Below are 261893 nucleotides of genomic sequence, written 5' to 3' on the forward strand. Positions count from 1 at the left end.
TGGCTGCCCTGCCCTGTTTTTTTTGCGACAGCGCCGAAAAGAAAAGCTTTTCAAGGGGGAGGTGAGGGGCAGGAGCAGGACAGATGCCGCTGGTTGTGCTTGATTTCTTCTTGCTGCCTGACACAAAGGTTCGGGACAAACTTCCCCAGCACCTGCTGGCTGGAAGACGAGCCAAGCTCAGCAAGGGCTGCCGCAAAAGTCGCTGGCATCCGGCACCGCATTGTGGAAGGCGTTGAGTCGCTGCCAGCGAGTCGTCCCTGGATCTCGCTCTGGCTCATCTTACAACCTTGGACTAGTTAGTGAATTCAAAGTCCTCCAGCCCTTGCCTTCAAGCATCTTGAGTATGTGGCATGTGTGAGCCAGGGTCATTGCCGGCCGGGCTGGGATGCTGCTGCCCGGGCGCTGGCGATGCTCCTGGGCTGCTCCTGCTGGTCTCCTGCTGCTGCAAAGTCACCTTTTTGCCTCAGACCTGCTTCTGGCCACTGGGCTGCAGCTTTCTGGCCTTCTTTAGGGAGGGATGGGAATATTTCAGGCTGGGGTAATGACATGTTGTCTCTTAAGTAATGGTGGCTGCAGCCTTGCGGCTGCAATCTCAGGATCTCAGCTCCTGCCTTACCTGTTTGGCCGATACCTCATAAAGAAATGATCTTTCTGCGTTTGAAGTTACGCTCTTAAATGCAGCACCAAAGCTTCCCAGCTTTTGTTTCCATCGTGGACCTTATTAACGATTACGAAGGAGGTTACGTCTCCCTGTGAGGACGAGCTACAGCTTTTCGCCTTGTTTGAAGCTGCACGTGGGTTTCCTTCAACCAAGGCCTCCAGGTCACAGCCCGAAAACCCCTTGCTCCGGCTCCGTGCTTGCTTTTGCTCGTGGTTTTCACCGTGCCCATGGTCCCCCCAGCCCTGCAGTGCCGTGGGGGAGAAGGGGCTCCACAGCTTCTCCTTCCCCTCTTTCACGCTCTCCGGTGGCTCCCAGTCCTCCCGGAAACGCTCCAAGTAGCGAAACTGGTTAATCACGTCGACGCTGAAGAAGTGCTGGCATCCGAGCAGGATCTGTGGATTAACTCGTTCCGCCCGGTGTTTGCCAACCCCTCGGCAGCCTGATGCATTATTCAGCGGCCGGGCTGCTTTTGGGCCTTCGGAAAAACCAGAGCTTCCCAACGCTGGAGGGTTTTATGAATTGATATTTCTCCTCCGAAGCTTGCAGCTTCCTCCTCTCTCGGATTGCTAATGACCCCCAGGCTGCTTAAGGCCGGCACCCGGAATATTTTGCTGCCGGTTCCCATAGTCTGGAGAGGAGGCTTACGGCAAGCAGGCTTACTCCTGAGCTCTAACCCACCTCCCGGCAACCGCCTTGAAAAAAGAAGGTGCTATTTAAGGCACCGGATCTGCGGACGTGTTTAACATCTGCCAACTCCCCGGCATCCCCAGGTTGCCAAAAATGTGCGCTGCGGCACCAAGGAAGGCTCGGGGACGGCTGCGTGGGTACGAACCGGCCCCCTCACAAACCTGCAGTTCAAGCCGGGGCGCTTGCAGATGACAGATAGGGAGGGTGAGGTGACTAATGAAGACTAAATCTCCCGTTGCGCCCTCCTCGTGGGCAGAGATGTCTCAACACAGCGATGGCAGATACGGGGAGGTGGGAGGAGGGGGCACAGCCGGCTCCATCGGCCCTTTTGCCTCCAGGTGTGGGAGAAAATGGGGAAAGGCAGAAGCGAGGCGGCTGGGATGCTCCTGGGGGAGGCAGGAGGTCGGGGAGAGGATGGGAGGGTGATGGCTATGGGGCAGAGAGGCAGAGCAGTGCCTGGGGGGGGAAGCAATTTCTTCCTCAAACGCGTTTATTCCCATTGGTTTCAAGGGCAAAACCTGGCTCGCTGCATCCTTCCCCGTACCGCGACGGAACCTTTGAGTTTATGCCAGTAGAAGGCGTTTGCAGGGCCATCAGGTCCGAGATGACGGGGTTTTTTTTCCATCTTCTCTGATTTTTCAAGGTACTGCAGAGTTGTTGTTGTCAAAGCCCGTTCCCCGGTTTGGGAACATAATTGAAATCATGCAAATGCTGGTGCGGCACCGGTGAGTGACGGATGCGCTCAACGCCCCGGCGCAGCACCGCGCCGACGTGGAGCCGTTTTAGCACGAAAGCCCTGCGCCGGTGCGGGGAGGGGGGGAGGCTGGGGGCTCAGCCCCGCTCCTGCCGTGGCTCCTGGTGCCGCCGACGCCTGCGCCGAGCATCTGCTCCTGCCGCCACGCTGCTCGGAGCGAAGCGCCGCGCTCGCCGCAGCACCCAGCGCTGGTGTTCGGCCACCCTGGTGTTGCCAAAAGCCGTGGCGGTCGGGGGCCGGGGCTGTGCTGGGGGTGTGGGGTGGCCCGAGGCTGTGCAAGGCTGACTCGGGTGGCTGTTTGGTGGAAGCTGGAGCGTTAGGCTTGAGGGATCAGAGCAAAACCCTCCCCGTGAGGCTGCTCTTTGGGTTGCCACCCTGCCGCCCTCCAGAAACCCCACCCTGCCCCGCTCCGTGGCGGGGTACGAGTGCGGGGACGGTGCCTGGACCCAGTTACGGCTCAGAGCTGGGAGGTGGTTTGGGCATTGCCCGGCTGACCTGGCCCCAGGGAGGGGAGAGCGAGCCCCGGCTGGGTGAGGTGCTCTCGACCACCCTTCGGCTGGGCGGCACCGAAGCTGCGCCGGTGAAAGCCCCGTGCTGGTCAGCGGCGGGAGAGGTGACTGACGAAGTCTGGGCTCATGGGAGGAGCTGGCTCGGGGGCATCTCTTGGAGGAGGATGCTGGGAGGGGTTGCCGATGCCACGGCAGCCCTCGTGGTGCGCCAGGTCCTTCCGCAGAGCGAGATTTGTAAGAGGGAGGAGGATTTTGCCAAAACAAAAGAGCTTCCCCCACCCACCCACCCACCCACCTAGGCCTTTCCAACCCCGCGTTCCCTCAGCGGTTCCTCTTTTAGCACCACGTCTCCTAAAAAACAAGCGGAAAAAAAAAAAAAAAAAAAGGTTGACTGCAGCTTTTCTGGAGGCCTCAGCGCTCTCGTGTCGGTTAAGACGCAGTTTTTCCCCGGCCTCCTTCCCTCTGCGGTTCTGGGGCTGAACGCAATCTTTTCCGGTCTGATCGCATGGCCGAGGAATGCGTGTGCATGTACAGCGTGTGTCTGGAGTAAGTTACGTGCCAACAGCGAGGCTTTCGCGAGCAGCACGGAGGAAAAAATGATGCCCAAGTTGCTGCCGCTTCCCCAGTTCCCTTCGGGTTTGGGATGTCGATGCGGCAGGCGATGGGCTGCTCCGTCGGCGTCTCCGCCTGCGTCGTGGGTGCGCGGCGGTGATTTCGGCCTCTCCACGGTCGATAAAAGCTTTGCCAACTGGAACAGAAATATTAAATCCGGTTGGCTTGGGAGGTAATGCCAGCTAATAAATAAATGGGGTTGGGAAAAAACCCAAACCAACCCCCGGGTGATGCGGCGTCGCAAACGAGCACATCGTTCAGCGCTCCCTGCGAGACACGGCGGGAGGGTGCGCAGGGTGACGATGGTAATTAAGCAAGGAATTAATGCTGGACGTGAAGCTGCCTCCCAAGGCACAAGGAAATCCAGACGACAGCTCTGCCTGTGTTGCTTGTCCTGGCAAAGCCCCTGCCCGGGCTGGAAGGCGGCCGGGGGGGGCGTTGCACGTGGCGTGGTCGTTTGCAGGCTCCTGGTCCGTATCGCTGGAGAAGCGCCAGGTCGGGGGGGCTCAGCATCCCCCAGCACATCCAAAACCTCTCCGTCAGCCTTGGTGGGGTTTGGGCCGCTTGCTCTCTCCCACCAAAACGCAGCTGGAAAACACCACCCCAGGGAGGAGCGGGAGGTCCAGCGGCTCTTCCCTGCTGCCAGGGCCGGGTGATCCAGGGCAGCGGCGCGAGCTCCCCGAGCATCTTTCCACGCCAGCTGCTTTGTCAGCTTGGAGCTGTTGGAAAAAAAAAAAAAAAAAAGAAAAGAACGGGATGATGTTTCTGTAGCAGAGCCAACATCCAACGGCGCGCTCGCCTCGGCCGCGGTCCGCCCGTGGGGCTGTGGTCAGGCACAGGGCTGGATGCGAAATGCCTTCCAGCGTAGAGCTAAATTAGATCTAAACCCACCTCTGCGCGCTGGGGGGGGGGGAGCTCACCTGCCCCCTGCTCTGCGCTGCTGGCGGCGAAACGTCCCGCTGCTGCAGACAGCCGCTGGACCCCGGCGCAGCAGCACCAACATCGCTTCCCCCCCCCAAAAAAAGGCGTGTTGGAGGGTCTCCCTGCACCTCTGAGACTGGGTTGTCCCTGCAGCGACACATGAACCCGGGGCAGAGCGGCTGGGAAAGGGGCAGCGGCAGGGCAGCCGAGCGGGGACGTGGCAGGGGACGCCCTTTCTGCACCCGCTCCTGCCCCCGGGGTGTCCGTCTGGTTTTTCTATTCCTATCTCCCAACTTCATGTCCCGCTGGCAACATCATGGAAAGAGGAAAGCCGTCCAAATGCTGCTTTCTGCTTTCGCAGGCTGCAAGTGAAAGCAAAAAAAAAAAGCCAAAAACCACCCCAATGACTGCTGCTAGCTTAAACTGCAAAGGTATATATATAAATTGCAAAGATTTATTTATACTGGTTTTTGATGGATCCCCAGCCTAAAAGCATCCCCTTCCTGGGGTGCTTAACCACTGCCAGAGTCTGCAGGGAAGCTGGTGCTGGCTAAAACCCCGGAGGAGATGTGAACATTCGTGAGCCGGCACTGCCAAGCCCAACCTGAGGCCAGGGACACCTGTTCAGATCCGATGTTTTATTCCAGAGCAAAACCTTCGTCCTCAAGCCACAGCACCCTCTTTTTTGCTTAAGCTACAGCCCCTTTATGCTGCTTGATGGCTGCTGGGGGGGGGGGTGTCACGGCGAGGAAAAGGGGCTCTGACGTGGCCCCTGGTGCCGTCAGGTGATGTATTTTTGGAGCAGACACATCGTCCACGCTTGGTTTGTGGGAGACTCAGGGACCGGCTCTGAGCGTTTCTGCCCTTTCTTTACACGAGTGTGAAGCCTTGGGAGCAACCCCCCATTCTCAGCAGCTCTGTCTTCCTGGCACCAACCCCCATCTTCCCAAAATAGCCCCTGCACAAAGCTCTCACAGCTCAGACTGCCCCGACAGCGTTCGCAGGGCGTTGCCTGCAGGCCTTTCCACTGAATTATATATAACGCTTGGGTTTGGAGTTTGGTGGGTTTTTTTTTTTTTTTTGGGAAGGAAATCTGTTGCCAAGCAATATAGCTGCGGCCCCGCTTCCTCCTCCCAAACCAAGACATAAAAGCGTATGTACGTCTGCAAATATCTGACGCATCCGACGTGGGGTTGCAGGAGGCTGGATCACAGGTATCTGGTGGAAAAGCCGCTGGTGGGGTTGGGAGAAGGTTTCCCTTTCATTTTCCAGCGGCTGCAAAGCTGGGAAGTGGAGAGTTGTTTGATCCCAGAGGCTGCAAGAGATATGGGGGATCCTGAAAACTCTAAGGGGTCCCTCAGCGGGGGCAGCACCGAGCTCTCCCCGTGGTTTTGCACCCGGTATGAGTACAGCCTCCTGGACAGCCCATTGTGTAAAACATTGGGTTTTGACCCAAAAGAAGGGTGCTGTGATGTGTGGACCAGCCCCAGCGGGGAGCCGTTGGGGGGTGGGGGGTGTACGTCAAATCCCAGTGCCGCAAAGCCGGCGAGCCACCATCGGCGCCTTGAGCAACGGCGCCCGCACGACGCCGGCGGGTGTAGATTAACGAGAGGGTCAATATTGACCCAAGTCCCGCGTTTGGGAGGCTGACGGTGCCCGTTTGCCTCCTCGGGCAAGCTCTGGTGGGAAGGACGGCACCGACTCCGTGATTGACTTTGGCCCCGGTGACGACCAGCGTCGCCCTGGGCGGGGGTGGGGTGGGGGTGGGGGTTGGGGCATGGTTTCTCTTCGGGCACGGCCAGGCTGACACCCCAAAACACAACTGCAGGAGGCTTAACCACGAGGAGGAGGAGGAGGGATACTGCGTTTTCCTGATTTTTTCTCCAGCTGTTCAGCTTCGGCGGGAAATCACACCGGTGTGCTTTCCTCGTTAACCGCCGTCATATTTTCCAGCCAGAGCCTCGGGGTGCAGTGCTGGAAACTACAGCTGGTCTCCTTCCTCAGCTGAGGTTCCTTCAGGAGCTTTGCTTTAACAGGGCTCCCGTTTCCCACCCTGAGCCTGCAGAGGCACCGGGATGCCCCGTCCCCCGCTGCCACCCATGTCCCTCCCCACGTCTTCCGTTCTTTTCGCTCTCGAAGGCGTCGTACACAGAACGTGCAGCTAAAACGAAAGCCAGAAGGTCGGCAGTGCCGGTAGCACCTGCGGGACGCGGCTCTGCCAACTCCTCGTACCCAGGGCGGGCTGCGGTCGGGGGGGGGGGGGCAGAAAGACATTCAGCCCCGGAGCAAACCCCACTTTCGGCACAAGGATCGGTCGACGGTGCCGAGGGTTTCAGCAGCCCGGGTGTGTGCACGAAGGCAGGCTGTGATTTGCATCGCCAGATCACAAGTTGCTTTTAAAGGATGTGACCTAATTAAGTGTCAGCTCTTTTCAAGATGATTTTCATACACACACGGCTTTTTTTTGACCTGTGTAACCGGCCATCCCGGCAGGGATGTGTCACACTTGGAAGCAGAAGAGGAGAAAACATCTAAATTCCCCCTGGGAGTGGCTGCAGAGGTGAACCCTGGGGTGTCTCCAAAGCTCTGCTCCCAAATTTCACTCCCCATCGTGAAGCCAACAGGCTCACGGGGCTTTCCCCAGCCCTGTAAAACACAGAGGGGGGGCTCTGCAAAGGCTTGTCCAGAGATGGGCTCAGTGGGTGAGGGCTCCTGGGACTGGCAGCAAGCACTTTTCTTCCAAAAACCAGCTGATCTGTGCAGAAGTTTGCTTCACGATAGGGATTTTCCCTGGTTATTTCTTATTCCACTATTTTTGCTGCTCAGGGCCAAAAAAGGGGGTTTCTCGCTGCTCCCTCCCCGTCACAAATACCACCCTGACCTTCGCCGCTGGCGGAGCGATGGGCTTGAGCCAAAGCTGGTTGACCAAGGGCTGCAAGAGCTGGAAAAAATAAATCCCTTCTGTGGATGCAGCGGCTCGTGGAGCAGAGGAGGACCCAGCTCTTCCACCCCTCTTCCCTGCGTGCCCTAAATCCGGCCGGTGGCCGGATTTAGGGCACGCAGGGAAGAGGGGTGGAAGAAGCTGGGGTGAACTGTGTTCTGCCCCCTGGACCGAGCCTCCTTCCCAGAGCTCAGCGTTGGGTCTCACACGAGATGCCTCCAGCCAAGACAAGTCCCATCAGACCCCGTCACCCCATCAGGGCTCCTAAACACAAGGCAACGCCAACCGTCCCTTGCAACTGGCCCTCCCCAGGAGTCTTTTAAACCCCAGCAGATATTGCTTTTGAGTCTTGATTTTCCCCACAGGGATGTCCAGGGAGGGCCCATTCAGCGGTGAGGGTGATGCGTGCCCCCCAAGGAGAGCATCCCGGGCGGGGTTTTTTTGGGGCTGGATGAGCAGAATACCCTACATTTCCCCGTTGCTATGGCAAGGGTGAGAGCCGGGATTTTTGTGCACGGGTTGGTAAATCCAGCCCGTTCTGCACGGCTGATTTGCCCTCCAATTAAGGGCATTCTTCACTTCCCCTCGCAATTAGCATAAAGAAAACCAATTAACTCCTGCACGGTGGACGCCGAGCGCCGCTTTCTGCAGCGTAAAACCCTGCCGCTCTTCCCGCGTTTCCTTACAGTCAAAAACCTGTTGACGAAAGACGTTTGCCAGGCTGAAAGCAGACCCCACGCCGATGCCCGGTGCACGCCGGCGTGCGACACCGTGGCCACGCGTTGTAGACTGGTGGGAGCACCCGGTTTCCCCCCCCGCGAATCACCCTCTTGGCTTTGCCAAACCCTCCTGACGTTGGGGTTCCTCTGCGAACGGGGGATTTGGGTGTAAAAGCAGATTTCTTGAAGCTTCCCGGCCATCCTTGGGCATGCCGGCGCCTGCGTCTCCTCTCTGCCCACCACTCCCGGGCGGCGCTGGCCACAGGGCAACGCCGTGCCGTGGCGTTTGCTTTGCCGAGCGCCCGGAGCAAACCGGCAGCGGGTACAAAGGGGACCTCTGCTTCCCCCTGACCCCCTCTGCCACTCGTCCTCCTTTTTTTTGGTGGCTGAAGCCAACCGGGAGCGAGGCACGGGCTCGGCCGCTGGGTTTTACCCATCCCGCCCCCGCTCCCATGGTGTGCACGCCCCGGCGGCTATGCCCGTCATCCCCGCCATGAGGTGCGGCAGGAATTACCTGTTCCCAGACTGCTCGAACTTGCCCTGCACGGCTCGGGCTGTCCCAAGCAGCTCCCTGGCTCCTCCAGGCCCCCCCAGATGAATTTGGGTCTTGCCCGGCCAGCGTGGCGGCTGCTGCTTCTCCTGCCGGCAGCGGCTTTGCCACCCGGGGCAGCAGGATGGTGGCAGCAGGGATGAGCCGCGCTCTCTTTCCAGTGTCCCAGTATAAATGTGGGTGGACCTCGCTGGTGGGAGAGGACGGCGGTGCCCCGCGGAGGTAAGGGGTGACACGGTGTGACCTGGCTCCCACAGCACCCCGGGATTTGCCCCCCCGGGATTCCCCGTCACCACCACAACACGTTGACTTTGCCCGCCTGATGCTCCATGTCAGGGGACGCCCCGGGTGGCCCCGGCCAGCCTCTGAGCAGGGAGGTGACTCATTACACCTCATTACAGCCGCCACGTTACGTCGCTCTCTTGGCTCCACCGGCTTCTCCTGAATTTCAGTTTCCCAGAGGAGCGGCCGTGCTCCGGCTGGTTTATCAGCTCCCAGCTGACCCGGAGCAGAGCCAGTGTCCTCTCCAAGCCTGGCATCACCCAAAATCCCGAGTGTCGCCACTGCCGTGCTCCTGCTGAGGGATCTGCCCTAAGTGGTGGGGCAGGCGGCTGCCCCCATCGTCTTCCCCCTCCATGGCAAATCCCAAGAGGGTTCCAGGGGGTCTCAGACCCCCCCACACACCGCGGCTCAGGGCATTTGCAACCTCCTGCCTTGCTCAGGGGGAGACAAAACAGCCACCACTAAGGATGGGCGGCCACGTGCAGCCCCCTCCCTTTGGCACAGCTTTGGGGGGACTCTTATCCATGCCGTGGGTCAAAAACTGCAGCAGCCATTTGGTTTGTGGTTTGGTTTTTTGGTGCTATTTTAACACTAATTAGGTGTTGGTGTGCAGGGCATTGGGCAAACGCTGGGTCCGGGCGCCTGCATGCCCCCCCGCTGGTTTGGGTTGCCCCGATGCGTTCCCTTCAAGCTCAGCAGCAGGAGGGACAACGCCCAGAGGATCTGGGGAGCTCGTTTCCCCCTCATTTCTGTGGAAATGAGGTGTTTCAGCTGCTCTGAAAGAGCAGGAACCCTGTGGCAGGGCAGGGGTGTCGAAGGAATCCTCTGATACTTTGCCTGTCGGGGACCAGAGCCAGCGCATCCTTTCATGGGACATTTTTGGTGTTTCCCCCCTCCACACTGGGAAGCTCCGAGCTGCAAGAAATGGGAGCGAAAAGCACAGCCCCTTCCTGCGAGCTGCTCATCCCTCTGCCTTGCCTCGGGGTCCCCATTTGCTTTAGAGACCCCCTGGTCCCAGGAAGGGCAGGATCCGACCCTGCAGGTCAACCCCAGCAGCTAAACGGGCTCAAAAAGGGCTGCACGTGGGATATGTCTGGCTCCTGTTAAATCCCGCAGGACATCACCAGGAAAGGACAACTCCATCCTTCACTAGTGGCTGTCGGGTGGGTTTCGGGAGGTGCCGATCCGTTTGGGGAGTGCATGGCGGGGGACACAGCCCCTGCCCATCGCTTGGGGGCAGATGGAGCAGCCTCCTTCGTGCAAAGGTGCCCGGAGCATCCTTCATCCCCAGCACTCAGCCCAAGCAGAGCCCGGAGATTTGTCCACGGAGGGTGTGAACCCCGCAGCCCCCGGCTCCCGTCCCTGAGGGCCACCCGCGACGCTGTGACAAGTGATTACAACAATACAACATCGAACCCCATCCATCAGCCCCTGCCAATAATCCCCCAGGACAAAAGACCCCGAGGGCAGCTCCTGCCCCCACCAGTAATTCCCCCCCTGCGCCCTAATCCCCGGCCCTTCTGTCCCGGCGGCTGAATCCAATTAACCGTGCAACGATCGCGCTCCACCCTCCCTGCCCGGAGGGTGTTCAAAGAGAGCTGGCAGCCGGTGGGTGCTTGGGGACCCCCCGTAGGGTCCCTTGGGGATGGGTGCTGCGGGGTGGCACCGCCGGGGCTGGAAAGGAGCTATCCCTGCCCTTTGGTGGGGTTTATTGCCCCCAGAAAGGACCTTCTGACAGCCAGGAGGGGCGTCTGGGCAAGGCGTAGCCGCTGGTGTGAGGGAGGGGAGGTGGTCTGGGACCCAAGGCCATCGTCATCGCTCTGCTTGGGGTGACTCTTTTTCTTCCCATTTTCCCAGTTGGCTTGGCTGTGGCACCAGCTTCCAAGGCGCCCCTCCAGACAACAGCAGTGGCAGCCGTCACACCCATGCGGGTCTGACTCAGCCTTCAAGACCCGACCGCCGTCGCGCAGGGATCGCCATGAGCCTCCGAGCTCCGTTTCACGTGTCTGGTTGAAGAGGAAGATGCTCTGGTCCTCCTCCAAGCCAGCACAGGGGGTGGCTGAGGAGGGGGGAGGATGCTCTCCACCCCGGCCATGCTCCCAAAGCTGCCGATGGCTTTTCCCACAATCTGATTTGCGAGAAAAAAAAAAAGGCTCATGAAGTACCACAGCAACAGGACGGCCCCAACCAACCCCCACCAGGACCGGGGTGCAGCCCAATAAACAGCCCAAATGTTTGTATTCGCAGCCTTTGCCGGGGCAGCGACTTGGATGAGCTCAGGCTGCAAGACTGGGGCGTGAAATCAGGTTATTTTGGGGGTGGCTGAAACTGGTGGGACAGAAAGGAGGAGCGCTGGAAGGCACAAAGGCAGCGTGGCACTGGGAAGGGGGTTCGGTGGGGACCACCATGGACGTGCTGCTGGGGAGCTGCTGCCTTTTCGGGCATAGAGTGGGGGAAAAGGTGGATAAATGGTGGTTGGCCCCAGAAGTGCCGGACAGCACCTAAAATCAAGAGGAGGAATTCGTAGAGGTGGAGGCTGAGTACAAGGGGACGAGGTTTGACCGGGCCGGGGGATGGCTGAGGGCGGCATGTTGGCCATCGGCAGCCGCTCCAAGACCCGAGCTAATGTTTAGCTTTGGACTTTGCCAAGTTGTCCAAGGGGCAAAGGAGGACGAGACCCACGCGGGGCGGAGGGTGGCTGCAAGCTGGCACGGTTCCCTGGGGCCAGGGCTCCTGCATGAGCTCCGGCTCAGAGGGCTGTGATTTCTGGGTGTAATTTCTACCGGTTTGGTCCTCGTTGGCTGACAAAGCCTCGCTGAGCTCCCCCTGTTTAGCTCAGCCCTTCACCCAACGCTCAGCCCTTCCTGGTTTATTTTATTCCCTGGGCTCCAGGGGCTGGTTTGCAAAGGCCACACTAAGGCGACACCGTCATGGACAGGGCGAGGAGGCTGGTGGCGTCGCTGACAAGGCTGCAGAAGTGTCCCCAGCGCTGGCACAGGGCTGAGCACGTCCCGCTAGCCTGGATAACCCGCCCTGGGAGGCACCTCGTCTCTATTTAAAACCCCTCCTCTCCTGGGATGTTATTAAGGACGTGTCTGTTAAATTTGCTCTGTGTCACTTCGTTGTGGCTCGTCCCCGTCGCCACCCACGCTCCCTGGGCAGCTCTCGTTTGACCACGGCCGCTTGTTTCCCCTGCAGCCCCATCACCTTTACCCTGCAGCATCCCAGACCTTTACATTTGGAGTTTTGCCTTGCCGGGCAGTTTTGCACAGCAACATTTTGCAATCTCAGATTATTCTAATGACACCGCCGAAGAGCTAAAAATAGGAGAAAGGCATTTTCTGCCTCTCCCCCACCAGCCGCTGCCGGGAGCGCGGGGACGGCGCCGGCAGTGGGAGCCTCCGAGGTGTTTGCGGAGAACGTTTGGAGAGTATCACACCTCCCCTTTCCTTTCCCAGCCGTGGATCTTTAAATATCTGGCCCAAATCCACACGAGCCCGTAGCTGCTTAACTCTTTCTTTGCATTCCAAAGGAAATTGGGCACCTAAACCGGGCTGAGGAAACGGGGCGGTTGGGTGCAAAACCACCCCGGGGAGCTCCTGTGTGTGCCTGGGCGGGAAGCACTGAACATGCAGGAGTGACCCAGCCCCATGGGCAGTGGGGACCGGGGTGTCAGGGCCCTCCGAGCTCCCATGGGGCTCACGGTGCCCGCCTGCCCCATCCCACTTGGCTTCTTCTCATGCCACAGCCCTCGGAGGTCCCCAGGTCCTGGATGCGGTGGAAAAGGCTGGGAGCCAAGGTGCCCAAGCAGCCCCTGAACCCACGCTGCTCTCCCAAAAATGGTGCACTCCCCCCCCCCTCCCCCCCCAAATGATGCACATCCCCCAAAAGTGATGTACTCCCCCTCCAAAAAAAATATTGTTCTTCCCAAAGAAGTGATGCGCGGCCCAAAAACCAGCCAGGCTGGATTTAGCACCGGAATGTGCTCAGCACGGTGAAGCAGCAGCCGGGGGGCGGCTGAGCCACGCTCTCCGCCACGGGTGTCAGCACGAGGAGGGTTTCGGGAGCACAGGAAAGGGGATGGAGGTGGTGGCAGCCGCAGGGCACGGGTGTGCAGGGACACGCTGCTTCCCCAAATGTGGCTTTTCGGAGCTGCTTCCTCCCTGCTGCACACCCAGCTGCCAGATTTACCTCTGTCTCACGGTGTCTCGTACCCTGCCCCGGGCTGGGAGTGGTGGATGAGCTGGTATCAACAGGAGGCACAGCCCGATACCCCTCCAGGACACCCCACCGGCATGGCAGTGGTGATTTTCCTTTTGGGGCGATGCTGAGTGCGGCACGTGCCGGGTTATATCTCCGTTTTATTTTTATTTAAGGCATCTTACGGGATCCTGACCTCACCGAGGGTGGCTGGAGCTCAGGAATCCACGGGGATGTGCGGCCAACGTGCCTCCACACAGCCTCGCTAGCCCTCAGAGGCCACCACACAGGGGCTGGGGGCGAGCCCCCGCTGTCAGAGCGTGCGGAGGGAGCAAAACCTGCGGCTGCTGCCAAATCACGCGCAGAAAACGGTCACTAACGACCTCATCGGCAGCTTCAGCTGGGATTCCAGAGCTTGCACGGGGAATGGGTCCGTGCATCACCCTGGGCGTGAAAACTGGTCCCAGCATGGGGGGAAGGATGCATGTGGGGAGCAGCCAGCCAGCTCGGGGTCACATCTGTCCCCACCAGGGACACGACTGCACTTTGTTTCCCCTTGGGCCAGCAGGGTCCCAACCAGAGGCGAATGAATGCCCCGAACCAGTGCCCTTGGGCCAGGATTCTCCTGAAGCTGAGCCAGAGGAGGGCTGGGCTTCGGCGGACGGTCAGAGTGGGAGAAGAAGTGGCCAATGCCTGCCACCGCAGAGGGGAACAGAAACACCGGGGAGGTGGCAGCCGCCCCTGCCACACGCCAGGGATTGCACTGGAGCCGAGCAGCTCAGCCCCGGCCGCCGGCAGCGAGACGGATGAGTCAGAGGTTTCGGGCACAATGGGAAGCGCGGGCTCAGCAGGGATGGGGACATGTCGGGATGGGGACGTGCCGGGATGGGGACGTGCTGGGGTGGGCCCTCAAGGCCATCAGGAGCTGCATGGCCGGGGCAGGGTGGAGAAGCAGCGGGAAGAAACGTGGCTTTTGCCCTCCTGGTTACGGCGAGAGGAGGGAACCGGGCGAACTCCTGGCGGTGTGCGTGGAGAGGGCCATGCCACACGTCCTCCCCCTCCTGCCGGCCACCGGCGTGGGGTTGCCTGCGCTTCCCAGTCAGGCATGGCTGGGTACCAGGGATCACATCCCAGCTCGGCAAGAGCCATCTCCAGCCCGGCTGCTTCCCCAGGGCGTCCCCACCATCCTCATGAAAAAAAAAAAAAAAAAAGGCAAAGCAAAACCAGAAGTGCAAGAGGAATAAAATAAAATAACCAAGCCAAAGCAGGAGCCCGGTATCGCCACCCGCTCCGAGTCACCCCGACAAGCCCTTGGCTGCCCCCACATCCCACATGGGAGCTCGTGAGGGCAGAAATAATTGGTGCACGCTAATTACAGGCATGAAGCTGGAGGCGGTGGTTGCCGGCCACGCAGCCGCAGGCACACGGGTCTCAGCTCGCAGCGATAGGAGACGCCTCCCGCGGCAAACCTGGGGTGGACTCAGCCATCCAGCCCAAGGGGCAGCGGGAAGCATCCTCCAAAAATGTCTTCGAAGGCTGAAAAAGTGTTTGCCAGAACTGCAGCCACCGCTTTCTCTGCTCATTGGCATCTTCTCCTTCCCACGGGACGGTGACTGTGGGAGGAGAAGGAGCTCCTCAAAGGAGGCCACTGAACTTGGACACCAGCATGAACCACCTGCACCATCGCCCTGATGAGGTCCCGGGTCACTCCCCAGGGCTGGGAGCACCCAAATGCTCGTACTCATGGTGGAAAACCATGGCTGCGGTTGCCCGCCAGCGTTGGAGCGGGCACCCACTGGCCTTTTTTCTTGCAAAAAAACCTCCCCGTTTGCTCATCAGCAGAAAAGAAACTTTCTTCTTTTGTTTCAGGATGTGAAAGGAGATAACTGCTGGACCACGAGGCGGAGGTCCCACAGCTTCCTGGCCCTGGGGATGACAGGGCACGGCACCGGCAGCAAGCCCTTGGCAGGCTGAACCGACGCCGTTTCGGGGGAAGAGGCAAGGGCTGTGACCCCTCTCCCTGCATCCCACGTGCCGGCAGCCACAAAAGTGCGTGGTGCTGACAAAACCCTCCTGGTGGGACCGCGCCTGCGGCGTGCGCCGGGCAGAGGAGCCACATCGGCACTACTCGGCACCACCACCGAGGAGCATCCCTGTCCCCACGCCACCGAGCACCCCCCGGGTCAGGCTGGCAAAACGCCTGGGGTTTGACACGCCGCTGTCGAGTCCTGTCTGCATCCTCTCTGGTGCCATCACCGTCACCCACCGGTGCCACGCCTGCCCCAGTCCCCAGGGAGCCCTGCCCAGCCCTTTTGCAGAAAATAGACAAAATTGCTCCAGTTTTGGGTTGGTTTTGGTTTGGGTTTTTTTCAGGCAGGGCACGTGCAAGCTGGGATCTTGTGCGCATCATTTCTCTCCTTCAGCTGGGAACAGCCCAGAACAAGAGGTAAAGGCCTCACGTTGTGCCAGGGGAGGTTTAGATTGGACATTAGGAAAAATTCCTTCACTGAAAGAGTGGTCAGACATTGGAACAGGCTGCCCAGGGAGGTGGTGGAGTCACCATCCCTGGAGGTGTTCGAAGACGTATAGATGTGGTGCTTAGGGACATGAGTTAGTGGTGGCCTTGGTAGTGTTAGAGTAATGGTTGGACCTGGTGATCTTAAAGGTCTTTTCCAACCAAAATGATTCTCTGATTCTCTGACCTACGAGACGGAAGGCACGAGCAGCTGGGGATGGGAGCCCCGGCAGGTCACCTCCTGCTGCCGAGTTACGGCGTTGCTGTGCCGTTTGTAGCAGCTCCTCGGGTGAGGCTCGGGAAACAGCACAAGGGCAGCGATTGGCCACAGGCTTGGGGGCATCTGCTCCCTCCAAATGAACCAGAGACACCCTCCAACTGAGCCATTGGCCCGTTTACCGAGGACCCGCTGCGGTCGGTGGGAGCAGGGGCAGATCCGCCGTAATAAAAAGCCTCTTCTAACACTCTCTCTTAACGCCACAGGCAAGAAGTATCATTTTCTAAGAGGAAACCCCATCTGTCCAGGATTACATGCCACAGAAAATGCTTACACAGCTGCGGAGGAGCCTTTCCCAAGCAAAGCCACCAGCCCCACGGAACGCGTGGGTGCGGGTCCTGGCCCTACGCAGTCCCGGGAGGCTCTGCAGGAATCACTCATGGATGGCTGGATCCGGATGCCGGCGCACTCTGCGGCAGCTGCCCCGTGTCCCGTGCTCAGAAGAAATAATCAGGAAGCATCAAGGTTGAACCTCCTGAGGGCCGGCAGGTTTCTGAGCTGTGTCGTGACTAATACCGCAACAAGAAGTGAGCAATGATTTGTGTGGCTGGGGCTGAGCCTGGCAGAAAACACTGTGCTCCATCCCCGGCCGCATCCAGGCGCCCTCGCTGTCGATCTCCGTGGGGGTGAAGAGCTACACGGGCTGTCGGAGCAGAGAGGGAGCAGCCCGGCAAAGGACCGCAGGGCGGCGGCACCGCCATCGGCGTGGCTGAGACATGGGTGCCACCGGAGGGACCTGGGTGGGAACAAGGTGCCAAGGCTGCGGTCTGACCTGGGCACGAGGTGATGCCGCCCCGGCACACGGGCATCACGGCTCTCCCGTGGGAATCACCCGCAACCTCTGCACCCGCCACCCACACAGCGTGTTTCCCATCATCCAAGCTGGTGTTGAAATTATTCCAGAAAATGATCCAATATTAAAGCGTGACGTTCAGCAAACACCCCCGTCTCCCAAACATCTCCGCCTGTGACCGGCGGCACCAAACCAGCTCCCACAGCTGCGGCACCGGGAGGTTTGCTGCCCTCTCTTTGCGAGGGTGTAATCAAATTTTGGCAAGGTGAGGCAGAGGCTGCTTGGACACGGCGGCTTCGGTGCTGCCGGCTGCCGCCACAGCCAGCTCGGAGGTGGCTGTTGGAGCCGAGGGAGGGATGAGCTCTCCTGTGTGCAGAGCTGGGGCAGATTTGGGCTGAGAGGGGCAGCAGTTGTTCTCAGGAGCCCCTGCTGTGCCGTAGGGGCTGGGCAGAGCCTGACACCAGCAAAGCCACGCGCAGGCACTGCCGGGCACCCCAGCCAAACCTCGCCAAAGAGACCCCGTGTTTACGGGAGCAGTGACAACATAGAATCATGGAATGGTTTGGGTTGGAAGGGACCTTAAAGCTCATCCGGTTCCAACCCCCCTGCCCTGGGCAGGGACACCTCCCACCAGACCAGGTCGCTCCCAGCCCCATCCAGCCTGGCCTTGAGCACTGCCAGGGAGGGGGCAGCCACAGCTTCCCTGGGCAGCCTGTGCCAGGGCCTCACCGCCCTCACAGGGAAGAATTTCTTCCCAATATCTCACCTAAATCTCCCTCTTTCAGTTTGAAACCGTTACCCCTCATCCCATCACCACCCTCCCTGATCAAGAGTCCCTCCCCACCTCTCCTGCAGCCCCCTTTCAGCACTGGAAGCCACTGTAAGGTCTCCCCGGAGCCTTCTCTTCTCCAGGCTGAACGACCCCAGCTCTCTCAGCCTGTCCTCACAGGGAAGCTGCTCCAGCTCTCCCCAAGGGGACACGGCCGAGACAAAAAGCCAACGGGGACAAATGGGACAAGCAAGGGAGAGGAGAGGCCGGCAAGAAGCAGGCCCAGTCCCTCACACCCTGTTTTCCACGAGTGCCCCACGCCCACTCCACGTTAAGAGCAGTAATCCCCCGCCACGGCAGCCACCAGCCCTGCAGCCCCCGCAGGAGAACCACAACGCCCCTTTTCCAAAACCCCTTTTTCTCCCCCCAAAAAAGCCCAGCCGTTTCGTTTGGTGGCTCCAGGGCCAGCAAGGTGGCGGCAGCCGCCGCGCACGTGACCTCCCCTCTCCCCGCTGCCGGGCCCGGCGGTGGTTTCCTCTTCACAGAGACCGAGCGGCGGCAGCCGAAGCGGTTGGGTTTTACATCCCCCGCCTTGCCGCGGGTGCAGACGGGGTGATGACTTTGGGGGTGACCCAGTCCCCTCCACCCCCCTCTGCCAAGGGCCCTCTCACTCGCCGACGTTCACCACTCGAGCGTGAAGCCGAGGGCAAGGAGGAGCACCCAGCAGCTGTGAGAGGGGAAGAGCCGACCACGACTTCCCCCTTCTTTTTTTTTTCCCAAGCGAAAGCTGTGAGCCCGTACGTAAAAAAAGGTGAAGTGCCGAAATCGCACGCCCCGTAGAAAAAACACAATTATTCCATCAGTGCCAAACCCCTGGGAAACGCTGCTCCCCCCCTCCTCTCCCAGGGGTCAGCGAAGAGGCTGAGTCCGCGGGGAGATGCTACCAGAAACCTCAAAGCGCATCTTTGGGCAGCTCTTCTGGAACAACCGTTTCCACCGGGGAAGCCATACTGGTGTGAACACGCCAGTAAATACCTTCCTGCAGGCCACCAGTTAATTAAGGAGCGTTTTTCATAACGAGTTAACAAATAACGCGTGTGGTTACGACAAATTACGTTCTCGCCTTGCCGGGCGTTCACTCATCATCGCTGTTGCGCTGCACAAGCTGGGACAGCGTTTTAGGGAACGTGGAGTTCGCCAGGAATGCTCTCACTGGAGAGGCCGAGCTCAGGGCAGGTCCCAAAAACGCACAGGTGCCTGTGAACAAAGCTCCCCCCCCAGCTGACAGCCGAGGTTTTGAGAAAACCCGGCGGATTTAGCTGAAACGCTCCGGTTTCTGAAGCAGGGACCCCTCACGCCGTGGGCAGCGCGAACGTGAGGCTGTCGCCACCCAGGCGGAGCAGGACGGCTCGCTCTCTGCCCTCCGAGCGCGCAGCCGGGGCTGTGGGCTGGCACAGGCAGCCACGGCCACTCCCACGACGGAGCAGAAGCGAGATTTCCTTCGAAATTCAATGTCAAAGCCATCGCTGCGCAGCGACGAGAGGCAGCTCGGGGAGGAACACCGCCAGCAACACCAAAGCCGCTCACCAGCACGGCCTGGAGGTGCCAAACTCGAACGCTGCAGCTCCTTACACCAGAAAAACGCTGGGGAAATCAAAAAGGAAGAGCGATTTCGCACAGATGCGACACAACTGGTAGGCCCCGCGCAGTACCTGCCACCACCCCAGCCCCTGCTCCTGGAAGGAGCCTCCCAGGACCTCCCCAACGCAGGAGTGACGCAGAAACCACAGGCTGAGGAAAAAAAAAAAAAACCTCCACCATCCAAGACCCATCTTGAGGGCCAAAGTTTTATTGACTGGCCAGGCGGGGCCGCGCGACTGAGCCCGCTGGCAGGGTTTTCTCCTCGCAGAGCCTTCGGTGGGGCGTCCTTGGAGCTGCCGTGAGCCGCCCGCCGCTCGGACGCGCGGCCGCCCAGCAGAGGTAACGCCAACATGCGTCCAGCGCCGCTCTGGGCGAAGCTCTGGTTCCGTTTTCTGCCGTCGTCGGCCTGCAGACACCGACAGCTCCCATCTGTCCTCCTGGAAGGCGCCATCAGTGGATGTGGCCTAACGAGCCCACTTCTTCTGGTGCCTCCTGCCAAGTCCGCCACCACCGAGAGGCCGTTTTCTGTAGATGAGTCACAAACCACACCGGAGACAGTCCCCTTGTGGTGTTATTCTATACCCTCTCCCTCTTCTCCAGAGCTCTACTAGCTGCCAGGGGACAGATACTGTGGTCAAAGATCTCACGATGGAAAATGCTGTGGAGAGATTTAAAAAAGAAAGCCCCCAAAGTGCGGATTTTGAAGTGGCCTGGTTTCCTTTAAGCAGCGGACCCGCATGTTGTGTCAGCACAATATGCAAAATATTTTCTTCATGCGCCCCTGTCTGCTCCATCAGTTAACCAAAAACTGGCCAAACCAACAGCAGACAGGTGCTAAGTACCTCTGGAAACTGGTTTTGGGGGAGAGGGCCGTACAGCAGAGCACACAGCACTAAGAACGGCAGTGGGTGTGTTAATTTTATTACTTCGATGCCTCAAACTTCTGGTTTTGAGGTCCCGGTGCACTCCAGAGCGTGGCAGCAGGACAGCTCAGGGATGGTCCTGCCGAAGACAAAGGCTGGCAGAGCGCCGGGTTTCGGAACACAGGAGGTGGTTTTTGGGCACGGGCCGGTCTGGTCTGCAGTTGCAGGTGGTCCCTAACGGCCCTTCGCAGTCCGTTCAGCGCTTCACCCCCGGGGACGCTCGCAGGGCGCCAAGATGACAGCGGCTCTGTCGACTCCCGGCAGCGTCGGCCGCGCCAGCTGAATTAACCTACCGTCGGCTTCCTGTGGATAGTCACGATATGGATGTCCTCGCTGCGGTACTCCTCGTCGTGCTTCTCCAGGGGGATTTTTTCCAGCTCAAAGTCCACCTGAAGCAGCTGGTTATCGGAGAACACACAAAACAATTCACGTGACACCGACCGCCCTTTTGAACGAAGCGTGCTGAGGGAAAAAGGTCCCACCACGCACCGCAGGAGGGCAAGAAGGGGCTCACGCTCAGACCGTTCCTCTGAAGGCCTCTACAAATGTGCAGCCATTTTTCCCCGCCCCGTGCAGCACATTTACCCTCGTTTTAACTACCCCAGCGCCAGGTCAAAGCCACAGACACCTTGCAACGTTTTAGAAAAAATCTGAAAGCTTGTGATGAAACATTTTGCTTCCTCCAGTCTCCAAGCCAAACCACAGCACCTGCCTCTGTCTGCCAACCTTCTCGAGGGGAGAGGGAAGGCTAAAAACCACCCAGCGTCGACTCTGCAATGCGCTCATGAGATTAACTTGGCTGAACCCCGGCAAGCGAGGGAAGGAAATAAATTACAAGAAAGCAAAAATCATCCAGGAACACCTACACCTATTGTGTTTATTGTGGGAGCGGCACCTCACCAGAGCTGATCTCAGTTATAGCAACCCTCCTCGCCGTCAGGTCCCCACAAGAGCTCGAGGCACGGCTAATTATCCAAGAGGTGCTTTTATTAACACGTACAAATCACCCTGGAATTCTCGCCCTTCCCCCTTTTTGGAGCATTGTCGTTACGGATCACCCAGTACTCCTGCACAAGGGCTGCTTTTCAGCCGACTGCAGGGGTGCAGAGTTAAACCTTGCACTGACTGTCATCCCCACACCCTTGGGAGGGATTCGGCCGTTACCTCTTTCCCCATCTTCTTTACCTGCACAGCAGATACAGCTGGACTATTTAATTACATCACCTACTAATGCTCTCTCAGTAGAGGGGGGAAATGTTTGCAAAAGCAGCTGTATCGCTTAGCAGAGAGTCTTGAGTTCCTGAGCTACTCTGGAAAAACTTGCCCTGTATTTTCCCCTCTGCTTTCAGTGGAACTTGCTAAAAGAAAATAAGTTTTCACCAGACTAAGTTTTAATCCTCCCAATAACCTCTGGTACCATTGAGACAACCACTGCAGAAAGAAGGCAGCAGCCCGACCCCGCTCGTTCACTTGTTCCTACAAAAATGATGGGTTTGATTTTGACAGGTTTTGCCTCACGTATGTACGGTGGCCCTGTTGCAAATCTGGTCGGCAGCACAAGCTGGAGAGGCTTTTAAGAACCTACGCCAGTCTGGCTGCCTGGGTCAAAAGCATCAATACAGTTAAAATCAGTAAGGCAAGAAAGGTTAGCTCAACCTTCTGAGGGAAGGAAAGCCCAGTAAGTATCCAGGAAAGTCTCTACTGGTAAGTTGGACAATAACTTCAAGGGTCACCACTGAGATTTTCTGGCCAATCTAAAGACAAATGTGCTTCTCCTCCTACAAACTCTACTTTGTGCAGCCAACCTGAAATTGTACATGTAGCAACTGCCACTGACATCCAGCTGATCCAGTACAAAGACCTCCTGCATCCAAGCTGTTTTCCCAGTGTTTAAAAAGCACACGTTAAAAACACTTACCTCAAAGTATTTCCTCTCAATTTCAGGGTTCTTTCCCATAGTCCTCTGTTCGTAACAGCACAAGACGCACGTATCGGGGCCAGTAAGGTCCTTCAGTGTCTTCAGCAAGGGTTCTAACGACTGCCCAAAAGAGGTTAAGTATTTCAAGTTCATTTTACTGGTACAATACCCTCTAATAACTAGAGAAAGTCTTCACCCAAGAGAGAACTTTCCAGTTTTGCTTTTCAGGGAGCTATTTTTAGTACTTTAACTGGGACAAAAAGAACATGGGGGCAAGCTGGAAAGCAGAGGAGAAAGGGAGACTGCACAGGAGAAGAGTTTCACAGACCGACCAGGAAAACTGAACTAGCATCAAAGCCAAAACCATCCCACACTGCTGAGGAAGCATTTCCTCGAGGCTCACAACAACGACTATTTCTCAACGTGTTCGAAAAGCGAGTTTTCTCAACCATTCTTGGAACACAAGGCTCAGATCCAGACCACCACGTACGGACACAGGACCAACATGCAGGGAGCCAGTGGGAGGGGCTGGTCAGACCACTGGAAGGGCACTGGGACGTGGGGTTCCTCAGGTCATTTCCCTTTTCCTCCAACGTCTGTGAGCTCTCTGTGCACATCCTACAGAGCTCCAGCTGAGGAGGTGGGGCAGACCCGACAATCGCTTTAGCTGGCGCATGGTTTCTCCTTTTGACTTCCCAAGGGAAGTGTGAGGAGAACCCAAGCGGTGCAGATGTGGCACTATTAAACTTCATTTATCCATGCATTAAACACTTCACAACTATCAGTCACAATGTTTCGCTTCACACTTCATTCCCAATGTAAAAAAAAAAATGAATTAAAAAAAAAAAAAAAAACAACGGGGGAGAGGAAGGCACAAATATTAAGTTTGGGGGCTTTTTTAAACATAAAAAAAGTTTGAATCCCAAATGGCCCTGAATCTGTTCAGAATACCTTTTCCAGTCTTGTTCTACATATTCCTCTAAACCACGGGGACCGAGATATTTATTCGAACGCTTCTCGCGCTGAACCCACTCCCTTCCCAAGGAAGCTCTCTAGGGGTTTTGCAAGGTCCTCATTTACCTCCTCATAGTAAATGCAATCAGCCATTAGTATATAATCGGGTGGAGGCTGAAACTCTGTTACATCTTCACCCCTAAAAAGAAGCAAAGAAAGGTGAAAACAAGCTTCAGTAATAACACAACACGGATCACTAAAGGACTGAGCATTAACTACGACGCTCTTCTGTCGAGCTTCCCTTTCACGGCAGCGTTTTCAAGCGCCTTTGGCCATCTAACACAGCCCCGTGAAAGCTGAACAGAGACATTAAAGGATCATACAAACCATTTCAGTACCTTGGCTCGGACTGACCCTGTGACCAGATGTTTGTTGTTCTCTATATTGACCACCAACAGCTCCTGCAGCTCCTCCAGGTCGGTGACCGTCACGTTTGCCCTGTAACACACACGGGGTTACGGCCCGGCCCCTCGTAGGTAAGACAATAAAGCGGGGTAAGAGGTGAAGAAACCGGGAGCTGCCCCTCGCCGGCAGCCACCGCTGCCCCCTTTCGCCCTCGCCCCCGGCCGGCGCCGCTCACCCCAGAGTGGCCGCCATGATGCCGACGGCACCGGTACCGGCTCCCAGCTCCAGGACGTCGCGACGAGCGAGGGGACAAGCACCGGTTTCCAGGAATTTAGCGAGGACCAAGGCGGCGTCCCACACCACGCAGCCCACGCCGCCCGCCGCCCGCTGCTCCAGCCGCAGCGCCGGCCCGCCCCGCCGCTCCAGCTCCCTCACGAAGCCCGCCATGACCGCGGCGCTGAGGCGGGGCGGGCGCTCCCTCCCTCCCCCCTCACGGCGCCGCCCCGCGCCCGCCTCTCCCGCCGCGGCGGCGAGAGGAAATGGCGGTTGGTCCCTGCTCCCCCTCAGCTCAACGGTGCCCGCCAAGGGCTCGGGGCTGCCCGGCCGCAGCCCTGAAGTAGCACGAATCCCCCCGGAGCTGCCCCACGCCAGCCGCTCCCCGCCCAACTCCCTTGTAAGCTGGCTGTGAGATGTAGAAAGCATATTCCGGGCTGCCCTCGTTTGACAAAAAAAAACGGGCTTTTACTCGGTTTTAGTGCTTGTGGGCGGCACAGGAGGAAAAAGCGGCTGCCTTCGCTGGCCTGGTTGTTGCAGGAGGGAAGTGGGGCGGGTGTCGCTCCTCGGGGCGCTGCGGCATCACGCGTGTTTGCCACCACGTCCCCTCGGAGGTGAGAAACCTCCACGTGGAGCTCCATCAGGCCTTCCTGATTCAGCTCCTCAGACTAAAGGAGACGTTGAACACCCCCTCCGAGGAAAGACAGCCGTGAAGAACATTTTCCACATGCGAACTGGCTGAAAAAGAAGATGCCGTGATTCAAAATCTCCCTCGCGAGTTCCTCAGTGCAGCCTGTAAGCGCCCCGGGCAGGCAGGGCCGCTCAAGGCAGAGGAGCGCTCGAAATCACGGGTGTGATCCAACGTTTAAACTTACAAAAAGGTTTTAAAAAAGCAGCTGAAGACAAGGTGACTGTGCATCAGTGTTTTCAAGTGCAAAGGCTTTTGAGTTGTTCCCCGGACACGTGGAAGAAAGTTTTTATTACTTCTGTTTCTTGGCATGTCTTACCTAATGCTCACTCCCTTCCCCAGAGGGGAGTTACTGCATTTGCTAGGGATTCCAAACAGTATATTCAAACTTGTGGTGTATTTCTGAAAATTGGAGTAAATCTGGGGGAAAAAAAAGAAACAAAAGCTGGTTCCTTTTCTCCCTTCTCAGTTTTGGTCTGCTATAGCGACAGCATGGCACCCAAAGAGGTTATTCCGGCTCCAGAGCAGGGGGAAGAGCCAAAACTCAGTAACTCAAAATAGGATCACTGAAAACAACCAGAAAGATGTTTCTTTTGCTGGTAACTGCCTTCACATTCCATCTGTTTATCTGCACTTTTCTGAGGGAACTGCCTTTTCCCACACAAGCCAACTTCAAACCCAGCAATTTCATTTTTCCCCTCTAGCATTTTTTTTTCTCTTTTTATCTATCCCTCTAATTATGAAGTAACTGAAATGTTAATTTCTTGCTATCTTGGCATTCCCTCGAACCGCACTGGTGGGAATCCGACTGCCTTCAAGCGCTTCCACGGCCAGACCCTTCCTTCGGGAACACGTGCTGCCGTACCCGCCGTGCTTCGTGCCGCTGGCATCGCTGCTGCCGCCCTGCCTTGGGATGGTTCTTTGCGTTTTCCAGCTCCTGTTACGCTTGGAGGACAGTTTAATTGTGTGGTAAGTTACCCCTAAGCAAGGCCCCTTTTCTGAATCATGCTGTGATTTATGTACTTCAGGTTAACTCCAGAACTGGCCCTGTAAAGGTATGAGTCACATTTCACACCTGGGAAATGGGGCTAGGAACGTCATTTAGCTGCTGACTGACTTCTAGCACAAGCATCTCGTGTTTTCACACTGTTGCCCCCGCTGGGAGGTCTAACATCAGAGGTTCCTGCTCTCCTCTCCCCTCATCCCCCTGGAGCTTTACTGCCCCAGCACTGTTGTTGTGGGGGGGTGATGCTTTAAGCCCAGCCTGCAAAAAAACCCCATGGTCTCTTTTTCCATATCCAGTTCAGAGCACAACCATGCACAGCCAGAGGGGCACTGGGGGAGAAGCGGCGAGCGGCCCAGGAGGGTGGTGGGGTCAGGAACTGACGAAATAGCAAGGTGGACCCACAGGCTCCTGCCTATCCCACGGTCCCTGGCAGAGGACAGGTCCCAAGGGTCCACCAGGAGCCACACTCACCTTTCCTGCCCCGGCTGTCCCCAGACGGGAGTGAGAGGTGCCTGCAGGAATGCCCACCTCTGTCCACCTTCATCTAATAGAGAAGGGTGACCTCGGCTCGAGACTTTGTTCGCTGCCTCAGTTTATCCTAATCGAACCGTTCTGGTTCAGTTGTGCCTTTCTTTTTCTCTGGCTTCAACTGTGGAATTCAGAACTGCTGCCCGACCTCTTTCACAATCAGGTTTAAGAGTTGAAAGAAGGAAGTGTTTCACAGCCCTCCCAGGTATTTTTGTAGGCTGTCAACATAAAACATAAAGTTGGCACCTAAAAAGGCTGTTCTGAGAACAGCAGCCCGGCGCAGCATCGTTTCAGGGTTATCCAACGTACGCTCCTGCTTCCTAAACTCTCCTCAAAGACCAGCACAAACCAGAATCTCACAAAGCTCTTGATGGAGGGAAGTACTTTGGTACGTAGTCAAGCCGTCACTAACGAGCAGATGCTCAGCTTAAAATGATCTGATAAGGGCTTTGCTGAGTCAGGACCAACATGCAAAGCTATGATATATTTTAATATGGGATATTGAAAATGCTTCTGGTCTAAGCACTCGTGCAGGGAGGTATAAAGCTGACATCTATGTATTCTAAAATTTGGGAAAGGATTTTTTTTCTCCTTCAACAACACACATAATGTAAAAGTCTGGAAAAATATTACTCACCTTTTACCAATAGCCGCTGGTGAGGACTTCAAAAGAGTTAATACAAGGAACGAAATAAAGAATTGCACTGGTTCAGCTTATTCTGCAGATCACAGCAATGGTGAAACCTGACAGCCTGCCTTTTCTCTGCAGGGAGCACCAGGGGAGCGCTTCCCTGAGCCGAGTTTCACCACCAGATCCCAACAGAAGAGTTACTTCCAAACTTACAAGGGACGAGCTGCGTGTTTGCTGCCGAGGAAAAGCCGTAACCGAAGTGTCACCCGTTTCCTGCCTGCACTCCCACTTCATGCATCTCCAGTTTGGGACTTCTTGAACGTTATTTTTGCAAAGTGAAGCAGCTCTCCTTTATAAAGTGTGTTCTGCTCCTCGGGGTGACACCTTGGACAAGTTCTACCCCTCTTCTGCCTCAGGAAAGGAGCACAAAAGGGACAGGCAGCAGGAGACTGTCCGAGAGACAGACGGCAGGAGATATCTTCGCAGGGGAGGAAAACCAGCCCCCCTTCCCAGGCGTATCGGCTCTCCTTCTCCAGAGGGAATGCCCGAGACAGGGGGAGCAACATGGGCGGGCTGATGAAGAGCCAGAGTAGGACTTGGAAGCCTGAGCTGCTGCAAGTCCCACCGCAGTGCTCTTCCTCCAGCCAGGAGCCAGAAAAAAATGGAAACCACTTGACATCCGATGGGTTTAGGAGGTGGAGGGAAAGGTTGAACTCCCAGGGAGCTGTTGTGTGTTGGGCTCAACTTCCTTGAAGCTTTGCTTCCAGCACGGGATGGGCCCAAGTGCAGACCGAAGGATGACCCAAGCTGAGAAGAGCTGCCTGGAAAATTGGGGCGTTTTGTTTTGCCAGAGACTCACTGAATCCAATTCCCAACCTTGTCCTTACAAGGAACACGCACTGCTCAAGCTCTTAAAAATTAAGACTGGGGTGATTTATTAATCTTGTTAAGAACTCTGATACAAAGCACAGTAAAAGGCCACAGACCAGTAAATAAAATGTGGCTTCTGGCCACTTTATAAATGCTGCTACAGTACTACCAGTAAAACAGACTCACTCTCACACCAGTCCAAACAAGTAGTTCAACTGGCAAATAAAAGTTCCATTCACTTATCAGTTTAAAAAGTTTAATAAAGCTTTAAGTGTTTGCTGGTTTAAATGCTACCAATTTCCAAAATGGATTCACGATTCAGTTAAGTGAGATCTAAAGAAAGTTAATTAGGTTTGGAAGGCAAGACTGTTCCTAAGCCAGAGGAAACACTTCTCTGACCGTGTAAGATTGCAAGAGTAGCAGACTGTATTATAGGCCTCGAGTCACTTAAATTTATACAGGTTATTAGCATTATCTGTAAATATACAATATAAACAATTGTACATACACGGCGTATAGCTTTGTTCTCCAGAACAGTAGACAACTCTTTAGCTTAAGACCTCTTCGCCTACCAAAACAAAAAGGCACATCTGAACAAGATGCATGCGAAGTACTAGGGATCCTTTCCAACATCCGAGACACGCAGTCCTTCCCCAGCCTTTCTCAAAATAATCAAGACCAACGGAGTATTTTGGTATCTAGATTTCAAACTATTTTTTCTTTTTTTCTTCTGTCTTCAGCAGCAAATCAACGGCAATTAAGACACGGCATTAAAACATTTGAGAACAGTAGCTGTCACTCACGAACCTCCAAGCTTACACGAAGTTAGAAGGCAAGTGGCCAGAGGTTTAACACCGCTAACACTGTATATCCTCGTGTTGTGTAATCATCCCATGGTTCTTTTGGTGGTTTTGTTGTTTTTTTTTTTTTTTAAAACAAAAAGGCCACTAGTGCTCAAATTCGAAAAAATTCCACAGACGCACCTTTTTTGGCTCAGTGCAATTAAATGATGTCAGTTTAAATTCATTTAGTGTAGTTTTACAGTGCAAAAAAATAGGTTTTGTATACTGGCATAACTGTCGGCACTGAGGAGGTGAAACAAGGCGATGCTGCTGATCACCTGAGGGTAATGCTGTCGAACAGACGCAGGCTAGAGCGTGTGTAGTCGTGTTTTTCCAATTTAAACTTTGTTTTTTGTTTTTGATCAGCAGCACTTTAAGAGCGTAATTTGTGAAAATACTAAAATACACTGCCTTTTTTGAATAAATAAAAAAAAAAAGGAACTTTACAAATACTATTCCAGTGTCAATGACTACTATGGCTAAGGTCATTGAGGAGTTTCTGCGTTTTCTAGCAAAGACAGTCTGTGCAAAGGAGGGTGGGAGAGCTCCCTTTTGTAAGTCTTTGGTGGCAGTTTCGGTAACTGAGGGCTCGAATTGTGCCGGGGCGGGACCGGGGGCGCAGGCGGGTGGACCAGGTTGTTGTGACTGGCGCTGATCACGCAGCAGCGGCGCAGGACCCGGGGAGAGGGCGTGCTGGGAGGAGTGCCGGGAGAGCTGGGACCCGTGCTCGCCTCCCTCAACCAGTCGGGATCCCGGTGCAAGCGTCCCACCGGCGGCGGCTGGAGGTTTAGAGGGCAGTTGATAAAGTGTTCGGGCGGCCGGAGCGGTACCGGTGGTGGAGTATCAGGGAGAGGGTCCCGGGGGGGTGGAGGAGGAGGGCTGTGGAGCGGTTGGTCGAAGGGGTTCATGTAAGCAGGAGCGCGAGGCTGGATCTTTGGAGGCGGCGGCTGCCGGGGTGGAATTGCTGGAGGATCGTCATCCGACTTTGAACTTCCCTACAACGTTACAGAGAAGACGACATTGTGAGAACGTAGATATTTAGGGAACAGAGCCTATCTTCTGGCGGATGCACCATTCTCTTGACGCCTGCCACTGGTGCTGTCAGATCCCAGTATGACCACGCTGTTCCTAAGGCAGCTAGCAGAGCTTGGACACTGGGAACCTGACACTTAAAAAGGGCAACTGGAGCCCTGCATCTGAAAATTTTTTAGACTAACAAAGTCCTGCTTGGCTACGTGGTTGGGCTCGATGATCTTAAAGGTCTTTTCCAACCTAAATGATTCTATGATTCTAGATGTTCCCTGGTTTATTAGCGAAGTTATTCAATATAGGACAGAAATACCTTCGCGTTGGAAGCATCCTGATCCATCTTTTTTCGTGGAGGAAGTGGAGGAGGGTTTTGCGGCTCATCGCTTAGTTTAGGAAAGCTGCCCCAAGAGCTGAAGAAAGTCTCTGGAGAGAGAAAAGCAGGTTATTTTACTGCTTGTGCAATATCTGAGGAACACATGCTAGACTACTAAGCCAAACTAGAAGCAACTGAGAGAAGTAGATCTTTGTGCTCAGCAGCAACATGAACCATTAACTTCCAGTTGCAGGAAATTCTCACTCATTTCTTTGATCAGATGTACGCCTGACAAAGCGGTGCCCTACTTCCAGTATCGGAGAGAGGCATCAACAGTTAGCAGGCAGTGCCGAAGGACAGAAAAAGAAATAAAGTGACCCCCTAGCGAGCACTTAAATAACCTTCTCCGCAATCCTCTCTGTATTGCGGCGTTTACCCCGTTTACACAGGGCCTGCAGTTTGCCTGCACGCCCCTTACACCGCGGAGGGGAAAGTTTGTTCTCTTTGCCATATGGGTACACGTTCCAATTCGGAAATTTAAGAGGCTTTGTTATCAGGTCTGCAACACTTCACTGAACTAAACAGTGAACTAACTCTTAGGGCATTTTAGGACATTTCTAGTACTTCCTTGTTACAGAGGGGGGGAAAAATCCTCAAAGTTAAACAACAGCACACCCCCTAAGCTGCACTTCTGACTTGTCACACCTTTGCTTTTTCTCTTCGAAGTGCACAGAGCTCTGTATCATCACGTTACGAACCTGCGCTCTCCAGTTTGAGATTTTAATTGTATTACCAAAAAGCACATGTGCCTGTGTAATAAGGGAGTAAAAAGAGAAGCTGAAAAGACAGGTGAATACAGGATATCCCTCACAGCGGTGCTACGGGAAGCACCTCTTCCTTCCCAGCAGCAGAACTGCCCTTTTCACTACATGGCAATACAAAATTACCAAGTTGTTTTGTTCGTAGCATGAGTCAAACAAAATAATCATCAAGGACATTCAAAACAGAAGCAAAATCATGCTAGAGCCTGGGGAAAAAACCAACCAAAGCAGACACCTTTTAGACTTTACGTTCCTTGCTGGACATTGGACCTAACCCCTGTATGAAAGAATCCTCTTGGAGCCCTAATGAATGCAGCCCACATTTGCATCCCTGATTTCAGGTTTTAATTCCCATTCAGCTCTCTTGAATCCAGGAAAAGCAGAGTTAAATGAAACATTCCATAGAGTTACGGTACTCACTTGACTGTGGCAAACTGACCGGGGCAAAGATGCTGTTGTTACCTGTTAAACGAAAAATCGGTGAAGGACTTTCAGGCAGAACAACTGCACTACAGCACAGAACACACCCTTGTGAACGACCTCAAAGATCATCATAATCTCCAAGTTTACCTACTGCTAGCATGAATTAAACTGCGTAAAGCATTCCTGAACTAGAGACTTTAAGTTATGCTGGGAATTCAACTTCATTATTCTACTCTGCTCTGACACTACGACGTTGTGTTCACTTCCCCTGCAGCCCAAACGTCCTCAGCATTTGCCACCTAAGAATTGTCACTTTTGCCCCGCACCGGGCTCAGCCCGCCTGCCAAGCCTGCAGCCCCCTCAGAGCAGAGCCCAGACCTGTCACACGCTGCTTTCAAGACTAAGGAGCTGCTCACGGCTACGAGGAAAGCTCGGGAGCGTTACCAGCGCCATCTGAAATAGCTGTGTCAGGTTTTTTTAATCAAGACTGCACTTTGGGGCGAGTGCCCTGACCGTCCCCACTGCTGGCACCTCAGGTCACCTCCCAAACCACACAGACTGGATTCCCTTCAAAGGGAACGAAGCCAGAATCGCTCGAGTGCGTTCACTCCGCAGGAGAGCGCTCCTGAAATGCGCGCTGGCGCGGATGCCAGGGCCTCAGCACCTTTTCTCTCTACGGACGGGGATAGCCCCTGCACAGTAGTGCCTCATGGGGACCTCTCCCCTCACACACTGCCTCAGCTCTGCTGGACAAAACCACTGGAAATGTCACTTGTTACTCAACCACTCACAGCAGGGATTTCCAAGCTGCAGCACACGTAACGCCGACACAACAACTTCACAGTCCACCACTAAATTTTGCAACCTTTTTTTTTTTCCAGGCTGGCATACACACCGATACATTTCGGAAGCCCGAGGGACAGTCACAACAACTGCACACTGACCGTAAGAACTGTTGAGATCGATGTCGAGAAACACACTGAACTCTGAAGAAGCAGATACCGGCGGCGTAGACGGTGTGTTCGGAGAAGTCGGTGCCGATACTGTTGATTCATGCTCTGCCTCAGTGATTCTACTGAAACTTATCTTGCTTGGTTCCTTCTCAAGCGGCAAGGGGTGACTTCTCAAGGTGCCAGAGGTGGAGCCGTGTCTGCCGGTGTTGGGCCTTATCCCGGGAGACTTCAGGGGGTACGTTGTTTTCCTAGGCTGGAGAAAGGAAAGCTGGTTAGTACTGCTAACGCTTCAGATGGCAAAATTGCCAAGTCTCTGTGAGGTGTTTTAAAAAGTACTTATCAAATACACCTTAAAAACCTGTCCAGCCTTTCTACAGTGGACTTGAGGTACAGTCTGTTGTTATCTCTACAGCAGGAGTTTACCAAAAAGTTATGGCTGCAGCTTAATAAAGCCTTTTTTCCCAGCTTAATAACTTTTCATTATTTTTTTTTCACAGCTATGAAGAACGAAGAGTCCCGTTTCAGGTGCGTGCCCATCAGGACATAACACAGGGCAGAGCAAGTCACAACCCTGGGAGAGAGTTATCTCAAGTGCCCCCGCCGGCCCGCAGAAGAGCCTCGTAACAGCACCGTACGACAGGCGGTGTGCTCACACCACAGATGTCACCGGGCCCTGACACCCTCAGACACACGTTGTCTGCGTCCTCTGGGTCAGTCAGGACACAATTCTTACACACACGTCACTGGTGTGACTGAAACAAGCCTCGTCAGACTCAGGTGTAACACAGCACAGATCAAAGCCGATTCTTTGAAGATGAATTATGTTCCCATCTATGGTGGCACGCAGGACTCCACCACACTGCAGTGCCCAGAGCTGGACTTTCCTGAAATTCCAGTAAGAATGTCTAGTTTGGAAATCATGACCCATAAAGAGGTCATGCCCAGCTGACAGACTGGCAGCATGGACATCTATTTTCAGAAAATATTTTGGAGAAATTACTGTAAGCAGCACTTTTCAACAGTCATTTCTGTTGTTTTCTTGCCATATTTGTAGTATCATCTTACTCGTTCCTCTAACAGGAGATCGCTAAAATGACTTACAGCTCTCCCAAAAATTAGAGATGTCTCCAGCTACTCAGAGGGACAATTACAAGGTATAAACCCCAAGCGTTCTAGAGAGCCATCTTTCTGCTTAAAAAGAGAACCCTGGTCTCCAGTAGCTATTTTTTTTAAAAACCCACAATAACTACTCCTTTGAATTGAACTACGCTTTGTTTGGAGAGAAGGTTACACCTTGTCAATTCTTCAATTTTTGCAACAAGGCAAAATATTAAATAGAAATTAACTTCTACATAAAGAAAACTTAAACACATTGATTATATATATTATCCATATTTCAATTAATATTAATATTTTATAAGATTTCTTGATACTGTGAAATGAGAAGTGTTACTATGTACTCTACCAAATGACTATATGGTAAGAAACTCAAATTTAAATGGTCATATTTCAGGCTTTGGGGAAAAAACTGTTCATTCTAAAGCAAGCCAAAAGGTAGAATGTTTCAGCACTGACAAACATCTGAAATAAAAGTATTTTTAAATCAAGTTTTGCTGGAAAATCATCTCATGACACAGAATTCTGAAGGAAATAGACATGGCTTATTGAGTTAACTACATATTCTTTTTCATAGTGGCTGGTGGATTTTAGACTTACAAATCTGGGTGGTTGCTTGCAGTTCCGAGGTTCAATTTCTAATGACTTGTTGAACAGATAATCTGTGAACTCTTTTTCTGGTGTCTTCCCCATAGGATTGAGATTTTCAAAGAATTTCTAAATGAAACAAGCATCGATAACATTTAAAAAATAAGCACATACACAGAATTTTTACGAAATGCTTCTAATTCACTGAATAAAAACCTCGCTTTTCAGTACTGCGACGCTTATTTCCAGGAAAAACAGAGTAAAACGTTCCCTGAAATAAACACAAAACGATCCAATGCAAGAAACAATCAAGTTCACCCTAAGTCTTCTGACATGAAAGAATGACCTTGTGTCGAATACCCAGACACGGTAAGTTAAGGCTTCCGTAACCAGTTTGCTAATATTTCTGACTGGTGTGCAGCAACGTCCTGCACACTCGCCTCAACGTCACCCATGTGGGAAGGAGCAGAACTAGGGATGACACAGTAGTGGAAGCGAAGGTTACGCTAGTGCCGCTTCTCAGAGGTGCTCTGGACGTGATCAGTGAACGACAGAGGAAGGGACGGAGGACCAAAGCGGGAAGGTCAGAGGCAGGGACAGCCTGGCGCTACGGCACAAGGACCGGAGGGAAGGCCTGGCTAGGACAGGGCTGGCACCAAGGACACGTGACGGGACAGAGCTCCCTGGGTGCCTGAAGGTCTGGCGATAGCTGGAGTCTCTGGGTGCTGAGCTACAGCATTCTCCAGCTGTTCTTTCAGAAGCACAAACACCGCCATCCCTTGAACTCAATGTACCTCTTGGTTTAGGAATATCATAAACCTCCTAAATCCTTCCCAGGCATGTCCACAGCCACTAAACACATTAAATAACGTGGTAAACAGCAATATTGTTATTGCCCATTTAATTCTTCATGTAACCGACTTCTTTGTTGCTTCCTGCCCGCTGCTGCTCACTAGCTGAGACTGAGAGCTGGCCACACTGCTGGTTCCTGCACTTAGGAAATAGGGTGGGTACCTAAAGCTATGCTTTTCCATCATTTTTACCTCCACCTAAAAACATCTACCTACTGTAACCTGGCTCACTGTTGTTTCGACATCTTCCCTTAAATTATTATCTGGGACTCACTAGTCCCTGTCTCAGCTAAGTCACCACTCCAGCGTCCTCTCGTTTCTAAAGAGACCGCTGGCTGACACCGGCGCAGCCCCGCCGTAGCTTAGCTTCTGCCGCGCTGAACGACTGCTGGTAGCGGTGCTGGGCTAGCGGGGTCAGCAGAGCGGGTCAGAGGTGCCGTTACAGAACGTCCCAAGGACTGCACACACCAGGCAGCTACGGAGCATTTCAGGTTAAAGGCAATCGATTTTTCTCCAAAACGTTCCGTTTAGTCAGTGTGTCTTATTCGTTCTGTTTCGTCGCTCAAAACATCCCTCTGATCCCAGGCTGCAGAACAGTAGGAGGATGAGCAAGCCCCAGAAGACGGAATCCAAGCACGTAAACCCCCACTTCTGGCTAGTCCTTGGCGGTGGTACTTCGCTCTCTACCAGCCACTGTTCCCCCCTCTTCTGACTGTCACTGTTCAGGCAAGATCAGGTCTAGTAGTAGAAGATTATTTGTTTTGTTGTGTACCTTCTTTTCCCTCTCCTATCCCCAAAACAGATAATTAATGTTTGATTACCCGAATTTCTGGCTCTATCCGTAAACAGTAAGGCTGGTTTTGATACTGCTGAATTTCTCCCGTAATCTCAGCCACTTTTCTCCTCTTACTGAAGTTAATTAATTCTTTCCCTTGTCTTTTAAGGAAATCAGGGTTCCCTTCTTCCGTCTTCAAAATATTTGTTAGGTATATTCCTGATAAAGAAAGAAGTGGTTTTTTGCAAGTTCATTTTCATTCCAAGAGATAATTTCATTCTTTCTTATGAACGATAAAAAAGTCTGAGCATAGGGAGACCACTCCCTTTAATGCTCCAACAGTTTACTAGCTGGCAAAAATCAATCACGTCTGCATTTTACACAGGAATAATGTATTATTGAAAAAGATGTTTCATCTCCTTAACATGAGACCCCGAGTTTCAAAAAAAACACCTTCAGGTCATCAAAAAAACCACCTTCAGGTCATCACCATAATCAGATGACCAGCACGGAGGCACTGTTAAACGAAGTCAAGGCAACATGCCTATCCATAGAATACCAGTAATCTGTACACTAAACTAGAAAAATACTTCTATATACAAGACACTACGTCTAAAAACATTACAAAACTAGGAAGTGAGTCACACATTATATTAAAAGAAATTTAAAGCTAACCACAGCCCTGAATACACAATTATTAACACATCTGCATCAAACCCAACTCAAGACTGACACAGCATTAGCCCGCCCTGGTGTTACTTACCAAAGAAAGGCACGCAGGGGGGATTGATTGACTTCAGCTTAGCTAGGTATTTTTTAAAATGATCTTGACTTAATTCTACTGCTTCATCCAAAACTCTTTTTTTTCTTTCCTGCAGTGCCTAAGTTGTCAAAGGAAAAAAAAAACAGGGATGCAAATCTTCGCAACAGCACGGTTAGCAAAACCAAGGCCATTCCCTAGCGCGCTCAGCAGAATGGAGGAACTGAAATTCAGATTTGAAAGAACCTCTTCTGTAAATGGCTTGCTCTGGACTGCAGCATTACCAGTCCAACCATTAAAGTCACGTGAATCACGATGCTACCGCAAACAGACCATCATTTTTGCCTGTCAACTTACAAGTATAATCCTGGTCTTGAATAAAAATTAAACATTTCATTTTGCATTTAACTTAAAGGCCTTGTACTACCTTTCGAAGACATACAGAACTCAAAACATTTCGTCCATGCTTCTTTTTCTATTTCAGTCAAGGGAGGCTTTGCTTTCAAATCTGACCCATTTCTTTTCCTCGCCAAGAGAGCAGCCTCTCTTCCTACTGCCCATCTAAACCGTTTCAGCAGCCATTTGTTTCTGCCTCTGACAAGCTGAATTTTCTGAGACTCTCTCATCCAAGAGAAGTTCTTGTGATCACCTGAAATCCCAGTTTCAGCCATACCCTATCCAAGCCTTTCTACCCCCACATTTCTTGTGTAGGTCGGAAATGCTGCTGCTAAAATATTCCGGTCCAGGGTTCTCAGCCCTGGGATCCTCCTCGTTCGTACCCACAAAATGCCGGACTGAAGCAAGAGGTTCATTTCAGACAGGTTAACAAACAACAGCCGAATGGCCACGGCATTTCCCCTTTTGGGGCTGAATACACGTGAGAAAACATCTGCTGAAAAGCTCCACTTCCCATTACAAACCCTTGAGACCCAGCCCATCTCCTCTGTTTGCTCACAAATAACTTTGAACATTTCACACTTGTTTTCCTCCGTGAAAGCAAGTGTGACAGGGATACTATGAATCTCTCTTCAGAAGCGTCCACAATAACATTTCTGGATTCTGATCTTTTTTTTTTCCCCCCAAGAGCAATGCCCACAACTTACCTCAAACGTGTGATCTAGTCTGTACACCGACACGGAGTTCATTGCACTGACAATCTCCAAAACACCATTGAAATTATTCAGATCTTGAAAAACCTGCAGGATTTCTATAATCCTGCTCAGCACAGCCACTCGCTCTTCAAAGTTCTCGGTTTCCACTATGCACCTAATCAAAAGATGTAATTTGAGAAACACTGATACATAAACCCTGACATTTTGCTAGCTGTAAATCCAGATTCTCCAAGCAAAAACCGTACAGCACACCCAGCATGCACTTCTTGGCACTCTCTCAAGAATCTCAAGTACAGATTTATGTAATCACTTCTTACATATGTTCAAGCGGGAAAGCCAAGGAAGGTTTTGGCATTTCCTGTAAAATAATAAAGCAAACCCCAAGCAAGATCCAGGGTAGGGTGACTCTCATGCCACGGTATCTACAGTGGCGTTTCAGACTCGCTAGGTTAGGTACGCACACACAAGCTGCTACACCCTTCTGGCTGCAGCGCTGGCCACATCCTCCGAAGTACTTCATCACCTCACACGAGGAGGGGGACAGCAGAGGACAAGGGGACAGACACAACGGTGCTCCCACCACAGCAGTGCCAAGTCCTGCACTGCCTCCAGCGCCTCTGGACCGACTGCAGAAATGGAAGTAGGACCCGTGCTGACCGAGGGGGTGTAACTGGGAAAAAAAAATTCTTCTAGTCTCAGGAAGAGGGAGCATACGCGCTGGGCAAGGCACGCACCCTTGAACCAAAACCTGAAATCACCCTACAGTCGTCTCAAGATGCAAGGCAGCAGGAAGCAAAGAGCAGAAAAATGTTTCTCTCTGAATTTCAGGAGGAATTAAGGCCACCAGGCTATCACCACCTGTACTTACTTTTCAAACCAAAGAGTAAGATTTGTAGTATGACGAATCATTTTCAACAGATTTGGGGAGTTAATTTCCTTATCTTCTTTAGTCCACACACTACCAACGAGTTCAGAAGGCTGTACTGCCCTGACAATGACAAAGCAAGACGCAGAAGAATGCTCAGTACAAATATTAATTGTACGCTCTGTGTTTCCATTAAATGATTTCTTTCTTCCCTTAATCAGGACTTAATATTTCACAAATACAACCCAATCTAATCTACTGCAAAACAGGTACTGAAAATAACTTTTTGATGAGTATTTGACTCTAGACAGAAACACATTTTTATCTTAATTGGAAACGGCATTTTTGAATAAGTGTTTTCATACAGGAGAATTACAAAGGAGTAAGTTTAATTTCCTGAAAGCGTAAGAAAGCATCTTAAAAGACAGTTAAAATTGTTTTTTAAAGCGGAAGCTGAAGTATTTAGAGCAACCTGCTGGAAAAGGGGCCTATTTCAACAGAAAACCTGCTGTTGCTGAAGCACCAAAGGATGCTTCACCTTCAACTTTTCCAAGACCTTAAAGAATTTCTACCCAGCAAAGCGCAGCTCTCCCATCAAGGCCAGCTCTATTCACCACAGAGCCAGTAAACAGCACAATACTGATGGCACCAGACCAAAAAAACCCACAACCTCCTCAGAATTAGATTAGAGGACCTTGACATACCAGTGCTACGGTTATACGTACGTAAAACCTGGGCTTTTGCTCTGCAGCTATAAAGGCAAGGAGCAGAGGCAGTTGTGTTCTCTTTTTGTGAGGCAACAAGCCTTTCCCATTAACGTAACACTGTTTGCTTTTAACAAGGAGACAATACAAGTTAGTATTATCCACTCCTAATATTGTAGTGTCCTTCCTGTACTTACTTATGTTGTCAGAAGCTTGATATGGAAATAAAACCCAACTTTTAACCTCTTTCCATAAACTCTGAAAGTCAGGGGGACGTACCTTGGACTGCTTCTACAAACTGGAACTCTTTCTTGCTCAAATAATCCAAAAGAGACCCGTGTTAGTTCAATCCCTACCTATAAAGGTCTGACTCGAGAAGCGTCAGCTGTCGAGCGATTTCTATCGGGTGCAGAGTCATGAGGTCCAGCGTCTCGCTGTGCCCCACGCGCCAAATGTGCCACTCGATGGGGGGGGGCGGGCTCTCAAAGGTGATGTTGTGACTAATTCCATTCGCTTGGGCTTTCTTTCTCTTGATGATTTTAGCAATTGATTCCACCCACTTCTTCATGGATTTTCCTGCAAAACAGAAACCATAAAAAAAACAACCACCCTTTTTTAATACCATCTTAAATGAATGTCGATAATTTAATAAAGCAAATCCCCCCCCAATTGTAAACGCACTCAAAATTCTGCTTTTCTGCATGCAAATTAATTAGGTTTGTAGTTCCCTATTTTTTTTTTCTTAGGGGTTCTTGCACCTGTATCAGTTGGCAAATACAGACACATACAAACAAATTTTTGGGTGCCCCGTTGCGTCTAACCACGTCTTCTGACGGTTTTTCAGAGGAAAAAAATGTGACCCTGTATACCCTGCAGTTTACTTCTTCCCCTCAGCTGCAACCAGCTCCACTCTGACTGCGACCTTCATCTACTCAGAGAAGAGCTCAAAAGGCAAACAACAAGCTTCAAGCCAGATCCTTGCAACACGCTGTACTGGTGCGCTGCAGAACAGAAAGATTAGAGAAATACCCGCTTACAACATCAGTCCAACATTTGCAGCGCACAAAGTAGTGGACGAAGCGGGAAGTACCTTCAGCAGCTCAAGAGAAATAGCTTTTAAGGGTCTAACTAAAATGGCTTTATTCCTCTGTGGGCAGCAACAGTCAGCACGGAGACCTCTGCAAAAGATCAACTACCGTTCTCAGAACTGCATTGCCCAACGTAGGGTCTGGCAATCTGAACAGTAAAGCCTAGAACCGCCAGGGGAACGATCACAACTGACAGGCCAACACTGTTGCCCTCCCCACAGGCTGCCAAAAAAAAAAAAAAATCTGCTAGTTTGTAAGGGATTGCTCCAGAGGAAGCGATACCCACTGGGTCAAGTGCCCTCTCCTAAAAGGATAATGATTTTTCAGCTGGAACTTTCGATTATTGGGGAAAGTACAAGAGGGAAAAAACTAGTCTCAGGAACCAACAGGGAAGGAATTCTCTGTGAGTACAACACAGGGAGGAGGAAGGCGACAGTCTGAATTACAGAGTCAGGCAAGGAGGCACGTTACTGTCCAGAAGTAAATACACTTAAGGTAAACATCACAATGCTTCAAGTAATTTCTGGTAGCTGTTCAGGCTCCAGGCCAAAGCTTGCTCATGTAAAGGAGAGTCTCATAAACAGCTCAATTAAAAGCATTAAAATTACTCATTACAAATTACAAAATTACGCAAAGATATTCTCACGCCTAAACCCCGCCAGGATTAGACCAGCAGGTTGTACCAAAATGGGGAAGAACAACAGGACCACCATTACCGTACCTCTTACACTGGAAATAAACGTCTCCAATCTCTCTAGTAACTCCAGATCTCTTTCAAAATCGTAAAAATGGTGCTCTACCCAGTGACGAAAAACATTTAATATTCTGAGGAAGGAGAGAAAAAAATGAAATATTATGTTTTGGCGTTAAGGACTTCCAAGGCTCATCCCACGTAAACACTAAATGAAACACAATTCTACAAACACCGAGGTACAGAGTCACGTAGCAGACGACTACCGAAACACACACGGACAGAGGGGCAGAAGAAAGATTAAGCACGGCACCAATGACCACAGAAGTCCCCAGGTATTGAAAACCTAACTTTCCAGTCTCAGCATATATGTAGTTTGGTGGTTTTTTAAAATCTTATGTAAGTGTTGGGGCGATTTCAGGAAAAGAACTGACCAAATCAAATAAAACCGGTATTTCTAACGCAATTTTTTTTTTTAAACTGAAAAAGCTAATGATGATCTCCCATTTGGTAAGAAACAAATTTGTAATTGTTTCCTTCCTATACAGAAATTTCAGCTTCGAAGCTGCGGCGAGCGTACTGCCCTACGTATACAACTCCTCAACTACACAAACGGCCGCACTAAATCCAGCACTTCCTTTAAGGATAACACCAAACTTCCTCTTGATTCTTCTCTATGCTTTCTTAAACAGACCACTAATAAACAAGCGTCTAAAAGTGAACTACAGCTGCTCCTCTGCCTTCTACTCTCAGGGTGTGTCAGAGTAAAACTGTTTTGCCTCTTCTTCAGGTAAACAAGTTGAGCTCGTACCTCAAAACTGCGATTTATCGGGGTGCACCACGTCACCTTACCTGAAGGGTGAGCAAAAAAGTCTCCTACGTCAACTAGCACAACCGATTTTTCCTGTGCCAATGCATCAGGCGGGACAGGGTGACGGGGTTAATGGAGAGCCCACGGTCTCAGGCTCAGAGGAGGAGAGTTACAGTGAGGTGGGGTTACTCCTGCCCCATCTGCAGAAGCGGCTCAGCTGTACGCAGGGTGCTGCTGAACGCCCCCACTCCTCACAGCTCAGGAGATTAAGGTAAACCAGTACTAACTGTGTATCAGGCTACTGTTTGCAGCACCTCAACCCTGTAGGGCAGGGGCGAGAACATCCGAGAGGGACAGGGCAGGCGACTGATTGTAACCTGCCAGCCTGTCGTCAGCCGGAGCACCGTGGAAGTTGGCTGGTTTAGCTCAGTCAAACGAAGGGTGTTCTACGTGAATACATGGAGAATTAAATGGTTCTCTTCTCAGTGCCTAAGAATAAGGTTTCTCACATGAAAGAACAGTGACCCAAACCGATCATTTAGGCTGGAAATTAATGACAGCTTCTAACTGTCAAAAGGAGCGATGCTTTGAAACAAGTTCCCAGTAACAGTACTACAGGCTCTTATCTAAACAGTCTTTGCCTTTAGAGATATCACGGTAATAATACTGAAAAAGCAAGAAAGATTGGCTGGTTCTGCTGACCGCACTTCCAGCTTAGCACCTCCTCTTTCTCATGACCTCACATGCATTTAAGATGAAATGTCAAAGACAGTACAAAGACACGCACTGCACAGCATGCCTACAGCATTTTCTATGAGATGGGGAGCGAGTGCTTGGGAGGGAAGGGAGGGACGAGCATCTTCACATTCTCCCCCTTCTTCCCAAATCTCAGATCTCTCTGAAGTACCGATCAATGCAATTAACAGTATCAGAATTTACAAAGTGCTGGGCATATCAATCTAACAGCTCAAATTCAGGCACTTAGTTTCAACTGTAAGAAAGTTAAGAGTTTCAAGCTACTGGAAACAGGTAGTATCTCCTAAATTCAAAGATTAACTACAAGCCACAGAAGGGTGTGTGTTAAATAGCAGCTTTAAACCGTGTCTCATCAAGCAGGCACCACTAAAGGGACTCAGCTCACCAACCATAGCACTAGAGAGCAAAGAGTAGCTGTCACATTAGGAGGTGTCCTAATCTCTCAAACAAGGAAAGAAACCAGAAACCAAAACCAAAAGACCCTGGAAACTTTGGAACGGGGTACAGGTTTCAAACAGCTCAAAGGTAACATATGAAGGCAAAAGTGCTAAAACAACTTAGTTTTTGTAAATTAACAGCAAGAAACATGGCTAATTGCTGCCTCAAGCTTTTCTACAGGTTCCAGTTCACTTGTCCTGCTCAGCTATGGCAGTCAGCAGTGCTGCAAGATGCATTTGTACCACGCAAAGGGGCACTGTGAGGAGGTCCTCAAGCAACATCAAGCCTAGTTAGAGGAGGGTATAAAAAACAGCAACAAAAGCAATACAACAACATTGCAACTCTCAAGCCAGTTATGCCAGAAAAGCCTGTTCTGTGTGAATTTCTGTGAAGGGGCTCTGTAGGCACCTCTGTGGATGGATGCAGAAACAGCTACCGGAGAACAAGCTGAAATCAGGAAAAGGATGTGCTGAGAGGCAGCGTGCAAAGCTCTCCCAAGAACTGCCAACTCTGGGGACTAGTGGTCCTGCTGAACCCACAGAGGCTGATCAACTGAGAACCCCAAGGGCCTCATAAATCTGTACAAGGCCATGAGCACCCACAAGTATCAAGGTTACATGGAGGCTGTACAACTTGGACCACATCCAAGAAGGTGGTGGTTGATGAAAACTACAGTATTATGTACACACATACTTACTATTTTGTTGGTTTTTTTTTTTTTTTTTAATATATATATATATATGCACACAGGTATCTGATGAAAATGGGACCCTCAAGTGCCTTTCTGAACACCTACCTCGAGGGTACTGACATGTCACTATGACCCTTCACTTCGAGGAACCTGCTGTTGCTCCAAACAGGTGACTACGAATGACTGCGTGTGGTAACGGAATAACTGAGGGGGCTGTACGAATGGTTACCTGTCATTAATAGTAACATCTTGATGCTACTAATAAAAACAGTTTCATGAATAAAAGATGTTCTAGCAAACAGTGGTTGTGATCTGTCTCCTCCTGACTTGATCTCCTATCAGGGAAACAATCAGCCTCATTCACGCTAAAAACAGTTAATTGTTCCCCACGTTAGCTTGGTCAGCGAGACCTTGAAGATCCACGGCAGCCTGCTGCCATGTGCAGTACAGACAAGAGTCTCCCTGTCTGTGTGCAAATACACCAACGGGGCTGGGAAAAGGAGTAAAATATCAGCAGGACTGAAAAAAAGGGAAACAGAGGAACTATCTTCCTAGGGCCTGCTAACAAGGAATCCATTCACAACGCAGGCAGAACCACTCGCAGTTGTACATCTCTCACCCACACCCGCTTTACACAGCAGCCATACAGCGTTCCTGTGGGTGGTGATGGCAGCTGTGAGCGGCAGAGAACCAAAGGACAGTTGCAACAACAACAGCAGCCAGTATGACTAATCAGAACATGGTTTGGGATATTAGTCTGGCTGCAGACAGTGATAAGTCCCTACTTGACAGCACAGCAGTCTCCAAAAGAGATTACTGCCTCCAGGATCACCATATAATCAGTGGACTAAAATCTGGCTTTAACAGAACAAATTTAAAAGCAAATAAACCTGAGTTGTACTGGCTGGACGTATTCCTTGCGAAATCGCTTAAGGTCCGCGCTGATGGGCTGCTCTCCCTTCTCGATGGCCAGCCTGTCTGCTTCTGTAGGCTCAGGCTCTGGGATTTCAAACCTAGGAATAAAAGTACCCAAAAAAACGATGGCAATTAAGGTAAATCACAAACCCTTTATGTAGGACATGAAGACCAATTGCATTTTGCAAAAAATTTCACTGTGGTGAAACTCAAGCACTCATCTAATATCCAGTTTGCCTGGAATTCCCTCCTCCCCTGGCTGTGCACGGCTAACACACCCAGCCCTCGCCCTGGTAATTCGCTAGTTCTGTGGTCATCACAAGATGTCTAGACTAGGATATGAGGTTTTTAATGACCTGCTAGCTTGATTAAGTGAAGATTAGAAGAAAGCTTAAGAGCAGCTTTATCGCCCTGTATTAAAATGCTGTTTACGTTCAGAGTTTGCGCCTTTCAAACAAACTGCTTCAAACATTTCTGTTCTTATTCGCATTGAAGGCTTAGATATACCCAAACACACCCCCATGACCAAGTTAAGCAGTTCAAACCATTACCACCCCACAGGTGAGGCACACCAAGTGCTCTCACTAATACTTCATCCAGGGAACTACCTTAACAAACCACAAAAAGGAAGCTTGCCTTATAAACTTGCATCGCTGTACCCCGTTTTAAAAGCTACTGTTCTATGAACTTCACCAAAACCCGTACCACGTGGCGCTGAGAACCTGAGCAGAAAAGGAGGGGGTGAACACACAAACCCTTTCAATGTCTTCAGAAAGGATGACGACTGCTTACCTTTCAATCAGCAAACTCAGCAGTTCCTGGGGCTTGCAAAAGGAGCGGTACGTGGTGAGGAAAGTACGTACAAAATTAGGATCTGCAAAGACAGGATAAAAAAAAAAAACGGAGTGTTTCTTTATCCAACTGCAAAATGCCAGAAAGCAAATACACATATCTGTACAGAAACAGCCTAAAGTGCAGGAAATACACTAAGGTTATAAGTGAAGCACTGTAATTTGAAAAATACCACAAATCATACTGCTTGTGAAAATTTTCACTTAGTTCTTTGATGCATTTCCCCTGCAAAAGTATTAAACTACTCAAGCTCCGTTCTCTCAAAAACTGTGTCTCACTCTTGGCGTGCGGAACGCCTTACGCTCCCTGAACATGCAGCTATTTCGTAAAGACAAAGAAAACACGGCAGAACTAGGCTGTCTACTCTCCTGACATCAAAACCACCTGTACCACCCCGAAAAAACCTTTGTCTTACCTCTTCTTAAAAACTCTCCAGCAGTGGGGACTGCACGCCTGCCCCAGCCACACCACTGCAGCACACCGCTACCCTCTGCGGAGCAGCCAGCCGGGGGAACACGACAAGCAGCAGGGGCCTTACAAAGCAAATACCCGCAGCAGTTCGAGACATTGCATCTCCACAAGCCACCACACCTCCCCTCCTGCCGCCTCTCACCGCTGCGGTAGGGGTGTTCCCGTGAGACGTGCCCATCTGCAAGCTACCACGCGTTTTATTGGGCCCACTCCGCTAGATGAGAAGTAGTAAAGGAAAAATATTGTTCCCTTAATCCCTTTTCATTCCAGTCTCTTGTATAGTTTTAGATGGAGAAGAAGCAAGCTGATAAACAAACCACTTTAGTGTGAGCCGCCAAGGGTCATCATCTGGGCCTAACCCTGACGTCCCAGCAGCACGCTCCCTCACACGGGTAATGGGGGCAAGACACTGCTGCTGGGCGGTATGCGGCCGCTTCCAGAGCTGCCTGGGAGCAAATGAATGCTGAAATACAGGAAAACCAGGCCGAGAGAATGCATGTGCCTATGCTCGCTCAGATGTGTGGATTTTGGGTCGTGGGGAGTTTCTTTTTTCTTGCTGTTCTGTAAACAGTCTTGAGTCTGTCAGCAGGAGGTGCAGGTAGCTTACAGCAGCAGTCTTCAACGTGTCGGCAGTGAATTTCTTCCAATAAGCCCACCAAAGATTAAGACAAACACTGCTTTTCAGAAGGCTTAAATTCCATGCAGAGCACTACTCAACATTTTTAAGGGATTCATATACAGGAACGTGCTTGCAAGCCAGAAGTAACAGCGCTCTCATTCTGTGATAAGGCTGCTGAGTTCACACCCCAGTCCTGCGCTGGCCTGTTCTGCTTCCACATCCCATCTACATTCACTCCTCAGTACTATTTATGACATTTTAAAAGTAAATCTTCCTCTTACTGCTGAACAGGCCGGCAGAGCTCTGCTCTGCAGACCAGGATCAGCAATTCTCTTAAAATGGGGGCTGCTACTCTGTTCTCTAACCTGAGTAGGTTCCTTTTTATTAATTTTGACATCTTTGTAAATGACATCCTCTATAAAATAGAAAACACAAGCAATGGGCTACTAATAATGGCTCGCAATTTAAATTCCAGAGTTTATTAACTCTGCATCTGCTACCTCCCACGGTATCTGGTATCAACTGGGGACTTCGACGTGACAGAGGTCATTCTGTGAACGCAGAGCCCGTGTGCTGGAGCAAAGCCTGCTTCCAACAAATCTGAAACTAACACAAACCTACAATAAATGGACAGGTTTTTTTTTTTTAAAAAAAAAGCTTATCTTGACCTAAATAAAAACAAAAAGCACCACCAAGATCTGCCGAGAGTCCCTCCACATGCTGTTAAGTCATCGAGATGCCCTCGTGGAGGCTGAGGGATTTTGTTAGTCTTGGCTCCAAACACTGTTTGGAAAGAGCACAGAGAAGCCCAAGAGGCAACGCTTTCACCGAGGATTCCCGAGGCAAGTACTTGTGCTGTAAGAATGGAAGTTACGTCACCAAACCAACACTCAAATACAGCCGTTCATCCAGGAAAAGAGGTAAAAATCACAAGCCACTGAAACCCGTCACATTTTAGAAACGGGTGACTTGGGACTCACAGGCAACACAGCTACACTTGCAAACCAACCAGCTGCACCAGTACTGAGCTTCAACGTGGGAAGTGCTTCTTCTTAAATTTATTTTTTTTAATACACAGCTCCACACTCCCTAGCCTTAGTTGTACAGAAAGGTCCCACTTAAATACCAGCCACTTTTGTAAAAAGCACGAAGGGCACTGTTACTATTGGAGAAGTTCTTTACAAAAATCCCATACCACTTCCACCGGCAGCCGTCTGTCAGCTTCGCTGTGTCCCCTTTCAGTGCGTGCTTTCCACCCCAAACCAAAGGCCTAACATTTTCATCAACATTAGCACTTCACGTAACTACTTCAAGGTTTCATTTCTGCAGCTTTAAGGTGGCATTTCACAGTCTGAAGAATGCTGGTCGTGATTCGCATCCTTGTCTACTGAGGGACTCCACAAAGCAGCAGGTTGAAGTATAATAAATACAACCTCCAACCTTTTTCTGCCTCCGCAGTCACGCTGCCTCTAACAGCCATGACAGCCTCAGGACGCACGTTAGTGGCTCCTATTAGACCACTGACACTTTTTGAGGGAGTGGGGAGAGGGGGAGGTGAAAGGCTTGCATACCCAAAATTTTCTTACAGCTTTTCCAGAAAAGCCAATTGATTTAATAACAGATACTGGGTTGTTTGTTGTTTGTTTTTTTTTTTTTTCCCTGCAAATCTTGCTTTCATTTAACTATACACAGAAAAAAAAAAAAAAAATCAGTCAACTAACAGATAAAAGGATTAATTTCACCACCCATACAGGCTGATCTTAAAAACCATATATACAAGGAATGTACAGGATACCTGCATACATATGGTACGTTAACCTTTCGATTAATTTCACAACCGTTCCTCCTTTGATGATAGGGATGCCATTCCTGCTTTGCAAGTTGTCCTCAAAAACAATGTTATCTTCAGAGTCTTCCACCACAAAACGATACACGTTTGGGCTGGGCAACCTCAGTGGTTGCTCGTTTTCTTCTTGCAGTAACACCGAATCGAGCATCCTATCCAGAGTACTGCGATACTGGAGGGAAATCAGAGCGGCCATCCAATTACTCTTCTCTTCAGCCGACTTGGCAGCAAAGAGCATACTGTTCTCATCTTTAGACACCAGCTCAAAAGCATGTTTATATTCAGATGTGTCATCTCTATCAATAATCTGTATTTTCCTCATGATAATTTTTTCCTTCAGTCTATACTCCGCATTGCTGTAACCGGGAAGCCGTGACTGACCGTGATTGGTTTTACAGCTGATCATCAAACCATCAAAGAGAAAGATGTGGCGTTCGTGTTTGGCTCCGATTTTCGTCAAGCCACCTTCCATGATGAATTCATTACAGCACTGCCCAATGTCTTTGCCTTCCCAGCCATCAATATTTTTCTGGATTTCATTCATCTTCTTGATGGCCAAGTGCTTGCTTCTTATTTGTCGGTTATAGAAGCGACAGACCGGCTCCCTTGAATGAATAAAAGAAAAAAAATCACGATGGGCACACTCCACATCTGCCATCCCAAGAGACCAAAACACTCAACTAAATTAATTGTTTATATCGTTATTTCTTTGCCCTAAATACTCCCTAACCTAGCTTTCTGTTCCAAATAAGCCACACGCCCTGCTTTGGCTAGGGAAGGAGTAAGATACTGACACTATTCATAGAAGGGGACTGTGCAGGTTTTGGGCTGCTGCTCCGTTTACAATGAAAACTGATGTAAAAACATGCCTTGAGAAGGAAATACACAGATTATCTAACAAGAAAAAAAAATTACAATTCCTTCCACAGAATTTATCTCCTCCTCTGCCAGCTTTGGGAAAGCAGAGTCGTTTTGTGGATTATTACCCAGGCCGACGTCTCGGGGAGTGCTTGCTGTAAATGCGCTCCATGCTGCACTGCAGATTCAGAAGGGCAGTAATGGCTTGTTTCAAGCACTCCCGATCCTCTTCATCTTCACTGCATTCCTGCAATTGCTGTGACAAAATAAACATTTTCCTTTCAGATTTGTCGAACTTATAGAAGGGTGGGAAGACGGAGAAACATTCCTACACCGCGTTATCTACCGCACGCAGTGAAGTCAGTGACTTCAAGGCAACGAGAGAGTTATTACTAGAAGCACACTCAAAACTAGCTATGCATGTAGCTAAAAAGCATCTGTCAGATATTGAGGAAAAGTCAGTAAAAACTCAACAGGCGAGAGCAGGAGGGAGTTTAGAAAGGGAACCCTTTACCCTTTTGCCGAGAGCCAACGCTAATTGTCAGATACTGGTTTTCCTGTCATCTTCTCAACAACATCCTGTTTCACAACTGATTTTATTAAATAGTTTGGAGGTTTGAAATAGCTGAGAATTACTTACTGTTTTATGCAACTATGTGTACAACTCCTTCAACGAGTCAATTAATCTCAACATTTCAGAGCAAATTTAAAAGTCAGAATGACCAAGACACTCTCTTTGCTTCTCACCGTTCTAACTTCTGCCATCTTCAGCAAACTCATCTATTTCGAGACAAAACGTCAATTTTGCACGGTGCAAACTTAACATAGTAAAACAAAAAGTCTGAAATTCAAGATTTGCTACTAATAGCAAAATGTAAAGACAGTGAGAATCAGTGTACTTCCTTTTTATAAAGACTAGATCCGCCTCCACCACTAGGCAGAAACTTCTTGCATTGGGAGTATCTGTTGAATTGCCTATCACCTCCATACACCTGGCAGCAGTATGCTTTGGGCAAAGGCTGTTCACAATGACTTCTTTTTGGTTCTTTAAGGTGATCACTCCTAAAATACTACTGATAGAAAGAAAAGAGATTTTTCTTTTCAACTCCTTTCATGTTCAAAATCGTATGAATTTTTTTAAAAGAAAATTCAAGCAAACGGATTGCTGGGCAAAATTAAGACAATATGCCACGCAGTTTTGGATAAGCTCTTGTTTTACCTACATACTTTAAGAGAAATCTTACTTACAATCACTCAGCATGGCAGAAGCCTTCTTTTCCTTTCCCCATTATGTTCCCTCAGCAAGGATATGTAGCTTCCTCTAAAAGTAATTGAGAGAACAGGATTTGACCAGATGGGTCCACTCTCTTCAGGTAATTGAAATTACTAAAATTTTTATTTTTCACATGCCCAAACAACCTCCATCTTGCATATTAGAGAAATGAAAGTTTCACGGCCAAAAATTTCTGGGAAGTTGATGGAGCTGAGGAACAGTACAGGGAAGGGAAAAACAAGATGTCTCCATCTGTGGAAACCCTTCTTTTCCTTCCTGTCAGCCACAGAAATGCAAAGAACATAAACAGGGTGTGAACAGCTGACAAGTGCAAAATTCTAAAGGTGGGAAAAGCTACCGGCTCTAAAATAATCTTTCTCCTCACATGTCCTGACCAGAATTTCTTGCATCTCCTCCTTTCCAGAGGGAGCTGTTTTGGCAGTTAACTGACATCGAATGGCATGGTTTGTTTTTTTTTTTTTTCTTTAATTATAAAAGAAAAAAAACAAACACACGCATTTGGAAGTAATCTAATCCATTTCTACATCTTAATGCATGGATCCCTGAAGATCAGCAGATCACCTGAAGCGTATCTCTTCTCCGTATCACCGGACTAACATCTTGCTTTCCCAAATGCCAGTTCTTAACAACCATCTTTCTGATTAAACAGCAGATGCAAAAGCCTAACATGCTTGTTAGAGAAACAATCTAAATATTTAGAAAAGGTGGTCCTGGTTTATGCCAGATATATTTAAAATACCAGATAAACTGAGATAATTAACTATTCAATTTATTGTACAGAAAATTGTCAGAAAATAGCAATGAAGAACACCGTTCACTTCAATTACACCATGGTGATCCTGTAGAATACCGACCAGGGTTTCTCCATCAGTCAGTGATTAGGTAACAGCAGAAAAGACCAAAAGCAGAATTTCATCTGTTTTGGGTTGATAACAACACAGCGAGTCACATGCAAGCATTAGGGCTAATCTGGTGCCTGCAAGTCACATGAGAAGGAAGGATATACTCTCCATTCAATATAGGAAAGCCTTCTTGGACTTGAACAGACCTCTGCTTACCTTCAGGGTTTTAATGACACATCTAACTGGCATCTTGCTCAGGATTTGGATGGATTATATGACCCCTTAGAGTTCTTTGCACTGCATGCAACGAATACTGTTTGCTGGAACTCTGGTCTCAACAGACACGTTTACCTGGAGCTTGAAAGTCTGATGAAACATTAAGCTCTCCTCTACTCTGCCAGCATTAAGGCATTCACGCTTGGAAATGTCAAGCATCATGTTTTAAACCCAAATACCCTGATAATCAACTAAAAATATCACCTTTGGAATATATTTGGGTTACCTGTTTGCAATATCTTTTGATCATTACTTCCATTTTTTCCTTCGAGATAGTTTTATTTCGTTACTGTGACTTCCTTCAACCTTTGCTATCATCGTTCATCCCAAAACAACCTGCAGCAGATTCATTTTCTGCCAGTACTTGAACAAGCAGTGACATTAAAGTGACATCAGGGCCTGCCCTCCGACTACAGGGGTCCAAAGGCTATTTCCCGGTGACCTCTATACGGCTGCTAACAAAAAGCTGCCAAACCAACCACATCCAACACGGGGGTCTCCAAAAGACGGCCAACCCTTATGCCTCTTGCTTGGGCAAAGAGGAGTCTCTAATGCAGCTCAGAGGCCGCACAAACAGGTTTTTGCATGAAGGAGGAAAGTTCTACAGCCTGAAAGGATTTTCAAGCTTTTCACCCTTGAATTTCACTCACTTTAGTTCTGCTGTTTTGCAAAAGAGCAAACATTGAGGCTTGCTCTTCTGTAATCATTCATTATTTTAGTTATCTCCCAATTCAGTAGGGGTTTTTTGGTATCAGTAGGGGTTTTTCGGTAACTTTCTTCAGGAGTAACAGTCTCAATCTTAGCTTATCTCCCTACTGAAGCTATGAAAATATGAGCATTCTGTTGCTTTCCTGCTTCCATTTTTGATAGGTCTCTCTCCACCACACTCCCTAAAGACAAATACAATGGTAACAGAGAAGCAGTACCCACAGTTTATAATATATTAATATTGTTGAATAAATACTTTCTCTAACCTTAAAACCACTCCGCTTTTTAGAAACCACCGCTGTAAATTTAGGATGTTTCCAAAGTACAACATAAAATTCAAATTTTAAACCTGCAGCTGAAGTGATCACAACAGACTCTACCATGATTCACTACAGAGCGGTATTTTAAGATTTCTGCTCTGCTCCGTGCTCACAAGGTTAGAAAGATTCCAGACAGGCAAGTGTCAGCCTCTGCAGCTGAATTCCAATTCTATTCAGAAATCTTGTACACTGTGGATAAAGGCAAAAAGTAATCATCTTCCCTGCTAAAATTCCCAGGTTAAAAAAGGCATCGCCTAATATTATCTTTCATGAAGCATCCTGCTGTATTATCCAAATTAAAAACAAAGAAAAGAAACAATGCACTATCTGCCACACGTTATTCTTCAAGGACATGAGGAAATTTAAGAATGTGGCTGTATAACCTGATCCTATCAATATTAATGGGAGTTACGAGCAGACTCAGAGCCCCCAGGAGACAGAAAGCTCTTGCAGCATTACAGATTTAAGACAGGCTATCAAAACCAAATTGTCTTCTCTGTGCCATGCTTTAACACAGAAGTAGCCACCACCCTTTCCTGCCACTGAAAAAAACCCCTATGAAGCTTGCAAAGCATTTAATCTTAAGTTTTATGTGCTCAATAGGGCATAAACATTAACATTTCCCTAGAAAGCAGACAAACACTACGCAGCTTGTAAAGTCAATTAAATGTTTAGATTCTCCCAAAACTGCAGCGTACGGCTCCATTCTTTAATTTCAGACCGATGCACTCCACTTCCCAGCTTCAAGACACAACAGGTCATTAATTAGCCTGACCTTCAGCATAACATAGGTCACGAATCCAATTATGTCTTTTAAAGGTGAACAAAGATTTGAAGAATTATCATTATGACCTTTATGGAAAGGGAAGTTACACTATTTTGAAAGGGAGACGTATCTACGAAGCTCCCTTCACAGCGAGGCTGGCAGACCCACGCCGTGCTTCTGCTGTCATCTTTTAGTTCTTTGACCAGTTTGTTATCTTTTGGAAGATCTCCTTATAGAAACATAAGCCTGATGAAGGCAAATGTTAAAACTATGGCAATGTAAAGTTTCTGTTCTCCCTAGAGACAGTGCAGTAATCTAGAGAAAAGTTCACTGACCATTAGGGTTGGTTGAGGTTTTGTTCACTGTTTTCTAAACTGACTATCAATCGAAATGCTTCAAGATTTAAACCTTCCATTTAAACCTTTCTACAAAATACTAGTAAATCCATACACTGGAGATGCGTGGTACGTGGGTCAAAACAAAGCCTCCTTATTTTTACTTATCTAAATCAGGATATGCAAAAAATCACGGCAGACACAATGAAAACAAGACTGAACTTAAAAAAAAAAAAAGAAAGGAAAAAAAGGAACATGTGCCAGATATTAACTACAGACCTGGTCTTAAAATAACTGCTATTTTTCTGGCTTGAGATTCTTTTGAGAAAATTTTATATTGTATTACACCTAAGTTCCATGTTGCAAAGCTTCCTTTCCTTCCTTCGTACAAGTAAATTCGTTGAAACACAAAGGAAGACCAAATACCCCACCTGTACAACACTGCTAGTATCGCTTGTTACACTGAGACTCAAAAGTGTAGTTTCTGTTGCTATTTCAACATGTCAGCTATAGCCACAGGATATTTTACCTGTATAATTTAAGCATATCACAGCGAGTTAATAATCCACTTACCCTTCTAAGCATTCCAAGCTTTCCCCACACAATGGGGCAAATGGAAACTTTTTTTACATCACAGAATCACGTTATCCTCAGCTGCTTTTAAAAAACGCCGATCTAAATATTTTTCAAGATCCTGCATTTTCTACAGCAAGGTTATTCTTTCTGATTCCAGAATGATTATTATAGATCTCAGATGTTCAATTTCTGCTGACTGCTGGCCTCTCTTCTCATAACTCACAGCAAAAACATTTGCTTGTAAGCAAAAAGAGACACGCTTAGTTACTTTTTGGCTTTTAGCTGTGGCACTCAAGGGAAATATCTCCTGATGTGAACCACCTTGCTAGTACACATCAGAATAAAGTATGTGCAAGTGATCTGTGGTCAAACCAATAGAGGCTGTTCTAAAATAAGCAATGCCTCAACAGGCAGAATTGCTCGTAACTATGGACTGGATGCCAACCTAAACAACTTGAATGGGAAGACTCCTGACATATGTCCTACAGGAATAACGTTTTATCACCTGAATCAGAACTCTGTAAAGCCCGACATTTCATCAACGTCATTTCTTAGAAGACAGAAAATAAGAAAATAAGTGTTATTTTCATTCCTCTTCAATACGGAGAAAGTGTGGTAAGCTATGAAAAATGATATTTTTTGCTGCATTTCTTCCATTTAGGACCCAGGACAAATGGCTGGACATTAAGAACAGATTATTCTGACTCTGCTGAAAGGAAGTGCCTCCCCAACCCCCAAAGTAAGATCAGCTGAGCTGCAACTGGAGTGTGACTTAAGACTGAGAGTACTGATCTGAATTATGCTTAGCTTTTTCTGAATAGACAAAAAATTCAGAACTCAAGCAAAGAAGAAGTTAGACTTGCATATTGCATTTTTAACTGTATTAGAACTCAAGTTTAAGAAAGGTTTGTTTAACAAAGTACAGTTACTTCAAATGTTCATATCAGAGTAACAGATGCTTTTGAAGACTTTTTTTTTTTACATGATTTTACTTTTCAGACATATACTAACTGGTGTCAAATTAATGGTTTCATATCTTTCCATTTTCAGAAGCAGTAAGTAAAACCTAATGGCCTATTTAAAAGCTCAGATCCTCCACATTAAGAAGGATTTTCAGCAGGAAACAAGAGTGCGGCTTCATTTACCTGTAGTAACTCAAAGTAGTGCAAGCAGTGATAGACCGGGATAAGCATGAGTCGTGGGAGGACGTATCGTACAGCTTCTTTAAACCCCTCAGCAGTAGACTGAAAAGGAAAACCAAACAGGATTACTTACACTGAAATACCCAAAACAGGACTGGACCAGGCCCTGAAATCAGCACGGCTTAGTTCTAGCATTAGTTCAAAGTGACGGCAGCCCAAAATAACGCACTGTCTATGGCTAAGCTGCGTGCCTTATTCCCCAGTCAACAGCCACATCCCACAAGGCAGAAAATGCCTGAATACATTTTGAAAAAAAAAAAAAAGCTCATACCCATTTCCAAAATAACATGTTTTACCCTGGGCCACAGTTTGCTGCAGAATTTGAAGAAAACACTGGAATGTTAAAAAGACCAGCCAGGACTCCCATACAATCTAACGAACTTGTCACCAACTTCCCTCTAATGTCCTCTCCTCCCAGTGACGTATGCTGTGCCCCAATTTACATCCAATATACCACAGAGACATGGAGGTCTCATCGAGTACTGAAGAAATTAATATTAGTATCTCCTCTCCCTCAGGAACTGAGAATCACAAGTTTACGACTTCGAAAATGAGTCAGAAGTCTTTTCCCATTCCCAGCAGTTAACTAACACAATAATTCAGGTTGCAAGATGAGGAGAGGTTTTCCAAAGGATGGTGAAATCCCTGGCATCTTCCCTATCAAGGTAACTATCGAACAGAAACTGAATTACCTGATCTCCTTTCTGAAAACCACCTCTCCTCCCATTTAAGACTTCTGGCTGCATCTCTCTACAATTGCCAGAGACAGCTCATATACATCCATGGCCCAGAGCTTGGACCTCCACCTTCACTCCACAGCTTGGAGAAGCAGCGTGAAGGAACATCCCTAGGAAATCCCAAACCTTTCTGCTGTGGTGAGGAGAGTCAGAAAGGAGGCCAGACCCACCGTCAAATGACTCTGTTACCAGTTTAATCTGGGACAGAGCTCTGGGCTTTAGATTTTCTAGGGAGGCAGATAAAGGGCCCTACTTCATTCACCAAGTAGTTTTTGGGAGTGAAACGTTCCAGCTTACCAAGCGCTCAGAGCTGAAGAGGAAACACTCACCCTGAAGGAAGGGCTCAGAGGAATCTCAGCGCGCAGAGACGCGGGCCCCAGCGAACCAGAGAAACTAAGTGCTACTGTAATGGGTTTATCTGGGAGCACCACCGACCGGACACTCGCTCGGCAGCTTCGCCAAGTGCATTTCTGAACCCAAGCTCAGACTGCTGAACAGCAGGCCTTAATAGATCTGCCACATTGGCAGAAGGAAGTAATTTAAAAAAAAAAATAATTAAAAATCACGGATGATCTTGATGGATAGTCCTATTAAAGAAATGATTCAAGAAAAACTGCCAGTCCCAGCCCCGATGCCAAACGAGAGGACCTGGGATGCGTATGGAAGAAAATGAAAATATTGTGCCTGGGTGCCTGCGTTTGGCATTAAAAGGCAGAACAGGAAGAGAAGTAGCAGGTATGAGAAGTCACCCTCAATTTTCAAGCAAGAGAGTCTGATGTGAGGACATAAAAACCTGCAAAAGACTCATGGATGGTCAGAGCTATGCCCAGTTTTTACAGGAAGAGTCCAAGTATCTTACACTGAAGAAAGGTCACAATCTAGAGGATTTCTTCCTCAGTAGGAAGTACAGAATTACTGACAAAATTTAAACCTCTGAAAAGTGAGAACTAAAGCAGTTCAGTACTTCTCATTTGTACTCACCTGAAAGTGGAGAGCCACAGCAGGTTTTGCCATTAAGTTATTAAAATGCTCATGAAATTGTGGAGAGAGAATATCCTGGGACAAGGTTTCATATGGATCAAAGGCTTGCTCCTAAATAAAACCAGAGAATTATATACATACATGAAGGATGCAAGATACCTCTGTCCCAGCTGGCACAGTTAATTCCTTTAATAAACTGATACACACGTGGCACTTTTCAAGAAAAGATCGAGTTTGCAAAACAAATATTCACTAAACCACAACGCTTTTTCACTTCCAAATTTTAAATGCACACAACATTTTCTCAGCATTCCTCAATCTCACCATCCTTAACACTAACACGGACCTTGTTCTACTGAAGCAGTGGGAACCAAGAGAAGTTCTTGCTTTCAGCCCACCCACATTTCACACAGAAGGGGGATTTACCTCCTCTCTGTCAATAAAGAATGACACCTGGGAAAGAAGTGCAGGTAAAGACGAACTTTGGAGGCTGTCACAAGGAGGCATCGTTGTACCACCACCACTGCAGGGTACACCACGTAAGGATGGTCAGTCATAAGCACTGGACTTCTGCACACTCTTCTGGCCATGTCGGAAGGCGGGGAAATATCTCACTGGGACAAAGCAGCTGGTCTGAAAGAGCCTCAGAGGAAAGTCCTCTAGTGACACCAAGGGTTTCAGGCGCAAAAATTACGACTCTGGACAGAGTATCTGGCCTCAATTCTGTAATATCAACTGCAGCAGGATGGGATGCAAACCTGACTGTACATGAATCTCTGCAGGACTAATTTCTGACGGCTCATAGATCACCTGCTCCCAAGCCTGTCAGGCTGTTCCCCAGTCTCTGCAGATTCACTGGGCTGAATCACTCATGAATCACTGGGTTATCCGGTGCTGATGGCACCATGCCCAGAATAAGCACATACCTCTTTTCACCTTAACGCAGAAAAGCTCGTCAGAGTAGAGGCTGCAGGATTTGGAAGTACTAAACACCACAAAGGCTCACTGGAACATTCAGGTAAAGTCTCAAGTCTTTCATTTGCAGAGGGTCCAGGGGATTTCCCACCTTACTCACGGGGCAGCTGCAATTAAACTCTTTGTGGGAAGGAGAGGCACAGAATGCCCTCTCTTTTCACATGCAAATTATAATCATCACTCTCAGCTCTCCTCATCAAGTTCTAATCATCGCTGTCCATTCGCATTAGATTGCATCTGGGAGGAGGGGATGAAGGGGGGGAAGTTTGGCACTCAGCAGCTGAAGAGAAATGATTAGACACTAACTGAACAGGCTGGTTTTCTTCAGCAGAATCTGAATCCAGTTTACAGCTTGGCTTTGTTCTTTTTTGTTTACCCCACACCTGCCCTCTACCCGCAAGCAACAACAGGGGGGGGTCTTGGTTTACAACATCCACCGCATGTACAGCTTTTCTCTGCCATACTAGCCAAGAAAAAATGAACGTAAACCCCTGCAGAAGGAGCAAGTCAGCCACGGGTGTGGGTGCAGCTGCACCCAAAGGTAGTGAGCACGAATGGGCAGACGCTGCTCCACCAGCTCCTGCTCAAAACGGCATCCTGCAGATGTACTGGGGGTGCCAGACCGACACATATTTGTTCTGTGCCGTCTTTTAAAACTTTTTACTGCATTTTAGAAGTGTTTTCCATTTCTTCCACTCAGGCTCCAATTAGTATTTCGAGGTTTTGTGTTTGCTTTTTTTGAGCACCAGATTGAAACAAACTGCACTGGATACCTTCCCCAAGAGCCTAACAAAAAGATGACTGAATATGGAGACGTTAACTTGACACTCACCTAAGTTATCTAAACGCAGCATATAGTTCTGGGCTGGTGTTTCAGCCCCTTTTGCTGTAGTGCACTGGTTTCCACCTCTTCTGCTTTGTGGGTTCCTAAAACTTCTCCTATGGAACCACAACTACCAGCGTAACAAATTGACAATCTGCTGATAATAACCCTGCCTGATTAGCTGCCTTCTGGAGACCACCTCAAAGCGGGCACAGAGACCCCTGCCCTGGGTTCTGAGGCTCTCCCGCCACCAGCTGAACATCACTGAAGAGATTCTCTCAGGTAATCATTAAAACACATCGTAGTAGTCAGAAGTGTCCAAGTTACCACCAAGTAAGTATTTTTTACCAGCATATTAACAAATATCCATCTCCCACTCCTACGTGTCAGGCATCAAGTTTTCAAATTTCCTCCAGACCAGGAAAAAAATGTTTGATTTTTCCCATACTTCCTTATCTCAAAACCACGACAATATTTATGCTTAAACCTTCCAGAGAACTGCTGTAGAAAACCAGACAAAGCAGGAAGATCCCAGCTCGAAAGGCTGTTTGTTTTTAATTATCCTTCCAAATAAGTTGAAGGACCTTTATAACGGAAACACTAAGTGGACAAGCCTGGCAGTGAGATAGGCAGAGCAAATAAACACTTTGGTATCTCTCTTCAACGATCCCTTTCGCAAATACTCACAGAAAGATGTTGTCAACACGTGAGATGATCAAATGAACAGCCTAGTTACGAAGCAGGTCTTGCTCCGTATTAACTGAATTATTAAATCCAAACTTACCTACCGCACAAAAAGGTTTGAAGAATAATCTGTTCCTCATTTCCTATTTTAAGTTTTTCAGTTAATGAAAATCAGGTGAGATTTTTACTCACTGAAAGGGATTTGTCTCCCTTAAAGCACAGGATGCCTAAGAGTAGCTTTTGCAATCCACTGAGACAGGCGTGTTTTCCAGGACAGCGCTGTATTATGTCAAATTTTAGGTCTTTTTTCAATTGTAATGTCATAGCTACTTATTTTATTGTTCAAATGCTTCCCCTTATCATTATATAAGCAATTACGCTTTAACAACTTCAGAGCGAAGACTCGGTCAAATGGACTTTCCTACGGATAATGTCACATGAGTGGTTTATTGAAGTAATGCTGGGAAAACTTTATCTTTATGGCGTATTTTGTGAGCGAGTGGCACACGGGCTGAAGGACCCACATTCTTCACACCCACAAAAATGTGATCATTTTCCAAATGGTACTGGTGTGTTCATGCAGTCCTCAGATTTTAAAAACTGAACACTGTAAAAGTGAAATGGAAGTTTTATTCGTTCTCATTTTCTTTATAAATATCATAATTTCAGGATAAAACCCATGATCTTCACATTCACCATGTGGTTCAACCCAGATATTCTCTCTCTCTCAGGCCAGAACATCTCATTCGACTTCCCTTGTAATACAGTCAGTGTGGTTTAAATGATTACCCTTACGTTTTGGTTCAAAAAACCGGGCTCAATGCACCTCTCAAGAAAAAGGAGCCTCCATTTAAACATGTCCAAAGACAACGAAACCTCCACACCTACCTTGGCAATCTGTTCCAAGAGTTCGCTCCCCTGGCAGTTAAAAGGGTGTGGTGTATTTCTACGCCGAACTGCCCTCTTGCCTTTCAGGCGCTGCTTTTTTGCTGTGTACCTCTCTGTTGAATTCCAGAGTCATTTTATACTCTATTTTCAGGTCACGAAGGTACCTATATACCTACCCTATTTTGACTAAACCGAGCTCTATCTCACCGTAAAGCACTTTCTCAAAAACCTTAGTTTTGTGATGCTCTTCTGTCGTCCTTCTAGTATTTCAAGGCCCACAAAACCAAAAACCTGACAAAATAACCGTTAATAATGTTCCAGTACGAGCCACACCAGATCCATGTGCAGCGCCTTTCCTCATCCCTACTCTTTGATACCTATTTTATAGGTCAGTGGGTATCTGAGCACATTGGCTACAACCCTGAACGAGTAAGCTTCTGTTCAGCTGCGTGTCTGTTTTGATACTTCATTCCTTCCCAGAGTGATTGCTTTGCAGAGACATTTCCCATTCCAGATGTGTCACAGTGCATTTGCCTGAATTAAGGACACAGTTAGCTCCCTGTCCAGAGTTACGGGAGTCACTCATCTCGCAGATCTACGTCCCACTGCTACGAGTTTTGGATAGCCCCGGGCCTGACACCAATGCCTACAAAAACAGAAGCACCACTTCCTTTTAGTAAGCAATCCCAGGTAGACACTTTTCAAATCCACATCCCTACAGAGCTGTAGCAATTAATTCCCACTCCAAAATAAGATTTTAGTTTTGTGCTTACCCGCTTGGTATCGTTTCTGCAATGGGTAGAAAACACACTTTAGCTACTAAATAATGGGGAGGGGAGATCTCTGTTCAGAGCTTATTGAAAGGACATTTTACAACTGCAAATTTATCAGAGGTATCAAGAGTCATGACCAAAAGTTTACTAAGAAAATAAAACAAGCAGTGATTTTAAACAAAGCAAAACAAAACACCATACCTCTGCGAGATCCTCAAAGCAGCTGCCAGCCAGAGGATGAGGACTACTTTCGTCAGTCATTTCAACGGTGTCCTCAATCAATCCCAAAAGCTTCACTGTCAACTCATGAATATCTGAAATGTTGCTAAATATCACGTCGATATCCTGCAAATATAAAACGTATCTTAGCAGCGTTTAGAATAATTTATTTTGGTTACGTAACTACCGGAGCAGTTTTCATGAAGTCTGAACCAAGAGGTAAATGGAGTGGAGCCAGCAAAAAGCTGGGAAGAAAGTTAAATGACATGGTCTCCCCAGCCCTGCAGGCTTGCCTGGGCACAGCCAGCCTTGCACAATCCTCACCGCAGCGAAAGCAAGCACACCATCCTTCCCAGGCCCGGGACAGGCTGTTCAGTGCTTTGGACAGAACCCCTTGGCCTCTTCAGCCACAATCCATAGCTGTTCTTTTCCCCTCTGCTGATGGTTGTCTCTCAGAACACAACAAGGAAGAGACAATTTAAAGCAGCCCCAAGGTCAGATCCTCTAAACCACAGGTAAAACTAAAGTGGCTACTTGGCTGCTGGAGCAGAAAACTACCTGGGTACAGAGAAGGAAGCAGCAGCTTCCTTTTCCAAATGCTACTTCTAGATTTTTCAAACCCACACACGGCAAACACACCCAACTGGGCAGCAGCCCCTTCCAATGACCTGCACTTCTTCTTCTGACCCCTCCGAAACACACTCCTCGGAAGCCTCCTCTGCCCCAACCTAACACCACAGAGCTTGCCTGACCTCCTGCCAGCGCCAAGACCATGGCAATCTCTTCGTGGGAACAAGCGACCTCGAAATTTCTCATACCTGTTCCCATATAACAAAAGAATATTCCTCAGCTCCAAAATATCGCTCCCTTCTCCTCCCATCATCTTTGTTTGAATTCTGTCCCCACATTTAACAATTCTCTGATATCCTATCAGCTACTGAGGAACCTCCGCACCCAGCTGTAATGCGAACGTCTCCTCCTGCCTCTCTTTTTAACTTGCTGGTATCACCTAAAAATCCCAGCTCAGGTTCTGCTGGCCTGGTCCCCTTCTCCTTCCTCCCCCCAGGAAGGATTCACTAACCCCTCATTATTACTTCTTCTCTTACAAGATCTGTGCTTCCTTTTTAGACTCCAGCAGCCTCAAAACGGAATTTGCCACACACAGAATTTCAATCAAATGTGTCAATCATTTATCAAATAGCGATTCTCTTCACAAGTCAGTCACACACTGGAGAAACCAGAGCCAAGGGCTGTTTTACTTGTAGTTTCTGCCGATAGGGGTGCCCTGGGGTAGGCTTCAAATGTCAATTTGAGCATTCATCTGCATTCACTGTATATGTAGGTAGAGAACCGTTAATTTTTGTGTTAAGCAAAAGTGTAACTATCACCTACGTGACCAAAGGACCCCAGCTATCGCTGGCATCTGACGGGGAACTACGTCTATTAAGCTTCACTCAGAGAGCAGCACTCTTCATACTGTTAATGGCAATTCCTCCATTTTATTTCACATACAGTCAACGCTCATTATGCACTGACAGACAATAAATCAAATTTAATTTGACCTCCACCACAGTTAATGTAAAATTGATATGTTGTGGCTGCTAATGGAGCAACTAGCATTACACATCAATAACCTATTAAAGGACTTACATTAGGTGTGAACAATTTTCTGTTTGATAGGAAAGCTTCCCGAAATACTTTTATTATCAGATTCAACTCCCGCAGATATTGCCTTTCTTCTGCAATTTCGTTTCTCACTAGGTCATAGTAGTTGAGTTCCCCAGAAGAAGAGGGCTCGTCTTCGCAGAGAGAAACCAAACCAATGTCATCCTGATCAAACATATCCATCAAAACCTAGCAAAGAAATTTTAAAAATTACATGCGAGCCTGATTTTTTACACTTGGCTCAAGCTTGGCTATTTCAACGTGTTCAGAGAAATCCTTTGAGTTTTTAATACAATACTTTCTGTGATCACTTTCACAAGGGAGTAATATTTAAACTTTGGCAGCAGAAGGCTGGATCAGTTGCCAAAGCCATTTTCCCCTTTCTAAGTTAGTACGACCCAGAAAACAAGTTACAATTCATGCAGAACCAACTTTGAAAACAAGGCATCTTGCATAAGCCTTTGACAAAACCCTCCTGATAAAGATAAATTTAAACAAAAATGTTTCTCATTTTTATGAGGATGAAAACTAAATGTCTTTTCTGTATTATAAAGAAGGAAAGAGCTGGCAGGACAAAGCGACATCAGGAGGACAGTAACACAGCTGAGAAATAAAGGCAACATCATTTTCTGTCCTTACATTGTTTTGTAAGCACTACTACTGTTCCAAAACTTAACAGGCTTAACTTAAACTTAAGTCTTTACTGTGACAGTTCTGGCATGAATAAGGAGAGAAGCTTCTGTATCCAGTCTCTCCTCCTATCCCACCTCGAATATATCTTCTAAAAAAAAAAAAAAAGAAAAATGGTCTCTACCTTTGTACCTGCCCAAAAGACTATTTTAATCCCAACTCCTTACCTTATCAGCACACATCGATACTTTAATGTCCTGCTGGGAGATCTCAAAGTGCCGTATATTGAAAACGTAGTTTCCAGCCAGCTTTAAAATGTCAGCTGAGATGTATTCTAAGACAGCCACAATATACAGGGAGACATGGTAATCTACCTTATAACCTAGGACCTCCTGCAGATTGAAACCAAGAGGGGGGGAAAAAAAAAAAAAAAAGCTATTTATTACAGAAATTCACTCGGAATGACAATTAACACACTGAGTTTTCTATTGAAATGGAACTTGTCTGTGTTGACAATCTACAGGAATGCAATAGCCAGGGCAAAGGACATGAAATGGAGATTTGAGCAGCCGCCTCAACGGAAATGCTTGCAAATACTTCCTTGTGCTATTTTGCCGTATACTGACAGACGAAAAGCTACAGAACTTCCAATAACCCTTCCTCTGAAAATGAGAGTCACAAAAATAGGGTTCCTTCAAGGAAGGGACTTCACTTCTGTACTTAAAATTTTAGTCTACATCTGTGCTTAGTGCAGGACTCTGGCCCTAATCTGGACTCTCCAGCATGCTTCATTTCTAATTGTTCTTGATGGAAAAAGTTGTCTTTCATGAAACTACAGACTGTACGTTCAACCTGTTACCTACTGCAATCCATTTGAGTCCACCCTTTACATTTGGCTGAACAACTAAGCTACATGCATCCCTGCATTACCTAAAATAATTAAACTTTAATTATTAAGTCTGAACAGAAAAAAACATGATCAACGTTGCGCGTTCTTGTGGAAACTCCATGTTCTGCAGAGCACACACCGTATGGCCTCTTACCTGTGACAGGACTCTCGGGAGTAAGTACAGGTAAGTTCATGCATTTGAATAAGGTAGTCTTGTTCTTACCATATTTTGATGCATCTTCTGAAAATCTGATGCTGTGCCTACGTCCACACACTTCTAAACCAGACTTCACAAAAGAAAGCCAGTGTTGTCCAGAAATTTAACGCTGTTTTCTTTCCTAACATCTCTTCCCCTCTCATTAACCATCACAAACAGAGTCACTGTATATAACACAGTGAATATAACACAGTGACTACACCTGAAAAAGTGGTTTCATTTCTGCTTATGCTTGAATAATGTTTTCTCAATGCAGCTGGAAACTGTGCTGCAACAATGCCACCCCTGGAGAAAAGCGTTTAAGCTACAAACAAAAAGCAGAATCAATAGTAAAAAAGAAATACCAGGAAAAGAGCAGTGGTCGAATCAGCCTGAATCTATTGATTCGGCACCGATCTAAAAGTGATTAAACACAGATTTAAAAATCCCCTGTTCTGTCATTAGAAAACCCCAGCTCTACAGGGGCGCAGTATGAACACAGGCTGACTGCGGGACACTAAATCCAGACTGTAAGCAAGGAGATCTGTCCCCGTTAGAAGTAACACGACATGCCAGAACCGAGGTGGCCACCCTCCTCTTCAAAACCCAGCAACAATAAACTCTGTATCTGGCCTTTTGTTACAGACCTATCCATTTTAAAACCAAGGCATCAGTGACATTCAACAGTAACTGAAAGGACATCGCTGCACGTCTTAGTTGACAGTACACAAGGAACAGGATCTACTTGTTCTCTCTCCTTCTGGTTGGCTTCTGCAGCATTTTGAAACAAATAAAGGTGTCAAAACAGTGCTACTGAAGCAGGTAAGGGATTTCAGTTTGTTTGGGGTTCACTGATGCTAAAAACAAACTAGTCATATTTCAAAGCAGAGTCATACATGAACACACCAATGTCTAGAACACAACGAATTTAGGGATCTGCTATTATCACACGCTACAATACAGTCATCCTGTTCTGTGGTGACTCTTTACTCTTTCAGCCAATATGAGAAAGCTCCCCGATTTCACACAAATTAAAGGAATACTTTAAAGGTTATGCTGGAGGGCAGTAACACAGCTGGGGGTGTGTGGCGGGCAGAAGCAGCAGCCATCAGGTTGGCCGTTTAAGTACCTTTAATAAAGGATGTATTTTGTCCACAGGCAGCAGCAGAGGGTTTCTTCTTTTTCGTTTCTCTATAGCAGACTGCGCATCAGCAATCGCCCACTTGTCTATTGGATGAGGAAATGTCTTTTGAACACGCTCCTGTCCAAACATAAAGAGTGCACTTAGATTAACCACAGTAATCAAAAAGTAGTTTAAAAAAAACAAAACAGCAAATTACTTCCCCTGTAGTATAGACAATTATCCTCCTCCTCAGTGTTTGCAACACATTTTCCTAACTGTTCTCTCCTTCTTACCCAATTCAGCTTCACTCTTTTCCATAATCCCAAACAATCTCCCTTCCCTAAGCACGAAGAACTCCTTTCAAAACTAAAACAGCTCCTGCTCTAGGATCTTTACATCACCAGCGCAGCAAGAAACTTCAGCTGAGACCAGGAGCGCAAAATATAAACCACATCAGGAAGTACTAAACAGTTTACAGTCTGAATGAAAAAAACAAGTTGGGATTGTTCCTGTTTCATAAAAAGAGTGTAACTCGCCCTACGTCAGATCAAGTTTATGGCAGAAATGAAAAAAAAGTGCAGGATCTTCTAACTAGAAGGGCTGTGATTCATGAAAAAGGCTGGCTCTAACACTCTGGACTCCTCAAGCCCACACAGGAGCATCTTCCCCGCTGCACAGCCAGGCACAGAGGCTGCAGTTTACAGCCCCCACTACCATGGTGTCCAACCGTATGCAATTTCAGGTGACTTTTATATAAATTCACGTTTCAACAGGTGCTATAGGAACGGGCGAGATGACCCCCACAACAGAACAAACTGCTTTGGGCAGCGGTCCCACACTTCAGCAGCCCCCAGCAACCTGTGCAAGACCTCAGTCCTCCTTCCCATGAAGCTCTCCCGGTTTCCCGCTGCAGCACCTGTGAGCTGGGGGACGAATCGCTGGAAGAACGAGTCTGAACTGAACCCTGAGGATTGCTTCAGTGACTTTGGAAAAATAGGGTTTTTTAAGGTAGACAGCTCAGGGGGGAGCAGCGATCAGCTCCTGCCGCACCACGGCCCACTGCGGTGCCCTCGCTCCCCCTGGCACAGCCGGGCAGGCACAGTACGCGGCGCGGTGCCGTGTCCAACCTCTGCTTTGGACCTGAGCCCTCGGCCACACTGAGGCCTGGACGGGTGGCAAACTCTCAGAGGAGAGATTTTATAGATGAGGTGAGAAAAATGGTGAAATCTGTGTCCCTTCAATAAAGGGATTTTTGCACAGATTCTGAAATTTTAAAAGGAGGCCGCAGGCCTTCTGAGAGGCAGCTTTTAGATATCTGCACGTGGCCATTTAACGCTGAACTTTCTGCCTCAGCTGTCGGTGCCAGGTAAACACACGGTGACCTTTCCTCTTGGACAGCAGCCGACAGCTCCGGGGTGGTTAACTGAAGGGAACTTTCCTTGAGATCCTACCAGGAGATCGCCCACAAAATGGACGCAACGTGGCACTCGGCTGTCCTTCAACTTAGTGCGATTCACAAGTCACACACGCCTTTTGTGCTCCGACTTTACTGGCTCCCACTGTTTTCTTGGGAACAATTGGAAGGGCTTTTTCTATTTATAAAACCTTTCTAACTTGAGATTTTAGACCTTGATCCTGCAAATACTTAAGTGTAATATTATGCACAAATAGCTCCATTAACTCCAGGCTGTTTTGTAAATATCTGCATGATAAACTTTAAGAGATCACAGCTCTCATGTTTTCTCCTAACAGCTAAAAACAGCTGAGGAGCAGAGCCAAAAGCCTTCGTTTGTGGATCTCAGATGCCTGCTGGCAGTGCAATCTCACCACCAACTCGTAACACAGAACTGAATTCTATTTTCTCAGCTCTGGAAGAGCCTGGATTTATTGACTTACAGAACAATAACATTTTGGGGAACTCATTACCACTACGCAGACCTAGCTTGCTCGCTCTTTTTAAGTTAAATCCCTGTTATATTGCCAAGCACAACAATGTTTTATTATTCACAACTTTAAAATGCCAGGTATATTTAAAATGCAATACACAGGATTTAGTGCCTGCCATGATATTCCTAGCCACAATTCAAAGAGCTGCCACTTACTTCAAAAGGCTGTCTGTATTGCGTGCAGCTTTGCACACAGTAATTTGCAGAGTATACACATACCCAAGGAAAATTATTAATTCATATGTACACAGGGTAATTTTATCATCTTGTGACTCAGAAGCAGAAAACTATGGAGATGGTGTGTAGAACACTCAGTGCTATCTCAAACTGTCCTGTGTGCTGAAGGGTTTTGATCAGCTGGGAACTGGAGAAAGAACGTGGAATTTCTCAGCTCCACACCTAAAGTTAAAATCCAGACTCAAGGTAGGAACAATCCTGAGAGCTATTACGGGACTATTCAGTTTCACTTTTATTTAGTCATACTATATGCATCAATATTAAAAAATACATTAATCATAAACCAAAATTAATAACTAATGAATTAACTCAATGTTGAATAAAGGGCAACTGCTGCATTTAATAAGAACCTAAAACTCCTCAGGCGATTATTTTGTAAATATAGATATATTTTTTAATTTCCATGAGACACATAGACTATTAGATGAGAACTTAATTTTGGTTTAGGCTGAAAATCCTAGACATACAGATTGATGTAAAATTAATACTCTAGAAAGCTATAATGGGTCACAGCTACATGAAAGCACTTTCTCCCTCTAGACTGTATACTGAAGCGCACTCCATTAAAGCCCTCATTTTGTAACCGATGACACAAAAGCAGACAGCTGCAATAATACAAGAGCCTCAGTGAGTTCAATAAAGTTCCAGGAATATACAACTCTATTCCCTCAGCTGCACAATCCAGGCCTAAACAACAGCAACCTTTCATTCCAACATTTACATTTTTTCCCTGCACGTTTATGTCAAAGAGTAGGAAAACTTGCAGCATCCTTACGTTCTTAAGTCCAAGGTGTATCTGAGCAGCAGAAAACCCTTCGAAGTATTCTGCATTTATAAAAATAATGGTGAAAGAAAAAATTCCCACCGTTTCTACTCTGAAGCCCTGTATAGGAAAAGGAGTTTCCAATTAAGCTTGCTTTGTGAAATCTGAACCCTATACAATCTTTTAGCATTCACAGGCTCTGCTCTTCAGATTCACCTTGCTTTAACTTCAACCTGCACTGCTCAAAATACTTTAGTTCTGCAAGCAAGCGCTTGGTTCTGTTAGCCACTCAGCAAGCAAGCACTGGGTTTTCCAGTATCTAGTGTTACCTCTACATCTTGAACAGTCCGTGGCTGAGCAATGCATAGTTTGTTTAGCAGCTGAAGTATCAACTCTTCAATGTAATAGAGGGAATCTTCTTTTGCTGAAAGGTTTGGGTGAACTTGTTGCTGAACCTGTCCAAAGGAATTACAAGAATTAGTATTTTTTTTAATTCAAAGCTGTACAGAAGGGCGAACCATAGCAAAAGCAGAGAACCCCTGTACTACCGCAGCGCTGCAAATTCACACACTTCCAGTAATTCCCCCCAAGTTTTCCTCTGTAGTTAAGATGGCAATTCCTATTCCTGCAAAGTTGGTGTCTCTATTCAATTAAAAACTACGTGTTCAGCCTTTATGGTGGGGAAGAAATTTCAAGCCAAGGCAGATTTCTGCCAATGACGCATTGAAAACAGTCACTGTGGGTAATTCTGCAGTTATTCATCCCAAGAATGAGTAACCTACAGCTATGTTACTAACCCTACTAAAGAGCACTGGGCTACTGTGAACAGCCAAGGAGCACGGACCCACCAGAGCAAGACACTGAATAAGCAAGGACACCAGGATAAGAGAACTAACCGGCCTGGCAGGGAACTGACTTAATGCACTGTCAAAACCTGTGGCAATAAAAACCCACGGCCATCACAGGGCAGAAGGTTCTGCCTCAGAACCAGAAAATTAACTATAAAATGAAACACCGTCTGGGGCACGAGAAAGAGAGATGAGAAATACTTACAATGGAAAAGGAGACCTAAGGAAAAGCACGAGGCAAAATTCAGCACTGTCAAGACGAGGAAACGTGCCGTGAGAAAAGCTGACTTGCACCTCCTCTAACACAAGGCAGGATAATGCCTTTTATCTCACTTCACAGAGATTAATCACAGCTTTTGTTTCCAAGGCTAAGCTAGACCAGACAACCTGAAACAGGCAACCTCAGCATGCGCTCGCACAAGCTAAAGGGCCACAACTAACTCGCCCTAGTCCAACATGGCTGTTCTCCTACTAAAAATCCCCCAAAACCTAACAACCACCCCACCTTAAAAAAACAACAAAAACAAACCAGGCACTCAAGAGTTAGTCTAGATACTCAGTTTTCCCTGGCAGCCTCTCAATCAGGAAAGCGCTAAGCAGATCTTAAACTATAGCCAAAAGATTCATAAGTAATACAATCCAGGGAAATTCCCTACTCTCCCCATACAAATTATATGTTAATCACCTCAAAAAAAGTAATCTTACGCACTTACAGTGGCGTTCTGTACGTGGCATTCAAACACCAGACAAACGGGTCGGTAGTTTCTCGGGAGAAGACAAGATCTCTGGATCAATTCTGATCCTCTGATCATGTACTCCTCCCTCCAAAGACAACAGCTGAGTCCACAAACACCGGGGGGCTCTGAGGGCTTCCTCCAAATTAAGGAACTAATAATTTCATAGCAATACCTTGGGGGCACTCAATTTGCAGCCCTGAAGATTCTTCTAAGTCATGCAAAACCAAAACCAACAAGAAGTAAGGTGTCTGGCTGGCTTCCTTCCCTGCCACCCGCAGAGGAGGGTGGGCAGAGCTGCCCGGGAACCAGAGCCACTGCAAGGAAGCTCTGCTCCACCTCCTGCTGTGCCCTGGCCTGAAAGAACTGGGGGAACAGGACTGTGCTTTGCCCCAACACCTCCACATGAGACGAGAGGAAGAACCAGGATGACCAACAGGTAGGAAGAAAAAAGTGAAGATCCACGGAGGGGACGGCTAGAAGCGGCTGCTGCCGTACATCTTCAGCATCTTAGAAGAGAGATGATGACTTGGATGGAGATGTCTCCCAACGCACTGCTCAAAGACAGGGAACACACGTACCAACGGCAGGAATCCAAATGTCTCAGGCGAGTAGGAAGGGGGACACGCACTGAAAAATGGGAAAACATACACTGGTGCTGATTGTATTGGAGCTGATCATTAAGGTATTACACAGTGGTGGTGAAGAGAGGCTCCCAATCACGGCTCCCATGCAATACCCAGGGAAAGATGCCCTCCGAGGCAATAATGCACATTTCTAGCGCTCAGTTCTGCACCGGCATCCTTCCTTGGAAAGCACAGGTGAAGAAACACGTTAATAAACTGTTTTGTTATAGAGTTTTTGCAGAGCCCTTTAAGTATAATTTAGTTTTCTGCACGTCCAATGTGAGTATCTCTCTGCTTCATAAAACTGTTGCTCAGCTGAGGTGTATACAAGACCGTGTACTATTGAAAGAAACAAAAAAAAAAACCCAAAGCGTCAAGAAAATCAAAATGATCCCTTGAAAACACATACTTAAGACTGTAGGTTTTCAACAATAGTCCGTACATTCCATGTTCTTCCTGAACATGAGAGTTTAACTCACAAAACAATGGAAAACCAGGAAGTGTCGAGTTAAGGTCCCACCACGTATCTGTTACACGAGCACCACTACAGCAAAAGCATTAGCTAGCTAACTAGGAAATCAGATGAAATTGTCTTTCCCTCACAACGAACCCTTAACGATGCTCCGCAGCAATCAGACCAACAGGAGCTGTATGGAGACGAGGAAGGGAAGCTGTGCTCCCCTTACGACAACATGGGGAACTCACATTGACGGTATCGATCGCAGCCGTTCTCCTCCTCTCCTGAGGGTTGCTCCTTTTAGAAACGGACATCACCACACAGAGAAAATGACTTCACTCGTGTCTCACTTCAGTTCACAGGTCTAAGCAGCTCATGCCATACCTCCCTCAGCTTTCTCAAGAGCACGTGGACATCTAACAAGGTTGAGGACAAGCAGAGGAGCACGCAGCCCTCTTCAACCACTGGCAGAGAATCTCAGCTTCACACAGTGAACACAAACGTAAGTACTGGAGTCAATTTTGCTTCGAAAGGAGCAAAACCGACACAAACCCCAACAGTTCTTGGTCGAAGCAACTCTTCCCAGAGGATTTAGAAATCAGCTTCCATTTGAAACAATTCTGCCTGCAGCATCGCAGAAAAGTCCCAGAGGTCCTCATGCACTCCCTGGCTTTAAGAGAAGTTATTTTGATGTAAGTGCCATTACTGAGAAAGAACAGTTTCATAGCAAGACGCTGTTTTTCATAGCAAACCAAAAAGGCAGTTCTAAAGGCTGTGCACGGGCTGATCAAATCAGATGCTGCTGTATCAAGGAGAGAACACTTACTCTTTACAGTATCCACCTAAACCCTGACTGAAAGGACTGGAAAAGCAAGGACACACTCATAAAACACTGAATGTATAGGAAAAAAGCAGGAGGAATTACTAAGGACATGCTTCTTACAGAAGGGACATTCACTGATTTCAGGTTCAGACTTTTGAGCACGATTGTATTAGCTGGCATGGAGTAATACACCAGAGCTAACACAGGGCTAAATTCTGATTTGACTCCTAACTGCTTCCTCTAAGGGTCAAAATCCTTAAACCCACAACATGTTGCACTAACCAGCAAGAGCTCTGCTGCAAGGACTCTGAGCAGAAGGAATCACCAGGGTTTTTTTTTTTACCTATTTTATCTCTGAAACAACCCAAGCGAAATGCTTGAAGTCAATCAAGAGGGAGATGAAGATCAGCAGGACTAACTATTTTTTACTATATCATTCACACAGGATTATTCCTTCACAAGCTGTTCCAAGGAACAGAAATGAAGTAACAGGTATGATCGCATAAGCGTGGCATTTAAACATGGCCTTAAGGCCTTTCTGGGGGCCATGATCTGATTTTAGGCAGGAGTTCCTAAACTGCTCCTTCCCTTGCTTCCCGTCTCTACTTCTCCCTACTCTTCTACCCCTCCAACACGTGCGCCTTTGATGAAAATCCAGCCGTGGCTTCACAAGAGCCTCTCCTTCCTACGGCTATACCCTTCAGCAGATTTGTCAGGGCTCTCCGAGCTCAACTGCACCTGTACAAGCAGTGGCTCAAGGAAACTGAAACGCCCCTTAAAGGTAAACTGAGATCTTCCCCTTGGTTTCTTCCGAGAGGCAGATCCTGCACCATGCCACAAAAGCTTCTGGAGAAAACAGGCAGCTGCAGAGATGAAGTCAAGCCCAAAATTCCTTCTCAGTGAGATGTTAATAGTCCTCACAGGCCCCTGGGAAGAAGTCTGTTAAGAAAAGATGAGGATGAATCTTTCCAAGGAGATAAAGAGTATTAGGACAAACTAATTAGAACTAATAAAAGGGCAAGCTTAATTTTGAACTGCAGGAGATCTGGCGTGACATCTGAATATCAGTAGTATCTGGACTTGGGGAAATTCAGAAGTCCTGAGTATAAAAGCAACGGTCAAAGGGTTGTATCTGAAACAACAGAAAGATAAGGAAAAAAAATACCAGAGTCAAAACTGCAAGTAACTTCTTAGCCTGAACTAATGAGACAAACCAGCAGCTGGGCTATACTGCCTAAACATATTTTTACCTAATACACTTATTTTGGTAGTAAAAACACATTCAGCAATTGTTCCAGAGCAAGCACATGTGCAAAACAAGAGACTGTTCATTAAAAAACCCACCAAAACCAGAAAAACTCCAAACTCACGACATGCACATCGATCCTTTAGGCACCATATACCGTCACAAACATACAAATTCACATTCCTGAAAGACAATATCCCACTTCTCTACCTATATTCAAAACAATTACATTTTCAGAAAACAGAAGTCCAATACTGAGATTTCAGAACGAGAAGTTTCTAGTTTAAAAACGCCACCACAAAATCTGTTAGCATGATAATGTAACATTTCTAAGCTTACTAGGCCAACAGGAAAACTTAATAAATTGCATGTTAAAGTCGTAAACTGTTTGTAACAGAAACTACTCATTCCCCTTTTCCCACAGAGACTGATTTCACCTTACAAATGATTTATGTTTTACTTGCCTCCTAAAAACACAGTTATACTAGACCAGTGGACAAGTAAAACTTTGCAAGGCTGTTTGTTTACTTGAGGAACAAAGCATATAAATTTGGGAACAAGAAAAATAATTAGAACATAAAAGTTAAATATTTACTATCACGGGCTGGTTACGGTCTTGTCACCACTTGTCAGTATTTCCATACACTGTGTTCCAGGGGATTAAAACACATCACTGACAAAGAAAGCAGCACTAGGCTTGCCCTGTACTAAGATGCTGAAAGCCGGGAAGAAGTAAAAAAATAATCTGACAAATGTCTGGGGTTAGGTTGCATTTTTATTCCTTCTTATCTTTTCCCTTCTAAAGATAACACTGCCCATTAGAAACAGAAAATATCTGCTCCAAAGGCATTTTAATCCCTCAGCTGGATGATGCTCCAGAGCAAGAGGGGAAGAACCAGATGTAGTAACTTAAAGGCCTGCGATGCTCTTACTCCATGAAAGATGACAGCACTGACGCTCCCAATTTTCAAGCATAATTCTTTAGCAAAAAAACCCACAAAGATTTAAATACTTGAAGAGATATCCCAAATAAAAATGAGCTGTCAACTTTTTAAAAATAACGGCACTAATTTCCAACTTTACTTCCAGTACAGCAGCTTCTCGATGGCTCGTCTTTCTAGAATCAAACTAATAAATGCTGAGAGAGGAACGGCATGAAGGGGGCTCTTAAGCAAAACAGAACTTAATCATTTAGCTACATAGAGCATTTTAGCTTTCTCACTGCAATTCTGAACATCTGACGCATGGTGAGCAAAACATTTTTGTAACACAGGAACCGAGCTACGAAAAGCATCCCGGGTGCAGCCCATCCGTCAGCTGCTGGACTCACAAACACCAAGTGCTGTTCAGGGACTGCGCACAGGAGTGACCGAACGCTCACCTTACACCACCACTTCAGTGTAAATATATTTTTTTTTCCCATCTTCAGCTGTTTAACCACTATTCTCCTCTCGTATATTCTAGTTGAGGGGAGGGGGAATTAAAGGAGATCTGTGATGGGGATGCAGAGAGGGACCTGCATGCCGAAATAGCCCCAAAGTTGGTCCTAAGACCTCCTGGGCAGCCTGCTTGGTGCAGGCAGAACAAACACACCGATAACAGCACAAACATACTAAGCTGATGCACGGCTGACTGCTAAACTGCAAATCCAACCCAGATCGCCCTCCCTCCCCCCTTTTTCTGCAGTAAGCTGTTGCACGTCATACACCTCGATGGCACGGGGTGGAAGGAACCGGTGGATCGCGGCAGCACCGACTTCAGGCTTCTGCTAATTACCCCCCAGATGGGTTTCCTCCAAGAGCCGCCCGCTGGTAGTTTCTCCTGCTGGCACTTCCCTACCGTGCCGCACTTCTGCTGTACCTGCTCTCACCTGCATTTCGTGTTTTGTTTCTCACATCATCTTCACAGCTTCTGCTTTCCTACCCAAACACACAAAATCTCCTTTCTCCTTCCTTTTATACAAGGAGAAACTAAAATGTGTGTCTACATGTACACAAACACATATATATTAATCTTTAAAAAATGTATGGAAAATTAAGTATTTGTATTTTATCCGTCCATATAAAATGCCTTGTTTAAATTGAGATAAGCCCCGAATGAGCTAGGCACAGCCTCTGCCCTGCGATACGGAAGGGAAACGCCACGGCTGGTGTGCAGATCGCTGTGCACACGTCTGTCCAACACCAACAGCTTCTAAATCTCCCCCAACTCTTCAACACATCACTTCCCAGCGCCGAGAGCTGCTCCAGGCTCTGAACCCAGCACCCACAGGCTCCTTCTGTGCACGTTTTAAACCACGCCCTTCCCAAGAAGAACTGCTCACTCAGGTAGAATTATTCAAACAGGCCAGGAACCTTTCCATTAGGTCTTTAGAAGTTTTAAAATAAAAATTAATCCATGAGCAACACAGGCCAGCAGAATGAGTTTCAAGACTACATTTTAAGCGAACAGATGCGGAGATGCAATAAGAATAAATGGCAAAAAGCAAAGATACGTATTACTTAGAAGAAAAGAAAAAAGGTCAAACATTAGATTTGGATGCAGTGAAGATTGTCAGAGTAATTTCTTTGTGAGCCAGATGGTCTTTGAAATGACATTTAAAAACGAGGGAGAATAAAGAGGCCATAAATATGGGAAAGAAAGATGTCCTCTGCACATTTTTTACATGACTAACCCACTGAACTCACGGAACGGTAGCGCACCGCTCATTTGAAAAGCCTGGCAGAAAGGGAATTAGTGAGGTAATTATAAAAGCAAATAACAGACTCAACAGCTTCTCCGGAGGAGATCACATAATGCAGAGGAAGAGAGAGGTGAAAGACTAGGGAGAGCAGGAGAGGTGGTGGAGAGGAGACCAAGAAACGCTGCAAGAGGTGAGGCGGTCCAAGTGGAAGAGCGCCTGTGAAACGGGATGAGGCAACGCGAGCAGCACGCGCTGCCCGGCTCTCCCGGCACACCAGAGGGGCAAGGTGCCCACCGGCGAGGGGGATGAAGGCGCAGGAGCCAGGGGAATCACGGCAGCCAACGGCGCAGGTTGGTTTTTCTTCCTGAGACTAGTCAGCCTGGCGAGTCTTCAAGCCGACCCAAAGGCTCGTGTCCATGTTCCATTTTAACAGCGCAGGTAGGGAGCGTTCCTTCTGCCGCTGCTGCCAAGGAAATGACACCGGTCCCACTACTTTTGAAAACCTCAGATCTAAAAACTACCTCCAATTCATGCCAGTGGCTGAGAAAACTCTATTACCATTTGCCAACTGCAGATGCCAGTGACAGCATCTCAGCTAAAGAGTCGGGGGAAAAAAAAAGAAAAAAAAAAAAAGGGCATTAAAAAAAGGATTTAAGCAAAAGGACCTGTCCCCTTCGGTCCCAAATTTTACTTATGATAGCGAATATTTATGCAAGAACGAAAAAAGCCAGTCTACTTACTTGTAAGGGACTAAACCCAGCCCATAACAATACCCAGCCACGACTGGGAATAAAAAAAGGTCTGGAGGGATTAGCCTGTTGTGTACAGAAGGCTCGGTAGCGTCCACTTCCCAGGGACTTGCTGTTTCTTTCCACACCTCCAGCCACCTCTCGATTGCGAGCTTGGTGCTGTGAGGCAACAACCGGATCTGTGCTTCCAACTCGTACGGGTCTAGCTATTTCACAGGTAGTTCAGCATCACCGGCACTGCCCTCACTTGCCATTCTCCCAGGCTGAGCCATTCGTGTTTGTGGCAACTGCAAATCTGCAGAGGTCCAGGCTTCAGAGATCAAGTGAGCGTATTTATTAGAAGCTAAATGACCCAAAAGATTTCAAAACGAAATATAACTATTCTTTTAAAACACCGTAACAAGCAGCTTCGCAGTTCAAATTATGATGCATTAAATAATCATGCATGCTAATAAAATTAGCATGCATTAAAAGACTAATCCATTATAATGACACTATAATGCATTAAATAATTCTAACCCAAGGGGGCCTGATCCTGCAATGGCAAACGTGCAGGCGAGCTGCCCTGACAGAGCAGTGAAGAAAATGGGGCAGCCCCTGCACTCACCCCAGCCCTGCGACCTCACACGTCGCTATACATTAACTCCCATACGTTTTAAAATACTGAGAAGCACTGAATTAACGTAAACTTCAAGCATGTCCTCAAAATGGTCTTTTATATTTCTGTATGCAACATTTGCTAAGAATAAACCCTTTAGTCATGCTCTAGAAATCTGATGAGTAGTCCAGAGCAATAGTGGAATTGTTTTAGAAAATGCAAATGGGGTACAGTGCCATGATTACGCCGCCATGCAGCGCCTGCAGAAATGCGAGTATTAACTGTTTGACCATCTCTGTGTGTAGATAATGAAGAAAAATCTAAACAGGAATACCAACAAGATGCCTGTGAATTTAATTTAGAAAAATCAAACAACAAAGCAACTGAATACACAGCTCTTGTTTACAGAAATGTATTTTTAATTTGCCAGTGGATTTGTAAGAGCACACGCAAATGATAATGCACGCTAAGAACACACAAAGATATTTTAGGGATATTTCAGGGCAAATAAATGCATGTATGTATGTCCATATGTGCGTGTATTATTTTCAAAAAGCCACACTCGTTCTATGGAGCCACCCATCTCATTTTGAAAACCTGTTCCAAATAATTGGGATAGAGGTTCATTCCAGGTAGCAATGGAAGATGTTTGGCATTAACAATGTTTTCAATTGCAATTCTGAAAGAGCTTTTATACAGCGCACATCCAGCACGTGAAAAGTGGGACCTTCAGTGGGTTGGTGGGAGTTAACACACTCGGCTGCTACCACCCAGATTCACGCATGATTTTCTTAGGCTCTCCTCTAATCCCAGTCTAAGATTAATAGATATGGCATCAAAGCATCGATATCAACCTGCAGAATTAATTCAGTTCTGGCAATTTTCATCTGGAAGAAAGCGGACAGTCAGCAGGAACACACTTTGGCACGGGATCTGTGCTAGGAAACCCGGCTACAAAATTCAAATGCCAGCTCTGGAAACGGGTCTCATAATTTGACATCCTTCCCCACAAAGACCGTCGGGCCAGGAACAGCAAAACCACAAACCAACCAAACCCAAACAACAAACACCTGGAGAAGCGGAAAAGGGGGGGAGAGAGCAAACCCTCCAACACCACCCTCCCTTCCAGCACCCACCCACCCCAGGAGAAAATCCCCCTCCACAGAGGGTCCCGGTTTCGTCGGAGCAGGCTCTGGCCGGCCGGGGAGGGGGGGACCAGGAAAGCCCCTCGCTCGCAGCCCTCCAGAGCGGCGCTGCCCCGTCCAGCACCGATGCTGCCAGTATCAACATCCCGGGGATTCGAACCCAACCCACCCCGCCAGCGGGGCGTTCGAAACGCATGTGATTTCTGCTGGAACAGCTGCCTGCATGCTTCGAGAATTATTCAAAGAGACATTGTGATCCTTTAATAACTAAAGTCAGCTCCCAGATTAAAAGCCTTTATAAAGCTTAGACCGTAGAGCTGTTTGAAGGGATTTACTCGCTGCAAACAGCAGTTCAAGCAACTATAACTGAAGCGACCAGATAAAAATACTGTTTTCTTCCAATTCACTTACTTTGACAGGACTTTTATAACGAGTTTCGTTATACTCGCTTCCTACTTCAGTTTCCAGCACAGCAACAGAAGGTAAAATGTTTTAGAGTAAGGACAAGCTTGTTAATCTACCAGCTGGAAGAGAGGCAATACATGAAACCGCTCTAAAATTTTTAACTTACTAGATTCCCAGGCGACAGTGCTAAGGATATGGTGATATAAATATATTAAAAAACTATTTCAAAAATCTGGTTTAAAGACGTCTTGCTATTTAACTTTGGTTTTTTCCTAAAAAGACTCACACTGGTGGGTACAATTTAGCACTCTACTAATCTTACAGGCATACAACTGCTTAAATGCATAAAGAACACTGTTTAAAAGACAAATTCTCTTTTTTTTTTTTCACATATTAAAGTACCAACTGATGTATTTTACCATTTTTTCCCCACTCGTGGTTTGTTAAGTGTCAGCTGCATAGAATTAAAGTAAATGTAAAGGTTTAAAAGCACTTGGATAAAAAGAAGTGACCTTAAACTTGCTGAATGTGTAATGAAAGACACAGGAGCTCTTCAAAGCATGTTACAGACTTAAAATTCAAGCAGCAAGGAAAGACTACCTGTCGTTAGTGAACTGAACTGTACTTGTTACCCAGCACCACATCTTTCTGTATTTTAGAATTAAGACTTCTCATGCTTTAACACACACACACACAAACCCAAAAACTTTTCTCTTTTTCTACTACCCGTTTCTTTTCTTCGAGAAGCGTTCATTAAAAGGAAAAGCTTTCAAGAACAGGCATTAGAATACTACCCCTGCACTTCAGCACAGGCTACTGTGATGAAAATCCAGCTAATAGTTCAAAAAACTCTATTCCAGGTGTTGAACTAAAACATTTCTGAAGCTCAGACTTTCTTTTTCATCGCAAAAGCAACCTGCTTGAAAAGAAGGTATCTAAACTGCCTGACAAGCGGACTTTTAAACCTGTTCAGAACAAAACTGCCAACTATTTGAAAACATTTTGTGCATTCCGAGACTAACGCAGAACCTGATGTTTCGGTGCACACTTTGGATTCAGCGCCACACTTTTCAGCTCTCCTATAAATTATAGAAATGCTCCCATCTCATTATCGAAGTGAAAATGCAAGATGTAAACAAAACAACCTGTAAATCTTCTAAAATGTTCTGCTTTAAAAATCTCCAGCATTCATATTAGGGCATTTGATCTTTTAAAGGATATATTAAAACTGACAGTGTCTCCCTAATAGCTTGACTGCAGTAACTGGAACAATGATACAATTTCGTTTTGACTCACTAATACTGCATGTTCATAAAAGAAATGCACGTTACAGTAGGATTGCTTCATGCTAAAGGGTGGGTACTGCAGACAAGGAACTTTCCCAGGAAGAAAAAAACCTGTCTATAAGCAACTACAATTTTTTACAAGCAGTTACTGGTATCAACACCTTATTTCCTCTGGTTTAGAAAGTCCAAGTTCCTGCTCCGTTTCTTTTCACCAAAGCCAAATGTACAGAGACAGTAAGAATCGGTAAGAGCGGCATTAAACCACCAACTTTTACGCTATTTGTATTTTAGAATGATGAACAACACCTTTAAAAGTTTTAAGGAAACCCCTCTGGTCAAAGGGACAGAGCTATACCTCACATTCGGGTGGATGCTGGTTGGTGTCAAGGTGCTGTTTTATGTCAACCTCCAGTGATAGGGAAATGAGCAGCATGGCATTCTCCAAGCTTCCCCAGACACACTGGAAAGCAACTACTATGAGGAGGAAGAGATTCAGGAGTAAAGAGTAGAAAACCCAGGGTTCTTCAGCCAGGCGATTAGTGGTTTTTATGCCAGCCACAAGACTACTTAGCTGCCTTCAGCAGCTTTTAGTACAAATGACACAGGGACCCAAACCAAATGCAAATCTGTGATTCTCTTTTTAATTAAAAAAAAAACAAAAACAAAAACAAAAATAAGAGAGAATCATTACCCCACATCATCACTAGATCTATTCTTGGAGAAAACAAAGACAAAACACCACTCACATGAGTGCCTGCATTACTTGTCTGACAGTCCTGCCCAGCACCAGAGATCCAGATCAGCAGGCCATTACGGTAAGAACTCAACCCTTGCAATGGTTAACAAGCAAATGACAGGCAGCAGAACAACATCACTCCCTCCAGTGCCCCACCAGCTCCAAATTAACCCACTCCCTGTGCTACTGGGGGTGTCCTCCCTAAAGGTGATGGGCTGCGGACTACCCTGCTATGCAAACCACATCGTACACAGATAAATTCCTCTCCCATGACAGGCTAAGCTGTTCCCCCCTCCAGTTTATCGCATTTATGCAGTGGCCAGTTGTTTCTTAAGAAAAAACAGGCTGACTTCACCCTGCGCAGAAGCTCCTTACTCTCTCACAGAAATCGAATCGACAGCCTGGTGTTAGAACCTCCAGCGCGTCAGAAGCACCTCGGTGGGGTGGTCAGCAAGGGAGTCTGGTTCGGGAAAGGGGCCTGGAGGAGCTGTCTGGATAAATGCCGCGGGGAAGGGATGGAAGGCTGCCCTTCCACAGTACACCTCAGGAAAAAAAAATCAGTAATACCATCAGCGGCCTCCAACCGAGCGGCCCAATTAAGGTGGCAGGGACGGGACCTTTGGCAAGTGCTGGTGAAGGGGCGAAGGAGGAGAAGGAGCCTCTGACAGGAGCAGGAGGGGCTGCCAGGCACAGCATCTCCACACAAAGAAGCACCGAAGGCAAGGCAGGAGCACGGGCACCGGCCCCGGGCAGCCTGCGGTGGGTGACCCTGGGGGTCGGCAAGAGGACCTCCGGCGGGTCCTTCCATCCTCTGCCCCGCCGCCACCAGGAGAGCACAGGGGGTGAAGGGACAGGACAGAGGGCCCGCAGGAGCCGGGCAGGGGCACTGCGCAAACAAGCGGCCGGACACCCCTGCCCTGCCCGAGGCGGCTATGGGGGCTACGGGCATCTGCACTAGGGCTGCGAGCCGGCCCCAGGCGGAGCCCGGGCGGTGGGACGGGCACCTGCCCCGGCCCCGGGGCGGGGAAGGGGCGCTCCCGGGGGCCGCAGAGCGGCGGGAGGCGCAGGTGCCACCCGCTCCCCCCCCCCTCCGCACACACACCCCGCCGCCGCCGCCGCCGCCGCCGCCACCGCCGGACTGACCTTGCGCAGGGCGGGCACGAAGAGCCCCCGCCATTTCGGGCCGTTCTCCTCGCCGAAGAACTCGTACGGTTGCGGCGGCGGCTGCATGGCGCCCGCCGGCGGCTCCTCCGCATCGGGGCCGCCCGCCTCGCCGCTCCCCGTCCGCTACGGCGCCCGGGGCATGGGGGGGGGGGGGGGGGGGGGGGGAGGTGGTCAGGGAGGAGGAGGAGGGCGCTGAAGGGAAGAAGAAGCCGCCGCTCGTCAGGGCCGGGCCGCGCTGGGGCTGTCGGCCGCCGCTGTCTCGCTGCTCACCCCCCCGCCCGGGCGGCCATCACATCCGGCGCGGGAGGGGCCGGGCCGCGGGGCCGCTCGCCGTGCGCTGACGGGGCGGCGGGTGAGGCGCCCTGGGCCCCCGCTCGCCGCTGCGGCCCGCTACCCTCCGCGCGCATGCGCGGCCGCCCCTCGGCTGCCCTCCGCGCCCGCCCACTAGCAGGGCGCCCCCTGCCGGCCCGCGCGCCGCCGGGCCCTGAGGGGAGAGCCGTCTCCCCGCGCCGCCATGGCGGGGCGGGGGGGAGGTATGAGGCACCGCGCAGCTCGGAGGTGGCCCCGTTCCTCCCTGCGGCGGCGAACGCTGGCTGTCACCGTTCCCTCCACCCCCTGAACAACCGCTCCAGCCAGACTTTCCCTCATTTCCCTTCCGATGGCATTGTATTCAAATGTCACGCCTTATATAAACCACCCCCCCCCCGCCCTTTTAAGACTTGTCTACCAAGGGAGTGGATAAATTAAATCAGGGAAAAAAAAGTGCCTTTCTGCCAGCAAGAGTGTGATCCCTTGTTACGACAGATTTCCCGGAGGAGACAGGCGCTTTGCAGAGGCAGCGACGGCTCCTTTTGCCCCGTGGTCTCCACCATGAGAGCAACCTGGGAGGTTTCCAACAAAACGTTTATTCCTGTGGGAAGATGCTTGGTTCCGTCAGCAAAAAGAAAAAAAGGTAATCCCTGAGTGCAGCTTTGGGGTAACAGTGGTGAGATCCATGAACCCACAGCTCGGACAACCGGGGTGTCCTGGCTGGAAGCCGAGGTTCCAGGTTGGGTTAAGGCCCTCACCCCGTGCTTTGTCCCCACCTCTGCAGTCCCAAAACACCCGTGTTCTTCTCCAGGATTGACATTCCCCTGTTCTCCAGACAGCCTGAACTGCTCCGAGGTGTGGCGGTGGTGATGGGACACAAGGAAGTGCCCTAAAGGAGCTCGTTTTCCCAAAAGCAGCCATCCTGTAAGTCATGACGTGGGGCACGACATCCTTTCTTTGCAACATTAAAAAATAAATATATATATATAATATGCCATACTCTTCCCAGAGTTCAGGGCTGACCTTACAGGGGACTTTTGGGGAATAAACTGTATTTGTCCAAAGCTGTCCTAATGCATTTATTCAGAATTTCAAGAATTACCAATCCCACATGTCACTACAGGTCCCCATCAGGTTTAAGACTAGTTCTGTCCACTGCATACATACCGGTGTGAGAAAAAGCTGTGAAGTGTGATAAACATAGATAAGACACTTTAGGAAGACAGATAAGGTGCTTTAGGAAGACAAGTTTGGTCACACGTTGTGTGTGTCCTGTCCCGTCCCCCACCTAAATAAAGTAATGCCTATTATATACAGCTATATCCTGCCTAATTCAGCTAAGAATTAGTAAATGCCAGTGAAACTTTTCTGTAAGTCAGGAGAAATACGCAGACCTTACAGCAATTAAAAACCCACCACGCTACTTTAATCATAATAGAGCAAGGCACAGTTATTAAGCCCTCCAAGTGAATTAGACCCTTTTGGAAAATATATTCGTACATTTTCACAGTTTGTGGGCAACAAGATTTATATTTGAAACCCCTTTATCATAATTCTCTGAAGTTATTCCTTTAAAAAAGGTTTATAACCATCTCTAAAAATACAAATATTTCACAGAATGCTACATAAAGGTTCATAATTTAAAAGCTTCAGTTAAACTCCACCCCAAAATAATCATCTCCTGAGAGTAAAAAGCACAGCAGGCTGCACAGCTAAATGTGCTGACTTTAAGATTCACCGTGGTATATGACTGCTTTACATTTTAATGTTCTTTATGCTGTTAATACATGTTAGGGCCACACCTCGTGTGGGAGGAAGTTGCTTTTGCAATCCTTTTGTAGTATTTACTGTTGATAGGCAACCCTTCTGGCAGGGAGTGAAGATATGATTGTTCCATTGTAAAGGCAGAACTTTCAGACGGCCGTACAGCCTTTCAGCATTTGGAGTATCTGAATCTCTGTCTCGTGTTATTGTGGCTAAGAATAACGACCAAAGCTTTTCTCCAAAGGGCTTATGATTTGAATTGTCCTTCTACAGGAGTCACTTTTCTAAAGCAGATGTCACCAGGGAAAAAACAAAAGAAAAAGACAGGTTAAGCCCTTTCTCTCTCAAAAGCAGCTCAGCTATGTACAGTGAAAACATCAGCGAGCACACCTGACCTCCTGTGCTAATGCACTCCCTCCTGCATGTCAGAGGAATACAGAAAGTAACTTAAAAAAAAAGTATGGCAAATTGCCTGGTAGCAAACTACCCACAATTATCTGTGTTACCCAACATCCTGTGAACATCTGCTTTAAAAGTATTCTCAAGTACTTTGTCCCTGGGGCCACATAATTCTTTTTTGTAGCAATTATGCAGAACACACCGAGATACTCAGTACCAAACTTGTTTAGCATCTCTCTAGTTCAAAGCACGTTCTCCACACAGACTCTCTCCCAGGCGTACCTTGGATAAAACTTCAAGTATCTGGAAGAGTTCAGAAGAGTAACCAGGACTTTCTAAGCTCTCCTCTTGCCAGCCATGTGGGAAATGGGAAGCCTTCCTGACTCATTGCTGTTTGGGCTCCAAGGGAAGCAGTATGCAACATGACTCAATTAAGACAGGTTTCTGTAGCTTCCCTCCCTTCACATTTGCTTTTACAAAGCCCATTTCCACTGGATTGCTCAACATGCTGTACAAAGATAAGCTCCTTTTGCATTGCCAGTATTCAAAGGGAAAAAAAAACAACAAACAAACCAAACCCAGAGCCACTGAAGTAGTTTCTGATCAGTGCTGACTTCCCAGATTTAAGTTCAATGAAAAATGACTGTTTATGTATACATTTTAACTTCAGCGCTATAAAAAAAACACAGACAGTGATCAGAGAGTATCAGAATTGCACATCTAAATTGGCTTGGATTCGGTAATCCCTTGTTAGGCTTATTTTTCTCTGAAATACCCTACATTCATGTAGAAGGCTCTGAATATGGTTTTCAGTCTCTGATAAAACCCTTAATTCCGCATCAGCAGAACCCTTAAGCAGGGCTTATCCTTCGATCTCCGCTACTTTAATGGAAGCTAGGGGACTGCAGACTCCAGAGAGAAAGCACGCACAGAACCACCCCACGCTCGTGGCTTTTCCGAGGACCGACCACCTCTCCAGAGCGCGAGGCGGAGACAACATCTAGAGCAGAGCCATGGGAAGTCCGTGTGGGCAACGCCACCACAGGGCTCTTCCTGCTCCACCTAAAGGCCCACTGCGGTCCTAGGAGACCCTCACGGCACCAGCCCCTCCACAGGCCGTTCCTGCTCAGCTGGACAAACCTTTACCACCAAGGGGGCTACTTGCTTCTCTCTTGCAGGCGGCTGTACCGCACCGGGTCTTACCAGGCACCGTAACCCCTTTATTTGTGAAGCTGAGAAGTTGTGGGCTGGCAAAGGCAAACATTTCCAATGCTGGCTTTGCCAAGCACAGCCCTACCAGTGCTGATCTTGCAAGCACCACGTTGCCTGGTGTATCTTTGTCATTAAAGGCTGCAGAGTTCATTCAGTGCAGACAAGCTGCCACACATACAAGAGGGGTAAAACCGAGCTACGCCTGTCAATCATTCACAGTTCGAATCTTTGCTTCACTTCATCTGCAATCATCTTTGCGATGGCAAGGGAGGAGGTAGCAGCAGGAGAAGGGGCATTTCTGACATGAAGAATTCTGCTTCCAATCTCTCCGCTGCCTCCATCAAATACAAAGTCATCTACCAAATTTCCATCGCTGTCCAACGCTTGAGCTCTCACTCCGGAGGGACCCCTGCAAAATAAAGGAGGAGCTCACCATTAGAAAGAAAACGTTTCCTGAAATCAGAAAATCAACTCCGTTCTGACCTTGTGAAGGTGCCCAGGGAAACGGTAAGGAAGGCAGACTGCGGAGCCAAAGCCCAGCCAGGCTTTTGGGGGAGCACAGGGAAGTTTAACACTTGTGAGTCAGAGCGGGAGATGTCTTGCGGTCGTTACGGTAAAACAAGGGCAGGTAGCCAAGCAAATCTTCCGTATCTTTCCTGGTTGTGAAGTTACTCTCCTCCCCAGACACACAACCATGCCTTCTCTTCTCAAAAAGGAAACCCTTTGTTCCGAAATAGCAAGCTTTGTCATACATGAACTTCACGCCAACGGTATACTGCCTCAGCTGGGTAACTCCCTCGTACCATGCTCCAGCTTATCGAATTCTGGATTTTCTCCCTCCAAATGTTTGGAGAGTTAAACCCACCTCCCTGTACCTAAATGCCTCATCTTGCCTCACAAGTCTCTTCAGTTCCTCAGCATTTCTAAACTCCTTTGAATCAGTTTCTCTCTCCACACAGTAAGAAGCTGAACACAATTTCATCGAGGTGATTAAGTCAATACACACTCAGCAGCAACTCACAGTCTGGCTTCCCCTCTGAATGTCATTAGTTTTGTGAACACAAATTACGTTCAGGTTACCGAATGTGTCACTAGGATAAAGGGACGACTTCTTTTTTGTGAATGTGTCGCAACTGTGAACCGCAGCCCATGGGGAGTGTAGAAAGCCACACAAATATTCACCAAACTTGCCTCTACACAAGGAGAAAGTACCTAAATGCTTCTGTGCTTCGGTGAAGGGAGAAACCTAATGCTCCACTTGCTGCTGTTAAGAGATTTAACAAGCCACTGGGTGTTACTAACAAAAGCTTTCTTTACCTGAGCACATCGTTGATGGTGACCTCGGGGATGAACTTCTGAAGTTGCTTCACTTGCGCGCTAAGGAAACACGCCCGGTACATTTCACTCAGTCCGTAAGACAAGTTTCTCAGCACAAGTTTCCACAACCCACTGTGGAGAGGAAAAATAACTGCAGTAAGAACAAGTCCTGCACGATCAATGCGGCCACGTCAAACTGTCTAAGGCAGCAGCAAAAGCAACTGCGTGGCAAAAGCCCCCATTCCCAACATCAGTAATCCAAGCAGGCTTTCTGCTTGAGAAACAGATGTTTGACCTTCCCTGCTTCAACAAAACGTGTTTACAGAGCTGTAGCGTTGCATTTACATCCTTTCTTTGAGAATTAACTGAGCTCCAGTCCTCCCTATGTCCAGGATTTTCCTCTGGTCCAGTCAAACGGCGAGAGAAACCCACGTGCACGAGGGAAGACAGACAGGCCGCTTGAGACTTTTTTCCACAATTGTTTAGAAAAGATCGTCACGCTCCTAAAACTCTCAGCTCTCAGTGAATCTTGCTATGTCTTTACAAGTCTTCTTGGCTCGCTTGGCTTTTCTCAAGTGTTCCAGTCTAAAGATCTATGGACAATGATCACCGTGCTTCCAACTCTTTAAGAACCTGCATGAAGTTGACGTGTTTGCCAGAAAGCTCTTTTTTCCAGTTCCCTGACCTGTTTTTCAGCCTCTCCTGGGATCCTCCTCAATATTTTCACATTCTTTTTCAAGTCTAATTTCTAAAATTAAGCAGTTGTTAATAGTCTGTCCAGCTCCTCATAGAGAAGCAAGATTTCTCTCGACTGCTACAGATACTCTGTTCATTTACATTTGCACTTCCAGCAATGATTCCTAACTCCTCTGACATGCCTTCAAAGACAGCTTCCCACCCTGCATTTGTGGCCCTTAACCTACTTCCCTGCACTTGGACATTCTTTAAATGCATATTGATGGTCTGACAAAGTTTAACACAGCAATTCAGACCGCTCTGTGTTCTCTCTCCCAAGCATCCTCTGCAGGTCTTTTAACCACACCGTCCAGGTTGATTAGGACATTGCACTGCACGGGAGCAAAACCAATCCTGGAAGAGCTCTGCTAGTAGCAAGATGGCTCACCAGTACGTTCCAGTCAGCAGCCACATGTCTTGGGAGTTTATGAGAAATGAAATCTTGGATCACATGATGTTAAACGTCTTGGGAGAAGTCCACCCTTATCAGCTCAACTGTCTTTAAACACACCAAAACCTTGGCAAAAGCAGGCTTTTTGACAAGAACTAGCTTCCGCGGATTCACCAGCTGACATTTAAGTCCCTGCCTTCGGCAGACAAACGGACATTACCTGTACGTCACAGCATCTAAAAAGTCTCCAGTGCTGAAGTCAAACAATTTGTAGCCCTCTCGCTTAAAGGCCAGGACTGCATTGGGACCAAGCCAAACGCTGCCATCCATTCTTGGTGTGAAATGAAATCCCAGAAAAGGGAATCGAGGATTGGGAACCTAAAGTGGGATAGAACAGTTACTACAGCTGTTACAGACCAGCTCAAAGAAACAGCCACGCAACCACTCCAGTCCACAAACTCATCCAGGAAACACGGAAAACCTTTGTGAGGAGGAAAGTACAGACATTTACAGTCTATTGTGCAAGACAGCGAATAAAACAACCCAAAACACAGCAAAGGAGTTGTTCTCCCAACAAATGGAAATAACTATTTTTAAATGAACAAGTGAAAATGTAAGTGAATTCGCCATTTTATTTCCAATCCCTACAACAAAATTAAGAGTCATACAACCATACAGCTGGCTCCTGCACTGGTTCTTCTGCTGGTTAATTGGGCAGTTACAGCACGTAACTCATGTAAAACACTTAAGAACAGAGCAGGGCCAAGTAAGACTGCATCTTAGGTAAAAGCAAAACAAACAACAGGGGAAACAAAAAAAAAAAGTACGCATGATTTCTCAGGATATAAATCAACCCACAACAAAACCAACGACACACCAGTGCTATTCACCAGTAGTAATTATACTGCAATAAAACCTTCTAGAAAACACTAGGAAAACCTCACCACTCCTGTACTGCTCCCAACAAGGCGCAGCCAGCAAGCCTGCTTAACCCTAGCGAGAAGTATCTGCAGCTTCTCGTTTGCCTGCGAATGGAGCGGTGAGCTGGGGTGTGAAGGCTGAAACAGAACCGAGCTGCCGATAGGCAGAGACACGTATTTATTAAGCACAACTCGTTACGTGCTGGCACGTCAAGATCTTTGGCTATTTCGAAAAGGGGACTGTATAGTCTGAAAATAAGCAAGTATTGGGTAGTTCTCAAAACCCAGTATTGTTGTGACTAAAAGTTGCTTCAAGACCTGCTCCTTTTCTGTATTTGGGGCGTTTTTCCTGTCAAAAACATGCTTTTGATACTTTCAAAGCTTAATGCAACCACTCCCCAAGCTACAATGCATTTCTGGTAACACGTCACTAAGAGTCATGCAATTTTCTAACCTTATAACCATATTTGGCCATAACGAAAAACTGCAAAGGGTACGAGCTCTCCTCACACAGCCATGAACCAAGGCTGGAAGGTGCTCTCCCATCCCAGGCAGCTCCTCCCTCCCACCCCAAGCCAGGATCCTGAATCATTCCCAGGTGAGAAGAGGACAGACAAACACCCAGTGCTCAGGGTTCCACATCTTCCCTAGGGCGACCTGCTCCAGTGTTCGGCAGGCAAGTCTGAGTCCACATTCCGAAAGGCGGTATTTCAACGTGCCACCCGGATGAACTAAAATGCTGCCCCCTGAACTCTCTCTTCTTGCTCGCTCTCTTCACTTTCTGTCCGGAATTGCTCCTCCTCATCACACTGTTTGTCTATATGAGATGGTAGAAAGCTCGTCCTTTTCCTCCCATGTCTCTTTTTTTGTCGGACAAAGTGAAGCTAATTCAAAGACGAGGTTGAGAGGGAAATATCTAAATCCGAGCTTTGGGTATTAGCACGCAAGATTAAACCCTGTGTCTAAGTAATTAATTATTTACTCTTGTCCCTCACTGACTTCTCAATCCTGCCTACAGGTTTATTTTATAACCCAAAGAAAGAAGCCAGGCTTTGTGGGCATGTGGCTGTCATGCTAAATGTTTCATTCTTCCTCTATTAAAAGAGCAAAAACACAAACAAAAACCCCAACTAGCAATAATTTCCCATGTGGTATTTCGACCTGTTCCTCAAGAATTAACAAAACCAAGCTGTCCTGTCAGAAAGAACTGAATCTACGTCCACATGTTGCATATCTGCAGTGTAGCACAACCAACCAGGTAATAACGCCCTTATTTCTGTAATTTTAGCCGTTCTCAGAGTACGCTGTGAAAGACAAACGAGAGGGCACGTACCGGATAAATATTTCCTTTAACCATATAGCACTTTTCCGGTTTTAGCACCAAATAATCTCCTCGGAAAGGTACAATACGAGGTTCAGGGCTGCAGCCACTGATCTCAGACAGGCGGTCTGAGTAAAGGCCTGCGCAGGTCACAATGTGCCGACAGTAGATTTCCTCACCCTGTGGGGAAAAAAAACCACCAAAACACCAAATGCACAAACATTCAACCTATCTACTAAGAAACCACGCATCACCTGCAAGCTTTGGAAAATAAATGAGTCAAGACCAAAAAGCAAACCAACTGTATCTTCAAAAGGAGGCAGAAACATCTAATTGTTTCATTTAATCCTTTATAATATTCTCCTCTATTCCCTGGAGGAGATGGCAATTCATTGGGCAGGTAGGACTGGAAGAACCTTTATAGAAAAGGTGTGGGGAAGGAAAAAAAACGGATAAAAAAAAGGCAAGCTGTCATCGATTCTCAGACTGCCTCGGGATCAGCTCCCAGAACACAGAGCCCGGCGCGCTGCACCAGCACGCTCACCATACAGGGCAGGGGCCCAAGGCACCAGTGCCAAAGACTGGGCTCCTCCAGCAAACCAGGCGTCTCCCTCTGGCCCTCCCTCACCCCCGCGCCCCACCGAGCCCTGCCGCCAGGCCAGCCCGCAGCTCCCCGGCCAGGTCTGCGCTGCCAGAGGGTGCCCGATGGGCGCGGTAGCTTCGCAACGGCAATAAATTTGGTTAAATAAGGCTGTTAAAAGAGATTTTACCCCACAGAGCGGGAGGGGCCATGCTACTGAACGGCTGGTTCCCCAGAAAGCTGCGCAAGTTCCTAGCACACAGTTATGGAGAGCTGTTAAGTATCTAAACTTCTTACCATCTAAATAAATCAATAAAATCACAAACTATTATCTGCCTAGCTATATAGCTCACTGTCTTTGTTTTCAAATACTATGGGGTTTTATCTTCAACCAAAACTGTTTCCATTTAAAAGAATACCAGTATTTGGTGAGGGAATCTGACCGACTTTGGAAGATACTTTTTAATGAAAGAGCAGAAAAAGAACAAGAAAGCAGCAGCTCTAACATTAAAAACTATTGGAGGGGCAGTGAGGTTGGTTTTATTTGTCTCCCCCCTCCAAAAGAAGAGTCCAGACATTCCCTCCTGGAGGTGAAAAGGTTACAACTACGTTCCCAGTCCAGCATTAAGTGACTGTAGGAATGCCACCAGCAGATGCACCTGCTTCACTACATTAACTTGTGGCTTCCTGATGATAAAATGATTCTAAATGCCTCCTTATTTTTATAGGTGCCAAAGACCAAAAGCAAACATGAAAATTAGGGTTTCTCACCAAATGAATAAGCCATAAAAAGTTCTTGGAAACAACAAGCATAAGAATGTGCAAATAAAGAAGAAAAGGGACCTACACAGTTAGACCTAAGTTAGGCAGCAGAAAGTTACACTTTCGTTAATATTCCAAGTACACAGTAAAATCTGAACACACTCATTGTTAAGGATCGATGGCAGCTGCTGTATAGAAGCAGCGCTGGATGACAGTCACCACGTTACTGAACAGCAGCTTTTTAACTTTTTCTAGAGAACTGATTAATCCACCAAGACTCAACAAAAGTTCTCAAGAAAAGGAGAAACGGCTTCCTGATAAGCAATGAAGTCTTCAGCTTAGATCTTACCTTTGAGTTCCTAACAACGACTGGGTATTTTAGTCCTGTAATAGGATTAGACAAGAGAAGGAATTAATAGACATGTAACAGAAAACTGACAGCACAAGCAGCTTGTCACAACGAAGGATTCTTCCACTGGAACATTGTCAAGCCACAGAGCAACGACTGTTGGACCTCAATGGCGCTGTTGGACATAACTGCATTTAAGATTTATTCTTCCATAGTCCACCAGCACAGATTGGACCTGCCCCCCAGGATACAGAAAAAGCACTACCACAAGAATACACACGCAATATTCAGCTAAGTGTGATTTTAATAGGAGAGAACAAGCTTCTTCCTCCATTTTACTATCATTTCCTTCCATCGGCTTTAAATGTTTCAGCTGCAGGATGACCTGCCTGCGAAAAACAAAAAAGCGAGCTTGCTCTAACATCATTTTGTCTTTTGCCCCATCCCTGCGAGACACAAAGGTTCAGAAATGTCATTTCAGTGAAAGCAAACGTGTTTTGAACAAAACCTTTGGCGGGACTGTAGTAAATGGAGGGGGAGGGAAACCCTGCCTTACCGCCTTCACTTTCTGAAGAACTTTCCTTCGCCATCTCCATGTTTGTAACTTCGAAATCCGTCAAGATCGTCCCACCTGCCTCCTGGAAGTCTTCAGCATAGGACTGGGCCACTCGTTTGTAATTCACGATGCCGGTATACGGAGAATCAAGGGCCATCAGACCCTGAAACGGCATTAAGAGGCAGAAGAACAGTGAAGGCTGTATCTGGACTTTGGTCTTCAACACGGAGAATATTTCACCTGGAATTAGGTGCGTTGCCACTGAGAAGGGAGGACTGCTGTCTCCCCACCCCTGGCTGCTTGTTCCCCGTCTTGCCGTGGGCCAGCTGCAGCGTTCGTGTTTGCTGACAATTAATATGGCAAAAAACTACTTACGGTGGATTAAGTGATCGTGTAACTACAGCACAAACAAGTCTTCACAGAGCTTAACGATCAAACAGGTTACCTAACCTTGGCTTCAGCTAGCATGTCCTTATCTTTCACCACGCACTACGCAATTCCGTCTTGGAATGGTCACTTGGGAGTTCCACCTGACGCACGGCTGCTGCCAAGGCCTCCCGCGAGGCTAAAAGAAATCATCTCAACACCTACTGCACGGCACATCAGAGAGAAAAGTCTCTTCCGAGTCAGACAACAGCCTGTGCTTGTCCTAGCAGAAAGCAAGGCTCAAGTCCAGTGCGTAGCTAGACTTTCCGATGTTCCTCAGAGGCATTTTACTACCTTTATACCAAAAAGGCTCAGCTTCTCACATAATTTTTATCCTGCTAGATGGCACCACAATATTTTCCTAGTTCTGGCTATAAAATAAGGCCAGTAGGACTGCTTTACCTCAGAGAGACTGCAAGCGTAGCTACACTAGAAGACGGTCAGCCACTCGGATACTACAACAGCAAGGGCCATTGACATGCCCAGGGCAACCAGAATGGCCGGTAAAACTGTATCTTACACAAAACCTTTCTCTCCACTTGATACACGCTGCAGTGGTTTACAGCACCATTCAGGTTCCCTTTGCTTACGAGGAAAGGCCTCAGCTCAGGAACCCGAAGCACATGAAGTAAGACCCATCTGAATCTGCTCATTTGCAGAAGTAAATGCTCAGCTGGATCTCGAACATGCAAAGAATGTTTTAAGGAGTGGATACAAAATGTTTATGGGAAAAAAAAAGATGCCTCTCCAGAAAATTTTTGTCTGTACCTACAACCACTCATAAGCGACGAATCATGCAGCTACAGCAACAGCAACAGTTGGGGGATTTATATCCAGGTTTTCCTTTCAATCAAAGATACACTAAACAACAACAACTCTGTATTCCATAAACCACTCACATTTCTCCTGCTGTGAAAATAAACAAGCTGGGAAGTGCTACATAACAGTCACATGTGTAGGAAGCGACTGGATTGAAATTAGCTTGATCCAAAGCCGCATTTGCAGATAGGAAGGCATTTCCATCGCTGCACTGTTGAGCTTTACTGCAAGTTAAATCATTTTAGTGGGAAGGAGCAGAATCCTCTCAGCATAAACCCAGATACAGCAGCTCTAACCTGAGCAAAGGAAAATCTGCCTACCAACCGCAAAACCACACAAGCAAGCACCTGCAAGGAGAAGGGGAAAAAATAAAGATTTAAAAATTAATAATAACAATTAAAAAAAAAAAATCACTCTGTCATTGGTGGGAGAACTGTTCTTTTTTTTGTTTCTGAGCATATACATCTGCGTAAAGCTGGGAAAAGGCTGAAGTTTGAACAACTCATAGGCTCTGTCCATTTGCCTGTAAGTCCAGTCCTGCACAGGGACTAAGGGACTAGAATTTCCTACTTTGACTCACATCATTCTCATTCCTTTTGTAAGCTGCGAGTGAAGCGGATCACCTGCTCTCTCGCTGGTGAATGCTGGCCCTTCCAAACAGCCAGCGGGTCATTTGCAGTGAGTGCAGCAGCAGCAGCAGCTCTTTATGACTTCAGCACAGGAGAACTGATGAGCTGTGAACTGACACGACAAGTGAGCAGGAGAAACCCGAGGTGAAAGTGAGCGTCACCAAGAAAGGTTCTGCAGGACCCTGTGCTGTGCTAGGCCTGGTCTCCTGCGTACGTAATGGCAGAGGCATGCGAAGGATTGGGTTGAGCTAAAAAGTTCCAGCAGTAAACAGATACATTTATTTTTGTTGACAATTACATTTTTTACGGGTTTTCAGGCTCTTTTGAACTTGTCACCCATGCAAATTACCTCAAGGCCAGAAACAGATTTCTGTTAAACTAAACAATAACGTCACCTGAGAAACTGAGATCTTATATGCTAAAAGTTATGAAAATCCCTTACCCTGCAGAAGGGTTCTTTGGCCTTTATTTCTTTTGCTCCAATCAGTTTCAGACCTCGGACGTTGTTCTGCAGCCCTCTTTCATACAGAGCTTTGAGTCTTGGAATTTCATCTTGTTCAACAGCTACAATTAGCTTCAGAAAAGATAACAAGGCACACCAGTGAGAAAAACATACAAAGCCAGTTCAGGTTTGGCCTCAAGCCCAAGATAACAAGCAACAGGGAATGAGTGAACGGTGAATTATAATTCAAGGGGGGGGGGGGGGGGGGGGGGGGAAGTGGTTTATGCCATTAGTTGCACAAGAGTCTATAAATACCTATTATTACTGTGAAAGCACTAATATATTAAGGAGAGTGAAAAACAAACATTAAACTGTAGTTTAAGCTACTATCAATGGATAATATTTGCTAAAAGTACCATGAGACTACAAATCTGAAGGTGAAAGAAGAGAATACGACTTTCAAGAGCCCCTGGGATGCTTCTAAAAATAAAACTGAACTTAACCCAAGATGTACAAACCTCAAACAGTCTCAATACGAGAGTAAGGACATGTTCTGACTCAACAGGTGTCTAAACTGAACTGTACCCGCTTGGCTTCCTTTAACCATGTAGTTAACTCACAGGATACTTATCCAGACTGCGAATTACCAGGGCCGGGTTTACACAGACCACACCACCCGCAGGTCTAGCTCCGGTCTGGCAACACGGGCGGCTTTGCCTTGAGAAGGGACCAAGTTCCCCAGGCCTGGAGCTGCTTTATGTAAAACAAGCCGTAAAAACTCAACATCTTTCCTGCCACAGACACCGCTGGGGAGGGCGATGTGGAAGGACCCAAATCGAGTGTCAGCGCAGGCCCAGCAATGCTGCTGGGTCAGTCCTAGCCCTGCCCAAGCTCCAGTTGGCTCCTACAGAGCAAGCCTGCTGTCCTGGCGCTTGGAGAGCAGGTTGGGCACTTGAGGAGTACTGCACAAATCCACAGTGCCATCTTGTGACCAGCGCTGCAGCGGAGGGAGCACAGCAGTGAGCGCAGCCAGGCCAGGACAAACACCCCCCGGCCCTGCTGCAGGGCCACCAACACCACCGGGGATCTCCGCTCCGCACCCCAGAGCTGGCAGAGATCCACTCCCAGCGGGTGCTGAACTAGAGGGCCTTGGAGCGGCACTTGTCACATCACACAGGGTCTGCATTGCTTGTGCTGGCTCCCGCTGGCCAAGATGTTTATGAGCAACCTGGAAAGGGGCAGCCAGGGTGGTGAGAAAGTTGGGTGACGGTTTGAAGTGACTCAAGGTGACTCAGACAAGAGCTTGACTGTGAAGAACTGCAGGAGGACCTTCCGAGAGGAATGAGTGACTACCGAATGTCAGACATAATTCAACGCAGAGAAACGTGAAATGATGACGACAGAAAAAGCACTCTTAGCCTCACGTGTAAAATGGTGGCGTCCAAGCTCAAAGTTACCACTCAGGACCAAGATCTTGGGGTTAGGACAGACAAGCCTATAGCAACATCAGCTGAATGGCTAGTGACAGCTGAAAAGCCCTAAACTGAAGGTTAGGAACAACAGGAAAAGGATACAGGATGATACAGAGAACACCAATACTTCACTGCAAAAACCAGTCGGACCACAGCTCGAACGCTGTGCACAGTTGTGGTCCTCATCTTGGATCAAAGATGCATTAAGCTAAAAACAGGTCAGGGAATGGGTGGAGAAGTCATGAAAAAGCTTCTGTATGAGGAACGACTGAGCAGATCAAGACTCAGCAGCTGGAAGGGACGACTTTGGGGAAGAAGGGGATAGAAAGTTACGGGCACAGATCAACGGTTCACCACCTCTTCCAGCACAAGGGCTAGGGACCATCAGATGAAGCTTGTAGGAGCCAGCTTCAAAATGATGTAACTTCATGCAGCAGGTTGCTGATCTCTGGAACTGCTCATCAAAGTATGCTCTGACGCAAAAGCTTTTGACGGAGAAACACTTGGAAGAGAAATCCACTGAGAGTCACCGCAGACAAAGCAGATCAGGCTGAGAAAACAACCTGAGCTGAAAACAGTTGGAAGCAGGGAGAATTAATAATTTGTTTGTCCTGTTCTCACTCCTTTCTGCGTCTCTGTTTACAGACACTTCTAGAAACAGGACACAGGGTTGGACAGACCCCAAGCTGAATCAGTGCAGCCACTATTCTGCCCCCAGCATTTCAGGGTGCATTAGGTGGATGTAACGTGGCATAAATACATGTAGCTGGGTCACTGTTTGCAAGTCACCCTGTCTTTTCAGAGCCTGACATGCCAAGAAGTATGGCACGCACGTACCAAGAGCCTTTGTGATCCTTGGAGCTAGACAGGTGCCCCTGCGTGGGGCTTGGCTTCCACCATTACCTGGGACATCTCAGCTCAGCCCACGGATAAAGAGAATTGTTATTTAGGCCCAGAAAAGAAACTGCTTTGTGTTGCTAGAAAGAAGAAAACAAAAAGGCACACCCATCCTGAAGGCAGTAAGTGTTGCAGAAACTCATCTCGTGGGAGAAAGACCAGAACCAGGCCTACACTACACCCTGCAACATCCATCACACAGTCTCAGTTCCCAACACACAGCAGTTCCCGTACCTTCCCGCACTGTTTATACGGTATCCCCTTCTGGTCACAGTACTCGTAGCAGAGGGCTGCACCCTGCACACACAGCTTAGCTTTCAGAGAGCCAGGTGTGTAGTAAATGCCACTGTGAATCACACCACTGTTATGTCCACTCTGGTGATGAGCTAAATAGAAAGAAAAACATGGTATTAAAACACATATTCCCATGATTGGTTCATACCTTAATTACTTCAGCTGTCAGAACAGCAAGCAATGTGATGTCTTGCCCTAAATCAGCATTAGAAGAGATGCTCAAATAACTGCACAGCAAACACAATCCTTCCCTCGGTCGCAAAAGGCTAGAAAAATACTGACACAGCAAGACCTAGTTAATACTAAACAGCTTGCAAATTGTTGAATCAACCGGGGGGGGTGGAATAAAAATCACAAGTTTTTCCTCCGAGGGCAACAACTGCAGGCCAATCAATTCAAATTTTCTACATCGTTCAAATTAATTTTAAGAAATTCAGTTTTTAAAATGAAAGACATCCTTGGTGGCCTCATCTAACATAATGTCTGTTCAATCCTCCATTTCTTTGGACGTGCTGGCAGGCCTAGGCTTCTCAAGTATTTGTGAACTGGGTTACGTTGCTATTCCTCTTTGTAACTAAGTAAAACAGAGGTGAAAAATATCACAAACATTTTTATTGAAGTAATTTGGGCAGGTTCTCCCTCTTAAAAACTTGACTCCCAAAGGTCATTCCTGCATCACACTCACACAACTGTTAAGGTCTTCACGGATGTCCTGTCCTGGGGATAAAAAGCCACTTCATATCATACCTGTAGCATCCCAGAAGCAACGTACAGCCTGGCTGATGGAGCTGTTTAAAGCAGAGCTTGGGCTCACTGGTCTTATTTTGAGTTAGCCACTGCTGAGATCCCTTGGGGTCGCTCCTACCTGCCCTGCATGACTGTGCACCTGCAGAAGCACTTGGTGTGAAGAGGCTGCTCAGGATGAACCTGTGCTTGTACTTGAGCAAGCCAGAAAAGCTTTCAGTGAAGCCACAGGGCTCAATCTTGCTCATTCCAAAGCCAGGACCCATGCCCCGGTGCAGAATGCCTCAAGATTTCCTGCATAAGCAGGCAATGCTGGGAGCTGTGCCATTTCGCTCTGCCTAATGCCGGGTCAGTAACTAGCGTTATCTTCCCAGTTATCCCTGTTTGTTCTTTACCTTCAACCTCCCACGCAAATAACAGCACCTTGCACAGCATATACAGGGATATCCAGAAACACTGGGCAAACAACGGTGGTTTACAGTTCTGGCAATTAATTGCCAGGTGTAGACTTTGCCCAGAGGAGCAGCTCAGACATTTTTAAGCAGTTCTACTTCCCAACTCCCCATCTCTACCCACCAACTATCACTGTCTGCTGTTCACTCTTCTCCTCATGCCTCACCAAACAGCCATCCTGGCACCATTTCTCAGCTCATCCTCCCGCTCTGTGCAGCACTAAACCAGACCTGCCCTTGCCCCTCTGCAAGTCGTTCACCCTCCTTGGCCTTTCCCCTGAAATCCCTGCTGCTGCTGGAGCCCCAGGCCAGCAAGACCAACCGCTTTCAAGCAATGAAGTGGCAATGTTCTGCCTTTCCTAACTTCAAAGTCCTAACTTGAAGTGCCAGCAGCAAAGCACAGGCTGAGGCCAACGCTGCTTCTACACTGAAGGATGCATCCTTGGGCAAAGGGAGGAAGAAATCCCCCGTAAGGGCAAAGCCAGCGGTGCCTGGGAACGAAGATGCTCTTCCTGGGGTGGAATCCATCACCCACCTCAGCGACGAGGGCAGGTGCTCTTCCACTGCTGCTCACCCACCCACAAACTGTGCTTCCCTTTACATATACGTTCATGAAATACCGAGATGTTGCTGAGCGTGTGCTCCGGTAAAGATCTCTGACAGACCGACACCAGGTAACCCCGAACACACGGGTGAGGAAGCCACGCCGGCACCATACCTAGCTCCTTCTCCTTCTCCAGCACGGCGAAGGCGAGCGAGGGGTGCCGCCGGACGAGCTCCCGGGCGGAGGCCAGCCCCACGATTCCCGCGCCCACCACCGCCACGTCGAAAGTGCTGCACAGAGACGGACACGAGCCGTAAGCTCACCCGGGAGGTACGCGTTCCGTCTGCCCGGAGGACAGCCCGCCGCCCACTCCCAACCCCAAGGGGAAGGCGACCCGGCCCCGGCCCCCCCATAGCCGCCCTGCCGCCGTGAGGGAAGCGCTGAGGGGGCGCGGGCAGGGCCCTACGCGGACGGGCCGGGGGGGGGCGGCGGGGCTCGGGCAGGGCAGGGCCGCCCCCCGCTACCGCCGGACGGCCTCACCTGCGCTGCCGGCACTGGGCCCGCCACAGCGCCGCGGCCCCGCCGCCTCCTCCTCCTCCTCCTCCTCCCGCCCGCTGCCGCAGCAGCGCCGCCGCCGCCATTTTGGGGGCGGTGATACACACCGCGCCGGGCTCCACCTCCGCTCCCGCTCCGGTGAGGGCTGGGCCGGGTCGGCCTCCGCGCACGGTTCGCCTGCCCCAGGGCAGCCCGGCGGGAGGGGATCCCGGGAGGGCGGCAGCGCGGCGAGGCGAGACCCCTGGGCGGGGAAAGCGCCGAGGCGGCGGTGGGGCCTCCCCTCAGGGCGCTGATCCCCCGCGGCCATCGCGGTTAGGCCTTGAGGGAAGGCTGGCTACGGGCCGCCCGTCCTGCTGCTTCGGGAGCTGGGGCCGACGCTCCAGATAACGTCTCCGTGTCCCCTCTCTCCTTGTCTTCAAGAACATGCTGCTCTTGGGGAAAGCCGCGCAGCCGGTGTGCAGCCTGAGCAAGCTGCCGCCGGGCGCCTGCAGACACTTCTGGGGATGGCTGAATGCCGTGTTCAACAAGTAAGAGTGATTCGGCGTGCGCAAGGCAAGCGACGGGGCCGCGTATCCACCGCGCAGTGCGTGAGGCAGAGAGAACGAAGGCCCAGGAGCAGAGAGAACATTCTTTATTATTACGAGTGCTCTCCTTTTCCCCCGATCGCATGTCCATGCTTGGCAGGGTCGTTCCTTTCCTTCCCCGTTTCCAGTTACAAAGCTGTGGCCTCGCAGGGGAAGGCGTGTGCTTTGCTCCCCTCCCCGGGGTGGCGGAGGCAAGCTGGCGATGCGGAGTCTCTCCCTAAATGACGCCCAGATGCATTTAAACCAGTAGCACAACTGCGTCCCCTTTGCTTGTTCAGAAAAGCATCCAAGCAACCCATCGGTTAGAATGCGATTCAGCCACGCAAAGGTTCCACATTAGCTTTTAGAAAGATAGAGCCTTTCTCTGTGGAACTCTTTCTCTGCCCATAGCTTATGCCAGTAGCTAATGGTTTTGCCTTACGTCTTTCTAGCTCTGTGGAAAGGGTTGCTTGGTGTAGCTGGTTGCTGTAATGGGGCGGGGAGCTCAGCCAGGCAGGAGTCTCTCCAGCATCCCTCACTAGACTAAGAAAGAGATCCCTGTCCTGAACGGACCCAAGGATTTTAACTAATTGCCGAAGCGTGTCCTAGTGAAAAATTGTAATTGTTGAGGAAAAAAGGCTTCAGGAATGATGTACACGTGTCAGGCGACGACAGGTTTTTATGTAAGCAAAATATGTTTGGGAGACACATTTGCAATTGTTGTAAAGCCGCCTGGGTAGAGAAAGGCCTTTTTTTATCCCTCCTTACAGACATGGAAGGGAACAATCAGCTCGAAGGGTTAAGTCAAGTTGCATTTGTATTCTTTCCCTTTTTACCAAAAGCATCTGCCATTTAAAACAAGTTAAAAACCCCTCGTGCCAGACTGATTAAAAACCAGCACCATCCAAATAATTATATATAAACCACTTCTCCAACGTCTTATCGTGCAAGTTACCAAATAGTTGTTGTGCAGCAGTATTGTTGTCAAGACAATAAATCTGCCACATTATAAAGGGTTTTCCTGTCTTGGCAGGGTGGACTACGAACGTATACAAGCCGTCGGCCCGGACAGGGCAGCTTCCGAGTGGCTGTTGCGATGCGGTGCCCTGGTGCGCTATCAAGGCTATCAGAAGTGGCAGCAGGACTACAACGGCCTCCCAACGGGTCCCTTGGGGAAATACAAGATCGAGGCAATTAACGCCACTGACTCTTGCATCATGTACAGAGGATTTGACTATTTGGGTAACGTAGACAGAGCTGTGCAAAGATGGTACTGACCGTAGTTCTTTCAGTTGCAGCAAAATATGAATAACGGGGTCATTTTCTCGTTCCTTAGTAAGATACAAAGAAATCTTTTGAGGTTTTTTTCCCCCTTAAAATGGCTCTACAAATATCCAGATTTTGCTGGAGGTGTGGTGTGAAGCAGAAGGAGATTGGGAACTTCATCAGCCCTTACCTGTTTCCTTGAGTTCATAGTTAAGTAGTTGGTAGCAAAAAGCGCTATTTAAATGTGCTTTTTCTTCTAAACCAAGTGGGTTTTGGTGTCTGAAGTCCTACTACTACTTGTTCTCCAGGCATTTGTGATGTCTTCAAAGAGAAAAAAAAAAGCAACAAGCTCTCAGTTTCTTACAAAACAAGAGATTTAAAAAGTGTTTCAGGTCTCCTTTAAATAAGAAAAACCAAAATGGGGAACAGACCATTTTATTTTTGGCAGAGGACCTTGAATTTCCTGCATCAGTATGTTCCTAAGTCAGAGTCGTTGTTTGTCACCCAAACTTGTGGAGTTCTTTTGTTACTTGCCCATGTCAAAGCTCTCAGCACCGCACCGAAAGGATACGAACCCTGGGGTTTTCGTGTATCCGAAGCACCGCAAAGGGACTTTGGGGAGTCAGTGTGTGTCACAGCGCCCCGCTGTACAAAGGAGCGTGTTGCTGTGTGGCTTTGGAGGCCGTGAGTTGAGGACTTCACCACCAGCACAGGCCGCTCCCGGTGTTCTGAAGCAAATATTCATTTTTGTCGTTCCAGACGGTCTTGAACACGTTACAGAAATCAAGCTGCAGAAGTGTATTTACATACAGGACGAGTGTCTGCAGCGGCTCAGCGAGACGAAGAACTTACAGAAGAGCCTCCTCCAGCTGCAGATCATTTCCTGCGGGAACGTCACCGATAAAGGCATCCTTGCGCTTCACAAGCTGGCGTACGTGAGCTGCCGAGCCTCGGTGGTTACCACCCCGCAGCGCGGGGATTGTGCTGACTGGAGGGGCCGAGGTCTGAATGCTCCTGGGCTGTTCCAGGCCTGGGGGGTGGCTGGGTCGGGAGTGACCTGCGTGACAGCTGGGGAGGGGTGGCACTGCCACCGCAGGAAAGGTCCCTTCAGGCGTGGGTGAAGGGCAGCTCCGATCAACCAGCCTTTCGTGGCGGGTGTTGGGGAGCTGCGCGGCGCTGAGGCCTGCAGCTGAGGATGCCGGAACCGTCCGCTGCAGTAGGGGAGTCCGTAGCTGCGCTTCTGCCTTCAGAGCCGAGCGCAGCATCTCCCACCTACACCTGGAGTAACTTCCACGGTGTTGATCGCCGCACAGATGCGCAGGACACGCGCGCTCTGCCGACACGCAGCCTTGGCAAGAGCAGGGACCGTGTGCCGCTTCCTTCCCCGCTGGCACACGAGGTGGGTCATCCTTGAGCAGAAGTGATAACTGACCTCCTCGGTTTCTACTCCTGCCCCCCGCCGCAGTCCCTTTCCGGGGAGGCCGTGCCGGCGTCCTGTCACTTTTATTGTTGACACCGCCCGCTGCTTCCGATCGCTCGGTTACCTCCTGCTCACGGGAGCTCTCAGGGCAGAGCTGTTTTCCGGCGTGTGGGAAGCAGCGGGCGTTGGATGCTGTGCCCCTCCATAGCCTCATGATGGGGGGGGGTGTCCAGGATCTCTGCCTTTAAGCTGTGCAGAAGGGCTGAACTTAGGGTGAGCTAAAAACTATAGAGCACCCACTTCAGAAAAAACCTGCCATTAGAACCAGTAACCTTTTAAAATACTTGGGACAACTACGGTAGATTAATCCTTTGTCTAATTTCTGTGTCAACAGTTAAATAGTAGTTGCTGACTTTTCTTTTTAAATATTTATAGGAACCTTGAATATTTGTATCTGAGTGACCTTCCTGGAATAAGAGAGAAAGACACCACTGCTCACATCCTGCGGCAGGCGCTGCCAAACCTCGAGCTGGAGCTGGATTTAGAATAAACGCAATCGCACGTCATCGAGGTGTATTTGATTTCATAGTCTGTATCCTATGTTGCATAAATGAAGCTGTAGACACTACGGTATTTCCAGGTATGGAAATAAGCCCGGATCTCCCAATCCAGCCTTAAAAGCTCCGTGCAATCCTTCACGCAGTGAAGTTTTATTAAGCTTAAACTATGTGGTGAGCCAACAACAGAGAAGGTGGGCTTCTGTGCAGAGCCCTTTTTCCCCTGGTTTCCTGGGAAGCTGTTGATACAAGAGAAGTTCTCCAATATTTTATTGCATGGAAATCCTTGTGCGAAATGACAGTGGGAAGAACTTTCTGGGAAAAGAAAACCGTTTTGCTGTAGGTTTCAAGTCAAAAGAGAATGTTCCTTGCCCAGCAGTAAAACTTTGCACAGTAAAACACATCCAGTACGTTGGAAAAACAAGCTGCGTTTCTTTTATTCAAGCTCAATACACCAGCACATCCAGAGATTACACAAAACCCAAGGATCAGTCTAACACACGTGCTTAGGTAGGATCCCTGCCTGCGTCCGGCCAACCTTATATGAGTGAATTACTTTTGATAAAAAACTATTTTGGTAACACTACGGGCAGGTGACTTCACTAGTGACAGAAACAGCAAATAAAACCAAGGAATGCAAGGAAGAAACAGGCAGGAGAAACTCTGAAAAGACGACAGAAACAGCAGGTTTTGCTGTTTGGATGTTCTCCTCCTGGTAGCAGTGCCTTCCTTGAGTCTAGGTCGTCACCGGCCCCTCTAACGCTCTGTGACCGCTCGGTGCGGTACGTGAGTCTCTACAGCAGTGCTGTCCCAGCAGGTCCCAGCTAACTGGTGCAATCAGGCGGCCTCTCCCCAGGCTTGGCTCCGCCAACGCACACGTCTGCCTCCAGCAGCACGTTCGTGGCTCCCGGCGGGGCTGGGACTTGGCCCCACCAGAGCGGTGCTGCTGCTTGGGCACAGCGGGGCTCCGACTGATCTGGCAAGGGTGCAGCTCTTCTGCCGGGTCTGAGCCGCAGGTGGTGGGTAGGCAAGGGTGTTGCAATTCAGGCTGTGAACACTGGGTTGCAGTCATCCTGGACCAGTATACAACCCTGGACCAGATCCCAACCCTGAACCAGTATACAACCCTGAACCAGTACACAATCACAAATTAAAGCAAAACAAATGCATTTCCCTTTGTACACAGACCAGTGACTCACGTGAGCTCGGAGTTCTCCCTGTGCATCACTTTCTTTCCATTCCTGACCCGGCGTACAGCACCTCACAGACCATTTTGTGCATGTCATGACAGGTACTAATTTAGTTTTCCACCACGTATCCTCCTTTTGTAAATTCGGAATGACTTGAACTTTGAACAATAAATAGTTTTCAATCTGCCATCGGTTAGATGTTGGGGAAATGGTAGTTTGATTTCCTTGTTTTGCAGCAGCACTTCTTGCTGTCCAAAGCCGGCAGAAGGTTACTGCTGGTTAACTGCGGCAGGTGCTGCAACTGAAGGAGACATCACACAGTGGGGATTTGTTGGAAATGAGATCAAAGCATGCACTTCATTTGTCAAAAGGGAATATAAGCCATAAACTACTCATACTGGAACCCTGTGCTAAGATAAGAGTCATGGATCTGGTGTTCTGCAACGGGACTGCAACCCCAACAGCTCAGGAAAGGCATTCCTGCCAGTCACCCCGGGCAGGAAAAATATCACTGTCACATCCTATGTCATCGGAATGGAAGAGGCGAGTCTGTTCGATCCAGGAACTTAACATGCTGTAGCAGTTCTCTGTCCAACCCCTCCAACTTCCCTGCACGATACCAGTTCAGTGTGGGAGCCGTCATGGGGCTCACAGGAAGGACAAACTGCTGAATGACCCTCACCGAGGCTGGATTTGGAGACTTGGGCTGGAGGCTGGAAAGGCTGACATAGCAGGGAGACACCTGCCCGGCAGCTCCGGTTGCAGAAACCCCCAGTGCATCGTGTAACGTCTGGAACCGAGTAAGGGATCGCATCCCATCAGCAGTTACAAACAGAACTGGGCATTTTTGCTGTCTCCATAATTTGGGATTCAAAAGCATCAAAAAGATCTCAGGGAACTCCAAATCAAACCAGCCATGCAAGCCAGTCCAGTTTGTCCGGATATCCCGCTGCTCTTTGTCAGGAATGCACATTCCTGGATAAAGCCCATCTGTCACATCGCTGTGCTGCCTATCCCCCGGGGCTCTGTGGGGCTGCAATGCAGAACTCAGCACCGAGTTACTCGTTAGCCAGGAGGCTCATGTTCTCCTCGCGCCAACGTTAAGATCGGTCCGATGCAGGAGCTCTCTCACCCGCACAAGCCCACCTCCCGGGAGCCAAAGAGAACCAGTCCCCTCCTCAGGCACAGAGCATTAAGTACTACTGTGAAACGTTACCCCTGGCGCCTGCTTCCGAGTCAGCCTGGCTGCTTTCCGAGCCGTTTTTTCATGTTCTTTCCCCAGATCCGCTGCCTCCCTAACGCTGTCAAAATAGGGATGCTGCAGCAGCTGCTCGCATGTCTGCCTCTCTGCAGGGTCCATCCGAAGGCAGCCCTTAAAGATGAAGGATCACACCACACGCTCGTTAAACAGGCCTGCACAGCTCCAGCTACTCACGAGTCTTCGCACAGATACACGTGTTGGGTTTGTTCACGGATTCCAAGAGCCTGGCTTTGCGGAGTCAGCACGGAGCTCGCGAAGCAGCTGTGCTGAACCACCGCCGCAGGGCAGGAACACCCATCGCAGCTAGAGGGACAGTCATAGTGTACTGTCAGCAAACCCCAAAGCCTCAAAACCCTGCTAAGCCCGTAACTTTCATTCGAACTACAACAACTTTCCTAAGCAGGAGAATCCACGAGGGCGCTAGCCCTGTTGTTCCAGCATAGCCAGTACTACCCACAGCTGCACCTTCTTAATGGCTCCATCCTCATCGTTTCCACTCGCTGCATCTTAGTGAGGGAATAATGTTTTCCACCTCCATGGTAAAGATGAGTGGATTAGAGAGGAGTGCATTAGAAGTCCTCTCCAAATCCTCCCCCAGCTCTGTTTGTTGATGAATCTCTGAGAATTCAGTAGCCAACTCTCAAAGCATTTACCAGCTGATGAGCAAAACAGACTGCGCTTGCCAAGTCCCACTACAGAGCTCCTCCACCGGCTGTAATTTTCTTACCTTCATGAGAGCCAACGCAGAGTATGAAATACTTGGGAATTTCATTTCTAATGGCTCCTGGGGGGAAAAAAAAAACAGTGAGTGCGCTCATATTAGCAAGCTTTTTATTCATCAGAGACCAGCTTTCCATAGCAACACGACCTGTACCGCACCAAATGCATCTGTCACCTCACAGTGACATGGAGGGGAGCTGCCTGGCATGACCAAGGACGGGCAGGTTGGCCGCTGTGCCACCAGAAGCGGGGAGAAGGAGACTAAGCATTTTTTTGACTGCTTTCACACAGGGTATCGGTTAAAACGGCACGAGAGGGGTTCGGCCACCTCCAAATAATGTTCTAGCGTACACTGGCAAAGTGGAGGGCAAAGCTTTTGGGGAGGGAAAAAATGCCACGCAGCAAAGGACTGGTCAAGCTGAGCAAGCGAGGCTTTTCCAGCTGTGCTGCCGAAGCAGGCGGCAAGGGTACTCTGGGTGAAAAGAAGCAGGAACATTTCTCTGTCTGGGTCTCCTAAGCACTGCAGAGGTTGCTGGTTAGTGCTAGGCTCAAGGGAGATGCGTCTGGAGGGAGCTCTTACCATGCTCTCTGGGTCTGGAATTCTTACCCCGCTGAAGAACTGGTTGGTGCTGAACACTTGCTGGTGCCTGGGAATAAGATCCCCTTTGACCAAGAATAAAAAAAAAAAAAAACAAAGTTGGATTAATTTGCTGTTTTTACAGTGCCTGCACTGAGCAACCTTACACCCTCTAACAAGGCTGACACCATCCCAGAGAACATCAAAAGTGATGGAGAACCACCAAGCGAGCCGACAAAAGGTTCCTTTGTGAAAACAAACGTCCATCTAGGACACCAGTGACCGCACAGCTGTGGGCCTGCTGAGGGAAAGGCAGGGCCACAGCTCCGCAGCAGCCCAGGGCCTCCTGCTGGAAGTAGCTCAAAGGAATTCAGCTGGCGGGGGCAGTTGTTGGAGCAGGAGGCCCCGGCTATTGTGCATCCTCCAGGCTCTGCGTTTCTGCGCGGGGCAGCAGAGTGGCTCTTACAAATGGGGCCTTGGAAAAAAACTGTATTTATCTCGCCACGCTGAACGCCCAGATCATATCACCGCTTTATCTGGGTAACTGCAGATTTGGATTTGCACTGGCCAAAAGACCCCCGGGTAGAACACCAGGGAATGAGGTGGGCAAGGCACCGAGTTGCACAAACACGTCTTGCGCTGCACCAGCACCTGTATCTCCGCTGTGCGCCGGCCAAACTTGCATGTCGGCGAGCAGGGGAACGTCTCTCAGCATCATAGCTAGAGGGTGCTGTGCAAACACCTTCCAGGATCCACCGCTTCAGCCAGAGATCCTTCCCAAAGCCTTCAGCCGGACCAGACCAGCAGCTAACTCCCCTGCTCGCATCAGACGTCACGGACCAGCCCTGGGCTCTGAGAGCAACTGGCAGGAGCCACCGTTGGTTTTGGCGGCGGCCGCACGGCAGCGTGGGCACGCTTGGTTGGTGTGCTCTGTTGGAGGGAGGGTGAGCAGGGCGCTGCTGGCCGGTGTTAATGTCGTATTTCGGCATTTTCAAAGGAAAAGGCCTCCCCAGAGGCAGCCTGTCTGCATAAACAGTCCTGTCCTCTCTGACTGCTGGAAGGAGACAGGCTAACCACAAGCATCATTAAAATTTAACTCATACTGGGTGAAATTCTTTTCATAAACTCCTGAGGATGTTGTACAGAAAAGAGCTGAAGTGCAGCACCAACAGGAACATGCGGTAGCTTTTCCCCAGCGCAGCTTCATGGCCCTTTTTTGAAGCTTAGAGCAGCTCAGAGCCAGTCAAATGTTAAAACGAAGTCCGTAACAAAAGAGCCAGTACAACAGCCAAAGCACCACAACTACACAGCTCTGACCCAGGGGCCTTTCTCTGCAAACACTGCCTCAGCCCATCACCTGGATCAAACCAGAACTTCTTCTGTCGTTAAAAACAAATTATAACCAACCTAACACTGGTGTAAATGTATTGTGGAGGGTGAAGCAATTGATGTTTAACTATTTTTCTAGCTAAGGAGCTTATCTGTTTAAAGCTGTTTAGTTGCCTTTATAGTTTTATAAACTGCTCAGTAAAAATTACAATTTTCAGTTCATTCCAACAAATTCCAGTTAAAAGCGGGCGTTGTTCCTTTCCGCTTAAGAAAACACGTTACACACCAACATCAAATAGAATCACTGAGACTGGATTAATTGAAATGCTACACGGATAATGGCTCCCAAAATTCCTCAGTGAATACAGACGAAGAGGTGGAACAAACTTGAGCGTTCACACTCTCTTTCCCAAGCACGCAGCCATAGACAGGCACCGGCGACGTTTAGGAGCCCCCCGAAGCTGCGATGAACTAAATCCCAACTATTCGTCATCTAGAGGCCGGGACCACTTTGCTCGGTACCAAACCTTGAAAACCACCTGGATCTTCCAGACCTTTATGCAAAACATTCCTGGTCCTTTCTGATCCAGGCACCTCATTTTTCTGTCTGCGTGGAGCCAGCTGAAGATTTGGGAAGGACAGCAGCAGGGGCAGGTGTTTCTGTGCCTCCTGCGGGGCTGGTCCTGTGCTCCCCACACCCCGGTAGTCACCGAGCCACCCCAAAGATGCCAGGAGGGGCATCCAGTGGTCACCTAACACATCCCACATCTTTCTTAAACTGCCCAGCACCAGCCTCAGCTTCCCAGAGGCCGCCACTGCTAAAGAGAGCGGAAGGATGGGTTCGGGGAGTTTGCAGGCGATGATCCTGCTCACGCAGCCCTGTTCGTTGTGAGCCTTTTAGCCGCAGCCTGGCACGGCTGGCTCATACAAGCTGAAACCAATTCTGCCCCACGGATCTTTTTCGGAAGAACAGTCACCACCCACATGGATGTCAACTTCATCTCCCCAAATCCTGCCAGGACTTGCAGCAGCATCTGTTACTCCAACTACACAATCTCCTGACAAGATGTGAGTGCCTAAGTCCTGCCAGGAAAACCCAGCTCCCTTTTATGGACAGTAACACCTCAGACGAGCCAGCACCTCCTAAAGGGAGAGATCCGCTGGGTAAATTCACCTCCTGGATAATCCCGAGTCCCACCACAAAGTCCTCCTGGGCAAGCTCTAGCCTGGCCCGGCAGAGCGGGGCTGCGAGCGGTGCGGAGGCAGCACTTACCCAGGGTTCTCCGGATGAGGTACAGCTGGTCGACATCAGACTTGCCAGGCCACAGGGGCACCCCGGACAGCAGCTCGGCAAAGACACAGCCTATCGCCCACACGTCCACGGGAGGGCCGTACTGGGTGTCTCCCACAAGTAACTCCGGAGAGCGGTACCACCTGGTAGCCACATAGTCTGTGTAATAATCACTCGGACCAGCTAGGTTGGGGTCAGGAAAGGAGAGAAACAAACAGGAGCGTGGGATCAGAACGCTGCAGAGGAGCCACTAGCGGTTGTTATACGTGTTGGGGCACCTCCTGGGCAGGCAATAGCTACAGGCAGAGGCTGAGTCACTGGCCACTAGCAGAACCCAGCTTTGGGAACACTTAAGATTTGGCAAAAATCAAGATGGTACTTTTCTCCAAATGAAAATAGGCAGAGCTCCACAGCAGGGTCCTGCACCAGCCAGCAGTCAGTTCTCAAAGCCCACGTGATTTGTCTGAACAAGAGCTAAAAGAACCCAAAACAGATTAGGGGCTTTATTTACAACGGAAAATGCGAAGCTATTGTTTGCAGAGACAGTGCCTTCTGCCAGAGGGGCTCCTCCTGCCAGGGAGCTCCAGCTGTGTCTCCAGCATTGTGCAAAGCCACGGCTGGGCAGGTCCGAGATGCCCAAGGCCGATTTCCATCCCCCAGCACCAGCACCAGCCGCAGTTCAGCTGCACCAGCAGGGAGCTCAGACGGAGCCTGTTTACAGAGGCACTTGGCATCTCCGTGTCTGGGCTAGCTGCCTTTAAGCTGGTTTGGGGACCTCTACCCAGCCTTTAGCAGAGCTCCTCTGTGAAAACACACCGGCCTTTACATAGGGTGACTCACATGTGCATCAGGCAAAGCCAAGTGAGTCTTTACTGGTGTTTGAAAGCCTGAGCCTACACTTCATTTGAGCTTTCGCCTGTTAACAATCCATGTTAAGTCGGCACTCACTCAGTATGCGAGCAAATCCAAAGTCACAAAGTTTGATGACTGAGTGCTTTGTTATCAGGATGTTTTCTGGCTTTACGTCTCGGTGGATGCACTGGAAACAGAAAAAAAAACAAACCAAGGTTACAAGCAATTATTTGACCTGTCTCTCAGATAAAGAACCTCTTAACTCAGCCACATACCCCTTGCACAAGGTGCCAGGCAATCATTCCCGCTGAAAGACAAGATGAAAGGATTTCTTAACAGCGGCTAACGCCACCTCCTGCTGGGCAGGACAACTACCCTGCCTAGACCCCACCTTTGGGATGAGACGCTGCGCAGGCTCCCCGCTCCAGCTGCATCGCTCTGGATCACTCGGCCAACACCGAGGCAGCTCCCTAGAACCAGCTGGGAAGCTGCCAGCAGGAGGAGCGAGGTTTGCACAGCAAAGCTTGTGGTTATACCTGGGTCTCTGCAAATGCAACTCCCTTGATACAGCTCCTAGTAAGGGACTGGGTTTTACAAATATGTGGGAAGATCCTAATGAGAAGTGCTTTTGTGCGTGGGGCCGCCTGGGATCAGTTCTTGGACCAAGTCCATGAACTGTATTTACTGATAATCCAGTAAACAAGCCAAGGGTTTTGCTGGCGAAGCTCCCAGGTGAGATTGGAGGCAATGGTTCAGATGTGGGACTTCATCTGTCCTTGTAGATGCCAGAGCAGACCTGGTGTTCCCTTTACTCAGCACGGGTGAGACACATCGAGAGTTCCGAGTCCAGCTTCGAGATCCTCTGTAGAAGGAAGACACGGGCGCACCAGAGTGACTGCAGCGAAGGGCTGCTAAAATTTAAGGGGTTGGGGCATCTGACACCCAAGGAGAGGATGCGGGAGCTGGAAAAGAGAAGGCTCAGGGGGCATCTTATCAATGTGTAAAAATACCTGATGGGAAGAAGTAAAGAAGACCAAGCCCGGCTCTCCTCAGCGGGGTCCAGTGAAAGGACGAGAAGCAACGGGCACAAATTGAACACACACGAAATGCCATTTAAACGTAAGCAGGGTTTTTTTGACTGTGAGGGTGGCCAAACACCCAAATGGGTTTCCTAAAGAGTCTGTGGAACCTCTGACCTTCATTGGGATATTCAAACCCTGCCTGGAGAAGTTTCTGAGCAGCCTGCTCTCGCTGACCCAGCTTGAGTGAGAGGGCTGGACTAGATGATCTCCAGAGGTGCCTTCCAACGTCAGCAATTCTGTGATTCTTGGGAAGCGATCTTCCTTGCTGAAGGTTCACCGCAATCGAATTTGGGCTTGGCAAAAAGTTGCTGCTGATCAAACGGGCAGAGACATTAATTTCTTCTGCCTGAGTACGAAAGGTGTGCTCTACTGAAAGCACCAGGGTCTAGTCACGTTGTCCCTCCCCTACCATCACCTCAGCGCAGACACCTCGGACTCTTCCTAGCTAAGCTGGTGGTAAATTATCGTGTCTCCTCCTGAGGACTGAAATGCTGCTTGTTAAACGAGTGTCATGGAGTTCCAAAAAGGGCAGCTGCAAAAAACCTCATTACCTATGATCTACAGCAGGTCAGACTGAAGCGTCTCATTGTTCCCTTGGCTTTAAAATCCCATTAAATCTTTCAGACTGAGTGGGGGAACAGAAAAAAAAAGAAGAAAAACAACAAATCCTGGAAGCAGGACAGACCGATGGCCAAGTTCCTGTGGCTCAACTGGACATAATTCTCCCAGCAGAGACAAAACACCCATTCCAGAGCCATCTCCTGCCCGCCTCTTAAATCTCAAATATTGGCAGATAAACAAAACAAAGACAAATACAGCTAAGTTTGCCTAAAGAACTTATCCAAAAGGCTCCTCTCCTTCCCTGCTTCTTAAAGCATCCCCACTGATTTCTACAAAATATTTGCCAGGCACGTTTCCCTCCAGAAAGCTGAGGAGGGGTTTTAAGACTGGTTTAGTGTATTTAATTTTTGAAACCTTTTAACCGATGTCTCGATGACTAGCAACAGAAGGACTTTCTGGGAAATCAGGAGCAGTTTGCTCAGCTCTCAGCTGATTAGATGTTAAGCCGTTTTTTTAAACCTCGCTTGTAACACATGCCACAGGGAACACCCAAGGATATATTCCTGTTCAGCCTGGAAGCTCGTCTAAGGTCATTAGTGCAAATCATTCCTTGACAGCAAACCCAGGGGACCTGTGTGACAGTAAATGCAGCAGTTGTGGGCACACACTAATATTTCAGATACACTTTTCCCACTGAAAACAGGAAATTTCATCTGACTTTGTCCCAGGAAAGCTCCGTAATCAGGAAAATGGCAACGGAATCTCCTTCTCCTCCAAAGCCACGTTACAGCAATCGTTAGTGCTGTTTAGGGGACTTACATTGTGTTTATGGCAGAAGTTCACAGCTTGGAGGGTCTGCCAGGTTATGCTCTTCACGAGATGCTCCGGCACCCTGTTTTAAAAAAGCACATTTTTATTTTGGCCATTAAAAATAACTTCACTATTACAGGAAAAAGGAACAGGAAGCCTTTGAGTGCTAACATTGTACAGGGATCTCTGAGCAAAACTTAGTCAGGCAGCACGGCAGAAAACTCAGAAAAAAAACCACTAGCTGCATTTTCTTGCTAGAAATAAGTTAGAAGAAACACATAATAACCATCAGTTCGTTGCTCTTCCACTGCAGGAAAGCAGTGACTCTGGGCTGCTGATGGTGGAGGCTGTTTCTACCTCTTCCCAAGTTTCAGAGCGGAGGCTGAGCTCTGCCTGCACCTCCCTTCCCTATGGAAAGCAACGCTCTCCTGTGAGGTTACCCTCCAAGCAACGCAGGAGCGTCAAAGGGAACACCAACACCACTTCCAAATCCAGTCAATGCCACAAGACGCAAGGATTTACGGCAGCTCAGAGCACGCCAGAGCGGCCGGTACCGCTCCGTCACAGCCAGCAGGAGGCTGCCAACTGGTGACCACACCTCAGTGCGTACAAGTCCGTGTCAAATCCTGGCTTGTGGCTGCGCTTAGCACCCACACCTCCTGGCAATCCTCCCGCCACGCCAGCAGGCGTTTCTGCCTCTGCAACTGCTCAGAGAGCTGGAGCGGGTGGATATCCGCGGTGTAGATGAATGCTCTGACATCGACGGTGCGGAATAGAGCGGTGACCAAATTGGGACAGGGAGGGATGTTCCTACAAGAGTGTTAAGCTCTACTTTGGTTTGCACGTCCTCTCCTTCCCCCTCAACGGCTGGCAAATGCTTCAGAGAAAGAAAACCCCTGTTAAAAGATCCAGCCTGCTCTCCTCTCTGTCAGCTCCATGTACAACAGTTCTTAAAAGTCCTTGGCCATCTGTAATGGGCTTCAACGACCCCAGGAAAGGCAGAGGTGACCGTCTTGGCACTTTCAAGTTCAAATCCAATTTTATTTCATGTGTTTAATGCCGAAAAGCTTCTGATTCATCATAAAGAAAAAAAAAACCCCACCAAACCTAAACCAAAACAATATGCAGGAAGCCTGGCTTTTTCTTTAAGGCACCTTCTGCTGTCAGCGCTGAAGGTCTTGTGCTGACACTGCTGTTGCAACGCTAGAGTTCCCTTCCAGAAACATCCTAGCACGATGAGAGTGCTGCACTGACGGCCTGACAAGGGGATGAAGCTGGTCAAATGACCTGGAAACACGGTGCAAGGAGACGTGTGCCCACCCGTGTTAATCCTGACCACAAAAGACTTGACATCTGCCGTAGCAAAGATCAAAAGCGAAGCATGCAACCAAGCGTTACTCGTTTGTTCACATTGGTGCTGTTCTGATGAACAGAAAGCAAACGTGAAGCGTTTGCTTCAAAGAGGGTTATCCATCAGCCCTTCAGATTCCAGGTGAACAGGTTCAAACTGGGGTGAAAGCTGCTCACCAGCTCACAGAGCGACCTGCTATCAGCATGCTCCGATCTCCTTCTCGAGCTCCACATCGGGAAGAAAGAGAGTAACAGGCTCTTGTTTACTCAACCCCCAATTAGCCTCCTGCAGCAATTCATTTAGCTCCAGGCCTGCAAAATGATTTATGAACCTCAGCTTAGCATTTCCACAGCACCAAGTCACTGTGAATAACTAGGGACAAAGTGTTTAGTGGGAGTGCCGCTTATAACGTGTCAGAAGAACAAACCCCGTCCCGGAGAATGTTCCTTCCACCCCTGTAGCTCACACTTTGTGCAAGTGCCTCGTTAAAGAAGAGGGTATCTGACCCGAGGCTGTGCAGAGAGGCGCAGGCATAGCTCCTGGTAACTCCTGCCAGCCAACCCACACTCCTTAGCACAGCAGCGTGCCAGAGGGCTGCAAGTCACTGGTCTGTCATACGGGTCATCAGTGACATCACGACAGACTGTATATTTGGGTGCTCAATGGCATTGCTCCAGTGCCCACAGCCCGGCTCTGCGCAGCCTCCCCCAGGGATGTGCGACACCCGTGGGGAGCAGCAGGACGGAGCGCTGCGTGCCCCCAGCCCGCCTGCCCGCCTCCCCCAGCAGCCCTAACCCCCCCCTTGCAGCCAGACACGAGCTGCTCCCAAGCCCCTCGGGTTTGCTGCCGCTGAGCCAGCCAAAGATCACCCGAAGGCTCAGTGCTCCAGTCTCCTTGGTGAGCAGCCCTGCGCCGGAGCACACGCGGGCCCATAAGCAATTCTTTTGGATGACATTGCTAAACCACAGCAACAGAACAAGTCCTGGGCACTGGGCTGAGAAACCTCTCCTGTAATTAATGAAATTCCTCCTAAAACTCTGCAGAGCAACAACACAGACACCCCCTGACTCCTTTGCTCAAAGCCCCCAGGGAGAGACAGGCCACTCACCCCCGAGGGTGCTTGTCCAGCTCATGGAGAACCGTGTGGTCACAGTATTCGAAGACCAGATGCAGCCTCCGCTTCCTCCTGAACACTTCCAGCAGGTTCACCAGGTTGGGGTGTTTCAGTTGCTGTAACACACAACGGACGGACTGGTTAGTTACTGCAGGGGGGAGCAGGGTAAAGGTTTTGGGGAACAGGGCTTTTACCCACAAGGGTCTCTACTCCTTGAGCTGAAACCTTTTATACGGGCACAGCACGGCGTGAAGAAGCAGCTCAGCTACCGCTCAGCCTGCGGTGTAGTTATTTTAGGAACTGACCGTGGGCAACAAGTCAGCTTGGCTTCAGCGAGCGCCTCTTAGAAAAGATGCTCATAGATAAAGAATCCATCACGGTGCCCACAGCTCTTCCGGCAGCGCCTTTCAATGTACGTCCCCAGCCTTTGACTGCACCTCAATGAAAAGCAGCTCTCCCTGGAGAACAGCTTGGGAAATCGCACACGGTAAGAGCCCGTCGCAGGCAAACACACCATTAGGAGAACCCGAGAGCTCCTCTGACAAGCTAAGTGAAGCACGTGGTCTCAGCCTCACTAGCTTATGGTCAGAATCTGGACGGGTTAATTAGGAGAATTTTTATTGCCGCATTTTCCTCTTCCTCTCGGTCCACTTCATGGGCTCATACCACGGCTTCCTCTCCTGGGGAGCTCAGACAGCTTCTTACCACAAAGCCTGAGCACAGCAGGGTTATTCAAATCACCTTGCAAGAGGTGAGGGGGGGACGTTACCGGAGCTTCTCATTTCCTATTCTTTGGCCCAAATTTTAGGGGAGGGCTGGGAGAGGGCTTGAACCAAGGGGCACAACACAGTGTTCAGAAAAGGAAACAGAAAAGCCTGACCCAACTCAGGGATGTTATTTCTTTTCAGATGACTCATGGCACCATCCCCTCCACTTGCAGGGACCAATATCCACAAGGGCTTTGCCTGACCCAGGCTTTAGAACAAACACATTTCTGAGGAAGGAGGCTGGAAAGGGCATTGCCTAGGAGTTAACGTTAATGCCTTCTTCTAATGTGCCTCTGAGCCATCTGGAAAAGCCTGCAAAGGAGAAGGAAGCGAAGAGTCAATTCCTCCCCTGAGGAATGCAGCCGTTTGGGGAAGCACCCAGTTAACCCCAAGGTGAAGGATCACTGAAATCCACGACTCTAATCCTGGGGTTAACCAGTAAGCTTGAGTAAAAGAGCAGGTCAGTAGAAGACCTCATACCTCATTGCCAGCCTGAGGTCAGTAGACGACCTCATACCTCATTGCCAGCCTGTCACGAGTAGGAGGGACATGGCAGGGGCCGTTTCAGTGCTCCGATGGGCACTGTGGGACCCTTTGCAAAACGTAATTTTATTCAAGCATGTCACTGTAAAAGCTCCTTGTAAAGAGAGACCTTCCAGGGAGCTCACTGCCTTATACTGAACCCAAACTGAGCCCATACGCCACCACACAGGGTCCCTGTCAGCGTGCAGAACGTGGCTATTGCCGTCCTGAAAACCAGCAGCAAGGAGCTGATCTTTCTAGACAGCGTCTCTTACCACATGCAAGTCTTGGTCCTTCAATCCTGCCCGCACCATGTCAACCGCCTGGCAGCATTGAAGACCTTCGCACCCCTCTGGATCAAACCTAAGTTACAACCAAGGTCTTCTGACCACTTCCTTGGCCCTCCGTGGTATTTGTACACCAAGTGCCTTCCCTGCCTAGCACGAGGTACCCGACAGTGTCAGCAGGGGCTGGCTGTCAGCGCAACCTTCTCTGCCCCGGCCGTGTCTCCTGACCTCGCATAACGGCCGGACTTTCTGTGCACACCCCCAGTTCCCACGGCAGGGCTGCTAGGGAAGGCACTGAACCTCAAGGGAGGAGGCTTGTAACACCTCTGAGGTTTGATATTTATCTAGTAGCGTCTCCGTTCTCCTCATTTCCTTACCCACTTTGCAAAAGATGATCAGATACAGAGGACGTCCCTCAAGATGGCTGAAAAGCCCAGCAACGACAGCAATTCTCCCAGGAACGGTGTGCACACCATGCCACCCATCCTGTTGAGCACACCCCCATCGAGCACGGTACCTACTTGCCACACGCACATTCGGCAAAGCCCCATCTACCAGTTCAGACTCCACCACGAAAATCAGACGGCTGCCGTGGCTCTGGCTCGGCCCCTTCCCTCACCAGCCGAGCAGCTCCTGGTGGACTGTGCCCAGTGGATCCTTCCCTTCCCAGGCACTCGCTGTGTTGGTGTATTAAATTCTCAGAGAACAGATACCTGAGAGCCAGCTGGGCCTCCAGCAACTCTACTGGGCAGCAGGTGCCCGATTCCTCTGTTGCTCTCAGCAGATCTGCCTGCCAGCATGGACAAACTGCCGGGCACGGCCAAGCCTGCCAGCGGGAAGGAGGCAGATGAGACAATCTTTGCAGTGCTTAGATTCCACTTTCAGGTGAGGACGAAATAATTGCCAGCTGATTGTAAAGCAAGAAGAAAGTTAAATGGACAACAACGGATCGAGATCTTCGGAAAACCTCTGGCAGTTAGAGGTTGGGTGTACGAGTCAGCCCTCAGGAGCAACCTTCACAGAGCAGGCCGTGCCCAGGGACAGTCTGTCCTGGCCGTCCTCCCGTGCGCGTGGAGCTGGGGGTTCGGCAGAGAGCGAGCTTGGGCTTGGAAGCACGAGGACTGGCTGAGCTGGGGACACCGCGAGGGGACACACAAGAGCGGGTTAACCTGCCTCTACGAGGCCTGGAGAGGGTCCCCCGGGAGCAGTCTGGCCATGGCATCTCCCCCCGCCTCGCTCACAGCCCAGCCTCTGTGGTTGGGGCTCGCCAGGCAGTCGGGTTCACTGGGCCGCTGTCTCTTGTGCAGGCAGACGTGCACACAAAGCCACGGTAAATCTGCCAGTGACCTGAACAACGTCCCCGCTGGGCAGCGCAGCGTTTCAGAGAGCAGTTCCCAAGGCTATCAGTGCTGCCAGTGGCCGGTTGCTGGCAGCACTGGGATGGGCTTTCCCTCCCTGCCCTCTGCTTGGGTGACAAGGCCGTGTGTCACCTTCTGCATGCGGGCCAGATGCCCTGCAGGGGCTTTTCCCCAAAGTTATAAATGCTCTCATGATGATAGGGATTGTTTTCTGTTTCGTATATGAACACAGCTTTGCGTCACATTTCTCCCTCATCTTCTTGGCAATATTGGAGGTAAAAACTGTGTCAGCCTCCCTGCGAAGGTGGGGGAGACAGCTCCCTCCTGGAAACAGCAGGCACTGATGGGTTTAGACACAGACTCGCTCTCTTTTCACATCTTTCCAGCCTTCCCTACGGAATCAGGACCACGCAGCGTGTTTCAAGACTCCGCATACCATACTCTGCTCTCCCACCCCACCTCCCATGGCTCCTGGCCATAAAAAGCCCTTTGTCTACAAGGTATTTGCCGGGCAGAATAACAATTTATCAGGCCCTACATTTTCTACTGATGAAACAACCTTACAAACACTTAGTTGTTGCCTAAGCCAGGAAATACCTCAACAAACAAACAAACAAGCTGTTACTATTTACAGAGAAAAAGCTGAAAAGATAGTCAAGCAGGTCTGCACTTGTTAAAATCAACAGCGGCCGGACACAGATCCTGCCGCAGCTAGCTGCAGCGGTGTCGGCTTTGGACCCTTAAGGATGATGCATTTACCATCTGCATTACAAGTGACTTCTGCACTGATTATTTTCCTTTTCAGATCTTTAATCTTAATGTAGCTCTAGTATTGTTTACTACAACGATACAGCTATCTGTTTGCTTCAGACAGGAGAAAAAATTAGGCTGTTCCTCCCCAAAATCTAACTGAAAAATAAATACGCTTTTTTCCTAAATGATGGCTCTTCTAGGATGCCAACCAGGCTTATTTTGCCTCTTTTTTGCAGAGAATATTCCTTTGACAATTACATTTACACCACTTATTTATATCTAAACGCTCAATAAAAGACAAGCCAACAGCACAAAGAGATTTTGGGAAAAGAAATATCAGAAATACTGTAACCTGCTGAAATTTTGCCCTCAATTGCAAATCTGAAAGCTACGTGGTTCCCAGCAAGCAAATTAAGCTAACGAGACGGAAGGGAACATTGAGTGCAATGAGTATCAGGTGCTGCTACGCAAATACCACCAGGCAGTGAAGTCTGGGAACATCATGCAGAAACCAGAGACCAAGAGACCAGGAATTTTGGGAAAGAAGTTTTAAATAAAATGGAACATGTTTCTCTGCGGATTTCTGTAGGGTTTTGTTAACTCCAAAATCCTAAATCATTGGCTGTCCAGAAGAATGCATTGTGTCTAATCTGAACGGCGTGGTTCTTGTAAAAAGGAGTCCTATTCGAAGTAATTCTTTTAAAATTTATAACACACACCCCCCCCCCCATGCTGTTAACATGGTTCTTTAATCAGTTCTGAAGCTACGGCTCTTCTGCACGGAAAAGAGAAAGCTGAGGATGGGAAGATGATGGAGGTGTATAAAATCATGAGTAACCTGGAGGAAGCAAAAAGGGAACAACTCTCTCCACTGCTCGGAACACAAAGCCGAGGGTACTGGATGCCATCACCCAGCAACAAGTTTATAACAAATAAAAAGAAATATTTTTTCACTCAACACATTCCCAAAGTCGTGGCACTCACTGCCTCAGGAAACTATGGAGACCAAATGAATACACCAGTTCAAAAAGAGATGGGACAAACTCCCAACGGTCTATGAACGCCTGCTAAGCATGAAGCAATGGGTACAACCTCTGGCTCTAGAAACTTTGCCCAGAAGCTGGGGGTGTGAAAGGAAATCTTACTCCATCCTCTCCCTCTTTCTCCCGGGTTTCTCCTCATTTCTGCATGCTTGATGGACCTGGGGTGTGACTCACTGCAAATGTTCCCATGCTTTTATTTCATTGGGAAAATAAACACAGAGGCTGGAGGAGTGACCCATTTCTATGTGAGGATGAGCTCTCACACAGAAGTCAAGAAACAATCAGCAAAGACAAGGTGCTGCCATGGTTCAGGTGCCAGTTCTACAGTCACTGCCACACGTGAATACCCCTGAGCCTACACAGCCCCCAGCATTCAATACATGGCTGGATCCCACCTGCACGTCAGGCCCCGACACTGCGGATCCCCAGCAACCAGGGGCTCAGAAAGGGCATTTTAAGGAGGAGCTGGGGCAGATTAACAAAGCTCGGAGCTAGGAGAGCTGCACCCCACGGCTGTCCCCCACCTTGTGCTATCTAGGATCACTTTTTGCTCATGAGCTTTACACCAGCTCCAACAGTCCTTGTATCTGAGGGGAATCTCCTGGATGCAGAGGAGGATGCTGCTGGCTGACCTGTTACAGGCGGTGCTGCCTGTGCACTAAGGGCAGAGCTGTGCCTGTACCAGCCAGACCATCGCTGACTCCATGGGGGACACAGTCTGGGTCAATCCCTCGCTAAAGGGCACAGTGATGACTTTGTCGATGCTCCTCCACTACCCAGGCAGAAGTCTAAGGGCACGCAGCAGCTTGCTCTTTGCAGGGTCTCAGCTCCCACCTGTAGCAGCCCTCTTGGATGTGTAACAGCCTGGGCCATGGAGGATCCCCTCCACCCCAAGGCACGTCAGTCCCTGGCCAAACGGGTCAGATTTTCACTGGCACCAGCTTTCTCCCAGAGAAACTGCCTGACTCGGGCCCTTTATGAACCGCTCTCTCACACCCCTTCTCTTCGCTGTTCCCTCACGCCCCATCTCTTCACAATGCCCTGTCTCCTCCTGGCTGCCCTCATGCCCCATCCCCTCATGATGCCTCGTCTCCTCGCAATACCCCGTCTCCTCACGACGCCCCATCTCCTCATGGCTGCCCTCGTGCCCCATCCCCTCATGATTCCTCGTCTCCTCGCAATACCCCGTCTCCTCACGACGCCCCATCTCCTCATGGCTGCCTTCATGCCCCATCTCTTCACAATGCCCCATCCCTTCATGATGTCCCATCTCCTCATGGCTGCCCTCATGCCCCGTCTCCTCACAACGCCCTGTCTCCTCATGGCTGCCCTCATGCCCCGTCTCCTCACAGCGCCCTGTCTCCTCATGGCTGCCCTCATTCCCCGTCTCCTCACGACGCCCCATCTCCTCATGGCTGCCTTCATGCCCCATCTCTTCACAATGCCCCATCCCTTCATGATGTCCCATCTCCTCATGGCTGCCCTCATGCCCCGTCTCCTCACAGTGCCCTGTCTCCTCATGGCTGCCCTCATTCCCCGTCCCCTCATGATGTCCCATCTCCTCATGGCTGCCCTCATGCCCCGTCTCCTCACAACGCCCTGTCTCCTCATGGCTGCCCTCATTCCCCGTCTCCTCACGATGTCCCATCTCCTCATGGCTGCCTTCATGCCCCGTCTCTTCACAATGCCCCATCCCTTCATGATGCCCCGTCCCCTCATGATGTCCCATCTCCTCACGGCTGCCCCCATGCCCCGTCTCCTCACGACGCCCCATCGCCCTCCTCCTCCTTCCCTCCCGCCCCCTCTCCCGGCAGCTCCCTCCGGGCTCCCCAGGCCGCCCCCGCCCGCCGCGCCGGGCTCGCAATGGCGGGTCGCAGCCCGCCGGCGCCACAGCCCGCCGCGCCGGAGCGGTGCCCTTCGCGGCCAGAGCCCACCGGCCCCACCGGGCAGCCCCGAGGCGGCGGATGAAGGAGAAAGGGGCGCGGAGAGCCAGCGGGGCCGGGCGCCCGCCCGCCTCCCACCTTCAGCATGCGGATCTCCCGCAGGGCGATCTTCCTGATCACCGGGTCCTCCTCGGACTCCAGGAACTTCTTAATGGCCACGATCTGGCCGGTGTCCTTGTTGCGGCACTTAAAGACGACGCCGTAGGAGCCCTCCCCAACCTTGCCCAGCTTCTCGTACCGCTCCATGGCGCGGGGCCGGCCGGCGGCGGCCCCCTCGCCTCAGAGCGCCGCAGCACCGGCCCCGGGTCCCCGCTACCCCCGCGGCGCGGGCAGCGACCGAGCCCGCCCGCCCTCCGCCGCCTCGCCGCACCTCCGGCGGGGCCGGGGCGGGCCCTCGAGGGAGGACGGGGGAGGGTTTCTCCGCGGCGGGGGACGGCCTTTGCCAGGCGTCTGTGGCCGGGACGCGGAGGGGAGCGCCCTGCCCGGAGAGGAGGAACAACCGCCGCGGGGAACCCCAAAACCAGCCGGGCCGGTCCCCAGGGAGGGTGCCCACGGCGTCTCACGGGGCCACCGGCACGCTTCGGGGCGCTGAGCCCCCCCCCCCCCCCCCCTTCCTCAAGGCTTCGTGTCCCACGGCACCATTTTGCCTTCACCCCGCTCCAGCGCCCTGCTTTTCCACGGGTTTCGACTCTTATTTCCCTGCAGGGGTGGGAGGGAGAGGGAATGCCACCCCCAAAGCCAGCAGGCTCCAGCCAGCACCCACAGACCTTTCCTCCAGCAGCCCAGGCACCATCTCCTACCAGCAGCAGCGGAAAGGAGGGGATGTCTTGGCCCTGGGCAGGGCGAGGGGTGGCGTTATCTGGGAAGCCCAGGCACGGGCAGCGATCGATTCAAGTGCTGGCACACAGACATTCCCACTCTGGCATTGGTGTGGGGCCTGGAAGACCTTATTTTCCTTGGAATGATGTCTGCCCCCCGCAGAAGCTCAAGCACCTCTGCTGTCTGCCACCTGCTGAGCTTCCACCCGGAGCTAGACACTTTCAGCGAGCATTTCCATCTCTTACCTTTATATTATCTTTCCTCGTGCACTCGTTTAGGTCCTTGGCTCCGTAGCCATTTCCTCACACCCTGATGAAGGCTTTTACGGTGGCAATTGCTTCCAGCAGTAGATTTGGAGATCGATGTAGATGCCCTACTCCAGCTTATGCCTCCTCCCTCCCCCCTCCTGTCCTGAGGTGCTTCCTGAATTCTACTTGGAACAAAAGATCCACTATTTATTTTTCTTCCTAAGCCACGTCCATGGGGGATGAGCAGTCCCATGTTCAAGCTGCCACACATGCTGTCTCTTCTTGGTTCTTTCTCTGCCCACTTTAAAAATGAGAGGGTGAAGAGTATTCTGCTCTGGCAGGGGCGTTGGACTAGATGATCTTTCGAGGTCCCTCCCAACCCTCACATTCTGTAATTCTGTGATTCTTACGACAAGTGTGTCCTTTGGTTGAAGTATCCTGCCCTTGAGACGTTTCCAGCTCTATCAAGACTTGCAATGAAAGTACCTGTGAGCCAACTCAACTCTCAACGACGTTTCTGAGGAAAGCTTCCAACACGGCCGTCCCCAAGACCTGCAGGGCTGCCTCAGAGAGGTCTGAGGGCTACGCCACGGAGGAAGCTCCTCAAATGAGAAGTCAAACGGCAGGTCAGTCCACAACCCAAATTGCTTTCCCAGGTAACACATACAGGCTGATGCAGAGATTCACCCACAGTGGGAACAATCTTCTGCAGAGGAGGAATATTTACCTGTATTTATTTATTTACCAGAAGTGGGGGTTCTTTGTGTTGTCCAAAGGCACATCCACAAACCTGTTCTCTCGTACCTCAGCACATCCCTGGACATCTGGGCTACAGGTGGACTGAGGGTTGAACCACTTGCAGAACGCAGGTGGCCAACGTGCGAGGGCGAGGCTGGTATAAACTGCTCTAGACCCTGCTGAGACTCAGCTGCGTCCAGGGTGGAGCGTCAAATGCTCTTGTTCACGTTTTCTTATTCTAACCCTCCCCTAGAGCCCACCAGCCACCCTCCCACCTGCCCGATGAACTGGGTGCCAGACACCCTCTAGTTTTCAAGCCAGACACCTCACGAGTGGTTCCGTGGTGACTCCAGGCGACTGGCAGCAGGGCTGTGCTGGAGCAGAGTGCTGGGTAGCACGGAGCTGCAAAGAGTTTGCCACTGCTATTCCGGTATCTCCTTTCCACGCTGTCCCCAGCCCTCCCTTTCCTCCAGCCCATCTGCTGTACGTGGGAGACGTCGTGTGGCCTCCAGGCAGCCTGTAGGGTTGAGAAGAGCCGCCAGCCCTGGGTCAGGCCCTTCCCCCTGACTGCCCTAAAACCTGGAGACCAGCTTACTTCCTTCGAGCTCTGTCCGACACGGTATTGTTCCCAGCAGGGCTACCACACCACACGCAGGTATCAAATAAAGCATGGTTTATTTGGCGTAGACTGAAATGAACTGCAACAGAATTTTAGGCAGAACAAAGCCTAGTTACACAAACCCGAACGAGTGCAGTTAGAGTCTCAGTTACAATCTAACGACTAAACAAGGTAACAAGTACATTTCAGAGAGTCTCCCAGCCTTGTCCTTTTCATTCAGAGACACGTGGCTCACTGATGCGTTGTACCTTTCACCTTCTGAAGGGACGTCATCGCAATTACAGCCGCATTTTTCAGTTTTGTCGTGGATTTGGTTTGGAAATCGAAAGGGACAGATCTACAGGCTGCTCTTCAAACGCTGTTTGTACTTCAAAGAGCACCGGGAGCCCGTTTTAAGGCTTTCAGGTCGAATACATGAACCTTGTGCATCAAAGAACTTACACTTTGATCGATGTCAAAAGAGTAATGAGGGGGTGAGCAAGCTTTTTCCTTTACCAACTCCAAACCCACACACTAGGCTTTCTCAACCCTGGCTGAAATGTCACAAAGCCGTACAAAGATGCAGACAACACCAGCCCAGCTGAAGCAGCCTAACAAACACAAACTACACTAGTCAGAGTCACCCAGGCTGGCCGGCTCAGCTACGAAACATGCAAACCCGTTGTGCTGTACTCCGCTAAGAGCAAGGAGCGAGGTTTTACACTAGGGAACAGTATCTCACAGATCATGCCAAAAACGCCACTGTCTATAAAACCAGACCAGACGAAGCATTTCAGAATGTGACATCGGAAACGCTTTAACAGCTAAAAAAAGGTTTGATTAAATGAGGACTTTCCTAGATTCGTTTTTTATGACTCAGCAAACCACCAGTCATTCATGTCACTCAAAGAAAAATACTTTCAGTTCATTACTTTTGCATGACAGTGTCATGACCGAATAGTTATTTACTCCAGTTACTCCCAATAAATATTCATCTTTTATTTACAGATTTCTCTAGTCTTTTAGAGGTCTTCTTTAAGTGTTTCCAGCCAAGATTACGTTTGCAGTGAATGAGGCAAGTTAAGTGAAAGCGTTTGCTCTGTAACATCTACACCTGGTGCTTCACTTTGTCTTCATTTCTGTTTCAAAGTCTTTGTAGACCAGAAGTTACACCATTTGAGGGTTAATCACCCATCGCTGTTACCCACGGAGAAGTAATTTCAGTACTAGAGAACTCCATTTCTTTAAAACACAAAAGTTACACGTCCCGCTTTTAGTACCGCTGACCCAACTGCAGCTGACCCCTGAAAACCTTTCCAACGCATTGCTTGTGGATTGATTTTTAAGTTTTATCTGTACGCTTCCTATTTATTAAACTCTGACACCGTTTCAGAACTGAAAAGCTTGGCTTGGCTGAAATACCAAGTCAGTAACAAGAATTAGCCCTGAATGACAACGCTAAGCGGATCAAATGCTAAATTCCGGGCAGGTCTGGTTTTCCTCCCAGACCTTCGGAACGACACAAGCCTCCAGCTGTACCCAGTGACGGAGAGATGTTACCGAGTCGCCGTGCGTGCCGAGTCGAGCCCGCCGATGTCAAATTACGAATCGCGCCGCCCGATGCCGCCGCAGCCAACCCCGCGCCCCGTTCCTCAGGTTGCCAGTTCAGGATCAAACCGCTGCGGCGGCGGCAGAGCCGACGGACAGGCCGAGCCGCGGTAACACACACTTACCTTCGCCGCTGCGTTGAACCCCGAGCTCCTAACCTGCCTTCCCTCGGGCGGCAGATCACCGCGTGCGGTGGGATTTCACCTAAAAACCCCTCAGTTCAAACGTTGATGAACCGCGGCTGCATCTGCCAAGGGACTGCGTTTGCTTACACCGAAGCGAGCAGGTTCATGTGAGGTAGTAAAACCAGACGCTATCCTGTAGTCAGGCTACGTTTATATTTAATGGTACCTGAAGAATTGTAATTAATGAGGAAGACAAAAGGAACCGATGTGACTCTTTAATGGAGAAATAAAAAGAGAAAGAGAAAAGCAGGTGACAAAATAGGGAAAGGGCAAAAGTGACCGAAAGCTTGAGTATCGAATACTGGTTCTTATCATATTTATTTACACTACACAGCTGGGGAAATAACCATTTCCAAACGACCGTCTGACTGACAGCAGGTGGATGGCTGCACAAACGAAACAGCTCCTGAGCTCGGTTACCGCTATAGGCTCCCCTCTGGAGTAGTATAAATAAACTATACGTCACGGGCAGTCTGATACATGATACTTTCATTCATTAAGGATGATGACCGGGTACAATTTCCATTTCACGTCACAAGGCTTATCCCTAATTTATGAAAATAAAGCATATATATTTTGTACGTTTTTTTATATATATAAATATATATATATATAAAAAAATACACACTGCCGGTCAACTTAACGCACACGCACACACACGTATATTGTACACACCCACCCAGTAGCAACATGTCTGATATCAATATCGTATTTTGTGTACACGCACCCTACATCTAGTAAATAAGAAAATCCCTTTTATGGCAATTCTGCAGGCAGAAAATCAATACAAAATACTTTGTTGTACAAAACCGCATTTTTTTTTTTTTTTACAAGATCAATCAACATGGTAACATACCCCTCAATAATGCACTACATCCCTACAAGAAAAAAAGAATAATCAAATCTTTATACAATTGTAGAAAAAAAAAAAATTGTAAGCTGCTCTGCAACCTTCCTTTGCTAAAAGTTAGACACATTACACCATTCTAGCAGCAGATTAATAAATAAGGATTAAATAGTCTATTATACAAAGCCATACCGAATGGCGGATTTAAAACCAAAAAGCTTTGCAGATACTCCCACTTCCTACACAAATCTTTTTCCGTAAGAACAACTCGGTATAAAACAGGGAAACAGCCAGCACTCCGTCGATATCTACAGAATACAAGGAAAATCCAGGGGAAGTAAAATATTTAACAGTTTATGGCACCTTTACTGCACGACGGTTTTTTAAAGGCTCTGTTTCCCTACGACTAACGAGTAAAGGGCTCTTTATCTCATAGCTTTTATTAAGCAAACTCGATATAACCAACCACACAGTGGCAAGAGACAGAACCAGCTGTTCCCAGCTGCAAAAATGTACTGATTTCCACCCTAAAACAGCATCATTTAGGTGTCAAGAAAAGAACCAGTAAGTCACAGTCCCGCTTGCACTGAGTTTCCTAATGCTTCTTTATTCCTCGTGTGGCAAATCCACTCTGTGACTGGCGTTAGGTTACTGTTGCTTAGTAACTATTTTCATGTCCGGCCAAGATGTAGAGATTGCTGTGGGCAGTCGGATTTTCGGTCGGCCTGCTTTCTAACACTACCACTCTGCAATCAAACACACAACAGAATCCAAAATGGTTAGTGGCAAAACCACGAGGCACACGGTGTTAACTACAGGGGAGGAACAAACTCGTTGCTCGCAGGTTTCTACACCCTGGAGGGATACAGGTTCTCCTACGAATCCTGGGTATTTCCTTCCTTAAATCAGTGACCTCATTTCCCAGCACCACGGCTGATAAAACCAGTAAAGCGGAACGTACATGGAACAGAGGACTAGGAGCAGTTCCCTGAAGGAGAATCTGTCCCCCTCAACCACAGGGACATACAGTGTGTTATAAGCCCCTTCCGAACCGACATCCTCCACCTTGAAATAAGCCACGTCCTCTGCTTCCACTGGGAAGTTCTCGCAGAGCCGGAGCGCTGTGAGGAGACGCCGCCCCCCCACCGTCCGCAGCCCGAGCGTGTTTGCACCTCCTACACCTCCCCAGAAGCATCAGCCACTGACCTCAACAGTTCGCTCACGCCCACGGCGGGGGGGTTGGAGCTAGGGGGTCTTTAAGGTCTCTCCCAACCCAACCCAGTCCACAATTCTACGATTCCTCCCTTCTAAGTGTTTATCAGCCGATGGGTTCAGAGGCAGCACCCATCCCAGACGCTGTCCTGCTGGAGGAGGTGCCTGTAGGCTCCTCTGGAAAACCCGTCTCCCTGTCCTGGCACGCTGACCGCTGTCTTCTACACATCGGTCCCACGGTGAACCTTGACAATCATCTCAGCAGCTGATACGGTGGGGCCTCCAACCTCCCTTCTCCCAACTGCTTAGCTCCTGCCTTTCTCTGCAGCAGCTTCTAGGACAACATCCTGTCATTTTTTAGATTAAACTTCTTTCTGCTTTTTGTTTTCTACCTGTGTACATCAACAAAACCAAATGCGCCACTTGAACTCAGGGCTGGGTTTCTAAAGGGAGCCCGTCTCAGGGTTAGCATGGCACACACTCCCCTCCCATTTCACATTCCTCAAAGAGTTTTCAAGTGAAGTCTCACTCTCAACAGCCTCTGGCCCCGATCTTCACTTCTGCAACTCAGCAGTTCTACAGCGATCCGAGCCAGAAAGGTGTTGCCACGTCCCGCTCACCTGAATGGCAGCAAAGTCTCCTGCTCCGTTTGTGCAGAGGTGGAAAAACACCAAACAAAAAGTTTGGCAGTTCAGCGAGATCAGATGGAATGGAGGCAAACAGCTTCTCTGCAAAACCACATGCAGCAGCTGGGCTTCAACCCCCAAAAAGTGCTTTGTACCAAGGGGTTATTCAGCTGTGCATGTCTTCCACAAAAGCGCAAGCTGAACCAGATGAGACACTCCTTCCCGTTCCTCCGTGTGTTTAGGATGTGCCCGCGCCCCAACACGGAGCTATTTTAAAATCGGGCCATTTAAAGGCACCAATTCCAGCACGCAGGAAAGATTCACTGGCGGTGGCACAGCGCATACCTGGGCTAACACACGCGACATCTGTACGGCACTGGACCTTCGGAAAAGCTCATTCCTGCAAGAAAACGCCCCCTGCTCTGCTGGGAGTAACGGGGAAGGAAGTTACCACTGCCTGTCTGCACAAGGGGGATAACAGACAGACAAGGCAGAGTATGAACTGTCAGATCATTTTTGAGATCTCCGAGCCAGCAGTGCCGAGGATCCTCAATTCCCAGGGCAGTGGCCAAGCACCGCGGGTCCTTGGGGACCCAGGTGCAAAGCAAAGGCTTCAGCTGTCTCTTGTTTAGGCTGCCCCTCCTCTGGAAAAGAGCTAGCGAGCGCTCTCGCTCCCTTTCTGGACTGGGGATCCCAGAATGTAAGAACACAAAATCACGGATTACTTCTGGAGAGCCGGTCAGAGCCAGGCTTCGGCTTCCCAAAGGCCAAATGAGGGAGCAGCAGATCAGGGATTAGAACCGATTTCTTGACTTGCTACTATCTACCTCTTCCCTTCGCGCTCTGGCTGGCTGAGAAACCTCAAGCACACATGTCCCAACCCGGAGGCTGAGGCAGCTTCTGCCAAAATTTCAAACCTGGAGGCAGCTGCACCTCTGCAGCCAGAAGGAATCACCCGGACGTTAGGGGTAACGGGTGAATTCAGAGCGCTGGGCGTTCAAACCCGGATGCGATCTGGTTTGCGCCGCTATTTCCAGACCTCAAGGTCCAGAGCAGCAAAGGTTATTTTTAAGTAACTACCCGCCAAGATAATTCAGCAGGAAAATCCAAGCCAGAAGCAGGCTTTGCCAGGAGCGCCCAGGGTGCCCAAAGGCGGCGCTCACCTCTCCCCGTCGCTCAGCTCCTCGCAGTGTCTCTGTACGCGTGGGTTTGTGTTCACCACGTTTATCTCCGCAGTGGAAAGCTGGGGAGGTCACGGGGGCTCTTAGTAATAATTTTGGATGCAATCACTAATTAAATTTCTGGCTGTTGTGGGCAGAACCGGTGTAACTGCCTCCCCCAGGAGTGCCTACAGATAAACCTGCGGTGGGCTGGAAGCCACTTCCAGCTGGAAGCGAGAAAGCGGGTTCAAATAAAATAACAGCTTTATGTTTCTTCAAGGTGATTACCTGTCTGAGCCCAGTAAGCGGAAAACTCGGGTTTCATCTGATATTTCTTGGGTAACCTGCAGAAAAATGGAGACATTTGGGTCCGTTTCAGTGGCACAATGAAATTTATTGGTCTGAGTTGGAAGGGGATGAAAAAAAAAAAGCTCCGTCTCTTCAAAACTTTAAATACAATTTAGTGCAAATTGCTGGACTGAATCAGATAAATTGATGCTAAGCAAAAAAAAAAGAGTTTTAAAATTCATTTAATACAACTTATTTTCAATAGTTGTTGTACTGCAGACTGGGTGGCCCAGATGGAGTGTGTTCATCAAACCTTTGTCGGCGGAGACTGCCTGGCTTTCCCTGCATTTTCACAGAGAATGCCGTCAAAAAGGAGTTTTCTTTTTGAAAAAAAAAAGGACACTTTTTTAAAGGAATATTTAAAGACAAAAAAAAAAGTAGAGAAGTAGAGCGTGGGTTTTTTTTTAAGGGATGCTGCCCACTTGAGCTTTTAACCCAAGAAACCCAATGCTGCTTACACCAGATCTGTACTGGCTCTGTCCACAACCAGTTCAGGAGCCTCTGACTGACCCTCTCTGAGACAGAGCTGGCTGAGGCACGTGTGGGAGCTTTACCAAAAGCAATATATGAGGCAAGTCCGAGAAAGCAACCAGCGAGCTGAAGCAATGACAACACGGAGCGCGAGCGTTATCGCTAGGGAAGCACTTAGAGGGGCCAAAGGATCAAGTGGTAAATAAGGAACAGGAAGAAATTAAACCTGGAGAGACTGGGAGATTACGTACTTCATCTGACTTGAAGCTTTTGCCCTGCATGCCATGCTTCCAGAAGGCCAGCACACTGTCTTGAAGGCACACTGCAAAGGAGAAACACAAAATCAGACCCCAGCACGGCTTATCTGAGCCAGAGAAACCCGGGGTTCTCACCAGCAGTGAGAATGGGAAGCGTGTGGAGAAAGTACGTGGTGAGTCCTGGACTCCTGGTGGAAGAACCAAACTCCAAAATCACTGCAGAAAAGCTGAAATGACTACTTGGACCTGAGACGTACATTACTTCTTAAATTGCAACTCAGACCACTCAGACATCCCCTGTTTGCCAGGACAAGACAGGCATCTCTGGTTTTCCCTTTTCTCCCTTTCACTTCTATTCTCTGGATCTTTGTTTTCTTAAATGATTCTGGAGAAAACACCAGGAAGTGTATAAACATGCTGCCAAGCACAACACTGTGGGTTGCTGGAAATTACAGATCATTTGAGTTATTATATTTACTTCAAAACAGACGTGAGTATGAAAATGGGAGGAGTCTTCCATCCAGGGCCCAAGACAGAACACAGAAGGCTACCAGCTCCGAGTGATTTAATTACCAGGCTGCTGAAAATAACGGGTGAAGAGCCTGGTGTTCTTTAAGCAGTGTTCCAGAAACATATTTTACGCTGTGTTTTATTTTCCCCAAATCCCACTTGTTTTCCTTCACTACTCCTTTGAGTCACATCTTGTATCTGCTCAGCGTTAGCCATGTCCTAAACACACAGAATGAAGGCAGAATCCTAAGGGCAGCGTCTGTCACCACAGCCTTAGGCTAATCTTCACCTGCTGCTCCCCGCTCCACCCTGCAATCGGAGAATGGAGCTGTTTAGTACCCTGAATTCCCAAGAGACCACACGGAGGGTCAAGAACTGCTCACATTATTCCCTGTTAGCTGGTGAGTGCAAGACTCTGGGATAAATGCTTCTGCCTATGAACTCCTTCAGAGTTGAAGGAAAAGGTTAAGTCAGGTTATGCCTGCGTCAGCAGGAGATACTGTATGATACAGGTACAGCAGTTAATCAGAAATGCCAGAATTTAGGGAAGAACCACAGGCTTGATTAAAAATACCTTCCTTCAGGAGGGGTCTGACATACCTAAATAGAGCTGCTGCATAGAAGAACGTGCGTTGCTTTACCAACGGCTGTTAAAATACAAAACACCTATGCCAAGGATCTTCTTCTAAAGGGAAGACGCCTGAAGAACCCAGAAATGCAAGTTGTACAGAACCGCTAACAGAAGCGGGTTGTGCTTTTACTGATTTTGATTCCAGAAAGAAGTTCGGTTTCTAAGACGCAGAATTATTCAACTTATGTTAATTAGAGACTTCTGAGAGCTTATTACAGCAGAAATACTTGCTTGGCAATCACCCTTCAAGTTTTAGGAGCAAGGCTGCTGTCCTCTAGGAGTCTAAAGGCACCAGCCTGTCCTCTAAGAATTAGATTCAATTACTGTTTCCCTGACTGTTAAAAAACGGATGTGCTACCGCTTTAAATAAAATCTCAGCTTTCGGAAGACTAACACAAATTTATGTATTACCAAACCATTTTTTCCTCCCCAAAGGTTTTTCTCAGTGCTATGGAAAGGACCACAATCTCCTCAGCCTTTTTTCCAACCAAATCACGGCGCATCTCGTAAACCAGAACTGACACCAGATGGAAACACGCGCGCCGGCCGGACACGCCGTCTGGCAGCGGCCTCGCTTTCTTCAGCGTGTCAGTGGAGACAAAGAGACAGCTCACAACATCCTGACGCACGCAATTGTCAGTGTCAGGCCCCACTGGGTGCTCTAGACCAGTCTAGATTACTAAAAACCCTTCAACACTCATCCCTCTGACTTCTGAAGTCCTTGAGAAACAATAGGGCAACAAATCACTTACCCACTGACTCAATGCAGAAATCAAAGCTCAGCTCGGAGGCCAATTTCTTGCTTGACTTCAGTTTCCCTTGTAAATTCACAATTTTCACAAATTCTCAAGAAGAACAGAAAAACAAGTATTAAAACCCACTGCTGAAAAGGATTAGTATGAAATACTAATTTCATCTTTCAGGCACAAAGAAATGCCCAAACCTAACCTCTACGGTATTTGCCCAAAATGAATCCAGGAGCATCTTTCTCTCAAAATAAATATAGAAAACCTTCCTGGACACTTTGTATGGGTTTAGACTCTCCTGACAAGTCTTCCTGCAAATGTGCAGAAACGTGAATTCAACATAAAGGCTGGAAATTTAGACATAAAGGTTAGGAGATTAGGGAATTTAGGGAAGTTATTGCAAAGTTGCCACTGAAGTAGTAACCTCTGACGCGTGAGAGTTACGGTGACACTGACTACGTGTGACGGGGCGTTAGCTCTTTGTTCTGCTAGCATGTGCGACAGGCAAACGTCACTTTTTTCCAAGTAAATGGTGAAAATTTCTGCTGGGCATACATTTGAGGGCTGACCTGTAACGCTGCGTTACATTTCGTTTTGAAAAGAAACAGGAAAGACACAGACGTGAAGAGGGAAAGTGGAATCACGAGAGTCGAAACGAAAAAACCCACGTAGCTGAACCGTGCCCTTCTGGAACTGTTACAACACAAATTCGTAACGAAGGGAGAAAATTTAACTCGGGGCAGAGTTAAAAAATCAACAACTGGGACAAAGGGAGTTTTGCACAAGGTGTAGTAAGGTCCCAACGGGGACGTGCTACTTACTGTCCAGGCAGACGAGGACAGTGTCTCTTTCCAGCTGTGTTACATGAATGGCGTCTAACTGCTGATTGCCTTGTCGAAAAGAAAACCGATTATTCTATATCCCATCATAAGACTGATCCCAGCCTCCCCTCCCCGCAACCTCTCGCCCGTTCCTACAGCCTTTTCAGTACGCTACGAGTCTTTTGCTATCTACGGTTTTGGTTACTCTTACAATTTTTTTAAGGTTTGATGATCCCAGAATGTTCTGGGAGGAGCCCAGGCCCTAAGGACAAACCCATCAGCTCAAAGCAGGTATTTAATAGGAAAGCACTACCGTTTATTGGCATAAAGTACATTTCATGGTACGGTTCAGCACAGCAAGTCAGCTTCCTTCCAGAAGAGGCACGATAATGAATAAAAGGAATCATCAAGGGAACCTTGGCTTCTAAAAAAACGCTCTTTTCCCGTAAATCCACATCTGGAAAGATTATTGTGCTGATAATAAACTAGATTTAATAGTTTTTCTAGTTTTTATTAATGAAGTTCTTGGTACAGCTGCTAAAAAGCAGTATTTAAATGTAAAAAATAAAGATACCCAACAAAGTCAGCAGAGAAAAGTATCTGCAAGATATCGGCTAGCTTTTGAAGATAAACCAAAATCTTCTACTTATTAATAGCCAGCTGAAGATGACAAGGGCTGGAGGACAGACAAGAATGCGTTTATGTGAGTCTTTGCACAGGAAAGAAAGGGAAAGAGGAGTAAGACTGATCCCAGGAAAAAAGTATGTAACCACAAACGAGAACCCAACCAGCAGGGTCTGCATTACTACTTAAGGGAATTTAGCAAATAAAAGATGCGTCCAAAACCAAAGCCTTTTAAGAAAGGTAGTTGATGCTGAAGTTGGCAGGTCACCACAAGGAGAACCTGGGATCAGCTTCGATACGCTTCAGGCAGAGAAGCTGCAGCGTTTTGCCTGGCCTAAAGGGATCTCCAACAGCCACCAGACAACGCAACAGCTGCGAGACGGACCAACAGTCTTACCTGCACCAATTTCTGTAAACCACGAAGAAGCAGAGTTCAAGTTGATTGTCTCAAACTGAACTACCTGATTTGGTTCGGTACCCTTACTGATCGCCACGCAGACCATCGGGTACTCCTGCTCTGGTATCACTAGCATTTCAAACACATTCAGAGGGCTTGGCAAAGGAAAATCAAAGTGCTGGGAAAAAAAAAAAAACATAATAAGGCATTTGTAAAGTTTCCTCTTACCTCGGAAATCAGAAGCCTAAAAGAACACGCACAAAGCACAACAGATATGGAAGGATTTTTCACTCAGAGGCCTTTCTTAAGACAGCACGAGCTGCGAGCAGCGTTACGTCGCGCAGAGGTACACGCTAGCCTGTAATTGCTAGCGCTGGGCTTGATCCAACTCCTGACTGACTTCAGCCACAAGGTTTTTCTTAGTCAAAATGTGTCAAGCCAGACCTTCCAGTGCTCAGAACCCACAAAGGGGACCAGACTGGGACGTACTTTCCATTACAAAGTCTGGAAAGGTTATTTCAACAAGCGTATAACGATTAAGGTTGAATGTTCTGAACGACAACGAAACGCTTACCTTTATTAACATGAATTTCTGCATTGGCTCATACCACTGTAGCAGAACAATTCCAGACTGCAATGCACCACACAGGTACTTATGTCCCGTGTATGGATTTCGTACTATATAAAATAAACAAAAAAAAACCCAGAAAATAACCCTTTTAAAGTCTTGGAAGTGAAACACATACCCGAGAAAACCCCTACAGCTATCTTTGCAAATAATTTAAGAAACAGCACCAGTTTCAGACTAATTGCCTTCTGGCTTGCCATTCAAATATCCACAGTGATTAATATTGTGCTACATTCCAGAAAAATTCAATTATACTTATAATTAATAACCACTAGCATTCTTTGAGTCCCTGTAAAGAGGCCACATGCTGAGCGGCCAGAAAAGCTGTTAACACCTTCTTCGTGGGGCTGTGTGAGCCGGGGGAGGGAAAGGCCCAGATCAAGTTGTGATTTAAATAAAGAAATTCCCAAGCAGTGAAGATGGCCCGTAACTTCTCGTGGGCTGTGACAGCTAATGCAATAGTATGATAAAGGGGTTGGTTTTATTCGGTTGGAGACGAGACCGGCCTCACTTCAGGAATCATTTGTAAACGCGCCTTCTGCAGACGTTTTACACGAGTGAAGCAGCACATCCACGTTCGCAGCTGGGTACTTTATACTCTGCTGAAACACTCTGGAGAGCACAAAGGTACACTTTCACGCGGCACTAGGGCCGGCTTTCGAAAGGACACGCATTCTGCAGAAAGGCCAAGCCTCTCTGGAAGTCAGCGAAGGCAAAGACAAATCTGTAACTTCACCAGCTTTAAGGCTTTTGTGTGAGCTTCGAACTTGAGCAACGGCTCCGCTCCTCCCCAGGCTGACATCATTTTTATTCACGTCCAGCCATTTCTTTGTGGGAAATATTCAAGTTAGCCTTGCTAGAAGTTGGATCCAGGTCACCCCTCGAGCCGAGCTGACAAAGCAGGAGGGGTATTTGTGCATGTGCAACGAGTCTGGGGTTCCGTGACCAGCAGGGAGGCTGTATGTCACTGACCAGCTGGCTCTGGTGGCAGCCTGAAGCCAGTGACCCCAAACATCGACTCGGTCACCGACAGCTTCAGCAGCTGTCCCAGAGCGTGTGACACCCGTCAGCTGCACGCTGCTGCCGCTCGCCAGGGCGCCCCTTTGGACCTTGCTCAGCCACATCTCTAGGTCAAGAGCTGACAGGAAAATGCTTCTCCACCGAGCAGCGTAAAGACCCCACGTTAACCACAAGGAAAGCCATGCACCAGCTAGGCACAGCACTAAGAAATAACGCAGTCATCCTGATTGCTGAACAATGAACTAACGAGAAGTTTATTAAAAAGAAAGGAGTCTAAGACACGCCTTGCCCAACGACAAAGGCCAGGGCAAAACCAAAATAAATAAATCACAAACCCGACGGCCTGCTCACCTATGCAGCATTTGTGGCATCCTTTTGTATCAGGGATCTTTGTCGTTAAGGCAAACTTCCTGGAATAGCAATCATGAAAAAAATTGCATCAACCAGAGATGTCGAAGGCCCCTCGTGCCACAAACAGTATTTATGGGAATTCTCACTTGTTAATAACGGTCTCTAAGTGAAAGATTTGTACCTCGGTAATATTTTGTCAGGAAAGCGATGGGTTTGAATATGAGCAGCTAATCCTGTTTTTTTGGCTTGTTCAAACAAAGCTATTAAATTATGGGAGTAGAGCTGGAACGTTTTCCCTGTAAGAGAGAAAAGCACAATTGACATCGCAGCCACACCTCCAGCAGAGCCCTGCACATTTCAGAAAATTGCATGTCCAGAAAATTACCTTCTAGAAAAAGGGGCCACGTGCGTCAGGGATTTCCAGTCCAGATACGAAGAAAAATAAAACAAGACAACAATAAGAATGGAATTTAGAGAAGACATGGCATTCAACTCAAAAGTTCATTTCAGTAACAGCTCTGAAAGTTAGTGATGTAAACATTCTCAGAAGGCTCTAATTATACAACAATTAATTACACCAGGACATTTTCTTATCTGTAAGCCAACAGAAGTGGGGTTACACAAACCCTGCCTGTTTAAAGGCACAGTCCTACGATCAGTCTGCGTGCCACAGTGCCCCCGTTTCCCATCCAGAGTGTCCGACTCAGCACAACTGAAATAGGACTCTCTGATTTTAGTTTTTCTCAAGAATCAAGCAAATAGGACACTGATTTTATTTTCCACTCCCCCCCAAGAACCAATCTGCTGGACTAGCAGTATTTCACCGCCGTGTTTCAGGGTGGATTGATTTTCTGAACCTGGTTCATACCGAGGACGCTGCCCGGCTACAACACACTGAGAGGGACCAAACCCTGCAGCTACTTTTTGATAACGCACCTACATCAATCCTCTCCTGATTTTGCTCTGGCACATAAAAGCCATCCTTACTCCGACCCTCCTAGCTCAGAGGAGAGGACGCTCTTTAGCTTCTCCAGGCACTTTCAGTCCAACTGCAGCCTTGGCAGAGGCAACTCCTGCTTGACAAACACCAAGCGCCCAGCTTTGCCAAACTGACTGAAAATAAATAAATTTCAAAAAAATACGGCGGGACACTGCAGCCAACTGGCTCTACTCCTTGTGAACGTCCAGTTTTACCTCTGAAAGCCTTTCACGTTACCACACCCTTGAAGCAAAGCTTCCGACACAAACACAAGAAAGGATGCGCAGTTTTCTACTTTAGCACAACCAAAACACATCGTACTGAATTACGCCTTTAAATGTTTCTCTTTATTTATCATTTTATTCATTTTCCCTCTGTTTATACATACCTGACAAGGACATTAAGGTGTTATTGATAACATACAACCAGGTGCACTTTCGGGGAAATAACTGAAGAAAGAAAATATTTCCATTAATAGCAACATCCAGGAATTTCCAGCTGTGGTTTTCTCTGCCTGCTCCACCTCCACCACCATCCCTGCAGAGTCCCAGCTGCAACTACAGCTTCCCCTTTAACTCACTCTTTTGGATCCTTGCTTAGCTCCTCTCTCTTTGAAATAGTTTCCTTCCCTTCCCTCTTCTACCCCTGAAACTTCCAAAATTCAATTTTGCTTTATTTTTTAATCAGCAGCACGGAGCCAAAGTGGGACATCTGGCAAGACTGGGATACCATATATAGAAAGATACAGCTTGCTCAGGAACGACAGCCAGAGGAAGAAAGATAACATTATTAACAGAAACCTACTAAACCCCACAGAAGTCAGAAGAGAGGGAAAAAAGGCATTAGTATTTTCTGAGCAACTTGAATTACCACAAAATCCCGTATTTTGTGGGACTCACCTGCCTGGCTATTTGTGTTAGCGTGCTGCTTTGTAAACGGACAGCTCACGGAAGGCATTGGGACTAATTTTTGTTTCAGAGGGAAGAAGTTACTCACGAGGCAGCTAGTCTAAATTTGAGAGGATTTTAAAGTTAAAAAGAAGCTCCTGACAACTTGAAGGGAATTTTGAGAAAAGTGATGGCAGATGGCAGCATTCAGGGGTCTCAACAACGGAAGGGGTAAGGACAAGGATTTCTGTTAAAACCAAACCACAACAAGACGACTAAATTTATTGAACAGTATTCATAGGTACAGCCCTTCATCAAGGAAAAGTTCCCAATAAGATAAAAAAAAGGAGATCAAAGGATTAAGCGGTTTCTAAAGGAGACTATTAACAAAAGACAACAGCAGCCTGGTTCACTGAGGGAAGCTGTTGCAAACCACAGCAGAAGCTGCTTGTATCAAGGCTCAGCAAAAGAATGATTGTAGTGGTTCGTCCAATTGTCCATCTAACCTACTATCTGTTTCCAACAGTCGCCATAAAGCGATGTAATTGCTTCTAAAAACGGTGAGAACGCGGCAAAAAAACGTACATAACACTGCACCTAATACTCTGCCAGGCACCAAGTTCTTCGTCTCAGAAACCTGCTGAACCGGACACAGGTTTTATGCATTTAGTGAGCTGCAATGGGTTTGTCCTCTATGAACTTGCCCAGTCTCCCCTCTGAACTCAGACAACTCCTAGCATTGGCAGCTCTCCGTAGCAAAAAGTCCCAAGCCAGTTACCCACTGTTTAGTTTTAATTTGGCTCCCACTAGCTTCATTTAAAGGCTCCACCAAAGGAGAAGGGGAATAGTTGTTCCCTATGAACTATCCCCGAGCCGCCCCAAGATGGGTAAAAATTTCTGATTTCCCCCTCGTGCCTTAAGTCTCACAAATCCGTAATACAGCTAATGGAAACAAGGACGCAATGCTAAGAACAAGATAAGCCTGAAGGAAGAAACATAAGAAAGGTTAAGATGCAAATCAAATTAGCAACGTAAGAGAAGCTGGTAAGTGTAGTAACTGGGAAGGCAAAAGGCTGGGCCCGCTGCTTGACAGGAAAGAAAGGCTACACGATCAGCAGAGTTAAGAGCACTGCGGTACAAACTTGTGCTAGGAGCAGAAGAGGAACCCACTACACGCTATTTCCACTAGACAGACTCATGTCCGCAGGTCCCAATAAAGTTTACTTTACAGTACTTAAGACCTGGCTCAAGCCCCAAGGTCTCAGCAACGATTATCTTCAAGAACTGATGGAGGATGAACAAGGACCTCAAGAAGGACAAACACAGTACTTATGCCAAAGGAAAAGGGCGGTGGGAATTGCAAAACAGTCTGACTGACTGGATATCCAGAGCAGCACAGGAACAAGGCACATACTTTTTAATTACCAAGGGATCACAAGAGCAGCTAGTGCAGACTTGTGCAGAACAGGCTGAATCTGAATTTCCTTCTTTAACAGAGTAACTGCCCTGCTGGGGGCAGGGAAACGGCAAGACGTGAAACGTACGTGAAGGACCTTGTCCTGCGTGCCATTTCCACGTGCAAAATGAGAAAATACGGGGTAAAAGAAATTGCAGAAAGAAAACATACAACTGGTTGGACATAAAAACAGAGTCTCTTCAGCAATTTGCTATTTAATAGAAGGAAAAAAGCAGCCTGGAGCTATATCCTGCTTTCTCTGGCTCTGGTTGTACTGAGTACTTCCACTGAAAAACTACCAATGGAATAAAAGCACACTGCTGAACTTGGGAGATACCGACCTTTGAGAGACAGCAAGCGCTTTGGAAGGTGAGATCAGAATTAGAAGTGGGAGAAACAGTTAAAAACGTGCATGTAGTGGGGCGAAATCATGACATGAATAAAAGCGAATCAGGGAAAAAGCGGCACTGCAGAAGCATGGCGGGAAAGCCTCTGGGGTTTGAAGCGGATCACACAGCTGACCTCTGCCAACTGAGGGTGCTCTCACAGGAAAGGAAACTTTCATTTTGGGGTGCACTGAATGTTCTCTCTACCTACCTCTGGCAGACCCAACCTTTCAACAGGACACAAAAAAGCACGTGGAAGAGTCCAGAGAAGAAAGTTGCAATAATTTAGGAAAACGTACAAGGAAAGAGATTGCTCTGACGAACGGAGTAAAGAGAAAACAGAGGTAAAAAGGCCAAGGGGTGTCCAACAGTTGCCACCGCAATTTTTAGCCATTTATCACAAAAGTAAGTGGCTGTTCCCCATGTCTACTGAGGCTACAAAAAGATTAACAGCTTCATAGCCAACGCTATCCTACTGCATTCAGTGCACCCTTCAGCACCTCTCTCAACTTGAAAGGATCTTCTAATTGCATCGAATGCAAATTCCCAATTCTCACCCTCAAGCCCTTCACCATCTCCTCCCACCTCTGTCTGTGCCAAACCGCCCCCCTCCACGACCCTGCTGAGCCGCTTCTCCTTTTCCTTTTGCCTCTCTCGAGCCCTGCCCTCCAGCACGATGCTCCCAGGAACAGAGATCTCCGTGCCGTGCCCTTGCTGCGAAATCACCTCGCGCTCGCTGTCCCTCGCAGATACGCCCACGCCGCCACCCCTGCTTTCCAACCTGCGCCGTGTCGCGACCGAATTTAACGCTCTCGAGAGGCCTGAAGTGCCTCTGTGAACCACTTCAGGAACCTACAGGTATGAATCCCAGCAGCAGCATCTGCCAACGCTTCCCTTCCAAGAATACTCTGCTACTTCTGACTCTAAAAAAGCCAATGTAACAACACCACGATTGCCTGAAGCGGCTTTGGAAAGGGTTAGGGAGCCCAAGACAACCGAAACAACCGCGTATTTATTGGTGGTAACAACGCCAGCTCAACTAAACGGCTGAGGGCTTTGGTAGCACCCAGCGGAGAAGCAACGTGCCATCTAGTGGAGATAAAATAGAGAGAGAAAGGGCCGGTAAGGGCTTGTCTCCAAGGAGAAGGAAGACGTTTTAGCAGAGGACTCCTTTGGAAGCGCTACCTAAACAGCAACAAAAACCTCAGGTAGGCAGAGGAACTGTTAATTTTCAGGCGTCCATTGCTGGCTTTGTTGCAAATCAGTTTATGCCACAAAGCCCGGTACTCCCTCTGTCCCCTCTGATATCAAACTTTCTTGCTTCATAATACCCCCAAATCTGTTCTGTGTGTTCAGGACACCACAATCACCTGTTCCATTGTCGCTTCGTGAAGTTCATTCAAATTCAAAGTATAGATACCTTCTTCCGTGCCAAAGATAATGTACTGATCTAAAAGTTGAAGAGAGAGTGATTATTTCACGGGCTCATCACCACTTTGGCAACAGGCAGGTTTAAAATACAAACCTCAAATAACTTTACCTTTAGTATCTGGATGTATCCATGATGTTGCACAATTAATCTTCAAAGGACAACCATCAAAGACTTTGGAAAAACACGCTCCCATCTGAAAAACACCAAAACCAAAACCTGAAACGAAGTTTACGGCAAAAAGTGTTTATCTTCTGGCACTCGGCCACTCAGTACACAGCGCTGCTCTCTTTGTTCACACACAAACCTGCTCTAATATGCCTTGATGCAAAACATTTTTATCTTCCCCAAAAGCTCCACTGCAGCCTTCCAAACCCTTGTGTACTTCGTACACAAAGAGGGATCAGAAAGTTGTGAACAATTTGAGCTACCTACTGGGTGAGAACAGTATCGAGTGCTTAGATAAATGGCATACAAAGGGAAAACAAGCAGAAATGTTTTAGTACTAACACCCTCTCGCATCACTACCACCTCTCCCCCTTTTATTCACTAAGCAGGAACTGCCCCTGGAGATGATGACTTGGAGCTACTGAAGTCTCCAACCCTTCCCATCCAGACTGAAGGGTGAAAGGAAGGGTTTTTTTTAAGAAAAGCAAACACATATTGTGGATTCAGTACACAAAAGTAAACTGGCCATGAGATGCAGAAAATCACCCCAGACAAGCCGGTGGGGTGCCTAGCATAAACCTTCCGACACTGGAGAGATGCCATGACAACGGGCTTCCAACAACTCCTCCTGCAAACGAGACTGCTTACCAGCACCTTCGGTGTTGGTGGTAAACCGTTGATTGCTGGCTTCTGTGGGGAAAAAAGAAAGATCATAAATTACCTCCCACACACTGATATAAAACCAGCTAGCTAACACGACGGTGAAATCAGACTGAGAGGCACAACACTTACGGGAAAATCTCTTTTCTCTTTTTTACGTGGCAGTTGAGGGATTTGTCCTGACCCTTCTGCATTTTCCTCAATGAGTTTCAGCATGCCATCCCCATTTCCTGCAAAGAAGCCCATTTTGTGACTCACTTGAGGCAGTGAAACACAAAATGTTTTGCTGCCCTCTTCTCTCTTCTCCCCTGCACCTAGCAGGGGTTGGAGAAGCGAGCTCTGAAACTTCCACGTACACATTTCAGGTAGCTGAAGCCTTCCAAGGACGGCTGACCCCTTCGTAACAAAGGCTCTCCATCACCCAAACAGTCCCTGGGCCAAACACAACTGAGGATAAAAGCTGCGGCAAGGTGCCGGCAGATGATCCTCCCTGCACGCTCGTTGGTTTTAGGCCATTCCTGCAGGCAGCACAGCCGCGGTACGGACTGGCTGAGCGTCCTCGTTTGGGGAAGAGCATTTCCCACCACGGGTCACGGCTCCAACAAGAACCGGCACACGGGCAAAAAGGAAAGCTGCACCTTGTACTAAAAACTTCTCTACTGAAAACAGCTGCCTCTGGAACTGATTTCCTTTTCACGGGACTCAAGTCATCTTTAGGAAACGTAAGGCGTTTACCCAAGTCGCTGTATCGAGCCGTCAGCAATCCCGGGCTGCTGATGCTGCTGGTCATCCCAACGGGGGACGAATCGGCCTGTGGCCCGCAAACAGGGATACTCTGTCTCCTGTGAGCTGGTGGGGCTCTGTTCTGCGAGTCTGGGAAATGTTTTATTGTCTGACATTTCTCATCATCTGGGAGGTTCTCCTCAGGGTAACTGTTGATTCTCGGCTGCAACAAAACCAAAGAGGCGAAGATGACCTGGGAAATGGCACCCGGGAGAACAAACTTCAGACAAGTTTAATTCAAGCCAGACTGCTTATACATTAAAAAAAAAAGTAATCAGCCTTTGAAAAATGACATTTGACAGCAGAATAATTTAAGAGGTATTTCTCTGATGGAAAAATCCCAGCAGCAGGCAGAATGCTGAACAAGAGGGCATCCCACGCACTCTTTAGAGGGAAAATACCTACAAGTTACTTTGGCAGCAGACAAGGCCAGGAGTTCCCAGAGGTCAAGACTGTACAGACTGCAAGTCAGCACAAACCTTGAAGCTGCACGAAGTCTGCTGGCAACTGGTATTTAACAGACTTTATAACCTACCGAGAGGCTCGGATGGAAGCGCTGCAGAGGCTGCACAAGTCGGGTTTAGCACCCAGAACTCTTAAGCCCCCACCATCTCTTACCTTAGGAGGTAGCGGAGGTGGCCCTGCTCGCTTCAGTGTTGATCTACAACGAAAAGGAGCAGTAGTCATCTTAGTTAAACCAACAACGGGAAGAGAACAATACTCGAGGACACAGACTGTAAGGAAGACGAGCTAGATGCACAGAAAAGACGGATCGCAGCTTTGCACAAACAGGGTTAAACTAAAAGTCCAAGAGTGGGGAAAAAAGCACATTAATTTTGTTAGAAGTGTTGTTTTTTCGATCGACTCGCATTCTTTCCTAAATGCCAATATTAGAGAGCGTTCTGTGGTGAAGGGTATTGGAAATGAGCAAACAAATGTACTTTCAGGGACTAGTTCGGGGCTGTTTGCAGCTTTCGCTCTGGGTCAGACAAACGTCTGGGCACCAGGGGAGCTGCACATACCCCACCAGAGCCCTGCAGGGGTATCTGCACGTCCTGTCACTGCCGGGCCTGGCTCCTGATTGACGGATTAATCAACACTAAATCTGCTTTAGTGTATTAGGCACTAACATATGCACTCTAGATAACCTCAGGAAGGAGAGCAGGGGGAGAAAGCATTGCTTTGCGGGCATTCTCCTGACGATCAGGTAACAGTCAAGCGGGTGTTAGACCTCCGAGTGCAACCAGCCCTCGCCTCTTTACGAGTGGCAAAGCTGCCGGCAGCACTTTAAGGAAAGCGGTTTGGCCCGAACGCTGCCTGCTTGAGCGGGAGCCGCACAGAGCGAACGCGACTGCACGCGAAGGAGGTCCACTCACTCTTCCACATCTTCACTCCCATCGCCAAATTTTGTGAGCAGTCCCCTAGGTAAAACGTTTATAACAATTAAGAGCGCGGCTCTAAGGTCGACATGGGCGACTAAACCGATCGGTGACGTCATTTAGTTTCATACCAAGCATCTCCCAGCCCTTTTCAAACCGAAGCATTTCTCTTATTCACTGCATCAGGCCCTTTTTCCTCCAGTACGGTCCTTTCCTTCCCCTCACCCCCCAACAATCATCAGGGCTCTCTTCTACACCAGATACCATCAGCTCATCTTTCATTTCCCTTCCTGGTGTTTCAAATATTGTTGAAATGCCTGACAACAGTACAATAAAAAAGAAGGGGGGGAAAAAAAAGGAAAAGATGAAAACAGAGGAAGCTACGGGGAGACAAATGGAGCAAAGCCTTTACAAAGGGAAGTTTCCTCCTTCAGTGTTATACGCTAATGACACGGTTTCCCACTACAGCACAAATTTTTGTTTCAAAGCTACCCCAGGGTCAAAAAAGAAACTGTCACTAGAGGATCAAGCCAGCACTGAAAATACAATTCTGAACCAAACAAAAACTGATAAAACTTTGCAAAATGGCAATTTTCAAGCTGTGTTGAAAATCAAACTGCATTAAACTACAACCTGTGTTGAAAATCAAACTGCATTAAATCTACAAAAATCTAAACCATAAATCTAAACCAAATAAAAAGCGTTCCTTAGTGTGCTGTTGCGGAGCCCAGGCTTCTGCATTGAGGAATTGTGAGGTGGAAGAGGCGGCTCCGATGTGGCTGACGCAGTGCTCAACCAGGGACAGGCTTCTTCAGGCTCCGCCGGCAGAGGCAGACACCCCCGTACCCCACCGTCTCACCCATCCTTGCCCGTTCCACAGCACACCGCATCACCCGCTGAGGAATGACCACAGGGGAAGCGAACAGGGAAACAAAAGCCTATTACACAAAAACTAACCCAGCCAAATTTGGATGAATGTAACATTTCCCCGCAAGGTGCTTCTGAAAGGAAAGCAGCCGTTACCAAACTATTAAAAAACAAACAGAGAAAAAGTCCAACCATCAATAAAAACCACCTCCATAATACAGAACGATGACAAAACCCAAGAAATAAGCTCAATCATCAGGTACACATTCTGTTATTCCCCTTTCCAGACAAGTAATGCCCGAGGCGAAGACCTCCATCACCGTTCACTCTGACAAAAGCCAAGGGGCACGCCAAGCCAGGACCCCCCAGCACACCCCCTCCCTGGGCTTCACTGGTACGGCTCAGAATTGCTGGGACAGAGGAGCTATGTGTTTCCTGTTTATCTTTTCAAACTAGAAGTGGTTTCCAAGTAAGCAGCATGGATTCACCACCCAGAAACTCTATGCCTGTCCTCCTTTTCATACTAAATCTCTATCTATTTACCAATTTACAGCCCTAGCAACGTTTGCTACAGCCACATTCACTCCGCTTTTAATGCGGCCTGGTGTAGACAACCTTAGGAATGCTACAGAAACGGAGTCAAATCAGTAAGTCACTTTGCCAGGAGGAGCTTCCCTCCCTCCCTGCTCCTCGACCCCGCAGATTCCAGCTGCCTGCAGAAAAGCCAGCACTCACGAGAAAGGCTTTCAATCTGTAGCGCATCAGGGTCACACAAACAAATCGAGAGAGGAAGGAAAGCAGTCGCTGTCATCACTGGACAGGGAGAGGCAGGGCCTCGAAAGCCACCCCAAAGTTTTACTACAATGAGAGTGAGAACAGAAAACCAGGTTGAACTTAAAAAGACCCGAACACTGGCAATCTCCGTGACACGGCCAGCTTTCCAGGGGGCTGTCATGTCAGCTGACAGCTTATGCAAGACTTTATCTGCAAAAAAGCCAAACAAATTCACTGTCTGCTACTCAGTTCCAAATCAAGATGGGAAACAGGCTCTTTTAGCTGAGCAATTATTCCAACTGCAATCATAGAATCATCAGGTTGGAAGAGACCTCTAAGACCATCAAGTCCAACCGTCAACCCAACACCACCAGGCCCGCTAAACCGTGTCCCTGAGCACCACAGCTACATGTCCTTTACACCCCTCCAGGGACAGTGACTCCACCACCTCCCTGGGCAGCCTGTTCCAATGCCTGACCACTCTTTCAGTGAAGGAATTTTTCCTGATGCCCAATCTAAACCTTCCCCGGTGCAACTTGAGGCCGTTTCCTCTTGTCCTATCGCTTGTTACTTGGGAGAAGAGACCGACCCCACCTCACTACACCACCATCTTTCCCTACACATGTGCATCAGTCCGTACTACCGGACCTCCACACCCTTCTTTAGGCCAGCCCAGCCTCAACTGGTGACAACCGCAAATTCAGATTACCTTTAAACGCAGAATCCAGGATTTTGCAGCAAAAGGAAGTCACGTACTTAATAAATTCAGTCCTAACTCGGACAGAGTTGTGCTCCTTTACCTCAAACCGGCTTTATCCCAGGGGAAACCAGTTACAGCATATCTTTACCTAAACCATTTCACCCCAGAACCCTACAGGACTGCGTTACAGATTACACGGATCAGACCCTCACTGAAGTAGCAGCCGTGCCATCGTACGGAACTCGGTAAAACGAAATCTTCAGAACCGGCTTCTGGTTCCCTTTCTTGCAAGGGCCCGACTTCAGGGCTGCAAACATGCTTTACCACAGGATGTCACAACCACAGCCGCGGCTCGGGAGAGACGTGCAAGGCTGGTGCAGGATCCTGAACTCAGCCCTTGCAAGGTTACGAGCTTTGCTTCAGAAAACTGACTGTGGCTGTGTTATTTCGGCGTGCTGGCCACACATTGTGCTGGCCACACATTGACACTTCGCTTTCCACCTACAACTGGGGAGTTACAACAGCTTGAAAACAGACTACTGTTTGTGGTTAAAAGAGATTAAAACCCATTCCCCAAGAAAATGACCAACCAACTGCAGGAGGAGGACTGCATACTGGGTAAAATCTCCTCTAACTTTATGAATAATGAAGTGGAATTAGGGCTTATGGTTTGATTTCCCACCAATTTTTCTTTCAGAGTGTATTTTTATATTACACCACAGAAATAAAAGGTATTTTTAAACTCTGTACTTACTTGCTGCTTCCACCATCAACAAAAGGATTCCAATGCGAAGCGAAGTCAGTGCCAGCTGCCACAACCTGAAGATGCAGAAATTTTCATTTTTTTCCCCCCCGTCACACTGAAGTACCTCACCCACAGCACATGAAGAGGCCTGGGAGATGCCCAAGCCCTGCAGAACGACCCATAAGCAGTAAAATAACATTCCAAAGTGAAATAATGTTTTACAATCTAATTATAAAGCAACTATTTGAAAAGCTATCTTCTTCTTGGACTCAGACTTGAAAGCAGCACCTGGCAACGGTATAACGCCAGTATCAAGTGGCAATAAGTAACATGAAAGCAAATATTTATGGCTAAAACTCAATAAGGATTTTCCAATCAGGGCACTTCCAAGACACTCTTCCAGCACGGGAATGTACTACAGCCACCTCCAAACTCCCACGAGATGCCACCAGCGCAGGCTGGGAGTGTTCCCATCACTAGCCATGGCACTGGGGGGATCCTGCTGGTGACAACACGTGCAGATCGGATCAGTCACAGAACTCGTGCACCCACCTGGTGAACTGCCATAACAGCTGTAAAAAACCCGAAGGGGATTTTTCGGGGGTGCTGAGCACCAACGTCTCCAAATACCAATGATCAGCAAATTATGCTGCTATTTACAACACTTAGTAAAAAAAACGGAGCCCTTGTGTACAGAGGCCCACACCGAGCCCGGAGAACGTTAATTAGCTGATGGGCAGCAAACTGCTGAGGGCTGGAACAAACAGCCGCAGCTCACAGGGGGCAAAACCGGCTGCGGGCGAGCGGGCGGCTTTCCACGGAACCAGGGGCAAACAAACCCTGATGGCGGGAAGATCAGGGACCCGAGTGCAGACCGGCCTCTTCACATCAGCAAATCCATCCGCGCACGCCGGTTCTTTCACCCCAGCACGACTCCCCGCACAGAGCACGGCGGGCGATTCGTTTTCTTAAAAACGAGGCGACTGTCTGGGGACCCAGAGCAGTCTCCTCATCACCTTATACTTCTGAGACATATTACTTAAGACTTGAACCGCTGAACAATGAAGACGCTGTGATTTTAACAAATTAAGGAAAACCAAACTTGTCCTTACCATTTCATCCCGAGCTTCTGTTTCTTTCCGTAGCGGGGGCTCAAACTGCAGCTTATCAACTACAAAACACCACATTTTCAAATTTAATACACACGACATTATCCTAGCGCCCTTTCAGTGCTTGCTACGGTGAAATGCATGTTGTGACACATCTAAATATTATGTACGCCACACTTATAAAACACGACCATCACTTAAATATCAATGTTTTTGTCTAAATGCCCAAGTGTGCAAATACGAAACCCACAAGAAAGGAACAGATCAAAAGTAAACACCAAATCGTTACATGAAAGGACACTAAAACATAACTACGCAACCATGTGTTACTTTTAACGCACGTGAAAGAGGAGAAAGAGGTTTTTTTTAACAGCAAGCCTCCTACAAGTGTGATGTACGTGATGCAGAGGAGTGGATAGCATTTACAGCACAAGGGCATTTGTCCAAACCTGGAGAAAGATCATTTCTACCCTCAAAATTTCAACTTAGATCCAACTGAGTAGCGTATTCATATCGTTATGAAAAGGTTATATCAAAAGAAAACGCATGGTGTTAACGTGCACCCTGGTCAGGACAGCTACTGCAACCACAAGCGCTCCTGCAGGGTCAAGGTTTCACTCACAAACTTGAGACAACGGGCAGACAAACATAAATGCTGCCTTTTTTCTGTGTTTTCTCACCACATCGTGATACCCAACGTACTCGTGTGGCAAGATGCCCTCCTGATTATCAACTCACTCTCACTTTTTGATGTTTGCGTGTTATTAGTGGTTTTGCTGCTTTAAGGAGGGCCACATGGTCTGACAGAGATCACAGAGCTGAAAGGCTATGCTGGCCATGCAAGGTTTCCACCTAAACATTCCGGTGCAGCAACGAGATGGAACGAAACAGCAGAAAATTACGGAACTTTTAGTTTCAGGTTTGGAAAAATATTATTGAAAATTCACGTGTACGTGCCATTTCTTCTGGTTTTGTTTCTCAAACGAGCCAAGAGTGGAAGAGGCTTCCCAGAGCGCACAGCGAAAGAACACCACCGACATCCTCCACCAGCAGAAGCAAACCGACCCCACGAAAGGGGCAAAGCCCACCAGGAACTTACAGTTTATCTCCGATGCTGTTCTTTCTGCCCTGATGTTCCTGTTTGTAGAACGAATCGTATGGCGGATAACGGAGTGAGGCTGCAAGGGTTATAAATGGAAAAGCTGAGAAGAGCGGTGTGGCTTTCTCTTGGATCTCAATCAACAATCAAACCACGAAGAGGAAAGAACAGCTGTTGCAGTCCCACGCGGTAACACGCACCGCCTTTGCCCTAGCCTTGCACAGCATCCTTCTACACACCCACAGCGTCAGTGTGACCAGCGCTGTGGCAGTTATCTCCTGGCTTCTCCTGCGCGGTAGCTCTAAAAAAATGGAGCTCTCAAAATGTCAGGGCAGTGCTCCTGCAAGCTGCAATCTCACATTCCCACACCAAAGCAGGGTATTGAAACCATAGTTTTACCTAAAGACAGAAAATAAGAGAAGTTCTCACCTCAAAATCATCATCGTCGACTTCGCTGTAGTGTGTGTGGTTGTCAGGATTATTGACTTTGTCCAACAGCTCAACCGCTAAAGACCTTGAAAGACCAGGCTGCCCTACAAAGCTATGCTAGAACCACAGGAAAGAACAAGTTATAATCCACAACCGATACGTAACTCTCATTAATAAACATCCAACATAGAACGTGACTCGATTTTGCCAGCTTTCTGGGGGGTGGAGTATTTCTCTAATGACTCCTTAACGGCGAGGCTTTCTAGCCCCTCCACAACCATGGAAACTCCACACCTTTGGCCACTTGTAAACTGGAAATGAAACTCTTGAGTCGAACAAACCACCACACCTTGACTTTTTACATAACTAGTTCAGTCAAGTGCAGGACGGCAGAAACAGATACATGAACAACTGCTAAATACACCTGTTTTCTATCTGGGTGACAGGAAGGGTCAACATCTCCACAGCTGTATTATCTAAGAGGCTGAGGCACCCACTTGCAGAGCATGAAGCAAATTTCTGTAAATGTTCCTCCCAAAAATTGTATCAAAATCTTGATACTGAACAAAAGCTTGCTCTTCCTACCGCTGAGCAACGGCTCTTTCCTTCAGATTTCACCACCCGTGTTGTGAGATCAGAGAAAGAAAATTGTTCCAGTTTGGTTTCCTATTGATCTGTTGCTCACTTTGAAGCAGGACTTCTCTTATTGTTGTCACTACACGTTCCAAGTCACTTACAGAAAGGAGTCGGTCTGCTGTTGGCCTCTTCTTTGGGTTTTTTGTAAGCGCTATTTTGACAAAATTATGGAACGTTGATGACCTTAAAGAAAAACGAGGTTTTCTGTTTAATTTTTCAAGAAGGTATTTTTGATTTTAACACTCACTAAACAGATTACAAAAGGGTGTGCTACATTAGAGTGTTGTCCAGGTACCTCATCTCAGGTTTGAATAACTACATTTCCAAGTTAACAAAATCAGAAAGACCCCCAGAAGATTCATGGAACTTGCATGGAAAACATTTTGGTACAGAAAATAAACCAAACGTGTATGGTGCTATTTCAACTTTTTCCAGTTTCAACTGTTATGGAATTAGGTATCAGAAATAAAAATCGTGTTTTTACATACCCAGCAAACCCTCAAAATCTAGGCAAACCTACCAATTTCACTGCTCTAGGCTACAGGTAGGAAAATAAAACATAAAGTTCTAGACAGACTCACACTCTAAAATGCTTTGTTGCTATTTTCAGAACAATTTAGGTGACTGTGACATATCACCTTTTTTTAGATTCGAATTTTGACATTATGACTGGACCTACAACCTTCCCAAGCATTTTTCTCGCAATTGCCCTTGTGTTACTATGCCCCTCTGGGGACAACATCGGCCCAAGTCTGCTTCCTTTCACATCATGTCACAAACCACAACTCCTCTTCTAGCCTTAGCATCTGAGAAGACGGCACTGGAGAACTAAAGTGCGTTGGCTGGGGTTACACCGAGCAGTTTCAATAGAGGAAACATGCACTTAAGAGTGTTTTCTCCCTTCCTCTAGCACGCATCTGCCCACCCCACCACCTCAAGGTAAAAGCACTGCACAGCAGCATCATTAGCAAAAAACCCCTGCATACCACAACGGTTTTGAGTCTCACAAATAAAGTGTTAGTAAGTGTGGTACAAAATCCTGCAGGCACTAGGAAGGTATCGCAGGTTAAAGAAATCACGAAAGGATTAAATGATTACCTGTCCCACTGACAGTGGCAAATGCCCTGAAATTGGAATTAAGGGGAAAGGATAAAAATAGTTTTTCTTCCTCGAACAAACAAAGAGGACCGAAGAAGGGAGATTTCATTTCCCTCTGGATCACTGGCAGGGATCAATTTACATCGGTAGGGCTGTCCTGTCCCACACCGCTGGTTTTCTGTCATGTCAGAAAACATCTGCTGCTGGACCTTAACCCCCTCATTCGCTTTCAGACACCTATAAAAAACGACTAGTTGTTTCTCAGCTAAACTTCCCCTAAGTGAAATCACCTCTCAGGTTCCCGAGTTCAAAACTAGCACACGCTATTTTTCACTGCCTCCCTTCTTCAATAATGGCAAATAGTTTTTTCAACATTACCTACAAAATACAGAACAAAGGAAGGAGTTTAACCTACCATTTTGCTTTTTCCTTTAGCTTTGGCGGTTGAAAATTACTTTTTGACATTAAAAACAAAGCCCTAAAGGTAAAGGAAGATTAATGTTATTATATGGTAAAAAAAAATAATGAATTTCATCCCAATATCTAAACACTTCAACCCTTTATGGTAAGAATCATACTGGTGAGACTGGATTATAGTCTGCACTGTGTCAGAGGACAGGCACAGTAAAGCTGTTCATTTTCTTATCTTCAAATAAAATCTTTTTATTGCCATGTGTAATCCTGTTAAACGTAAGGCTCCAGCTTCTCTAGTGATTTACTACACCTCTTCTTAATCCCATTGCTGTGACACTACAAAGTGGTTTTTTAAAAAAAAAATTAAAAATTTCAATGACAATTTCCATTCTGCACTGAAGTCTGTAGCTTCAGACTGGTGTCTTAAAGACAGCCACAGCTCACACAGAAAGACACTTGATGAAGGAATCCCAGGGGGAGTTTCTAGATGTGAGCCATGGAGAAGGTTAAACTGCATCTACTGGGCCTGCAGGGGATCCTGGAGAGGCACAAGCTCCCCAGGCAGCGGACCTCATGGGGTGAAGATCAAACATGGGCGGCTGAAGCTCTGCCAGTTCGATCGCCGTAATGCCGACCGCCCAGATATCGCAGAGCTGGTTGTAGCCGCCGTTCTTTTCCACCGCCGCCACTTCGGGGGCCATCCTGTAAAAGCAAAGGCATCGTTCAACGAGAGCGCCGGCCGCTGCCGAACCAGGCACAAAGCACATCACGTCACCCCCAGGGCAGAACCACCCCCCCAGAGCACAAGTCAGGGAAAAGCCCGACGCCTCCCTCCCCTCGCCCGGCATTCGGGGAGCGGAGAAGCACCCAGCGGTGACTGTTTTGCCCGAGACCACGGGCTGCAGGGCAGCGCTAGGAATAGAACCAGTCTCATGATGCCTGGTGAAATGCTTGAACGACCAGATTATCTTCCTGCCCTCAGTCCTCCTTCTCCAACAGGATAAAGAGGGCAGCTAACAATTAAAAGCCATTGTCTGGATTAAGCTGTACCTACGCATTCAGCCGATACCAAGAATACCGCCCGAGGCGTCTCAACTGCATCACAGTAATGCCAGAAAACCAACAGCAGTTAAATTTGCATATATAATCCAGCTCAAGATTTACAACGATATATTTGCATATTCAGTGTTGTCTGGTGCAGACGCTAATCAGTAGAGATGATCAAAAGATAGTTTTAAATGTTTTTCCTCACAATTTTATGTACGGAAATTGAAAACACATGGTTTAGTTTATTCACTGAAAGAGTAAGAAATTACTGAGAAATCAACTGACCATTAGAAAAAGGGGAGAACTAATGCATTAATAAACCTGTGAGAAACAGCAGTCACGCCTCAAATACCAGGTAGCCTGTGTTACAGCAACAGATCAGCTGCAATCAGTGCTTCCCGGGCTTTTACTTGGAAGAAAGGGAGTTTATGCAATTGCTATGTATATTTAAAAATATGTGTGTATACTTCAGTGTGTGTATTTTAGAATTCTCGGCACAAACGTAGCTCTGCACACAATCATAGCAATCAAAGCAGTGTATTACCAGTAAGGGGTACCAATAAACGATTTCCTCTTTGCAATGGTGGCCGTTATTTTTGCTGCTACACCGAAGTCAGCTGGAAAATAAAACGATCATAGACTTAGAAATCCCATTTTAAGACCCCAATTCTACTCTGGAAAATACCATATTACAAAAGAACAATCACGTTTCTCATCCAAATGAAAAATTCCGTAAGGTTCAACAGTTGAAGATTAACAACGACATCAGCTAATGTCTTCACCGACACGACTTCAAATTCAAAAGTTTAGTTTCTACATACAGCTCACTCAGGATCCTGTGCCTCTCCAAGCTATTTTTCCATCTCACAATACAGCAACCAAGCAACCTCACAGAATTTAGTGGATATTCAATTTAATATTCAAGGGGAAAAACAGCATCATGCTTTGGAAATGGTGCTAGTTCTGCGTTACTTACGGCGGAGCTGCGGGGGGCCATCTGTTCTCATTTCTGGAGACTGTCTAGGGGACAATAATCCCTTGCTCTCAGAGCTGCAGATAATCAGGTGGTCTTGCAGAGCCAAAAATCATTTAAGTCCTTTTTATTTTTATTGCATTTGCAATACGATAGCTGGAGGATAACTGTGGGCAAATCTAACTAGCTTAGCAGGCAAAAGGAAAAGCATCAGTGCGTGACCCAAGGATAAGGCAGTTAATGGAATCTCCTACCAGTTTCAAGGTTTTTCTCTTGGGTTTTTTTGCTTGTTTGTTGGCTTTCTTTTCCTTCTTTAAAAAGCTGTACTTGCCTAGCACAGCACTCCTGGTTCACCACAGCGGGGTAAACCTGTCGAACCACCAGCTTTTCTGAAGAGCAGCGACGCAGCCCATGCACAACCGCCCCGATTCCACCGGGCACAGTAAGATGATGAGATCCCATTCCCTCTCCCAGGATGTCTGCTCCCTTGCTTCCTGCAGAGCCCTAACGACACGCAGGCTACTGGGAAGGGAGGCGCCAGACAAGCAGATAGGGGGGGTTGAAGGCCGCGCACTCAGATAACAAAAGATTCAGCTTGTTTGGGCTGGGCTAAACGCAAAGCATCACTGGAGGAGGCCACTCGCACAGTCCTCTCCTGAGTTTTCATCTTTAGGCCTCACAGCGCTTGCAAAGGAGGAGAGTTTCCTCTTCTCCACCTGCGTGGAGGTGCTCAACGTCATACACTGGGCTAGAGGCACGGCCAGGATCAGGCCCCACTTTTCCACAGCCTGCCCGGCTCAGGAGACACTGTCTCACACAGAGGATCCTTGGAGGCCCTGAGGGAGAACCGCCATTCTGGCTAGGAATAAACATTGATATCCAGGTAGCCCCAACCTGGCAAATAGCAAGGAAACCTGGGAGGCTTCAAGGCTTGGAGGCTGAAAAAAGAAATGACCCGTCACTTCTCAAAACTTCTCATCTCATACGTACACAAGCCCGCGGGACACACTTTCCATCGTCAACTGTGGCCTCAAATAAGAACATCCTACAGTGCAACACCGAAAGGTTCCTGCCACAGAACAGGATCTAATCAAATCGACTGCAACGATACAGGAGATCTGCTGTATTATACTTTATCATTTGCAGCAAGCTGAAGCTGCCGCGCATGCGCTGTTCGAGACAAAACAAAGCCTTACAAAAGCTCAATATTCACCTTGGAGGGCATGGTCTCTACATTCCGGTTATTTTTTTTGTCTTAATGGAACAATGAAAGTGAAAAGCAACTTGCTAGATCAAGGTATCCCACCTGGCACTGTAGCTTCTGATTGATCAAATTACAACGTTCCCATTTGCTTTCTGTCCTACTATTAAATGCAAGCAACCTACCTAATTTGACATCTCCATGGTCTGTTAGTAGGATGTTTGCACCCTAAAACATAATAAACAGAAAGTTAAAAATCTTAAGTGGGAATGGTTTTTTCTGCACTAGGAAGTTTAAGGTAAGTTTCTGAAAGTTCCAAGTTACCTTTATATCTCTATGCATTTTGCCCTTCATATGCAAATAAGCAAGACCCTGGAAATGGAAGAGACACAACGTGTCATTTCGCCATTTGTTCACATATTACACGGCCAGCGCCACTGAATAAATTCAAATTACTCAACGTATTTTATTTAAAAGTGGAGAAATTTGAGATGTGCAGATAAGAGGTACACTGGATTCTGTTCCTCATCTCTCCCAGCTCCAGCCAATACATGTGAAGACGCGTTTAAACCAGTCATGGTGTAGCACTTTACATAGGCAGACATGTACTTTCAAAACAAACCTTTTCCCTTTACTAAAATTAACTATATTTTTGAAGTCCTGAAGGCTTCAACGAGCAGATGTTTAGCCTTCAAGCTGCCCTTCCAGTTCCTGCAGTAAGAAGAGATCAGGAACAGAACTGCCAAGCAGATTAGTTCATGGGTCTACACCCCTGCCTCTGGCAGTGACCAGTTCAGCCACTGCTCCAGGGAAAGGTGTGCATCCCCCTGATTCTCTCACGTAATTATTCATGGGTACAAAGAGTGGTGAAAGAAAAGTTACTTAAAAAAACACGCTGCCTGCATCATCTTATCTTGCATTTCTATGGTTATTAACAATCACAAAATGAAACAGGATTTGAATAATCTGGTTGTAGTATTTTGTCTCTACAAATTATTAGAATTTATGGTCACAGATCAAGCAGGCGGTTGAAAATGTGCCTTTTTGGTTTTCTCCCTTACTTACCCTTGCTTATCGGCTGTTTTCTGCAACGAGATTCAAAAATCTGTCCTAAACAAGCGCTGCACTGAATCACTGCGTTGGAACAACGGGTGAAAACAGCCCAGACACCACCGCGGTCACAGCCTGCGCAGACCTGTCTTCCACAGTCTCCCAGAAACCAAGAGGCTCGCTGAATTCACGAGAGCAGGACTGAGGTTCAGCGTTTTGGTCCTGCAGTGGGATCCACTGAGCCATCTACCCTTGGGTGAACTCCTTTGCCAGTGACAGCACAGAAGCAGCACTGCTCCGACAGTGATTTTAAGCAAATATTTACACTGCATTACTGGAGTTCCTTGCTGATTTTTTATTTACAGCATGGAAACTAACAGATTGACCCTGGTTAATCGGTTTCAGCCCGATTCCCAGTGCTGACACGTACAAGTGATGGTACTGCAGTGCTTTCTGAAATCATCTGCTGTATCTACTTGCTATACATGGAGCAAACACCTCATCGTGTACCCGCAGAAGTACAGTACCTGTAAAGTTTCTCTGCACACATATGCGATTTGTAACTCTGACAGAGGTCCTGTTACTGAAAACAAAGATTAAAAGGTGTGTAAGTCTACAATGCACAACACAAGTAACACTGTGAAGCAGCCAAAAAGTGGTGTCTCCTTGCAAAAGTTAAAACACATGAACTGTATTTTACACTGAGCTGAAAAGAGGGGTTTGTTTGCTGCTTTTACAGAAAGGCTTTCTGTAAAAAAAACAACCAAACAAAAAAGGCAGCACAACAACAGAACACAATACCCACAGTGAAACAAAAACCTGTTTTGACAGAAGTCTAATTATCATTTTACAAGTGACTTCGTAGTAATGTAATACCCTGTATTCTGAGGAAGGTAAGCAACAATAAAAGCAGCTTCTGCTCGTTTTTTTAATATTAGAAATGGTAATGTTCTATACTAGGGGCCTATGGGACTTAGGGTTGTTTCAAAGCTGTTTGTACTAACTGGCTGAAAAATGAAGCAGAAAGAGCTCTGGTATTCAAAAACTCCACGTTATCATTTAAAGGCAGACCAAGTCCCCAGACTGCTTTTCCAGCAACTCCAATAAATTCTTCCACAGAATCAACAACACTAGATGAAACCACAGAGGGGAAAATAATAATCAAAGGGTGGCACGGTATTGCACAGGAGTGGGTAATTTTTACCCTTTAAAGATCAAATTTTGAGATTTTTCCAGTGAAAACTGCTTCCTCACACCACAACCAGGCTCCATATCCCATTAGAGGTCTTTTTCCCCACTCCTTCAGACAGCAGATAACCTGCTTCTGCGTGTGGCTTGCAGAGACACAGGCTGAGAGAAGCCAAGCTGCAGGCGAGCTCCCAGTGCGCAGCGACTGCAGCTACTGAAGAGCTCTCACTGGAAGAACTCAAGCTCTTTGGGTCAGTCCCCTAAGCATCGTGGAGAAAAATAAGACAGTGTGAGGATTAAAAAATAAAGCATGATCCGCCCTAGAATGGCAGCATATGAGCCCCAAATGATGGTCACCCTATCCGAAAAGTGCTCTCCACAAAAATCTGTTGACTGTAGCTAAAAATCACTGTTCATGCCCTAAAAAACACGCATGCAGTGCCTGGCCAGTATCAACTATTCCCCATTAGGTTGTCGCTTATTTATTTTTCTTCCTTGCAGAAAAGGTACAAATGGTAAAATAAGTCTCAAAGTACCATGGTAAATATCTTGGAGGGAGCCCCCGCCGCAGTATTCCATGCATATCCACAGCTTCTCACGGCTATCAAAAGAAAGTTAAAACACAGGCATCAGAAGCTGACTGATCTGTACACAGAACTGAGTTCATAACGATTGTTTACAGTATTTTCCATTGAACTTGAGCACTCTTCTGTTAAAAATACACATTCTGACATATGACTAGCAATTACACGTTTTACAACATGTTATTAATAATCTCAATGTAAATTCTCACCTATCAAAAATGAAAATTTTATGCCAAAGTCATCGACAGGTCTTTAAACGTTAGCAGACCTAAAAGGTGTGGCTTTAACTCTGCCCTCCTAACTGCAATAAAGAACACGCAGAAGAAACACCTGAGGTTTACCTGCTATCAGCAAGATTATATTAGGGAAGATTGAAACCATGAGTTTAGTGTGTTAAACTGAAATTACCTCATTTATAGCTAAACAACTCTTCATGGCCTCTAAAAAGGGTACTGGGGATTTAGAAATTTAGCCATTTCGTCCCAGTTGAAGGTCCATTTGGGCTGTAGAGATTACGGAAAAAATACAGCCCTCCAAGAAATGTAAAGATGAAGCCTCGTAGAAAAAGACCAAACAGACAAAGTGGTGATATATATTCTCACAGAGACAATTGATAAATGGCAGAGTTCCACAGAAATGGAAAATATTCCCCAGCTTTCTGTATAACATTTAACGTGTGCACTTGAAGATGCAGCCAGCTGGCACCACCTTCTTTCTGCCTCTCGGTACGTCGCATCTGTTACACCAGAATTATGAAAAATATTATTACCAGCAGCTCAGGTTTAGTGTTTTGCTCTTACAACTCACTGGCTGTACTTCCACAGCGCACCAGACTACCATTAAATAAAGTATCTAAAAGCAATTCTAAATAATAATAAATAATGAGCTTCTTTTATATTAGAAGTGATAAACGTTTAAAATCCGCCCCACGAGTGAGCAGGGTTGGATATGTTGCAAGAGCCTGTAGGGGAAAAGTTTCTTTCTGTTTCTAGTGACAAAAATATTCCAGCCTTTTGGCCAGCAGAGAAAACAAAGTATTAGTCACTTTTTTTTTTTTTTTCTTTTTTTAAAGCCAAGTGGGAACCAACGGGAATTCAGCCTAGAGAAGAACACTGAGAGAGGATATGAGTACTAAACCAGACTGAGCATTGCCTCAGGAAAGAACCAGCAGAAGTGCAGGTATAAAAAGTGGGGTTTACCTGAGATAGCTCCCAAAATAGGCGACTATGTTGCAGTGTTTGCATTCTTTAACCATATATATTTCTTGCTGTATCAATGAAAAGTCGTCTCCTGAAAAACAGGAAGCAGCCACCGTTACATCACACCGAAGTGAACATTAAAGAGATCTGAAAGCATGCACATAACTCATTAGAACAAGCCATGGGCCGGGATAATTGCTAAGCCCTTCACGAGGGTGTTCTAGCACGCCAGCCTGTTCAGCCACGGTTATCTACGTACCCCATCCTTTCCGTCTGCATTCTTTAGTACATCCCTTGCACGAGGCACAAATATTTCTGGAAGATCACCCCTGAAGGGCCGGCCTGGTGGCCTGAACATGATCCGTCAGTTAAGACAGCTCGGCACGCACCGAGACTGCGCTGAGAAAGCAGCGAAGGGACCGCACGGAGGGACGGGAGCACACGAGGAAACTCTGGAGCAGTCCCAGTATAGCCATCGGACAGCCCCAGCTTTACTGGGACACCGTGCTCACAGCACCAGGGTCCCAGCAACAGGAAGGAAAGATTGCTGCGAGCGAATTCCAGAGTCCCCTGCCTGAAAGCCGAGGAGATCACATACTGCAGGCTCTTTCTTGAAAGTACTTAATTTCAAAACGGCTCTGATGGAGCATATGGCCTGCACGCCCACTCAGCCACCGCTGACTCAGAAGAGAAGCGGAGAGGCCGCAACACGGACTGCCTTGTCATGAGCGCATTTTTGGATGAGGACAGCTACACGAGCACATTTGCACATCCTAAATATCCTCTGCAAAAAAAAATAAATAAATAAATTCGACTGAAAAATATATTATGACCAGAGCAATAGCCTGGCATGTTGCTGCCACTTTGGTCACCAATGAAAATAAATAAATAAAAAAAAATTATGGATGCAATGAAGCAAACTAAAATATCTGAGCGCTAGGAAAACCCCTGGTATACTTGTATTAAATCCCCTTGACAGAATTTCCAAAGAGAGTATGTTCTCCCCAGAATCCAGAGCTCAAACACGGCAGCTCTGCCTCCCCTAAGCTCAGGGCAGGCTCACAGTGCTGGGGCTCCTACGGAGGTGCAGACCAGCCCGAACGGCAGTGATATGTCAAACAGCAGCAGCACAGCCTGACTGCCTCCCTCTGCCTATTAGGCCACCCTAGGTGCTTTCTGATCATGCATGTGTCTGTAATCCACTACCTTTATTCTTCCTGCCACATGAACAAAACTCCTGTAACAGCTCGCAGGACATGAAAGACTAGAATTTAGATTAAGGTTTTAGTTTTTAGATAAAATGCTGCTCCAGACAACGTGGTAGCTACCATGCTCTCGCAAGGAAAAGAATTGCTTTGGATGTTTATTTTTGTTTAACATTGCAGCAGTTATCAGAACGCAGAAGTCACCAGTATACAGAAGTTATCTCCTACTAGCACCGTCAGGGATGGGCAACACAGAAAACACATACTGAATTTATGTGATTTTGACAAGTCCAAGAGGTCTCAAGTACTGCTGTAAATTCTCTTTGGATTCTTCACGTGTTTATTTAACGAGAAACGGCACAGCTTATACTTTTAATAACCTCTTTAAAACCAGATGGGTTTATTTGCGATGCTTTGAAGTAACTTCCCTGAGCAGCGGTGCCACAGGCACCCGCAGGACCCTCAGCAGCCAGTGCTGCTGTACGGCCCCCCGGCTTTCCCAATCCCTTCGGAAGCCCCGGCTCTCCCTACTCACACCGGGACGCAGCAGATGTTCACAGACAGAGCAAAAGAAGTGACAATTTGGGGTAACGATTTCCAAATGATCACAACCTTTATGCTTCAACCAGACTTAAGAAAACAACTACGAAATACAAAGGTAGAAGGGAACGCATCTGCATGAATACACCCCTGACCGAGCTCAGTAAATCCTCAAGGGCTCCTTGAAGTTGAATTGTATGGAGGAACACTTCACCGGGGCAGGAAAACATTAGCAGAAGAGTTTCAAATGTCAAGAGTCTTTTTTTAAACACAAGTGGTATTTTTTTAATAACGAAAAAAAGAAAAGGCAACACAATTTCCACACATTTAGCACAGATCTCACACTGTGCTTGCTTTATGGGTTACCTTTCAGCTACAACTTTGCTTGAATTCACGCACCCTGCCCATAAACGATTACTATGAACAAAGGATTTTTTGAGTTGGATTCATTCCTCCCAATTCTCTGACCTACCTCCTAAGGGAAACTGTCGAATGCTCACAGACAACTAACTGGAGCATTTTAAAAATACAGAAGTTTTTCAAGAAAGTCAAATCTAAGCAAGTTGGGAGGCAAGAGCCTCTCACACCAAAGAAGGTACTGTCTGTCTCTAGCCCTACTAGCTGTCCGTGAGTTCAGAGTATCGAACGCCAAACAGCCATGCCCTCTTCTTAAACTGCCATCTTCAAATCAAAGCACCTTTGATATGCCAGAGGTAGCATTTCAGAACAGCTAGATACGGTCACATGTGAAAATCACGACCAAGAAGCATCCCCATAGCAGCAAAAACTTGCAGGCAGCAGCTGGAATTGCCCATCGATAGCAGATCCCAGCGTGGAGCAACAGCAACGGCAGTTCTAGGAACCGTGACTAATGGGGGAAAATTGAAGGAAACATGGTGATTTGGGCTAGAAAAAGACTGACAGTAGAAGAGATAAGAACCTTCAGGCACATAAAAGATACCAGGAAAGGGGGGAGAAGGGATAATCTGTTCTCCAGCTTTATGACAGGACAATCAGCAATGGGCTTAAATTGCCTTAACCTACATTCCCTTTCCTGATGAAAAGCTTCTCCTATCAGGGTAACATGGTAGCACGGAACTCGAAGGGATGGGAAGCTGTGAAAATTCCCAAGTGGAAAAAAAAAAAAAAATTGAGAAAACACTGAACAAGTACCCATCAGGAATGGCTTAGGCTGATGACTTCTTGATTTGCAATTAATAAATGAGGAATCTACGCAAGAAATGGGGTTATGTACAGAAAAAGGAAAAAACAAAAGAGGATTTGGAAGAGGAAAGGGGGTGCAGGATGAATACAGACAGGGAGCTGATCGAGAAGTAGAAAACAGATGGTAAGAAAAGGGTAAGTATCCATGAGAAAAGTTTGGCTAAAATACATAGAAAATTACTCTGAAAGATCAGACACAGAGATAGGAGAGAAGACGTATAGCCGTTCAAAGACGTCAAGAATGAATTCAAAACAAAGGAATTCAGAGTTTCCAGGCAGCTGGAGTATTAATCTTGGCAAGAGACACTGGAATAGGGCAAAAATTAAATATCCTTGGATAGCATGAAAAAAAAAGACAACAGTAAGACAAAGAATTTGTAGCAAATACTTCATTGAGAGGGAGACAGCGAGATAAAAAGAATTAGATCAAAGGTGACAACAGACCCATACAAAGAGGTTTTCATCTGTTTTAGTCATCAGAGATTGCTTGATGCTAAACAACACGGAATTGGAAAAATGTACTTTTTGTCTACTCACATGTTTGCAATTATGGGCTATGTGGCATGCTGAGCAAAAACACGGTTCAGGGAGCCGCTGTAAATCACACGAGCAGCGTGGTGAGTCACTGCAGCCTGCTACTATTATGTAATTTTACCTCTGCAGCGAGACACACAGGACACAACAGAGCGTTACAATGGAATATTCTCCTCCGAATACAGCCCGCAGCCGAGGCCGCTCTGCTTGGCACCGCCAGCTGCTTGTTCTCCAGCACAGCTGGCCGGGAGGAGACTGCCGCAGCTCGCAGCCGCATCGTCGTGGGATGCGATCGGCTCCGGTTTCGGAAGCTGAGCAAAAGAAGGCCTGGTAAACTCAAAATAAATCTGTATTTAAGCAGGAGATCATTGAGAAACCTGGCGGCTCATTAACACTAGTGAACTATTCGACTTGTGGACTCTGCTTCTCACCTACGTGGAACGGGCATGTACGGATGTCCTGCCAAGTTGTCCTAGACGGGGAGCATGTGTGTGCTGGATCCACATACCCCACTCTGCAGCACGGGAAGGATCTGATGGCTCTAGTGCCTATCACACAGCGCTATGAGGTCTGACCTTGACGGTTTTTAGGCAAGTTTACTCCTGGTCATATTTTCACGCGCTTCGCTGGCTGCTTTGAGTGGTCCCATCCTGCAAAAAGATGCAGCGTCACTTCTCACAACTCCTCCTGGGTCAGCTGTGAAGGCCTTTACTCTCCAGAAGGCTCCTCAGGGAAGAAATTCGTAGTTACTGGTTTAAATTGGTCTATTCTGCGTTGCTTCAGTGCTGCATCACAGGGCTGACGCTGTGCAGGAACAGAGGGAGGGAAGGACAGGCAGCGCCCAGGGCTCGCACGCAACTGGGAGGAGGGAACTGACGGCACTGGGAGACACGCACGGTGTCACCAAAGGGTGGGACAGAAGCACTTTCTTAAGAGGCCAGATCTTCAAGGTGCCAGCCAGCCTGCCAGCGCTCCTGCCCTGAGCTAGTGCCCTCAACGCGCAGTCCTCGCAGGCCCCAGCACGCTGGAGGGACACGTCAGGCTGCCTGCAGGGGGTGTGACGTTACTCCAAAGCTTCCCTGTCAAGCCTCACTTGGGAGCTTGATGCAGATACTTTGCAGACCTGGGTTTTTAACACTACAATTAACATTTGTTATTTAGAAATGGGATGCTGTTTAGCCACAGGATGGGGTGGGCGCTGCTGTACGGGACACTGAAGGATGAAGAGCCGGGTCGCGCCATCGCCGCCGAGCACGAACGCTCTCACTGTGTTCGCGCAGCCGGGAGCAGCCCACCTCCCGCGTTAGCGGAAGGAACCATCGCCTCTGCTGGGACCATTCCTAACGTTTTTCCTTTCAACAACCCGAGTACCCAAACAAGGAGAGAAAGCCCCAGGGGAGTGACAGCTTTGCAGAAACCATTTGCCCCAGTTTACAAACTCCACAGCCAAGCCATATCCACAAGTCACCAGCTGCTCTGCGTTGACTTCCAGACAGCCCCATGCTCCCCAGTTCTCAATCACTCACTCCAAACCCCTTTCCTGAACCCGGGGAGGGTTCAGTCTCTGCTGATGAAAGGGATGCCTTTCCTCATATACAGGCTTTTGCTTAGGTCAAGAGTTTGCTGCCAGTCTTTCCCCTCTACCCTTGTTAAGCTTAACTCCTGAGATATTTCCCAATCTCTGTTCAGATAGCTTGACACACATGACTGGCAACAGCCTCAAAATATTTTTGAGGAGGTGGAGAGAGTGCAAGGCATTACTGTGGCACCCCATGCTGTAGCTCTGACAAACACAAAACTCCTGCTTTCTTCACCGCCCTGCAGACCCGCATTGCTCTTCATCAACCGTTTTTAAAAGGATTGCACTCAGTTTTAAAAAGTTTCACATCTTTAAGGAGAATAATTTAAACCACACTCAAGCATCTGAGCTGTTTTACCCATACCTCTTTTCTTGGGATTCAAGGAAACCTGCAGTCTGACAGAAAGAATTTAAATTCCCCAAACATGAAGCTCAGAAACTTGATTCCAAGTAGGAAACAGTTATTTGGAAACAATGATGTTTCCACCAGCAAATTTTACTGCCAGGCATCTAGCTGCCAACTGCTAACCACTGATGGTATTGATTATCTCTCCACTGATGTAAAATATTACTGATGGCGATGTGCTGCCACTGCAGAGTAAGTAGCAGACAAGTGTTTGGAGTGACTGGTCTAACACCAGAAGCAGTTTCCCCTCGTACATTCTCTTCTGCCCTGCTTGGATCCTATTTGTGAGCAGCCACGCCAATGTATAATCTATATTCCTATCCCTGAACGCTTTCATCTCCTTTCCTCTCTCATCTTACCTACTTACTGTTGTACATCTCGGCCTTTCCTGATCCCATTTTGACTCTCCCTTCTCACCACGGCCATCTCACTACGGCTGCTTTTCTTCATCTGTTTTGTCAAATAACGCGGCCTCCTAATTCAGCCCTTCGCAATCTGCCTTCACCCCAAATCTGACACTCTCTACTGCTTTCCACCTAAAAATGTGTGATCTTCCAGCTTCTTTGCTACTCGTAATACCTCCTTCCCCAATCGCAACCCCTTCTGCTGGCCTTCTTCATCGAAGAAACTCTGTGTTGCAAGTGAAAGCTTACACTACATGGAAACACGAGCTCACCCGCTCTGGATATATATATTTCTGAAAGAAGAATAGCAGATTATAAATGAACGGCAGATTATAAATACATTATAAGTACGCAAAGTAAAATTAGATTGGATTTCAAGAAGTTAAATAGCATTAAGATGCTGGGCACTCTACATTAGAAGACCACACCGTCTCTGTTCCGCTGAGCCGCTGTGCCAGCCTGCGGCCGTGCCACTCGGGACACGGCCCGGCCCAAGGCGACGTCCAGCCTTCAACGGCCCCAGCGTGCTCGGAAACTCAGGCGTTCAGCCCTGGGTAACTCCCCGGCAGCTGCGGCAGCGCTGTCACGAGCAGCACACCCACCTCTCCCAGCGAAACGATGCTGGTGTCCCCCAGGCTGTGGTGATGCCAGCCTGATGCCACAGGGGCACGGGAATCAGAAGTGAAGGCTTTTGGTAGTGCCTGGCCAGCTGCTGCACAAAGCCACATCCATCTGAACCGCCATGCACAAGGGACACGATCTCAAGCCCGACAGGGAAGGTGTAAGGGGTACGGAGAAGTTATTTTCATATTTCGCCCACCCCAGGCGCTGCCAACAACCGTTCAACCCCTGCAGGCTTAGTTTAATTAAGCCTCAGGCTTGTTCTTCTCCATAGCTCACAGCATCCCTAGGGAATTTATTACACAGGGAATAAGGCTGCGTTGCCAAAACACTCTTCTTCAGTCCCCAAAGCGCCCTGGACTCTGCTGTGTTGCAGTCGTGGTCCAGAGGGGACAAATCTCCATCACAGCCCAACTCAGTCCCACAGCTGTGTTCCTACGTGGAATATCAATCTCTACAACTGAACCACGAGATATAAAGCAAACATAACGCACCAGGCCTGGCTTTGAACATACTGAGCACTGTACTACACCCCTTTGGGTGACTATTTTCCCTTCTACAAAATCCCTGGGACAGTTTCAACCCCCGTTTAAGATCCAACCTAAAATAGGTAACTGGCTACTTCTGACTTTTACAGGTACCCCAGATGGAAAACGCAAACACTGGACCAAATGAAAACCACCAATGAGATTCTTCTGTAACCTCCCAGAAGGTACAGAGCATGACAGATTACCACCAGCCCTCTGAGCATCAAAGGGCTCCGAGGGCACTATTTATCATCACAGCAGTCCTTACAATGGACATTAGTGTATTTTTAAATATTTTATTACACTTCCCCAGGGAGAAAGTTCTATGGCAGAAAACTACACTGGCAAATAGTTACCTCTTTGTATTGACTCCCCTCTCGATTCATCTGCTAAACCCATAGAAGGAAGTGGCTTTAGTGTTTTGGATGGTTTTGGCTTCTACGCTGCTGAGTACAGTTGGATTAGTTTCTGAAATAGAACTGGCTCCCAAATTATTTGAAGCATTTGTACTCAGTGAATGCTGGGAAATGTCATTAGCGTGCCATAATACTTTTGCCTAATGCTCTCCAAAGTCTATGCCAAAAAAAGTGAAAAACACTGTCTATTTTGATTCTAGCAGCACAGCTTAAGTAACTGTGGTAGCAGCTCTAGCGTACTGCCCAAAAATTCAAACAGATTAATGACAGCAACCTTCTAAGCAGAGAGTTTATTTCCTTTGTCTGGAGAAGAGACAGAGGAAGGTAATAGCAGATGAAATAAAATATGTGTTCGTGCTGGGGTCTCAGCTGTAAGTTGGAGTCTCTTTGCCTACCAACTCACTCGCTACCTGTGGTAGATGAGGGAGTAACACGAACAAACCACAGTTCCTCCCCGCCCGCCATGTCAGCAGTTTTGCTAGGTCTCCCAAAACACTGCCATCTTATTGTGTGTAGCTTCTTGCAGCTTTAATTCAACGCATTCCTCACCTCCTCTGGGGCACTCGCTGCTTCAGAGCCTTTTGTCTTCTGCTCCCAATTCCCCCAACTATGTATTAATCGAGTGTTGAGTTTGGAGCTCTTATTTTTCCATCTGCTAATTAACTCCCATGCATGAACCACCTCCTCCTCCTCTCCACAAGATGCTGTATATAACTCAGAAGGCTATTTCTCTGGTGACTAACTTTATGACCAACCTTTTCCTAGCTGTCTGACAGGAGCTCGTGCTGTTGCTCGGAGGGGCTGCCCTCCCCAGGGGACCACCACAGCTAGCTTCTGACACTGACCTCGTCCAGGAGTCGATGGTGCTCTGCAAGCACAGTCCTACAAAGCTATTCAAAACCCCTTAAAATTAGTTAGAAGATTGAAGTGGGGAGCAGCTGATTTTTTTTTTTTTTTTTTTTTAATCTGGAAGATTTGGAACAGCCATGTCTTCCTGCAAAGACAGTAAGCTGCTGCAGGGTCCAGCCACCCTGCAGAGACAGTAGACATCCCAGAGAACTAAATAATTAAGTAAGCAAATACTGTGAGTCTTCCCTGAAAAACAAAACAAAGCCCCAACAAGATCTCTGCCAAGAGGCTGTGGGTGTACATGCCATGGATGGAGATCAGGTTGGCAACGTTTAAAAGAAGATGTATTAAAAAAAAAAAAAAAAAAAAAAAGATAAATAAAACAAACTAGAAGAAATTGCTTCCCTGTAGCAAGCGAGACCATCAACATAATGAAACATGTAAGACATGCTCATCAGTGCTAATTAAAATGAGGTTCTCACTAGTGGTGACTTTGGGCCAGAAGTCTTGCACTTTTCACTTAAGCAGCACCAAGCAAAGGCACGGGCTGCTCGGCCTCCAATGGTTCCTGCTCTTCCCTCAGCTCTAACGGCACAGGATTCGGCCCCTGCTTCAGTTCAATTTTCAGCTCTTCAAATTCACCACAAAACCAGACCTACTTCATCAAGATCAGGGGCAACGACATGAACACCTGAGGAAGCCTCCCATTACATTAGCAAGAGGTTAATACCATCCTTTTCCTGTCATTAAAGGATTGCTCTGCCCCATCGCAGACCTGCTGGGAGATAAACCCAGCAGTGGTTCACTCTCCCTGGCACCACTGCCCCAAACACCAGCCACAGTGTTCCACATGCTGCCGAGCAGCGGCTGAGGGATCCCGGCTGTGGTTTCCACCGCATTTAAAACATTACCTAATTAGTCTTATCGCTGCAATCCACGTACATAAAACCAGCCCGGGTTTGCTAAGGAAAGGTTAGCACTCGCTGTCACCCAAAGGCAGTGGGTTTAACTTCCCCCCTGCGCCTCCCCACACTTCTTCTACCTTCAGCCTTCAACAACATCACTGTGGCTGCACAGTGAAGTGGATTGCAGAACTAACCAGAAGTAAAAATTAACCCTGCACTGAGTCAGGTACGGGGCCCTCCAGCCCTGCGTCCCGTCTCCAACCGAGGATGCCAAGGAAGTATTTAAAAACAGACCACACAGGGATGCTTCCCCCAAACACCCTCCCCACCTCCCGAGATTTATGTCTCGGAAAAAAAAACCCTCAGTCATGGGATCTTTGTACGTAACAGTCTTTCATGGATTCTTCTCTCACATAAATCTGTCCAGTTGCTTTTTGCACCTATGCAAACGCAAATTAACACAATGAGAAGTTTCACAGATCTTGCAGAGAAAAACCACATTTCCTTGTTGCTCGGAGCCTGCTATGCGCTCGCTGCACCCACCGCCTCCAAACCCGCTGCCAGCTCAGCCTCCTCATCTGCTTCCACCTAAATATACACCCTGGTGCAAGGGACACAGCAGCAGGGGGTCGGGATGAAGCAAGCAGGGCCAAGAGGAGTCTCCTACTCCATCGCCATGCGCTGCCTTTCCGTTCATGACAGCAACCCCCAAACAAGAGGAAAACCCACGCTGTGCACCACGTTCAATAACCACAGGGCAAGAGGCAGTTCTGCTCCAAAGAGGTTATCACCTAACGGCATCAAACAGCTGAGGATTGAAAGGACCACCGAAGGAGTCAAAATGGCTTGTAGAGGTCACGGTGGTGGGAGTGAAGGCGATGCCCCAGGTTTTGCCCACTGACCACCACTCTCTAGGTCATACGACCGTTAGTTCTGGTGTCAGTAGGCAGGTTCAGAAATTCAAGGTGTTTATGTAACAGGGACTGAACCACAGCCGCTGCTGACATCTGCACTGTGTTGTGTGCACGGAGCTGGATTTGCAGAAGACCTTGCTGACGCTAGAAGATGAGGGCTGCCACAGAAGCACCGGTACCACCAGCACAGCCTGGCTGCTCTTTGCTTGTTTACCTGCACCGGCACAGTTCAGCGGAAACCTCAAGAAAGGAGGAAAAGAAAAGCTAAGGAATCAAGCTGAGACTTTCTTTTCATCTATTCACTGGAATTTTTCAAATTTTTCCCCAACTGAAAAAACCACGTTCATATTTCAGGAACTTTGAACTGTTACAAATAATTTTTAAAAAATCCCTTGGAAACGAACAGCTAGGCTCATGGGAAACCTTACATCAAGCGGTCCAGAGGATAACCTACTTTTCTTGGATGTGGGAAACCCATAATTAATTTTTCTGTGATCACTTTACAAAAGAAACTAGTCACCCCCCTGAAGACCAGGTGACAGAGTCACTCTCGCATGCTGCCTAAATCAATTCACATTTAATTTATCCAAAAAGCAAGAAGTATATGAAAAGTTTCAGCAGAAATCCTTAAAACCACCTTGGAATGTCTTACAGGTCAGTAGGGAAACCAACATCCCATGAGAAGGGAGACTCAACTGCTGGTCTTCACTGTAAATAAGACAAAGATGGGCCTGAACTCCTCTTCCCCTAGATTCTCTAACCACGTGACAGATGGGGACCCCCGCTGCCTTCCTTTCCACTTTATAACCGGCACTTCAGTCTCCCTGATAATCCAGCTCAAGAGGGAGAAAATAAGGGGTGGGGTGAAGCCACCAAAGCACTCCATTTTAGATATGTTCCCATTCTTTTTCCCCCGCACCCCATTTTTATTTTGGTAAAAACTACTCTGGTGACTTAATCCAAATTCATGCATAGTCGCTCGACTACATCAAAATGACTGAAATAGCAAAAAAAAAAAAAGAAATATTGAGAGATTCCATGCAAGATTGCTATCTTAACAAACTTTAAAGATTTTTTGGATGACAAAAAAAAAACACCCAACTGTAAAGACATTATCACTCTTCCCTCAAAGTTTTTTATCTGGGATTTCACAACCAAGAAATACGGGGTGAGGTACATGGCATTAAGCACTGGTCCTCCTGTCAAAGGTTTGAAAATTATTATTCAAGGGTAACAGACATGCCAGAAAAATTTAGCTGGCCTAGAAGTCAGCTGGACAATACTAAACTTTCATGAAAAATGAACATACTGACTGCTACTTAAAAACTGTTCTCCAAATCTTTATTCATACGGCTAAAATAAAAATCTTAAAATATTTGGTTTCTAAAACTGACTCTCCAATACCACTGGTCATAGAGTCCTCAATGGGAGAGGAGCTGGTCAGATGTCTTTGGTAAGCACCACAGAATTTGAAAGGTTCTTCCAGCCCAGATTTAACAGAAAGCTGGAGGAACTACAAAATACAACAGCAGGATGGGCAGAGATGTCTCTCAGGGCTCAGCGCCTCAGGGATGCACATTCGGAGAGACGAGGAGGAGATAAGGAGCCTTTCTGCTTAGCAAGGACCTGCACACATTAGCAGAGCCTTTGGGTTTAAGAACCCACGATGCCTCTCGACCCAAGTGACTGAACAGAACCAAGCGATGACAAGCAAATGAGACGCCTTTTTCTAGGCAAGAAAGAGGAAGATAGCACACCAACCTCAACTGCTAGCAACATACTGACACTGTGGGCTCCCCATCACAACTACAGTCTTTTAACACGTCCAGTCTCGAAGAGATGCTGGTGTTCAGGGACTGGAGACATTTCAGTGCTGGTCATCAAAACCTCGAATCGCAGAAGACTGTTGGCAGGGACCTCCAGAGGCCGCTGGTCCAACCTTCTGCTCCAAGCAGGGCTAACCACAGAGTCAGGTCACATTGCTCAAGGCCTTGCCCAGTCAACTTCAGAAAAATCTTCAAGGATGAAGATCTCACCACCTCCCTGGGCCCTGCCCCAGAACACAAACACTCTCCTTGTGAAGAACTTTCCCCACATCCAGCCGGACTCTCCCCTGGTGTGGACTGGGCCTGCTGGCTTTCACCCCTTCGCTGGGCACTCGCGATGACAGTGTGGCTCCAGCTCCTCTGCCAGTCCGCTGTGGAGGATGCTGGCTAGATCCCTCTTCAGCCTTCTTGTCCCCAGACTAAAAAATACTCACTTCTGTCAGCCTCTCCTACGTCACGTGTCTTTCCAGATTTTCCTCCATTTTTCCTGCCTACAGAGTCAGTGCTTATTCCCCGCCGCACTCCAGCCATGGAAGCTATCTCACTGCATCTCCATAAATCCTACTGCTTTCCTAATTGTCCCTTAATTGCTTCATCACAGGCTACACGTGTCAGTCCAGGCAAGCACACACCACAGGAGGAGTCTCCCTCAGCCCGTGTCCCAGAGAGCCAGGACCCTGAACAGACACAGCACAGCAGTTCAGGCAAACCACAACATGGCAAAGAGACACAGGACTATGCTAAGGAGAGGTCTGAAAGCTATGCCAGTGAGCAAGCAGTGGGAGATGACTTCTTCTAACAAACACAAGATCCTCAGGTGGGACTGAGTTATGACTGAGCAGATAAAAAGCTCCCCTCCTCATTTCCACTCAGGATACAATTTCTGATTTCAGCTCTCGATGCAGGCCTCAGATTAGGCTTCAGCTCAGCAAATCTCTTGGGCAGCAAGTGAGCTTCTGCTTTTAGGAGGAGTGGCAGAAAATGCATGGGGAAATGACAGTATGAGCCATCCTCGTCCCTCACCACAGGTTAGAAAAAAGATGACACGTTAAAAAGCACAAGGCTCTGTTTTTCCCAGGGCCCCTTTGGTGGGCATTAGCATTGTTGCCTGGTCCCTTCCCCCTTTCAACTCACACATCCTACCAGCTCCCTACTGTCTCAGACCTCACAATTTAGCACCTGTCCTTAATCTTCTCTTTATACTAACAACACACTGTAACTGCAACATCTTTTTATGCAAAAATTGATAGGAGAGATAAGAACAAACAAGGAAACAGTGAGCAGTACATAGCCAAAAGTAATGGCGCATCCTGCAGTGCTTCCTGTCAGCTAACCACTGAAACTACAAAAAACAAACCCAAACACTTCTTTTGTCTGGAGCTTCAGAGCCGTGTGAAAATAAACATATGGAAGAAATGAAAATGCAGTTCAAAAGCACAGAAAAGAATGTAAAACTTACCAGGCTCTAACTTGATTATTTTTACAGCAGCCAGTTCTCCCGTATGAAGATTTCTAGCCTGAAATAAGAGAGTTAGGACATATTTAATTATACTGCAAAGGCATCTCATGCAGTCTTATAAACCGTGAAAAGATACGCTGTGATGTCATAGGTTACAGATATGGCACAACGCAATTAGCTGAGAGCAACCTGGGTGAGGACTATCCGGTCTTGACGTTAGCACAGCACCAACCTCATTGGAGTTGTGAAGCACTACTGGCAGTTCCTTTCGGGACTTTACAAAAACCCAGCTATTTGCCAGCAAACGAGAGCTCATGCCTCTCAAACACCATTTCTAAGGGTTGTTGAAACTGAGAAGTTTCTGCCGTCCGTGCCGGCTGGGCTGCTACAAAAGCACCGTGCTGCACCACGGACTGCCAGAGCACAGAGCACACGGTGCTCAACCACCCATCTCACGGTGCTAAACCTCAGGGCGCTCTGAAAGTGGAACTGACGGGCGGAGGGGCAGGGAGAAGCACTGCAGATGCAGCACGGAGGAGACCCAGCTCCCTGTGAACAACTTAACTCTGAAAAGAAACTCCTTCCAACAGACCCTGACAGAGGCGAAGGCTCCCCATGACCCTCGAGAAGAAGAAGGGGTAGGGAGCTCCAATTAAGTCTTTACAGAACTGTCCTCCTCGGGTACGCTGTAAACTTCACACAGAGTTCGGGGCTGGAGGAAATGCTACAGGAATCTCAGACATAGAAAGTTTTAAGCCAGGATTTCACTGACACTTTTAACTCTAGTCAAACGAGCAATAAATTGCTCGGGCACCATCACCAGAGCTAAACTACGGTATTTTTGACACACAACCTGATCCCATTAGGCCCTGTGGCATTCCCCTTTTGCTGATCATCCAAAAGCTAACGGAGTCTAAACCCAAGTGTTTCATTCTTGCCCTAACAAAGACGCAGAGTCTTCTGAACATGTGAAATTGGTTAAGAGGTGTATTACAGAAAATTGAAGGAAAACTGAGTGAGGTGAAATCGATGTGGGCAGCTACTTAAGATGAGCATGCAAAGAAAATTTGCCCCTGTGGACTGAACTGAAGGAAGCCACTACTGAACAAAACACTCATCTCTTGCATATGGACAAAAAGATGTCTTGATTTAACAACAGGTAAAGCAAAAATTTGAACAATGAACCTGTCAGTTTTGTCAACACTTAGTCAAGCTTCCAAATAGGCAAAGGCTTTCCAGACAGGGGGAAAAAAAAAAAAAAAAACCAAACAAAAAAAACCACACACCAAAAAAACCACACACTACTGACAATAATCGGCCTTTCAAAGCCCTGTAGTGCTCAGCCAAGAGATCAGTGTCAAAATGCACGCCAGGGACACAGATATGACTCAACTGAAGTCAAAGAGAGCCTCAACAACTGCACAACAGAATCAAACATCTCAAGCCAACAGACCAAATCACTGAACACAGAAGCAGATAGTTGTCTGCTAACCACAAAGGAAACCTTTACCGCTTCTTAAAGTACCTTCCTACCAGAGGTGTTTTTAGAACACAGCAAAATCACTGGCATCCTTCAACATCCAGAAGGAGCGTGCATCCAAGCGTGGACAAAGGATTAGGACCTCTCTGGTACTGTTACACCTACAATGCCGTTACGAAACCCGTAAGAGACCAAGCACACACTCTGTCTTGGTGAAGCCAGGGAACCTCTGCTATCCACGCTTCTATCCACAAGCAGCTAAGCTATTAGATAAAGGAGGCTGCATGGTTTCCAGAGCAGCTTCATTTCTGAAGTACAAAAAAAGAGATCACTTTCCTTACAGATATTCCTTTTCCATATAGCACTCGCTGCCACTGCTACTGTTATGCTGAAGCCTGAAGGAATGGATGTGGTCTGCCAAAGGTCTCTCGTACGCAGACTGCTTGGCAGGGACTCGGAGGTACAGGCCAGAGGAGATCACTGCAATTACTGGCTCCCAGCTCTCACACACAATAGGCCATAGAGCTTCACCAAATTGTGTCCTGCTGCTATCCAATATTACCATTAAGTTTTTGCATATAATCTATAGCCTGGACATGGACAATTTTGGGTTTCAACCACCAGACTTTGTCTGCTGGAATGGAAAGCTCTGCACTGGGTTGGTATTTATGAATTAAACACATCAAGTTATCCGAGCCACCCGTCCTAAGACCAGTTTTCTGGTCCTAGAGTTCAATCTTCCAACCGAACACATGCTCCAGTTGATGACACCAGGACCACACACGCTACTTAACTCCTATCGTGCCAGCACCAAAGGCAAAAATGCTGAGTATTCCCTGATGCTCAGTATCCTTGTTTGGATGCTCAAAGCGACAGGAACTTCAGTCTAGACGGTCATATTGCAAGCACGCAGCAATTTACCCAAACTGCTTCCCAAGAGATGTCACCTGCCCACAAATGTGGCTGATGGCTTTTGTTCCTTCACCTCTCATTGCACCAGCTTCACAGGGGTACACATGTCTCTCTCTGCGGCCACTCTGGTTTTTAAACTTTTCTCTTCCACACCTTTCTGTCAGCTGAAAACTTGATCACAGAATCACAGCATGGTAGGGGTTGGAAGGGACCTTGAAAGAGAATCCAGTCCAACCCCCCAGCCAGAGCAGGACTACCTAGAGTAGGTCACACAGGAACGCGTCCAGGCGGGTTTTGAATGTCTCCAGAGAAGGAGACCCCACCACCTCTCTGGGCAGCCTGTTCCAGGGCTCTGTCACCCTCACAGGGAAAAAGTTTTTCCTTAGGTTCATGTGGAACCTCCTGTGCTCCAGCTTGCACCCGTTGTCCCTTGTCCTGTCATTGGCCATCACCAAGAAGAGCCCGGCTCCATCCTCCTGACACTCGCCCTTTACATATTCATAAACATTAATGAGGTCACCCCTCAGTCTCCTCCAAGCTCAAGAGACTCAGCTCCCTCAGCCTTTCATCAGAAGGGAGATGCTCCACCCTCTTCACCATCTTTGTGGCTCTGTGCTGGACTCTTTCATCAAGCAGTTCCCCGTCCTTCTGGAACTGAGGGGCCCAGAATTACTGTTATCTTGCACGTCATTAAATATGTAAGAAGGCGAGGGCTAAAAACTGTTTCTCCATGGTACACACCTAGATATGAAAACTATCACATAAGGATTCCTCAAATCATTTTGAGACATGTTAGTTAAAGAAATTCTCAACTTGTTTCCTATGGGTGACTACAGTTTGCATCATTCTACTTCCTTAAAAAAAAAAAAGGATTGTGTAGTACCAAGGAAGTCACAGACAGGAATGCATTACATCAACACTGCTGTCTCTGTGAATCAAACCTGAAATTTTACTATAAATTGTATTTGACAAAAATACAAGTTCTCAATAATTTCCCTGAAGAATCAGTTAATGATTCATCAATTCATCTTACTGATATATTTCTTCGCTAGAGGGGAGAAAATTGAAGTAAAGCTAAGAAATTACTGTTCTCCTAGTCATCTTACTTATATTTTTAAAGCCCAATAGCAAAATATCTGCCTCTTTCTCATCCCCTGAAATCTTCCCAGTATTTCAAGTCTTAATTCAACATTAGCTGAAACCAACCAGAGGTCAGGGGAGCTGCTCTCCCCTGCAAGCCAAGTAATCCAGACCTGTCAATTAACAACTATAGCCGCTGTCCTGTATCTCATAAGCTGTTATTGACATGGCAGTTTATCATTTACATGATTTATCACATAAAGATGACATATATATGAGCATTTACACAGCTCCCTCCTGTGCTGCAGCCCCATCAGTAATGCAGTCGGTTCAGTTCCCACACGACAGAAGCGGAACTCGACTTCCCTGAAAGATCAGGGGACTTGCTGTAAGACTTTCCCCCAGAGGAAGACAGAGCTTTTGCTATCTGTTAGTATTGATCTTCATTTTATTTAACGACATTCAGACCTGAAAACTACGTTCCACGTTACTCAGAATGAAAATTAAAACTATCAGATTTTGGCAGAAGGATTGCAAAGCTCCAACAGAAAACGTGACCCACACAAGAATGCGACCAGACCAAGGGTATATTTGAATGGGGCAAGCCACACACTCAGATTTATTTTGCTCAATGTCATATACAGAGTGTATTTACTGAGAAAGAAGAGCTAAGTAGTGGTCTTTTGGTCACCTCTTCTTCAGCTGTCCTGCAGCCTGCTATAGGATGAGTGCCAGCATCCCACTGAGCACTCTTCCAGAATGTTTTAGCAGCTAAATATTAATACTACAGAACATCACACAGAGTCTATGTCCAAAATAAACCAAAACACAACCAGTCCTCTTTTTCTGAATATCCTATTGCATAGTTGTAGCTACCTAAGAGATTACATGCCACCAGTTTAATGTGACAGCACAATAATCACTGCACGTTTTTCCCCAGTATATGTCAGCACCAGCCAACGCAACCCAGATTCCCTCAAACATACACACAGTTGTACCAGAGCAGATTAAAGGTTTCTTCACACCCATGGTCCTCTGACAAATGATGGAGCTGGGAGGAATTTAATGAACTACAACAAGGGCAAGTGTAGAGTCTTGCACCTGGGAAAGTACAACCCCATGTACCAGTCTAGGCTGGGGACTGAGCCGTTGGAGAGTAGCGTAGGGGAAAGGGACCTGGGGGTCCTGGTGGGCAGCAGGATGACCACGAGCCAGCAATGTGCCCTCGTGGCCAAGAAGGCCAATGGCATCCTGGAGTGTGTGAGAAGGGGGTGGTCAGTAGGTCGAGAGAGGTTCTCCTCCCCCTCTGCTCTGCCCTGGTGAGACCCCATCTGGAATAGTGTGTCCAGTTCTGGGCCCCTCCGTTCCAGAAGGACAGGGAACTGCTGGAAAGAGTCCAGCACAGAGCCACAAAGATGGTGAAGGGGGTGGAACATCTCCCTTCTGATGAAAGGCTGAGGGAGCTGGGGCTCTTGAGCTTGGAGGAGACTGAGGGGTGACCTCATCAATGGTTATAAACAGGTAAAGGGCGAGTGTCAGGAGGATGGAGTCGGGCTCTTCTCGGTGATGGCCAGTGACAGGACAAGGGGCAACAGGTGCAAGCTGGAGCACAGGAGGTTCCACATGAACATAAGGAAAAACTTTTTCCTTGTGAGGGTGGCAGAGCCCTGGAACAGGCTGCCCAGAGAGGTGGTGGAGTCTCCTTCTCTGGAGACATTCAAAACCCGCCTGGACACGTTCCTGTGTGACCTACTCTAGGTAGTCCTGCTCTGGCAGGGGGGTTGGACTGGATGGTCTTTCAAGGTCCCTTCCAACCCCTGTGATTCTGTGAAGAGCTGAGCAAGCACTGATGCACTCTCCCAGCAACCGAACTGGGATCTGCATGGTGCTTGCTGGAACACGGACTAGCTGCATGCAGACAGAGCCCGTGTTAGGCCGTCAGTTCAGGGGCAACACACATTCTTCCGAGCCAGGAACAACGTCAGTGGTGTGTCCCCATGCCACGCTCAAAAATGAGAGATGCGCTATCAGTAGGACTGGGGTTTCAGGGAGTTGGGAGAGTCTTATGATATTAGACACAAAAAATCATCAAGTTTTCCCACCAAGACTTAACTTTCTTCTCAGAACTGCACCAAAAAGCTGTTGTGGGACAGCGGAACCCAACATGACGCCCATGGCAATCCCAGTGTACAACGCTTCCCACCTCACACCCAAACAATGCACACGAGAAAACACATTTTGGGTAGGGCACATTTTGTAGCTAATGACCAGAAATAACACAGAAAACTGGTTTCAGAACCAGTTACACATTCTGCAGTTCTGTTTTACTTATTTTTAAGAGTGCAAGCCAAACAATTCCACCCTAAGGGTTCCCAGCACTAAACCGTGTGGGACGGTAAAAAATTGGAGAATCATTTCACTTGGACAACTGAATGCAAGTTTATGTGCTCAGTCTCCTTGTCCAGCCACTTTCTACTTCAACATAGGAAAAGAAGGGGAAGATTCAGACAGCAATTCCCACCCTCACAGCCTCCAAATTAGTATTTTCAATTTCCATGGTGAAATCCCCTCCTCGCCCCAACGTCCTTGTCTGATCTCCAGCCTTGGATCAACAGCCCAAATCACCAAAAGGGCCGTTTGTTCGACTCTGTCTTCATTTAATCTAATCATAATTGCAGCTCCTGTGGCAACCCTCCCATGCATCCCCGTCTTATTCATTCTTTGCCAAGCTTCACTCATCAGTGACCATGACGTTTTGCTGTCTCAAGTGCTGCCTGCTTCTCCTCAGTCACTGTATATACCTTCAAAAGGTACCCTGACCTCCTGCCCAGTGACTGAAACAGAAGCTTCTCATCTGCTTTCTAGTTTCTGATCTCTTGCACTTTATAACTCTTAACCTTCTCTACGCAGTCTTGAAATTCCTGTTATGCTGTTCTTTCCCCATCTCACAGTATCATCAAACAGACCCTTGAATTCACCTACCTATGTCTCTGAATTCACATCTATCACTGCCTAGAGCTCCCAGCCAACTAAAGTAACCCAAAGAAACGTCTCTCACCTGGGCTGCTCTAAATCCATGAAAACAGATGCCTTCTTACACACAGTAGGTATTTCAGGTGTGATTGAAAAAGAGAACACAAAAAATTATGTGCGTTAGGGGAATAAAGAAGGTACCTGATACAGGACACCTGACCAAACCAAGACTACTGCATATATGTCGTACCAGAAGGCAGGGGCACAGAGGCCTTGAAACAGCGGATGGGATCCTGAAGATGCCACCACAACCAGCCCACCTGTGGAGTAAAACTTCACTGAGCAACTGCCACAGCTTGGCACACCCACCAGACCCTTCAGCAGCACTTCAGCTGTGAGCCTTTCTACGTGAGGATTTGGGTTTCACTTTGTGGTATAGTATCCCTCTCCCATACGATACAAACGCTTCCACGAACATGCCGCATTCTTGTACGTAACCCCACTTCAATTTTTCATCCTATGCTCAAAGTGGTCACATGCAGAGATGAGACATTTCTGGAAGGAAGGACTTATTTCACAAGAGGAGGCCCCTGATTCCTCACTGCTCCTTCCAGCACACACGGAGAAACCCTCAAGAACAAACTCTGAGGTCTACAGGCCTCCTGCTATACTGCAGCCTCGAAAGAGACCTGCATGAAGGACACCAAGTCCTCAGGGGGCTTTGGTAACTCTTAACACAACAGTAAGTTCGGGGGGTTTCATCATTTGGGGTTTTTTTTTGTGAACACCCATAAAAATCAGTACCCAAGAGGCAATATTAAGAAATCTGACAGGAACTGCCAGACTGGATTAGGCTTCTGATCTGACCAGTTTACCATTTATCCCTCAAGTAAGCGGCAAGTGATGTGTTAGAGAAGAAGTCGATCTCACCAGATGGTGACCTGTTGGTCCGTAACAGAATTTGTATTACACCCTAATGCAGGAGTTCAAGGAAGTGTTTCTAGTGTTTATCATCATTAACTACACAATTGTGCTTACTCTTATGATTTACGCAGATCAGTCTGTTAGTTTTAAAAAATGCTTTGTAAACAGAGATGGAAAATTATCAGGCAGCTACAGCAAAGAACAGCAACACTGGACATAATCTTAATGAATGGAAAGGAGAGGTGTGTACTCCTGAAACACCATCTCTTTACCAGCTGCAGTAGAGCTGGGGATTCCCAAAACACCAATATGTAGCCAGAAAGCTTCTCAGAAAACCCAGCTTAAAAGCAACAAGAGTGAATCCCTACTGTGGGAGCCCAGAATTGCTATCCTTCACAAGAGAAAGATACCGCAACCTTTGGCAGCCCTGTACATTAGGAAAGCACTTTTGTAAAACAAACCAAACTCCTAAAGCTTCAAGGAAAAAAATCCTTGAAAATTTGCAGGTAAAGGATAACCCAAGTAGAGAGGCCAGGTCTGATGGCTCCCATGATCTCCTGAAATGCTCACCTGCTCGGCACCCTGTTTGGAGTGAGAGAGTGAAGGGCTGACCTTTGCTCAGAGCAGATCCAGACCTTGGTGTCAGGAGGGTGCACAAGCAGAGAATCGCCCATATAGGCCACCAAGCAGCTGCAGAGCTCCTCTGCCTGGGCTCCAGCCAAAAATAGTAGCTCCCACTGTTGCTCTTCAGTTTTAGACTGAGTAGAGCACGTGCTGGTCCTGTCCCAGTACCCGGCAGCACACTCCACAAGCATCCCCAGGAGACTCACGGAAGGGGTATACGACCATGTATTTTTTTCCTGCATTCCCCTGTATCTTACCTCCTAGACAGGTGCATGCACCAAACCCATACAGGTGCAATTACTGCAGTTCTGTGGGGTTTTTTTTTCCCCTCCTCTCTTCTTTCATATAAACAAAATAAGCAAACCAAGCCAGTTCCCCACAGCCCCATCCTAAGGAAACCTAAACAGAGCACTGGACTTAAAGGCCCTCCTGCTCGGTGCCGAGAGCATCTCTGTAACAGATGCTGACCATATTTTTCTCCTTCGTGTGGGAAGGTCTATGGATGGAAGGCTTAAAAATTTAGAAGGAGGAACAAAAGAGCATAGCTTAAAAAAAAAAAAAATAAAAAAAGGCGGGATAACTGTCAAATATTAATGCAAACCTTACTGAATGGGCTGAAATTTGTGCCAGATGGAAACAACTGTCCCTCCCACTCTGCGTCCCTCGCAACGCTTCGCTCATCACCCGAGGTGTGCCAGGGCAGCTCGCATGTGAAGCAGATGTCTAGCTAGTCTTTGCTGCTGGAAAAAGATACCTAACGACAATTTCTAAGGTTCAGGGCTGTTTCTCTTTTAGGAGGCAGAAAGCCCCAGAGGCAATTGTTTGCCCCGCGATTTTCCAGCTGGATTTCTAAGATGGAGAGCAGTACCAGGCTCCTTTATAGCAAAAGGCACAGAGGCTTTCAGAAACCACTGCCCTAACAGAGACTTTATAGACTCAATACACTAAAAGAGAACTGCCTCCTACAACCTTCTCCGTTACTACTTTTTGGGATAAATCAAAACCAAAGATCCACATTCTAACTTTACTTTTTATATGTATTTCTGAATTTCTTCTGTCAGCTACTTTATACTGCAGCAGCACTACCACAAGAGCCACCACTTTGGATATCAGAGCTGAATATCGTACAAACACAAATACTGATATTGTGGGTGCTCTCCAGATGGACACTGCCACTCCTTGTCCTTCAGATGAGGAACACGCATCAGTACAAAGCAGGAGGCAAACCTCACAACCGTCGCTCCCTATTTCCACATTTACAGCACTTGCAGTTTCCCTTCTTGAAGGAGCAGAAGCCAGAATATGCAAAAGTACCAAGGTTTCAATAAATTCCACGTTAAAACCTGAAACCCAAAGCAGTAAGATCTGCAACTGGCACTCCTAAGCACAGCTATAATGCAAATAAGGCTTAAATGTATTTACTTTCACTGGCAGTTAGTGAAATTTAGATAGTGTATCTTTTGCAGAGAAAATTGGAAGGAGGGGAACCTACCTTTCACTCACAGACTTCAGACACTTTCCTACTCAAGGCCAATTAACTCAAGCAATAAGGGATTAAAAGCTCATTAATGATGTTAGGCCAACTCCTTTCATTCCAGCACAGAAACCCAGACTAAGGATTTGTATAAGCAAAGTGGCTTTACAGATCTCAGCAGCCGCTAAAACATTTAATTCTCACTCCTAGCAATAACTACTGAAGGACAAAGACCTATGGCACTGAGGATAACAATAACAACAGAGCAAAGATCAGTGCACATCTTAACGACATTTATTTAGGGAAAAAAATAACAAAAGAAGTCAGCTATATGCTTTCAAGTGGAGGCTGGTTATTCTCCTATGAAATTTTCTTGGCAGATCATCCTTCACAAAATATTTGGCATGATCCTTCCAAAAATCGAAAGCTAAAGCTAGAAACAGATCCTGACCACAAAAGTACTATTTAGCAACTAATGCAGCACAAAGGATACGAACAAATACCACATGAGGAAAAAAAGAAGAAAAGGGAACAATTTTGACTCCGTTGGAGCAAAAACCAAACCAGAAAAGAACCTTTTCAAGTTATAACTATGTGCACTAGATTGTTTTGAAAAGCTACTAGAAATAGCTCAATTTCCTGAGGAATAATATACATTTTTGAACATAACAGAAGATCATACAAATCAAAGAAGGCCTATGAAGCTGCTAATATACTTAAAATGGAGCAGATGCCCAACAGCTTTACTGCCCAGGGTATAAAATAAGGGGGGGAAGGGAAAAAGGAGGAAAAAAAAAAAAGATACCTTCAAACATATTACTAAACTACACACCAAGATGGATTTTAAAAGGGTTTATTTGCCAGAAGATAGGAAGAATAAATGTGAAACCATTTTATTTTGTTCCTATGTTGAATGCACGACACAGGAGAAAACCCCACAGTATTATGGAGTACAAATTCAAGTAACATTAAAAGATTACATATTTTACCAGCTGCAGGGGAATTTATTTATTCCTTAGAGATGAAAGAACCAAGAGATGTGTCAAACAAAGTATTTGAAGAAAAGTATCTACGTCTCTTCTTTTCACTGAAAAACCCCCCTCAGTGAGTGGATCAGATATACCGTTCTCCAAACACCCTTACCGAGTCAAGACAGCACTATCAACCCCGCTTCACGCAAAGGGAAGACACCAACTTCTTTTATTTCAGGGAAGCTATGAAGAACTTATGATTACTTGCACATAACAAGGACAGAATCACCAAGCAACATGTCACAGTCATGCAGGAAACCCATGGCTGAGGTCCAAAGCACTGGACTGTGCTTTCCCATCACAAGAAGGAATCTGGCTTTCTAGGCAGGGAAAAAAACCAAGTTTCTGAAGAAAAAGGCAATGGATTGCCTTTTTTTTTTTCTTTTAATTGGGCCACTTGCATTGCATTAAAGAATTTACAACCATCACTTTACTTTTTTGTTACCAAAGAACAATAGTTTTCTTGCTGCTTTACTTTGGAACCGTGAGCTAACACGCAGTACGATGCGTCTCTTCAGAAAAGGCGGAACTGAGGAACCACTGCTGGCATTTTAAAGATCAGAAGAAACTGCAGTTCCGAGATTGCAACTCTTATACCATCACTATCTGCAGGCAACTTCCTAAAACACCAGAAATACTTTTGGACATACTTTCAGATTAGTCAGAACAAACTATCCAAGAGCACGCATTTTGCTGGGATTTTTGTTTGCTTTATTGAAGCTATTTTGCCTAGTGAAGTGCAGTGCTCCATACTGGAACCTCACGAGCCGTGTGTGCAAGCTCATTTTGAACCACAGAGTATTGGGGCCAACCCCTCTAGCTTTTCATGCCACACAGAGGCTCTGCTGTGCTACCAAGCCTTCCAAACCCTGGGTACAAATCTGTATCGACTCCTTCTCATTATCTGATAGAATCTAGAGAGGCACAGGTGAAAAATGTAGAAGTAGAAAAATCTAACTCCAACAAAGCTGTTCAGTAATTGCCTCCTTCCTCAGAGACGAGCTCCCAGTTACAAAACTAAAAGGAACAAGCCATAAAGTTGTCTTCATGAAGAAAACAGGTCTGGGTGGTTTTTTCTTTGTTGTCATTCTGGTTAAATAAAACAGCGACCAGTACAGGAAGAATGAATAAAAAAAAGCAGCTGTGTAAATCAAAGAAGTTAAAAGAAAATTAGTTAAAAATAGGAGCAGGGAGACTCTTTCTCTGTCCTAAGATTAAGCTTCGGTTTGCATCTGTACTGTATCAGTTGTCACCTTCTTGGGGTGGAAGATGGGTAAGACATAACGATTTCCTCTCAATTTCATACGTGTACTTGCGACTACAGTGGGCCTGCTTCTTTCTGACCACAGGGCCGTACCACTCTTCAGTTGTTTCTACGAGAATAAAACCCAACATTTATTTATCATCTTCATTTTAGATCTTACAATGATGAAATAGTGATCAGTAATATTTCTATTTCGGTAGGCAATTCAAAAATCACAGCCTGGAATTCTGTTGAAATCAACAGAAATGACATTTTAGTAAGTATTTTAATGAGGAAAATTAGGACTTTGGAATGTGCTAGATACATGAGAAAAGTTAAGTATAAAGTCTGTTTTGCACTTATGCTGGTTAAGTAAAGAGAGGAAATATGCTGCCATTTCATTACAGATGCTATCTTTCAGGAATTCACAGATATCTTATCTTCTCACACCTTATCTTTAGCCAGAATGGAGGAGAGAAAATAAATCAATTGATTAATTTTATTTTTTTTTAATTGTTTTCTCAATTTTGATTGGTCCAGTCATTTAAATGACGTAACTCGAAAACAAGACATTTTTTCTACAGCTTAAACTACAGTTGTCAAACACCAGTTTCACTTCAGTATCCTGGATTCAAGCCCTTGGCCAGTGACTTCCTCACTTTACTGGTTCAACTTTCTGCAAAACATGGACAAAACCATGCTGCTCAAACAACATGCATGCTACAGAAATGATAATGTTACAGTAAATTAGGCCTGATGATCTAACTGGAATTTTAGAGAAATATTTTTAAATTTTAATATACTTGAGAACACTTTCCATCTTGCCTTATTCCTCTTTGTTTCTAAATGGGTTTTTCGCTTGATCCCCAGTGGACCCCCAAGGCAGTTTGGGCAATGCCCCTCCATCCCAGGAAGCTGCTCAGCCTGACAATCCGCTCTCCAACTCTGCAAAAGCCTACAGTTCCCACCCCCAATAACTGCAATCCTCTCGCTTCAGCAGCTGTGTGGATTTTCCACGGACCAGCCTTCCTGAGCCAGACACCACTAAGGAATGTGTTGGAGAGAGACGGAGGAAACCACGACAGTGAGTCCAAGGAACTCTGTGCAGCCTGGCTGCTTCCCCGTTCCCAAAACTACCCCTCAGCTCACACACCCCCTCTACTCTAGAAAGCACAACAGGGCACGGGGAAAGTTAAGTCTTTACACGTACAAGATTTCCCCTCAGCATGGAATTATAATACCGAAGGGCTAATTCAGCTGCCCCGTGCGGTCAGTCCTCAGCATCCTCGTCGCCCTAAGAAGGAGGTTTGATGATCTGCACACCCGCTTAGCGGAAAGGAGCGAGCCAAAGGACCTTCAAGAAGTAAAACACTGACCTGTGGGGTTTTTTTTTCCTCATGTAAGGCAGCAGCCAAAATGCAGAGAAGGAATGAAAAAGCTGTCCTGTGAGTCAAAATCGATTATAGCCACATCCTTAAGTAGAAACCCTAAGCTGCCATGTGTAATATTATATGTACTATAAAGTCTCTGCAAGACATGATATATCCTGCAAGTATATTCCACCTGCAAAGAAGCTCCAGACATCGTCATTGCCCTTCTCTGCACACAAACACCAGAGACTGAACTGGTGTAATCAAAGGGCAACCACACAGGGATCACATGCAAATTCCACTTCAAGCTTCGGAAAGCTTCCCGTAGCTAAATAAAACGACCCGCGGAGATGAAGTAATGAAAGCAGAAACCATGAGAGAGTAGGAGGGCCAAAGTCATAATGTCAAGATGAACTCAACGTCCAGCGAGACTGCATCCCGGGGAAAGATAAAGCTGATAAGTAAACAGCCTGGCCCCACACCTCTCTCCGGGCAAACCAAGCGCAGCTAGCTTGGTTGGTAGGGCAGTATCTCACACACACACTTTCCACACGCTGCCAGAAGCGCCAAGGCTCCGAGAAACAGAGGCAACAACTGCTTCACCTCTTTCAGAATCTCATCATGTCGTACTTTCATGGAGAAAAGCCACAGCCTGCCTTTCCTCCTCCACCCCTCCAGGAGCTAACTTTGCTGCTCAAGCCAGCACAGTCAGTCCGTACTCAAAACATCCCACTGCAGGATTTAGACAAACCTCAACACCCACAGAATGAGCAAAAGGAAAAATTTTTGTTCGTGTACCCTGAACAGGCAATCGGTTGTGACTGCTGAAGCAATGGCAGATCATCAAACATTCTCAAGATCTCCCTACTCATCCTCTCAAGTCCCTTTGTCCCCAGTTTGATATTGTGAGCCAAATATAAAACCGGACTCTGCCGACAGGAACCATTTGGCAAAGCTTTAAGGGCACTAGGTTCATCAAAAAGTTAATCATGCCTCTTCACAATTAACCAAGAAGCAGAGGATCAGAACTCAAGTAGTGCTTCAAATTTAAACGCAGACATGCCTGACAAAACGAAACAGCACTATCAGAAACTGCTTATCCTGCCCAATTACTAACCCAGGCTCCTCCTAAACATCATGCTGGTGAAGGTATTTTATCTATGCAGACACACTCCATCCAGCCTCCGAAACCCTCACCCCTCACGAGCTACTAACGCTACAAAGGCGATGCCCACGCATCCGAGCTACCTCGGTTCCCTCCCTCCGCGTATCGCATCATTATCCTCCCCAGCCACAGAAATTGTCCTCTTAAGGCAGGGGGCATCTCAAATGGCAACGCTTCTTTCCCCAAAACAGTTTTAAATGAAAAGAGATGTCAGCTGTTTAAGAGAACCCATAAATATATTTAAATTAAGACGCCCCCCTCGACAGACAATACAACTGTGAATACCTGCAAGAGGGACATCAAGAGAGAGAGACTCTCCCTTACCCCACTGTCGGCCAAGAGCCTCAAAAGAAAACCTTCAGCTGCTGCTGTTTTCACACCTCTCGTAAATACAACACAAATACCTGAAACTGTTAATCACTGGGGAGCAACGAACAACGCTCATTAGGTATTGCTTCCCTTCACATTTCAATTCTTTAAGTTTTATCAGCACAAAGTACATCTATAAAAGATGGTACGGCCCCACCTCTACTCTTGCTACCTACCACGTTTACATTTCCGTGCCTGCACAAGAGACTTTACCGCTTATCTTCCCTTAAGATTCATGACTAAATCTCCCAAACATCTCTGGGAGTGTAATGACTCTAATTCAACTACTACCTTGCATGTCTGTACATTAAACAAATTAAGGCACATGTAACACAATTCTATAGGGCTTCAACAGCAATGATCAGCAAACAGCCACACGCACAGCCGAAAACTGAACAGAGCTACCGTTTCTTGGGGTGGATCATCACATTAAATGTAAGAAGAAATGCTGCCTTTAATGCTGCACAGGAAAGAGCTGCACCAAGCAAGCTCGAGAATGATTTCTGACCAATAAGCCAACAGCGTCCCCCTACAATGAGCCCTTCACTCTGTGAAGAGAAACAGCACCTGCCTTTCTGGAATGTCTCAAAACGCACATTTCAACAGGCTACAAATCCAGCTGTTCACACTAACCTGAAAATAAGTTGCATTCAGCTTCCTGGAAACATCCAGCCAAATCTTCCTCATGTCTATGAAAACGTGAACCTTCCATACACCCTACTCATATGGAAGACGCAAAAATAGACTTGGGAGAAGAGTAATTTCGACATGCCAAAATATCAAATATGGCATTAAAGGTGTCATTTTGACGGATCAGTTCAGTAAACGCAACAGTTCTGGCCACCAGGACCGCAGGTCAGCTCAGAGCTCTGAGGGGTAACCCTGACTGCATCTTGCATCATCTTTTTACTACTTTCAGGAGCAAAGAAGTCAGTAGAAACACATATAGCAATACGAAGGGTGACAGACTAGGGAAAAGCACTGGAAGAGGCTAAGGCTTTGGAACAAAAGCCTTGGCACTTCTTATTCTCCCTCTGTAGCAACAAATTTCAGATTTTTTTACTGCCTGCTCATGATGTACTGACAGGCATCTGCTCAAACCGTATCTTAGCGTCCCACAGTCTCAAAAGCGAGCAACTTTGAGAGATCTGTGATGCTAAACGCACTAGTCCCATAACTTGACTACCTCTTGACAGATGAGAGGAACATGCTGCCCTATGTCCGACGGCTCATTGACTGGGAGATGTCAGCCCTTTCCCTAATGCCGCCCCGCTTTCCATGTAAGTGAGTCCCCTCCTGAATCCCTTTCCTTGGGATCTGACAGGGGCGGGATGGAAACAGCACCCACAAAACAGATTTGCCCCTGACCTCCCGTCCTGACTGAAGGAGAAGCCAGGAAGCAATTCCTGTGCTCACCTGCCCGTGTGCTCTTTTCACCGAAAGAGCGCGAGTGCTCCAGAGACACAATCAAGGGGCAGCTTCTCGGCAAGGCGTTTTCCATCCACCACGGAGGAAGGTAAGCTTGGCTCTTAGAGCAGCTGAGAAGGTCCTTACAGACATTACCCACTGTGCTGGATAAAACAAATTACTATAATGCTTGGGTGAAGGAATTTGGAAAGCTGAAGAACAAAACAGGTCTCTGTACCAAACGCTGACATTTTCCCCCAAGCAATCTAGGAAGGAAGAGCAGTTTATCCAGCCTCCGTACACGAGGAGGTCCCGACAGCTCAGACCTTCACGTGATGGGAGACATTTCCTGTGGGCCAGCTGCAGGGGAACACATGAGCAGGCAGATCTGGGTCTCAAAACGATGCCAACAGGCTAAATATTATCCAACAGATGAAGATACTGATTTCACAGAGCTGGTTAGGTGGGAACAGAGTTAAAAGTTGTTTCACTCAGTGGAGCTGCTCTGCTATTTTGATAAACAGAAGGGACTCCAACTTTCCAGACAAGCCACTCGTGAACAGATCCCCTAAATGAGAAAAGGGGTGGGAGAGGCACAACAAATAACACTGCATGGTGTAAACTTGCTCTCCAGTCTAGCAAACCACAGCTCGGAGAAAAACGGGTACATAACACAGAGACCCCTTCATTATAATTAGACAGATCGAGTTAACCTGTCAGATAGATTGCTCTACTTGGTGAGGCCACAGGTAAATGGTCTCTGCAATGCCTCTTCCATCAGGATGCTCTGCAAGGAGATTTGTGGAAGGCCCGGTGGAACAAATTGTCTTTTGCTATTTTTCCAACTACTGCAGCAGCAGGTCGGCCTTATGTACGTACGCCCATTAAAAGCAAGGTAGCATCTACTCTTGCAGATCACAAATGAAAAATCTTGAATAAAATACCCTGCCCTTCTCATTGACTTTTTATTGGAATCCCCGAATGCACATAAACCACAAATCAAAGGCTTCTGCGCTCGCCAAACCCTGCTGAGTGTTCTTATTGCTAGGAATCCTTCAGAAACTGGGAAAGAACTAGTCTTCTATTTCTTGAAGAAATAGAAAATCTGAAACCCTAACAAAACGGCAAAGCGTGAGAAAGTCTTGGCAATCTAAAATGCAAGACACCGAGGCTGCGCTGAGCTGATGAACAACCTTCATGAATATGGAGATGGACCTGTTTTGCATTGTTCTCACAGGGCATCACCTTGGGTTGATGCTGCCTCTTCTTCTCATTCACAGCCATAACCAAGGGGCCAGGTGCCAAACATGAATAAAGGTAGCAAGCATATTTGTTTTCCCAGCTGCTGAGAGGACGGACAGTTGCCGGTGTCAGCAAAATACGCTGGCAAACTCCATTACGGCCTTGCTAACAGGAAGACCTATTCTCTCTGGCATGGATGATCCGCATACTTCTACCACACACCTCTGCTGATGGAGCTGGGAATCACTCGGACATGTCAGGCTATAAATCTTGGGACGCATTCAAAGTTATCCAAACACATTGGCAACGAAAGTGACCATTGCATCTTCTGGAGACAAAGATGAAGCAGATCCTGGTGTGCAAATGTTCTGATCTTTGATCTGTTCCTCCTTCTCAGAGATTTCCTCTGCTGTTGGGGGGGGTCAGTAGTGTGTGTGTTTCAAAGGGGATGCATGAAGTGCACTATTCACTTCCTCTGATCGGACGCCTCGCGTTGAAGCGGAGCTCTGGGGTGGAAGGCAGAAAAGACACAGCTCATATAAAGCACCTCTCGTGTTTGAGACCGGTCTCCAAAAACGTGTGCAACATGTAGGGAATAAAAGAACATGCTCTGGTTAACTCCTTCCTGTGCAAGTCCGCAGGACGCCTCAGCCTCCGTCACCGACTGTACCACGAATAAACGAGGAATAACAAAATCATCTACCCAGCAGAATGTGACCTGAAGGATGAGCACTAGGCAGTAACACCGCAACTGAAGACTCCGTCGGAGACAAGGCTGGTACCAACAGGACATTAAACTCAACAGAACAGACTCTCAGTTCCTCCTTGTCTTAAGAGATGCTGGGCACAGCCTTGGTACTAGCTGATGGAAGCACACTGAAAGGTTGCTATTGCTCTTTGGCTCCTTTGAGGACCTAACCCGGGAGGACAACTTCAAAAGAGCTGGAAAAGGAATCAGACCTTATTTTTAAGATTCCAGAGACAACCTGCTTTTGAAAGCAAGAGACGGGGAGAAACAGACATAGGGAGAAACGCTCTATGCCCACCACATAACCTACCATTAACAGAAAACATTAGCAACAGGAGGCAACATTTAAAGCCAAACAGCTTTGAACGCTCAAAGACCAAAGGCTTAATAAGAAAAAAATCTTACGAAGATTACAAACGGGAAAGCAAGGGCTTCCCCACAACTCCCGAAGATCCTAACAGAGGGTGTCAATAAGCCACTGAGCATCTTAGTTCTCAGCAATACAAATACCCTACTGACAGCATCCTAAAAGAAAAGCGAGCAATCTCCCAGAAGGGAAACTCCACAGCAACAAGAAGAAACTCAACAGCGCTGGGTCGCTGCCGTTCTAAACACCCCTCGTGTGGAAAACTGTGAGTACGCAGAGTTCAGGCATGGCCACAGCAGACACTGCTAACCTTTGTGAGCTTTGATCTGGGGAGAAGCAGTGGAATCCCTGATGTGACAGATGTTTTATGGTAATGGATATGCATAAGCAATGTATATTCCCCAGGGACAGAAGTGCTGAATCAGGGACGGCAAATCCAATTGGCCTGCAGCTGCCAGAAGGTATTTGTATAAAGTTGGGAGTGTGTGATTAAAAACTGTCATAGCCATAATTGTACTCTGGTATTAAAACAAAGCCTTAATACTCCGTTCTTAATCTGCTGACTTCACGTAGTACAACGCTTTAACCGGTAAGTTCTCATGTTTTGTGGAATTAGGCTGACATCAAGAATTGGTTTCAAAATATCAAATGCAGATTCTCCACTGCCTTTGACTTCACCAGGAATTATACTCCAGAGCTCTCAGAATAAGGCATTGACCACACAAGCAGGGCTGAAACCTGACTCAAACTGGACACAGTTCCACTTCTATAGCAACACTTTAATTTTTTTTTTTTTTTTTAATTTTAAAAATTTTTAAACCGGATTTGAGCAAAAATGAGTCTCTGTCTGCCACGATCCAATTTCATGGCTCATTATTCTCCCGCAATCAGCAGCAAACCAGTACAGGTTTCTCCTAAGTGAATGCCTTTACCTGGTGCAGATTAAAACACAAAACAAAACCAAACCAAATAACCCAAGAGAAAGAGAGAGACTGAGCCAGTGACGCAAGAAGGAATGAAATTTCCAGAATATTTAATAAAAATCCATCTCCTGTTTACAGATAGTTTCTGCTACTGATTTGGTACATTTCTCATCCCTTGCGCTTACTTTTAAAGAAAGCTACTGTAGCACTGTTCACAATCCTGCTTGGAAAAACCAAAACAAGACAGCTTTAGAATTGCTGCACAAGATCATATTGGATCATCGCCTCTCGGGGAGGACAGACACTCGGCCATTCATCCCGCAAAAGCAGCCTGCAGAGGGTGCTGGGCTGAGCAAAGACATGATCTTTCATCTCAGCTGCCAAACAAGAGCATTCAAAAAGACAGTCTACATAAACCATCCTTTTGTTCCCCTTCTCCAAAACCAAAGATTAGTTAAAACTCTTGTTTGGGGCAGAAGGAAACAGAGGAGCCAGGAGTGAGTGGAAGTTGTCTTTTGTTCCCCAGCAGAGTCAACAGCCTGATGGTAAAGGCACCCACGTCTGTAGCAGAAGGCTTTATGTGCAAGGGGTGGTGACCCCGCATCTCTCGCCATGACACAAGGTATTCTTTCCCCTAAATCTCCCCATCAAACCTATTCCAAGTCATTAATAAATACTCAAATGGAAAGTCCCTGCAGGAAATCCCAGTAAGATACAGCTGAATTAAATTACTGCCCTAATACAGCGCTTGTTTTCCAAGTCCCTTCAGGACACCAACATCTACAAATTCATCTAACCTAACGACTTGGTGTTCTGACGCAACCGAATCCCACAAGCTAACCAAAACAGTCCTACACTATTCCAAATACTTCCAGGAAACATCAAGGAGTGCAGAAACACGCGCTTACAGAGCTGGTGATGTGAACTTCTTATCAAAGCTGACCTTACACAAATTAGACTACAAGGCCCCACTGAAAAGCTGGAGGTTCACTGACAGGTCATGCTGGCATGAAAACCCATCCTGGGAAACATCTCCCCACACTGTGGGAGTTTACCCGGGATGGGATCCGACGGGCTACTTCCTAGTGCTGGAAATTAAATTCCATGTACAGCTTCTAGCAGCTTTTTTATCCTTCTGCTCTAAGACACTGGTCAGCTGGATGTTTCTGCACTAAGCACACGCACACCATGTCCAGATGCGTGAACAAACTTACATCATTTTTAAATACCGCTTTGATACTTTCACACATATGACTAAGGAGGGCAAACAGAAGTCTTGCCAGGAAAGCCAAATTAAAACCTCACTCTTGTAGACCTCGCCTTTGCAGCGCTAAGGGATACAATGCTGATGATGCTAACCATCTGACAGAGAATGGGGACCAAAAAAATACTGTCAGCGTGTTATTAAGTTCTAGTGAGTACCCAGTCTTCGTTATTACAGCCTCCTTCAGAAGTCAGCAATTTCAGATAGCTCGATACAATGCTTTGAGACATAAATTACTCCAATGGATTAGAATTGGCTTAACAGTAATATCCTCTATTCAAAAGAAAAAAAAAGCTTTCCCAACACAGATGAGACAACTAACGCGTTAGGATTGGAATGGAAATTGTACTTCCAAGACTGGTAGATGTAAACTTGGATCTACTTACACTGCTGCGAACAGATAAGGAAATAGTTTATTTATGGATGGTTTCTCCCCCAGTCTGAAATGTATTTTGGAGAAAAAAAAAAAAAACGAACCAACATCAACAACCCAGTACTTAGGAGCATCCCTACAATCAACTATTATGTGTCATGTGACAGACAAAAGGAAAAAAAACCCACAAACACACTAAGAAAACACATTTCAGTTTTAAGCTTCCACAGCAGTAATGAAAAGCAAAGTGGTAGGAGATTTTTAGAAAGGCCTTAAATATTCTTCTGTAACCTAATAGTAAACACAAATATTTGCTTAACCTCTGCCTTCAATGCCCAAAAAAGAACTAATTACTCTAAAAGCTACCAAATGCCTCAAGAAGAATCTGAGGCATGAACCACCACCACCAAAAAGCATCTGAGGAAGAAGCAGATCTCCCACAATCAGCACGGCCGTCTCATTTAGACATCCTAAAAACAACTCTGCTGGAGACGCTGGTGACTCACTAGTAGTGATGGAGCAGAGAAACCACTTGAAGAGGTGAGGGGAAAATTCCATTTTCATTTAAGAGCTCTCTCTAGCAAACCTTGCCCGAGCTCTGCAACCCAACAACAATTGGACATTCACTAAGAAACGCATTTTATAAATGCTGCTGACAACCCTCAGCGAGCACAAGATGTGCCATCTGTGCTAAGAGACTTACTTACCACGGACTATGAAAAATAAAAGTACAATGTTTGTACATTAAGTCCTTTCAAGAAGAAAGGTTTAGTTACTTTTAAAATTAACACCAATGACTTCAAAAAATAAGTTTGCTTTGCTTATTTGTCGTAACACCCAGTGCCATTCGATTCAGTATTCCCTTGATACAGCCCTGTTGCAGGGCTTTATAAAAACAAAAGAGCAAACCAGTGACCTAGAAACAAATGTAGGCTCTCAAACTATTTTAAACTCATTAACTTTATACTTGTTTCAGACCCAAAACAATGTCTAAAAAGGCTGCCACAGACTTCGATTTAAATCTGCAAGGTTGCACTAGGAGAAGGTTTGGGTTTATTCCTGTCTGAAACGATTTCAGGAATACAAGGCACATTTTTCATAACCCAAAGAATGGAGGTGGGGGAGGGTTGGGGATTATTTTTTTAAAGGGGATATGTTTACATGGCACAGAGCAGAGCCATGCATTCAAACCAGCTCCGGAACCGGAAGCTGTATGACATGTCAGCACAGCTCTCCACTAATTACCAGGATAACGAGAAGCAGAATATTTCTTTTTCCACAAAGAGATGACATAAAAATACTTCTCTGCAACAGAACTAGTTATTTCTTGTGGTGCTGCCCTGTACTAGGCAGACATACTCAAACAAACTAGCTCAAGGTATGGTGAGTTTTGGATTTACGAAACCTGAAATGTCCTTTTAAAGGATTTAGTGCCAGATTCCCTAGCAAAGAAGTTGACCGATCTGTGCACAGCACTCCAGGAGAAAAAAAAAAAAAAAGAAAAAGAAAAAAAAGGTAAATATGCACCATGAAAACTTTTAAAAATAACTTCCTGAGGCCATAAGTAACCATTTCAAAGGGGTGGTGGGAACAAGATCCATCTATAAAACTTCAATTTGAACATTAGTGAAGAGCCCTCCCCCAGCATGAGTAATTACCGCTGCCTTTCATGTGGCACGGTAACACACCTTTTCTTGTACGGTTGGTTGTGTCAGGTCTATTCTGAACACACTCAACAGCATTACAAAGTAAAACATCACAGCCACTCTTCCCGTGCAGCTGAAAATGCAGATTGCCAAACGCAGGTCGAAAACTCGAAGGCTTTCTTTGTAAGCAACCTGAGCCTTAACGCCGCTGAGAATCCCCGACGTTTGGGGAAGGGGCTCGTATCTCCCAGAGAAGCGCAAGGAGAGGAACACGCCGTGCCTAGTCCTTCTGTTTCCCGTGGCCGTGGTTCTGGCGACGTGAGCGCCAGTCCGCACCGTTTCAAGAGCATCTACTGGATTTGCAGCGGTAACTCTACCGCCAGCCCTAACTCCGTTCCAGCTTCTGAAGAGCTTTAATCTGCTTCTGCCTTTCACGGGCTATTATTAACCTCAGGGATAAAGCACCTGATTAAAAGGGTGCAAGTTTAACTGATGCGTTCTGGAAACAGGTACAGCAAATAGATATCCTCTGCTTTCCTTAGGAGGAACATGGAAAGTATCACCCACAGTATTCACCAATTCAAACCTCTAAGAAACCAGTGAAGGGACTGGTGAGACAGACCCCATTCCAACGCTGCAAGCAGGAGTCAAGCCTTCTAACCAAAAGCGTGAGATGGGGAGGGGAAACCTTTGTCAGGGATGCCCCGAGTCCACAGGTTTCCCAGGAGCCGGCCCCTTGAACGCCCCGAGCCCGAGCCCGACCCCGCCGTGAGGGAACCCCCCCGGAGCAGAGCCCGGCGGGGCCTCTCCGCGCCGCTCACCTTGTAGACATCGCCGTAGGTGCCGCTCCCCACCCGCTGGATCAGCTCGTAGTCCTGCTGCGGGTTCCGCCTCAGGATATCCCCGCTCGGCCGCGCCGCCGGCTCCATCTCCGGCCCCGCGCAGCCCCCGCCGGGGGAAGGGGAGCAGCGGCCGCTTTCCTCCTCGCCCCTCCGGCCGGGGATGCTCCTAGCGCGGCAGCCGGCCCATGGCTCCTGCGGCGGAAAGCGCTTGCTGAGGGGGGGGGACTCCAGGGGCGGGCTCTGGGCCGCGGCTGCCGAGACAAAGGCAGGCAGCCGGCGGTTGCCACGGCCGTTCGCGGCCCGGCGGTGGGGGCAGCGCCCTCCGCAACCCGCGGCGGTTCCCGGGGCTACCCCGGGGCAACGGGGAAGCGTTGAACGCGGCGGGGAACAACCGCCCCGGCCGCTGTAAGGAGGGAGATCCCGTCCCGCCGGCGCTGAGGAGGCGCCGCGGCCCGCCCGCCGCCGGCCGGGGCAGCCGCCAGCTCTCCCGCAGCCAGGCCCGCAGCAAGGCCGGGCCGGCTCCTACCTGCGCGCCCACAGCCCTTTGTCCCGCCGGAGAGGAAGCGCCGCCGCCGCCTCCTCCTCCTCCTCCTCCTCCTTCTCCTCCCCCTCCTGCCGCGGCCCCGGCCCCCACGCACGCAGCGCCCGGCCAAGCCGAGCCGAGCCGGGACGGGTCGGGTCGGGACGGGACGGCAGCGGGCCTCCACGACGCCGCAGCGCCACGGCGCGGCCGACGGTACCGCCGCGGCCTTTCCCTTCCCTTCCCTTCCCTTCCCTCCCTCCCTCCCGCCCGGCTTCCTTCCCCCGCCCCGCGTCGGCCGCGGGCCTGGGCCGCCCCTGGGCGTTAGTGAAACGTGTGTCATGATGGCCGCTACCGGGTGCGCCGCCCGCCGCCCTCCCGGCGGCACTCAGCCGGCGGCGGCCCGAAGCGGGCCCGCAGGCCGCTCTGCCGCGGCGCCGGTGGCCGCGGGGCTCTGTCGACCGGTCGGCGCTGACCGGGGATGTGGCGCGGGGGGGGGGAAAGGGCGGAGGGGGGGGGGGGGGGAGGGTGTCCCTATGGCCGGTGGAGGCAGAACCGGGGGTGCAGGTGGGCCCCGGCGGGGCTGAGGGCCCCGAGTGCCCGCCCTGGAGGTGGGAACCGGGGTGAGCCTGGGGCTGCCACGTCGCGGAGGTCGTGGGATCACAGGATGGTTTGTGCTGGAAGGGACCTTCACAGGCCATCTAGTCTAACCCCCTGCGGCGAGCAGGGACATCTTCAGCTGGATCAGGTTGCTCAGAGCCCCATCCAACCTGACCTGGAGTGTTTCCAGGGATGGGGCTTCTACCACCTCTCTGGGCAACCTCTGCCACCAAATCGTAAAAAATTTCTTCCTTATATCTAGTTCTACCCTCTTCTAGTTTAAAACCATTACCCCTCGTCCTATCACAACAGGCCCTGCTGAAAAGTCTGTCCCCATCTTTCTTATAAACCCCCTTTCAGCACTGCAAGCTGCTATAAGGTCTCCCCAGAGCCTTCTCTTCTCCAGGCTGAACACCCCCAACTCTCTCAGCCTGTCCTCACAGGGGAGCTGCTCCAGCCCCCTGAGCATCTTCGTGTCCCTCCTCTGGTCCATGTCTTGGCTGTGGAGAGACAAGTGTGGAGGCAGACATGGCTTCTGGCCTGCACTCCTTGGTTTGAGGCAGGAGGAACGCCCCCAGCTTGCTACACCACCTATGTCTATTTATATTCATATGTATGCTTCTGCCAAACACCAGGTTTCCATCTTTGACCCCAGAGCTGTTCCTTCACGTACATCCTGGTGGGGGTTATCAGAGCCGCCACGGCAAAACCCCTCTCCGAGCTGAGTGCTGGAGGCCAACCTGCTCCCAGAGAGGTTCTGAGGCACGAGACAAGGCGGAGGAGGATGTAGCAGCTGAGGAGAACGGGGACACGGACTGGGTAGGGACTCCCTAGGTCTGTAAGTCTCATCCTTTGTGATCTGGATTGCAACCTTGCAGCTGCATCACGTAATCCTTTTCATGGGCTAATCAAGCACCACAGTGTGTAGCTTTGTGGGCAGCCAGTGCAATGATAGTCACACGAGAATTAACTCGGACTTGTTGGGACTTGTCTCCCTGGGCTCCTGAAGTCAAAAAAAGCTTCTGTGAAACTGCAGGATGGAAAGTGTTCTGTATCTGCCTTTCCCTCTTTGAAGGGCAATTGTTTTCAGCAAGGCAGCTGAAATTCTGAGCAGAACTCACCTATGGTCTCTCAAATGAGTGCTAAGCAATGCAAGAAACCCGAAGGTGGGAAGACGGAGCAGAGGAATGCTGGAATTAGCAGTAGTATTCGCTGCACGTTAAATCATTAAAGCCTAAAAGGAGGTGCGATATTCTAGGCGCAAAATATACCACATAATCAGCGCAGGAAATCAGTTTGCAAAAGCTAGGTGGAAAAAAATTCAATGGATGCCAGATGTACAAGTCTCTTTGGTGTTCAGGACTCTGGATTGGTTATTGAAGAACAGTTTCTGCCTCTTTGGCAGTCAGACAGCCCATGCTGGTCCAATATAGCCTATCAACAAAGTATTTGGGTACTGATTCTCAGTTTAAAATGGAGGCTGGGTTTTAAGCTTACTCCAGCACATTTAGAAATCCCACATGCAAGTACCTGAAACAGCAGTGCTGATTGCATAAGGTTTTCCTTCAAAACGCAGGCTCTGTAGCACAACTCATTAGGATCGGCGCGTTGCTCGAGGGTAAAGCCAACGGCTGCAGACTCTCGGGAATTGCATATTGGCATTTGATTCCATGGGCTCTTTGTTTATGGGCTCATTCGAAATGGTGTTTGTCAGAAGCAAGCTCCAAAATGCAATCTGTCCTGCTTCCAGAGAGACAGGGAGCACGGGACTGCTAACTTAAAGAGGTTCGCATCTAATTTCCCCTTGTGCTCTGAAAGCCTTCTACATCCTGTATGTTCTCTCCAACATAAATATGTACGTTTTCCTGAACACCCAGCAAATAAAGAAGAAACTATTTACCCTTTAGGGAGCTGTGTTTCCTCAAGCGATTTTTAACAAAACAGTTACCTCTGCCCCCATAAATTAGCTTCCTGCACTCCTGATAGGGAGCTGTTTGCGTCCTTTTTCTTTTCTCTTCCTCAGCAGAGGGTTCGAACGCAACTTTTCACTCTACCGATGCGCTGCTCTTGACGAGCCATCAGGTGACAGCACAGGAAAGAGGCCATTTCATTTTCCAGTAGCAGATGGTGCATTAAGACTTGGCCTCCTGGAACGTCCTACAGATCCAAGGGCCGTCCGACGACCGCAATTTAACGCAAAGGCTCCTGCATTGACCGCAGCTTTCGCCTTGCTGGGTTAAGTTCCACTTCCCCCCCCCAAAGGTGTAGTTTCCTGTTCCGCATCACCAGACTGAGCTCTCCGAGCCCGCCTCATGATCTGAGCTTTAGTCCACCTTCCCCAGCTGGCTCTAGATCCCTGCTGGAAGCACTACTGGAAAGGGTACATAAATAACAGCAGCACCAGGACTGTGTTCCTAACGCCGTTTCACGATCCAAAAAACGGAGGTAAATGAGTTGTGCGAAGCGTACGGTGCACGACAAGGCTGGACACTGCGCACTGCCAGGCGTGTACTCTTGAACACGCATCGATTCCCACTCTGTATTTTCCAGCCTAGACCACGTTGCTTTTCTAGTCAAGCGTGTTAAGGAATGTGCTTTTATGCAGCATCTTTCTCGACTGGATGGGTCCCAGCCTTAAAAGGAATGTTAAGTGGTTTTACATAAGGCATTACGTAGGACTGGAGGATGTGATCCGTTTGCATTGTAGTCTTAAGGGGAAGAAGAGCCAAAGCTATTTTAATGAGACATCAAGATTCATCTGGTAACGGTAGATGCAAAACTGTAGAAATTTCTACCTGAACAATGTAATAAAGGTGGTTTTAAACGCAGCGGAATGTGCCGTGCGTGTGAATGCACATTCATGGTCAAAAGAGAAACTCTGAGCTATGAAACGGCAGCATGAAGGAAAAAAATACTTCAGCCCTAGTTTTTATCAGACTGCTAAAATGTCTTTAATTTCACATAGTCTAACAATCTCACGTGGAAGGTATTCAAAACCATTCCGTGGGATTGCTTCACGTGTTTGGATAATAAAATAGATCAGCTATACGGCAATGCCAAGGCTGAAGACTCATGAATCCACTCGAGGGCCTGCAGCTTTTCCCACTCATTGATTCCTGCAATACACTGTATTTTACATCAAACTTCGTTGTTGCAGAGACCAAGTAGGCTCTCAAGGAATGCTGCAGCATCTCCCCTATGATTCGAGATGTAGCTTCTTTTTCCTAAGTTTGCGATTTGGGTTTTTCAGGCTGGGTTTCCTCCCTGATGAAACACACGCTGTTACTACACCCTTGTCTCTCCGCGGCCACGAGCGAGGAGCCTGCAGAGCAGCTATTTCCAGGCTCTCTGCGGCAGCTTCCCGCCACTGAGTCCAATTCTGCCTGCGACAGGCAGGATGCTGAACCTACTAAAGCTTCTCGGTGTCACCTCGGCAGCTCTCGGTGCTGCGAATTCTGGGCTCTGCTAGTGGGACCCAGAATAAGAGGGACAGGGCAGGTTTCGCAGGGTCCCTAGCGGTCTCTGGCTGCTGGACTGGCCCTTTGGGGCAGTTGCTGATGGCACGTGATGACAAGTATAAAGGATGCCTGGAAAAAACTAAAGAGCTTGGGTAAAGGGGCTCTGAAAGAAACATGCTATTTCTGTCACAAGCGCAGAAAGAGGGAGGGGTCTTGGCAAGATGGATACAAGGCAGACGGCCGAGGGACCAGCTTTGGGCAAGACAAGAAGGAGGAGATGGCATCCGGGCCTGTTAGATGCCTCCAGTGTGGGAACTGCCTCGCTCAAGAAAGTGTCCGTCTGCCATAGACTGAGGATCTCTCCAGGGGCTGTTGCTGAGATGGTCTGGGAAGAGAGAAAAGACACTAAGGGAGAGCAAAGCCCTTCCAGGCTGTCGGAAGGCTTGTACCCCGAGCAGGAGGATGAAATAAGACGCAGCTCAGACCCTCACGCCACCTTTAACTGAGGCCCTTGTGCCAGGATTTGTTTTTCACGGAAGGAACAGGAGCGCTAGCGGCTATACATTATTTTTGTGTCACCCTGTTTACGTGGATGTATCTCAGGGGACTTTGCAGCTGATTGTGCTGTTTGCATTCAAAGGAAGGAAACCAGCTGGATGCCCTTCCCTCCCACGTGCACGCGCGGGAGGGCAGAGGTGAAGCAGGCTGGAACGGCTCAGCACCAGGATGCAGGAAAATGCGACCGTTCGCTTAAAAGCAGCATTAACAAGGGGACTTCAGAGCACTGCCCGGAAACCTGGCTGCTCCCCCTGTTTCCAGGTGCACGAACCTGGCCAGAACATATGGCGAGTTATCTTGCTGACTCATGCAGGCAGGTGGATTCGGTTGTTTCTGCCAAGATGCAAGAGGAGCTGGAACCCTGTCGCTGGACGAGGTGTATCTTCAGGGGGAAATCCTAGAAACCAACTTGGCACGCGCAGATTTTGGCTTGGACTTACTGAAGCCACGTTGCAACAACAACAAAAAAAAAGAGATTGGTGAGGATGTTTTGAACACAGCGTCCATCTGCCTGTCAGTGCAGGAGAGAAAGAACAAATTAAAACCAATATTGGAAATAGGTGGGAAGTTGGGCTCTGATGGCTCAAGAGAAGTAAGAGGAAGGAAGAGAAATCTTGGAAGGCTGTAGTTAGTCCTGCAGTGCTGATGTGTCTCGGTGTCTGTGAGAGAAAGGAATAACCCGGGGCTGCGAGGCAGTCAGGCTCCAGAGACAGCACGTGCACGCAGGTCTGCAATATTATCTGAACCCACAGCTGAGAGTGGGACATTTTATTCAAATCCAGCAAAGCCTTGCCAGAGTCCTGAGGATGCTGTTTGGGGTAAGGAACCTCCTGGAAACCAGCCTGATAGTCAAACTCAGATGAGAAAAGTTGCATTTGTTTACTGCTGGACTTCTGCAATATCTCATTGTTTTGGTGCTCAGCGCTGACCAGACCCGGGCGGTGCAAAGGCAGCCCCTGAGGTAAAAACCAGGCCTGTCTCTGAGCGCATGCTGGGGTTGGTTTGGCTGAAGTTTTGGGTTGATGGCTCTTTATCTACATGGCTTTTAGGATTCTTAAGTACTTCCTTCAGTTTACAGAGCATCTTCCAGAAGGAAGGACCTTTGCACAGACTGATTGAACAAATCACTTAATTAACTGCTGAAATTCTGTCTCCTCTACGAGTGAAATACCACGGCTCTGTTACTGCCATAGCATGCGATCATGTTTACAGAAGGAGCAAAGATAATTCCTTTGGCTGCAAACCCCATGGAAATGTAGGTGGTCATAACACTATTCAGAGTGAGAAATAGGAACAGCAGGAACCGAAGGATTTCCTAAGCAACAAAGATCTGCTTCACTTAAAAATATTTCAGTAAGAAAAAAGCAGAAAGATGTTAGGAAGGCTTCAGCTTTCAAGAGAGCGGGGAAAAAGCTGGTTCTGTTTTATCACTTTTTGGTATTTGCGAGGAATTGTGGCCTCTTAACCTAAGAATAAGGGTACAGAAATTAAAACAGCGATGACAAATCACCGCCACAGAGTGTAACTGCTTGGGAGAAGTCCCCTTGCAATGCTCTTCAAACGCAGTCGAGATCTATATTCCTTTCACTTTCCCATGCAATTAAGCAGAAGCAGGGAAAGAGTGAAGACTGAGAAGGCAGAAGTGATAATAATAACTGTGGGGAAGAAGCGAACATATTCAAGAACCTTGTATAACCACTGTAAGAACAGATCTGTCACTCGGGGTTAAGACAGCGCCTGCTCTGTGTCACGGCAAAGGAAACTCGTGCGGGTGGCACGCTTTCTGTCAGCAGCAAGCCCTGGCGAGTGCTTGGTGGCACCTGAGAAAGAGCAGAGATTTTGTGGCGTCCCTTTCCCACCTCTTACATAAGTCTTGCACAACGCCGCTGGTTTCTGTTTGCAAAGGGCTGGGGATATGAAAAGCAACTGTGAATGCAGCCTGGGTAAGTGGGCCAGTCGAATCAAGGTGAATTACGAAACGGCCCCTGCAAGCTGCGTGAGCGGATTTAAATGCAGGTTCTCTCCTAATTCTGGGGCCTTTTCAGCACCGTGTCTCCTGGCACACCGGCTTGGGGACCCCCGGCTGCAGTCTCTCTCTGCAGGGTATTTTCTCTTTTTGCCTTTCCCCCATTTAGTATCGGTTTTTCCTTCCATTGCGTGCCTGTTGTGAAATTAGCTCTTTGTGATCTGGCAACTTAGGCAGCAAGAACGTGAAGGTATTTCCTAGGAAAGGCTGTTTGCGACTGGAAAAATAAAGGAAGGATGAATCGGTGGAGCGAAGGGATGGACAGTGGGTGAAAATGAACAAATGATGAGTCACCCCCTGGAAACGAAATAATCTGCAAAACTCTCTGACTTGGGATCGTAGGAAATAATGCAGGAAAAGGCCTTGGGAGTTCACATGGACGATCCCCCCCGGCACAGCACACGATCAAACCTCTCCTTTCCTCTTTCATTTTGATACCACATGCCATAGTGGGAAAAGAAAGGGGAAAAATGCCAGTAAATGGGGCACTACAAGCTTGACCTAAGCAGCAATTCTCAAAGGGAACGAGGAAAACAGGACCTGAGCCCATCTCAGTTTAATTAGACTTTCAAATTAACAGATCTCCTTTTCCATCCTCCTTTCTTTTTTTCCTCTCTCCGTTTCCCAGCTGCTTTTCTTTTAATCTCCTCTTTCAACCTATTCGAACGCCTCTGACAGTCTCCGGTGTAAGAAATTCCCCCTCACAACGCTGGTCGCTTCTCTGCCGCTTCAAAGAAGCAACAGGCACATGCGACTTCGGGAATTATTTCTAAAAATCGTAAGGGAGCTTCTGCCAAGGCCATGAGCGGCTGAGCTCCTCGTGCTCGGGGTGCCCGGCGGCCACGGGCAGGAGGATTCAGCTGCCTGCCACGTGAGCCGGCACTTCAGCGAGCTGAAATTATATGTTTCGCTCTGATGCTGTAAACACAGGGAGGAAGCCAACGGGAGGCAGTCACCGAGTATTGGAGAAGGCACTTACAAATTAAGTATCAGCGTATCAATGGGAGCGCAACAACACATGGCTTTGGCACGGATGAGCCGCCTGGAACAGAGAATCGTTTTATTTTTGAATGTTTTTCCCGCTTATCAAAAATGAAGAGCGAATCCTTTGCATCCAACAAAGCTGGATGGCCATCGGCTTTCCCTGAACACCGCAGGCCAGTGTGCAGAAATGAGCAGCACTCTCCCAAAATCTCCTCTTGCCAATACAGTCCAGGGCTCGGTTCCCTTCTCATCCTTCCAGATTTCAGCCCGTACAAGCCTCTGGTGACTGCCACATTCCCAGTTTAGAGGTGATGCCTCGAGTGCTGTGCCGTGCTTCTTCCAAAGAGCAGCACAGGGCTGCGGCTTCAGAGACACGTCAACTCCAGCAGCTTGGCATCAAAAGTGTGGGCAAGCATTAGCTGGGGACGAGCGTGTTCACCCTACGTGCTGGTCCTCACGGTGCAGGTGGGAGCGGGCGAGCTCTCTGTGGCCGGCCTTGCAAAGGGTTTCAATGCTTCTCCCGGGTTTACACAACACACAGGCCTGGGAGGCTGCAGCTGGCAAGAGAGCGTGGGAAGGCGAAGAAATCTGAAATCAGAACGTACTCCCTGGATCCCTCCAGGTGGGATGTTTTGGCTGAGGGCACCTCAGGGATGGCTGGGGCATGGGGCCACTGCCGCTGGTCCCCTGCCGAAGTTTTGTGCCTGGGTGTTCCCGTACACTTGGGCTGAGTCACGGCCTCGTGTGGCAGAGCGCTGAATCCATCTCAAATAGGAGGGGGCAAGTGCTTGCTGTTGGAGGGAAAGCTGGAGGGAAGGTGGATGTTATCAATCGCGCTGCAGCTAAACCTTCCCCAAGGGTGCCCCAGCCCGGGTTCTCGAGCTGCATCTTTCGTGCTGCATCTGCACATGTACCGCCTGTATCTCCTGCTGCCTGCACAGGCAGAATTCGGGGAGCAGGAGCTGGCTGACTCCCACCCCAGGGCAGGATCCCTCCGGCGATTTCTCAGCCCACGTGTGCCTGTGCGCTCGCCGCGTGCTCTGGGAAGGGCACGTAGCGTGTTGGAGCTCTGTGTGTGCACGAGCCACGGTGTGTGGCTCTGCTTTGGGGGGTGTGTGTGTGTGTGTCCCACCTGGGTGCTCTGTGCATGTGGGTGATCCCAGCCAGGTGGGTATTTGTGCGTGTGCCCACCTGGGAAGGGGTGTGTGTGTCTGAGCCCCGAGCCCGTCCCTTGCTGGGCAGGCTGAGAGGGGACCTGTGTGCCCAGCACCTCCTCGTGGGTGGGTGCCCAGTGCCCCAGCTGAGCCTGGTGCCCTAAGCGGGAATGCCTCCAGGCTGTGGGTGCCCACGAGTGTGGACTTAGTGCTCCCCAGGCGTGGATGCCCCCCATGTAGGTGCCCACCCAGTGCACCCTGGTAGGGGTGACTTGGGTACGGGCACACTCTGGCTGTGCCGGGTCCCCCAGCATCCCCCTCACCATTGCCGTGGGTGGGTGCCCACGGGGGTGCCGGATGCCCCGGGGGGGGAGGCACGGACCCTCGAGTGTGTCCACCCAGGGAAGTGAATGCCCCTTGGGGGTACCCTGACCCACGGGTGTCCACGCCCGGTACCCCAAGCGTGGGTGCCCCCCGGATGTGAAGGCCCGTGGGCGGGTGCGGCGTGGGCGGGTGCCCCTTGGGGGCGGCGGGCCGCCGTGCCGTGCCGTGCCACGCCGTAGCGGCGGGCGGGGATGCTGCCGCCGGCTCCCCCGCCCGCCCCGCGCCACCGCGGCAGCCGCGCCAGACGCAGCGCGGCTCGGAGCGCGAACAGAACCTCCCGCAGCTGACGCGGCCCGGGCAGCCCCGCCATGGCCCGGAACCGCCGGGAGAGGAGCAGCTGGGGTAGGCGGCGGGAAGGGGGGGGGGAGTAGGGTGGGCGGCGGGGGCTCCCGCGGAAGGAGAGCGATCCCGGGCGGGGCGGGCGCGCCCCGCGGCCGCGAACAATGCCGGGCCTGCGGCCGCCCGCGGCCCGTTCCCCGCTCCACGCTGGGGCGGGGGGCGCGCCCGGCCCCGCCTGGGCCTGGGCCGCCGGGGCGGGGCGGGGCGGCGGCGCTGCCCGGCGGGCGCGGGGCCTGCGGGGAGGGGGGGAGGCGGCGGGGTGAGCTCGGCCGGCCCGGGAGGGGACCATGGGGCCTGTGGGGGCGGAGGGCCGCCCTCTCCCCACTCCTTCCGTGGGGCCACACGGGCATCTTTTACCTCCCCCGCCGCCCTTTTTGGGGTCTGGAGACGGTGGCGGGGGTGTCCGGCGGCCCCTCCGTGGTCGGGGAGGGGGGGTTTGGGCGGGGGGGTGCCCTTTTTTTCCGGGAGCCTCGCTGGGGTGTGGGGCGGGCGAGGCGCCCCTGGTTTGCCGCCGCCCGCGGCCTGGCGTGGGCAGGGCCCGGCGCCCCACACGGGGCTGGCCAGGCCAGCCCCGGCAGCCGCCTCCGTGGGGAGCCCTCCGGCCGCCCCGGCTCTCCTCCGGCCTGCCTTGAAGTCCCTCGCCCCATCGCTGCTGTCCCCGCAGCACTTAACCCTCAGTGCCAGTGCGGACGGGGGATGTCACCTCAGCCACCACCCCGCCTCAGCCAGGGAGCGGGAGTCCCGCTCACCCCACCTTCTTCGGACGGAGCCGCTGGCCTTCCCCGGCAGGTCGCTCCTCCGGAGGGTTTTTGACATTTCTGGAGGCTGTAGGGCTTTGTTGGTGTGTCACACCCTCCAGAGAGGGGCCATTTTAAAGCCATCCCTTTACAAACCCCGCCTGAGCCCGCGGGGGAGCGGGTAGCAGCATTGCTGGGGAGCAGAGCGGGATTTTGGGGAGGGGGAAGTTCGGCAGCGCCTTCCTGCAAGGCTTCCCTTCTCCTCCGGAGCTGCAGGCCTGGAGCCGCCGGTAGCTGCTGCGGCGGCTTCCCCACGGGGGGCCGAAGCTGGTCCCACAGGTGGGCTGCACCGAGCAAGCAAAGGGGCTCCTGGTGCCTTTTACCCTATGTACAGGCGGGGCTGCGGCCGAGCCTTCTGCATCCAGCAACATATCACTGTACCGGCTTCCATGAACGCACTACCTCTTCTGTAGAAAACCAGGTTTTCTACAGCCATTTGCCGTTATTTGAGGCTGCTGAGGAGCGTAATTTGTCGTTTTCCCTGAGTTGTATTCCACGTCAGCTCACTCATCAGTGCTCGCGGTATCTTGTCTCATCAGGCAGAGCAGGTGAGCTGAGCTGTGATGTTTAGATACACAAATTACATTCTAATTTGTGTAGATGAGTGTAGGGCTTCCCATGATAATGATTAACAGTTCAGGGACATGTTTGCAGAAGCATTCCGATAACAGAGTGTGTGATTTGAGCAAACGGAGCAGGTTTGCCAGAGAGCGAGGGGAAAATGAGCAGCGCTCATTTGATCAGTGCCATTTTTAACTGTGGCTCTTGACGAAGGTCGTTAGACCCTTGGGTAAACTGGAGGGAAAACTTCCCAGTGAATATGCTGACATTCTCAGCTTTGTCTCACAGAGCTGTCAGTCCTGGCTGTGTGTGTGCTGAGTATTGCACACACGTACACACGCTGGTGCTTTCCTGTCAGATCTTGATGGCATGAGAAGAAAATGCAAATGGTACCGAAACGGATATAAATGGAGAAAACATCGTCTCGGAAAGCATAGCCTTGGTCCAGCAGGACAATTAGGCACATCCCGCAGTCTAAACATGCTGCTAAGCTGTCCTTGAGCGAAATGTGATGTGTCACTGATTTGCTGAGCTCTTCCTTAGTTTCTCTGTAAGTTTTGCAAGAATCTGGAACCATCCATGGATCCAAGTGGATCTCTGTGGGATCAGCCGCCATCTGCTGCGACCCATCCACAGGTCAAAATCACACCCTGTCTTCCAGAGAGGTTTACCTATTCCTAGAACGATTTCCCGGCACTTTGCCAGGCCGGGTGACCTTGCAGGTAATAAATCAGAGTGCAAAATGGCTGTATTTTTTGCTAGGAGAGAAAAAAAATAAATAACCCTTCAATAAATGTGTGCATTTATACAGCAGAACCTCATTGCTCTGAAAGATGTGTTTACATCCAGTGACTGCAGCATTGTCTGGTGACATCAGTCCGTGGGGTGATTCTTCCACTGCTACGTTTTCCAGCCTAGCTGGCAAAGGAGGAGTCTCAGGCTTTTCCTCAAACGAAGGCAGAAAGTCCTCGTGGCATTCTAAAAATGGGCTTATGGGTCATTCAAAGTATTACGCTGTTTTGAAACGGCTCTAACTTTGTCCTAGTTACTCTCTGGTTAGTCAGGCCTGAAAACAGGCAACAGCTTAGTGCAACCCTTCTCCTTTGTTTCACAAAAATAATTTGCTTCTTTAAAGATCACAGAGCAAACCGGGGCGAGCGAGTGCATGGCACCCAGAAGAAGTTGCCTCCGGTCAGCTCTCAAAGTGGGGTTACTGTTGCATATATACAGCCCCGGGAGCTCGTGTAGGGGCGTGTAATGCATCCAGCGTAGGATTTAGCCCTGGGCAGAAGGTCAGGATAAGGCTATGCCTCATTTAAGGCTCTCTTACCGAACGTGCTAAGCGGTGTGTAGACCTCACAAGGGGTGAGCAACTGAGGGAGCTGCAGATGTTTAATTCTTTGGTAAGAGTCAGGGACCCTGCTTTTCCCAAAGTAAGGATTGTTAGTCTAAATCCTGATTGGCACGGTGAAGTCCAGCCAGCTGGTAGCACGTGACACCGATGTTTTCCTGACATTCTTTGGGCTTGGCAGTTGGAGGTGCTCAGCAGCCCGCTCCCCTGTTGCAGTGAAGCCGTTGGAGTTCTCTGCTCCCAGTTGGTCATTTGAACAGCACAGACTGGAACAAATAGTGTGAAATCTCTTGTGTTTCCCATCATGGCCCATGTTGTAATAGGGATGACCCACTCGTCAAGAATTCCGTTTCAGAACCCTAAAAGGGGTTACAGAGGTTATATGTACTTCTTGCTCAGGATTTTCAAACTGGGTGGGAGATTGATGAGAGGTCTTAAAGGGACCTGGTTGCCAGGAAGGGCCGAGCAACTGTTTTGGGGAGAATGGACTCCTCTCTAGCACAGGCCAGGCTGAGATCATCGGTGCCACACTTCCAGGCTGCATAGCAGTGGGTTAAACTGGAAAGAAAAGGATTTTTTGGTAGTCCTTTTTTTTTTTTTTTTTTTTTTTTTTTTTTTAACTAATAGTGCTAACATCCTTTCTGCTTGTTACTTGGTTTCTGACCTTTTATGGTGGATTTTCAGATTCCACTTACTGGCATTTCTTTGTGACTCTGAATGCTGGGAACTTCCTGAAAAGTGAAAACTGAGATGTTTCAGACAGGCGGGCCTTTACACAAAAAGCCACTAGATATGAGAAGATTCACAACCAAATTACCAGCTTGTAAACGAGAAAAGAAAATGAAGGGTTGGGACTCGAAAGAAGAGACAAGACAACATTGCAAGCCAGAGACCAAATTGCTGAACATCGTGCTTGATCTTATCACAGAATGGTCTGGGTTGGAAGGGACCTTAAAGCTCATCTAGTTCCATCCCCCTGCAGTGAGCAGGGACATCTTTAGCTGGATCAGGTTGCTCCCAGCCCCATCCAGCCTGGCCTTGAGCACTGCCAGGGAGGGGGCAGCCACAGCTTCCCTGGGCAGCCTGTGCCAGGGCCTCACCACCCTCACAGGGAAGAATTTCTTCCCAATATCTCACCTAAATCTCCCTCTTTCAGTTTAAAGCTGTTACCCCTCGTCCTATCACGGCACCCCCTGATCACAAGTCCCTCCCCACCTTTCCTGCAGCCCCTTTCAGCACTGGAAGCCGCTGTAAGGTCTCCCCGGAGCCTTCTCTTCTCCAGGCTGAACACCCCCAACTCTCTCAGCCTGTCCTCACAGGGGAGCTGCTCCAGCCCCCTGAGCATCTTCGTGACCCTCCTCTGCACCCGCTCGAGCAGGTCCGTGTCTTTGCTGTGCTGGTGCCCCCAGAGCTGGAGGCAGCCCTGCAGGGGGGGTCTCACCAGAGCGGAGCAGAGGGGCAGAACCCCCTCCCTCGCCCTGCTGGCCACGCTACTCCTGATGCAGCCCAGGATTTGGTTTTGAAGCAGCAGCATCGTACAAAGAATTTGAATAGCATGGGCTGATCCCTTGCAAGGAGCAAGATCCGCCTGCCTTTCCCCCTTTGGAGGAAGAACCGAGATGTCCTGAGCTTGCCTCACAGTGGTGACATGGTGGCCTCTTCATGCTTCATGTTGTGTCCATGCCACAAGAGGCTTCCATGTTGGCTGCGTGCCTGATGGATGGGAGGGGGAAGCAGCAGTTGGTTGTATCTTGCTGCATTTTCTCTGGGTGAGATGCAGCGTACATAGTTTAGGCCCTAGGTGATGTTCCTAGGCAGCAGGCCTTATATTAACTCCTCTGCACCATCAACTGGAACCTTCTTCAGCAGGGGAGTGAGTCTGGTGCAGGTATCATCATGCTCTGGGAGGCACAAGATGTCCCATGGATCACCTCCAAAAGGCATTTCGGTCTAGAGAGACCCCAGGTCCTTTGTTCCTGCCAGAAACGCTCACATTTGCTGTCAGTTGAAGGAGGGCTAAGTGTTACGGCAATGAAGTAACGGAACACAGATTTCCCAAATGGGGTAGAGGCTCCAGAGAAGGCGCTGAACTCTGCCAGGCCAGTAAAATATATTTAAAGTGCTCCATATACATAAACGTTTTCTCCAGAGTGTAAATGCCTTTCATGCTATATCCTCGGATTTCGTGGCGCATTTACCGAACTTTATTGTCAGGCAATGGCAACAACAAAAAGATAAAAATAATTTAATGTCAGGAATTACTAAATCAAACACTGGTGGTGGAGGGGGAGCTGGTTGCTGACGAACAGAGCGGATGAAGGACCGTGCAGCAAATGCCTGCTGGGGGTGAAGGGAGAGTTTTGGAGACGTATTCGTGTGAGATGCGTTTCAGTCATCACGTCACACCCGAGTCTGGCTAGGCTTAAATGTGGGTGAGGGAGCAGGCCCAGGATTTGTACCTGATAAATAGATGATGGCCTTTTCGTAGCACTCTTTTTACGACGTCTTTTGACAAACGCAGGTTGGGAATAAGGTTCCCTCTGAGAGTTGCCCACCTTGCCTTTGAGTCACCCAGTCCTGGCACATGAACTGGCACGGACATAGCCACGTAACCGGCTAACGTGACCTCAATCTTCCTGAAAAACTTCCAGACAAACCTTTGTCTGATCTGCTTTCTTCCCAAGGTAGTCGTGTGCCCGTGTGTCTGAAGCATGCCAGCGATGAGCTCAGCCTGGGAATGTCACAGCGGTAGGCCTTGCTGCTATTTCAGAGCCAGCTGAGGCACTGTGGCTTCATGTAAGTGGTAGTAGGTGGCGGTGTTAAAACGTTTCACGTTGGACTTTGGCATTTGAGGTGTTGACTGTTGTAACAGACGGGTTTGGTGGCCACTAATCATCCGAGCTCTTGTTTCTGTCAGCAGTCTTTTGTGCAGGAAGGTCCCAAACCACTCGTGTTATCAGCTTAATCATTCATCTCCTTGTTTCGACTGCCAAAGCGAAAAGGGGCTGAGTTGGCCACGCTGTAGCTGAAGCGGCTCTCCTGCCAGCTGAGTGACTCAGGGCTGGCGGGAGGAAGGTGCTCTCTACATCTTACCACTGCTCCAAAAAAAGCAAAGGATGAGTAACAAGCCTGGCAGCGGTCGCCACCCTACTTGGCTCCCTGCTGCGAGCATCCTGGGGGGCAGAGAAGTGGGGTGCAGATTGCATTGGGCAGAGGTGTTAATGCTGCTGTGCAGCTGGGGTAGAAGAGTTCACCCCAACTTCAGAGAGGGTAGCTTGGGATCCCAAACAAGACCTCAAATGACTACCAAGCGTGGCCCTTTACCTGCCATACTTGCTTGCCAAAGGACAGGGCTAGTTTTTTTTGCGTGATAGTTTTCTAAGCAATGCCCTGCAGCTCCCTGGGTGGAGATGTTCATCGCAGGCTCTGTCATTTACCCATCATCTCCACAGAAATCAAGACCCTGCTTTGCACCTTGGTTTGTGACAGAGCTGTGATTGCATCTGTGCATCCAGTTCGGGGAGGTGTAAGCGATTTCCCACTCTGGCATGAGAAGGTCTGGCTGGGCTTCCCAGTCACTGCTGCATTTCCCAGACCGCCAGCCCCAGGCGTAAGGAAGCAGCGGGCAAGGCTGGGGTCTGAGGGAGGGACACGTGGACGTGTGCCGCTTCAGGGGGGCTGGGTGGCTCTGGTCAGTGGGTGCTGCTGATGGCCAGCGCCTGGCGTTGCCCCTCCTTGGCTCCTGGAATCCTCTGACTCCGTGAGGGTGCTACATATCCCAGCAGAGGCGTGAGCATGGTGGAGGAGGGCTCCTTGGCCATGTGGCCAGCCGTGCCCTGGAGGTACAGGTAGGACGTAGAAGGGGGAGGTGGGTGCGTGGGTGTTGTTAAACCCATCTCAGGAGGCTTTCTGACCTGCTGGCTCGGAACCCTCTGAGAGCGCGGCACAGGACAGGTTGCAGAGCAGCGATGGGTGTAAGAGAGGGCTTTACCCAGCCAGGCTTCCCTGCTTTGTCTTCTCGAAGACGCTGTCTCCCAGGAGCACCTCAGTCTAGACGCCTTACGGCAGCCTCGCGCTGAGGGAATTTGCTAACTCATAGCTGGCCAGGCCAGGCTCCCCTGGCCGTGTCAGCGCTTCGGGGTGCGGCTGTGCTCTCCCGTGTGTCCTTCGTGCAGGATTGATACAGGTTATTGCTCACACCATCCCCTCCGCCCCAGCTGTCCAGGATCTACGCGTTGCTTCGATGCTTTTTTTCTCATTTTCCCCTCGTTAGCCGGATGAGATGCAGTGCTTTGCGCAAGCCCGCCTCGGAGAGAAGGAGAGGGTGGCTGGTGCATGCTCAAAGCGATGCTGCCTCTCCCGGCCTCCTCCGAGCCTTGCTGATGATCGTTGGCAGAGGTAGTTCGGCATGAATAGAGTGAGCAGAGCTCGTGTCACAGCAGCAGCTGCGCTGAATGTGATAAGTGCAAGGGACACTGCAGCTTGCGGAGAGATGTCTTTCTTTGCCAGGGCTGTTTGCGGCGGGCAGATAAGCTTCCTGGAAGCTGAAGCTCTCTGGAGAACGTGCAGAGGGCTCAAGCCTGAGTGTAAGGTCTGTTCAGCGCTTGGCCCGTGGTGTCGTTGGTGGCACTGTGCTATGTTTGTAATGTAAACAGCTGGGGTGGACACAGCTTCAGAAAGGATCCGCACAGCTATCGCTGCTGATCAAATTAATCCCTAGAGGGCCGCTGGTAAGCAACCCAGCCCCTTCAACACAGGGATGCTCCATTCCAGGGAAAGAACAAAAAGTTAAAGCTTCCCATCAAACCTTTATTTTGTCTCCTTGGTAGTTGCTGGTTTTCCACGCGGTAAAGTTAACTTGATTCAAATACCTTCAAAATAGCAGCACCGCACGTCATCTGTGTATTTTAGAGGGGGGGAGGATCGAGGCTCAGGCTGCAGCCTCTGTTTTTCGTGGGCAGCGCTTGGATAGGTAAGGCTCCCGGGATGTAAGAGCAGGGCTGGCAGATTGGCTTTCTCAGGGTCTGGTTAGGCAGCCTGTGTTTGTACAGACGATGGGTCACGGCTGCGTTTCATTCTCAGGAATGAAATGTATGTAATTGCGCAAACTCATTTAAGGAAAAAGCTGACATGGTTAGCTGGGCTCTGGAAAGCAGTCAGCATTTCCCTGACCTGTTCTTCCATAGCTAAAGAAGAACAGGCTTAAGCAAGCACTCACCAAAGGTGTGTTGCATAATTAGTGAGATGTAATTTATCTAATTTATTCTTCTGTAAGAGCTGAAATACATCAGACATCGGCTGTCCGTCTGTACACAGGCACAATGTGAAATGTGCTGGTTTGACTGACTTAATTTTAACCAAAAATAAGTCCTAGAGCAGTTGAAGAATGCTTTATTTTTTTCCTTAGACTCTAACAAAGTGAATTATGGGGCTGTCTGCATGAGTGGGGCTCTTGCCTTGCTGCTGTCTGACAGCCCAGTAGGTATGAATGCAAATTCAGATCTCCTTCACCGTCCCGCTTTGAATCGCCATATGGAAAAAGAGACGTTGGTTCCACCCCGCTTCAGAGTCATGGAAATGAGCTGTTATGAAATGGGGAAAAGGAACTGTATCCTGGCAATTTCTGAATGAGCAGCTTGAGAATTGACGTAATTGCAAGGCGCCGGAGAAAGCCGACAGAAAGGAGGAGTCAAGTTAGAAAATGAGTGAAAACAAGAATGTGTTTAGGAAAGCTCCTTCCTTTCCCTTTTGGCCAGATGATGTTTTGCCATTGCCAGGTGCAACTTCCTTCAAAGAAGATAACTAATTTATGGCGGAAAGACCCAGTAAAATAATTGATTTCCAGTAATGCGCAGTCATCTTATAAAATAATCTCTGGCTCTCCAGTGTGGCAGATAATCTAATAAACAGAACGTGGAAGTTTCATCACGTGGAAGTAAATATGAAAGATAGCTTTGTCTGCACATGGCATACATGAAAGAAGCAGAGATAACAGGGCTGAAACTAGTTCAGAGACCAGCTTAATATCATGCCTTTTCTCTTGATATCTCCCCTGAACTGGGAAATCAACATATCCTGCTCGTGATAGTTTGTATTTTGCCCCTGTGGTGCAAACAGCCTGGCTTTCCTGTGTTCAGGTGATGGAAGCAAGGACATCCCTGAGGACACCGTGGCTGCTTTGGACTGTTACCTGTGTCTGGAGACATTCTCCCCAAATCTGTCAGTATCTGCTAAAAAAAGATCTTCTCCTTAGAGGTTCTGATGTTTTGAAGGGACAACGCCATCTCTTCTCCTCTGCACTGGTTGCTGCTTTTCCCAGCAGCTGAACCGGAGGCGGGGGAAAACCTGGGAGATCTCATCCAGCCACCAGCAGCAGCAGGAGGAGGAATCTGGGACCAGCTGGTAGCAGGATGGGAGGGACTCTCCTCAGTCCCATCAATGTGCTCGGATCCTCGGCCAGGACTGGCAGTCCATTCAGCTGTCTGAGCTGGGGGCATCCGTGCTGCCTTTCCCTGGCCTTGAAGCCCGCAGACAGCAGGGATTGTGCCCATCCCGGTACCCAGCTGGGCGCTGGGGCTGCAGCTCCCATCACTGCTGGTGTGGGACCACTAAAATGCTGGTTCCCCTCACCCTCTGTCTGCCTGCCTGGTGGTGGGACTCGTCTGGTCCGGGGAGGTGGCACAGGTACTTCACCAGCACCCCTCATGGCTTGGCTGGAGTCAGAAATGTTTAGATTTAATTCGATTTACAGACTTTTTCTTGCCTCTGCCATGAGTCACATCCTATACAGGGACCTCTCGCTGTCCTTTCTATGTAAAAGGCAAAAAAAATTGGAATTAGCTGAGCAGGGCGTTGGGGAACACCACGGGAGAGGAGGTATTTCCTATTGTAGACTTTTATGTGGCACTTGCAGCATGGCAGTGCTTAAAAAGAGCACACGAGCCTGTGCCCTTTGGCACCCATCCATACCTACTTGTTGGGAAGATCTTAATGCTGGAAGCGGTGCTTGGTGTGTGCAGCCAGAGGACTGACTGCTCGCAGGGGCCTTCATTTTTCAAGTCATTTGGCGATGTGTGCCTGGATCCTGGGTCCGTGTATTTGAAATGGGAAGGTTTTGGGTTTTTTTTTTTTTTTCCTGGAGGCCCCTAGGCAGTGTTTGAAGGGAGTTTGGTGCTGCTGGTCCCTCGCTGCTGCAGTCTGCGGGAGAATCTAGCTTTTCAGAGCATTTGGGACTTTTGTTTTGCTAAAAAAAAAACAACCCTCCAAGCATCGGGAAGAAAAGATCTTTGTCTTTCAACTGTGAGCAAAGAAAGCTCGTAGTATATGTCCGAGAGCCACCAGAAATCCCCTAGCAACCAGGCTTAATGATCCTGATATTTCGTTGCAGGATCATAGGAAATCAGAAACTCGTACAAAAGCGCTGCTGTTATTTAAAGTACGAAGTTGCTGCTGGAGGCTTCTTTATAAAGAGGCCAGAATGGGCAAACTCCATTCCTCTTGGTATTTATAGCTTGCCTTTTAGCATGTGCACGCATAGTCCTTGTGCTTTGAAACAGCTGAGACTGACTGAAAACTGGGTCCCCGAGGTCAGGGTCTGAAACAGAGACTGAGGAGATTTAACTTGAGGCTACCACGTTTGGAAAGCTGCAGCCTGAGCCAACAAACGGGGAAGTTTTTGTAGAAATGCGGAGGAACTTTCCACCCCGTGCTCCCTTCCCTGCTGGCAAGGAGATTTCACATGGCTGTAGGTGAGCTGACTGGCGTGATTAATTACTTTCAGCATCTCTTTCCTGTGCTGGGAAGTTTGGAGATAACGAAAGGAAAATTACTGGAGCTGGCCTGCTCTTTGCCAACCCCGGGGCTGCAGTGTCTGTGGATGGCAGGTCTGAAAAGGCCTCTGTCTCCCGTGTTGTGGCAGGTCCACCGAGCAGCCCAAACGGACCACGAGGCCAGTAAAAGCTGTGGTCACCTCAGCTGCGTCGGCCTGGAGGGTCACGCCGGTGGTACGTATCTGCCTGCTGTCCTGCCATTGCCGAGCAGATGCAGCCACCCAACGATGGGTCCCTGCCCGGCCCCTCCAAAGGCTCCTCTGCAGCATCATCCTTGTCACCTCTGCCCGGTCCTGGCGGGGAGGTGGGACCCTCATGTAAGGCCGTACGAACGCCACACAGCCTGGGCAGCGCTCGCCTCTGTGCCGGGGAGCGGCTCCGCGGGGAACCTTGCCATTTCGAAGCGGGAAAGTGAGCAGTGCGTGTGCTTTGCATATGCTTTCCACTTGGGAGTGAAGAAGTGTCTTTTGTCAGGCTAGGCATGTGTCTTGGTGGCCTGGTTCCTGCTGGGGCTGTCTCGGGGGAGGCTGTCGACGAGGTCGGTGGCAGAAGCAGCAGATGACGCTTTGAGCAGACTGCAGATGGAGCGGGGCTCTGCAGTTGCTACAGAAACAGCAGTCGCACAGGATGCACAAAGGCAGTGTCCTCTGGTAGAGACACGAGGTACAGACATCTCAGCTTGAATGCTGCATCCATTTTGGAGACACCCTTCAGGAAAGACCTGGTGGGGAGCGTCCGGAGGAGAGCGGTCAGATGCCTGGACGATGTGGTAGCAAGGGGTGATTGGGGGGCTTGGACTTCTCTTTTCTAACAGAGAAAAAGCTAAGGGAGGTGTTATGGCAGTCTTTGTGTATGTAAGAAGTTGTCACAGGCAAGAAGAGAGTGATCTGTTCTCCACGTCAGCTCTTGTAGGACAAAAAGAAATGGGTGTGTTTTGTCAAGGGAGATTCCAGCAGGGAATCTTACCACAGTCAGACAGGCCTTCCACCCTTATAACAACCTCTTCCACAAGGATATAAATATGTAAAGGGCAAGGAGGATGGAGCCGGGCTCTTCTCAGTGATGGCCAATGACAGGACAAGGGGCAACGGGTGCAAGCTGGAGCACAGGAGGTTCCACATGAACATAAGGAAAAACTTTTTCCCTGTGAGGGTGACAGAGCCCTGGAACAGGCTGCCCAGAGAGGTGGTGGAGTCTTCTCTGGAGACATTCAAAACCCGCCTGGACGCGTTCCTGTGTGACCTACTCTAGGGGGTCCTGCCCTGGCAGGGAGGTTGGACTGGATGGTCTTTCAGGGTCCCTTCCAACCCCTGACATGCTGTGATTCTGTGACAGGTGGCCCCAAAGTGGCATGGAGTCTCCATCGAGATGTCTGAGGACAGTTTCAACAGGCATCTGCTGGGAACGATGCTGTTTTGGGATGGATCTTTGGGCTGTTACCACCCTGTCCAGCCCTGCTGCCTGTGATTCTGCACTTTGCAGAAGAAGGAACCTAACAGCTCTTGTTTTACTTGTTTATGCAGGTAGCTTTGCAGAGAAGACTTACGAGTGGAGCTCAGAGGAGGAGGAGTCCGTGAGGAAGGCAGGGCCAGTGCAAGTCCTCATTGTCAAAGATGACCATTCCTTTGAACTGGATGAAGCTGCGCTGAACCGCATCCTCCTCTCAGAGGCTGTCAGAGATAAAGAGGTCGTGGCTGTGTCCGTTGCTGGAGCTTTTAGAAAAGGAAAATCTTTCCTGATGGATTTCATGCTGCGGTACATGTACAATAAGGTACGGCTCCAGCTCAGCTGGCTCTTCCCAGGGTTATGGTGCTGCTGTCCATGTCTCCCATGTTCTACCCAGGGATGAGCTGGACAGGACACCGGCTTGGGGGTCTAGGAATGCCCAAGCTTCTCATTAGCATGGGCTTCACAAAATGAAATAGAGCAGATCCTTTCCCAGCCCTGTGCGCCATGTGAGTGTCTAGTGGACTCTTGACTTTGGAGCAGAGATGTTCCCATTTGCTGCCCTGTAGGAAACCTCTCTGATAGGGGCTACCCCCTGCCAGCACTGGGGTGGAGGCAGCGCAGAGGAAAAACGTAAAACCAAAGTTGAGATGCGAGAACTCCAGCAACTTCTTCTGTTCCTGCCTGCAGGAAGCAGTGGACTGGGTTGGAGATTACAACGAGCCTCTGACTGGCTTCTCCTGGAGGGGAGGGTCTGAACGGGAGACAACCGGCATCCAGATATGGAGCGAGGTTTTCCTGGTGGACAAGCCTGATGGTAAAAAGGTGTGTGCTTCTCTGTTGCACAGCTGTCTGTTGCTGGTCAGCTCACTTTTCTCTTCCAGCTTTTGTAAGACTCTCCTGCCTTGTCGTAGGTGGCTCAAGAAGAGCCTTAGAGAAGGTCTTCAGTTCCATATCCCTAAATTAGCATGAATGGGTTTAATGCAATGAGTTGATATGATATCTAGGTATCCCTAATGTGCTCTCTAGGTGTCCCTCTAACTCTGGGCAGCCCAGAATTTATTTATCTGCTGCTCTCAGGGATCCTGAGTCTGAGGTCCTTGCAAACTACTCCCCTTTCCTAGGGCAGTAGCTGTAAAACGGAGTGTCTTCACGCAGGGTAGTCAAATACAACTCAAACTGGATTTTGGGGCAAATTCAGCTTACAGGCAGGAATATTTGTATTCATCTACTCTTTGTTAAAGAGCCCAATGCCAAAGTGACGCTGAACTATTCACGGTGTGATTCCTAATACTGCCTGAGTGTGTTTTGCGTTAAGGAGGTGCAATATGCTGCCGTGTTTGGCTTCTGTGACGTGAAGCCAATGCAGACTCAGGAAAAGACCCATCTGCACTGACAGCAAGTATCTGAGGAGCAAAGCACTTCCCTCCTCTGCCTTGCATAGCATCCCTTTCGCTGCCTGCTGGAGTCATCAAGCTGTCAAGAGTGACTGGGGCTGCTCTTTTCCTTTGTCCTCCACCAGTGCTAGGTCTGAGGCAGGAGCAGTGAGATTCCCAGCACAACTGCAGCTGACATTCACCCCCCCACACACACCCCCTTTGGCATTTGGGAGTGATTTTGCTTGGATGCAGATGCTGAACGGGTGCATCCAAGCTGACGTGGAGCCTTCTGCCTCTCAGGTCGCAGTGTTGCTGATGGACACGCAGGGGACCTTTGACAGCCAGTCCACCCTGCGGGATTCAGCCACCGTGTTTGCCCTTAGCACAATGATCAGCTCGATACAGGTAAGAAGGGGGATGTCTCCAGGAATCGCTTCCTAAAAGGCAGTGCCAAAAAAATAGTAGCTTGGCACCAGGCTAACACGGCAGCTTCGCCAGAGCCTTTGGTGGGAGAGACACTGAGTGCAGGATTCACCCAAGGTCACTCCATCATCCCAGGGTGCAGGCTCCTCTCCTCATCTCACCCCAAGAGCAGGGGCAGCAGCAGATACACCCCTTTGCTTCCAGCTACCAGAGAAGAAAGGACCTTGATCTGGGGAACCGGGTGTGCTTTTGTCTCGCTGCTGCTGGAGAAACCTCTGGGCTGGAGGTGTTTGCACACCAACCACCACGTAGCCTGTTAGGGCTTCCCTTCCCACCATCCAGCCTTTGCTCATGGGGGACGGTTTGAAGGGGATGGAAGCTGTGTCTCGGTGCAGAGCTCAGCGCCTCATCAAAATGGGGAAGGAGGAACATTATTTGGACCTGACAGGCTTCAGGGCCAGGGCATGACAGCCCCTGGGGCTCCCATGCACAGGGAGCAGCAGTGCCTGTCTGTCCGACAGTGTGAGTCTGTCCAGCAGTACAGCTGCGCTTGGGGCCTGTCTTGTGCTGGCACCACGGGCCAGCTGGGACTTTGGCTGTGTCCCCATGGCAATGTCGTAGGCTTTAACCACACAGACCCACACGTTGTCCGAAGGACAGGCCATTCTGAGTGCTCTGAAGTTCTTGTTTTTAAATGCAGGTTTACAACTTGTCCCAGAACGTGCAGGAGGATGATCTGCAGCACTTGCAGGTAAGACCCTTGGCCCCAATGCTCTGCATCACTGGGGTGCCTGGACTGCTCCACACTTGCAAGCTGCGTTGCTCTGGAAAAGTGCTTTTGCATTCGTAGCCACAAAGTGTTTTTCATTTTCCCAGCTTTCATTTTGAATCTTGGGCAGGGAGGAACTGTCGCTTGGGTTGAAACCTGTCTTCCCTGCGCTCTCATAGTGTGGCTCCTGGGGGCTGGGTCCTTTGGCAGAGCAGTCAGCGGGACACTTGCCAGGGGGGACTGTTCCTGTCTCTGGAGCACGTGTCTTCCTCGAGGCTGGTTGCCTGTGGAGCTGGAAAGGGCCCACGGCTGTGCTTTGTGCTGCGGCGGGTGGCTGGAGGGCACAGAGAGGCTGAAAGGTTGAGCCAGGAGACAGAAGTGACTGAGAGGGGAGGTAGTGACGGTCTTCAGCGGTGTACAAGGCTGCTGCAGAGTGGGGAGCGTTATCTTTTCGTGTGCCCGCAGTGCACGGGACCAGTGGTCGTGGCTGGTGCTGCAGGCAGAGAGGGTTGAGTTGACTTTCTAAGGGTGAGGTTCGAGGAGCATCCAACAGACTGTGTAGTTGTCCCATTACGGACCGTGTTGGTGTGAGGCACCCATCCCAGGTCTGCCCAACAGTCTGGATACAGCTCACGCTGGCCTGTATGTCCTTCCATGGGGTTATACTGGGGTTCCTTGAGGGGCAGAGACCCATCAGAGGCCAGGACTGACCCATGGGGCTGGAAACACGCAGTGGCTTGCAGCAAGGGGCTAAAGAGGTGGCAGTACAGAGGGACCCAGGGCAGTTAACCAGGTATTGGCTGTACTCCTGCTGCTGGGAGCGTCTGTCCGCTGCTCCAGGAGTAGGGGCAGTAGAAGTGCTTGTTTGACTGCAGTGATGGGGAAGCTGAAGGCAGAAGTTTTACTGTTCACACGGTAGGACAGGATCTCTGCATTGTTAGGAGAAGCCTAAAGAAATTGGGAACTGGTTTCTAAGCCTGGATAGTGACATCTGGTACTGGTTCAACCCAGATGACCCCTAAGGGTAATTACTGTTGGGAGACAAGCAGCTAATGGGATTTTTGTGGCACAGGTGTCCTGCCCATTTCCTGGTGTTACCTCTAGCTTTCTCTTCTGTTTAGGTGATGGATTGATTGATTGATTGGTTAGGTAGGTTTCTCCAGGAGCTTGAGAAAAAGGAAAGAAAAGCAGAAGTCCAGCTGGAAATCCCAGCGTTCAAAGACTTCCGTATCATTTCAGTCAGTAAAAAATTATAACAATGATGCCTTTTTGACATTGAACTTACCCAGTGCAACTCTGATCTTTCACTTTGGATTTTAAGCTGTTATTGTTTAACATGTTGACCCATTTCTAGGCATCTGTGAAATACATTATTGTGCCTTCAGTTAGAAATTACAGTCCAGAGAGACTGGAGAGCCTTCAAATGTTGCCGTTAGGCTGATCTTACAGCCTTTGCACAGTGGGGGTTTGCAGGGAAAGTACTTATTTCTGAATTCATTTCCGCTTCTTTCTGGAGTGTTTAGAGAGAGCGGGGCTCCAGCAGTCCCCTGTAGCACATGAAGTTTCTAGTTGATATGAAAGCAACAGCAAGCAGCTGATTTGAGCCATTTTTCACAGCTTTAGCAGCCAAAAATTCTAGGCTGCGATCTTTCACGTGAGGGCTCAGGGTGGCGATTGTCCACAACAGCTCCCTGTGCCCCTCAGATGTGAACCAACACCACACAGCCAGCCAGTTTGTATTCCAGCTCTGCAAATGGTGCTGTCAGCCCCGAGTCAACAACCCTCCCTTGCTGCCTGTGTGGCCCACAGCCCTCTGCCTGGCCGTGCGGACTGATGAGCTGACAGTCCTCTTGTTCTCTGCTTCCCTTTCCAGCTTTTCACCGAGTACGGCCGGCTGGCCATGGAGGAGACATTCCTGAAACCTTTCCAGGTGAGTCCGAGGGTCCTGGCCAGCACATGTCCCTTGGCCCCGAGCCGGTTGCCTTCACCACGAGGTGTCACTGCAGTTTGCAGGACGGGAGGCGATGGCGATGCCTGGGGACAGGCTCAGCTGCATGAAGGAAAGGCTTTGTGCTTCCTTACCCCTCCCCAAGAGGCTTCCAGATACAACTAACATCTCTCTTTCTTTTCTCTCTGAACCTCTGCCATCCTGAGAGCTCTGCCCTGCCCTGCCAGATGTCCTGCTGGGCTTGGAAAGCAGTCAGGTTTGGCAGCAGGTTTGTCACCCTGGCTGCCCAGGGACTCTGCCCAGCCTTTGCTCTGAGAGGTTTGAACCCGCCTGCCCTGGGAATCCCTGCTCCTGGCGAAATGAAAGGACAGGGATTAGCTCAGAGCTCTTGCGAGTGACAACAGAGCTGGGGGAAGGCTCGGTTTAAGTGGGATTTTAACTTCAAATAGGTGACATCTGTTCACCCTGCTGCTTCCCAACCTGTGAAAAGCTGGCGTGCAAAAAAAAAGGGAGAGTGTCGAGCAGATGCCGGCTTGCTCTGGACACCAGAGGGTAGGAGGATAGTTGGCCGTGACAGCCCCTTCCAGGAGGAGAGGGAATATGAGTGAAAAGAGAGAAAGCAGAAGATAGGAGGGCAGAAGGTACCCATGGCACGGCTGTGGCAGCTCACCAAAGCTCCAGTGACTCCAGATCGAGTCGTGATTTTGTATGGCTTTGATTACAGCTTCACCATATCCTCTGCACCCGGGAGGCTGGGAAGGGGGTTGAACAGGGTTTGGAAGCTTTCGGGGGTCTGTGAGACCCTGTGAGCCAGGGAGTGGGGCCTGAGGGGATGGAGGCAGCGATGCTGTGTGGTCCCCACACGTCCTCACGCCGCAGTGGAGCTGCAGGGCTCGTTGCGTGATCGGGGTGGTGAAGAGAAGGCAAAAACACCTTCTGTGGGGCTCTGGCCTTATCCTGCACAAGTCATTCCTTTAACCAGACGCTCACTGGCCATCCCAATGGCTTGGTCCAGCTTCCAGCTGGCGTCCACAGTAGGTTAGGTGGTAGCTGGATAGGGGTTTGAGAGCTTCCCAAAGTGGAAAAAGGCAGAGAGCAAAACAGGCTGTAAAAATGCAGTTGGGAGCAGCTTACAGCTCTTTTACTTTTGCCTTCCAACATAGAAAGAGAATTGCTGTCCTCACCACCATCCTGGAAGGCCGAAGGGGAGGTGTCTGCGGTCAGGAAGTGGAAATAAAATTAAAAGGTTAAAAATACAACAAATGGGCGAATCGAGATTTTGGGGAGCTTTGAGGGTATATTGGATGCTGGCATGGGCAGATGACTGATAAGTGATGTGAAAGGCACCAGTACGAATCTGTGGCTTGTAGCAGCAAGAGCTAGGAGAAGACCATAACATGGTACAGAAAAAAGCCAGACATTAAATAAATATTCCTGTTCCTTATTTAAAAACTCTCAGGATAACACAGCCAAATATTTCAGTGAGGGCGAAATACTTCCTACTCCTTCGGTAAAAAGGAGGCTGTGAGGGGAAACTTTTAAATATGCTTAAGTCATTAGGGCTGGGTAATAGGCTCTGATTTTACCAAAGGCTGTAAGTGCTGTCAAGTCGCACGGTTTTGTGGACAGCAAGTCTTGTCAAACAATCCCATTATCCTTTTTTAAAAGACACAAGTTTGGTTGATAGAGGGAACTATCGCCGTGATATATTGCCTTCTGCAGGCCTTATCTCCCTGTGATGCTGATTAAAAGCCAGTGAACAACACAGCAAGTCAGCATTGTCTGTTTTCATCCATTGTAAATGGATTAAAAACTCATTAACTGATAGACGACGGAGCACGCTGAACTAATTTTAATAGGGAATCGTCATCCTTCAGAAGTGTTTCCTTGGGGCTTTCCCCCCAGGGTCGCTCTGATTCTCTGTCATCTTCATTAATGATCTGGGGAAAAATATCCAACGACCGGTGGTAACCTTTGTGGGCGTGATCAGATTTGGTAGAAGGATCGATGGTGATTCTGTGGTGCGGCCTGGTGAGCCACGGGGATGTCCCGTCCGCGTGGCGAAGCGGCCTTGTTCCTGCAAAGCCCCCTTTTAAAGGCAGCCGAGCGTTTTGGTTAGGGAGCAGAAGGATGATGGTAAATAAACCGCTTTTCCAGCAGGGGAGGACGAGGCAGCGTGCCTCTCCGTGTCTGCAGCTGAGGCTGGACAAAGTCAGACTAGCAACGAGGAGCACACTGTTAATGAGGGGGCAATTGAATGCTCAGGGCGGCCTAACGAGAGACGCAGGGGCTTCTCTGGTAGCTGCAGGCTTTAAACCGAGACAGCTCTCTTTGCAGCTTGAGTTTTTTGGGTGAGGTTCCAGGGTAAGTCAAACAAGCTGAACCTCTTTTGTCCTTAAAATACACAAATCCGTAAAGGAGGCTTTGGAAACCAGCTCCTATAGGAAAATGCTGCCAAGCCGGGAGTGCAGAGAAAGTGTCGATAGCCAGGCAGTTGCCTTGATCCTGCTGGAAGGGAGATCATGCTTGGCAGTGGAAAACGAACATTTGCCTTCTGCTCCTTCCTCTCCACGGTGCGTCCTAACGCTTGCGCCCTCGCCAGGCGCCGGCCCTGGTCGTGAGGCCTTCTGAAAGGCTGTGCCTAGGGGTTTGCTGGGCCGGAGGGGCTGAGGGTGACTCGGAGGCGTGGTAAAGGCAGCACGTCTGGAACAATTTTGCTGAAGGGAAAAAAAGAAAATAATTCCGGAGTCAAACAGTGCAAGGCATGCCTAATGTGTTTGTGGAAAAGTCTTGAACGTGGACATGTCTCCTGAGCATCTCATGGTCTTCGAAAGAACAGCGTGTCCTGAAACAGCTAACTGGGTGCAGTTGCTGTGGCTTGTCGTGCGGTTAGGAATGGCCAGCTCGCTGTTCTCTCTCTTTTTTTAACCTTTCCTGATGTTTTATGGAAAAGAAAGAAGGAGGGGAAATATTTTCCCTCCCTCCACTAAATCTTTGTTCTAAACATAGCCGATTTTTAGGGAAATTCCAATGAAATGGATTCCACTTGCTGACCTGCTTATTCGTGTGCGTGAGAGGAAACCTGCCACCCCTGCCAGGCCCTCCTGGGCTTCGGTGTTCAGGGCTTCCCCCTCCAAACGGTGTATTCCTTACACAAGACATAGGCCCCTTGCACAGAGGAGACACTGGAGATAGGATTTCTTCTGAAAACATTTTTTTTTTTAAAGATTAAAAGTTGACTGTACTGGTATTTATTTATTTATTGCGTAGGAACTTTGAATGCCTCAATAAAGATTACAAAAGCCAGTGATTTCTTATTCACCCTCGTTATCCTGCATCTGCTTCTCATTAGAAGTCTGTCTGGAAGGCTGCCCGGTGAAAAAGGCTGAAAAAATGAGCCTGTAAAATTCCCATAGGGCAGAACGAAATGTGGCTGGAATTAGGGAGCTTGTTGCCTTTTGTCCCGGTTAGCAAAAAAGCTCTTTCTTGTTTTGCAGTTTGATGGATGCTACCATTGAAGCTAGGGAACCAAACTGCTGCCCAGTAAACCCGTACGGCAGTCTGGGGTTTGCTTTCCCCCCCCTGCCTCCCCCTTGTAGGACACGGCCACACGTGCAGCGAGTCTGTGCGGTCTCAGCGCCACGCTGGGGTGGCCCTGCACGAAGAGGGGGATTTCTACCAGCAAAGGCGTGAGATGCTGCTGGAGCCGGGCAGAGCCTCGGGGCCAGGTCGTGTTGTGGCCCGAGGGTGCTGGGGGGAGGTTCTGCCACCGCTGTGGGACCCGACGCCTGCCGCGAGTGGTGGCGGCGGGGAGGCAGGCCCCGAAATCCCTCGTGAACCCCCTTTTGACAGCGTTCAGCAGCGTTAGGCGGCTCCTGTAGCCAGCCCTGGTCCGAGGATGAGCAGAAAACAACAGAGCAACACCCTTGGAAGATGGGTTTTTCCGAGCTGACTCTGGAGCAGCTGGTAACGTTGACTCAGTGGGTGCTGTACGGCGCTGACCTCCTTGTGTTTCTGTCTCTCTTCTAGTCCCTTATATTCCTTGTTCGGGACTGGAGCTTCCCGTACGAATTTTCCTACGGATCCGATGGTGGTGCAAGGTTTTTGGAGAAGCGGCTGAAGGTGCGTTGTGTCCGATCTGGGTTCCTTCGGCCAGCAGCGCTGGGGGTGCGCCTGCGGGCGGTGGGGGGCGAAGGGGCACATCTGGCTTGTGACCCGGGGCGTGGGTGGAGGGTGCACGGGGCACGAGGGTGAGACCTCGGTGTGGGGGACAGTCGGCACTGGAGAGTGTAATCCTGGGCAGGGAGCAGGGAATGGGGTGCTGGGCACCGGCACCAGTGAGGGGTCAGCTGGGTGGCCGCAGCGCTGGCTGTCAGGTGTGAACTGCAGCGTAGATGCTGGTTATGGTCGCACTTACCCAGTGCCTTAAAACCAGAGAAGAGGCATTTTAGGAGGCTGACTTCCCTTGCCACGTACAGCAGAGGTGTACCAAGCCCAGTCTCCCTGGGGCTCTCTTGCTGGGAGCAGCTGGGAGAGGCGCTAGAGATGGGACTCAGCAGATTTCCCTCGAGATCAGGAGCGATGCTTTGGTAAAAGGTCGTGGCACAGTGAAACCGATGGGTGAGGGCTCCGCTGGGGTTAATCAGGAAATGCGTGGGTGATTTGGTAATAGAGAGACCTAATTAAATGCGAGACAAGAAGGGCCCTAGTGGGAAATCCCAAATGTTTTTGTATTCCAGTCATACACGGACATGCACATTTTCCAAACAATAATAACATGCCCCAGGGCATGTGGTCAGAGCTCCACGAGTTCCCTTGGTCGCTGGAAGAGCCTTGTCTTTGTCCTCACGCAGCATATCCCTACGGGATGTCCTTCTGCGTTGCCTTTTCCCGCTGTCAGCAGCCACAGCGCGGGGTACCCCATGCTTCTGCCAGCACCGCTGGCCCAGTGTTACCAGTGTCCCCATCAGAAGGAAATCCCCTGACCCCCAAACTGGTCTCTCGCAGGTCTCGGGAAATCAGCACGAAGAGCTGCAGAACGTCAGAAAGCACATCCATTCCTGCTTCACCAAAATCTCCTGCTTCCTCTTACCTCACCCAGGCCTGAAAGTCGCCACCAACCCTAATTTCGATGGAAAACTGAAAGGTATGAAGGCAAAGGTCTGGTTTTGAAGCGGATACCGTAGATGCCCTGGCAGGCTGTCCCGCTGGTTCCTGAAACCCCTATTTTCCATGAAAAATTTGCGAGAGGAGCTGGATCCTCCTCCCAACAACGTACACACGCTCTGCTCGTTCTTCCGAGTCCTGCAGCTGCCTGTTCATTGCCAGATGCTTTCCCGTAGGACAGAGGTGTCCCCTCTGAGGCCAAAAAAGCCTCAGAGCCGCTGGCAATAAGCAGTGTCAGGCCAGATGGCTGATAGGCAGCCGGGGAAGGGCAGGGCTGAGGTAGGAAGTTTATGGACACGGTGTCAAGGCTGCAGTGAAGTCCTGTGCCTCAGTGCAGTTCAGCCCCGAGCGGGGCAGACTGGTCGCTGCAAGGCAGGCTGGTGCTTGTGGAGGGTGGAAGGCCGGTTGTACGTGCACTCAAGGGAAACTTATTTCACTTTGAAAAGCTTTCCAAGGAATATTTAATCTTCCTGGCTTATCAGATCAGTGGTTTCCCTACAGGGCAGGCTTAGTTCATCAGGTAAAAAAAAAAAAAAGAGGAAGGAAAAAAAACCCTCGTGGTAAGATTCTCCACCCTGAAAAGAGCCACGTGCTGTGGATTTTTTTAGTTGTGTGTTGTGAACCCACTGCTTACCAGCGTGGCTGATTACAGGCTGCTTGCAATCGTAGCAATAGAGAAAGTGGCTCATTAGTCACTTTTAAAATAAATTAGCAGACAGGAAGATGTTAACTTTTTCTCTGGTTTTTGTCTGGCCAGTGGTCAGACTTGTTCTCCTGGCAAACTCCGGGCTACCCAGCCAGCAGGGCAGCGAGGGGCAGGCGTGCTGGTGGCCACTGAGCTGACCTCCCTTAGTTCCCCCCTTAATTGCAGATGCTGAGCAGTACTGAACAAGTGGTGTGCGCAGAACTCGCATAGGAGTTGTCCGCGGCTTCTTGACGCCGTTTTGCTTGCTCCCTCAGAGCTGTACGCAGCTTTTTGTGCTCTGATGGAAGAAATGTGGGGAAACTTCCAAATGCCTGGGTGTTGCATTGGTTTTGCTGCCTCCAGCCTTGTACAGATTAATGTAAATGGCAATAAAGGGATGTGAGACACTGTGAAGCCGTAAGAATGACTGTTAGGAGACGAGTCTGCCTCTGTTGAAGTGACACAAGCAGCCCACGGACCCCTCAAACCCCGTGCCAGCTCTGTGCTTTGGCAAAGGGGGACAGGCCGGTGGGGGAGCAGAGATTGTGCCCGTTCCTGGTACCAGCACCGAGGAGGGTCTGATGGTGCAGCGTAAAGCCACGGTCACTCACAGGAGCCCTCTGAGTACCTGTACCGAGCGCCTGATGGTTTGCAAAAGCTTTAAAATGCACAGCTGGGCTCAGAGAGGACCAAGAAAATCTTACCTGCTGGCACAGGAGATGGCAGGGATGAGAGCCAGAGAGCCGAAGCCCTACCAGAAGATTTCCACCGTGGGTGCCGCGGAGCAGAGCGAAGGGAAGGCACAGCACGTGCCCGTGCCCTGTACACTCAGGGCTGTGATTTGCAAAGCGTGTGTGTGTGTCTAGGCAAGAAGGTGCTGCTCTCTGGCCAGCAGCGTTGCTTGCAGGTACCAGAGCCAGCAGCAAAAGCAGGTTTTTTTCCCCTCCATGCCGTCACATTTGTGTTTGTGCAAGTGTTTTTGAGACCACGGGGGTGGTTGGTGGATATATGCACAGCTGTATGTTCTGTCCATGGGTTAAGCGGCAGCTTAGCTGAGGCCACGGTCATTTCTGAGTGCTCGCATCACTAAATTATAGGGTGCCTGAGAGTGTATCCTGGCTCGAGTCTGCGGCTCTTGTTTCACGTGAGTGCACGCTGAAGCCGAAGTTTGGTGTTGGGCTGATACTGATGACGTGGGGTTTTCTTTCCAGAAATAGACGATGAGTTCATCAAGAACTTGAAGGTTTTGATTCCTTGGCTTCTTAGTCCCGAGAGCCTGGACGTTAAGGAGATCAATGGGAACCATATCACCTGTCGAGGCCTTGTCGAGTATTTTAAGGTACTGGCTTATGGAAGAGGAAATTTGGCTCGTTAATCTGTGGCACACTTGCACTTTTGCTGGAATTAAAGGGGAAGGCCAGCTGGAGGAGGTGTTCTTGGTCGAGCTACTAGTCCTGGCTCCCATTGCTGCCGACAGCAACCGCCTCACAGTCACGTATTTGACCATAAGAAGTGGGCAGGGCTGTTTCCCGCCGCCCCCCGGAGAGCTGAGGACCAGGGGGAGGTAGGCTGAGGGCCGTATTCCCATTGCCTTTGGCAAAAGCGTAATTTTCGTTGTCATGGCTACTGGGACATTTTAATGCAAGGCATCAGTGAGTAAGTCTCACCACCTGCTCTCCAGGGCTGCCTGACTCTGTGGCTCCTTCGCTGAAGGACGGAGGTAAGTGCAAATGCGATGGTAGAGATACTTGGCGTAAGTGGTGGAGCGAGAGCCTTGAGCGACCGACCCAGGCCACCCAAGGAGTCGACCTTCAGCCACCTGACGTAGCAATTTCTGACAGAGCATCCCCTCCCCAAGCCATCTCGTGCCGGGAGCGTCCTCCTCTTCTGTGCTTTTAACACCCTGCGGGAGCTGTGTCTGGGTACTGGGCGGGGGGGTGTTTGTGTGCGGCTCGTGTGTGCCGCACTCAGTGAGATTTCGTTTTCTGCGCGCTGCTTTGCAGGCCTACATCAAGATCTACCAAGGGGAAGAATTACCGCACCCAAAGTCGATGCTGCAGGTACGTGAGCGTGAGCTGGTGAGCGTTCGCCAGCCGTTGATGTCCAGTTCATTGTCAGGGGTGTCCAGATAGTGCAGCAGGGTGGTTTTATTTCAAATACCTTAGTGTGACAACCCAAGAAACAGCCCTTTTTGGGAAGTGTTTGGCAGTCACCAGCCTGGTGCGGCTTAGCAATTGGCTGGACTGCGGTGACTCGCTGTCCTTGCACAGAACACCAGCCAGCTTAGCTGAAATTCCTCCCCTGCAGGTAAAGAGCCTCCCCTTCGGCTGCGGTGGGGCGCAGGGGGAGGTGACGTGGCCCCGCACGCCGGCAGCGGCTGCTGGGCTGCAGCTCCGCTCTCGGAGCCAGCCTTTGCGGGAGGTTGCAGCTGTAGCTGTTTACACAGGGCTGAGCCTTTTATCTCTTTTTCTTGCTGTTTCCCACAGCCAAAGCCAAAGTTTTTTGTTGCTCTGGCTTAGAGGGGAGGAATCCTCTCTTCATGCCGGCTTTTGCCTGGGGGGACTGAGGAGGCTGGACGTGTAAATATGGGATGATCTTATTTGGAGTTGGTGAGAGGCTGGGGAGAGCGCGCTTGGCTAAGACGAGGGAGCTGTTTCATGCTGTAGGTCTGCCCCAGGGTCCTGTGCGCATGTCCTGGCTGCGTCCACGTGTGGACCGCGGGTACCCAGGCAGCCAGTGGCTGCTGCTCTCTGCAATTGCCCTCCCCACCCTGTCTTTCTGCAGCTAAACTTGGTACCCCTTTTGCCCTTCTTGCAGGCCACGGCAGAAGCCAACAATTTAGCAGCAGTTGCCACTGCCAAAGACACCTACAGCAGGAGAATGGAAGAGGTAGGTGGTGCTGAGCGGCTCTCCTGTCCTCGGGATGGGGGGAAACCTCCCTGCCTGGGTTCCTGGTCCTGCACGGACTTGGCCAGGACTGGTCACAAAGAGGGTCTCTCCTATGTTCGTGGTGGAAAAGGGGCTTTCTTGGAGGCTGGAGGAGAGCAGTGCCTGGTCAGGTGTCGTGGCAGGGTGACGGACAAACGGCCGCTGTTTCATCCGATGGCAGCGTTTTGCCAACCGTGTGGCCTCTGCTGACTTTGCCTCCTCTTCCCAGCGTTCCCCAGCCAGGGGTAGACGCAACCCAAAAATGTGAGGGGGTGGCCTGGCGGTGCTGCGTGACCGTGCAACCCCTGCTAGGGCTGGTGCTAATTAGGGGCTGAAGTCATTAAAACCGGCTTTTCGCCTAGGCCCTGCCCTGTCAGCCCATCTCTCGGCTCTGGTGAGGGGCTGGTGGTGATGTTTTATGATGAAGCTCAGACCCCAGCCTGTCTCCAGCGCTTCCAGGCTCCCATTCCCTTCATCAATACGGGAGATTGCAGCCTCTTGGCACGAAAGGGGTGCAGAGCTCCTTGGCCAAACCCCCCATGGGCTGCTCTGGGCCTTAAAACTAGTGTGTCCGTGCTTTGAAGCAGAAGGAAAGTGCTGTGGAGTTTCCAGCACTGGAAAATGCTGGGGCTGGGGGTCCTGCCCTTCACTGGAAAATGCTGGGGTTGGGGGTCCTGCCCTTCACTGGAAGATGCTGGGGTTGGGGGTCCTGCCCTTCACTGGAAAATGCTGGGGCTGGGGGTCCTGCCCTTCACTGGAAAATGCTGGGGTTGGGGGTCGCGCCCTTCACTGGAAAATGCTGGGGCTGGGGGTCCTGCCCTTCACTCGAAAATGCTGGGGTTGGGGGTCCTGCCCTTCACTGGAAAATGCTGGGGCTGGGGATCCTGCCCTTCACTGGAAAATGCTGGGGCTGGGGGTCCTGCCCTTCACTGGAAAATGCTGGGGCTGGGGATCCTGCCCTTCACTGGAAAATGCTGGGGCTGGGGGTCCTGCCCTTCACTGGAAAATGCTGGGGCTGGGGGTCCTGCCCTTCACTCGAAAATGCTGGGGTTGGGGGTCCTGCCCTTCACTGGAAAATGCTGGGGCTGGGGGTCCTGCCCTTCACTGGAAAATGCTGGGGCTGGGGGTCCTGCCCTTCACTCGAAAATGCTGGGGTTGGGGGTCCTGCCCTTCACTGGAAAATGCTGGGGCTGGGGGTCCTGCCCTTCACTGGAAAATGCTGGGGCTGGGGGTCCTGCCCTTCACTGGAAAATGCTGGGGCTGGGGGTCCTGCCCTTCACTGGAAAATGCTGGGGCTGGGGGTCCTGCCTTTCAGTGTAGCTCAGCCCAAGGTCCTGGCTTAGGCTGTGAGTGACCTGAGCGAGGGGGCTGTGGGACACAGATTCCCAGCGCAGACCCCCACTGCCCTGTTTTATCCTGCACCTGGCAGAGCTGTCCCGGATGGGCAGCGCAGTCGTGGAGGTCTTCCTGCAGGGTCTAGTGGTCCGTGCCAAACCGGAGCCTGTAGAGCCCTGATTCCAGTGGTTTGCGTGGACAGAGGACAGGATCTGTGGGTACTGAGGTTTCTGGAGTGATCGGACTGTGTTTTCCATGCAGGTCTGTGGTGGGGACAAGCCCTTCCTCGCCCCTAGTGACCTCCAGACCAAGCACATGGAGCTGAAGGAGGAAGCCGTGAAGCTGTTCCGTGGGGTGAAGAAGATGGGTGGGGAAGAGTTCAGCCGCCGCTACCTCCAGCAGCTGGAGAACGAGATCGACGAGCTCTACATCCAGTACATCAAGCACAACGACAGCAAGAACATCTTCCACGCTGCCCGCACCCCCGCCACGCTCTTCGTGGTCATCTTCATCACTTACGTGATAGCTGGAGTCACCGGCTTCGTTGGCTTGGACATCATAGCCAGTCTGTGCAACATGATCATGGGCTTGACACTTATCACACTGTGTACCTGGGCATATATCAGATACTCTGGGGAGTACAGAGAACTGGGCGCAGTAATAGACCAAGTGGCCGCAGCGTTATGGGACCAGGTAGGATAAAGAGCTTTTGATTTACAAACCACGACAAAAAAAAAAAAACCCACCAAGTTGAGTTTTCCTGGGGCTTTTCCTCCCGTTTGAAATGGCTTTTTCATGGTTAGATGCTCCAGCCGGGCCTGCTTGGGCAGATCCAGCTGCTGGAAGGGGGTTGTGCTGGGATCAGGGAGGGCAGACCTGTGCCCTGCCTTCTTCAGGACAGCAGGACGACGAGTTTTAAGCCGTTCCTTAGGTGGGGAAAGCAGGGACAGAAGAAATTCAGGTTGTGGGGTTGATTGTAAAGGGGAGAAGATGTCTTAGGGACCGGAGGTGGGACTGCCCTGTGGCGGTAGCACAGGTAGGCAGCACAAGGTGGGTCGGAGAGCGGGAGTGAACCGGAGGGAGCTGCGTACCGACCCCCCCGCTCCCCTGCTCGAGCCTGAGCCTCTGAATCCTGCCCAGTGTGAAAGACAAGCTGTGTAGATCCGGGCTGGGGATGAGAAAACTTGCAGCAAGCTGGTTTGTTCTGCCTTTTTGTTGGTTTTTTCCCTTTCTTACCCATCCCCAAATGCTACTTTGTGGAGCCTCAGACCTTGCGGGAATGGGGCAGCTTTGCCTGGGGTCCCCCTGGGGCGGCGTTCTCGGTGTGTGTCCTTTTTGTCTATGTCCAAAAGAAAGACCCGTGTCTCTCCCCTGGTTCAGGGCAGGGATTTTGGCTCTCCCTGGCTCTGCCAGAGACCGAGGCCAGGTCTCGGCTCTGCCTCTTTTGGCCCTGGGTCCCGCTTTCCCCGGTACAGCCGCAGCTGTGCTGGGTCAGTTGGTCTCACCCGCTCTTCTCTGATGTCTTTTTTGTTTCCCAAACGACGTGAGAAAGTCTTGGTTGGGCCCCAATGTCAAACAGAAACACCTCAAAAATCTTAATAATGGTCATAGTGAGTAATCACCCACCCCGTGCCCTCCTGCGGGGCTCTGCCCGCCTTGCAGCGCCCGGTCCCGACAGGGTCACCTCACCACAGTTTCGTGCTTCCCCTCCTGCAGCAGCCCTTTCCTCTCCCCATTGCAGAGCTGCTGGGCAAAGCCCGGACCCTGCAGGCTCCTGCCGACCCCCTTCACCCCAGCCAGGGGAGCAGCCCGTGGGCCGAAATAACATTTAAAGGGCTGTGACCGCCTCCTGCCCTTCCCGTGGCAGAGCTCGTGGGTGGCTCGGCCCTCAGAAGCCACCGGCTGCAGTTGTGGGTTTTATTTCTGTAGAGCTCCGAGGCAGAAAGGGCCGTTCTCGAGAGCTTGACCTGCTCTTTCCCCACCAGCGAGGTTTTGGTTGAGCGTGAGCACGCCTGCCCGCTTCCCACTGCTGCGCAGGGAGCTGCTAAACGCGCAGCTTTGGGAGGAAACCTGGAAGCATTTATTCTTCAGGTCCTTCGTTGCAGAGCTGGGTAGTGGTGTGGCTCAGCTGAAACAAGGGTGGTCACCCTCAGCAGCCTGAGCAGCCACAGCGACCCCCCCCCCATGGCACCATCAGTGCCCGTGCGGTGGCTCTTTGCTCGGGGACACTTCCTGGGTGCCTTGGGGATACACTGGTGTGTTTTAAGCCCAATATCCCTGCGCAGGAACCAGTTGCAGGGCGGTGGCGGGGGGGGGGGGGTTAAGCAAGAACAGGACAGAGCCAGCGGGAAGCCACAGACGCTGCCCCACTTGCAACTTGCCCAGCTGGGGAAAACTATAAAGAGGTGAAAGAGCAGCTGGTGCCTGGCAGCCGGCTCTGCGGCACGGCTTTCCAACCGGAGGGAAGGTTCTCCCGAGAAGGAGCCGTGCGGACGGGTGGCACTGGCCCAGCGTGGCTGGCTCTGCCCCAGCAGCCCTGCTGCGGGCACCGGGGCTCGGGCAGCGTCCCTCTGCCCGCCGCGACGCGCCGGGCTGGTGCCCGAGTGCCCCGGGTGGGTGCGAAACCCTCGTGACTCTGTCCCAGGCGAGCGCTTCGGTGTGCCGTGGCTGCAGGAGGGGTGGATGGAGCCGTGAGGGGTCCTGCAAGAGGGGCAGCCTGTGCGGGGCGAGCCCCTCTCTGGGAATCCACGGCCACGGCGGCACCAGCGAGGGGCTGTGGGCCAGCGGCGTGAGCCCCGTGCGCTCCCGTGGACCTGTGTGATACACAGAGATGCTTTTTTCTCTTTTCTTTCTCCCCCTTTTTCTTCCCAATGCCTCACCCCAGGGGAGCACGAACGAGGTAAGTGGCTCTTGTTCTCCGCATGCGACACCGCTCGGCTCCCGTGGGCTCCCGGGGACCGCGCCCAGATGCACGTTTCAGCCACGTCGCTGCCTTCGGGCTTGCGGAGGACGGGGCGGGGGCCACGAGGGCTCCGGGCCGCGGTGGCATCCTGGCCCTGCACCAGGACCCTCGCTGCCTGCTGGGCTCCGCTTGTTCCCCATCATCCAGATGCCCAGGAAAGGGGGTTAAACGTGCTGGAAGCCAAGTCGGGGAGAGATTTAGGTGGGGAGCGCGTTCGTTAGGACGAGGCTTTTCATCTTGCTCCCATCGGTTCTGTTCGGGGATTTTTGGGCCGAGAGCTCAGAGCAAAACACCAGTTTGTTTCGTAGCACCAACCCTCGCGCAGGCAGGGCGGCCGCCGAGGAGCCCCCCACGCTCGGCGAGGCCTCTCCGCTGCTGGAAGTGCCACGTGCCGCGTTTTGAGCAAAAAAACCCCCCACCTTATGCTGGATTAAGTGAAGGCAGCGCCTGGGAGACATCGTTTATCTCCCCAGCCTGTCGCTGGGGCAGCACGGCGAGTCCAGCCCCGCTCAGCCCGCTCGGCAGGGGAACTGCTCCAAGGGGAGCCGGTCCCTGCCCGGCGCTCGCTGCGGGGAACCCTGCGCCGACAGCCGTCAGCAGCCCTCACCAGCATCCAAGGGAAGCAAAATAAGGCGTCTTTACTGGGCTGTGTTACTGGGCAGCCTTACAGCCGAGGGCCACCCCAGTCTGGCCAAGACAGCGGCGTCTTTTATCGTGTCACCAAAGCCCGACGGCTCCAGCTGCGTCAACACATTTCAGCCACCGAGTTATGGGGTGGGTTCCTCTGAAAAGAAAGTTGGAGCAGCTCTCACAAGGCCATTTAAATTAAAAAAAAAGCCGTTAAAAAGGAAGCCATCCTTCCCCAGCAGCCAGCCCAAGAGGGCTCTTTCGGTACCAACCGCTGAGCAGCGAAAAGCTTGCCGGCCTCTGGGTCTGTGGGCTTCGCTCCGGCTTGTGCCGCAGCAAGAGGCAGCGCAGGGGCTTGAACAGCTCTTGTAAAAGTCAGCTCTGGGAAACTGGTTTGGCATGGGAAAAATGGCACAACATGCTGCACGGTTGCTCACGTAGGGTTTGAAGGCGTATTTTGAAGAGCCCCGGAGGTGCTGCATGAGGGCTCCTCCACCAATCCACTACATTCCCAAGCAAAGCCCCCACCACTTGCTCGCAAAGCCCCACCCTTGGTTCCTACGGCCCGGCGGGGATGCGGCCAGCAGCGCCTTAAGCACCCCCGGAGCCTTCACACCACTCTCCCCGCTGCAGCCTCGCCGGCTCCGTTCCACACTGGGGGGCCAGAACCTCACCGCGGCCCCGTGGCTGTGCTGTACGGGACACGCAGCCCACGGCCACGCTGACCACGCGCCGGTACAGGTACCGCAGCTGCTCCTGCTTGGGCTGACCTTGGGGCTGAGCTTTCGCCCTCTGAACCCCGTGAAGACCCGTCCGAGGGCGGCTCACAGGGCTGCTCTGCGGGGCCAGGGGTAGGCACAGGCAGGAGGCTGCGGTGCTGCTGTTTGGGAGGGACAGGCTTGTCTGCCGGACAGGAAAATGCACTTGGATACAAATGGAAAATGGTAAAAATTAAAGGGAAAAAAACCCCACCTGCATTTATCTGCAGAAGAAGGATCTAGACAACCCAGGTACCCATGACATAGCAAACCCTCTGTGTGATGAGTTATGTATGTGCCTGGTGGTGTAAAAATGCTGAAGATGCAGAGATTTATACTGTATGTGTGATAGAGCAGCCCTGGGGAGAAGGACTTGGGGTGCTGGTGGGTGAAAGGCTGAACGTGACCCAGCGACGTGCGCTCGCAGCCCAGAAAGCCAATGGCCTCCTGGGCTGCATCAGGAGCAGCGTGGCCAGCAGGGCGAGGGAGGGGGTTCTGCCCCTCTGCTCCGCTCTGGTGAGACCCCCCCTGCAGGGCTGCCTCCAGCTCTGGGGGCACCAGCACAGCAAAGACACGGACCTGCTCGAGCGGGTGCAGAGGAGGGTCACGAAGATGCTCAGGGGCTGGAGCAGCTCCCTGTGAGGACAGGCTGAGAGAGTTGGGGGTGTTCAGCCTGGAGAAGAGAAGGCTCCGGGGAGACCTTAGAACGGCTTCCAGTGCTGAAAGGGGCTGCAGGAAAGGTGGGGAGGGACTCTTGATCAGGGAGGGTGGTGATGGGATGAGGGGTAACGGTTTCAAACTGAAAGAGGGAGATTTAGGTGAGATATTGGGAAGAAATTCTTCCCTGTGAGGGTGGTGAGGCCCTGGCACAGGCTGCCCAGGGAAGCTGTGGCTGCCCCCTCCCTGGCAGTGCTCAAGGCCAGGCTGGATGGGGCTGGGAGCGACCTGGTCTGGTGGGAGGTGTCCCTGCCCAGGGCAGGGGGTTGGAACTGGGTGATCTCTAAGGTCCCTTCCATCCCAGACCATGCTGTGATTCTACAAAACCCACAGGAAAACCCAGCCCCGTACGTCCCTCGCTCGCACTCCAGGCAGCCTCGCCTCGATGCGGCTCAGGGGGGCTCCTCCCGTAGCTGAGACATTTGAAAAACCCGTGAACCTGCTGATCTTTATTCTCCTCCCTGCCGGACTCCCGACGCAGTCACGAGTGGGTGCACAAACCAACCGCCACCGGCTCGAACCCGCCGCTGCAGCACGAGCAGCCCAGTCCGTACGCGTCGCCCGCAGCGGGGCTGGGGCCGTAACCATCTCCTCTCCCCTCTCTTCCAGGCCTTGTACAAGCTGTACAGCGCAGCAGCGACCCACAGACACTTGTACCACCACGCCTTCCCCGCACAGAAAGCGGAGCCCGCCGAGGGCTCGGAGAGGAAGAAGCTGTAAGCCAGGCGCGTCCCCGTCGGTGCCCGGACGAGGCGCGGCCGCCTCCTCCTCGGCCCAACACCCCCATCCTCGTACCCCATCGCCCGCTCCTGCCGGGGAGCGGGGAGAGCGGAGAACAAGTCCCCTGCCGGGTGGTTCGGTGTGTTTGTTCAACGACACGGTGTGTGATGGGCAGGTGTCAGCATGTTTTTTCGTTTCGTTGATCTGTACATATTGGCACCGCCGCAACGACAAAGTGCTTTTCGTTTGGCATAGCCAGCCTGCTTCCCAGCTAATTTATGAAGCCTTATTTTCCCCCTTCTTAATTAGTTATGAAGTCACCGAAGAAATCGCAACGTACACGATACTGTAACGAAAAATCTTCCAGACCTTCGCTCAAAAGCCAACTTACCTTTCAGAGACTCGAACAAGCTGTAACACGTAACCAAGGTTTTTCTTCAATTAACTATTCAATGACGTAAACACAATTAGAAATGTATTAACTCGCTTCATCAGCAACTGTAAGGGCACTGCTGCGATGGCACGTGAGCGACCCTGTACGGGAAGCATAACCGCTGCACGAAGTGTCACCTTGTACCCGTGGCGGGGAAAGTGTCGCTGTGTTCCTGTGTCTGTATTCACGGTAGCGCGTAGAGCGTGTGTCCAGCGGTTCTGTTCTTTCCTCGTCAGAGCCATTAAAGTTTGCTTTTGGTTCCTAAGCGGCTGGGGACGCAGGAAGCCCTTATTGACCAACGAGGCCAGAGCTTCTCCTCTTGGGGTTTCTACACCCCGGTTCCCTTTGGGCCCTCGGAATCGGTGTTTTAAGGGGAAGTCGGTGTTTTGAAGCGGCCCCCCCCCTGTGGGAACGGGCCCCCCGGCAGCAGCAGGGCGCCGCTCCGCTCGCTCTCTGAGCTCGGCCTCTTCTCTCAGGGAGCCCGAGCGCCTGCTTCTCGCCACCCCCCGTCAGAGCCCTGTGAGCACATTTTATTTGACCTTCTAAAAGGCAAAAAGATCACCTGGACGGCCCTTCATTCATTAAACAAAATGATTTTTATTGAATTAACAGGATTTACAAGAAATGTTTTTTTTTTTTTTTTTTTTTGTCTGCAACCGTGTTTATTGCACTAAAAAGAATCCATAAATAACATTTCAGGACAATCAATGAACCAAGTGGAAATACTGGAGAGGGTAACTACAGTTAAAAAAAATTTCCCCCAAGTCAGGAAGCTTTAATACAAGACAAAAAGCTCGTTTATAAAAAAAAAAAAAAAAAAATTGTTGTTACATCCCTGCTTTTTCCCACGGTGTGGTACAGCTGGTTGGACAACGCTACCACCTTCCCACGTGACGGGTCACGTCTTACGACGTGCCGTTTACCCAGGATTTAAAACCCTGTGACAAGTCTGCTTAGAGATCTTGGTCTTTACGAAGGTACAAGTATTCCCCCCTCTAATTTCGGTGAAAACTAGTAGTAAATCTAAAGTAGAAACGCGCTGCAGTAAAAAATAAGGCAACTCGGACTTCGCCACCGTGAAGCACTTGGCGCAATTCGCCGCTGTCCGGCTGTAGCAGTGGGTGTCACTGATGGGGACCGGTGTCGGGATCCCGCCCGCTAAAGCCGGGAACAAAGCAGACCCCTCTCAAGAGAGGGACACGAGGTCCCGAGGGAAACGGGTGGAAACGCTCGCTTGGGTTTTAACACCATGTTTGGAACCCAGGACATTTGGTACAGTTGTATCTATTGCCCTTGAAAAATCGGTGGTCAGTTTCTTAACGCTACGGCTGACCGCCGGGAGAAGGTACCAGAATCCAGTCTCTGATGAAGCTCCGCGCTGGTTTTCAGAATAACAAACTAATTCTTGTATGGAAAAAGATTAACAAAGGGTTTTCGTTTTTATAAACAACACGTAACATGTAGAAAAATATTCAAGAGGGTAATAACAAAGGTGCAACGTCAACAAAAATAAGCTGCCTTCTCGACAAAAGCACTTTTTCATAGTTTTAAGTGTGGAAAAAAAAACCTTTTAAAGCTCTGAAGTGTCCTCACAGAAGTCTATTAAAAAAAAAAAGAGTTATTTAGCTTAAAAATTCTTGCTGTGCTGCTGGGCATACCACTGCTGCCGCTGCTTGCGGTGCTCCAGCTCGGTGAGCAGGGCCTGCCTGTACGCTTCGTACAGCTTCACGATCCGTTCCAGTTCCTTCATGAAGAGCAGCTTCAGCATCCCCTGGTAGGTGTCCAGGTCCGCCAGCTGGAAGAGCTCCCACTTCAGGATGTGATCGTACCTGTCGCCCCAGGAAAGACCGTGTTATCTCCGGGCCGCGGCCGGCCAACGCGCGGCGTTTGGCTCCCGGCCGCGCGGCACCGACCGGCGCCCTCGCGACCGACGTTTTGGGTGAAGAAATAAGGTAAGTGGCACCAAAAGACACGGCGCCGCGTCCCGAAGCGAGTGGAGAAACGTCGCTCGCAGCTCAACTGCAGGGTCACTTGAGAGAAACTCCAGAAACACTAAAGATCCCGTTAACTGGTTCTAACAATCCCGTGCAGAAATACATAACCCAGCAATTCCATTTGCCCAGCCTTGAAGATTTAGTAGTAAAATTAAAGTCAGAGTAACCCAGAAACCACCTGAATTATTTCAGCAGCCACCCCTGCCGCTCCCCAGCAGGCAGGGGGCTGCACCTCTGCCCCCACACCACGCTTTTGTTTCCAAGGTGTTCTCATCCCGGCCGCAACAAGCGCCCTCAGACACTGTCCCCCTTTTGGTTAATTAGCAGTAATTATCTAAGGCAGCGTGGCTCAAACTGCGGGTCGGGAACCCCACGGGACCAGGGAAGGGGGTGTCAGCATCGGTGAGGACTGAGGGAGGGGGGAAATGCAATCAGGCCGTAATTAATGGCTGCAAGCGCTCGCAGCAGCGCGGGGCGGCCCAACGCCGCCGCGATCCACCTGCCCCGGGGGAGCTGGGGGGGGCCTCAGGGGAGCGACGCCAGCACCGGCCGCTAAAAATCCCACGCGCTTTTCCTCCCCGCAGCGGGAAAAGTGAGTGGCTGCGGGCCTGGAGATGCCCCCTGGAGACCCGTGCCCGGCACACACCGGAGCCACCCTGAACTCCTTTAGGAATCCCTGAGCAGGCCGAGAGGGAAACAAGCTCAGCCATCAAGTCAACCCATTGCTGCTCCAGTTCTTCCCACTTCCACCAGCTACGAGGAGGTGTCGGTTGAGCAAGGCACCACAGAGCAGCCTGGGGCATCCAGGCGCCACCGGCGCCGTCGATGCTCTTCCCTCGGCGAGGAGAACGGGACACCAGCGGCGCCGAAACGGGGAAGCTCACCAAGGGAACGCGCGCAGGCACGCGGCGGCGGCTGCTGTCAGAAGCCACGCCGGCCGAGAGCGGAGCACGTTAAAACCACACGGCAGCGAGAAGGGGGAGCCCCACGTCAGCCCACGCGGCGGGAGAACCTGCCCCACCCCTCCCGTGACTAACCAAGGCCGCGCCGTCGCTCCTGCAAGGAGTTTTCCACGCTCAAACCCGGCACGCCGAGGTCTGCCGGGGAACCAGAGCGCTGGTCACGCCACGTCCCGTTTCGTGACGTCGGTCTGTCCGATGGGAACGGCGGTGACTCGCCTTCACACCACCAATTCTTCCAAGAAAGAGCTGACGATATTTTACGCCAAACACCCGGTTCAACATTCCCCAAACATCACGTCTCTAACAGTTACCTGTGTATAAGCTACCGACACTATTCAAACTAGCATTTTTTCTTCGTTACTTTTTTTTTTTTAATGGACCTTTTTTTGTGCCAGGAGGAGGGGAAGGTTTCCAAGATCCTGGTAGAAAAAAGCCCAGTATTTCTAACGAAGTTTTTCAACAAAATCACGGTAACTCTACAGAGATAGGATTAAAGGTCCCTGGCTCACAGCCAGCTGCCCAGCACGACCACGTGGGGGAACAGCCGCAGGATGATATTAAGCAGGAGACGCCGCCATTCAGGACGTGCCTCAAGGAGTCGGTAACTGAAGTAACTCAGGAAACCCCCAAGACACGGGGCCAACAGCAACAACTGCCTTGGTGAGCAGAAGTTCAGGCTCCAAAGCCCACGCGGCCAAACGATCACTGACCGGGATGTGGCTTGTGTCAGTCGAGCGCGAGCAGCCCGCGGTGCAGACCGGCCCGCGCTCGCGTCGATCGAGCAGCGCCGCCACTTCAGAGCGCCAGAGAGACACCAAGGCTTAAAACAACCCGGCGGTTCTCTGCGGTGGTCTCCTTCCACCTCAGCGTGACGACTGGAGGAGCCCGGCAGGGTGACAGGAGCCAGCAGAGCTGCCTGCTGAGGAACAGACCTGCTGCCCATGGGTGGGAGGGAACAAGGGACAAGGACGCACCATGCGGCACGGCCGTGGGCACAGCTCTCCTTACTGGGGGTATCTGGGCTCCCCTAGACTGGGAGAGGCTTGGGTGAGAGAACGTCAGGAGTGTCCTCACCCCCAACGAGCAGGGGAGCTGGTGCTGCCCCTGGCAGGGGGCCACGGGGTGCCCTGGCACGGGCCCGGCCAGCGCCGGGAGCAGAACAAGCCGCAGAGCTGCCTAAGCGAGGAGAGGAAACAGCAATCCCCCAACCCGGTTTTCATCTTGATTTTGTTTGATCCGAGTCTTGCTTTACCACAGGCGTTTTAATGCTGCTTTATGTTGATAAAAGAAAGCCTTGAGGTCGTTACATCATCACGGCCATACCCCTCACGTCCTGCTTCTCCCCAGTGCTTCTGACCACCCACGAGGCATCTGCAATCTCATTTTCCCAACCTGGAAACAGGCAGCTGACTCCTAGAGTTAGGAAGAAACTCATGGAATAAACAGAGTGGATTTGATCCAGCCGAATCTTCACTTGAGCCAAAATATCAGTAAATTTTTGGAAAGCGACTTTATCGCATATTGAAAGGAAATAGTCAGGAGGCCATATGCATCCGAGAAGCACCAAGACACGCAGATGACTACCAAAGCCGCTCTGGAGGAATCTGAAGAACTTAATAACCACAGCTGCTATAAACTTCCTAAGTATCTTGAAGTTATCCCAAGTCTTGACGGGGCTGCACGGCCAAAATCCCTTCTCCCCCGAAGCAAAAACCGACCCGATGGCAGCTGCTGGTACAACGGTCTCTGCAAGCGCTCGATCACAGAGCTGATCCTTTCCCACTCGTCACGAGCCGGACTCGGCTGCAGCAGGGGTTTCCCCCCCCCCTCCGGCTTGCCCTGTGCCGCTGCCTCCTTCCAAACGTTCCGGGCCCACGGCGTTTATGCCAGCACACTCCGCAGCAAGGCCGATTCCCAACGGAAGGGCTGTTTCTCCCTCAAGTGACAACACAAGCAGGAAAGAAAACCAAGCTCCAGCAATCCACAGGTTTTCTGGGGCCTGCGGCTTTTTTTCTTCGTTAAAGCATCGTCACAGAGTGCTGAAACGTTGGTGGTTCTTCAGCTCTTCGAAGCCGCCATCGCTGAGAGCTTCTCAAGACAAGCAGCACAGCGGGATGACTTTGCAGAGGGAGTTTCATTTCCCCTGCCCAGAGCAGCGCTGAGCGGGGGGAGAAGTCTTAAGTAAAGCCCAAGCCATCAGCAGCGCCTCAATGGGAACGGGCTCGTTCAAATCCAAGAGATCAGGGGTCTCGGGGCGCTCAGAGGCGCCCAGAGGAACGGGCACAGCACACCAGTACCTGACTGAGGCTCCCCAGGCATTTTTTAGAAGTCACAAGAGCCAGACACCGAGGGGAGGAACCACGTTAGCACAAAATTGTGCACAACTGGGTGAGAAAGCAGGAGCTTGCTAGGCACAACGCGCAGCCAGGGTCTCCAGTGCTCTTCCCAGCAGGCAGCGAGGATTCCCTCGAAAAAGGGACGCTTTCACCACAAGACACTGGCCCACCCCCAATATTTACAGCCTATTATTGGTTGGGGCTGGAAGGAGAAAGTGCTGGGTTCAGGTCCTTGCTCCCGAAGAGGTGGGGGAAGGATCTGAACCACGATCTCTCAGAGAAGGAAGGGGTTTTCAGTCCCCTCGCCGCACTGCGGGAACGCCGATGGCACGGGTCCGCCTCACTCGGGAGGCGGAGAAACATTCCGGTTCGGAGCCCAGCAAAGGGTTACTGCAAGCCAGGAGTCTCGATGCCACGGTGCGAAGGTTCCGAGAGCTGCACTTATGCTCTCGAAACAAACCCTGACCGGTGCCAGGAGAGAGGGGAAAAGGGCGCTTCAAGGTATCAAAAATACCCAGAAATTGCCTCAAGTTATAACTAGACAGCAGAGCCTCTGCACTGTGAGTGAGCCAAAGGTCTTCTGTATCTTAACAGTTTGACCATTTTCCCCTAAAATAGGGAAGCATTACGGCTAACACCTACTAAACTCTCCATTACGCTTTCCCAGCGCCCAGAATTCTTATCCTTTAGAGAAACTTGTTGAAACAAAGGCTAACATGACCTGGGTTTGCTATCACTGCCTGCTTTCCTCAACAAAAACGACTGGCCTTTAGTCAGCTTGATTTAGCTGCAGTGCCAGATGTAAGCAGCAAACCGTAACAAAACACACCACAGTGATTTCGGTGCAAAACTGTACTGATAATCAACAGATTTTCACAGTAAATTTCAAATAGCAGATCACAAACGGTTATTCCTCTACTACTATGAAAGCGTTTTGCCCGCTTACTTTCATTTTCGCACCGAAACACTGGAGGATATTTGCACAGTTTCCTACTCAGCTTCTGGGCAACAGGACTGAAGAACTTACAAGCGTTACTGGATGTTCTTCTCAAGCTTGAAGCCAGTTGCTTTGGCAATGAAGAAGAGGTTCATTATTAAAATTGCACTGAGAATGTGTAAGTGTTCTTGATTTTAAGAACTGTGACAGTTATTTGTCAATCGTTCCTTAAGGAGTCCTCAAGACAAGGTGCCACTAAGCCCCTGGCTACCACTCTTCCTCACTTCTCTCACATCATGTCAGCATAAACCAGCATTTACTTCTTCACAGAAGAGTTTGAGAATTACGACAATATTCCTATTACCACCAGCACCACTGTAACAGAAGGCTAAAGGATACTGGAAAAGACAGGTTTTTATTCCTCTGAACAATGTAAATTCTGTTCAGTCTGAATCAATTAAATGGTTTGGGGTTTGTTTATTCATTAGTTTCGCGTTTTGTTTTTCACTTCTCTCAGCCTACTAGGTATAAAGAAATTCCTGATAAACTTAATTGTTTAAATTCTCTTCAGTTTGTTTCTCAAGTCTCCAGAGAAGTGCCAACAAGAGCCTGCAAAACAGAGGCTGAACTATCTGAAACTACATTGTCTGGATGTGTCCAAGACCTAAATAAAGAAACGCAGCTGCAGCCACAACCGAGCAGTATTTCTAGGAAACAAGCCCTCCCACAGGTTACAGGAACTCAGTGTGTTGCCGGTGAGTAAGTGTAGCGGTGGATTTTAGGCCAATTTAAACCTTTACGGGCTGCTGGCAAGCCCAGCAGCCCCAGGAAGGAATAAAACCCATTCAAATTCTAGTTACTAGAAGCAGCTAAAAAAAAAATGAGAGGATTTTTTAACGTAAGTCACTGAACTTCATACCCAGTCTGAATTTGCAACCACAGACTGACCTGCTCATTGCTGTAAAACTCAGTTTCCCCCCTATTCTCCTTATGAAAAAGTACATGATTCATAATTATTGAAACATACCTGGATTTTTTTAATTGCTTTTCTATTTAATGTTACTCTTCTGCAGAGCTGTACCCACTAGGAAATGTAAGTTGTTTCATTATGCTGATGCAAACCTTTTCTTGGAGGAGACTCCCTGTTCCTATAGCACCGTTTCTTTGAAAAAAAAAGACTTTTGACTACCACTTAATTTTTAATTCAATTTCTTAAATAGAAATATAGATTTCAGCCCGTATTCAAAATTCTTAATTGTGGAGGAAAATGCGTGTGTCTTTTAAAAGGGAGTAAGACAGACATTACGAAGTTATCACCCTAAAAATATCACATCTCTTATGAGCACGTGGTACCGTTCTCACCAGCGCCCTGAAGTAAATCACACCCTGCACTCGCCGATGGCCCATTCTGCAGGTCACGTGACCTGCAAGAAGCACGGGATGACTTTAAGGAACACCTAACGCAACGCAAACGGATGCAACAACCGGCTGGTACAACCCCCCTGCCGCGCGCTGTCAGCAACAGTTCTTCCCCAACTCCCAAACAGCTGCCAGCTACAGCTCTACCTTCAGCCGCCACAACCCGGCTGGGCTCCTTCCCGGCTGCGGTGTGAAACGCAGAGGGACAACAAACCCAAACTCACTTCACGGGAGCCCGGGCGTAGACCTGCAGCCAGTCCGGAATCTCCGCCGTGTGGTAGGGGTTCGCGGGGACGAGGAGAGGCTGGCTTCTCTCGGCTTGCTGCGGCTGGTAAGTCACCGGGGGAGGCTGGTCGTAACGGGGAACGCTGCACCAAGGGAGACACAGAGCCCGTAACCTCCAAGCAGTAACTCATAGACGTAGTGACATCATCAAACTGTTAATGTTAATACACAGATGAATACGTGCAAAGGAGGATGATGCAACCGCACACGGAGCGTTGCCTCAGCAGGCCTCCGCTGGGAGCAGCTTTCTGTCGCTGGTTTTGTGCTCACTCCCAGCCCGGCTGCACGTGTGGCAGCTCTCCCTTAGCACCCTGTCAAACCCCCCGCAGGCCCAGCCACCTACTGCCTGCTTCTCGGACACTAGAGCAGAACAAAAACTGGCATCTGTTTTAAAAACATTCCAAAGGCAAGTACTGGTTCAGCCAAATAATCCACCATTTAACACACTAGAGCGAATGTATCCGGCAGCAGCTGGTAAGAGTCACGCCATTTATAACACAGGGCACCCACGTGTGTTTATCTTTTGTGCCACACGTTAAAGATTTCTCTTCCTGGGTAACACCTGAGCAGCAGAAATTAACTGTTAGACTTGGTGTGTACTAACATTATTTTACCTTTAGGTGACAAGTGGCTAAAAATACCAATTTTCACTCTGGACGAGACTTAACTCATCCTTCAGACGGTAAGGGCTCTTTGCTCTCCTGGAGCATCAGATCAAGTCTCTTTCCAGTCTACAATTCAATTCTGTTCTGTTCTCAGCAACTTTGTTGGTTTACTGACAGTTGAAGAGAACAGCTGCTTTGTTTTAGTGAGTTAGGAATAATATCCTGTTTCTAAACTTAAGGCAGTGAGAGATGAGACAAAAAAAAACACTAACAATTACAACTGCTTCGAAAAATCTTAGTCAAGAACCAGTAAAGCTTACTTCTAAAAATAAGACATTTTTGGCATGTTGTATATAAGACAAAACCAGTTCCACTTTCTTAACTGGATCAAGCAAAAAAAAAAAAACCAATCACAGAAGAGAAGGCGGATGCCTTACCTGGGAGCACAAGGATGTTTGTACTGAGCTCTTTTGTTGATGTGATCTACATAATACACTCCGAATTCTGCCGACTCGACTCTCTCCCATCCCGGAGGCAGTCCCTCGCGCTCGAGCGGGTGGCTCCAGTGAGTAGTGTTAGTGTTATGATCTATATAGTATTTCCTTCCTCTGATAGTCCAGTCCACTGACCAGCCAGGAGGAAGAGGTAAATCTTCAGAACTATGATTTGTTAAGTTTCCTAGAGATGTAGCAGCAACTCTACCGATGCCTAAAAAAAAGGGAAAGCAAGGTTTAGCTAAACTGGCAAGACCCAAACCCAACGTTATGTACTCAGGCAACCTCCCCCCCACCACACGAGGCACTCCATGAAATCTGAACGATACCACGGCATTTATGGCTTCTGTGTTAGTAAAAAGGTGCGACCAAGCCAAAACAGCGACTGCCTGTGAAGGCACAGTCGGTTTGCTCTCCTCCAACTCCACGTTCCCAAGACAGCCTCACTCAGAGGCCGTTGCAGCACCCCTGCTCTTTCAGTCAGACACATTTCAGCGTACCTAGCAGGGAGGAAGCTGCTCTTACTGCCTCACTTTGCGGAGCCGAGCGAGCTGACCTAAGACTGCAAACATCACAAGTTTCACATAAATGAGTTTCCGTTAATATGCCACTACAGCTGCATCAAAACTCTTTACCCCACAGCTACTTCCTTCTCTAGTTACAGTCAGAAAATTACAACTGCCTAGAAAACTCACTGAATACCACATAGATTTTCAGATTAACCAGTCAAGAACAGCGACAGGACCAGGCAAAGCAAGAGGAGGGACAGGTAAGGTCAGCCCTATCCTGCACCGCCCGTTGTAACCCACGTGCGCGTGGTCACGGCCAAAAAGCGGCACCAGAAACACGAGAAAACAGCAAAGCTGGATCCACACGGGATCCTGCACAAGCCCATGTCCTGCACACAGGGAAGCTGCTGTTGCCCTGTCTTTCCTAGAGCTACCCACACTGGTCAGACTGGCTGGTTTATGGGTGCTGCTGGCGGGGCCAGCCAGGCGTTCTGAAGGCAACCCGGACAAGATTGAGAGACCTTTTGTTCAGAGCGAGTCACAAAATCTCCTCATCTCTTCTCTGCATCCCGCTCCTCCCTCCCACAGATCTTGGAAGGAAGCTCCGGTGTCCGGTAGGCTGCCCATCTGCTTCTCTGTCTCTTGCTCTTCTCCGAAACCAAGCACCTACGCTTCCCAATGCTGAAGAGGCACGTGAAAAAAAATAATTTCCAGCTGTTCTTGGCGATGTGGGCTGCCCTGGGAGGGCTTCTAGAGAACTAAAGCCTACGTGAGTACATATTGGCAGTAGCTGACAGGAATCAGTTGCTGATTAAGCTCCCACCTCTGCCCTAGGAACACGGCACATTTGGGATTTATCACTAAACAGCTGATTTAAGAGACTGTTCACAGCACATTAAAGTATGTGGTTTGGTGTGACAGGCACACAGGTATTAATTAGCGCGCTGGATGCTGAGTGATGTAGTGAAGAAACATAATTCCAATTCAGTCTTTTCCTTCCCTCTATATACTATGGACACATAGGAAGGTAGTGGAAATAAAAGCCATAATAATAATAAAATAACCCCAAACCCAAAATCCAACCCAAAACCCCAACCACAAAAAAACAAGCGCCCTGACCAAGAGTTCTGCAGGTCTCTTCCCACTCCTTGGAAGCCCACCACGTGCTGGCCCGAATTCCACTCTCTTTAAAATCCTTTTAAGCAGTTACCTTCAGTTACTCACAGTTCTACAGGCAAACAGTGTCTGGCTTTAAAGAAACACCAGTTATCTTTTCACCCCACAGTCAAATGCATCTGTTCCAGCACAGCCTCCATCCGTGTTACACCTTCCAGCAGCCAGAAGAAGGGGCACAGGAGCCACTTTTTCCATTTTTTTAGAAGTCGGGAAGTGACTCCATCAGGCACCACACTGAGGGAGCCACCCCTGCCCTCCTGTTTTTCAGAAGTAGCTTTTTTTTGTGATTATTTTCTGGGACAGTGGTAGGGAAAGCAGAGCCTCCCTCATCTAAAGCACACTATTCAGAAGAGGTTTCAGGTGAGGTCACTGTCTCAAAAAGACAACAAAAGCAATAGTGAAGTGGCAGCAATTGTACACTTCTTGGGCCATTTCACACTCATTTGCTGACAAAGGCAGCTCTCCTTTTCAGCAGTACACACACAACACAGCACGCTAGCCGAGGGACCTCATCTATTTTAAGCATTATTTTACACACAAAATGACATCGACTGAAAACAGGAAGGGCTGTCATTCTAATACCAGACAGCAGTCATCAGTAACTGAGTACAGGGAAGGCTCCAAAGCAACTGAATAAATAATAAATAAGTAAAAACCTCACAAACTTCCTCCCAAGCGCTGCTCTTTAAAGCATCTGCGCTCACCCACAAATCTTTTTCTAGCCTTGGCCTTCAAGTGTTTCCCCCTGCTCAAGCGCTTACCTACGTGCTCGCTCTACAAAGAGGAGCTGATGGCTGCGCTCTCGTGGCAGCTCCCCTCGCTCCCCAGGATTAAGCAACCCAGACCTTTACTTCCAGTGAGATGGAAGAAACATCCTGAAGGCCTCCTGACCTTTAGCTGCACTGGGGCAGGGAAGCTATTTCAGACCCTAGCGACAGTTATGTCACTGGTTCTGTTTTCATTCCGATGACAAAATACAAACATTTAAGCTTCTTGAAAATCCTGTGTTTTGGATAAACAAGTTCGGTATTTTCTCCAGTTCACTGGACCGCTGTGTTGTCATGTCACGCACGTATCATCAGCAACTATGAATCACCACGACCAGGAGATCTGAACACACAGGCTTGACTGGGGGAAAGAACTTCCACAAAGGCATAAACATATTTTTCTGTTTACTGTTCAAACCAGCACGTGTCTGTATTTTTGTTACTGTTCCTCCTACCTAAGTTCTAGCATGATTCCAGCAGCAAACACATCTATATTCCTTCCTTGGGGTAAATGTTAATGCTTTCTAACACTTGCAAGTCGGTATTAAAAGCTGCACAAGACATCTTCTGCACACAAAGGTCTCTTGACACAAGGTGCCTGTATCTCTTCATACAGAAGCCCGAGAAGGCTGGGAGGTGGACTCGGGGAGCGAGGAAAACCACAAGCTCCATGACACAGGGCAATCGCCTAGGAAGTGGGCTAAACCGCAGTGCTGCACCCAATGGAAAGGCAATGCTGGAAGTTCTGTCTTTGCACAACCATTTAATTCCAGCTTTGGCTTCTCCCAGTGCCAGCTTGTTTTGTTTTGTTTTTTTTTTTTAATTTCCAAGATGCAAAGAACAGAAGTAACAGCAGCCCACAAACACATTACACATTCCTCTTGCCATTTTGACTTCATATACGTAGAAGCAGAGCCGTACCGTTAAGATAACCTTACACAGCCGTATCAGTTACCAGTTTGGAACAGTGTCCGAAGCCTCTACAATTAGCAAGCTCTAATTAGGAAATCAAAGGCCATATTTATAAATGGTTGTAGACTATCATGTACAGTCTTAATGTGCATTTGTCCTCTTAAAAATCACAGATGCCATTGCAATATTCCATGTGCTGGAAGTTTTAAGTCGCTGGGTAATACTCCTGGTGTCTTACAGACGGTGTTCAAGCTGGCAATAAGGACAACACAGGCATTTGTTTATACAGCTGGAGTTACTGGAGATTAAAAAACCCTGCATATCGGTTTTCCTCCTAAAACTCAGCAGATGCTTCCTTCAAGGGAGAGTGGATACACAGGTAAGAGATATAGCTGCTGCTCTGGTTTCAAACAAGAAGAGAAGAGGAAAATTGACTTTCACATATATACACCTCTGAGTATCAGTAAGACTGAGCAAAGCTTGGAAGAGTAAATTTGTACGTAATCTTTTCTCCAGGATAAACAAAAGAAGAGAGTTACAAGATGGCCTAAAACTGCCTACTGTGACCACTGCCTTCTCTGTGACATACTGCCAAAGCGTGACACCCTGCTGGGTTTACACTTCAGGTGAGGTCTGAGCCCTAAGGCATTGTCACAGCAGCCCAAAGCTTCACACAGGACCATACTGCACCCACCAAGGACATGCCCTGAACCGTGGGCTGGTACCAGATTTACACAGCACAATGCTAATTATCTACACAAAAATAACCCCAAACTTACAACTCCAACAATTTTAATCAGAACATCCAGTGTAAAACCTGTGGGTTTCCAACTGACAGAGGATGTGATCTCTACCAGCGGATAAGCAAAACCAGAACCAGTTCACTGTAACTACTCAGGGGCTTCTTCTTCCTCACGTACTGTTTTATCTATGACTAGTCAGAAATTCTCCTTTTTCCTGCTTTCCCAAGGAACGGAGTTGTTTAAATGATCTGCTTTTTCCAAATGTTAAAAGTCTCCTTTCCTCTGCTTAGGGACGAGGGCTGTTCTCTACAAACTCCCCCGAGCAGCACTATCAAATGTCAAGAACGGTCAACAACCAATTTAAATTTATGCAACTGTAAATCCTTTTCAGGTTGCTCTTTACAACTTGTCTAGCCTCATTTGTTAGTTCTGTCTCATAATGTTATATGCTTGGGGTATTTTTTTGGTTCAGCTGCTGCTTAAGGCACGTTGATACTGAACATTATTTGTGGCTTTGCTCTTTCCTTCTCTTGTGAGATACAGTATCTTCAGTTTAAGGTCTTGAAATTGTGAACCAGGCCAAGAGCCATTACATGCTGCTCCAAAGCAAAAGAAAATCCTGTTCGGTGCAGTGTGCTTGGAGTATTACCCTGTATGTTCTCAATACTTTGAAGAGGAAAGTGCAAAGGAACAGCAACTATTTATTACTAGTATTAACAAGTTTTAAAATACTCAGTTTGAAGTAAGGCCAGGCCCTATATCCTGTCTTATTCTCAACATCTTCAACAACAGGGTGTCCTAATACCAGAATCCAGACTTGAACTTTGAGCACCACATCCCAGTGCATCACATCAGTGCCCAGAGTTCATTCATTTAATATTCTTAAAACATCAGTGAAGCTAACAGCATCACAGATGTGAAAAATAGGAAGTTCTGTTCAGTCTGTTCCACTGGTACTGCACAAAGAAACCGGTAAGTGATGGGTGTTAATGCTTTCACAGCCCAGTGAAGGGGTTTGATGGTAAAGGCCCTCTGCCTAGAAAGAAGCCCGGGTTCTCAGGAGGGAAGGTTTCCGGGTCAGCAAAGGGCAGTTCTTCGGCCTGCCTGGCAGAAAAGCACAGGACATAAATCGTTATCGCCAGAGCAGCCCAGCGTCAGGGGAAAAGTGCAAAAACACCGCAGAGAAAGTCTCACTTTGTTTATTAAACGCCGTGCTGATGTAGGCAGAGAAGGTTCAGAGCCTACTAACTCCCCACGACTAGCTTCAACCAAATTTCAAAGTGCTGAAGAACAAATCTAGCCAAACAAATGGCCTTCATATTTGTATTTCGTGAGGTCAATTGTCTTGAGAGCCTTTTTTCAGGATGCCAAAATCCTCCCCCTTCCCCTCATCAAACCAGGATGAAGAACAGGAAGAGAAGATGGAACTGTTTAAGGAAGTAAGTAATAACAAAATCACAAAAAGAAGTTCCAACAACGACCCTGCTTAGATAGGAGTGCAGGTTCTAGGCCTTCCTGACCCATTCCAAAGCACCTGAAGGTACTTCCTGAGCACAAGTACCTCCTTTGTCAGCGGGAACAGGGCATTCCAAGCATAAATTCACAAACAGGAATGACAGGAAGTATTCTGAAAGCTTCCAAAAGCATGCCACAAAGAAACTGCTGCAAAATCAGCACAAAAGGGCAGGAATTCCCATTTGTTTAAAAACCAGTGAAGTGTACACACCTACTACTTTAGCTCTAAATACGTTTCATTTAATAATCTGTATTTCTTTATTTTGCTCTCACATTAGACACAAACACCAGTTTGCAATTTTTAAGGGGTACAATTCAACACGAGGTGAACCTAAAGTGCACTGGATTCAACGTTCACAGGATTCATAATTTTTCTCCTCTGACATCTCAGTCACCTGCGTACAATCCACCGTCAGAAAGCCCCTTTACACTGTGATTTTAATCTCAGCAAATTTCAAATACACGTAAGAATTTTTTAGCTTACCGCTCAAAGAGGTACAAATAACTCTGAGGTCTTGGTTACAAGTTAGTTCCAATCTATACTGTAGATATAACTTCAACCACAGACCTCCCCAAACCTTTAACCTAGAAGAGAGGAAAGAGACGTCGAGGAAAGACAGGTAAAGTCTCTTAGATATAAGTTTGAAATGGACACTAAAAAAAATAGTTCAAGAAACACCACAGAGGTAGCTAAACATACAGAACTAGGAAATATCTAAACTGAAGACATTTTTCAGGAAAACCAGCAGCACTAGATTGCTAACTAAAAACAAACCTAAAGAAAATAAGAAAATGAGGACGTGGTAGAACAGAATCACAGGGAGAGAGAAAACATGACTTCAAGGAGAAATGCCTATGAAAGAACATATCAGTGCTGTCAACACCAACTGTTGAAAAATCGTGGGACTTTAACTACTTTGCTGAACACTTTGCGTATGAAGATCTCAGCAAGAACATGTTTTCAACTTATCTCCAAATTATAAAGAGGAGAATTTCAGCCTCCACTCAAAATAAAGATTCACATGCACCTCTTCCCTTCCAGGCCACTCTTCTCAAAAGCCACCTCGACTGTAAGTGATGCTGAATGATGTAGCACTCACCAACGGCAAGGATACCTGGTGTCACCAGGCAAGGGTTCTGCAGCAAGCAGCCCAAACCACCACAGAACGGGCCAAGGGGAGGAAAAGGGCAGAAGGCAGCATTGCCAGATTCCAGCTAAGACACAGACTTCTACGTTGGAGCTGTGGGTATTGGGCAATTTGTCCTCGATTATCTTGATGAAGAATTTTGATTAAGTGAAACATTCAGAAACAACAATGGAGATGCGCAAGGAAAAAATAATTTAGACAAAGACAATGAAAGTAAAAGGCCTGCCTCAGCATTCTGGAAATGCAGGGAAAAAAAAGGACTGGAAATTACAGAAAGATTAGTGTAGCTCAAGGAAAACACTGAAGGTTTGAAGACAACAGATGGTACAAATAAAAAGAAGCTTAAGGATGAGATGAAAGAAGCTAAGAAAATTTACGGTTCTCTTATTTTTGGCCACTTCATTCTTTTACTGAGAAAAAGCAACAGCAATTCTTGAAAAGATGTACAAAGGTTAAGGACACGGGTCAATATTCTTACTGCAGTTGAACTGAAAGAGGAATTTAAGAGTCCATACTCCATGCTGAGATGAAAGAGAAAAAAAAAATAGAGGGAAAGGGAAACACTTTGGCAGACAAAAGGCTCACCTTTTCTTGTCTCTCCCTACAAATGCATGAGATTGAATACTTACCCGTCACAAAATATGTGTTGAATTTGTTCAAACTATTAAATGCAAAAACATGAAAGCAAATGAGAGACCAAACACACACAAGCAGCTCCTTTATGATTTCCAGTAGCTAAGGGGCCGTGTAGACAAACAGGGGAAAAAAAAGACTTTTTAGAAAGACAATAATGTTGCTACAACTGAGAAAAATATGGCTGTAAAGCCCTACTTTTAGCTTGTTTTAAAAATCTGCCAGATTAAACTAGACTGTCCAACCAACGGAGCTGGAGCTCCATTTCCACTGCACATTGTTTCAGTTCTACACAGCAGCAGCACCGGTTTTCGAGGCCTTCCTCAGCACACACACTCACTGCAGTAATTCTGAACATTAAATTGAGGGATTGGTGTGTGAAATCCTCCCCTCCTGCCTCTCCTCCCTGCAACACCCCAGCACACGCTAACAGTGCTCCTTATCTGGACCTGGCAAATATTTGAGGACTGCAGGCTGAACAGCAGCTGGCAGAGCTGGAGGGCTTTCAGGGAAAATCCAGGTAGATCTGGTCTATCAGCATTCAGCAAAATAAATGAGGATAAATGAGGAAGCCTTAAACCTTGGTGTTTCAGAATTTACTGGCTGACAGCAGTCACTCTTCTGTCACTTCTCATTGAAATGTTTCTGTAGTGAGAAAACCCCACAAAGCCTTGTCAGGCTGTAATTTCACACACAAGGTCAGCAGCCTCAAACACTGATCTTCTTCCAAGCAGGTTTATTTTTCCAGACAGAAGATTTATTTTACTAGAGACTATTTACAACTTTGTTTACAAATAATGACAAACTAACAAGGTATTTCATATTGAAGGTACGTTCTACAGGTTTGAGATGTTTGTTTCAAAATTCTCCTTGAACACAGGTTTTATAGCATACAGAGTGCTCAAACACAGCCAAATTTACTACTTTTAAGGTCACCGTTCTATGGCCAGTATTGTAATCTCAGACTTTTTATTCCACCACCAGATTCACAACAGCACACCACACCAAAGAATAATTCTTCAGTGTCATCACAGACAGAATCAAATATTCCAAAAAAGTAGTAGTTAATGGATTCTTCTTTCTTATGCTGTTCTTCCTTTAGAAAACAAAGCTCCAGTGAAATCCAGGGGGAAAACAGGAATATTTACAACCATATTACAGGCTAAAAGAAAAAAAGAGTCAAGGACTGGGAAGTCAATTTCAGCACTAACTGTAAGCCAATTTGCTAATTACATAAAGCAGCCATTCCTCCCTTTGACTATTTATAATAAATTATTTTAATTATTGAGGTCAAATTAACACAATAAAATTAAATAATAACATGATGACAGTTAAAATACAACAACAACAATAATAAAATAAAATGGCAATGTTATAATTTAGAGCTGTTGGTTATTCTCTGCATCATGAAAATAGTAGATGTCCCCTAATGAAGAAAACGCCTTGCTAGTTAGCAACTGAGTCAACTTGGTGTAGAGGAGTCGCCTATGTGCTTGGCATGACAAAAATCTTGCTTGACCTTACCCCATTTACTTAATAAATAAGTCCTAGTTTAAGTATGTTCTTCCTTTCTGGATATATGCAATCAAATTCTTGATTCTAAGAAACGTGAACACACAGTGTACTTGGATCACAGAAACGTCATTAAAAAGCCCTGTCCCACACAACATAACTCCTTGAAACATGACCCCAACCATCCAGCTACACCTCTGCACCTATCAAAACCATATTTTTAAAAAAAATCAACAATTACTACTTGCCTGAAGTGTGCCTCCCGTGATTCTGTGACATCCTCTGGAAAAGATCGCTGTTGTGCTCGTAATACCTGTAGTCCTCGTGTACGCGATCATTTAGCTGGCGTCTCCTCTGGGCATCATAAAAGTGATCGTAGTAGTAACAACGGGCACCAGCATCCCCATTTTCCAAAACAGAATTGGCTTCTGTTAAAAAGGACTGGGAGGAAGAGCCATATTCTCTAGGGACATCAGCTAAACTTCTTGCAAGGTAGGAAGGTGCAGACAGTCTGTTGCTTTCACGTCTCATTACTTCATGAGGCGGCCTCTGCACCGGAGTTCGAAGGAAACTCTGGTTTCTGGAAACAATTCCATCTCCACCAGAAGCATATGCAGAAGAGGTCGAGTCAGGAGGACAGATATCAGTTCGTCTTGGAATGGTTGGACCGTGACGGATAAATGAAGGCATCAGATCTGATACACAGCATGAAAGACAAGTAAGAACTCTGGCTGTACTTGCACATAGAGTATTTGGCTAGCCATGATGCTGACTCACACCACGGATCTGAGGAAATTCAAATGTAGAACCCCCTTAAGGCACCTCTAATCCATATGCAAGTGTAATGCTCATGCTGCAGTTTGTACCGGTGCAACAGAAACCATCACACCCTCCCCCAGCAACAAACTATGGCCAGAAGAGAGCAGTTTTACCACTGTAACTGCACCTACAATAAACAAACAAGCAAAAAACCAAACCCAAAACCCATCAAAAAACCCCCAAACCACCCACACTGTACTGTGGCTATGTCAGCCGGGCTTCATACCTCTCTACTAGAAGGGTCAAGAAAATCCAAGTATCCTGGCTACCACTTCATCGGGATCGCTGTCCTTATGAATTCTACCTGAAGACAGTTAACTCCTGCACGCTCACAGGAAACCCCAACAGAGTCAGAAACAGAATTCACACTTTCTCCGCTGATCACAAAGTTCAGCCAGCAAAACGCTGTCATTCTGCACATGTTAAGTTCTCAAATTATCATGAAGATATTTTTTCACTTGCTCCTTTCTAAAGGGGTTTTGCACCCCAACAGTGACACCCATCCATACAACTTCACCGCCTCCCTCCAGGCAGCAATACATTACTCCTCTCCTTCCTATTACTTTCAACATGATATAACTAAGTAGTTTCCCTCCAGGTGAGCGGTCAGAAACTATGACCTTCATTTAGGAGCAGGTTATGCCTATTATCAATAAACACTTACAATTCAGTGTTTATTAATATAAAAATTCAGTGCATCCCAGAAGGTGTCATCAGTAAATTTATAACCATTACAAAGCAGCCATGTAACAGCCAGGCATTACATCCTGGCAAACAGCACGTGTAAAAGGCATTAACCCCTTCGACATGCCTACACCTTAATATGAAAAGAACTTTGTGGGTTTTGGGGTGGTGGTTTGTTTTGGGTTTTTTTTGGTTTTTTTTTTTTTTTTTAAAGACTAAGTCAAGTTAATCAGACTACTAAATGATTTTGCCTGTTGACTGGGGAACCAGCTGCTCGTGCAGCACAGACTTCCAGAAAAGCTGAGTGGCAGCTCCTGCCAGCAAATCAGTTGTTGCTAGTTGTGATCTCCAAGCTAATCCTGGAATGATAGCACAATGCCTTTCAGACTCAGGTGGTCTGTAAAGATTAAGAAAAAGAAACCTTAAGTGCACTTTAGTGGGTATTTACTAGTGTTTTGTACGGTCCCGGCAAAGCCAGGGCTGGGGCGTTAGCGCCAGGTTAACCACCCAAAGATCTCTGCATCCCAGGTACGCAGCGGTGACCCCATCCAGTTGATTCCCGGGTTTAGAACGGGAGCCCTCGCTTCCGCGGGGATTTTATGCAACCGCCCCGTACAGTTATCTCATTTTCAAAGCACACACCTTTTGGCAGTGCACGCAGCCTAGATCGGGAAAGCAACCACTGACCGCTGGAAAGAGAGAGACGATCTGGTCCGCTCATCCGAACGACAGTTTGGGGAAGCAAACCCCCCCGCCTGTTGAAAACCGAACAACAGCGGCCCAGGAAATAAAAACCGACGAAGTTTGCTTTCCGTGACCACCTGGTGGTACGCTGTGCGTAGGGCTCCCTTTGAAACTCGGCCTCCCTTTCAGGTTTAACCTCCCTCCGTCAGCTCCCAGCTCTCCCCACCGGACTCTCCCCCGCTCCCCTCCCGAGGGGAACCCCCCGAAGCCGCGCGGGGCCTCCGGGGCCCACCGGACCCTCAGCCGCCAGCACACAAAGAACGCGGCCCCCAGCCCGGAGGCCTCGGGCTCGCCCTACCAGCCCGTCCCCCAGCCCGCCGAGCCCACCCCCGACACTCACTGCGAAGCAAAGGGCTGGTCTCCTTCTTCACGTACTTGCCCTGCACCTCGCCCGGCTTGGAGAGCTCCGTGCGCGTCTTCTTCCGCGACAGCATCCCACCTCCCGCTCCGCTACCACCGCCCGCATGCCCGGCGCCTACTCCCCGCTCCGCAGGGCAGGGCCCGGCCGCCCCGGTCCCCTCAGGCTCGGCGGCGGTGGCTCCGCTCCCGCATGGCCGCGCACCGGGGTGGGGGGGGGGAACGGGACGGGGTGAAGGCGGGAAAGGGGGAGGGGGGGGGGGGAGCGGAGGGGGGCGGCGGCAGCTCCGCGCTGAGGGGAGGCGGCGGGTGCGGCGCGCGGGGGCTTGTGGGAAGGCGGCCTCCGCCCTCCGGGAAAGGCCGCGGGCGAGGGGAGGGCGCGCGCCGCCACAGCGCCCCCGCGCGGCGGGGAGGGCGCATGCGCCCAGGCGGTGGCGGGAAGGTGATCCGCCTCAGGGCGCCCCCCAACCCCGGACATGGCGGCGCTGCCCTCCGTGGTGGGAGCCGGGGGGAACCTTCCCTCCCCCGGGTGGGGAGGGCCGGGTAGCAGCGTTCGCTCGCTGGCAGGGGAGGCTCAGGCCCCACGGGAGCTCGGGGAGTGACGGCGGGTGCTTCCCGCGCTGTCCCGCCTTCCCCGTCCCTCACAGACCCAGCGAGGTTTCGAGGATTACACAGGGGTAATACAAGAAACACTCGATATTTTCCACGTAATGGTGAAGAATAGGTATGCAATTTAACTTGAGGGCAGGGCATGCTTGAAAATAAGCTGAGGCGTGTTCACTACCTGTCAGATTTTTACACTTGAAGCAATTTTATACTTTCATAATGGAAGAAACTACTTCCAGTAGCCACCAAACTGTCCTTTTTTATTATTATAGGTCTGCATATGCATTTGACAAATTTGCAGCTTCTACTTGCAATTATCTACAACTTCCATGAAATACGTTCATGTCGGATAAAAAACCCAAACGACACAAGTATGGATCATACAGTAATTTATTTATATATTTTTTTAACCTCCATTATAAATAACGTGTAAGTTGGTTCATCTTTCAGTTTTACATGATGTTGTAAGGACAATATATTACACCGGTACAAAACAAACTCGATAGAAAAAAAAAATAATATACAATTGTTTTCATTTATACAGAAGTCATTTGCCATGAAATGACAGCATCTGACTGGAGCCTGAACAGGTAAATGATGGAAAACCTGAGACAGCAATGCCAGTTGCTGCAAGTAAACAAAAGGATTTTACTGGTGGTAGATCCAGGCCGTCCCCTGCTCTACCTTACATATCATCTGGCTAAAATCAAATATGTTACAATCCTTTACAATCGTTTCTTCTTTTTTTTTTTTTTTTTCCCCCCAATCAGAATTCAAAGAGTTCAATTTTACTTGTATTTAAAGTAGGAATTGGAGACTGTGCGACAATGAATACTTTTAAATCGTTCTAAACTGACCA

General features: G+C 48.8%; 8 protein-coding genes across 14 annotated transcripts; 2 read left to right on the forward strand and 6 right to left on the reverse strand.

Annotated features, from left to right (window-relative positions):
* Nucleotides 1-19164: 19164 nt before the first annotated feature.
* On the reverse strand, nucleotides 19165-23478 carry VCPKMT (valosin containing protein lysine methyltransferase). Its single transcript, XM_086462930.1, has 6 exons — nucleotides 23267-23478; nucleotides 23014-23124; nucleotides 22753-22825; nucleotides 21673-21792; nucleotides 20048-20152; nucleotides 19165-19442 (listed from the first exon to the last, which is right to left on the reverse strand). Exons 1-6 carry the CDS (start codon nucleotides 23476-23478, stop codon nucleotides 19368-19370), a joined length of 696 nt encoding a protein of 231 aa, XP_086319056.1. The 3' UTR covers nucleotides 19165-19367.
* A 3672-nt stretch (nucleotides 23479-27150) lies between these two features.
* SOS2 (SOS Ras/Rho guanine nucleotide exchange factor 2) lies at nucleotides 27151-81629 on the reverse strand. Of its 2 annotated transcripts, XM_086462005.1 has the most exons (23): nucleotides 81543-81629; nucleotides 68393-68518; nucleotides 65124-65255; nucleotides 63137-63301; nucleotides 62265-62468; nucleotides 60597-60740; nucleotides 56253-56363; nucleotides 54478-54576; nucleotides 48344-48471; nucleotides 47307-47962; nucleotides 44362-44443; nucleotides 43545-43667; nucleotides 39989-40092; nucleotides 38536-38755; nucleotides 37479-37598; nucleotides 36602-36764; nucleotides 35502-35619; nucleotides 34785-34957; nucleotides 33125-33241; nucleotides 31400-31661; nucleotides 30453-30494; nucleotides 29212-29321; nucleotides 27151-28864 (listed from the first exon to the last, which is right to left on the reverse strand). In XM_086462005.1, exons 1-23 carry the CDS (start codon nucleotides 81627-81629, stop codon nucleotides 28355-28357), a joined length of 3996 nt encoding a protein of 1331 aa, XP_086318131.1. In that variant the 3' UTR covers nucleotides 27151-28354. The 2 variants fall into 2 exon arrangements, with proteins under 2 accessions (XP_086318131.1, XP_086318132.1); XM_086462006.1 differs by lacking the exon at nucleotides 54478-54576.
* A 1647-nt stretch (nucleotides 81630-83276) lies between these two features.
* L2HGDH (L-2-hydroxyglutarate dehydrogenase) lies at nucleotides 83277-99538 on the reverse strand. Its single transcript, XM_086462233.1, has 10 exons — nucleotides 99438-99538; nucleotides 99072-99187; nucleotides 97098-97249; nucleotides 94495-94626; nucleotides 92179-92341; nucleotides 91623-91657; nucleotides 89944-90111; nucleotides 87911-88068; nucleotides 86565-86696; nucleotides 83277-85656 (listed from the first exon to the last, which is right to left on the reverse strand). The coding sequence occupies exons 1-10, from the start codon at nucleotides 99536-99538 to the stop codon at nucleotides 85461-85463; spliced, it is 1353 nt and encodes a 450-aa protein (XP_086318359.1). The 3' UTR covers nucleotides 83277-85460.
* A 337-nt stretch (nucleotides 99539-99875) lies between these two features.
* DMAC2L (distal membrane arm assembly component 2 like) lies at nucleotides 99876-103251 on the forward strand. The gene is made up of 4 exons (XM_009953907.2): nucleotides 99876-99979; nucleotides 101049-101257; nucleotides 102041-102212; nucleotides 103137-103251. Exons 1-4 carry the CDS (start codon nucleotides 99876-99878, stop codon nucleotides 103249-103251), a joined length of 600 nt encoding a protein of 199 aa, XP_009952209.1.
* A 1390-nt stretch (nucleotides 103252-104641) lies between these two features.
* On the reverse strand, nucleotides 104642-122315 carry CDKL1 (cyclin dependent kinase like 1). Of its 4 annotated transcripts, XM_086462236.1 has the most exons (10): nucleotides 122148-122315; nucleotides 115391-115512; nucleotides 114475-114477; nucleotides 112941-113013; nucleotides 110575-110665; nucleotides 109609-109809; nucleotides 107010-107092; nucleotides 106437-106493; nucleotides 105665-105820; nucleotides 104642-104749 (listed from the first exon to the last, which is right to left on the reverse strand). In XM_086462236.1, exons 1-10 carry the CDS (start codon nucleotides 122313-122315, stop codon nucleotides 104642-104644), a joined length of 1062 nt encoding a protein of 353 aa, XP_086318362.1. The 4 variants fall into 4 exon arrangements, with proteins under 4 accessions (XP_086318362.1, XP_086318360.1, XP_086318363.1 ...); XM_086462234.1 differs by lacking the exon at nucleotides 114475-114477; XM_086462237.1 differs by lacking the exons at nucleotides 106437-106493; nucleotides 114475-114477.
* Nucleotides 122316-126466: 4151 nt separating this feature from the next.
* On the reverse strand, nucleotides 126467-197107 carry MAP4K5 (mitogen-activated protein kinase kinase kinase kinase 5). 2 transcript variants are annotated; one of them, XM_086463547.1, is made up of 32 exons: nucleotides 197000-197107; nucleotides 173564-173621; nucleotides 160155-160245; nucleotides 158908-158972; nucleotides 157711-157766; nucleotides 156458-156505; nucleotides 156319-156361; nucleotides 154504-154576; nucleotides 153483-153614; nucleotides 152914-152976; nucleotides 151502-151583; nucleotides 150765-150881; nucleotides 150336-150414; nucleotides 149240-149298; nucleotides 148137-148201; nucleotides 144281-144323; nucleotides 143663-143825; nucleotides 143012-143109; nucleotides 142868-142909; nucleotides 142163-142247; nucleotides 141993-142072; nucleotides 138282-138342; nucleotides 137300-137302; nucleotides 137096-137210; nucleotides 136915-136973; nucleotides 135490-135593; nucleotides 134916-135093; nucleotides 133895-133963; nucleotides 133080-133172; nucleotides 131181-131251; nucleotides 130399-130454; nucleotides 126467-127858 (listed from the first exon to the last, which is right to left on the reverse strand). In XM_086463547.1, the coding sequence occupies exons 1-32, from the start codon at nucleotides 197105-197107 to the stop codon at nucleotides 127771-127773; spliced, it is 2547 nt and encodes an 848-aa protein (XP_086319673.1). In that variant the 3' UTR covers nucleotides 126467-127770. The 2 variants fall into 2 exon arrangements, with proteins under 2 accessions (XP_086319673.1, XP_086319672.1); XM_086463546.1 differs by lacking the exon at nucleotides 137300-137302 and adding an exon at nucleotides 145039-145083 and having other exon boundaries at nucleotides 143615-143825.
* Nucleotides 197108-207012: 9905 nt separating this feature from the next.
* ATL1 (atlastin GTPase 1) lies at nucleotides 207013-240142 on the forward strand. The gene is made up of 14 exons (XM_086462077.1): nucleotides 207013-207046; nucleotides 219105-219352; nucleotides 219718-219852; nucleotides 220707-220811; nucleotides 221530-221580; nucleotides 223472-223528; nucleotides 227576-227668; nucleotides 228554-228692; nucleotides 230609-230736; nucleotides 231401-231457; nucleotides 232215-232286; nucleotides 233922-234353; nucleotides 236545-236559; nucleotides 239334-240142. The coding sequence occupies exons 1-14, from the start codon at nucleotides 207013-207015 to the stop codon at nucleotides 239442-239444; spliced, it is 1677 nt and encodes a 558-aa protein (XP_086318203.1). The 3' UTR covers nucleotides 239445-240142.
* A 312-nt stretch (nucleotides 240143-240454) lies between these two features.
* Nucleotides 240455-260536, reverse strand: SAV1 (salvador family WW domain containing protein 1). Of its 2 annotated transcripts, none has more exons than XM_086462182.1 (5): nucleotides 260412-260536; nucleotides 258073-258519; nucleotides 248853-249123; nucleotides 247750-247893; nucleotides 240455-241706 (listed from the first exon to the last, which is right to left on the reverse strand). In XM_086462182.1, the coding sequence occupies exons 1-5, from the start codon at nucleotides 260503-260505 to the stop codon at nucleotides 241505-241507; spliced, it is 1158 nt and encodes a 385-aa protein (XP_086318308.1). In that variant the 5' UTR covers nucleotides 260506-260536; the 3' UTR covers nucleotides 240455-241504. The 2 variants fall into 2 exon arrangements, with proteins under 2 accessions (XP_086318308.1, XP_086318309.1); XM_086462183.1 differs by lacking the exon at nucleotides 260412-260536 and adding an exon at nucleotides 258870-259531.
* Between the last annotated feature and the right edge of the window lie 1357 nt (nucleotides 260537-261893).

Source organism: Leptosomus discolor, chromosome 3, assembly GCF_034619465.1.
Source record: "Leptosomus discolor isolate bLepDis1 chromosome 3, bLepDis1.hap2, whole genome shotgun sequence".
In the NCBI taxonomy this organism is placed as follows: Eukaryota; Metazoa; Chordata; class Aves; order Leptosomiformes; family Leptosomidae; genus Leptosomus; species Leptosomus discolor.

Coding starts and splice junctions, on each gene's coding strand:
- VCPKMT (XM_086462930.1), bottom strand. CDS start 23,478: ATGGCGGGCTTCGTGAGGGAGCTGGAGCGGCGGGGCGGGCCGGCGCTG. Junction 22,826..23,013: donor CGAGCCAAGGTACTGAAATG/GTTTGTATGATC, acceptor GCTTCTTTTTAG/GGGTGAAGATGTAACAGAGT. Junction 19,443..20,047: donor CTATCCACAGGAAGCCGACG/GTAGGTTAATTC, acceptor GTCCCCTGGCAG/CTAGTAGAGCTCTGGAGAAG.
- SOS2 (XM_086462005.1), bottom strand. CDS start 81,629: ATGCAGCCGCCGCCGCAACCGTACGAGTTCTTCGGCGAGGAGAACGGC. Junction 63,302..65,123: donor AAATACATCCTTTATTAAAG/GTACTTAAACGG, acceptor TTCAATCTGCAG/GAGGTCCTAGGTTATAAGGT. Junction 60,741..62,264: donor GAAAATTGTTCACACCTAAT/GTAAGTCCTTTA, acceptor TTATATTTGCAG/GATATCGACGTGATATTTAG.
- L2HGDH (XM_086462233.1), bottom strand. CDS start 99,538: ATGGCGGCGGCGGCGCTGCTGCGGCAGCGGGCGGGAGGAGGAGGAGGA. Junction 99,188..99,437: donor GCCCAGTGCCGGCAGCGCAG/GTGAGGCCGTCC, acceptor GTCTCTGTGCAG/CACTTTCGACGTGGCGGTGG. Junction 86,697..87,910: donor TTAGATGCTGTGACGTACAG/GTAATGTCCGTT, acceptor TCCTCTCCACAG/TGGGTTGTGGAAACTTGTGC.
- DMAC2L (XM_009953907.2), top strand. CDS start 99,876: ATGCTGCTCTTGGGGAAAGCCGCGCAGCCGGTGTGCAGCCTGAGCAAG. Junction 101,258..102,040: donor CAGAGGATTTGACTATTTGG/GTAACGTAGACA, acceptor TTGTCGTTCCAG/ACGGTCTTGAACACGTTACA. Junction 102,213..103,136: donor CTTGCGCTTCACAAGCTGGC/GTACGTGAGCTG, acceptor AAATATTTATAG/GAACCTTGAATATTTGTATC.
- CDKL1 (XM_086462236.1), bottom strand. CDS start 122,315: ATGGAGCGGTACGAGAAGCTGGGCAAGGTTGGGGAGGGCTCCTACGGC. Junction 109,810..110,574: donor TGGATTTGCTCGCATACTGA/GTGAGTGCCGAC, acceptor ACCCCAACCTAG/CTGGTCCGAGTGATTATTAC. Junction 105,821..106,436: donor CTGCGTTGGCTCTCATGAAG/GTAAGAAAATTA, acceptor TTCATCTTTAAG/GGCTGCCTTCGGATGGACCC.
- MAP4K5 (XM_086463546.1), bottom strand. CDS start 197,107: ATGGAGCCGGCGGCGCGGCCGAGCGGGGATATCCTGAGGCGGAACCCG. Junction 173,622..196,999: donor CCTACGGCGATGTCTACAAG/GTGAGCGGCGCG, acceptor CTCTTATTTCAG/GCTAGAAATCTTCATACGGG. Junction 150,415..150,764: donor TCGACGATGATGATTTTGAG/GTGAGAACTTCT, acceptor TAACCCTTGCAG/CCTCACTCCGTTATCCGCCA.
- ATL1 (XM_086462077.1), top strand. CDS start 207,013: ATGGCCCGGAACCGCCGGGAGAGGAGCAGCTGGG. Junction 207,047..219,104: donor CCGGGAGAGGAGCAGCTGGG/GTAGGCGGCGGG, acceptor TTGTTTATGCAG/GTAGCTTTGCAGAGAAGACT. Junction 221,581..223,471: donor ATGATCTGCAGCACTTGCAG/GTAAGACCCTTG, acceptor TTCCCTTTCCAG/CTTTTCACCGAGTACGGCCG.
- SAV1 (XM_086462182.1), bottom strand. CDS start 260,505: ATGCTGTCGCGGAAGAAGACGCGCACGGAGCTCTCCAAGCCGGGCGAG. Junction 258,520..260,411: donor GACCAGCCCTTTGCTTCGCA/GTGAGTGTCGGG, acceptor GCTGTGTATCAG/ATCTGATGCCTTCATTTATC. Junction 247,894..248,852: donor AAACATCCTTGTGCTCCCAG/GTAAGGCATCCG, acceptor CCCTTGGTGCAG/CGTTCCCCGTTACGACCAGC.